At 44.6% G+C, this 213,248-nt stretch overlaps 1 protein-coding gene across 4 annotated transcripts; it reads right to left on the bottom strand.

Moving 5' to 3' along the window:
- Positions 1–10,971: 10,971 nt before the first annotated feature.
- On the bottom strand, positions 10,972–164,198 carry CHD3 (chromodomain helicase DNA binding protein 3). 4 transcript variants are annotated; one of them, XM_073622962.1, is made up of 40 exons: positions 163,574–164,198; positions 132,497–132,624; positions 131,069–131,233; positions 128,753–128,874; positions 126,797–127,035; positions 126,349–126,473; positions 122,585–122,723; positions 121,112–121,296; positions 106,744–106,974; positions 105,146–105,340; positions 102,980–103,185; positions 95,749–95,880; positions 93,803–93,902; positions 91,349–91,540; positions 86,718–86,918; positions 86,472–86,609; positions 84,815–84,936; positions 81,473–81,646; positions 80,843–80,984; positions 80,030–80,161; positions 79,549–79,666; positions 76,837–76,961; positions 74,690–74,921; positions 70,055–70,221; positions 56,437–56,614; positions 55,675–55,740; positions 55,496–55,581; positions 55,196–55,329; positions 46,921–47,065; positions 45,980–46,145; positions 42,521–42,657; positions 38,822–38,957; positions 25,757–25,846; positions 25,520–25,672; positions 25,305–25,413; positions 23,411–23,543; positions 16,860–17,055; positions 14,796–14,959; positions 14,461–14,584; positions 10,972–11,722 (listed from the first exon to the last, which is right to left on the bottom strand). In XM_073622962.1, the coding sequence occupies exons 1-40, from the start codon at positions 163,881–163,883 to the stop codon at positions 11,622–11,624; spliced, it is 6,138 nt and encodes a 2,045-aa protein (XP_073479063.1). In that variant the 5' UTR covers positions 163,884–164,198; the 3' UTR covers positions 10,972–11,621. The 4 variants fall into 4 exon arrangements, with proteins under 4 accessions (XP_073479063.1, XP_073479064.1, XP_073479062.1 ...); XM_073622963.1 differs by having other exon boundaries at positions 70,055–70,218; positions 128,753–128,877; XM_073622961.1 differs by having other exon boundaries at positions 128,753–128,877; positions 163,574–164,197.
- Positions 164,199–213,248: the final 49,050 nt, after the last annotated feature.

Here is a 213,248-nt window from a genome sequence, read left to right on the forward strand (position 1 = left end):
CCCCCTGCCACGCCCCCTTAAAGGAGAATTATACCAAAAAAAAAAAAGATTTGTTAAACACAAGTACTTTTTTAGGTCTACTATTCCTTTATATTGACTTTTGAAATATTCAAATACAGCAATTTAGAAGGTTTAGCACTGGGAAACACTTTTTGATAGATAAGTAGTGCATTTTATATACAACTATATAGATCAGACCAAAATTAGGGACAAATGAGGAGGAAAGAGGGACAGAGGGACTTTGTTCCGAATGAGGGACAGTCCCTCGAAATCAGGGACATTCCCTGGAAATCAGGGACAGTCCCTCGAAATCAGAGACAGTCCCTCGAAATCAGGGACAGCCCCTAGAAATCAGGGACAGCCCCTTGAAATCAGGGACAGTCCCTCAAAATCAGGGACAGTCCCTCAAAATCAAAATGTGAACAAGGCCATTGCGGCTGAAACGCGTTAACCTCTACTGTACACTTATTTTTTTTTTTTAATGTAGATACAATAAGTTTGGACTGATTTAAAGAGCATGTATGGAGTTGAGGATTGTCTTTTATCTATTCATCAGATTGGCAGCTGAGCAACTGCACATCCTGCACCCGACAGCTCAGGAGGAGTCTCATTACCTTGGGGTAGTAGCACCTTTCTTTGTTGCTTATGGACAGTTGGGAGCTATTAAGTGGGCTTTAATGCCACAATGTAGGGAGCTCGTTCCACTGGCTGCTAAATCACAAGCCGCGAATGGAGACTTACTGTTGTACTTACTGTTTTTTCTGCATCTCAGTGCTGCTGTTCCCTTGCAGCTACTTCCTGGCTACATGCCCTGTAATTTAACCACTTCAGCCCCGGAAAGATTTGCAGCCTTAATGACCAGGCCATTTTTTTGCGATACGGCACTGCGTCGCTCTAACTGACAATTGCGCGGTCGTGCGACGTTGTACCCAAACAAAATTTGCGCCACTTTCAGCCGCTGTACATCACCACGGTCGCTTGTGCATTTAGAAGGGGCACCAAAGAACCCTTGCCCTCTCCATCTGTCCAGCGTATCACCGCTACTTCACTCCCAGTAACGGTAAGGGGGTCAATTGAGGAACCTTTGTTACCTTTGGTAACCACCGTATCTTCACACTGTATGAACTCTTGTACCATTTTGTTCATACCTCAATGTGTTTTTAGTGACCCGAACTGTAGCTATGTGTGCCGATTACATGCAGGACATCCCTTTAAGAAACTTCAGACCAGGCAAAGGCAAAGTTTGAAATGCTTTACTTGAATAATTAACATAATGACATATACAGACAACAGCCTAAAATAATGTGCAGTCTTTGCCTAACATTCCTAGTCCCGAACTTTAGGCTTGAGCCTGCCCCAGCATACCTGCACAAGAAAGAGTCCATATCTGGTTGATTCCATGGTGGCAGTGTCCAGGACTGGCATCCTCAGGGCAGAATGAAGTGCCGAGCAATCCCCCTAGGTAGCGGGAAGGCATGGCACTGGAAATCCAGACTCTGGTAACGTCAGTGAGAATTGCCAGGTCTTTCCTCTTAGTACAAGCCCCCTAAGTAAGCCAAAATCCTTAGTAAGACAGATCCTGCCCCCCCTTTAGAGTCCAGGCCTCACTCCCTTTTTACCCTTGAGGGGGGGGGGGGGGTCGGACCCAAGAAAAACTGCCAAGAAAAACCCAGGAAACACAATATACCCCAACCTTCCCAATCACTACCTGCCCACAAGTGTGAACAGCAGGCTTTTACCAAGAATTTGCAGAGCTTTCAGCAAGCTTTGTTGAAGCTTTAAGGCCCCTTCCTCTGCACTGGAATCCGCTTGCTCAGTGGGGTGGGGGATCTCTCCGCTGATCTACGCTGAGCAGGCCAATGACAGGTCCTATCAGCTCCGCAGAGCAGATACGGACACTGTCCTCTATGGGGAAATCGGATGGAAACAGACCGCCTGTCTATTTTCATCCAATCCGATAGACGGATGGAAAATAAGACCACCATCCATCTGGACTTTGTGGGCATACTTTGTTGCATACTTACCGAAGCCTGCTAGCAGCTTGTTTAAAGTGGTAATTAACATTCTCATTAGGATGTGCGCTCATTTGTTCAACATTTACAAACTGGAGCTGAATGGTACTTTAGGCTCGGTTCACACGTTTGCGAATTGGATGCGGGATCCCGGGTTCACACTATTGCGAATTGGCCATTGGCTCCCGCTGCTGTCAATCAAATCCAATGACGCGGGAGCCGGGGGGGGGTAGGGAGGGGGGCGAGTCCTGCTGTCTGCGCCAATGGACGCAGCAGGACACGGGAGCACGCCCACACGAGTGCGGCTCTCCAACGGGGCACTCGAGAAGAGGAGGAGCCAGGAGCGCCACTGAGGGGACCCCAGCAGAGGAGGATCGGGGCCACTCTGTGCAAAACCAACTGCACAGAGGAGAAAGTACGATATGTTTGTTTTGTTTTTTTTAAACAAACCTTAAGAGCCGGTTCACACAGGGGCGACTTGTCAGGCGACCTAGTCGCCTGACAAGTCGCCTCCCGTTCTGTACAATGGAACCGTTCTAATAGGAGCGACGCAAGTCGCTCCGACTTAGAAAAACGTTCCTGTACTTCTTTTGGGGCGACTTGCATAGACTTCTATACAGAAGTCGTTTTGCAAGTCGCCGTGGATGTTGTGTGCAGGTCGCCTCGGCGAGGCGACCTGCAAGTCGTGCCGCCCCTAGTGTGAACCGGGGCTTACATATCCTTGAAGGTTCTAGTTACCCCACTGATTCCGAGGATAGAAAATTGCACAGGGGGATTTCTGGAAAATCTTCTTGAAGGTGAACAATTTAAGCTGGCCACATAGATTTTTTTTTTTTTTTTTTTTTTTAGTTAAGCCTGCAAAACCTAACCAAGCCCTCAATCCACGTTGGATGGATGAACCTCCCGCTGCGGCTATTGTATTCTGACACCCAGCCTCCCAGCTGCCAAAATACCTGATCAGCGGCTGCAATTAACTGGAAGCAGCTGTCGTTCGGCCAGCAATATACCACCCAGCTCCTTTGATTTTTAATTGAGGGATATAGGGGTGTCAAGCAGCCACAAGGACCACTTACTGAGCGAGTTGGAACCAGACATATATTCGAATATTGCGCGCCCAGCTTTAGATGAGGTGCCTGCATTTGTTTCTTTTTTTATGATTTTCTTTCCTTTATTTTCACATGATGATCCCATCCTAGTGTGACCGCACTCACTCGCTGCAACATTGTCACCCTAAGGCTGGACTACAGAACACCACCACCACCACCACCACCACACACACACACCCACCCCTTATTTCTATACATGGGGAATGTTCACATAGCTGATCTGGGTACAATGTATGAGGGTAGCCTAAAAGTTCACAACCCAACAGGGGAAGGAGTGAACCTTTATCCCTGCACCAAGCCACTCTTCCAGATGTTCGGCGCTGAAAATGGCGCATGCACGCTAGATGGTTTTCATGGGGTGTTTGCAAACAGTTGGCACCCCCTGCAGCCAGCTTGGAAATGGAGAAAGTGGAAGAAAGGCTTGAAATGCTCCTTCAGTGGGCAAAGTGAGGGCGACAGTCTTCTGCACCCCAACTGCATCCCGGAAGACTGTCACCATCACTGCGGGACACTTCGACCCATCTTCTCACCCGTTCTCCAATTTGACTACAGGGGGGGGGCTGGTAACTGTTTGTAAACAGCCCATGAAAACCTTCTAGGGTGCACGCGCCATTTTCAGCGCTGAACATCTGGAAGAGTGGCTTGGTGTGGTGATAAAGTTTCATCTCTGTGCGGTCACTCCTTCCGCGTCGAGCCGTGAACTTTTCAGACGACCCTCATAACTGATAAGGATGCGGGAAAAGCAGATTGTACCGGTCAGGGTTGCACCGATATTGATGCCAATACTAAGCATTTACACGAGTATCGGTCCTCGTGCAAATGCTCAGATATCTGAAACAGATGCTTTCAGGCTCGGTTCTTTCATCTGTCAGCGGGATTCCCCCTCTGACAGCTGAAATGTAAAAGAAAAGAAAAAAAACACAGCAATTATTGTTTGTTATGGAGCGGGGCTACCGCATTCTTAATAACCGATGACTCATTCAGCTGTCAGTGGGGTTCCCCTGTTGACAGCTGAAGTGTAAACAAAGTCCCGGCAAAAAAAAAAAAAAAGCAGCCTGGCAATGTTTATCAGCAACATTGCTCAGCTGTTGAAACAGAAAAATGAAACTTTTTTTATTTATACATCTACAGACCAAAAGGGATGAACTTTGGTCTGCAGATGAAGTCAGTTTAAAACAACCTGCCAAGTAAAAAAAAAAAAAATTTTTATTAACCGGTTTCGGACAGCCTTCCGCACATTTACTGCGGCAAGGCGGCCCGGCTGCGCGAAACGACGTACCTGTACAAAGATTTCGTGCAGTAGCTCTGGGGGGCGAGCGGCGCCGGAGGCGCAATCACGTGCTGATTGGTCAGAGGGGGAGCCAATCTGTGGGTCCGGCAGACCCAATGTCCGCCACCCGCGATCATTCCCGGAAGAGGCAGAACGGCGGTCTGCCTATGTAAACAAGGCAGATCGCTGTTCTGTCAGAGGGAAAGAGAGAGATCTTATGTTTCTGCTAAGCAGGAACATGGATCTTTCTTTGCCCAGACAAACCATCCCCCACACAGTTAGAAAGCACCCCCTAGGGACACACTTAACGCTTTGATCGCTGTTATAGCGGCGTGCTTTTCGGGCGCTTTTAAAGCCTGAAAGCGGCCAAAGAAAGGGTTAAAAGCACCCATGTTGTGGCACTGCTGAAGTGCTTTGCAGGCGCTACTGCAGTGCTGGACATTAATTTCAATGGGGGGGGGGGGGGGGCGGTGCAGGCTTTCACGCTGGGGAGGCATGAGATGCGCTTTACAGGCACTATTTTTAGCGCTAAAACACCTGAAAAGTGCCCCAGTGTGAAAGGGGTCTAATAGTGTCACTGGTCCCCAAAAAAGTATCAGTAAGGTGTCCGATCTGTCTCCCGTAATGTAGCAGTCCCGCTAAAAATTGCTGATCGCCACCATTACTAGTAAATAAATAAAATATTATATATATATATATATATATATATACACATATACACATACACACATACACACATATCCCCCATCATCCCAATATACACTTAGAGATTTTTTTTTTTTACCAAAAACATGTAGCAGAATACATAATGGTCTAAATTGATTGAAGAAATTAGACTTTTCAAACATTTTTTTGGATATGTTTATTAACAGGAAGTAAAAAATATTGTTTTTTCAAAATTGTTGGTCTTTTTTTGTTTATAGCGCAAAAAAATAAAAACCGCAGGAGGTGATCAAATACCACCAAAAGAAAGATTTCTGGGGAAAAAAAAAAGAACATAAACTGTTATTTGGGTATAGCGTCGCATGACCGCGCAATTGAGAACATCCAATGACGAAACGTGTAAGCCGGGGCTACGCTTTCACGTCATATCCGTTATGGAAGTAGGGAGCCTGGAACGCATGCTGCGGACCAGCTCTTCCTACATATTAAACAGTGTAGTTCGCAGCTCTCCCACACATGTTGGTGGGAAGCTCTTGATTTTATTTACTTTTAATAAACTCAGTTTTAATTACTACAGTATGGGAGCCCCTTTTTCATTCATATGAGGACCCAACTGTGGAGTGACCTTTGGGCAGATGCTGACCGATGTGTTTAACCCCTGACTGTGTGGAGCCAGCAGCGGGAGCCCGATAGACCAACAGATGGGACACAGAGAGCTGATGAGGAGTTCCATCCACGGTTACCCACACATGCCCATAACCCCAGCAGGGGTTACTACATTTGGTGAGTGGGGACCTGACGGGGGGAGCACTACCAGTCACCTGATTTGCTGAGCACTGAAGTCACCTGAAGGAATATAACTGGCCACTTTGGAATTATACTTACCGTATATTATCATCTTTTGGGACTTGCACTTTGATTTTTCATTTTTTTTTTAATTATATTTTACGTTTAATTATATGGTAGGACAGTTAGCTACTTACATTTGTGTAACACGTATATGTTTTAGGTCTCAGTTTTTGACCCGATGGACACCTTTATATATATTTTTCTATTATGCGTATGTTAATTCTTGTTTGATCACTTATACATACCTGCTTTTATTTGCTTCACATGCACTGATTATTTGTTTAAGTACACTTGTGCGTAAATACGCTTAAATCCACCACTGGAGGGTACACATATACATATACTTAGTCCTCATAGGACAGGCACTCCCTGTTTTTCTTTGTAGACAGGGCACTTACCGACTACCTTCTCTCATACATACTTTGTTTAATAGGGTAGCGTCAACCACCCCACTTTTTTACCTTTACTCACCGTAAGTTCCCTTCGGAACCCAATAAGGGGGGGGGGGGGGGGGGCTGCAACCTGTTATCATCCTGAGCGCGGCACATACCACAAATTTAGAAAGTAAAAATTTTTTTTTTTTTTTTAATTATTGGTCTTTGTTTATAGCGCAAAAAAAAAAAAAAAAAAAAAACCGCAGGAGGTGATCAAATACCACCAAAAGAAAGATTTCTGGGGGAAAAAAAAAAAAAAAGGACATAAATTTTATTTGGGTATAGCATCGCACGACCACGCAATTGCCAGCAAAATTAACGCAGTGCCATATCTCAAAAAAAAAAAAATTGGCCTGGTCATGAAGGGGGTAAAACCTTCCGGGGCTGAAGTGGTTAAATTGTTCTTCCGTTTAACCCCTTATTAATGCTTAATTTACTCTAGTCAGCCTTATCAACTCCTTATTCTGCTTCTCCATTTAATTATTTTTTTCCTGTGGATTTTAGTTTTTTTTTTAACTTCTATTTTATAAACTAATAATAAATTCAAACTTTTTTTTTCCTTGTTCGTTAATATTTTTACACCTTTTAACATATTTACACATTGCACATTGAAAAAAAGCGCAACCTTTAAAAAAAAAAAAAAAAAATAGAAATTTCATTTGCAAATAACTTTTCAATGCTTTGTACTTTGACAGCTGAAGTATAAACAAAAAAGTTGTGGTAGGTATTTGGTACTCATACTAGTAAAACAAAAAAAACAAAAAAAAAATGGTATCAGTGCATCCCTAGTACAGGTAGTTATCGACTTACTGGATTTTTTGCAGGATCAATGGGTATTTCTTTGCATTCATGGAACAGATATAATATAATACTTTCAATGTTATATTTACCAGACGAAAGGGAGTCAATAAGAGGCGTTTATTCCTAAGGATTACATAAACTTTAACTGAACTTACTGCAGTAGCCTATAAGAGAACATGATACTTTTTATAGTATTGATCTAAAGCAGGGGCAGGGGTTAAAAAAAAACTATGGCCACATCCGGCTGAAAGAGACCCTCATATTCAGTGCACAGGATTCAAATATATTGGTCTCCTCTTCTTTTACGCATCAATAGACGCTCTCCCAGAACTGACAGCCAAGCTGTAGCAATCATTTGGCTATAGTGCGGTCAAACAAGTGGTTAAAAGCTGAATTCCAGGAATTCAGCAACTTTGCAAAAAAGGTGCAGGCACACTATGAGTTAAGTCCAATTAGGTGCAAGTCACCTCCAGGACTTCTCTATTACTTATATGTGACAGGTTTATTGCACCCACACAGGATACACTCAGGACTTTTGTGCTTTTTTTTCCTCAGGGGGAGAAAAAGCACACAGAGCAGCTATGCCTGCCCCTCCCCTCCTTCTGCCCATTCACAGAAGCCTTTGTATTTTGGGAATGAGTTCACATAATACAAAGGCTTCTGTGAATGGGTAGAAGGAGGGGAGGAGCGGGCATAGCGGTTCTAGCGACTCTTGAAGGAGCTCAGACCACAACGAGCAGCTTCAGAGCTCAGAAGATAACACAATAAACCTGTCAGATGTAAATAATAGAGAAGTTTACAAGGCAACAGGCACCTCAGTGGACTTCGCTCATAGAAAGGCTGGCCATATATTATACAATTTTCTTATTCAATTTTCTTTAGATGTACCATCAACTATGTTGTGCAAGGGCCTACCTGACTGCATACAAATTAAAAGTGTTTAGGTTTGACCTCCTATCGTATGGTTTTGGTAAATCTAAAAGGAAAAAAATTGTATATAGTATGGTTCAGCTTTAACTGCTTCCGAACAGCCCACCGCACATATAGTGGGCAGCCCGGCTGCGCAAAACAACGTACCGTTGTTTCCACCTCGGGGGTCTGGGGCACACGCCGCCGGCGACCCGCTCCCGCTGTGATTGGACAGAGCAGGAGCCAATCAGCAGGGCCGGCGGCTGCGGTGGCAGCTGGGATCCGCCGATCGTTCGCTGGAGAGGCAGACGGCGGTGTGCCTATGTAAACAAGGCAGCCCGTCGTTCTGTCAGCAAGGAAGAGAGATCTGTGTTCCTGCTACTCGGGAACACAGATGTCTCTCTTCCTTCAATCAGTCCATCCCCTACACAGTTAGAAAGCACTCCCTAGGAGCACACTTAGCCCTTTGATCACCCCTGTTTTCTAACCCTTTCCTTGTCAGTGTCATTTATACAGTAACAGTGCATTTTTTTAGCACCGTTCACTTTATTAGTGTCACTGGTCCCCAAAAAGTGTCACCTCATACCCAATTTGGCCGTCGCAATATCACAGACCCGCAAAAAAAAAAAAAAAAAAAAACGCTGATCGCCGCCATTACCAGTAGATTTATCCCATAATTTGCAGCCGCTATAACTTTTGCCAATCAATATACGCTTATTGGGGTTTTTTTTACCAAAAATATGTAGCAGAATACATATTGGCCAAAATTGATTATTTTTTAAAAATTTTTTTAGATGTGTTTTATAGCAGAAAGTAAAAAATATTTTTCTTCAATTGTCGCTCTTTTTTTGTTTGTAGAGTAAAAAATAAAAACCGCAGAGGTGATCAAATACCACCAAAAGAAAGCTCTATTTGTGGGAAAACAAGGACATACATTTTGTTTGGGTACAGCGTCGCACAACTGTCCGTTAATGCGCCGCAGTGCCGTATCGCAAAAAATGCCCTGGCCATTAAGGGGGTGAAACCTTCCAGGGCTGAAGTGGTTAAAGCAGACCTTTCATCGCAAATTAAAACAAATCTTCTGTTGTCCCAATCCCTCTCTTTTTGAAGAGCTATGCGAAGGTAATTGAAACTGCAACCTATTTTTTAGCCTAGGTTCACACTGACAGCGCTGAACTTGCATGATTTCATACCTGCATGTCAGTCCAACTTTGGGAGCGATTTCAGAGACATCTGTGCGGGTTCCTGTACAGATGCCAATTGAAATCGCACCCCAAAGTCGCCAAAAGTAGTGCTGAAACAGCTTTTGGGAATCGTGCGGCACCACAAAGTCGGACGGTGCCACTGCCGGCAATAGCCGCCCATTTGATATGTCAAATCACATCAACGTGAACCTTAAGGCTTAAAGCCTGATGTTTAGGTATGGCAATTTTTACATCCAGCTTGGACCAATGTAAAATATCTATGTGCCAAACCTGTGGAAGCTGGAGATCACTGTAGTAGTCCTCCTTGCTACTACAGTGGTCTCCGCTAGCTTCTGGGTCCCATGCCACCCTACTGCATTGTGAACATAGGAGGTCGTTTACCACAATTGCCATTCAGGGAACTTTTGGATTCATTTTGTAAAACTGGAGAGTGCAAAATCTGGTGCAGCCCTGCATAGAAACCAATCAGCTTCCAGGTTTTTTTAAATTTTTTTTTGTCAAAGCTTAGTTGAACAAGTTGAAGTTGGAAGCCGATTGGCTACCATGCACAGCGGCACCAGATTTTAGGCTGGATTCACTTTTATGCATTTTTAGTGCATTTTGCAGATTTGCACTGCAGAACGTGTTGCGTTGGAAAACCATGTTAAATGGACTGTAGTGCAAATCTACACAATCCAAAAAGCACTAAAAATGCATACCCCGTTTCCCCGAAAATAACACCTAGCATGATTGTCGGTGATGGCTCCAATATAAGCCCTACCCCCCAAATAAGCCCTAATTAAAGTCCTTGTAGGTCTTCTTTTCAGGGTAGGGCTTATTTTCGGGGAAACAGGGTAGGGCTTATTTTGGGAGGGTAGGGCTTATATCGCAGCCATCACCGCCAATCACGCTCGGTCTTATTTTCGGGGAAACAGGGTAGCTGTGAATCCAGCCTTACGTTTTCTCAATGAATGCAAAGCATTCTCTGATTGAACAAGGTGGATAGGTGGGGTGATGATGTCACACGATCCCCACCTCATTCATTCAGAGAACAGTTTGGCTTTCATTCAGAAAATGAGATGCGTCCTCTGCAATGGCGCCGGTGCGGAAAGAGCGATCTCCTGTGTTCGGCAAGCAGCTTTGCCAGATTGGCAAAATCTGGTGAGGTTGTGTGAAAAAAACAGTTCAAAATGCCAAAGCTGTTTTTGTTTTTTAAATATACAGTGGAACCTTAGTTTACAAGCATAATCATAATAAGCTTGTAATCCAAAGCACTCGCATATCAAAGCGAGTTTCCCCATAGTAGTCAATGAAAATAATTCATTCCGCATTGACTTCTATTACATGCAATACCGCATGTGGCCAGAGGTGGGGGGGGGCAATGGAGAGCCCGGAAATACTCCGTGACAGCTCGGCTGAACTTAGAAAGCCTCGGAAACACTTGGGAACAGAGTATTTCCGAGTATTTCTGAACGGCTCCAAACCGTCCCGAGTGTCCCCGGCGCCCCCGCACCTCTGTACCGCACCGCCCATTAGCTTGAATTCAGCTCGTTTTGCGAGGCAACACTCCCAAACTGAGTCAGAATTTTTTTTTTAAAAAGTTGCTCGTCTTTCAAAGCACTTGTTAACCGCGTTACTCGTAAACCAAGGTTCCACTGTATACAGTATAGATGTTGTTAAAGCACCCAACACACACAAAAAAAAAAAAAAAAAAAAAAAAAGACAGATCTCTCTCCAACAGAATGAAATAAAAAGTATAATTTATATGTACATCAGGAGGCAAAAGCGCACCATGAGAAAAACAGAACCACACTAGGCATTGCAAGTCAGGCAGCGCTATACGGAAAGCAATGTGTTGCGTGTCTATTGAGTTATATACATGGTATACATCGGCAGCAAAGAAGAACAAAGGCGCGCAGTCAGGCGAGAGGACACTGGGACAGAGAGACTGACAAAAGGCTTTGTAAAGCATCATCTTTGCTCATTCATATGGCGTCAGAGTGTAGTCACATGACCGGCAGACCCAATACTCGCAGCTGTCTGTGTCACCCTACGAGGGGAGGGACAGACTTTCTACTCCTGTCTGTGTCTCTTGCAAAAGGGGAGGGGGGGTAAAGCTGTTTCTCCCGGCCATTTTGGTTGCTCCTCGGGGGCGGGGTAAAAGTCTATAGTCCGATATCACCCCAGCAAAAACGGGACCTCTCAAGAAACCGTCGCTCTGTGCGGGCCTAGAGCATTTTTAAACACGAGCGTTCCTGATGGGAACGGACATGGCAAAAGTACTTTCCTCTTGGTCTCTCAAGGGCCGGTCTAATCCATAGCGGCTTCGCCTTAAGTGCTTAAAAAAAATCTCCCCGGACGTCGGCAAATGTCGAGATTAGGGGGGAGAAGCATCAATCGTCGATACAAATCACCTCCCCGGCTCTTCCTTCTTTTCTTTCCATCAAATCCATCTCTCGCTCTTTCTTCACCAAGATCGGTGGCCCATTCGCAGCTGAAAGATCAAAGAGGGAGAAAAAAAAAAAAGAAGAAAATAAATATAGTAAGGCAAGAGCAAAATGATCACCAATATATACGGTGCTCCCTAGCTATTTTTTGTACTTTGAGGGTGTTGGTCAGGACAGAAGTATGGGAGCTACCATCACCAGGGCAAAAGGGTCACCTGGTAATTGCCTTGCCTCAATATTTGCAATCTTAACCACTTCCCGGCCCGTAGGCCATTAAATGACGTCCTGGACTTTGAGTGGAGATATCTGGAGTGCATCCAGAGATCTTTTTTTTTCAGCCTGTAAAAGCCATCAAGCCACCACTTGATGGCTTTTACAGGCGACGGGAGGGGACATCCCCCTCCCGCCGCCCCTTCGGTGGCTCACCCAGCCCGCCTGTCTGATCGGGGAGCCAGAGAATGAATCCGCCGACGCTCTACCATAGGGCTGGCCATGAACCAGATGAACCCTGGCCATCTCTATGACCCTCAGAGCCCGGAAGCGGCGTAATGATGTCACATCCGGTGTTGGCTGATGTAAACACTGACGTTTTTTTGCTTGAAAGCCTGAGTTTTTTTTTTTTCCCCCTTCTTCATCTCAGGCTTTCCAGCATAGAGGAGAAATTTGGGGATTTTTAGACCTCAAATCTCTCTGTAAAGAGGACCTGTCATGCCCAATTCCTATTACAAGGGATGTATACATTCCTTGTAATAGGAAAAAAAGTGATCAAAAAATAAAAAATTTAAGGGAAAGTGTAAATCTAAAAATAAAAACAAACAACATTTTTGAAAGTGCCCTCATTCCCTCGAGCTCGCTCACAGAAGCCAACGCATACATAGGTCGTGCCACTGCATATGTAAACCACGTTCAAACCACACATGTGACGTATCGACTGCGAACGTTAGCGCAATAATTCTAGCGCAAGACCTCCTCTGTAACTCTAAACTGGTAACCTGTAAAAGAAAAAATGTAAAGCGTAGCCTAAGGAGATTTTTAAGTACCGAAGTTTGGCGCCATTCCGCAAGTGTGCACAATTTTAAAGGCGTGACATGTTAGGTATCCATTTACTTGGCGAAACATCATGTTTCACATTATACAAAAAAACTGAGGTTTTTTTATTTTTTATCCATGAAAGTGTCCATTTTTATTTTTTTTTTTAAATTGCGTTTGAAAAATTGCTGTGCAAAAACCGTATGACATAAAATATTGCAACGACCGCCATTTTATGCCCTAATAAAATTTTATAAATAACCTGCGTTCTGTGCGTGTTTCCCGCACAGCATTCAATAGTACTGCAGTTGCCATCTACAGTGGTTGTAAATATTAAGTTAACGACACCCCAAAAGCAGGTCTCAAAACGCAGTGTGCTTGCCCGCTCCATATCACAAAATACAGAAGTACCATGGGATGCGGTTGCAGTAGATTTCCAAAAGTAGTACTTGCACAAATGAATGGGTTGAAATCTCACCGCACAGAACTGCATGTAAATGGCACAAGAACACACAGTGCATTCCTGTGCGATCCAGCCCCCAGTCCAGATAGAACACACCGATCACATGCAGGCTGCATGTTTTACTGACAAAAAAAGGCTTCAGCCTGAAGACCGCACCGCAGATGCCACTGCAGCCTGTGTCAGTGTTTGCATTCTTAATTTGTTCGATACTTTAATCGTCAGATACAAATGCATGATTAAAATAGTTATATAACATGAATAAAACTTTTTGTGCATTTATCAGCCTATAACATTTCGGAAAACCACACAGAGCAGATATTTAAAAACAGAAGTATAATTTTTTTTTTTTTTTTAAGGATCTTACCTAGGTGGATGCAGCATCGGTCCGATGCTGCACCTGTCCCCCGGTGCCTCTAACACTGAGAACAGAGCGATCGATTGCCGCAGATCGCTCAGTTCTCACAGCTCCCCCGCGCTAACTAGAATGCTGGGCTGCAGATGGGGCGGGAGCGGCCGGCTCAGGCTTTCACAGCTCGCTGAGAGACTGAGCCGGGTGCTGGTCCAGACATGTGGGCCGATCCCGACTCCATTGCCCCGATCTTGCCCGGACCGGCTCTGTGATGTCAGCAGACAGCGGAATTCAGCCCGCTGTCTGCTGAAAACGGGTCACAGGGGAGCAGAACGAACTGCACTCCTGTGACCCAGGAACGAGGTTTGGCTGTACGTCTCCTTTAAGTATGCAAATTATTCATATAGTTGTTTGTAAATTAACCAAAGTATGCTGACGCTTCTAAATTTGACCTGGATATCTAGGCAACACTGACCTCTGCTTATGAATTGGTCATAAAGACCAAATAGTCCGATTGCTGTTTGAACCCAATCACGTAGAGTCCTCTTTAAATCAGAAGTTATAAAAACTGACAATTTTAGTTTTGGGACAGGTACCAGTGAGCTGAACCACAAATTGCCTTCTAGATCTGTGTACCTGAGCGACAAGGTCCGACCATCTGCTATAATGTATGTAAAAAGGACTGCATTTTCTACATTTCCGCAGCAAAGGTTGCGCAATTTTCTTCATAAATAAACTTTTTACTTAAGTTTTGGTGTTAATGCGTTGATTCATGTTATAACGCCTTTAGTTAATATATCCTCTCTTTCCCATAGTAATACTCTGCCAATAATACACAGTTATGATAAAAACTGCATGCATTATACTTCAATGAAAAGACCTGATAAATGCAGACTGATCAGAGAGAAAAAAAGAAAAACTTGAGAGGTGAAGGCCACACTTACCTGGCAAGAAGGATCCCAGAGACATCTGGTTATAACCTGCCCCTGGGTGTGGGGCGGTGGGTGGAGTGCTAGCGAAATGCCCCCCAAAAAAAGGGGGAGTGGCATAAGGACCAGGAGGGAACACCTGAGGACAGAGACAATTTATTTAAATATGCATACAAACGTAACCCAAAAATGCATTTTGGAGACATTGGCAAAAGTGTTAAAACCTCAATAGAGCAAAGATTTGAACCCCCTCCCCCACCCCCTTTTTTTAAACAAAGCGTTTCTAGTATAATTTTTTAGAGTTGCAAACACTTTTAACTGTGTCCTCAATACCCGCCCTGGTCTCTCACCGGATGGGTTGAGCTCTCATTCCCCTTGTTGGCAAGCCGGCTCAGGATGCTGCGTTCAGACATCTGCAGCCTGGCGGCGATGGGCGGAATGCGGGCGAGGGAGGCTGGCAAGCGGGTCACATCTGCTTTCATGTCGCTCAATAGTTCCTCCAGCTGGTTCAACACTGAATGGAAAGAAAGAGATCTGAGACACTTGTACAGGAGTCTTCTCTATGATCAGTGAGATTGCTGCCCCCAAACTCTTCAGTTGAGCTTATTTTTCCATCCACTTTCTTGTAAACATCGTCTCTCTAAAGAAGATCCCTCTGTATGTCCCTTCTGCCATAAAAATGTTTTCTGTACATACACTAGATTGTCAAAAATATTGGGACACCTGCCTTTACACGCACATGACCTTTAATGGCATCCCAGTCTTAGTCCGTAGGGTTCAATATTGAGTTGGCCCACCCTTTGCAGCTATAACAGCTTCAACTCTTCTGGGAAGGCCGTCCACAAGGTTTAGGAGTGTGTCTATTGGAATGTTTGACCATTCTTCCGGGAAGCGCATTTGTGAGGTCAGACACTGATGTTGGACGAGAAGGCCTGGCTTGCAGTCTCCGCTCTTATTCATCCCAAAGGTGTTCTATCGGTTTGAGGTGCAGGTCAGTCAAGTTCCTCCACCCCAAACTTGCTCATCCATGTCTTTATGGATCTTGCTTTGTGCACTGGTTCAAATCATTTGGTGGAGGGGGGAATATGGTGTGGGGTTGTCTTTCAGGGTTTGGGCTTGGGCTTGGTCCCTTAGTTCCAGTGAAGGGAAATCTTAAGGCGTCAGCATACCAAGACATTTTGGACAATTTCATGCTCCCAATTTTGTGGGAACAGTTTGGGGATGGCCCCTTCCTGTTCCAACATGACTGAGCATCAGTGCACAAAGCAAGGTCCATAAAGACATGGATGAGCAAGTTTGGGGTGGAGGAACTTGACTGGCCTGCAGAGTCCTGACCTCAACCAGGTAGAACACTTTTGGGATGAATTAGAGCGGAGACTGCAAGTCAGGTCTTCTTGTCCAACATTGGAGCCTGACTTTACAAATGCACTTCTGGAAGAAATGGTCAAACATTCCCATAGGCACACTCCTCAACCTTATAGCTGCAAAAGGGTGGGCCAACTCAATATTGAACCCGACACACTAAGCCTGGAATGCCATTAAAGTTCATGTACGTGTAAAGGCAGGCGTCCCAATACTTTAGACAATATAGTGTATATGCACCTGGTCGTAAGAGCTCCTGTGGGCAACAAAAAATTTGTTCTTTAAGAGTTTAGCCCTGTTAAAGTAGAACCCCGTCATAAATAGAGGCAATGAAAACAGCCTAGGAGTTTCAAACCCTACCCACTCAGTCCAAAAAAAAAAGGTTTTGGTTGGAGCTTCACTTTGAGCCCCATACACACTATCAGATTTTCTGCTGATTTTTGTCTTCAGATTTACCAAAACCATGTAGTGCAAGGGCCTGCCTGATTGCATACACATTGAAACTCCTAAGGATTGACCTCATATTATATGGTTTTGGTAAATCTGAAGGAAAAAAATCAGCAGAAAATCTGATAGTGTGTATGGGGCTTTAGAGTCAGGTGTGCATCCTCTCTAAAAAAAAAAAAAAATAAAGGTTTTGGTTGGAGCTTCACTTTAGAGTCAGGTGTGCATCATCTCTCTTTTAATATATATATATATAATATATATATAATATATATATATATATATATATATATATATATATATATATATATATATATATATATATATATATATATATATATATATATATATATATATATATATATATATATATTACATACACACACATACATACATACATACATACATATATACACATACACATATTTATATGTGTATGTTGTTTTTATAACACTGAAATGCTGTGTTATAATTAGGATGCAAAAAGTAGGGGTATTTCTTTAAAATTCAAAAAGGTGGCTCACAGATTTTATGGGCTGTGCTACACTATATAGCACAGAGATGACCGGTTCTCTTTAAACACCCATGTCTTTTTCTTTCCCTCTTACCTTTATGGAGAACAGCATTGGCTGGCTTGTTCCCCGCTAGGGACTCTTTGGACAGGTGCTGGTGGCTCTCTGCCAGACACTCCACCTCTGAGAAGCGGGCATTAAGAGCCATGGCTGGGTGAGACGGATCTTGTGTCATGTTCAGGTAGGCTGCACGGCGCAGCTGCTCCTCGATCACCAAAGCTTGTTCCAGAAGCTAGTGGGCGAGAAGGACAATGCTTTTATGTGACTGAAGATGACCCGGAACAGCCCTGGAAAAGTCTATTAACTGGATTGATTGCAAGCGGACCTTGTCCTGTAAATGATCTTATCCACCAATTGGCTAGAAGTGGTCTACTCCCATAAAGGCTCCAGCTATCCAGGACAGATGTCGGAAGATTTACCCTCACCTATTGTACTGTGGACAACTTTAAAATATTGGGATTTCCCCTCCCTTCCTCTGTGAAAATGGGAACCTAAACAAATAGAGGTAGTAAATCTCCCTAGAGGGGACACAGAAAGGATTAGGATTTTTAGTTTACCTGTAAAAACCCTTTGGAAGTACATCACAGGATATGGGAATTTTTCATATTTATGACTTCTTGGGTTATGCTGCCACCTTCAGGTGAATGGACACTGGCCAAAAAAAAGTAGTTAGGTTTCCGCTCCCAGGTAGAATAGCCCAAGCAAGACTGTTCACCAAAAACGAGGGTCAGCAAAAGAAAAGAACATCCCCCAAATCTTGGAGGAGCTTAGTAAGGAGCCTTACAAAGTTTATTAAACAGAAGCTTAATGCTGGATGGCTCAGTAGGCACTGACGCTCCTGGAGGACGACGAAAGGAGGAATACTGTTTAATACCATAGGCCTGAGAAGGGAGCTGACATAGATAGACCTAGAAATAGTGGATAGAGAAGCAGCTTAACCCTCGCAAGGACCCTCAGAGAGAACCAACAGGGGATCAGACTATTGAAATTAAGCTGTAGACTTCAGATATATAGGCAGCTTAAACAACTTCCAAAAAAACGAAACACCTTCTCCTTAGGAAGTTCAGGATTAAGACAAAAAGATGGCAACAAAATGTCCTGATTCAGGTGGAATGAGGAAACCACCTTACTTACAGTGCCTTGAAAAAGTATTCATATCCCTTGAAATTTTCCCCATTTTGTCATGTTACAACCAAAAACATAAATGTGTTTTATTGGGATTTTATGTGATAGACCAACACAAAGATGCTTGAGAAAGGAATGCAGCTATTTCCTCCACCTATAGCCAGCCAGTTCTGAAACGCGTCGCATGTGAATGACGTCACGGCTCGGCGCCGTCCTGCGTTTGCTCCCCAAGCCTCTTTTTCTTTTTTTTTTTTTTTTAAATTTATTTTTATTCAAATTTTCCTTATAAGACACAAAGACATAAAGACATATACAAATTGGTTGTCTAGCTTGTACAGGTAATATCGCAAGTACATCAGGTAAAAAAAAAAAAAAAAAAAAAAAAAAAAAAAAAAAATGAAAGGGAAAGAAAAAGAGAGGAATACATCCATGCAATACAATTTTAACATGTAAGTGAAAAGGGGATTTTTGGAATTTTTGGGCCGCCCCCCCACTGCCCATAAAGGCCTATACCTATTAACTAGGAATTACATTTAATCGTCGATTCTTGGTATCGTAACTGAAGCTAGTCCAACATTAGTAAGCAATGTTCATTTCCTCCAGCCACCCACTCCAAACCTTATTAAATTTCAATTGGCAGCCTCTATTAAGATAGGTATCTTTATATAGTGGAAGATTATCGTTAACCAAACGTTTCCACTGGACATTTGTGGGGGGATAGGGCTTCTTCCATTGAAATGTTATGGTTTTCCTAGCGTAAAATAGAAGCAAACCAATCATCGTGCGTTTAGCTACAGCAGGAACTAATTTTTTTATAAGGCCCAACATACAAATCTCCATAGACAGTGGTAGATTAGTGGATGCAATTTTATCGATTAGGCCTAGTACCTCCCCCCAGAATTGTTGTATCTTTGGACAATGCCAAAAGATATGGGAAAAATCTCCGGGGGTGTAGCTACATCTCCAACACTTAGGGGAGTGGGCAGGATTTATCAAATGAAGTCTGTGGGGAGTGAAATACGCCCGGTGGACTATTTTAAATTGGACTAACTTGTCACGTATAGAGACTAGCGAACTAAAAGGGAAGTCCCAAACACCATCCCAATCTTCGCCACTCAAAGCTGGAATGTCACGCTGCCAACGGGACAAAAGGCCGTCCAACGGAGGCAAGGACTAATAGATTAAATGCTGATATATGTGAGATATAGGTTTTTTTGTACAACCGGATCTAAGAGTAGTCTCCAGTTTAAACTGTATTAATATACAGGACGAACGTGGGAATTGGGCTTCGAAAGCATGTGAAAGTTGAAGATAACGGAACTGATAGTGCTGCGGAAGATTATACTGGGAGGAAAGCTGACAAAAAGAAAGCAGTGAGGTGCAAGACACCACTTGTGAGATTAATTTTATACCATATCTAGTCCATATCTGGGGGTCAATAGATTTGTAAAAATGTGGTAAATTGGGGTTTAGCCATAGGGGTGTATTAGGGGAAATTCCCATCTGGCTGTGTTTTTCAATAGCCAAGCCCATTTTCCAGGCCCGTAAAGTAGTAAGCATAGACGGAGTTAATAAGTGTGGGGCACATGGGCCTCTGTAAATTAGGTATTGAAGAGATTCCCAGGAGCCTGCCACGGTGGCCTCCAAAGCGGAGGCCACATTGGTTTTATCAGGATTTAGCCACCAGACCACTGTCACCAGCTGTGTCGCCAAAAAGTACTTATAGCAATCCGGAAAGGCCATACCACCCTGCGATAGTGGCCTCATTAATGTAGTTAACTTATATCTCGGTGGTAAGGAGCCCCAGAGAAACTCTGAAAAGCGTTGGTTTAGTTTAGTAAAGAAGGATTTAGGAATCCACTGCGGGGAATGGCGGAATAAATATATGAATTTGGGGATGACCTTCATTTTAAGCAAGTTGACCCTTCCCCATACCGATAGGGGGAGATTATTCCATGCCTTGAGTTTAGCTTTCATATCCCCCACTACCGGATCCAAGTTTAATTTAAGAAAATCTGAGGCTTGTGCAGAGACACAAACCCCAAGATATTTAAAGGAGTCAACCCACTTTAATGGGCTATCTGGAGAGGATGTCAATTTGGCTGCTTGATCTATTGGAAATAGAGTAGATTTTGGCCAGTTTACCCGGAGGCCCGTTACCATGGAGAAAGTGTTGAGGAGTGACAGAGCACCCTGAAGTGATGGACCCGCGTCCCCCAAAAATAAAACCATGTCGTCAGCATACAGGGCTACCCTCTCCTCCAGCATGCCTATCCTAAGCCCCTTAATATGAGGCGATGTACGGAGAGCCTCTGCAACTGGCTCTATAGCTAGAGCAAATAGAGCCGGAGAAAGAGGGCAGCCCTGTCTAGTTCCCCGAAACAGTTGAAATGGAGTTGAGAGTCTGGAGCCCAAACGAATCGATGAGATGGGACACCTATAGATCACCTGCAACCATGATATAAACCGTAGTGGAAAACCCATTCGACGTAGAGTCTCCCACAAAAAGGGCCACTCCACAGTGTCGAATGCCTTTTCTATATCTAGTAGGGCAATAGCTCTGGTACCGGAGTTATTGTGTTGGGCATGAATATTGGTAAAGAGTCTCCTAAGATTAACGTCGGTTGACCTTTTAGGCATAAATCCTGTTTGATCAGAGTCAATAACCGAAGGTAATAATGGATATAGACGGGTAGCCAGCAGTTTGGTTAAGATTTTCAGGTCATTATTCAATAGGGCTATTGGCCTATATGAGGCACATAGCTCTGGGTCCTTAAGGTCCTTATGGATCAAAGTAAGATAGGCCTGGTGCATTGAAAGGGGCAGATCACCCTTGGATAGGCAGAGGGTGTATAATTGGGCCAGGATGGGTGCCAAAAATGCTGCATGTGCCCTATAAAATTCTATAGGAAGACCATCCGGCCCTGGCGCCTTGCCCAAAGGGAAGGACCGTATAATTTTTAAAACCTCTAAGGCCGAAATAGGGCGTACCAACGATTCTCGTTCCTCATTCGACAGCCAGCCAAGTGCTAGTGGATCTAAAAGGTTTTGCAACATCTCTGGCTGGAAGTCGGGGGGAAGAGCAGAGGTATAAGCCTCTTTTTCTATCTGGATACATGGCCGTGTCTCTCTCCACACCTGGGGTGGAGCGAACGCTGCTTGGCTCAGCCATCTGTACTGACGTCCATCCTCCCCTCACTGGAACCCCCATCTTTATCAGATGGATTTTTATCATTCCCCCGGACTGTGATAGGCATTTTACCTGGGAGCACTGAAGGAGACTGCATTGCGCTGTGCTCAACCATTTCCACCCTGCCTGGATTTGATGGAGTGGCAGCCATACAGGATCTGCTGTTACCTTCAGTCCCACACCATCTCCTCAGCCCAGATTATGGACCTGAATGCAACTCCTCTTTCTTTCATATGCGTGGATATTGTTGTTTAAATAAATTGTTTTATGATACATACTCAGAGGCTCCCTTTTCCTTGTTTTTATTCTAACACATGAATATGCTTTGATCTAAACCATTCCATTGTAGCTCTGGCTGTACGTTTAGGGTCATTTTCCTGCTGGAAGGTGAACCTCCGCCCCAGTCTCAAGTCTTTTGCAGACTCTAACAGGTTTTCTTCTAAGATTGCCCTGTATTTGGCTCCATCCATCTTCCCATCAATTCTGATCAGTTTCCCTGTCCCTGCTGTAGAAAAGATTTCCCACAACATGATCCTGCCTTCACCATGTTTCACGGTGGGGATGGTGTCTTCAGGGTGATGTGCTGTGTTAGTTTTCCGCCACACATAGCGTTTTGCTTTTAGGCCAAAAAAATTAATTTTGGTCTCATCTGACCAGAGCACCTTCTTCCACATGCTTGCCGTGTCCCCCACATGGCTTCTTGCAAACTGAACTTCTTATGGCTTTCTTCTTGCCACTCTTCCATAAAAGCCAGATTTGTGGAGTACACGACTAATAGTTGTCCTGTGGACAGATTCTCCCACCTGAGCTGTGGACCTCTGCAGCTCCTCCAGAGTTACCATGGGCCTCTTGGCTGCTGCTCTGATTAATGCTCTCCTTGCCCGGCCTGTCAGTTTAGGTGGACGGCCATGTCTTGGTAGATTTGCAGTTGTTCCATACGCTTTCCATTTTCGGATGATGGATTGAACAGTGCTCCTTGAGATGTTCAAAGCTTGGGTTATTTTTTTATAACCTAACCCTGCTTCAAACTTCTCCACAACTTTATCCCTGACCTGTCTGGTGTGTTCCTTGGCCTTCATGATGCCGTTTGTTCACCGAGGTTCTCTAACAAACCACTGAGGGCTTCACAGAACAGCTGTATTTCTACTGAGATTAAATTACACACAGGTGGACTCTATTTACTAAATTAGGTGACTTCTGAAGGCAATTGGTTCCACTAGATTTTAGTTAGGGGTATCGGAGTAAAAGGGGGCTGAATACAAATGTACCCCACACTTTTCACATATTTGTTTGTAAAACACTTTAAAAGTGGAGGTTCACACAAAAATTGAACCTCCGCTTTTCGGAACCCTCCCCCCCTTCAGTGTCACATTTGGCACCTTTCAGGGAGGAGGGGGGGGTGCAGATACCTAAGACAGGTATTTGCACCCACTTCCGGGTATAGACTCCCACGGGAGTCTACGCCACTTCCCGTCCCCCCACGCTGTCTGCTGGGACACACACGGGTCCCAGAGACAGCGGGGACCATACGGCTTGCGCAGCGCAACTCGCGCATGCAGGAACCGGGAAGTGAAGCCGCAAGGCTTCATTTCCTGATTCCCTTACCAAAGATGGCAGCGGCAGCATCCGAGGACCGAGGGACAGTTCGGCCTCGGGTGCCGACATCGCTGGACCATGGCACAGGTAAGTGTCCTTATTTTAAAAGTCAGCAGCTGCAGTATTTGTAGCTGCTGACTTTAAAAAAAAAAAAAAAATGCGAAAAACCATTTATCATTTCCTTTCCACTTCACAATTATGTGCCACTTTGTGTTGGTCCATCACATAAAATCCATTTACGTTTTCGGTTGCAACATGACAAAATGTGGACAATTTCAAAGGGTATGAATACTTTTTCAAGGCAAACCTGTCACTTGTGAAATCTACAGAGTAAATTAGCTTACTTGGCACCACAGTAGCAACAGAGGCTCACAGCATAGTCCTGATGATTTCCCCTATGATACAAAGACTTCCACTGGTTTCGATTAAGATTTTTTTCAAACAAAAGATGTATTTTTTTTTGTGCATAAAACATATTAGGGGAAAAAAAAAAGATTTTTCTAAGTTAAATGGTCTAATAATGCTGTGGGGTGATAATGTATGCTTAGAGGTTGTTGTCATCCTATAGATGTTCCTATGAAAATGATGATAGAGAGGGTGGGTGGATTGAAGACGATAGACTATGATAAATTGAATCGGCACAAGAAGGTTGAGAAGACATTCAGGAAGTGCGCACCTTGAAGCGTCTGGCCAAGAACTTATTCTTCATCTCTAGGAAGTTGCCCTTGTTGGCTTCGGATTTAAATGGCTCATTAATGATTGCATATGGAGGGTCATTCTGGAGGTCCTGCCACCTTGCATAACCGTGTCTGAGCAAGGGTTAGGGAGAGCAAACAAAATATTGAAAAGGCCATCTAGAGGAATTGGAAATTATGTCATAATAGGACTCAAAAGTGGTGATTAACCACTTAAATTCCGGGCACTTTCACCCCCTTCCTGCCCAGGCTAATTTTCAGCGCGGTGGCATTTTAAATGAAAATTGCGTGGTCATGCAACACTGCACCCATATGAAATTTGGATCTTTTTTCCCCACAAATAGAGCTTTCTTCTGGTGATATTTGATCACCACTGGGTTTTTTATTTTTTGCTAAACAAATAAAAAAAAAAAAAACTCTGAAATTTTTTAAAAGAAAAAAAAAGAAAAAGTTTGTTTCTGTTATAACATTTTGTAAATAGTTTTTTTCCTTCCCTGACAAGCACTGATGAGGCAGCACTGACGGGAGCTGATGAGGCAACGCTGAGGAGCACTGATGATTAGGCACTAATATGCAACATTGATAGGTATATCACCGATAACCAATGCGCTGATTATCAGCGCAGAACCCCCTGTCAGGAGAGCCGCTGATCGTCTGTCCTCTACTCGTGCCTGGTCAACGTGAATAGGAGGAAAAGCCGATAAACGACACTTCCTGGTTATGATGTGACCAGCCGGGATTAGACACATCTGATCACATGGTAAAGAGGCCCTTTACCGGGGTCGGAGATGCGGTGTGTGTGTGTTCAGAGCGACACACCCCACTACTGATTGCCACGTTATCCTGCTGGATGTCATATTACGCCCAGTCAGGATAATAGAGCCACTCTGCATACGGTGGGCGGGAAGTGGTTAAAGAATCTGAGAAAGTCTGAGGCGGAAAGGTTTGTTTGGTCTATGTTTCATGGGGGTTTTTTTTTTTTCTCTCTTTTCCTTGTTTTGTGTATAATAATATATATATATACATACACACACACACACACACACACACACTATTTGATAATTTTTGATATTTAGTTTTTTTTGTATAACTATAAATTTGATAAAAAAAAAAAAAAAAAGAAGAAAGAAAGAAAGAAAGAAAGAAAGAAAGAAAGAAAGAAAGAAAGAAAGAAAGAAAGAAAGAAAGAAAGAAAGAAAGAAAGAAAGAAAGAAAGAAAGAAAGAAAGAAAGAAAGAAAGAAAGAAAGAAAGAAAGAAAGAAAGAAAGAAAGAAAGAAAGAAAGAAAAAAAAACGAAAAAGAAAGAAAGAAAGAAAGAAAGAAAGAAAAAGAAAGAAAGAAAAAGAAAGAAAGAAAAAGAAAGAAAGAAAAAAAGAAAAAAGAAAGAAAGAAAGAAAGAAAGAAAGAAAGAAAGAAAGAAAGAAAGAAAGAAAGAAAGAAAGAAAGAAAGAAAGAAAGAAAGAAAGAAAGAAAGAAAAAAAAAAACGAAAAAGAAAGAAAGAAAGAAAGAAAGAAAAAGAAAGAAAGAAAGAAAAAGAAAGAAAGAAAGAAAGAAAGAAAGAAAGAAAGAAAGAAAGAAAGAAAGAAAGAAAGAAAGAAAGAAAGAAAGAAAGAAAGAAAGAAAGAAAGAAAGAAAGAAAGAAAGAAAGAAAGAAAGAAAGAAAGAAAGAAAGAAAGAAAGAAAGAAAAAAAAAAAGAGTTGAGAAATTAGCCAGCCACATTTAAACAACATTCACTTTCCTTATACAAAGCTTCATTAGTAAAAAAAAAAAAAAAAAAAAAAATGAATAACGATATTAAAAAAAAAAAAAAATTTAAAAAATTGAATAACGATATAGAAAAAAAAAAATACTGAATGACGATGTAAAAGGATACACCACAACCCCGGCCAGCAGCCAGTAGTCATGACGACGATGCCAGATCTCATTGAGTCTCCCGGAACAGATAGCGGCACGCTCTTCATTCTGCCACAAAGTGTGAAGTTCTGAGGATGATAGAAGGTGGAAGATATGTCATACATGTTCCCCATCTTTAACCATTATTACTCCATGTCGCTTCTTTCCTCTCGGCCTTCTTCACTTTATATCTACCTGTGAATCCTCCGTCAGCAATGTTAAACATAAAGCGGGGCCTCTCCGGTCGGCCCTCCTCTTTCCTCCCATTGCTGTTCCTGGTCTCTTCCCGCTGGTTGGTGGGATTGACATCTTTCAGCGTCTCCTCCTTCTGTTTCAGCTCTTCCGCTCCTGGAAGACAACAGCCCAATTTATTTCAAACTATGCATTGGAGTTTCAGCTTTGTGCTTGCCCTTATTATTTTATATGAAATACCTCTTGGTGTTTCACCCTGTCCTGTTTCTGCCTTGTCTGCTGCTGGGTCTTTTTCTGTGGCACCACCTTGCGATTTCTCCGTCTGAGAAGCTACGAAGGGGGGGGGGGAAATAAATAACTCTTAAATTCAGATTTTTATTTTATCTGTAAAATAAGTTTTATTAAATTTTTTTTTTTTGAGTACATCACATCACATCACATGGTCTTACTCATGACTACATAGGCCCCTTTTACACGGGCAGACTCCGCCAGCAGATCCGGGGGGTCGTCTGTCCGCTGATCCCCACTGAGCAGGCAGATGACAGGTCCGCTCTGCTCTCCTCTATGGGCAGTCGGGTGTAAACAGACCGCCTGTCTGTTTACACCCGACTGTCATCCGATCAGCCAGACAGCAGGGGGAACAAATCCCCCATCCGTCTGTTTTTAGCACATGTCCAGCGACACCCACTGCTCCATAGAGGGCAATGGATGGTCCACTTGTGTGAAAGGGGCCTTACGGCAGGGCTTGAGGAATTTGCTTTGAATCTAGAAACCAGTTTTTTTTTGGGGGGGGTTCCCATTAACAAAAAAAAAAAAAAACACCTTTAATTTCAATGACAAAACCACTTCTCTTATGTAGGCCAGATAAATATCTATCTCTCTTTGCAGATGCACGACACAGGTTTACACAAAAGGATACACTGGAGGTGCCTGAATAAAGAAAAAAAAAACAAAACAAAAAAGAAAAAAAACCCACAACTTTAGCTCTGCTGCAGGTAAAGAGTAGAACTAAAGTTTTTTTTGTTGTTTTTAGATGTTAACACTTGCCTACTGGGTACTTTCACCCTCTTCCTGCCCAGGCCAATTTTCAGGGCTGTTGCAATTTGAACAATTGCGCAGTTATGCATACAAAATGTTTTTTCTTTTTTTTGAAACAGAGCTTTTGGTGGTTTTTAATCACCACTGGGGTTAGAAAATTTTGCAAATAAGTAATTTTTCTTCTTCACTGATGAGGCAGCACCGATAACCAGTGTATATGTGCCTGTCAGAATTACCTGTTACTGGCTCTTCTTTCCTCACACATCGCAAGTATTGCCGATAACCGGCAAGTCTGTTTACAATGTGATCAGCTGTAATTGGACACAGCTGATCACATGGTAAAGGGCCGCTGTGATCGGCCCTTTGCCTCGATCTACGATCAGCAATTTTTAGTCACCATAGCGCCTGGGATTTCTTGAGCCTTGCCTTAGGGTGTCCCAAAGCACTGAATATGGAGGGAAGGGCAACAAGGCCAACATGCCCAAAACCCCAAAACAGTAGGGAAAACCCATTATAAAAAGGCAGCCAGCAAGACCTTTCACCCAAAACTGGTGTCTACAGAGGCATAAACATTTAAACAGAAAAAAAAAAAAAAAAAAAGAAGTTGCTAGCCGATGCGCTGGCCTAAAAAGTCCAACTGTTGGCTGATATAAACACTGATCAAAGTATCAACTGCCTAATGCCCCGTACACATGGTCAGATTTTCCGACGGAAAATGTTCGATGGGAGCTTGTTGTCGGAAATTCCGACCGTGTGTAGGCTCCATCGGAATTTCCGTCACACAAAATTTGAGATCTGGATCTCAAATTTTCCGACAACAAAATCCGTTGTCGTAAATTCCGATCGTGTGTACACAATTCCGATGCAAAGTTCCACGCATGCTCGGAATCAAGTAGAAGAGCCGCACTGGCTATTGAACTTCCTCTTTCTCGGCTCGTCGTACGTGTTGTACGTCACCGCGTTCTTGACGTTCAGAATTTCCGACAAGATTTGTGTGACCGTGTGTATGCAAGACAAGTTTGAGCCAACATCTGTCTGAAAAAATCCATGGATTTTGTTGTAATATCCGATCGTGTGTATGCGGCATTACAGTTCAATAACTCTGGTCACTGGAGCTCTGAGATTCCATTGGGTGGCCGAAACACATCTAGACAAAACAAAAACCAAGAGAGCGCACATCCACCCAAGTGTAACAGTTTATTAAAAGGAAAGTTGAAAAAGCCACATCCAATGCACTTACAAAGAAACCATCAAAAGAAACCATCATCCCCAATGGGTATGGGAAGCACCTGATGACAGCTCAGTGTCTCAGCCTCACTGAAGCTGCCGTAGCTTGGCAAGGCAAGCAGGGACCCACTGTAAAAGTAGTGAGTGTACAGCTTGTATAACAGTGTACATTTGCTGTCCCCTCAAAATAACTCAAACACACAGCCATTAAATGGCTAAGCCGCTGGCAACAAAAATGAGTACACCCCTAAGTGAAAATATCCAAATTGGGCCCAAAGTGTCAATATTTTATGTGGCCACCATTATTTTCCAGCCCTACCTTAACCCTCTTGGGCATGGAGTTCACCAGAGCTTCACAGGTTGCCACTGGAGTCCTCTTCCACTCCTCCATGACGACATCACGGAGCTGGTGGATGTTAGAGACCTTGCGCTCATCCACTCTCTGTTTGAGGATGTCCCATAGATGATCAATAGGATTTAGGTCTGGAGACATGCTTGGCCAGTCCATCACCTTTACCCTCAGCTACTTTAGAAAGGCAGCGGTCGTCTTGGAGGAGCGTTTGGGGTCGTTATGTTGGAATACTGACCTTCGGCCCAGTCTCCGAAGGGAGGGGATCATGCTCTGCTTCAGTATATCACAGTACATGTTGGCATTCATGGTTCCCTCAATGAACTGTAGCTCCCCAGTGCCGGCAGCACTCATGCAGCCCCAGACCATGACACTCCCACCACCACGCCTGACTGTAGACAAGACACACTTGTCTTTGTACTCCTCACCTTGTTGTCGCCACACACGCATGACACCATCTGAACCAAATAAGTTTATCTTGGTCTCATCAGACCACAGGACATGTTTCCAGTAATCCATGTCCTTAGTCAGCTTGTCTTCAGCAAACTGTTTGCAGGCTTTCTTGTGCATCATCTTTAGAAGAGGCTTCCTTCTGGGATGACAGCCATGCAGACCAATTTGATGCAGTGTGCGGCATAGGGTCTGAGCACTGACAGGCTGACCCCCCACCCCTTCAACCTCTGCAGCAATGCTGGCAGCACTCATACGTCTATTTCCCAAAGACAACCTCTGGATATGACGCTGAGCACGTGCACTCAACTTCTTTGGTCGCCTGGAACCTGTCCTGTTAAACCGCTGTATGGTCTTGGCCACCATGCTGCAGCTCAGTTTCAGGGTCTTGGCAATCTTCTTATAGCCTAGGCCATCTTTATGTAGAGCAACAATTCTTTTTTTCAGATCCTCAGAGAGTTCTTTGCCATGAGGTGCCATGTTGAATTTCCAGTGACCAGTATGAGAGAGAGAGCGATAACACCAAATTTCACACACCTGCTCCCCAATCACACCTGTGACCTTGTAACACCAACAAGTCACATGACACCAGAGAGGGAAAATGGCTAATTGGGCCCAATTTGGACATTTTCACTTAGGGGTGTACTCACTTTTGTTGCCAGCGGTTTAGACATTAATGGCTGTGTTGAGTTATTCTGAGGGGACAGCAAATTTACACTGTTATACAAGCTGTACACTCACTACTTTACATTGTAGCAAAGTGTCATTTATTCAGTGTTGTCACATAAAAAGATAGAATAAAATATTTACAAAAATGTGAGGGGTGTACTAACATTTGTGAGATAATAAAATTTATATAATATAGATGTGTGTATGAGCTTTGGGGTGCACATCCTAACGCAATAGTCTGCGCACAACGAACAAGTCTATGGGTTGCTATGACGACATGTGTTGGAGGCGTGGCTTCCTTCCTCAGGTCACTCCCACTCTAACCACAATGTGCATTAATTAGAATCCAGAGCGTAACCCCCTCCCTAGGGTCTTAAAGGGACCAATCCAAGGGAGGCTAGCACAGGCTTCCTTAACCCATAATTCATTCCAATGCTCTACATTATGTGTTATAGGTTAACCTATATAAGTAAGCCTATGCCAGCCTCTCTATTAGAGTCTGGCATAGCACACTGTGTAAGTCTTCTATAAAAACGAGGTTTGTAAATACCTGTTTAGAACCGTCTTCAGGCCGGTCATATGACTTGCGGCTGCTGTACAGCTCCGATGGATGGCTTCTGCAGGAGGGGCCGAGATCTCCCTCTGACGTCAGCTGGGGAGGTCACATGGCCGCTCAGCCCCTCCTGCAGTAGCCCTGGAAACCAGCCAAGAGTCATGTGACCGGCCTGACGATCGCTCTAAACAGTTTATTTACAAGCCTCTTTTTTTTTATAAAAGAATAATACAGTGTGCTATGCCAGGCTCTAATAGAGGGGCTGGCAGTGACCATTTCAAACTTTTAAATTTTACGAATAGCGTCGGGGGGGCAGAGATACAGACACGGAGCTGACAAGCAAGGAGGGGGTGAGGGGGAGAGAGGAGAACAGAGCAGGGCTGCGGATGATGGAGGGACGAACGCCAACAATGGATGGTCAGGGCTCAGCAGCCCTGATTTTCGTTGTCAGTGCAGGGAGGGGGGCAAAGAAAGTGGAGGGATCAGGGAGGTTTTTTACAGTTTAGAGGGAGGCAGATTACACAGCACAAGCACTGTGCTGCTTAATCTGCTTTAAGAAAACAACTAAGAAAATCTGTCTGCTAAATTTTCCACATTGGGAATGTGCAGTTTTACCCAGGACAAGATCAGGTCTGCTTCTTTCTGAGCGGCACAACTTCTTGTCCCTCCTTGATGGTTGATGTATGCCTCTGCATTGGCATTGCCAGAATGCACCCGACAGGGAGGCCCTGAAAGCAGACAGACCAGTGTAGGAGAGCCAGTTGAAAAGCTTGAAGCTTCAGAATATTGATGGGCAACTTCAGCTCTTCTGATGCCCATGTTCCCTGAGCTGAGGGGTTTTCTAGAACACCTCCCCAGCCCAACAAGTTGGTATCCGTTGTCAAGACTATCCAAGTCATCGAAGGATCTCAAAAGTATGCAACATCTGGTGGAATTCCACCATTCCAGAACTGACCTGGTCTTGGGAGTCAGATGCATTGGCTGATCCAAGGACTCCTGATGCTTGTCCTAAACCAAAATGATATGGAGTTGTAAAGCTCTGAAATGAAACTGGGCATATGGGACTGCATTGAACAAGGGTACCATTTTTCCCCAGCACCGATATGACAAGAAGTCATCCCGATGAAGCGAAGCAATCGCTAAGTGGACTCCATCCTGAATTTTTGTACGTCTAGGAACTTGAGACCCTTGAGGTCCAGAACATGCAAGATATCTCCATTTGGGAACCACAGGTTAGAATAGAAGTTCTGGAGTTCTCTCCTCTTCTGGCACAGGTGTGATTACCTACCTACCTAACCCCCCCCCCCCATAAAGCATGGAGGGGGAAAGCAGAGAAACTCCAGCCCATTAACCTCTGCATACCATGCTGCAGGCCCAGTTGCCTGTGACTTTCCGAGTCCCGACAGCTTCAATGATCAGTAAAGTAAGTGAGTGAGTGACTCTCGCACTGTCAAATTAAGAACTAAGTGTACACTGCAGCAAACACCTGGTAAACTGATCCTTAACAGAAAGGGTGAGGGTGAAATGGAAAAATAATGGCGCAGCGCTGTGTAAATGCCGCTATACTAAAAAGGTATGTGCAATGGAAAGCAACACAAGTGGAAATGGAATGGAAAATACCACAAATAAACAGCGAAATTTGAAAGTAAAAAACTGAATCCAAAACATATATGATGAACATCAAAACATATGAATAATAAATGGTAAACAGGTGAAACAAAGTATCAAAAAGTCCAACGTGCACAACTGGGTATAAAATATATAAATGCAATCCAAACAAATTTGAAACAATCCAACGATCAGAAGATGTGATCCTAAAAATTGTGACAGTCAAAAAATATATTCTTCAGATTGCAAAGTAGATCCCTCCACCATGAAACAACAAAAGCCGGTGCCTCTGCGATAGCGCCTATGTGTGTGCAAGCCCCTCACCTTACTGCCGTAAGGTTACAGCATGAATAGATCACCGGCAGCGGTCTTCAGAGGATCCCTCTTGGTTTGTATGAGGCTTCCTTCGCTAATGTGCTTGATAAGCGGTAGTTAAAAATAGGGAAGAGATGTGCTCATAGCGTAATCCAGATTAAAAATATATTTATTGTGGCAAACAAAAGATACACTCCCTTTTAAAATGTAAAAAAACCCAGCAACAATCCACGAGCGCCTAGCTCGTTTACTTCCGTCCAATCCTGGTAATGCCTATTGCTCCAATCCCGATGCGTATCGCCACGTCACGCAACTTCATCAGGGGATGACAATCGGCTGCAATTCCGGTCCTTAAATAGTGTATTGAATGTGATTGACGGTGGCCATTTTAGTGTGGTCCGCCATTGAAATATATGGCGTCAACCATTTTGCCTTAGTCTCCCATAGGATAACATTGGGCGGCCATTTTCCGTTGGATTCTGCATTTATTATCATTACGGCGGCCGTGCTCAGCTGGTCTCCATGTTTACCAACACCAGACAAACAGTGGCGAAGAGACATGGAGGTCAGAAGTGATCTGGGCACATAGGTATTAATTTAAAAAGAAACACTCCAAGACCAAAAATTAATAGGACTCCCATAGGTTGGCGTGTAAATTGCCATCATCCCCGAAAGAATTGAAGAAAAGAAACCTCAAAATGGGATTTTAAGGCAATTTTAGACAAAAAAAATAAGGAAAATTATATTATATAAATAAATTTATTAAAACACAATGAATCATAAAAACATAATTCTTATGAGAAAAAAAACTTAAGAAAAAACACATATACATACATTGAAAGTATTACACAGTAGTTGACAGAAGTGGTAAAATCCTACTACATTGATAGAAACTATCCATGCAGATGACCAAAGATGGTAAGTAGTGGGAAAGTCCAACGCGTTTCGAGAATATTCCCTCAACACCACAGATAATCCTGAAAGCTTGTATTAGCCTTTCATCACACAAAGGGGCCATAGGGTATGAATCCCAACGGGGGGCATCAAAGAAGGGGGAGATCCCAGAGTCACCCCAGCCAATGAACAAGGGAAACAAACTATAATTTAACAATTCCTAAGTCCAGGAAAGGAACTTGAAATGCAGTGGCTCCTACGAAAGTAGTCCCAGCCAACAAAAAAGGGAAAACCAACTGTAGATTAGCAATTCCTTGGTCCCAGAAATGACACCTAAATTGCTGCAGCCCCTACCCTCAGAGATGGACAGAAGATGGCCCCCCTTATGGAAAGACTAAAAACTTTCCTAAGTATGATCAAAACAAGTGTGGAAGGAAAATGGCGCAAAATGTCCTTTTGGAATGTTGAACAGCCAGTTTTTATACTGCCATCATAAAAAAACTGGCTGTTCAACATTCCAAAAAGGACAGATTATGCGATCTAGTCATGCTGTAACCTTACGGCAGTAAGGTGAGGGGCTTGCACACACATAGGCGCTATCACAGAGGCTGGGCACCTCCTTTTGTTTCACGGTGGAGGGATTTTCTTTCGGAATTTGAAAAATATCTTTTTAGACTGTCACAATAAATTTTCTGGATCACATCTTCTGATCGTTGGATTGTTTCAAATTTGTTTGGATTGCACTTGTATATTTTATACCCAGTTGTGCACGTTGGACTTTTGATACTTTGTTTCACCTGTTTACTATTTATCATTCATATGTTTTGATATTCATCATATGTTTCGGATTCAGTTTTTACTTTTAAATTTTCACTGTTTGTGGTATTTTCCATTTAATACTATAACACTTATGTTGCTTTCCATTGCACATACCTTAAGTATATCAGCATTTACACAGCGCTGCACCATTTTTTTTTTTGGTGGAGAATGCGGGCATCGATCTGCACCATTATTTATTCATTTCAATGGTCAGTAGACCATAGCACCCTCCATCTGCTCAAGTGGGGGTGCCTCTTTACTGTGAAGAGGACCTGCTTCCAGATTCAGAAGACTTGAGGGTCCAGTTTTTACATTAAAGCTCAAGGCTTTCCGCTTATTAAAGAATAGATGTAGCTTAGCTGCAAAGGGTTATGGCCTAGGCAGGGGGGGGGGGGGGGGTTTGGGGAATTCCTGCCTTTTTTTCCGGCAGCGTTTTTACCTGAAAATAGAAACATAACCCAAATAGTTATGAATATGAAGTGCCTGTGATGTACGATTAAGAAACAAAATGTTCCACCAGCTTGTTCAAACACTTCACATCCCCTGCAGGGACCTGCTTGTTTTATGCCAAAAGTGGCTCCACCTTGTACAAGAATGTCAATGAAAGCTAAAAATTGCTAGTTACTGGCTGATAAGTGCCAAGTTGAATTTCAAGCTGGTCTCCAGGCACAAACAAAATTCTATGGTTATCCATTGTACTGTACACCCCGTAGTATTTTTTTTTTTTTTTTTTATTATTATTTTAAACTCGTTTTGATTTTAAAACAATTGTAAAAAGCTACAAACTTGCCGAAAGTTAAATATATGTTCTATTAAAAATACAAGGCTGTTTGGTATAATAAGCACTCAGCATAATGAAATAAAGTGTAAACACAGACCGTCTCCAGTGAATCATTGGTATAGATGTGTACTTTTGATGTAAGAAAAAAATAAAAAAATTTAAAAAAATAACGTACGATAGTAAAACATAAGCCCTAGAATTCATAAAGAGTGTCATAGGCACACTAGAATAATGTCACACCGCTGCACAACAAGTGTCAGTTCTTGTGACAGATTCAGAGACACTAAAAATAAAGATGGAAGCGAGCTACCAAAAAAATGACCAAATCTATAAAAAAAAAAAAAAAAAAAAAAAAAAAAAAAAAAAAAAGAAAAAACACCTACATTCATGAACTATGGTGATAAATTTATAAAATTTGAAGATTATTATACAGCAGCTAGCACTGATCACACTCCATAATTTGTGCTAATAAGTATGTAAAATCAAAGTAATGCAGCGCTGTGAAAATACATCCTTTAACACCATAATATCATGACCATACCGATAAAAATAAAAAAGTGCCAAAAGTAAATAAAGACCAGAGGTGGTTCAGCTGCTTTTCCAGGCCAAACTTAGTTGTGCGGTCACATACCCTGAGGGGAGCACATGTGTGAAGTCACTGTACCATTGCTTGGATCATCATTTCACAGTCACTTTATTGGACGTTTACGTCAATATCAACTATTTTCACTGTGGACTTGCTTTATTTAGGACTTTTTACAATTGCCTTTCACTGCGCATTGGTTTGAAACACTGTATAATACTGCTATATACTTACCCGTATATGTATTTTGATTACTATTATTTACTTTTGAACCTTACTTTTACCAGTATGGTCATGATATTATGGTGTTAACCAGTTCAGCCCTGAAAGATTTGGCTGCTCAATGACCACAGCACTTTTTGACTTTTTGCAATACGGCACTGCGTCGCTTTAACTGACAATTGCGCGGTCGTGCAACGTCTTTTTTTTCCCCACAAATAGAGCTTTTTTTTCTGGTGGTATTTGATCATCTCTGTGATTTTTATTTTTTTGTGCTACAAACAAAAAAAAGACCGACAATTTTGAAAGAAAGGGAAAAAAAAAAAAGGAAAAAAAAACACACCACAATATTTTGTACTTTTTGCTATAATAAATATTCCCAATTTAAAAAAAAAAAAAAAAAAAAGCAATTTGTTTTTCTCAGTTTAGGTCGATATGTATTCTACATATTTTTGGTAATAAAAATTGCAATAAGCGTATATTGATTGGTTTGCGCAAAAGTTATAGCGTCTACAAAATAGGGGATATATTTGTAGCGTTTTTTTATTATTATTTTTTTTTTTTTTACTAGCAATGGTGGCGATCTATCGTGACTGCGACGTTTTGGCGGACACATCTTTTGACACATTTTTGGGACGATTGACAATTATACAGCGATCAGTGCTATAAAAATGCAGTGATTACTGTATAAATGTCACTGGCAGGGAAGGGGTTAACACTAGGGGGTGATCAAGGGGTTAACTGTGTTCCCTGACTGTGTTCTAACTGTAGGGGGAGGGGACTGACTAGGGGAGATGACAGATTGTGGTTCCTAGCTATTAGGAACACACGATCTGCATCTCCTTTCAGAACAGAACAGGGATTTGTGCGTTTACACACACACGACCCTGTTCTGCCTCTCGTGCTCCCGATCGCGACTGCCGGTCACGAGCATCGGCGCCCCCCGAGTGCAGCGGGCGCCTCCGGCGGCACACGCCTGCTATCCCGCTTGAAGAAGCCGACGTTTAAATACGACAGCTCGCGGGATCGTGCCGACCTGGCGCAGTATAATGACTGTGGCTGGTCGGCAAGTGGTTAAGGATGTATTTTCACAGCGCTGCATTACTTTAGATTTAGATTCATAGACACTGTTGGGAATGGGTACATGAATTTATCATAAGAACCAGACACGCCGTCCCCTGTGTAGGTCAGTAACGCTGAGCCTGATTACAGGTTTAGCATTAGTAACCTCCCTCTTTGGCCACTACAACAGTCACATAGACAGGTGCAGCCCCACCAAGGAGTGTTGTGAGTGGACAAAGGCTGGTGGGGAACTTGGAGACCAATTCCGCAACAGGTCCGCTGGCCTTGTGATTGACAGCAGATGGATTTTATAACATCTATCCAGTCCAGCGGTGGCTATGGAATCTGCCAACTGCCGTCTGTTACAACGCAAGCAGACCCGATTAGGAACTAGTCTCTCAGAGTTCCCCCACCAGGCTCCGCCTATGATCAGTGTGGTTTAGAGTCAATGGTTGTTGGTTAACACCACAACACTTCCCCCTCCCCCTTGACAACTCTGGTCTGTCTCTGTATGCCAACTTTGAGTTGGCTTTAATTACCTTCAATTTCGATATCCACGCAATTCTTTATGAATTTGCAGCACCCAACAACACATAGGGGATGATTTACTAAAAGGGAAAATTACTGCACTTTGCAAGTGCGGCTGCTCAAGAGCTTAATAAATGAGGTTGCAGTTGCAGAGTGCACAGTTTATTTTCTAGTGGTGCACCCAATAGAAATTTTGGTACGGAAACGTCAAGATGCATTTTGCCAAAACCGAAAAAGGAGTTTAATAAAATATATATTTTTTATATATAAAAAAATTGTAACATATTCAACCTTTTAATATTATGAATTTAAATGAACATGTATTTTATGGTCGGCCATTATCACCACCTTTAGCGAAAGAAAAATGCATCTCTTTAAATTCTATGTATGTCTTCACACTGGTCTGCTGCGCTTCCATTGTGGTGCTAAAAATCTCGCTTGCTGCATTTTTGGTCAGGAGAAAAAAAAAAAAAAAAAAAAAAAAACGCACTTCCCAGTTGAACTGCATTAAAAAACAAAAAAAACAAAACAAAACGCATCAATAAAGCACCGATGTTAGGTTTTTGATGCGGTTTTTGAGTAACATGACCTATGAAAAACACACAATAAGCACAGTAAAAACATGACAAAAATCACAGCCGTTATCGGCACCTTTTTCTCTATCGGCAAAATGCAGAAAACACCAATTTTTGTCCGATATGATTCAGCCACTGAAATTTCAGTGCATCTCTACTATTTTCCTAAATCAACCCCATAGTGAGTGATGCAAGAACACCCTGAATCTGTTGCACGTCAGAACTCTAACAAAACCGTTGCAAGGCTTTCATGAATGAGGTGCAGGACTTTTTTTTTTTTTTTTTTTTTTTTTTAAAGGTCCATATCGCCAGAATAGGGTCACTAATGATTTATGGAATTCCCCCTACTGTGTTCTATAATTGCTATGTTATTCAGACTAGATCCACGTATTGTTTATTTAGTTTCAAGAGCAGATTCACACCACCAATTCCCATATTTTGTGAAATATTCCCCATGCATAACCTTCTCATATGGTATGATCGAGTTGATCAACATTTTCCATTGACGTACACCGGGTGGGGGTGAAGAGGGGTCATCATTAATTTACCAGCAATGGCTTTGTGTGTTATGAACAAAGCTTCCCTAAGGAGTATTCTAGTATAACATGGCCAAAGTTCTTCATAAAGTATACTAAATAAGGAGATTTTAGGATCTTTAGGAATACCCTGCAGTATTTTATTCGTTCTACTCCAGTCCATTGTCACACAATGCTTATTCAAAAAGGTCACCAGGAAGGTCTATAGTTCCCTTCTACTCATAAGATGGGTCACCACTGCCTGCTTCCTATAAGCAGGGTTACCTTAAAAAAGGTGAACTACACTGCATCTGAGCACCACAAATCAAAAACACTATTTACTTCATTATTATTATTCAACCTCCCCCATCCCTTCACGTCTCTAGGCTTTATTTTGTTGAGAAAACCACTGGAGTAACAACCCCCCTAGCATGTCTGGCCATGGCCATCTAGAGTAATGGCAAATGATTCATGTAGCATTTACTTCCTGGAATCCATTTGACCTTCGCACAAGCATGCATGCAGGACAGTGCAATTAGCTGAGAAAACCCATCCCCCCTCCCGAAGACTCCTGGGATGTATGACATCATTTACGTAGGCAAGAAACCAGGAAGTAACTGAAGAAATGTAAAAAAAATAAAAAAACAAAAACAAAACAACACAACAACTAGTAAATATGATATACTTTCCTATTTACTAATGCTAGCAGCATGAGGAATACAAATAATCAATGTTCATTTGGAGAGTAAAGTTCCACTTTAAGCCAACTGTAATTCTAATTATAGTAATCACATCAGTGCTACCCATTGATGGAGGAAACCGGGAATAGGTGGTAAGCTGGGTGTGTTCATTCACCTTGGTCAAACACCCCCATTCTGAGTGCCAATCACTGGTGTTCCCCTTGCCTCTCTACGCTCAACGTCCAAATTTCATATGTTTTGTGCTGCCAGGTCATGCAGCTACCAACAGTAGTGCCCACCCAGCTGCCAGCAACATTATTGCCACTCCCAAGAGCCAACTACATTGTGAAAAGGCAGAGTAGATAAAAATCTAAGGAACAGTCATGCCCCACAGAACTTTGGAATGAACTTGGAGGCTTCTGTCAGTTATGTAGACCTACCGCTCCGCTCCTCTGTGACCGGGGTTTGGGTTCTAGGCTCTTGTTTTCCTTGCACCGTTTCTGGAGGATCGGAAGTCGGCTTCTCATCAGGAACAGCGTTGGATGGAGGGCTTACCGTGTCCGGAGGACTTGGGGTCTGGAAGAGACACAGTCAGTTCCTACAGTCAGATATTGATTTTATTTTTAAAAGGGCAAAACATTCAGTATTTCATGAATATCAAAATGAACTAAAAACAAAAAAATCTTCATTGTATAAATACGCACTTCCTCCAATGTGGCAAACAATTGTACCCATTAAGGCTGCGTATATATGTACATCTCCTTGTGCTGGGAGTGCGCCGCACAGTGCGCTCCCCGTACAGAGGTCAGGTTCTCCCCGTACAAACAATCGGGACCCAGGACTCCCGTTTACAGGTCACCTGATTGAGGTGATAGCCTCTGATTGGCTATCACAGTGAGGCATAACTAATATTAAGAAACACCTTCCCATTTTATATGTGGATAAGGATCTTTTTGTGATTCTTAAAAAATATTTGTGGTTTTTCCAGCAGATGGGCTCCTAATTTTGGGGAGTATGTTGTCCCCCAGTCTTTATAGCTCAGAGGGTTCCAATGGTTGCAGGACTTGGCTTTCAACTAAAGGTTTCCTATTGCTGGGGTCTCACCACGTCTAGATATTGCAGAAAACATACGAAGAGTACTAAAGTTACATCTTTTTCCCCGGGCGAGAACCATTTGATTAACCAGTATAGATTACCTGTGGCTCCAAATTTGTAGTTTATGTGATAAGAGTGCGGTGTATGCAAACCGCAACATTTGGGGTGCACAATACGCCCCCTTCAGAGCTATAATAGCTGGATACTATAATGACACTAATTTTAATGCCAAAAAAAAAAACAAACATATCTTCTGCTTCAAGACACTTTAGAGAAATTAATAAACAGTAGTCTAGATTAGTTTTTTTTTTTTTTTGGCATAGAGAGCGGGTTAACAGACCCCTATAAAGCAGCCTTTTTCCACCATGTCGCCTAGGTATACTCTGGGGTGGCTTGAGGTTTCTTCAAGGGTGCCTTGGCAAATTGCCTAAAAATGTATCACAAATTGTATACAAGCCAGTAGGTGGATGAAGCCTGCCTTTTAGATACACAAAGCCACAAGATTTCATTGTGCACCATTATGACTTTCTAGGCACCGGCATCCTAACAACCAATGACGTCATCAGTTGATGAGGATGTCCGTTTCTTTCTCATCATCCTTGTTTGACCCTGCTCCGCCTCTCTCAGCACTGGGGTCACATTAGCTGACTGATGGGGAGAAACATTGGAATAGTAGTCAGTACCAGTGTGCAAAAGTGTATTTGCTTTGAAAGAATAAATCAACTCTATAGTTGGGTGTCCTATATTTGTGTGGATGTGGCTGCATTATGTAAAACTATTATAATTAGTTTTTTTACATTTTAGAATGAGGTGTCTTGAGGCTGTCCCTATTTTAAAGGGTGCCTTTAAAAAAAGTTTGAGAAACACTGCCTTAGAGGGGGGAAGACTCCTCGTATCTTACTACAGCGAGAGATTGTGATAATTGGGGTTGTCCCGATACTATTTTAAGACCGAGTACAAGTATCGATACTTTTCAAGTACTCACCAATACTTTTTTTTAATGTGACGTGACAGTGTTTTTTTGGGGTTTTTTTTTTTTTTTTTTTTTTTTACAATGTTTTTTTTTTTTCTTTTTTTAGGGAGAGAGGGGGTGGATGGTGTCTGTTTTTTATTTTAATTTTTATTATTTTTTATCTATTTATTGCAATACTTTTTTTTTTTTTTTTTGGGGGGGGGGCTTTGGTGAGATATCAGAGGTCCTAATAGACCCCCGAAATCTCCCCCTTGAGACAGAGAAAGAGACAGAGGATAGAGACTTCCCAGTTCCTTTCTCTGCAGCCTCAGCTGCACTGAAAAAGAACGGAGAGAAGACAGCGGCTCCTCTCCATTCATAAACTGAGACATCGTAATCACAGGAGATTACAATGTTTCAGTTATGTGAATGGACAGAGTCAGCTGACTCTGTCCATACAATAGAGGAAGGAGGAGGACATGGAGAGGTACAGCAGCAGAACGGAGGGGGAAAGCAGCAGAACGGAGGGGGAAAGCAGCAGAACGGAGGGGGAAAAGGAGGAAGAAAGGAGTGGGACAGCAGAACGGAGTGGGACAGCAGCAGAACGGTGGGGGACAGCAGCAGAACGGTGGGGGACAGCAGCAGAACGGTGGGGGACAGCAGCAGAACGGTGGGGGACACGGAAGAAGAAAGGAGTGGGACAGCAGCAGAATGGTGGGGGACACGGAGGAAGAAAGGAGGGGGACAGCAGAATGGAGGGGGACACGGAAGAAGAAAGGAGGGGGACAGCAGAACGGAGTGGGACAGCAGCAGAACGGTGGGGGACAGCAGCAGAACGGTGGGGGACACGGAAGAAGAAAGGAGTGGGACAGCAGCAGAATGGTGGGGGACACGGAGGAAGAAAGGAGGGGGACAGCAGAATGGAGGGGGACACGGAAGAAGAAAGGAGGGGGACAGCAGAACGGAGGGGGACACGGAAGAAAGGAGGGGGACAGCAGCAGAACGGTGGGGGAAACGGAAGAAGAAAGGAGTGGGACAGCAGAACGGAGGGGGGCACGGAAGAAGAAAGGAGGGGGACAGCAGCAGAACGGCGTGGAACAGCAGCAGAACGGTGGGGAACACGGAAGAAGAAAGGAGGGGGACAGCAGCAGAACGGCGGGGGAAACGGAGGAAGAAAGGAGTGGGACAGCAGAACGGAGGGGGCATGGAGGGGGACTGGAGGAGGATGCGGTGACAGTCAGCGGTGATCGCGTGTGGGGGAGTTACAAGCACCGATCACCATTGTATAGATTTCACAAAAGCAGCTGAAAGGGGGGGGGGGGGGGAGCTTGTAACTCCCCTACTCACCGATCACCGCTGACTGTTCAGGTATCAGGTGAAGTATCGGGAGCATTTGCCCGAGTACAAGTACTCGGGCAAATGCTTGGTATCGGTGCCGATACTAGTATCGGTATCGGGACAACCCTAGTGATAATGGAGGTTTACAAATTAATTTTCCATATCCATTCTACAGTGGGTATAGAAAAGAATCACCCCCATTAAAATAATCACATTTTGTTGCTTTGGAGCCTGAAATAGACAGGCACAGTTTGTTTTATTCAGCTGTATTTACTCAGTGTAACTTAAAATATCCAAGAGAAAGTAATAACACCAACAGTTTAGGGAAAAAAAAAAAAAAAGGGGGGGGGGGGGGGAGAGAAAAAGGAGGATCACCCCTCCTAAAAATGACTTGTAAACTCAAATCAGGTGTAGCTAATCACCTTCTCGATGGCACACAGCCATTTAACATTCAACTGTGATCAGCTGTGGTCATTTTTATTAGCTCAGCATGAAAAGCTTTCCTGGAGCATTTTAGTCCCTGGTACTGCAACTGAAGCAAACAATCAACTATGGGTGGCAAGGCACTGTCACCAGGATCTCCGGGATAAAGTTGTGGACAGGCACAAGTCAGAGGGATACAAAAAAATGTCAAAGGCTTTATCAATGCCTAGAAGCACAGTGAAGTCTATTATTAAGAAGTGGAATATATTTAGTACAACACAGACCCTCCCTGGATCAGGAGAACGCTCCAAACTAGATGAAAAAGACTTACCCTCTCACTTGCTGCCTGATCACTCTCCGTCTCCCTCTTCTCTGTTCCTTTCATGTCTTTCTCTTCTTTACTCTCAGATTCCTCCTTGTCCACAGGCGTTCCCCCATTCTCTGCTCTCTCGCTGGGGGCCGGAGTGGCTGGAAGAAAAGACATGATGAATATAAGGTATATACACACACTGCTGCTAGTTTGGTATAAATTGCCATCTAGATAAAGGAAGACCCATAATTGTGGTGTATCTGGATTTTGCAAAAGCATTTGACACTATTCCCCATAAACTATTACTGTACAAAATAAGGTCCATTGGCATGGACCATAGGGTGAGTACATTGGCTACAAGGGTGAGTTCAGAGGGTGGTGATAAATGGGGAGTACTCGGAATGGTCAGGGGTGGGTAGTGGGGTTCCCCAGCGTTCTGTGCTGGGACCAATCCTATTTAATTTGTTCATAAACGACCTGGAGGATGGGGTAAACAGTTCCATCTCTGTATTTGCAGATGATACTAAACTATGCAGGGCAATAACTTCTCCGCAGGATGTGGAAACCTTAGGAGGGGTGGTCAACTACATGGCAAATGAGGTTTAATGTAGAAAAATGTAAAATAATGCATTTGGGTGGCAAAAATATGAATGCAATCTATACACTGGGGGAATCTAGGGTGGAAAAGGACCTGGGGGTCCTAGTAGATGATAGCAGCAGCTTGGCATTGCTGAGCCTAACAAAGCAAACAGAATATTGGCATGCATTAAAAAGGGGATCAACTCCAGAGACAAAACGATAATTCTCTTGCTCTACAAGACTCTGGTCCGGCCGCACCTGGAGTATGCTGTCCAGTTCTGGGCACCAGTCCTCAAGAAGGATGTACTGGAAATGGAGCGAGTACAAAAAAGGGCAACAAAGCTAATAAAGGGACTGGAGGATATTACTTATGAGGAAAGGTTGTGAGCAATGAACATATTCTCTCTGGAGAAGAGACGCTTGAGAGAGGAAATGATTTCAATTTACAAATACTGTACTGGCGACCCCACAATAGGGATAAAACTTTCACAGAAGGGAGTTTAACAAGATAGCTGGCCACTCATTAAAATAAGAAGAAAAGAGGTTTAACCTTAAATTATGTAGAGGGTTCTTTACTGAAAGAGCGGCAAGGATGTGGAATTCCCTTCCACAGGCGGTGGTCTCAGCGGGGAGCAGCGATAGCTTCAAGAAACTATTAGATAATCACCCTAACGACCGCAACATACAGCTATATACAATGTAAAACTGACATATAATCACACACATGGGTTGGACTTGATGGACTTGTGTCTTTTTTCAACCTCACCTACTATGTAATGTTTGGAGGTTCTAAGCAATTTTCTAGCAAAAAAACAAAATAAAACTGTTTTTAACTTGTAAACACCAGATGTCAGAAAGAGGAGTGGTCCTTAAGTGGTTAACGTGTAAAGAGACTCCAACAATGAGGAAAAAAAAAAAGGAAGGAGGGGCGAAAAAACAAACAAACAAGTCTCACAAAAGATTAAATAAAAATAAAAAATAGTGGTATTTTGGTTAATTACGACAACTTAAAGAGTATAAAATATACCCACTTCAAAATGTAAATGTATAAAAATATAAATATAGCAGAGACAGATCCATGGCACTCCTTTTATAATTAATGGCCTCTCATCTTAGGGAATGAACTTCCCCTGTCTGAATGTCGACCCAGGTCCATATCCAGCATCAGTAAGATAGCAATATCAAAATTATTTATTAAAAAAAAAAAAAAAAAAAAAACCCCCGACATTATGAACGCTGAACTAAGGGGAACTGAAAAAGCTAACATTGACCTGGTGCATTATACAATAAACAATCATGTTTTTAGGATAAAGTAGTAAGTATTATACTCATGGGAGTTTTTTTTTTTTTTACTAAAGCTAGAGAGGGCAAAATTTTTCACAATTCTGCATAGAAACCAATCAGCTTCCAGGTTTTATTTCCAAAGCTTAATTGAGCATGCTGAGGTCAGAAGCTGATTGGTTTACATTCAGATATGTAACGAATTGTACCCTCTCTAGGCTTTAGTAAATAAACCCCAGAATGACAATTGCATCAAAGGACAGCAACATCCAGTCCACAAGACAAATGGAGATGCAATAGGCTAATGCGTTTCATGGACTCAGCCACTCTGAGGAAGAGGCTAGTCCTCGAAATGAGTTATCCTATTAGATCTCCATTTGTCCTGCCACACGTTATGGTGGACTGGGTGGTCTGTTCTTTGTGATGAGCTTTGATGCAATTGTCATTCTGTGAATAGAATACTTACCACTTTATGCAATAATAAAGTCATGTTTTTAGGGTGATGCACTAGATCAGTGCGCCCTCTGTTTTGTTTGGTTTGGTGGTTTCAGTGGTTCTAGACTCCCCCCCCCAGTCTAATGAGGGCAGCAAGGAGAGACCTATCCATGAAAGCCAGGATGGAATTATATGTAGTTCCTTTCAGTTCTACATACTCCCTTCCATGCTGTGTTATCAGTATTATGCTGCAGCTGTCCGTCAACTTTAATGCCCTGTATACACGAGCGGACTTTTCGACCGGACTGGTCCGACAGACCGAATCCGGCAGACAATCCGATCGTGTGTGGGCATCATCGGACCTTCAGCGGACTGTTTGTCGAAAAACTGACAGACTTTAGATTTGGAACATGCTTCAAATCATTACGTTGGAACTCCGCCGGACCCAGTTCCCATCGAGAAATCCGCTCGTCTGTATGCTAGTCCGACGGACGAAAACCGACGCTAGGGCAGCTATTGGCTATGGATTACCCTATTTTAGTCCGGTCGTACGTCATCACATACAAATCCGTCAGACTTTGTTGTGATCGTGTGTAGGCAAGTCCGTTCGTTCAAAAGTCCGTCGGACCTTGGTTGCCGAAAAGTCCGCCCGCGTGTACAGGACATAAGACTAAGAATTCGCTGATTGTTCATTTCTCAACCTGCTCTGAACAGACAGCAGTGATTGTCAGTCACTGATCTCCGCTCCACCCTTACAGCACTCACTGCTGGGTGCTGAGAGCTGGGGAGGACGGGAGCGTCTGGCTCTGGATCTCAGCTACACGCTGAAAAGGTAGAGCCAGCTGTCAATCAAGCGGCAGGGTGGATGCCGACAATATTGTCCGGGTGCTTCCAAAGTCTGCCCAATCAGTTGATAGCCAACAACAACCCGCTATCACCTGACTCTGGGTCACAGGTGGATAGAAGGAATTGTACTCCTGTGACCCACAAGAGAAGAGGTATTGCCTAAAAAAGGAGGGGAGGAGGATGAGCAAAACTTTCACTTTTAAGTGAAGATCCACTTTAAGTTTCCCTTTAAACATTTTCTGTCCCGAGTCAAAAACAGCAAGCTCAGACTACTGAAGGTCTTGCCCTGAGCCAGAAGGCAGCCAATGGCTAGGAGAGGATTTTTACACCCCGACATACCAGGTTTAGATGTGCAGGGGGTGTTGGTGAGGGAGGGTTCAGGAGTGGTCGTGCTGGTTTTTACGGTGGGTGAGGACGCTCTTGAGGACAGCTTGGAGTCTAAACTGGGATCGGGCATCAGCTCCGGCATGCTCCACCGCCCATTGATATGTTCAAATTCTTGAACCTGCGAGGAAGGAATAAAAAAAAGTCATAATGCAGCGGAAGAGAAGGAAAATCAGCAAAGAAAATGTCCCGCTAGTCAAACATTGGAGTGTTCATTACCATGTCCATACCAAATGCTAATTGCACAGTTTACGACATTATGAACGCTTAACTAAGGGGAACTGAGAAAGCTAACCTTGACCTGGTGCATTATACAACAATCAATCATGTTTTTAGGATAAAGTGGTAAGTATTATACTCATAGGAGTGTGTGTGTGTGTATATATATATATATATATATATATATATATATATATATATATATATATATATATATATATATATATATATATATATATATATATATATATATATACATACATATACATACACACACACACACACAATTTTGTCTCTTAAAAACAAAGCTGCTAGGAAAAAAAAAAAAAAAGTAGCTGGAACAAAAGTCTTGCGACATGGGTAATGTGTCAGCAGCATCGGAATCTCCCAGGAGAGCCTTCCACTACCGAATCGCTCCTTTGACATCTTGCTCTCCCAGGTAGCAGGGCAGCAATTACCCAGAAATAGGCGTGGGAAATATATAGAAGCAAAGTTTATGCTCTCAGCATTTTTAGTGCCTCAAGGACAGTCTGCCTCCCCTCTCTTATTAGAACCAATCAGCTTCTCCCTCTTCCATCATAAGTTATCATGGCAGGAAGTGGTTGGCTTGGGGAGACACACAGATTGCCTGTACTGTACATGAAGGGCCCTTTGCTGTATAATGGGTTCAAAGTTACCTTTTTCTTGACCAGGGACATGACACCAATACGGGTCAGAACTTGCTGGCGGGACAATCCCTCGCGGGGAACGCCATCTGCAAACGTCTCAGATCCGTCAGCACCTGGCTCACATAGATGTCTCATAAAGAGGGATACGTAAGCTCTACGGCACAAAAAGAAAAAAAAAAAAAAAAAAAAAAAAAAAAACACACACAACATGACATTAGTAAATTCATAATTGAAAAGTTGTCCTTCAGTCCCAAAGAGGAGGAACCTGTATGAGAGGGTTGGATAAAAAAAAAAAAAAGTCATGAAATCCACAGAGCCACCGAGACCATTATGCTTGGATTGTAGAATCCACAATCCAATCATATAAACAATAATAAATTGTGAAGCTCACCTGATCAAATCATACATTGGTATTTAATTATTTATCAATGCTTCTCTCTCTCTCTCTGGAAGGAAGGAACATCTATGGGTCTGATTTGACTTAGAACAGGAGACTTTGTGCCGATCTTAATAGCAAATGGCAAGTCTACAGGGTCTCTGACAACAAAAACACTTTCTACAGTCTCTAATATGAAAAACACCAAAAAAAATAAATAAAAAAATAAAAATAAAAAAAAAAGAAAAAAGAATCCGGCACCACAAGGTCTCCAAAATAAAATGTGTACAAATTTTATTTAATCCATTCAATAAAAAGGAATCAATACCTTTAGTTGATGCGTTTCAGCCTCTTACATAGTCATAAAAGCTTTTAGGACTAAGGGCTCTTTCACATGGGGCAGATCAGTGATGATCCGTCCCGTGAACACCCGCTTGCTCAGTGGGGATCGCTCCGTCGATCCCCACTGAGCAGGAAGATGACAGGTCCATCGCTGCACGCTGTGCAGCGGCGGACCTGTCAGAGCGCCGCTCTCCCCTATGGGGGGGAAATCGGATGATGAGGGACCATAGTGTCCGTCGTCCCCCGATCCGAAAAACGGATGGAAAGTAGGTTTTTCCTCCGTTACACTTTTCGGATCGGAGCGGGTCGGATGTCAGCAGACATGTCACCGCTGACATCCGACGCTCCATAGGGATGAATGTATGTCCGTTTTTCATCCGAAAACGGAAGGATGAAAAACGGACATACGGATCGTCCGTGTGAAAGAGGCCTAAGGCCTATGTAAGAGGCTGAACCGAAAGAACTAACTACAGGTATGGATACCTTTTTTTATAGAGTGGATTACATAAAATTGTCCACGTTTTATTTTTGAGACATTGTTTTGCCAGATTTTTTTCCCTTTGATTGGACGTTTGGATGCCTGAGTACAGGGGCCAAACACGTGTCTCCACCTGACCCTGTCCATCATTAAAGCAGAGCTCCACCCAAAAAGGGGAAGCTCCGCTTATTTGCTTCCTCCTCACCCCCCTACTGACAGGTACCCGTCCCCACTTCCAGGTGAACCCCTCCACCTGGAACTTTTGCCCAAGCCCCCCCCCCGCCCTCCTCCGTCCCCCGCAGGCAGGCCAGTCACAAAGGCTTCACTGCCAGTTTCCCTTACAAAGAATGGCGGCGGCAGCACCCAAAAGCCGATTGAAAAAACGGCTGGGGAGCCAACAACGCAGGATCCCTGGACAGGTAAGTGTCGTATTGTTAAAATAATATTTGTAGCTGCTGACTTAATTCTTTGGTGGTGGTGGGGTGGGGGTTTAAAGGGCTTTTATGGGGTAGCAGCACCATTTAAAATAGATGTATAACCTGACCATAGGCTCTACTGCCAAAGCCGGTTGTTTTGCGGTTCCTATTTCAGGACCATTTTTTCCATGATAATCATTCTGTTTTGACAATAGTTATGTTTAGACAAGTCTTAAAAAAAACAAAACAAAAAATACATAAAAAAAAATAAAAAAACCCAAACTTTTTTGCAAATGGGAGGGGAAAAAAAAAAAAAAGTATCTAAAATTATATATAACAACAGCTTTTACCCCCCCCCATTCTATTTACCATCTCAACTCAGTGCTGCAGACCTCATGTTGTCTCTGACACTTATTGTCTACATGCAATTGAAAACAACATTTTTCTGCAATCTCCCCACAACCACGTGCAAAGCATGTGGTTGCTGCAGGCTAATGCAGGGTTCCAGGTGTTAAAGCAGGCTGTGAGGAGGCAATACAACGCTCTTTGACACCTGTCAAATGCTTTCTGTGAAATCGCTCTTCAGAGAGAAAAGCTCATGTAAACGAGCCCTTTGGAGGGGGGGTGGGGGGGTTCCTCCCACTGACCCAGTGGTGTATTTAGGTTTTGTGCTGCCCTAACTAAACTCATGCAACCCCTAATTAAAATATGGGCCACGGCTCCCTGTCAAGGCCACACCCCTTTCTGTTTAAGACCTGCCCTATCTATAAACCACACCCCTTCCTGTTTAGGCTCCGCCTTTTCCTTTTAGAGCTCCACCTCTTCTGCTCTGTACATTAAAAGTGTGTACCAATTGGCCTCGTCAGTGGCCATCAATGCAGCCTATTAGTGCCCATCAATGCCGCCTATCAGTGCTCATCAGTACAGCCTCATCAGTGGCAACCGATGCAGCCTATCATTGCCCATCAGTGGCAACCAATGCAGCCTATTAGTGCCCATTAGAGCAGCCTCATCAGTGGCCATCAGTGTGGCTTTATCATGGGCAACAAGTGCAGCCTAATAGTGCAGCTCATCAGTGCCGCCCATATCAGTGGCCATCAGTATAATAACTTCAAGAGCACTTGACACAAGCACATTAGTAATGGTAACCTTCTGTCCTGGCCGCTGGCTGGGGATTCCCCTCATGGTCCCCTCTCTCTCTCTCTCTTCCTATCGCCCGGCTGGGGAGAAGATTCAGTGAAGTAAGCCGTGCAGAGGAGAGTGGGGGGAGCATTGAGCTACACCTCTGCCAGTCAGCCAGCCTGGCCAATCACCGGCTGCTTATGGGGGTGCCAGTCGTCGTCGCTGCCGCCCCACCCCCTCCCCGCCAGCCAAGCACGCTTCGTATACTGAGCACAAGTACCGCGCTACAGCAAGGCGGCCGCCGGGGCTGTATTTGTGCTGGAGGCGGCCACGGGAACTGGGACTTGGGAAAACAGGGGGGGGCTTTTTTGCTGCCCAAGGCCTGGGCCTTGTCGGGCTAGGCCAAGAAATAGCACTGCACTGACCGCCAAGGTAACTGCCACCTTTTACCACTGACCCCCAAAGAATTGGTTTTAGTATGGGTTCCCCAAGACATAGAAATTATTTCAAGGGTTGCAATGGGGTGAAAAGGTTAAGAAAGGCTGTATGCTGGAGGTCAATTAAGGAGATGATTTAGCACAGACAAGAGATACACACTCTGGCATCTGGGTAAAGATATGGCCACACACACATTTATTGCTCTGCTTTTCCCCATCAGATATGCCACAACATCCTGACCCGCCTGGTCTGGTGTGGTATCACTGGGTGACTGCTGATCTGCATCCAGCTGTGGGCAGAAAGACACAACTTGAGTCTTCTCCCCATTTCTTGTCTGGCTGCAAAATGTAATGTGGGTCTGTGTGAGGGAGGCGGCTGGAGACTCAATAGCTGCCCCCAGGAAAACAGACCAAATCACCAAGCGGGCATCAGATGAGTAAGGGAATCATCACGTGGGAAACTCTCAAAGCATTTCAATACTGGATCCTGCACTTCTTATTTTTAAAGTAAATTTTAAGCGAGTTGGGTGGTCCCTGTTTCTAATGCCGCGTACACACGAGCGGACTTTACGGCAGACTTTGCCCGATGGACGGGATTTCATCGGACAATTCGATCGTGTGTGGGCTCCAGCGGGCTTTGTTTGCTCAAAAGTTGGACGGACTTAGATTTGAAACGTGTTTTAAATCTTTCCGTCGAACTCGAGTCCGGTCGAAAAGTCCGCTCGTCTGTATGCTAGTTCGACGGACAAAAAGCCACGCTAGGGCAGCTATTGGCTATGAACTTCCTTGTTTTAGTCCGGTCGTACCTCATCACATACGAATTCGACGGACTTTGGTGGATTGTGTGTAGGCAAGTCCGTTCATTCAGAAAGGCCGTCATAAAGTCCATCGAAAAGTCCGCCGGGCAAAGTCTGCCTTAAAGTCCGCTCGTGTGTACGCGGCATTAGGGTATCCAGTTCTACGATTATTCTTAGTCCTTTACAGACAGAAGTGCTATCTAAATGCTTAAGGTTTCATTTTGTTGTCTTGACTATACCTACTACCTGGATGTACTTGTGTTATGTTTACTGATATACTGCTGTTTCTTTACTATTGGCTTGTTGACATGGAACTGCCTTTCTGTTGAAAAAAAAAAAACCTGGATCCTTAGAGCAGCACTATGCTGGTGCAGATGCGGCATTTGTGTATCATGACACATATTTTATCATCTAGGAACTTGGATACAAAGATTACATCTCCGAAGTTCATAGAGATACCTCCAGCATCAACCAAAATCCAGGGTGCCAGTTTTGAATGGACCGTCCTTATCAAAAGGACAACCCAAAACAGTCATCTACTCCTGATGATCGCAGCAACATCACATACAGTAGCAAAAAACTAGCTGTTACAGTGCCGTGAAAAAAGTATTCATACCCCTTGAAAATTTTCCACATTTTGTCATGTTACAACCAAAAACGTAAATGTATTTTATTGGAATTTTATGTGATAGACCAACACAAAGTGGCACATAATCGTGAAGTGGAAGGAAAATGATAAATGGTTTTCACATTTTTTTTTACAAATAAATATGTGAAAAGCGTGGGGGGCATTTGTATTCAAAACTAAAATATATAAACGTCCTGTGAGCCACCACTATAAATAAAAAAACAATATATCCTCTATGATTCAGCAACAAGCGTTATACAAGTCTCATATATCATGCAAAAGTAATCAAATCAAATTATGAACGCTGCACTATCAGAGATATAAGCATCAATGCAAGTGAATAATGCTCTTCAATGAAGTGCTAATAGTGCTACACATGAAATATAAACAAATGCTATACTAAAGATAAAAAAAAAAAAAAAAAGTAAAAAAAAATGTGTATACATAGATTGCAATAGCAAATAATAAATGCCTGAAATGGTTATAATAAAGTCACAAAGTGCATAGGTGTGATAAGTAACCATAAACCATGAAAGTCCACAGGTTCAGGAATAGCAACTGATCCAAAAAACTCCAAAATATTGATAAAAAGTCAGAATAAATAAAACTATAAATAAAAAGTGCTCCTGTGCAAAGTTCAAATGGTGTCAAACTACAAGTGCTCCACACTCCATGCGATACAGAAAACGCTGTGAAGGTGATCCAATAGCACTCAGGTGCTCCCCACCTAGGTATTGAAGGCTCACCTTGAAGCGTGTGACCTTGCTAATATGCTTGGTCAATACACGCATTGGAAACACTGCTGTGTTCAGCAGTAGATCTGAAATGCTGGATGGGTCACCACTGAGCCTCGGTATGTTAACAGAAAAAGGAGGACTTCATGGTATAGTATGTAAACACAATCTTTATTAACACAATAAAAAGATCCCACACAGGGTACTCACAATAGCCAGGTGCATCAGTGCGCCAGTCTACAACGAGCGTAAATCAATAAATAAAACCGGCCGATAACGGGATGGTATGCTGATCGTTCCTGGTAGTTCACCTACCACACATACAGTCCCATCCCCAGGACTGCCATGTTCTCTAACAAACCTCTGAGGGCTTCACAGAACAGCTGTATTAATGCTGAGATTAAATTACACACAGGTGGACTCTATTTACTAATTAGGTGACTTCTGAAGGCAATTGGTTCCACTAGATTTTAGTTAGGGGTATCAGAGTAAAAGGGGGCTGAATACAAATGCACGCCACACTTTTCACATATTTTGAAAACCATTTATCATTTTCTTTCCACTTCACAATTATGTGCCACTTTGTGTTGGTCTATCACATAATATCCCAATAAAATACATTTATGTTTTTTTGGCCGTCACATGACGAAATGTGGAAAATGACAAGGGGTATGAATACTTATTCAAGGCACTGTAAATCCTGTATAATAAATTTTTAAAAAATGCTTTTTTTTTTTTTTTTTTTTTTTAAAACACACTGACCTTAACCAAGACACACTTTTGTCCACAGTTTTGTCCTCTAGCAAGGAGAAAAAGATAAAATGTATCTTTTTTTCTCCATTCAAGAGGAGAAAAAAAAAAAAAAAGCCACAACACAGAAGGAAGGATGTACAGTGATTGATCAGAACCCAGTTCCCAATCGTTCATACAAGACTCCGAGTTGTCCGCAACATACAAGTTCATAAAAAAACAAAAAAAAAAAAAAAAAAGTCACCCTCTCCTATTTGTACATATTTTCCTTCCTTTTATTACCGTGGTGTTCTATTTGGCCATTGGGAGCAAAGACATTTTCCCACCCTCATATGAGTGTGCTGCATGCCTGACTAAGTCACTAGCGCTGTCACATGGCAGGGGCGGACTGACAACTCATGGGGCCCCCTGGCCAATAGAAGATTATGGGGCCCCCTGGGCAATAGAAGATTATGGGGCCCCCTGGTTTACAGATGGCCGTCACGCCACGAGTAAGTAACAAACAAAACAACAAATAGGGTACAGCAGTCTGGATGAGTGCCATGCTCACATCAGAGTCCCAACATTCTCCTTATACATCACAGTCCACAGAGTGCCACCCTATGGCAGAGCACCCCCACAGTGTCACCTTCCATCAGTGTCACCTTCCATACACCTTTGCACCTTGGTGCTTGGTGTGGCAGGCAGCTGCCGGGAAAAGGCTTTTAATTAGAAAAAAAAAAAAAAAAAAAAAAAGAAAGAAAATCCACTTGTTGCAGCCTCTGAACTGTGCAAGAGAGTCGTAGAGTGAACTGCTGTGGTTGGCCTCAGATCGGGCAGTGGGGCATGTGAACAAAGGCCATGCTTGACATGTGCCATGATGTCACTGCACAGGTGTGCACCCAGACCTGCCCTGCTGCTTGATCCGAGGCCAAGCTCTGCAGTGCACCAATCAGATGGCTCCAAATGGCAACAAGTGCATTTTTCACGGGCACAGGATTGTTAGACCGACTGTTCAGCCGCAGTGGACACACATGGATCATACAGTATACACACACACACACACACACACACACACACACACACACACACACACACACACTAAAACATGGACAGAAGAGGCAGAAATCAGCTGAAGAAGATCAGCTGCATTGAAATGCAAAAAAAGATTAAAAAATAAATAAAATAAAAACCCACACCACGCACAGTACACACACACAGTATACATACAGTCACACACACACACACACACACACACAGAACTTTTCACCCAAAAATCAGCCAGATTGAACACACTGCTGTCCCACCTCCTGGCATGCTGGTACTTGTAGTGCCCCAGCAGCTCACAGACACATTAGGTGGTAATGCAGGAGAGGGGGGAGGTGGGGGGGGACTGTGCCTGTGTATTGGTGGGCAGATAATGAGTAGGTAGGTGTAGCAGAGATTGGGGGAGACATTCAGGGCATGTCCTTCCTCCAGGAGCATTGCACTTCTCACACACAAAATCGATCTAACTGCTTCTCAGACAGGAGGAGCCCTGCTAGAGAAAACATATGCTCCCCCTCCCTCTCTGCTCACCAGGGTAAGCCACTGACAAGAACCCATTTTGAACAGCTCAGCCAGCTTACCTTATCAGGCAGCAGTACGTCCCACACTGCAGGCTGTGTCCCCGCCTCCCTCTCCTCCAGAAGTCGGCATCTCCTGCTCCTGTGTCAAATAAGCCGCGCTGTGGAAGGGGGCGTGTAAAGAGTGTTCCTATTGGCCGAGGGGGCAGTGCAGAGGCTGAGCAGATATAGTCTCGGGATTTGCACATGAAAAGCATGTAGGACATTTCAGGGACAGATGTAAAAAAAAAAAAAAAAAAGACAGATTTTAAACATACTGTCCCTGGTTTTACTGAGTCTGGACACCCTGATGGGGCCCCCCCTAGTGGCCCCGGGCCCTCGGGCAGTGCCCGAATGGTCAGTCCGCCCCTGGGAGGAAGGCAGTTAAAAAGGAACCTGTTGCTTTTCTTTCCATGGGTCAAGCATAGGTTCACTGACACTCTCCAGATTGACAACCGTTGATGTCTGAGATGCCTTAGAGCACAATGAAAACTATAATATCATCAAGACAGATTTTTTTTTTTTGTGTGCAGCAAGAGGTGAACAGACAGCATTAATGGATATGGGCGGTGATGGCATCCATGGTCTGAGAAGACACAGGTAGATGGGTGCACCACTTACTTGAACTCCTTCTCACTCTTGCCACGGAGATCCCTCACCAGCCAGTGCGTGGAGAAGGCGTCCTGAGGCGGCATACCCCATCGCATAACCGCATTTAAGAAAGCCTTTCGCTGCCGCGTGTTGAAGCCCAGGACCTACAGTAAGACACAGAGGACATCCTGAAGCTTGTAGTCAAGAATAGGCCAGGAGCATTACGCAAAGCGAGACCAAGAACTCAGGCCTCGTCTCTCTGAATACAGGCTGCAACATTGGCCAGATGCAAAGGAACCAGCGTTAGTGACATGAATCTCGTCATCTTACCTCTATGTTTCCACCAACTCGAGCTAGAAGAGGTGGGAGCAGCTTGTCTTTCTCATTGCGAAGCTGGCGACGGGACTGCCTGCGACCTATTGCAAAAAGAAACAAAAGAAATGAAAAAGCTAAACTCTAAACCGCAGAACAGATATAAAGCTCCACTCCGGTGTTCTTATACAGCTCACCTTCTGTCCTCTCATCAAAATCTTCATCTTCCTCTTCCGAGCCCACAGAGTACTCGGATTGGTTATCTGAAAAGGTAGAAACGGGTCATCACATTCACCCTCCCACAATCTTCAATTTGAGGAAAGCCAAACAAACCCTCCCAGGGTTAATTTTTATTAAATTTTGCCTCATGGGGGTACCCAAGAGCAGTTGCATCAATTCTTCTGCGAATGAGATTAGTATGCAGTTGTTCTTTGAACACTCAAGCTAGCATTCTTAGTTAAAGCGGAACTAAACTCCCAAAAGAATGTTAGTTCAGACAGAACACACTCCATAACAAAAAGTGTTTGTTTTTTTTTTTCCCCCTTTCTATATTTTTTTGTTAGCCCCGCCCCCAGTCGCCATTCCAAATTATGCAGAATGACATAGACCTGGTCCGGCAGTCTCCTGGGATGCTTACATTAAATTTCCCAGGAAGCTGCAGATCAGCAAACAAAGCGGCCAGGGGAGGGGGGGGTGGGGGGCTGTCTTTGTCTGGAATACAGGTCTGGCGCATCATCTGAGCTGCCTGCCTACACCCAGAAGAAGAGGCAGCCAGCTGAAGAGAACCAAGATGGCGGCACGGAACCCACTGTGTTGCACCCGAACAGCCCGCAGCAGGACAAGGCTGGATTTGCTGTGCGGGTGAGTATGTGCTTTGAGAGAACATAGCAATACAGGCAAGAGGGGAGAAAAAAAAACAAAACATGGAAATAGTTTAATACTGCTTTAAGAGGTCTCACCTTGATCCTCCTGGGCTGCGTCATTGTAGTTGACCTGTTTCCGCACCCTCTTCCCTTTGCCCAAGTTCCGAGCCAGGTCTTCCTGCTGCTGCTCATAATGGTGCCTAAGGAGCTTCTCCCAGTAATCGGGATCTACATTTTCTTCTTGTTTTATCACCTCCCGTTCCAACTCTTCCAACTATGGACATTAAAAAGGGTAAGGGTACTCTTAAGTCAATTTAATATACACAGGCAAATCAAACAATGCTGTAAATACAGCGAGAAAGATAAGTATTGAACACAACACCATTTTGCTACTGACATGACGACATGTTCATTACAAAGACACCAAAACAAATAAGTTCAGAAATTAGGTTATGTGTAATAAAATGGAATGACACAGGGGAAAAAAAAAGCATTGAACACATGAAGAAAGAGGTGCAAAAAAAAGGAATGGAAAGCCAAGATACCAGCTAAAAATTTATAAGTAATTAGAAAGCAATTCCTGCCCCTTGTCAATGCTATTTAATATCAGGTGGTTCAGTCTCAACTGATGGCCTATAAAAAAAAGAGAGTCTCATTACCAAGGTGTCCCACTAGAAACATCTCATGATGGGTAAAAGCAAAGAGCTCTCTCAAGACCTTCACAAGCTTATTGATGGCCTTGGTTACAGAAGGATTTCTAAACTTCTGAATGTTCCAGGGAGCACTGTTGGGGACATAATCCAGAAGTGGGAAAAAAAAAAAAAAAATGATGTCACCATAAACTATCCACGACCAGGTGCTCCTCACAAGATATCTGACAGAGGAGTGAAAAGAATTATCAGAAGAGTTGTCCAAGAGCCAAGGACCACTTGTGGAGAGCTTCAGAAAGACCTGGAATTAGCAGGTACAATTGTTTCAAAGAAAAACAATAAGTAATGATCTCAACCACCATGGCCTGTATGCACCCTCACCACGCAAGACTCCATTGCTAAAGAAAAAGCATGTTGAAGCTCGTTTAAAGTTTGCTGCCCAACATTTAGACAAGCCTGTGAAATACTGGGAGAATATAGTCTGGTCAGAGGAAACCAAAATTGAACTCTTTGGATGCCATAATACACACCATGTTTGGAGGTCAAATGGCACATCACCCCAAAAACACCCCCCATACCAACAGTGAAGTTTAGAGGTGGAAATCTGGGAATGAATAAACTGCAAGTCCCATCTGCCACAGCAGAAGATGAACTTGTAGGTTCAATAGACTAGGACTATAAGTGTGGTAATCAGCATGCTCATAGTCCACTGACGCGTCTTTCAGCTAACTGAAAGCCTGTACAGGAGGTACAAGCAGAGGAGGTGTTTGCAGGAGACAGACATTGAAACCGCGATCCACTGAATGCTTTGCAGGCTTCTGTGGAAAAACAATAAAATGCACATTTATTTTTTTCCCTGCAAAAATGTGTGTTTGTTATTTTTTTCCTTTAGGCCTCATGCACACTGGACATTTTTACAGTCGCTCCTAGTAGAGTTGCCACCTCATACCTTTAGGCTGGGTTCACACTGCTGCGGTGCGGGAACGCAGCGAATTTACTGCGGGTTCCCGCATCGCACCAACTCGCACGACAGTTCACACTGCCATATGCGAACTGCTGGGGAGTGTCATACAATGTTAATGACACCCCCAGTTCAGCCCGCATATCGCACTGTGAACTGACAATTCGGACATGTATCGGATCGCATAGGTGTGAACACCCATGCGATCCGATTCTGGTCCGAACAAAAAAAAGGGTCCTGTGCGAGTTTGGACCGAATGCGGTGCGATATCAGCCATACTATCTGTATGGCTGATATCGCACAGCACAGACATCGCATGTGATGTGAACAGCAGTGCGCTGCGAATCACATACGATGTCTGCCACCGCAGCAGTGTGAACCCAGCCTGAAACCCGAACACCTTTGAATTACACAGTTTCTGAGGCTAATTAAATGCAGATAAGGCACCGAGTTTAATTACCACCTTAATCGGCCACACAACCTGTGGAATTAATATGTGGTCGGGTTTAAAGGGATGAGGTGGCAACCACAGCTCCTAGGGGCTTCTGGTGTTTCTTCCTGCATCTAAACTCCCCTGCATATTCGCCTACATGTCCATGCACACACAGGGGAAGATTTACTAAAACTGGAGAGTGCAAAATCTGCAGCAGCCCTGCATAGAAATCAATCAGCTTCCAGGTTTTATTGTCAAAGCTTAATTAAAAGCAAGCTGAAGTTGGAAGCCGATTGGCTACCATGCACAGCTGTGCCAGATTCTGAGTGCTCCAGTTTTAGTAAATCTCCCACATAGACTTTTAGCAGCGTTTAGTGGTAGGGGAAAAAAAAAAAAAAAAAAAACACTGGCAGTGCGTCCAGGAGCGGCAGAGAAAAAAAAAAGAACGCTTGACACTACTAAAAGCTGCTGCTAGGCGTGTTTAGCGATTGAACATTCATTAATTTCAAAGGCTTTTTTTAACCCTTTAAAGTGGGGTTCCACCTAAAAAAAAAAAAAACTACATGAAAAAATCCTAAAAAAAAAAAAAAAAAATAAAAAAAATAAAAAAAAACATTTGGATATTTTTTTTTTTTTTTAACTCACCTCTAAATGCCTGTTGCTAGGGAGTCCCTCGTAGTCTGCCTCTTCCAGTGCCTGGGCTGGTGACATCACTTCCCCCTCGGCACAGGAAGGGCTCAGCTCTGCTCCCTCACTCCTGTCAATCATCTGGGACCCATTACAGGTCCCAGGTGACTGAGCGGCCAATCACGGCGCTCGGCGCCACTCACGCATGCGCAGTGGGTGCCAGGCTGTGAAGCCACAGCCCGGCGCCCACAGTTGCAATGCCGGTGCCACCGAACGGAGGGGGAGACGAGTGGGGCTTCGATTCCCCGCATCGCTGGACCCAGGGACAGGTAAGTGTCCAATTAAAAGTCAGCAGCTGCAGTATTTGTAGCTGCTGACTTTTAATTATTTTTTTTTTTTTTTTTGACTGGAACTCCTCTTTAAGCACAAACCTGCATGAAGGTCACTGTATAACCAACAGCAAGTTTTGTTTTGTTTTTTTTTCTGTCTGTAAACCCCTATATGGACACTAGCGATGGGCTCGGGCCTGTTCGGATTGAACCCGCCAGGAAGCAATCACTACACACCACCAATCATAGGGAGTGATGCATTTCCCGACTGGCAGCTGCACATACACATGCTGCCTATGATTGGCGGTGTGCAGTGCCGGCTTCCTGGCGGGTTCGATCCAAACACGCCCGATCCCATCGCTAATGGACACATTGGCTAACATGGAGTTAACAGGCAGAGAAAAGTAAAAGCTTCTTTGTGCTGCAGTGTGCATGAGGCCATATCGAGGCAGAGAAATAAAAGCTCAAACACCTGTGAAAATCAGCTTTTTTATTTGTTGAGCTGCAGTGTGCTTGGGTTCTTAAAGTGGAGGGCCACCCTGTAAAAAAAAAAAAAAAATTGCACCAAAAATCCTAAAAAAATTAAACATTTGAAAAAAAAAAAAATTTTAAACTTACCTGAACTCTTGTTGCTAGGCAGTCTTCCTAATCTGCCTCTTCCTATTTCGCGGTGTGTCCCGTTCCTCGGTGAGCAGCCCCGTTGCCTTCTGGGAACTGTGTGTGTTCCCAGAAAACCACGGGGCCATTCACAGAGCGCCGCACCGCTCGCGCGTGCGCAGTAGGAAACTGGCAGTGAAGCCGCAAGGCTCCACTGCCTGTTTCCCTTATTTAGGATGGCGGAGCCGAGGGATGGGCCGGCCGACATCGTGGGCACCCAGGACAGGTAAGTCTACTTATTTAAAGTCAGCAGCTACAGTGTTTGTAGCTGCTGACTTTAAAAAAAAAAAAAATACAAAATTTCGTTGGCCGGAATCCCGCTTTAAGTCTCGTACACACGATCGGATTGTTGGCCAACAAAGCGTCAGACTTTTGTCCGAACGGCGTTTGCCTGGATTTTGTCTTGCATACTAACAGGCACACAATTGTCGGCCAACAAAAACGAACGCAGTGACGTACTACGTAAAATTTCAGCTTTTGAGCGCCACCCTTTGGGCACCTTCTGCTAATATCGTGTTTGGTGAGCATTGATTCCGAGCACGAGTGTTTGTATTTTGGACTTTTGTGTGACGGACTTGTGTACACACGATATGAAAATCTGACAACAGACAGTTGTCCGCCAAAAATTTACAAGCCTGCCATCCAACATTTGTTGGCGGAAAGTTGGACAACAATTGTCTGAAGGAGCGTACTAACGGTCGGATTTTAGGCAGTCTGCCATCACACAATTCCCTGCCAAAAATCTGATAGTGTGTACGAGGCTTAAGGCTTCATTTACATCTGGAGCGTAGCACAGCAACATCTGCTGCAGCATGTTTTTTTTTTTGTGGAGCATTTTTGGAGCGGCACCATCCAATTGAATGGGCCTCCCTCCGCTCCATAAAAGCCAGTATACCAAATCTTGCCACAGAGCCAGTAGCTGTTGGCGCTGCGATTTTTGCCACAATTTTAGTGCATTTTGTTGCTTGATTCTGTACGCCATTCAATTAGCCTAGGTGTGAACGGGGCCTTAGGGCGCTTTTACAAGTGTCAGGCATTTTGTACTGCAAAAAAAACGCTGCTGGCTTCTAGGAGGAGGTAAATAAACAACATCCTGTGTACAAGCGGCTGCGGTGCGAATTGCACAGGAGCCCTGTGCGTCTTTTGGTCCGTTTCAGGTCTGAATTGAGCCCAAAAATTTGGGCTGAAATAGGAAACCTGAAACGGTGAAAGGAGACGCACCGGACGCCTGCTGTGAGCAGGAGATTTTTGACCGGCTCTCTATGGAGCCGGTTCACATATCTCCGCAGCAGGTCCGGTGCATTTTGCAGAAAAACGCTGTGTCTTTTGTTCCGTTTCTGGTACAAATTCAGCCCAACATTTGAGATCTGACCTGAAAACGGTGAACCAGGACGCACCGGACCCCTGCTGGTGAGACGGGTGTGCGGGGGGGGTTGAACCCAGCCTGAAGGTTTAATAAGCCTTTAATTTGCTCACCTTACCCTTCGGCTAGTGTATCTTGCAGGGATTACTTGCTCCTCCCAGCTCCTGCATGGTTCAGACGAGCAAGCCTTCCATCAAACACCTTCCAGCCACTTGAACTGTAGATTCCCCATTCCTCTCCCATGCTCTGCGGGAAGTGCATAGGCTTCTGTCAGGCGCTCCAACTCCTAGCAGCTGCTCCGTCTTCCATGCCAGCCCCATCAGTAAAGCTGCTGCTCTGAGCTCTGGTGAGGTTAATTGCTTCAAAGCCTTCAGACCATGTGACTCGCTTTCACATCATTAACCCCCCCCCCCTTTTTTTTTTTTTTTTTTTTTCTAATCCAAGCTCTTCTCACCATACTTCTCTAACAGATTGTACAGTGTTGGCATACACCCATTACTCTCCTTCCAGAGGTTACCCATCAACAAGCATTATACCTTTTGTTATGCACCATTAACCCTTCCCATCCTCATACAATGAGTAGACAGAAGGTGATATAATAGAAAACTCTTACCCTATTAATATGCGCGGGTCTTGCTTCACACTGATATACAATCCCTAGACTTATCTAATTAACATTCTGTTTTGTCTCATTGGTATGCACTGCTAACATTCTTGGGGTGGGGGCAAAGGTTGTCTATTAAAATGATTCCTTGGGGCATATGCATTGTTAACCTTAAAGCCTCATACACGCGATCGGACTTTCCGACGGGAAATGTTCGATGTCAGGCTGTTGGCGGTAAATCCGACCGTGTGTACGCTCCATCGGACAATTGTTGTCGGATTTTCCTGCGAACAAATGTTGGCCAGCGGGTTTTAAAATTTTCCGCGGACAAATGTCTCTTGTTCGGATTTTCCGAGCGTGTGCACACAAGTCCGTCGGACAAAAGTCCAAAGTACAAACACAATTGTTGGCCAACAATTAAGAACGTAGTGACGCACTACGTTGTTTTTCAGCTCTTTAGCGCCATCCTTTGGGCTCCTTCTGCTAATTTCGTGTTAGTAGAAGTTTGGCGTTTGTTGAATCGTGCTTTTCAGTTAGTTTCTGAACGGCCGTTCGTCAACCAGCCAGCCGGAATCGGAGGAGATAGCGTGTTATTTATTATTGCCCTTGGAGTTATAGGAAACAAGGAGGAGCCAGAAACGGTCGGTCTTGTAAACTAGCGTTCGTAATGGAGAATTAACATTCGTGACGCGGCAAATTATGAAATCTGGATCAATTCTCTTCTTCTTTAATGGAATAATTATGAAGCTGCTTTGCTGGTGATACTGATGGAGTTATGGCAAACTAATTTTCAAAGGCTTTTTTTTTTTCTAGTGATATCAAGAATAATATTATTATGCTTTTTTACATTTTTTTTTATTTGGGCAAGCTACCACAACACCATTATCCCTAATTTTTTTGTTTTTTTAATCAAATCATCTTTTTATTCATTTTATATACAGACAACAAGAAAAAAAAACAACAAACGACATACAACCCCAGTCCGTATTAAGAGGGGAAAAAAAAAACCACACCCTTGGCCCCCATGCTCCCCCTCCCCCTGCTACTCATACGTTGATCCTCTCCTCTCTCGTCATACCTCCAACATATCAAACCACTTTCTCTATATTTTTTCAAATTTTCCTAAACAGCCTCTATGTAAGAAAGTATACTTTTCCTTAATTAAAGTTTCCCTTACTTGTATTTTCGATTCTGCTACAGTAGGTGGGAATGTCCTGTAGTTTTTAAGATCAAAGATACAACTATGTTGGTGTCCCTTGTTAATTTTACTTTGTATTTTTTTAAATGTAACTGTCTACTCCCAAACTGTCATTTGAAGAAAAACACATAGCCAAGTATTATTCTACACAATTTTTTTATTGTGCATTAAAAAAAAAGAAAACAAATAAAATTAGACATGTTATCTGCCAATAGAACTTAACCAAAAAGTGCATTCTATGCATCCAAAAATATAGAAAATATACCAAATCAAATCATTATTCAACCAAAAAAATAATGTCAAAGCAATAACTCCAAGGCCAATAATAAATAACATGTTATCTCCTCCGATTCCGCAACATGGCTGGTTGACGAACGGCCGTTCAGAAACAAACTGAAAAGCACGAAATGAAAAGCACAAATCAACAAACACCAAACTTCTACTAACACGAAATTAGCAGAAGGAGCCCAAAGGATGGCGCTAAAAAGCTGAAAAACAACGTAGTGCGTCACTACGTTCGTAATTGTTGGCCAACAATTGTGTGGCCGTGTGTATGCGAGACAAGTTTGGGCCAACGCCCTTCGGACAAAATTCCACGAGGTCTACTACGCCGAATGTCTAAAGCTTTTGGCTACTCCTGCGTCAATTCTTTGGTGGTTGCCCACAGTATCACTCGGTTGCCCAGATAGGCCTGTGCCAGCTTTGGCCGGCTTCCCCTGTGCAAGTTTGGCCCGGTTAGCTCAGTTGGTTAGAGCGTGGTGCTAATAACGCCAAGGTCGCGGGTTCGAAAAGCGCGAAATGAAAAACGCCAAAAGAAAAGCACGAATCAACAAACACCAAACTTCTACTAACACGAAATTAGCAGAAGGAGCCCAAAAGGTGGCGCTAAAGAGCTGAAAAACCACGTAGTACATCACTACGTTCGTAATTGTTGGCCGACAATTGTGTGGCCGTGTGTATGCAAGACAAGTTTGGGCCACCGCCCTTCGGACAAAATTCCACAGTTTTGTTGGCCACACAATCCGATCATGTGTACGAGGCTTTACACCATAAGCCGACAGAGATGATGTAATTAGGATGCAATTATCTTGTCGACATGCACCGTTAACCCCTTTTACACCTCTAATAACCAGGCAAAACAAAGGTTATCTCATTAACAAGCATTTTCCATACATGTTGCTAACCCTGTACAAGGCTTATTACTGGTTATGTAATTAACAAGCAATTTACCTTGTTGATCTGCACCGTCAATCTATTGCTCCCCCTTACCAGAGTTGATGGAGGGCGATTTATTTAGCTGTGAGGTTTGCAGTTATGCTCTGCCGCCCCCCTCCACAGGGCTCACAGAGGTCTTTGTATAATTAGCAATCCTTGCAACACTGCTGCTAATTAAGGATCAGGTGTGTTTGTTCGTAATTCCACGCGCCCGCCAGGAAGAAGCTTACACTGCGCAGCGCTAATCACAAGCAGTGAGACATTGTCCCGATCCACAGCTGCAGAGATCGGGAAATGTCTTACCGCCTGTGATTAGCGCTGCGCAGTGTAGGCTTCCTGGCGGGCGCGGGCACGTGGAATTACGAACACACCTGAGCCCATCCTTACTGCTAATAGCTAAAAAACACTAATTTAACCCCCCCCCCGCTCTTATGTTTTTCTCTCCTGGCACCTCCATTTTAGGGCCAATTTACACTTTGTGCCGTGACAGACGTTTTAAAACGTCTCTCTCATCGCAAGGGCACACAGGAATTTTTTTTTTTTTTCTTACGTGCCCCATTCACACTGCAGTGCAGCCTAGGGCAGCGATACAATTGCTGAATTGCATGACACTGTACTTCAGTGCAGCACATTGCCATGAATGAAGTGTACATTTTGTACACTTCACATAAAGTTTGTACAAAAAAAAAAAGGGGGGGGGGGAGCTATGTGATGTGCTGAATCGCACCACACTGCCCCCTACTGCAGCCGTCATAAGTGAATCCTAAAGGTTTGTCTAATTTATTTATTTTATTTATTTATTACAGGCACTTACAGTTGTGCTCTTAAGTTTACGTACCCTGGCAGAATTTATCATTTCTTGACCATTTTTCAGAGAATAACACAAAAACATTTCTTTCACTCATGGTTAGTGTTTGGCTGAAGCCATTTACTATCAATCAACTGTGTTTACTCTTTTTAAATCATAATCACAACAGAAACTACCCAAATGACCCTGATCAAAAGTTTACATACCCTGGTGATTTGGGCCTGATAACATTAACACAAGTTGACACAAAGGGGCTTGAATGGCTATTAAAAGGTAACCATCCTCACCTGTGATCTGTTTGCTTGTAATTAGTGTGTGTATAAAAGGTCAATGAGTTTCTGGACTCCTGACAGACCCTTGCATCTTTCATCCAGTGCTGCACTGACGTTTCTGGATTCTGAGTCATGGGGGAAGCAAAAGAATTGTCAAAGGATCAGCGGGAAAAGGTAGTTGAACTGTATAAAACAGGAAAGGGATATAAAAAGATACCCAAGGAATTGAGAATGCCAATTAGCAGTGTTCAAACTCTAATCAAGAAGTGGAAAATGCGGGGTTCTGTTGAAACCAAACCATGGTCAGGTAGACCAACTAAAATTTCAGCCACAGCTGCCAGGAAAATTGTTTGGGATCCAAAGAAAAACCCACAAATAACTTCAGGTGAAATACAGGACTCTCTGAAAACATGTGGTGTGGCTGTTTCTAGATGCACAATAAGGAGGCACTTGAAGAAAGATGGGCTGCATGGTCGAGTCACCAGAAGAAAGCCAATACTACGCAAATGCCACAAAGTATCCCACTTACAATACGCCAAACAGCACAGAGACAAGCCTCAAACCTTCTGGCACAAAGTCATTTGGAGCGATGAGACCAAAATTGAGCTTTTTGGCCACAACCATAACCACTACATTTGGAGAGGAGTCAATAAGGCCTATGATGAAAGGTACACCATTCCTACTGTGAAACATGGAGGTGGATCGCTGATGTTTTGGGGATGTGTGAGCTACAAAGGCACAGGAAATTTGGTCAAAATTGATGGCAAGATGAATGCAGTTTGTTATAAAAAAAATACTGGAGGAACATTTGCATTCATCAGCCAGGAAGCTGCGCATGGGACATACTTGGACATTCCAACATGACAATGATCCAAAACACAAGGCCAAGTTGACCTGTCATTGGCTACAGCAGAATAAAGTGAAAGTTCTGGAGTGGCCATCTCAGTCTCCAGACCTCAATATCATTGAGCCACTCCGGGGAGATCTCAGACGTGCAGTTCATGCAAGACAGCCCAAGAATTTACAGGAACTGGAGGCTTTTTGCCAAGAGGAATGGGCAGCTTTACCATCTGAGAGGATAAAGAGCCTCATCCACAAATACCACAAAAGACTTCAAGCTGTCATTGATATTAAAGGGGGCAAAACACGGTATTAAGAACTGGGGTATGTAAACTATCAGGGTAATTTGGGTAGTTTCTGTTGTCATTATGATTTAAAAAGAGTAAACACAGTTGACTGATAATAAATGGCTTCAGCCAAACACTAACCATGAGTGAAAGAAAAGTTTTTTTGTTACATTCATATTCTCTGAAAAATGGCCAAGAAATCATAAATTCTGCCAGGGTATGTAAACTTTTGAGCAAAACTGTATATAGCACTGTCAATTTTTACGCTGCGCTATATTGTACATTCACATCAGTCCCTTCCCTTCTTTGAGGTTACACTCTAAGGTCCCTAACTCATCACACGTGTTCTTGACGGTCGAAAGTTCAGAGAACTTTTGTGTGACCGTGTGTAGGCAAGACAAGCTTGAGCGGAATTCCGTCAGAAACGTTTTGTCTGACGGAAATTCCGTTTGTGTGTACGCGGCATTAGACCAAAACTGGCCATGAATTGCATATTGACAATAAGCTGTCTTTTTTTTTTTTTTGCCTTATTTTTCTTCTGTCTCTTCATCTTGTGGTCACATGTAGCTCATGTACCCCTGCACATCACTGTCTGTTATTGGCTGAGTTAATTTGGAGATTTGGAGGCCGCTGGGAGCATTAGGGCCCTTTCACACTGGAGCGGTTTGCAGGCGCTATTGCGCTAATAATAGCGCCTGCAAACCGACCCAAAAGTGCCGCTGCTTTGCCTCCAGCCCTGGGGGCTTTCACACTGGAGCGGTGCGCTAGCAGGACGGGGAAAAAAAGTCCTGCTAGCAGCATCTTCGGAGCGGTGAAGCAGCGGAGTGTATACCGCTCCTTCGCCGCTCCTGCCCATTGAAATCAATGGGACAGTGCGGCTATACCGCCGGCAAAGCAGAGGCGCTTTGCGGTGGTTTTTAACCCCCCGCTAGCGGCCGAATACCGATGGTAAAGCGCCGCTTACAATAGCGGCGCTTTACCGCCGACGCCGCCCCCACCCCAGTGTGAAAGGGCCCTAAGAGGGGACTTTTTTGCGTTAAGAATACATCATTGGATAGAATTTTCTTTTTTTTTTTTTTTAAACCAAAGTTTAGTGTCGCTTTAACCTCTTGGCGCTGACAGAACGCAAATATGTGGCCTCTCGGCGGATGGGCCTTGGCACCAAGCAGACACATATTTGCGTGTAATATTGCAAAAACAGATGTGCCAAGAGCACACGCCCTGCACCCTCTCAGCACAGTTACTGACAGCTAACAGAAAGTTCCCGTTCGCTGGGAGTTTTCCGATCATGTGACCCCCACCTCGATCATATGATCACATGATCATAAACCCCACCCCACCTCCAGGCATCATAAACTCCTTAAAGGCCCAGGAGACACCGGCACCAAGGGGTTAAATATTCTTAAAGTGTTACTAAACCCAGGACCCTGCATTCACTATATCTGGTCTCCCACAGTACACACAACATAGAAATGCAATTATTTTAGTAATTGTAAACGGCTAAATACCTTTTCTCATCAGCATTATATAGCAGTTTTTTTACTTCTATCAGTGTCTGGTTAAAGCTTGCAGGAGGAGTTTTCATTCTCCCACAATTGCCTTATGAGAATGCAGGACCCCTGACCCTCTGTCTGGATAGTGCTGATTGGCCCTGTGCTGATCATATGCACCCTCCCAAGAAAAAAAAAAAAACTCTCTAGCACTACACACCAAACTAAGCATGTGCAGCTTGTCCCCAGGGCTCTGTAAATATCAGGATTTATATTGGAGTCAATGGAAGGAGCAGATGCTCAGGGTAGAACAGCCTTTTTACACAATGCAGAAGATTAACCCCTTAGGCTCCACAGTGAGAAAAGGCCCCATTCACACTTGTGCGACTTGGGACTGCAAAGTCGCATGACAAGTCGCACCCCATGATTTCCAATGAGTACCGTTCATATCTGTGCGACTTCAAGTTGCACCAACTTCAAAGTAGTCCTTGTTCTACTTTGGTCCAACTTTGATGCAAGTTGAGGTCCATAGACCTCAAGTTTACACAGGCAATTCCCTGAAATCGCGTCAAACTCGTGGCCGCGAAATCGTGGCAAAATCACGTGACTTTCAAGTCGCAGCAGTGTGAAAGGGGCCTAACAAGCATGCTTTACTGCATGTTTAGTAACACTTTAAGGCCAGGTTCACACTTGCTGCGGCCGCGGCTCGTAGCAGGGGGTCCGGTGCGTCCTTGTTCTCCATTTCAGGGGCGAATCAGGTCAGAATTTTTGCCTGAATTAGTATCTGGAACGGAGACTAAGACGCACAGGACTTTTTTCTAGCACGGACCGCGGCCGCCCCGGAGATGTGTTAACCGGCTCCATTGCATTGTTACATAGTTAGTAAGGTTGAATAAAGACACCAGTCCATCCAGTTCAACCTGAGTGAGTGTGCGTGTCTGCAATTATCCCTATTTATTAAAGGTACCCATATAGCGCAGTCAATTTACGCAGCGATCCACAGATACATCGCACTCTATCCTCAAGGGGCCCACAATCCAAGGTCCCAAACTCACATTCATATACTAGGGCCAATTTTGGACAGAAGCCAATTAACCTACCAGAATGTCTTTGGAGTGTGGGAGGAAACCGGAGTACCCGGAGGAAACCCACACAGGCACAGGGAGAACATGCAAACTCCAGGCAGGTAGTGTCATGGTTGGGACCCTTTTTACTGCTAGGCGAGAGTGCTACCCACTACACTGTGCCACCCATAAATATAATATATATTGCGAGCCAGTCACAGTCCCCTGTTATACGAATTGGATGTAGGGGAAAACCGCATCCAATTCGCATACAAGTGTGAACCTAGCCTAAGGGTGCAATAAGGATTGCAAAGCTGTATAAGCCCTGGTTTACACTATGAACCGCACAGGAATCACACTGAATTGCATGTGAATTGTACAGGAATGCGGCTCAAATTGCATTGCATCACACTAAAGTAATGCACGCACTGCTTTTGTAAACACACTGCAACCAGATCACATAGAAGTTTTGTACCACGCAATCCGGTGCAGGCAAACGCTCTGCGTCTGTAAAATTGTGTTTAGGGTGTCGGCAACATTGCACTGGCGGCCGCTGCAGATCTCAAGGGCAGTGCGTTTTGAATAAGGTGCAGGAAACGCACACGGGATCACAGGTTTCCCGCATGGCGTTCTAGTGTGAACCGGGGCTAAAGCCTCGTACACACGATCGGATTTTCGGCAGGGAATTGTGTGATGACAGACTGTTTGCCTAAAATCCGATCGTCAGTACGCTCCTTCAGATAATTGTTGTCCAACTTTCCGCCAGCAAATGTTGGATGGCAGGCAAAAGTCTGGTGCTTTGTCTGCCAACAATCCGATCGTGTGTACGAGGCTTTAATCTGTCTTTTTTTTTCTGATCACTGAAATATCATGGGTGGAGTGAATTCAGATGTGTTTTGCATATTGTTCCACTCACCTTCTCTTCCTCCCGCACCACATATCGGGCCACCTTGAAGGAGCTGAGATACTCGTTCATATTCTGGACCTCTGTGTCCTCCGTCACGTCCTGATTGCGGTCTAACAGCCTATCGATGGCGCTTGTGTCATAATGGATCACACTGCTGTCCTCCTCCTTGTTGTCTGCTAGCAGAGAGAAAACAGTTACCGGTAATTTGTTTTTGATCTGTATATCTTAAAGTATATCTATATGGTATAAAGTATTTTTTAAATTCTGGATAAAGTAAGGAAGGGTTAACCACTTCCGCCCGGCCTATATAAATATGACGGCCAGGAAGTGGTTCAGTTTTCCTGACTGGGTGCCATAGGACGTCTAGCAGGATAACAAGCCAGCGCGCGCCCGCAGCGTGGCGATCTGTGGTGTGGTGAGACGCTCTGCATCTCCTATCGTGGTAAAGAGCCTCTAACAGAGGTTCTTTACTACGTGATCAGCTGTGACCAATCACAGCGTGAACCAGGAAGTGCCGGTAATTTCCTTGGTTCACGCCGACAGGGAGAGACGATCGGCGGGACTGTGACGTTTTAGGGGGCGTGGTCATCACCCGATGACCACGCCCCCTTATGCCGTCACAGTCCCAGCATGCCCAGGGACTGTGACGGCATAAGGGGGCGGGGTCACCGCCTATATAAGTCAGAGCAGAGCGCACAGAGAGCATTCTAGCCCCAGAGAGCGTCGTGTCAACATCAGGAGAAGAGGGCAGAAGGCAGAAGGCAGAAGATTGAAGACCAGGCTCCTCCGCTTTAGCAAAAGAGCGGCAAAAGAGCAGAAGAGAGCGGAGGAGCCCGGCAGAAGATCCGGAGAGCGTGGAGAAGAACCGGAGAGACCACCGAAGTCGGAAGAAGACCCCCGGAGCTGTCTAATAAAATGCTTTAAAAATCTGTGTAGTGTTTTTTTTTTAAATTGACACTTTTTTCCTAGGTGAATGGGTAGGGGTACGCTGTACCCCATACTCATTCACATAGGGTGGGGGGCCGGGATCTGGGGGCTCCCTTATTAAAGGGGGCTCCCGGATTCCGATAAGCCCCCCGCCCGCAGACCCCGACAACCAACGACCAGGGTTGTCGGGAAGAGGCCCTTGTCCTCATCAACATGGGGACAAGGTGCTTTGGGGTGGGGGGGCCGCAGCGCGCCCCCTCCCCCAAGGCACCACCCCCCCATGTTGAGGGCATGCGGCCTGGTACGGTTCAGGAGGGGGGGGGGGGCGCTCGCTCCTCCCCACCCCCATTCCTGTCCGGCCGGGCTGCGTGCTCGGATAAGGGTCTGGTATGGATTGGGGGCGACCCCCCACGCCGTTTTTTCGGCGTAGGGGGTTCCCCTCAAGGTCCATACCAGACCCAAGGGCCTGGTATGCCTCTGGAGGGGGAACCCATGCCGGTTTTTTATTTAAAATTTGGCGCGGAGTTCCCCCCTAAAGATTCATACCAAACACAGTGCCGGCATTGGCGGGGATCCAAGTCGGATCCCCGTTCATTGAAAGTCGGACACATGCCGGCTTCATGTCGCAGGGCAAAGTCGGATCCAAAGTAGGACGGCTGTCGTGTCGCACCAGTGTGAACCCAGCCTCAAGGGGTGAGGTGGCAACCCTACTTGCACATGCGCAGTACGGAGCGTGTTAAACACAAGGAAGTCACAGCTAGTTTCCCACATCCAAGATGGTGGCGCCGGGGACCTGAAGACCAGTGGAGAACCAACCCGGTTGAGGACAGAGCTGGACTCCTAAAACATGGAAGACCTTCTGCTAGTCTGTTTCTTGGTCTCTTTAACCGCTTGCCGACCAGCCGCCATCATGCATGATCCTGCGAACCGTCGTAGCTATACGTCAGCTCGCGGGATCGGGATAGCAGGCGGGGGTGCCGATGCTTGTGGCCGACGGTGAGCGAGCATGAGGGACAGAACACGGAAGTGTGTTTGTAAACACACAAATCCCTGTTCTGTTCTGAGAGGAGTGACAGATTGTGTGTTCCTAATAGCTAGGGACCACGATCCTTCACTTCCTCTAGTCAGTCCCCTCCCCCTTTAGTTAGAATCACCTCCCAGGGAACACATTTAACCCCTTGAGTGCCCCCTAGTGTTAACCCCTTCACTGCCAGTGACATTTTTACAGTAATCAGTGCATTTTTATAGCACTGATCGCTGTATAAATGCCAATGGTCCCAAAAATGTGTCAAAAGTGTCCGATGTGTCCGCCATAATGTCGCAGTCCCGATAAAAATCGCTGATCGCTGCCATTACTAGTGAAGAAAAAAAAAATCAATAATAAAAATGCTATAAATCTATCCCCTATTTTGTAGACGCTATAACTTTTGCGCAAACCAGTCAATATACAGTAAAACCTTGGATTGCGAGCATAATTCGTTCCGGAAGCATGCTTGTAATCCAAAGCACTTGTATATCAAAGCAAATTTCCCCATAAGAAATAATGGAAACTCAAATGATTCGTTCCACAACCATTTATTCATAAGTCCTTCACTTTATAGACCATATAAAAAGATTATAGCAATGTGATAGGTTGTGTAATCCTAAAATGTCCATCCACAAATGGAAGCCTCCACAAGGGGATTAGAAGCAAAATCCAGCAGGAGCTCCAGAGTATAAAAGAGAAGAGAGGCGCCTCTAAGTGTAGAAATATGTTGCTAAATGTTGTACCTTCATTAAATGTAACCATATTGCTACACTTAGAGGCGCCTCTCTTCTCTTTTATACTCAGTTGTGACATGATGACGCTACTTGTATATCAAATCAAGTCAAAATTTGTTTAAAAATTTTGCTTGTCTTGCAAAACGCTCTCAAACCAAGTTACTCTCAAACCAAGGTTTTACTGTACACTTATTGCGAATTTTTATTATAGCAAAAAGTACAAAATATTGTGTTTTTTCAAAATTGTTGCTATTTTTTTTGTTTATAGCGCAGGAAATAAAAACCGCAGAGGCGATCAAATACCCCAAAAAGAAAGCTCTATTTGTGGGAAAAAAGGACGTCAATTTTGTTTGGGTGCAACGTCGCACGACCGCCCAATTGTCAGTTAAAGCGATGCAGTGCCGTATCGCAAAAAATGGGCTGGTCATTCAGCAGCCAAATCTTCCGGGGCTGAAGTGGTTAAACATGGAGGACCGACTGCTAATCTATTTGCATGGTCTCTTTAACCACTTCAATACTGGGCACTTCCACCCCCTTCTGGCCCAGGCAAATTTTCAGCTGTCACACTTTGAATGAAAACTGCGCAGTCATGCAACACTGTACCCAGATGAAACTTTTATTATTTTTTTGAGACAAATAGAGAATGTTGGTTCTATATAATCACTGTGTCATAACACTGGAATTTGGATCTAGAGTATTGTTGTGGGTTTTTAACTTGTATTGCACAATGTAATAAATAAAAAAAAGATATATATATATATATATATATATATATATATATATATATATATATTAGGGTAATTAAATAGAAAGAAAAGAGACAAATAGAGCTTTCTTTTGGTGGTATTTAATTACCACCGGGGGGGGGGGGGTGGTTATTTTTTGTTAAACAAAAAGAAGATCGAAAAGTTTAAAAGGTTAGGTTCTGTTATAAAATTTTGCAAATGAGTAATTTTTCTTCTTCACTGATGTGGCTGCACTTATGGACACTGATGAGGCGGCACTGATAATGATGAGGCGGCACTGATGATGAGGCGGCACTGATAAGCTGCACTAATGGACACTGATGAGGCTGCACTGATAATGATGAGGCTGCACTGATGGGCACTGATAAGGAGGCAGCACTGATGGGCACTGATAATGAGGCGGCACTGATAAGCTGCACTGATGTGCACTAATGGACACTGATGAGGCTGCACTGATAATGATGAGGCTGCACTGTTGGGCGCTGATAATGATGAGGCTGCTGCACTGATAATGAGGTGGCACTGATAATGATAAGGCTTCACTGATAATGATGAGGCTGCTGCACTGATAATGATGAGGCAGCACTGATGGGCACTGATAATGAGGCAGCACTGATGGACACTGATGAGGCTGCACTGATAATGATGAGGCTGCACTGATGGGCACTGATAATGATGAGGCGGCACTGATAATGAGGCAGGACTGATAAGCTGCACTGATGAGGCATCATGGATAAGTTGCACTGATGGGGCTGCACTTATGATCAGTGCCCTGATTATCAGTGTGAATGCTGTACTTACTGTGCCCTGTCAGATCAGCTCTCCTTTCCTCACACACTGTCTCTGTGTGAGGAAAGGAGAGCTGATAACCGGCAAGCCAGTGTGATTGGACAGAGCTGATCACATGGTAAAGGGCCGCTGTGATTGTCCCTTTACAACGATCTGTGATCTGTGGTGTCCAAGGGACATAGCGATCACAGACACTTCCCAATGCACGCCCCAGGGGGACGCACGTTCTTGGGATGATGTCTAAGGACGCCCTCCCAGAACTGGAGAGCGGTGCTGTAGCTGTATATCGGCTATAGCGCAGCTGGCAACTGGTTAAACATGGAGAATCTTCTTCTAATCTATTTTCTACAGACAACATGGCACTATAGGGACCAGTCTGGACTGCTTCTTCAAAGCCGGGACTTTCCTTTAAAAAACTTACCTTCAATTTCATTCTTGAAAAGCTCCTCTGTTCCAAACTTTAGGATGTCATCGAGCTCCTGCTTGGACATGGAGCCGGCCTTGGAGCCTAGGCCTGGCCTCACTACCAAGTGAGTCAGCATCATCTTCCTCTTGGCCACCTGAGTTATCCTTTCTTCCACTGACGCCCGCGTCACAAATCTATAAATCATCACTTTGTTGGCTTGGCCAATGCGATGAGCCCGGCTGAAGGCCTGGAAATAAAGATATAATGAGGGCACAATGAATACAGTGCTAGCACACCCTCACTTTGTAACATAAACACATCCTCCTATAGTCCTTGTTTATCTAGAGAACACCCTTCATAGCAATGTAGTTATGACCGCAATTAGTATATATAAAAAATTCTGTAAAATATATGTAAACCAAAAACATAATTTGTTAGTTTTGGATGGATCAAGGCTTGCCGTCCAGGGCAATATTTAAATTTATCCATACACGTTAAAATCTGCATTTTTTTGTTAGAAAATTATTTAGAACCCCCAAACATTAAACATTTCCTGAAAACAGAGGCCCTGGAGAATAAAATGGTGGCTGTTGTAATTTTTTATGTCGCATGATATTGGCGCAGCCGTTTATCAAATGCAAATTCTCAGGATAAAATTAATTTTATTGAACACAATAGAATACTAAATTTTTTGTAAAAATGTAAAAGATGATGTTGAGTCAAGTAAATAGATACCAAACATGTCAAGATTGAAAATTGGAGACACCTGTGAAATGGCGCCAAACTAAAGTACCTAAAAATTGTCCATAGGTGATGCTTTAAAAGCCTTTACAGGCTGTCAGTTGCCTCCCCTGCCCTCCAAAATGGCTTTGTGCTCTGGTGTGCAGTCATGTTGGAACAGGAAGGGGCCATCCCCAAACTGTTCCCAAAAAGTTGGGAGCATGAAATTGTCCAAAATGTCTTGATATGCTGACGCCTTGAGAGTTCCCATCACTGGAACTAAGGGGCCAAACCCAACCCCTGAAAAACAACCCCACACCATAACCCCTCCCCCCCTCCACCAAATGATTTGGACCAGTCCACAAAGCAAGGTCCATAAAGACATGGATGAGCGAGTTTGGGGTGGAGGAACTTGACTGGCCTCAACCCCATAGGACACCTTTGGGATGAATTAGAGTGGAGACTGCGAGCCGGGCCTTCTCATCCGACATCAGTGCCTGACCTCACAAATGCTCTTCTGGAAGAATGGTCAAACATTCCCATAGACACACTCCTAAAATGTCCTTGTGGACAGCCTTCCCAGAAGAGTTGAAGCTGTTATAGCTGCAAAGGGTGGACTAACTCAATATTGAACCCTACAGACTAAGACTGGGATGCCATTAAAGTTGGCGTGCGTGTAAAGGCAGCTGTCCCAATACTTTTGACAATATAGTGTAGGTAACCCTTTGGTATGAGGTAAGGTATATGTATGTAAATGCCGCATAAGTGTTTTTGTCTTTTATGTACTTTATTCAATTGTGTAATAATAAAGCTTTGATACTTTTATAAACTCGGTTACCTCTTTTTATGCCCAGTACAGTCCTCATTTAAGGGAAAATTTCTTTGGTTTCACTATCAATTTAGGGATGTGGGCATAACTTATGCACTCCAAAGCAGCGGGCAACTGTATAGCTCAGACCAGTTATAATTCCCGTGGTGGTGACCTTCACACTTTTAGATGTTACAGATTTTAACTTTTGTGGCTTAGGCCCCTTTCACACTGCAGCGACTTGAAAGCTGTGCGATTTTGCGGCCACGAATCAGCGAATGCCTGTGTAAACTTGAGGTCTATGGACCTCAAGTCATCAAAGTCAGAGCAAAGTAGTGCAGGGACTACTTTGAAGTCGCACAGATATGAATGGTTATCATTGGAAATCATGGGGTACGACATGTCATGCGAGTTTGCACTCCCAAGTCACAGGACAAGTCGCACAAGTGTGAAAGGGGCCTTAGTTTTAAGCAGAGACAGATAAGACACAAAAAACAGACATTGACACATTCCCAATGTACATTGAGGCCTGAAACATGTGGTTCCCTATATATATGAAAGTTAGGATGGACAAGAAGATGAATGGAGTCATACGGTGGAGATCGATGCGAAGGGAGACTTGATGTTTTGCTACCTGAATGTCGTTGTGGGGGTTCCAATCGGAATCATAGATGATGACCGTGTCTGCTGTAGCTAAATTTATTCCCAGGCCCCCTGCCCGGGTGGAGAGTAGGAAACAGAACTGCTGGGCACCAGGAGCTGCAAAATAAAACAGGAAACATGTAAAAAACAAAAACAAAAAAAACATTAAAACACATACAGTCTAATTAAAACACTTTGGGGTTGATTTACTAAAATTGGAGCACTCAAAATCTGGCACAGCTGCACATGGTAGCCAATCGGCTTCTAACTTCAGCTTTTTCAATAAGACCCCTTTCACACTGAAGCGCTGCTAAAACAGCCGCTAACCCTAGGTTCACACCTATGCATTTTTTAGTGCGTTTTGCAGTTTACAGAAACTCACTACAGTCCATTTACCATGGTTTTTTCCTTTTCACATCTATGCGTTTTGCGTCCGGTGCATTTTTGGAAAGGGTCGGGGACTTTTTCCCCACGATGTGCCTCCATTGTGTTGTCGCCCGCTGTGTGGCATCTCTTATATAGCCATGGGGCGCCCCACAAAAACGCACCGGATGCAAAACGCATAGATGTGAACTTGTACCGAAGGCAACCATGTTAGATGGACTGTCCAGGTGATGTGGTCGGATGGCCACACCCCATGGCTATATAAGAGATGCCACACAGGGGCGACAACACAATGGAGGAAGACAGCCACAGAAAAATGCCTTTTTTCAGCTGGTAACCGGCGGCGAGGAAGACAGCCCCGGGAAGAGACAGTGGCGGGAGAAGTCGGCACCTGGAGACACATCGGCGAAAGAAGACGGCACGGGGAAAGACGGCAGCGGGAGAAGATGGCGGTGGGAGAAGACGGTGGTGGGAGAAGATGGCGGCGGGAGAAGACGGCACGGGGAGAAGACAGCCGCAGGAAAAGACGGCACAGGGAGAAGAAGGCAGCGGGAGAAGACGGCACGGGGAGAAGACGGCAGCGGGAGAAGACGACGGCACCGGGAGAGACAGTGGCGGGAGAAGACGGCACAGGGAGAAGACAGCGGCGGGAAAAGACGGCACAGGGAGAAGATGGCAGCGGGAGAAGACGGCACGGGGAGAAGACGGCACGGGGAGAAGACGGCGCGGGGAGAAGACAGCAGCGGGAGAAGACGACGGCACCAGGAGAGACCGTGGCGGGAGAAGACGGCACAGGGAGAAGACAGCGGCGGGAGAAGACGGCAGCGGGAGAAGACGGCACGGGGAGAAGACGGCACGGGGAGAAGACAGTAGCGGGAGAAGACGGCACGGGGAGAAGACGGCACGGGGAGAAGACAGTAGCGGGAGAAGACGGCACGGGGAGAAGACAGCAGCGGGAGAAGACGACGGCACCGGGAGACAGTGGCGGGAGAAGACGGCACAGGGAGAAGACAGCGGCGGGAAAAGACGGCACAGGGAGAAGACGGCAGCGGGAAAAGACGGCACGGGGAGAAGACAGCAGCGGGAGAAGACGACGGCACCGGGAGAGACAGTGGTGGGAGAAGACAGCTCAGAGCTATTTTATTAATAAAGGATTTGTCAAAAACCGTTTTGTTTTTTACATTTCACTGCACGATGCATCTGATACCCATTCCAATGGGTGGGGGGGATCTGGGGGCCTCCAGATTCCAATAAGCCCCCCTGCCCGCAGAACCCGAAAACCACCGCTCAGAGGCCCTTGTCCCCATCAACATAGGGGCAAGGTGCTTTGGGGAGGGGGGTTGGGGACAAAGAAGACCCCCTCCCCCCCAAAGCACCGATCCCCCCCATGTTGAGGGCATGCAGTCTGGCATGGTTCAGGAGGGTGGGAGCGCTCGCTCGTCCCCTCCCTTTCTTGACCTGCCGGGCTGCATGCTCAGATAAGAGTCTGGTATAGATTTTAGGGGAGACGCCACACCATTTTTTTTCTAAATTTTGGTGGTATTTGTTTTGCAATTTTTTTTTGCCCGCAATTTTTTTACATTAAGCTGTCAGCGGGAAACCCCGCTGACAGCTGATGACTCATCGGTTGTTTAGAATGCGGCAGCCGGCTTCTTGGCCCCCTCCTTAGTAACCAGCTATATAAAGTGTCTTTACAGTGTGTTTAAAGAGGGGGGGGGAACGTAAAATGCATGAAAACTGCATGCAAAACCGAATAAAAAACAAGGGTTTAAAAACGCAAAGTTCACTGCAAAACGTGGCTGAAGAATGCATCAAGCACAGCCGCATAAATGTGAACCTAGACTTAAGCGCCAGTCGTTTTTGGGTGCTAGAGGGGCGCTTTTTTTAAGGTCATGTGACGTGACCTTAAAAAAACAAGCACTTTTAAGGTGCTTTGGAAGCGCTGCCCACAAATTTCAATGGACAAGGGCGTTTTTGAAGCACTATTTATAGCGCTCCAAAAATGCCCCAAAGGTGCTGTTTGCAGGACTTTTTCTACCATCCCACAAGTGTACAGCCCTAGTGTGAAAGCATCCATTTAAATGAATGGGAGGCAATTTTCAGGTGCTATTTTTAACACTAATGTGTCTGAAAACCGCCTCAGTGTGAAAGGAGTCCTGATCTTTGAAATAAAAACCGGATTGGTTCCTGGAACGCAGAGCTGCACCAGATTTTGCACCCTCCAGTGTTAGTGAACCTCCCCCATAAAAGTGAATCTCCCCATAAAGACTAAATAAAGATTTCCTTTCCCTTGCCCTTCAACCAGATTCGATGGACACACCATTAAACCTGTCAATCGCCTCCTGTCTCAAGGATCCTGTTATTCCACCATCGATCCGTTCATATTTGTATCCCTCATAATCCAAAAAGTCTTCTAATAGGTCCAACATCTTTGTCATCTGAAAGAGGAAGGAGAGTCAGCAGAGGCAATTATTGTTAATTAAAGCGGAACTAAACCCTCCTATCCTATTCAGCCAAGGAAGCTGCCATGTTGGCCTCTGTTTGATTTACAACTGCCATGGTGCTGCACCTGTGATCAGTTATGACACCAGACATTTGATGGATTGACAGTTTGGTTAAGAGAACAACTATTGTGACAGCATTCTCAGCATGCCGGGAATGTAACTGTTTTTTTTAGAAACTGTTAAATCGGTGGGTTTAGTTCCGCTTTAAGTAAGGCATGATGTGCTTCAGGTGTTGAACCTATTAAAGCAGATGCACAGTACACCTAGTGGAAGTAGTAAAGGTCACCCTGCACCCACCTGGGAAAAGATGAGGACCCTGTGCCCCTGTTCGTTCAGCTTCCGCAGCATCTTCTGTAAGAGGTGTAACTTCCCAGAGGCTTTGACAAGAGCTCCTCCCTCATAGGCACCACTAGGGAGCTTAGGTGATTCCTGAAAAAATCAAGAGTGAAAGTCAGTGTTTGCCAATGGGCATACCAAAATCTCCCCTTCTGTCTGTATCACCCTGCAGGAGGAGGACAGACTCATAGCTCCCTTCTGTCTGTATTACCCTGCAGGAGGAGGACAGACTCATAGTCCCCTTCTGTCTGTATCACCCTGCAGGAGGAGGACAGACTCATAGCTCCCTTCTGTCTGTATCACCCTGCAGGAGGAGGACAGACTCATAGCCCCCTTCTGTCTGTATCACCCTGCAGGAGGAGGACAGACTCATAGCTCCCTTCTGTCTGTATCACCCTGCAGGAGGAGGACAGACTCATAGCCCCCTTCTGTCTGTATCACCCTGCAGGAGGAGGACAGACTCATAGCCCCCTTCTGTCTGTATCACCCTGCAGGAGGAGGACAGACTCATAGCTCCCTTCTGTCTGTATCACCCTGCAGGAGGAGGACAGACTCATAGCTCCTTCTGTCTGTATCACCCTGCAGGAGGAGGACAGACTCATAGCTCCCTTCTGTCTGTATCACCCTGCAGGAGGAGGACATACTCATAGATCCCTTCTGTCTGTATCACCCTGCAGGAGGAGGACAGACTCATAGCTTCTTTCTTCCCATATCAATGTGCATTGCTTTTCTCTATGCAGAAGCACGGAAGGGAAGTTATACACTGAAACTCACCATGGATGCTGCAGGGAAGAGGTACGGATGGTTGCAGCATTTCTTTAGATCCATCATAATGTTGAGCAGTGACACCTGGTTTCCTCCACCTCGGGAGTTGAGTGCTTCAAAATTACGAGTGAGTATAAACTTGTAATATTTTCTGCAAAATGTGAATAGAAATAAATCATTGATTTCCAATAGAACAGATGCAATTATTGTGATTATTTACCCACTACAATATAACCACAGCTGGTTTTATATAGAAAACATTGATTAACAATCGCATTAGAAAATTGGTTACCGTTTACTATTTCTATGGACAACTGATGGCAAATACAAGCCTCAGAATAACCCAATACATGCTGCAGAAAAACTACAAGACCCAGCAGGCTTTGCTACCTAAAATGCTGCAAAATGCCCCCAAATGTTTACGTTCTTATCTGAGCACAGCTATCCCGTAACCGACCTCACTGTCTGAAAGCAGAATTGTCTGAGTTGCCTGCTCAGTGAGATTTTTTTTTTTTTTCCCCTTCCAATTTTCATGAGCAGTATGCAAGGAAGAATCCAATATTCTGCTACAAGCCGCAAGGCTTTCATTTGTAAACCCTTTCACCCATCCCTCCCCACCTCCACCATTCTCCCTCTTACTTCTGTATGGGGCTCAGCTCCACGCGCACGATCAGTTCCGTCTTGGCTGGCATATTTTTGAACACGTCGGCTTTAAGTCGGCGCAGGAGATGGGGGCCCAGTAGGTCATGAAGCTTCTTGATCTGATCCTCTTTGGAGATGTCGGCAAATTCTTCCAAGAAACCCTCAAGATTGCTAAAAAAGAAAAATAAATACATTCTGGAGTAGTAATATCAAACAAGACACACAGAGATGTTATCTCACCGGCTCAGTATTCAGGTTCTGTGTAAATCGGCACCAGCCATTCTCAACCAGGGTTCCATGGAAGCCTACAGTTCCTCCAGAGGTTGCTTGGGGTTCCTTAAGCTCTTTCTCATTATCCTCCTATCTGATGGAACATGCCTAGTTTTGGGGCCAATGCTACTACACAGAATTAGCAGAATGACACCAATGAGGTTTTTATACCTCCTGCCCCACCTCTGGACTACCTAATTGGCTGCTAGAAATCATTATACAACTGACTTTGACCTCTGGAAGATTTACCCCCCCCCCCCCCTCTTCATGACCCGGACCATTTTTTTCCGATACGGCACTGCATTACTTTAACCACTTAAGGACCGAGCCTCTTTCTGAGATTTATTGTTTACAAGTTAAATATCAGGGGTTTTTTTTGCTAGAAAATTACTTAGAGCCCCCAAACATTATATTTTTTTTCTAACACCCTAGAGAATAAAATGGCGGTCGTTGCAATACTTTCTGTCACACCGTATTTGTGCAGAGGTCTTACAAGCGCACTTTTTTTGGGGATAAAATACACTTTTTTTAATTAAAAAATAAAACAGTAAAGTTAGCCCAATTTTTTTTTCATATTGTGAAACATAATGTTACGCCGAGTAAATTGATACCCAACATGTCACGCTTCAAAATTGAGCCCGCCCGTGGAATGGCGACAAACTTTTACCCTTAAAAATCTCCATAGGCGACATTTAAAAAAATTAGACAGGTTGCAGGTTTTGTGTAACAGAGGAGGTCTAAGTCTAGAATTATTGCTCTCGCTCTACCGATCGCAGCGATACCTCACATGTTTGGTTTGAACACCGTTTATATATGCGGGCGCTACTCATGTATGCGTTCACTTCTGCACGCGAGCTCGGCGGGATGGGGCGTGTTTAAAAAAAAAAACATTTTTTCTCTTATTTATTTTATCTTTTCTTTTTTATTTTTACACTGTTCTTTACAAAAAAAGAATGTGTCACTTTTATTCCTATTGCAAGGAATGCAAACATCCCTTGTAATAAAAAAAAACAAGGCAGGGCCTCTTAAATATGAGACCTGGGGTCAAAAAGACCTCCGATCTCATATTTACACTGCAATAAATAAAAAAAAAAAAAAGTTGTCATTTGAAAAAATGAAGAAAAAAAAAAAGGCCTTTAAGAGCTATGTCAAACGTCACTTCCGCCCTGCAATGATATGGAGATGGGTGGGCTTGGATGGCCATCTTCCCCACACTCCTCTCCATGTCTAGCTGGGAGAAGGATCCGATCACCTCCGCCACTACCGACGGCTCTGGTAAGCGGCCAAGGGCACCAGAGCGCGGCGGGAAGGGCACCTCCCGCCGCCGATAAAATTGATCTTGCTGCGAATCCGCTGCAGAGACCACTTTTATCTGAAAGCGGACCGCCCCCTGAAGAAGAGGATACCGGGGTTATGGTAGTTAGCTGCTGCCATAAAAACGATAATCCTCTTCAAAGTACCGACGTAAAACTGCGGCGGGCGGTCCGTAAGTGGTTAACTGACAATTGCATGGTCGTGCGACACTGTACTTTTGGTGGTATTTACTCACCTCTGCGGCTTTCATTTTTTTGCGCTAAACAAAAAAATACCGCAATTTTGAAAAAAAAAAAAAAGAAAAATTTTTACTTTAAGATATATTCAATTAAAAAAAAATGAACAAAAAAAATTCTAAATTTCTTCAATTTAGGCCAATATGTATTCCTGCCACATATTTTTGGTTAAAAATCCCAATAAGTGTATATTGATTGGTTATATTGTCTACAAGCTATGGGATATTTTCATTTATTTTAGGTTTTTTTTTTGTTTTTTTTTCAATAAGTGTATATTGATTGGTTTGCTCAAAAGTTATAGCGTCTACAAACTACGGATAAATACTGGAATTTTTTTTTTCTACTAGTAATGGTGGTGATCAGCGACTTATAGGGGGACTGCAATATTGCAGCAGACATACTGACATTAACTGACACTTTTTTTCACTGCAGGTCCTCAGGTACAGCACCATCTCCAGCAAGGAGAACAGTGAGCAGCACAGTAGTGACATCACCAAATCTCCTGAAACTGGCATCCAGAGGAAGAAGTGCGGACATACAGCTAGAACAGGTAGCGTGCCACCGTTCTCAGGAGTGGTGCAAAACAAAAAAAGACATCTTAAAGGGTATTCCTTAGTTACAATTAACATTTCTAGATGCTCCCTATAACAGCAAATCTAATTTATTTATTTTTTTAGTTCAGGTCTTCTTTAACCACTCGCTTACCAGGAACTTTTACCCCCTTCTTGCCCAGGCCAATTTTCAGCTTTCAGCGCTGTCACACTATGAATGACAAGTGCTCAGTCATGCAGCACTGTATGCATATGAAATTTTCATCATTTTTTTTCACACAAATAGAGCTTTCTTTTGGTGGTATTTAATCACCACTGGGTTTTTTTTTTTAATTTTTTGCTAATCAAAAACTAATAAAGACCGAAAATATTGAAAAAAAACCCAAAAAACGTTTTCATAGTTTGTTATTAAACTTTGCAAACAGGCAATTTTTCTCCTTCACCGATCTGCATTGATGGGCACCGATAATCAGGGCACTATCAGTACAGCCTGTCAGTGTACATGTCTCCCTTTTGCAGAAGCCGGCTCTCTTTTCCTCTTCACGCTGACAGCGCGAGGAGGGGAGGAGAAGAGTGCCGATGACCGGCTTCTATTTACATCCATGATCAGCTGTGATTGGACACAACTGATTACATGGTAGACGCTGATTGGCTCTTTACCACAATCTGCCGTGGCAGGCGCGATCACGCCTACGATTGGGGCACGATCACGTTCTGGGACGCTGTCATATGACAGCGTCCCAGAAGTAGCCCCGGCCATGCTGTAGCCGTCATTTGGCTATAGTGCGGTCGGCAAGTGGTGCGGCTGTGCATGGCAGCCAATCAGCTTCTAACTTCAGCTTGTTCAATTAGGTTTTGACAAAACCGCAAAACAAAAACTAGAAACTGATTGGTTTCTATGCAGAGCTGCACCAGGATTTGCACTCTTCAGTTTTAGTAAATCAACCCCCATGGTGTCAGACACATACTTGAACCTCTCCGGTGTCAGGAAGTTGAGCAGATGAAACAGTTCCTCCAGGTTGTTCTGGAGAGGGGTCCCCGTGAGGAGCAGCTTGTAGTCAATCTTGTAGCCATTGAGGACCCGGAAAAACTGCAACACAGAACAAATAACTGAGCTGTCTATATAAACTACAGACATGTGAGAAGACAGGAAAACGGAGTACGAGGTTTTGTACAAAAGAAAAGAGGATCGTGAGCCACAAAACGGACAGGGCCTAAAGAAAAACTCTTAAGCCGGCCATAGATGGATCGGATCTCAGCCAGTTCAGGAGGGCCTGGCCGAGATTCAATCCATCTATGGGCACGCTGATGTATCCAAGTCTATCGATCAACTTGGGTACAACCAGCATGTCAGATTTTTAGCATGTGATTATTGCCAGCGGCTATAGCTGCTAGCAGTAATCACTGCATTTCCCCAGCAGGGGTGGCTTCCTGCGCCCCCTGCTGGCAGAACACGATAACTCTGTGGGAGGGATTCCCCCATCAATACTAACTCTACGATTTTCCTTCCTGCAAAATCACATACCGTATATACTCGAGTATGGGCCGACCCGAATATAAGCCGAGGCACATAATTTTTCCACAAAAAAACTGGGAAAACTTATTGACTCGAGTATAAGCCTAGGGTGGGAAAATGTAGCAGCTACTGGGTAAACAATGCCCATCTGCAGCCTCACTGTGCAGCCTCACTGTGCAGCCTCAGTGTGCCCATTTGCAGCCTCACTGTGCCCATCTGCAACCGTATTTTTGATTACTAAAACAGCGGATGTCTCCCGCTGTGTTATGCAGTCTGTTTGGCGGCCGTCCATTGTAACAAAGCCCCGCCTCCTCCTCGTCCGTGATAGGCAGAACACTGATACAGTTTCCCAGCATTGTATCAGTGTTCCTCTATTACTGACGAGGCGGAGGCGGGGCTTTATTACAACGGACAGTGCCGAACAGACTGCATAACACAGCGGGAGACACCTGCTGTTTTAGCAATCAAAGGTACGGCTGCAGATGGGCACAGTGAGGCTGCACCCTCACTCAAGACCCTGACTCGAGTATAAGCCGAGGGGGGGGTTTTCAGCCTCAAATATGGGCTGAAAAACTCGGCTTATACTCGAGTATATACGGTAATCTATGGCCTGCTTTACTGTAATGTACAACAACCAGTTATATTTGTGTAATAAAGGTCACCGCTAAGACCCACCCAGTGCCGATGAAGTGTATTAAATGATGTGGCTTCAGCCAGCACTGCTCCGGCCACACCCCCCAATGTGTTTCATCTCTCCCACCGGTGGGCTGGGCGAAACGCGTCAAGGAGCAGCTCTGGCTGAGGCCACATAATGTCTGAGCCACGTCCTATATTACACAGCTTGACACTTCTGGATGAGGGAACTTTGATGCCTGCTCCCATTCCGGTAGGGAGACATTTCAGCCTCAGCTTGGAGCGGCGCTTCAAGCGTCTTCATGAACCAGGTACTTCATTATTCCATATAAGCACCAGATTATGAAAAGAAAAACCTGTCTGGAGCTATTGCCAATAAGAACATGCCTACTGAGCCCTTATGAGTCTAGGTCTGCTTTACAAACAGCGCAGGGTGCACGGAGGTTGCCCTTACTGTTGATGGCTTCCGGACACACCTTTGACTGGTTGTTCTTCAGGCGGTGAGCTTCATCCACCACCAGACAGGCCCAAGTAATGGATCCCAGAGCAGCCTGATCAATCGTCACCAGCTCATAGGAAGTAAGCAGCACGTGGAACTTGACCTGGGCTTGAGCCTAAATAACGAGAGTCAAAACAACATAAAGTCGTGCAAAGGGAAAGCTCAAAGGATCAAAACCCAAGACACTCTTTGGACTATAGATCGACATCCACCAACATCCCACCTTCATCTTGAAGGCTTTCTTCCCTCCCTTTATGACGTTGTCCTGGTAGGAGAACTCGTTTTCTCGGGTGACAGATCGGCTGTCCTTGTCCCCTGTATAGGTAACAACGTAGAAGTCGGGCGCCCACATCTGGAACTCTCGCTCCCAGTTGATGATGGTGGACAATGGCGCACTTACAAGGAAAGGACCTCTTGTATGACCCTGGCGAAGACAGAAAAAAAAAAAGCACAAAGTGAAGCCCTCATTTCCAACACACAATTTGCACGCCAAAGCAGCTTAAAGAGGAGGTCCAGCCCCCCCACGAAAAATTAAAAGTCAGCCGCTAAAAATACTGCAGCTGCTGACTTTTAACCTTAAGACCCTTACCTGTCCAGGGAGCCCGCGATGTTGGCACCCCAGCAGAACGGCTGTTGGGTGCAGCCGCCGCCATTCCTGGTAAGCGAACCCGGCGGCAGTGAAGCCTTTCGGCTTGACAGCCAGTTCCCTACTGCGAAGTGCGCTGTACTTTTTTAATTGGTCTGGAGGCAGAGGAAGGAGGAGGGGGGCCGAACTTCCGAGAGACAGCGCCGCAGCCCCGTTTCCCGGAAGAGGGTAATGGTACCTGTCAAAAACAGGTACCCATGCCCCCTTCCCCCCTGAAAGGTGCAAAATGTGGCACCGGGGGAGGAGACGGATAAGCAGAAGTTCCACTTTTGAGTGGAACTTAGCTTTAAGCAAGAGCTACAGGTAAGAATAATGACTAGACAGCAAAACCCCCAATGTGTGACAAACGTTCGGTCATTTGCATATCAACAGTCCTCCCAGGTTCAGACAAATTTTCTGACGTTAGCACAGATGCAGATTCTCCTAGACAGCAAAGCAGCTAAAGTTCATCTAAACCCAAGAACAAAAATGTTATATATCGCAGATTACCAGTCGCTACATGTGATCACTGCATTACTTTACATTTTTTCAGTCAATATTTCCTTCATCCACTTGAAGACCAGGCCTTTTCTGGCACTTCTTGTTTACAAGTTTAAATCAGTATCTTTTGCTGGAAAATTACTTGGAACCCCCAAACATTATATATTTTTTAGCAGAGACTCTAGGGAATAAAATGACGATCGTTGCAATTTTTTATGTCACATGGTATGTTCAAATGCAATTTCTTGGAAAAAAATACAGTTTAATGAATTTAAAAAAAAAAAACACAATATTTACCCCAATTTTTTTGTAAAATAGAAAAGATGATGTTACGCCGAGTAAATAAGATACCTAACTTGTCACACTTTAAAATTGCACAGGCTCATGGAATGGCGTCAAACTATGGTATTTAAAAATCTCCATAGGTGACATTTTAAAAATGTTTTAAAAGATTACTTGTTTAGAGTTACAGAGGAGGTTTTGCGCTAGAATTATTGCTCTCGTTCTAACATTCGAAGTGATACCTCACATATGTGGTGCGCACACCGTTTATATTAAGAGTACGCAACGTACATATGTGTTTGCTGCTGCGTACGAGCATGGAGGGATGGAGGCGCTTTAATTTTTTTTTTTTTTACACTGTCCCTTTTAAATTTTTTTCTTTTTGATCACTTTTAGGCTGGGTTCACATATGCTGCGGCCACAGTTCATAGCAGGGGGTCTGGTGCGTTCCTGTTCACCGATTCAGGTGTGAATCAGGTCTGAATCTTTACCTTAATTCGCACTTGAATCCGAACCAAAGACGCACGGGAACCTTTTTAAACCCGGACCGCAGCAGCCCCGGAGATGTGTAAACCGGCCCCCTTGGGAGCTGTTCACACTCTCCTGTCATGCGAATTGGTGAATTGGATGCGGAGAAACCAACATCCAACTCGCATATGTGTGAACCCAGCCTTATTTCTATTACAAGGAACGTAATCGCAGATTACCAGTCGATACATGTGATGTAGTAAAAATAAGGATGACAGGTCCTTTATGAAGAGATCTGTGGTTAAAAAGACCTCAAATCTCTCCTTTACCTTTAAAAGTAAAATATAAAAAAAATTTTTTTTTTAAATTTGTTCTTTTTCTTTAACCCCTTTGCGCCAGCGCCTCCCGGCCCTTTAACCACTTTAATACCGGGCACTTTTACCCACTTCCTGCCCAGGCCAAATTTCAGCTTTCAGCGCTGTCACACTTTGAATGACAATTGCGCGGTCATGCTACACTGTACCCAAAACTACATTTTTCTTATTTTGTTTACACAAATAGAGCTTTCTTTTGGTGGTATTAAATCACCACTGGGTTTTTTATGTTTTGCTAATTAAACGAAAAAAAATAAATTTGGGGAAAAAAATTCATTTCTCTTCGTTTCGGTTATAAAATTCTGCAAATAAATAATTGTTTTTCATAAATTTAGCCCAAAATGTATTTTTCTACATTTCTTTGGTGAAAATAACCCAAATCAGTGTATATTATTTAGTATGTAGGAAAGTTATAGAGTCCACAAACTATGGGATATATCTGAAAATCAATCAGTACTGACGGCCTGATCTCATTTCTTGAGGCACAAAGATGCCAGAACAGTACAAATACCCCCAAATGACCCCTTTTTGGAAAATAGACAGTCCAAGGTATTTAGTAAGAGGAATGGCGAGTTTTTTGAAGCTGTAATTTTGTTGTCATTATTTTTTGGAAAATGAAGAAATAAAAAAAAAAATTTTTTGTTTTATTTATTTTTTACATACTGTCACCAGTGCAGTACAATGTCATCATATAACGGGTGTGGCGGTGATCAGGGACACTGACTGGTGACAGTACGGAAAAAAAAAAAGGTTTTTTTTTTTTCCCCTATAAAGATTTTTTCCGATATTTTTTATTTTTTTAACACACTGTGACCAGAGCAATATATTGTTACCATAGTATCCTTGCACAACTCTGGGGGAGTGGTCAGGATTTTTTATTTTTTTTTACACGTTATGTTTGCTTATAGCAGTGCATTACATTGGTATAAGCAAGCATTTGATTAATTCAGTCTGTTTTGTTGTGATTAGTCAACGCTAATCACTTGGGTTGTTATTGGCCCTGTCTGTACCATGTGATCACACTGACCAATCACAGCTAGAAACACAATGTACACATGGATGGCTTGAAAGGAAGCCATCCATTGTTTACAACTGTCATGTGACTCGTCACGGCGGTCACATGGTACCAGCAACGAGCTGGTACTCTGATTGGTCATCGGCCGTGTCCCGCGGTGACAGATCACGCTGCTGCGCGGCCCCGTGATTGGCGCAGCATGACAGGACGTCATATGACATCGAGTCAGGATGGGAAGGCACCCGCCTAGCCGTTAATCTGCTATTGGCCAAGCAGGAACTGATTAAGAGGTTTCAGATCCCGGGAGGAAGGGCAGGGTTAATGATCATGTGACCACCGAGACTGTCACAGCATGCAGGGTGCGCGCTCTTGGCACATCTGTGTCTGCTAATTGGTATACAAATATGCAGCTGCTGGGCACCAGAGCCCACCCTCCAAGAGGGCACATATTTGCGTACTGTTGGCGCCTAGGAATTGAAAAAAAAAAAAAATTGTTTGTCACGATGTCGCTTTGGTCCTCCAAGGTCATATAGGCAATCTGAGACGATCCGGTCTCTGTTCGCCTCTGTGACCAGCCGGCCGCACCGGGTAAGCCTGAGAAACACTGCCAAATAGCAGAAGGAGGGGGGGGACGTCTAATGAGCCACTCGGAGCGCTTTCATGAGATAGCCAGCTGCCAGGTGAAAATAGAAATAGGGGGGTTATGGCTGATAGTTTCAGTCATAACCCTGGTAAACCACAACACATGTATATAAGTATTACGTTCGTCAAGTGGCTAAATTCTCCTTGTGATCCTGCCAATAACACAATTCCTGTCCTAGGGCGACACTGCAAAATCAACAGGTATTTTTTTGCACTTATACAGATATCACAGCAGGAGGAAGGAGCTCCTAATTCTTCTATATAGATCTTTGTATCACCAGAGGGATCACAAGCAGGAGGAAGGAGCTCCTGATTCCTCTATATAGATAGATCTTTATATCACCAGCAGGAGGAAGGAGGTCCTGATTTCTCTATATAGATCTTTATATCACTAAAAGGGATCACCAGCAGGAAGGAGCTCCTAATTCTTCTATATAGATCTTTGTATCACTAAAAGGAATCACCAGCAGGAAGAAGGAGGTCCCGATTCCTCATTATAGATCTTTAGTTATCAATGGAGGGGTCTCACCAGCAGGAAGGAGGTCCTGAATTTTGTTTGGGTACAACGTCGCATGACCGCACAATTCCCAGTTAAAGTGACGTAGTGCCGTATCGAAAAAAAAGGCCTGGTCATTGAGCAGCCAAATTTTCCGGGGCTGAAGTGGTTAAGGACATAGGCGAGATATGACTCAACCACCGCAGGCGTAGCCGGTCCCAACCAGTCTGTCAGATGGCGTAGCTACCCAGCCAAATAATAATAATATAAGTTAGGCAATGCCAGAAACAGCCTTAGGGCGCTGCAGAGTGGAGAACTTAAGTTTCCGCCTATGGGTGGCCCAAATAAAAGGTGATAAGTAGCGTGTCCAGGGTTTTAACAAAAATGATTTAGGTATTGATGTAGGCATGTGACATACAGACACTTGGGCAGACGTATCATCTTGTCTTACCTCTTTATACAGGGAATACAGGAACACGATGGTCTGTATGGTCTTCCCTAGACCCATCTCATCTGCCAGGATGGTATCTGTGCCCTGGGCCCAGGAGAAGCGCAGCCAGTTCAGCCCCTCCAGCTGGTACATGTGCAGGGTACCTCCTGTGGCGGTCACAAACTGCGGCTGAGCTTCATATTTCACTGTGGTCTGTGTAAGAGTCATTATAGACATTAATGAACAGGTACAATCAGGGCAAACAAACAAAATAGAAAACAGAAGATGAATTGCTTGCTGAACACTGAAGGATAATCAAATCACCTCAAAATAAAATCATAATAAAAAAAGTGCGGCGCATTAACCAATAAAACACCAGTCCAAAATAAGAAATAGAGACATTACACTTCACACTTGTTGCACATTAATGCTTTGTCAATAAATAAAAATGCCATAAATATATTCCCTATTTTGTAGACGCTATAACTTTTGCGCAAAACCAATCAATATACGCTTATTGGGATTTTTTTTTTACCAAAAATATGTAGCAGAAAACATATTGGCCTAAACTGATGAAGAAATGTGATTTTTTAATTTTTTTTTTATTGGATATGTTTTATAGCAGAAAGTAAAAAATATTGTTTTTTTTTTCAAAATTGTCGCTCTTGTTTTGTTTATATTGCAAAAAAAAAAAAAACGCAGAGGTGATCAAATGCGCACGACCGCGCAATTGTCAGTTAAAATAACGCAGTGCCATATCATAAAAAAATGGCCTGGTCAGGAAGGCGGTAAAACCTTCCAGAGCTGAAGTGGTTAACTACTTGACCACCAGATCCCCCCCCCCCCCCCCCCCCTCATGACCAGGCCATTTGTTTTGCGACACGGACTGCGTTATTTTAACTGACAATTGCGCGGTCGTGCGACGCTGTACCCAAATATAATTTGTCCTTTTTTTCCTCACAGATAGAGCTTTCTTTTGGTGGTATTTGATCACCTCTTATTTTTTAAGATAATTTTGAGAAAAAAAAACAATATTTTTTACTTTCTGCTATAAAACATATTGAATAAAAAAAAAAATGTAAAAAGTCAAATTTCTTCATAAATTAAGGAAAATATGTATTTCCCACAAATAGATCTGTCTTTTGGTGGTAGTTGATCACCTCTGGGGTTTTTATTTTCTGCGCTATAAGCAAAACAAGAACGGCAAACTATATTTTTTACTTTCTGCTATAAAACATATCCAATAAAAAAATTTACAAAAATCAAATTTCTTCATGAGTTTAGGCCAATATGTATTCTGTTATATGTTTTTCATATAGAAAATTCCAATAAGCGTATATTGATTGGTTTGTGCAAAAGTTATAGCGTCTGCAAACTATGGGATATATACTGGAATTTTTGGGGCTTTTTTTTTTTTTACTAGTAATGGCGGCGATCAGCGACTTAAAGCAGGGCTACGACATTGCAGCGAACAGTCAGGGAAAACTGTTTTGGGAACCAGTGACACTAATAGAGTGATCAGCGCTAAAATCATACACTGTCACTGTACTAATCACACTGGCTGGGAAGGGGTTTAAAATTAGTGGGCGATCAAAGGGTTAACTGTGCTTGACCAGTGTCTGTGTACAGTGGAGGAGGTGCTTTGACTAGGGGAAGGCATGGATTCATGTCTCTGCTTTGCAGGAACACAGAATCCATGCCTTCCCTGCTGACAGGACGGTGATCTGCCTTGTTTACATAGGCAGATCGCCGTTCTGGCTCTCTGCCTAATGATTGGCGGGTGCATTGGGTCCGCAGTACCCGCAGAGCAGCTCCTGCTGTGTATAATCACAGCGGGAGCGGGTCGCCGGCAGCGCGCATTCGTGCCTCAGACCCGGAAGTGCAGGATCATGCATGATCCTGTGCAGCAGAGCCTCCTTGCCACTGTATATGTACGTTATACGCTCAACAAGCGGTTAAAGTGGTTGCAAACCCTTACAGACCACTTTTACCTACAGGTACGCCTATAATAAGGCTTACCTTTAGGTACTGTAAATATCTCTTAAACCTGCACGGTTTAGGAGATAATTGCCATATACTCTTGCGCCAACGTCATCGGCGCATGTGCACTGAAGAAAGGGCACGATCGCGCCCGTTCTACAGGGCCCGTGCCGCGACTGTCGGCTCCCGCGCGCATGCGTGGGAGTGACGTCACGTGACTCCGGGCCAGTCGCAGAGCCGGAAGGAAGAGGGGTGAAGATAGACGTGGCCACCAGCGGGGGACATCGCGGGCTTCGTTTGCAGGTAAGTGGCACATAATGGGGCTAGTATGCGATGCGATAAATACTAGCCCATTATGCTTTTACTTTCCAGGGAACAAAAGAGGAAGTAAAACCCCTCAGTGTTTACTTCCTCTTTGAAGCGGGTGTAGGGCCACAGTAATGCGATACAGCTGCTTTATGGCGCCCTCAGTGTTTTGTCAGGAGGTGTACTTACATCGCTGGTGGGGGAGCTGGGCACAGCGTGCATGAATGATTCCTTGAGGTTCATCTTGAACTGAGGGGGGCAGAGGGCACTCTCTCCCATAATCTGTTCTCTGAAAGACAGAAGGCAGGTGAATGGATGACCCAGGAATAAGGTAAGCATCAAGGTGGAGTCTTATTAATGTTTTGTTCTTTTTACATTTATTTTATTCAAGGAGTATTAAAGCGGTATTAAACGCCAAACCAAAAACATACTACTTTGCAGCATACCAATCATTAGATGTGGTGGCTACATTAATTTTCCTTTTTTTTAAGGCTTTTTTCCTGCTCTGTTCTCACCTGGTGATCTGCCCAGTAACATACCTCCTATATCAGTGATGGTGAACCTTGGCACCCCAGATGTTTTGGAACTACATTTCCCATGATGCTCATGCACTCCGCAGTGTAGTTGAGCATTATGGGATATGTAGTTCCAAAACATCTGGGGTGCCAAGGTTCACCATCACTGTCCTATATTATGGCACCCCCACTCTGGATGAAGGAGCACTGGGGGCACATTTGGACAGCAGCATTGTCAGTCTGGGGGGAAGGGAGTGTTAAATGTACTAGCAGATTTAGATTTAGACACTAACAAATTAAAACCAAACGCCACTTTCCTCTACTCTCCCTTTTAGACCCCTTTCACACTGAGGCGCTTTTCAGGTGCTTTCTTGCTTAAAAAAAAAAAAAAAAGCACCTGAAAAGCTCACGAAAACCTATTTCCATTAAAATCAATGAATGCTTTCACACTGGGGCATTGCGCTGGAGGGGCGGTGAAAAAAATGCCCCTCTCCATTGAAATGAATGGAAAGCTCTTCAAAAGCCCCTGAAAAGCTCTTCAAAAGCGCTCATTGTTTTACTGGCAGTTTAGAAGCGCCTCAGTGTGAAAGGGGCCTTAGAATGAGACCCCTTTTACACTGAGGCATTTTCACGCTAAAAAAAACGCCTGAAAAGCTCACAAAAACCTATTTCCATTAAAATCAATGAATGCTTTCACACTGAGGCAGTGTGCTGGCAGGGCGCTGAAAAAACGCCACTCTCCATTGAAATGAATGGAAAGCTCTTTAAAAGTGCCTGAAAAGCTCTTCAAAAGCGCTCAAATGTTTTACTGACAGTTTAGAAGCACCTCAGGCCCCTTTCACACTGGGGCGGGAGGTGCGTCGGCGGTAAAGCGCCGCTATTATTAGGGGCGCTTTACTGTAGTTTTAGTGGCGGCATTCGTCAAGAAAGGGTTAGAGGCGCTTTGCCGTTGGTGTAGACGCGCTGCCCCACTGATTGTATACACCGCTCTTTCACCGCTCAGAAGATGCGGCTTGCAGGACTTTTTCTTCCGTCCTGCTAGTGCACCACTCCAGTGTGAAACCCCTCGAGGCTTTCACACTGGAGAGACAGCAGCGGCTATTTCAGGTCGGTTTGGAGGTGCTATTTTTAGCGCAATAGCGCCTGCAAACCATCCCAGTGTGAAAGGGCCCTAAAAGTTTTACCTAGATAAATAAAAGCTGATCATTGTAGCAACCCCTCTCAATGGTAACTGATTTGTCTCATCCTTCTAACTGCTACATTCTGCTGGAGAGCTTGTTCTTTTGAAAAACAACAGGCTTACTTGGCTGGATCACCAGGTGAAAACAGAAGAAAGAAAGCCTAAAAAGAAAACGGGTGCAGCCGTTATATCTAAAAAAAATGGGTAGGCTGCAATATAATAAATGTTTGCTTTTGGGGTTATTACCACTTTAATGTTCACCCCTCACCACTACATGTAAACCACCATTTAATCAAATTTCAAAACAGGTTTCCACTAACAGAAAGTCACAACCATGACTATCCTGTAAGGGAATAAAGCTGCATGGGATGGGTGCTTTCTCAGCCTCTTTCCCAGAATCCCCCATTATCAGAAATTCAGGTGAGACAAGCGACTGGTACCTGTGTTGCCAGTACATCTGTTTGTGGTAGTTGACGTCGGGCAGTTTCATGTTGTCCTCCTCCCACGTAGACTGGTCATAGGACAAATCCCTCCATTTCACCAGATAGCTGTAATTCCCTCTCTTGTCCACGCTGCAGGACAAAGACAGACACCACAGACCTCAATGTCACATGTTCACATTGTATGCTTTTTGACTAAATAGAAAAAAAAGTTAAGAGTTGCTCGAGGCCGGCCTTTCTCAACCAGGGTTCATTGGAACCCCAACGTTCCTCCAGAGATTGCTAGGGGTTCCTAAAGCAATGAGTGATTTCTGCTTCTCAGATAAGTGACCAATGACACCAGTGACCATTCAGCTATCAATATAAGTTACTAACCACCAATATAAGGTGTATTCTTCCCTCTGACCACCAATGTAGAGAACATTCTACCCTCTGACCACCAATATAAGGAGCATTCTTCCCTCTGACCACCAATGTAAGGAGCATTCTTCCCTCTGACCACCAATGTAAGGAGCATTCTTCCCTCTGACCACCAATGTAAGGAGCATTCTCCCCACTGATCACCAATGTAAGGAACATTCTTCCCTCTGACCACCAATGTAAGGAGAATTCTTCCCACTGACCATCAATGTAAGGAGAATTCTTCCCACTGACCATCAATGTAAGGAGAATTCTTCCCACTGACCATCAATGTAAGGAACATTCTTCCCTCTGACCACCAATGTAAGGAGAATTCTTCCCACTGACCATCAATGTAAGGAGAATTCTTCCCACTGACCATCAATGTAAGGAACATTCTTCCCTCTGACCACCAATGTAAGGAGAATTCTTCCCACTGACCATCAATGTAAGGAGAATTCTTCCCACTGACCATCAATGTAAGGAACATTCTTCCCTCTGACCACCAATGTAAGGAGAATTCTTCCCACTGACCACCAATGTAAGGAGCATTCTTCCCTCTGACCACCAATGTAAGGAGAATTCTTCCCACTGACCATCAATGTAAGGAGAATTCTTCCCACTGACCATCAATGTAAGGAGAATTCTTCCCACTGACCATCAATGTAAGGAACATTCTTCCCTCTGACCACCAATGTAGAGAACATTCTTCCCACTGACCACCAATGTAAGGAACATTCTTTCCTCTGACCATCAATGTAAGCGGTCCCTCCCTGCCAGCAATCTTCTGAGACACATAACAGATCCCAGAAGATTACCTGGCCACTAGCAGAGCGCAGCGCGACTCGCGTATGTGCACCCGGCCGTGGCTGTATTTAAAGCCCCAGTCCCGGAAAAAAAAAAATTAAAAAACTAAGAATTGCAGTAGGTCCTCCACACTGCAAGGGGTATATTCTTGTTAAAGTGGTAGTAAACTCTATTTATTTTTTTAATTTCTACCTATAGATAAGCTTATAGCCACTTCAGCCCCGTTAGAATTTACCCCCTTCCTGAGCAGAGCACTTTTTGTAATTCGGCACTGCGTCGCTTTAACTGACAATTGCGCGGTCGTGCGACGTGGCACCCAAACAAGATTGATGTCCTTTTTTTCCCACAAATAGAGCTTACTTTTGGTGGTATTTGATCACCTCTGCGGTTTTTATTTTTTGCGCTATAAACAAAAAAAGAGCGACAATTTTAAAAAAACGCATTATTTTTTACTTTTTGGTGTAATAAATATCCCCCAAAAATATACAAAAAAAAATGTTTTTCCCTCAGTTTAGGCCGATACGTATTCTTCTACATATTTTTGGTAAAAAAAAATCCCAATGAGCGATTATTGATTGGTTTGCGCAAAAGTTATAGCGTTTACAAAATAGGGGATAGTTTTATGGCATTTTTATTAATATTTTTTTTTTTTTAAAGGCGGCGATCAGCGATTTTTATCGTGACTGCGACATTATGGCGGACACATCTTTGACACATTTTTGGGACCATTGTCATTTATACAGCAATCAGTGCTATACAAATGCACGGATTCCTGTGTAAACGACACTTGCAGTGAAGGGGTTAACCACTAGGTGGCAGTGTAGGGCTTAAGTGTGTCCTGGGGAGTGTTTCTAACTGTGGGGGGCATGGCTGTGTGTGTGACACGTCACTGATCTCTGCTCCGATGACAGGGAGCAGAGATCAGTGACACTGTCACTAGGCAGAACAGGGAGATGCTTGTTTACATTAGCATCTCCCCGTTCTTTCTCCCCGTGAGGCGACCGCGGGTATCCCCACGGCGATCGAGTCCACGGGACCCGCAACCCGACCCACAAAGCCTGCCACCCGCTAGCCGCCTCTTAAAGGGGAACGTATAAGGTACGTGATTCTGCCTGTACGAGCCATTCTGCCGCAGTATATCTGCGTGATGCGGTCGGCAAGCGGATAATAAAGCTTACCTGTATGTTAAATGAATACCCCCTGAATGTGCTCCGTTTAGGAGATATTCTAGTAAGGGGCAGCAGGTGAAGTCACTGGCGCATGCGCTCTGTAGGATTGCCATACCCGTGCCGTTCCTTCAGAGCTTTGTGCCGCAGCTGTGACTCCTGCGGGCATGTGCAGGAGTAATGTCATCGTGGCTCGGTCGTCCAAGCGGCCGCAGCCCGTGAACCCAGAAAGGAAGACCTGGTGAAGATGGAAGCCCCCTGCAGCGACATGGTCCCTTGGAGGGTTTCATTTCAAGTTTGGTCTTTTATAATGTGCTAGTATGCGATACATATTAGCACATTACGCCTTTACCTTGCACATGACCAGGAAGGCAAGTATTATAGCTTATTCCTGTACCCCTAGACCTAACAAGCCTTTAACTCTGTCCTCAGCTACATCACTAACTTCATCTCAAAATATCACCCAAAACGTCCTCTTCACTCGTTTTAAAGACCTCCTGCTCTATAACTCCCTCGTCTCCTCCTCCCACTCTTGCCTTGACTTCTCCACAGCCTCTCCCATCCTCTGGAACTCATTACCCCAGTCTCCCCAGCTATCTTCTACTCTATCTGTCTTTAGGCGATCCCTGAAAGCCCACCTCTTCAGGGAAGCCTATCACGCCTCTACCTAAAAAACTGTATTCTACTTTTCTCCATCAGCTCATCCCTCACAGTTACCTCCAAACCAAAGTTCAGGTTTTAGACCAAAAAGGCTCCAGGCCAGGGGTGTCCAAACTTTTTTCAAAGAGGGCCAGATTTGGTGAAGTGAACATGCGTGGGGGCCGACCATTTTGCCTGACATTCTTTAAACCGTTTAAATTCGGTCTTATGCTATGTACACACGCTAGGATTTTCCGACAACAAATGTTCGATGGGAGCTTGTTGTCGGAAATTCCGACCGTGTGTGTGTGCTCCATCGGACATTTGTTGTCGGAATTTCCGACAACAAAAATTTGAGAGCTGGTTCCCAAATTTCCTGACAACAAAATCCGTTGTCGGAAATTCCGATCGTGTGTACACAATTCCGACGCACAAAGTTCCACGCATGCTCGGAATCAAGCAGAAGAGCCGCACTGACTATTGAACTTCATTTTTCTCAGCTCGTCGTACGTCTTGCACGTCGCCACGTTCTTCACATTCGGAATTTCCGACAACATTTGTGCGACCGTGTATATGCAAGACAAGTTTCAGCCAACATCCGTCGGAAATAAATCCATGATTTTGTTGTCGGAAAATCCTATGGTGTGTACATAGCACAAGTGTGTTAGTCCGAGCACTAATACACGGCCCAACAAGAATTCTCTTGCCTTTGTGGCTGTGTGTGGTGAAGAGATGAGCTTGGGCGTGTTATTTGGATATACCTTATTTATCGGCTTATAAGACGCACCTTCACTTTAAGAAGGAAGTTTCAGGAAAAAATCTTCAATTTTAAATAAAGAACTGTGAAGCAAAATAAGGGTCAGTGCCCATCAATGCAACCTAATTAGTGCCCATCTGCAGCCTCACAAGTGCCATGAATGTAGCCCACCATTGACATGAATGCAGCCTCACTGTTGCCATGAATGCAGCCTCACTGTTGCCATGAATGCAGCACGCGCGTTGCCATGAACGCAGCACCCCCCGTTGCCATGAACGCAGCACCCCCCGTTGCCATGAACGCAGCAAACCCCGTTGCCATGAATGCAGCAAACCCCGTTGCCATGAATGCAGCACCGCCGTTGCCATGAATGCAGCAAACCCCATTGCCATGAATGCAGCAAACCCCATTGCCATGAATGCAGCAAACCCCGTTTCCATGAATGCAGCAAACCCCGTTGCCATGAATGCAGCACCCGAATTGTCATGAATGCAGCACCCGAATTGTCATAAATGCAGCGCCCCCCATTGACATGAATGAACCCCCCCCATTGTCATGAATGCAGCACCCCCATTGTCGTGAATGCAGCACCCCCATTGTCATGAATGCAGCACCCCCCACTGACACGAATGCAGACTCACCATTGCTATTAATGCAGCCTGATTCGTGCCCATCTTCAGCCTCAGAGGAGACAGGGATGGGGGCGGGATGAGTGCCAACAGACATACAGGAGAAACTCCTGTTTTCTCGGTAGCCTCTTTAATAGAAAGTCCCGCCTCCTATGAAGGACAGAACAGTCATCCGATGGCAGCGCAGGAGACGTAACTTCCTTTTACAGAGGCCGCCGTGTAAACAGGAAACTCACCTGTAGGTACGGCACTCGCCCCACCCCCTCCCTGTTCCCTCCAAGGCAGCCAGCATGTACATCTTTTGTGACCCCCCCCCCCCCCGGAGTGCGGGGATTCATTGGGGGCCAAAGATATACATGTACAAGTTACCAGGCGGGTCGTCCGAAACCAGAACGGACTTTGGACATGCCTGCTCTAGACAGTATAAAACCAGAGAATCCAATGATGGTGAGATGAGTATCCTCTGAATTCAGCGTAATTCTTATCTGTCAAATGGTTTGCTTTTCTATTGGAAGGGGAACAACCATATGACTGCACAAATTACCAGCTCCAACATGACCCAAAGAAGTTCCATAATTAGTCCATATAAAATGAAATAAATAATAATAATAAAGTCCGTACACTCAGGGTTGCCACTAACAAGGAATAGAAGCCAAAATGCTAGCGAAGCTAAAAACAACAAAGAAAAGGAGGCGCCACTAAGTGTAGAAGTTTAAAACACTATTTAATAAAGACAGACAAATGGCAACTCACATGGGTGAACACCAAAACAGGTCATCCAGGGGCACAGTAGGGGAGCGAGTGGTGGTCTCTCCTAATCTCCACTGGTCTCAGGAAGAAGTGTGGCCGGCACATCTGTATGTATGGTAATCCTGGAGGATAAGGACAGTGACCTGTCAGAAGCCCCTCGCTCAAAGCTGCTGCAAAGCATTGGGTCCTTGCTGCAAACGGTTGATGGAAGTACCGGAACGTGTTGTGATCATCCCAGAACGAGGCCTGGAGTGCATAGAGCACAGCGGCGTAGGGCAGTGATGTCACTAAGGTGCTACGCGTTTCTGAGCAAGTGCGCTGCGTATGTTAGGGCAGCCACGCTCCTTCGTCAAGCAGTGCTACATCTGTACCATACATACAGATGTGCCGGCCACAACTCCTTCCTGAGGCCAGTGGAGATTAGGAGAAACCACCACTCGGTTCCCTACTGTGCCCCTGGATCCTTTACTCACACATGTGCCTGTTTTTGTCTTCACCCATGTGAGTTACCATCTGTCTGTCTTTATTAAAAAGTGTTATAACCACTTCCTGCCCAAAGACGTCATATGAGACCATAAGAATGATCATAGTGGCAGTTCCGCCGCTTGATCGTTCTTACAGGTGACAGGAGGGGACATCCCCCTCCTCCCGCCACCATCCGGTGCTTCTTCTGGCTCTCCCGTGCCATTAGGGACCCGGAGAAAGAATACGCCGCCGCTTGATGACGACCATAGAGATTTCCAGTGGCCAGTCATCTCTATGACTGTCGGAGGCCCGGGCACGATGTTATGACGTCACGTCCAGGCCGCGGATGTAAACAAAGCCACGATCGCGGCTGGTAAGCATGAGATCGGGATATTTTTTTTTCCGATCTCATGCTTTCCAGCCTGGAGGAGAGATGTGGGGTCTTATTGACCTCGTATCTCTCTATAAAGAGGGCCTGTCACGAATGATTCATATTACAAGGGATGTTTACATTCCTTGAAATAGGAATAAAAGTGATCAAAAAAAAAATGTAAAAGAAAGTGTTAAAATTAAAAAAAATTAAAAAGGAATAAATAATTTAAAACGCCCCGGTCCCCGGCAGCTCGCGCTCAGAAGCGAACGCACACGAAGTCCCACCCACATATGTAAACGCCATTCAAACCACACATGTGAGGTATCGCCGCGTGTGTTAGAGCGCGAGCAACAATTCCAGCACTAGACCGCCTCTGTAACTCTAAACATGTAACCTGTAAAAAAATTTAAAGCGTCGCCTATGGAGATTTTTAAGTACCGAAGTTTGGCGTCATTCGATGAGTGAGCGCAATTTTAAAGCGTGACATGTAGGGCATCTATTTACTCGATGTAACATCATATTTCACATTTTACAAAAAAATTGGGCTAACTTTACTGTTTTGTTATTTTTTAAATCATGAAACAGTTTTTTTCCCAAAAAAACGCATTTGAAAAATTTTTGCGCAAATACCGCGCGAGATAAAAAGTTGCAACGACAGCCATTTTATTCCCTAGGGTGTCTGCTAAAAAAAAGAATAATATTTGGGGGTTCTAAGTAATTTTCTAGCAAAAAAAATATGATTTTTTACATGTAAGAGATAAGTGCCAGAATAGGCCCAGTATGGAAGTGGTTAAACTTCTACACTTAAGAGGCGCCTCTTTTTCCTTGAAGAGATCCCTTAGAGAAGTGGTCTCCAAACTGCGGCCCTTAGGCTTGCCTTTATCTGGCCCTTGGGGCACAATACTAATATCCTTCTACTGGTATGAGACACTATCCTGCCACCTGAAACCAACAATGAGGCACCTTTTCTCCCAATGACACCTATAATGGGGCACTATTCCTCCCTATGATGCCAACGATTGGGGCACTATTTCTTCCTCTAATTACAAACGTGGCGATGTGTAGCCCCACTGAGGCCAGGAAAATTTCCACTCCCGTCATAGTCCGGCCCTCCTAAAGTCTGAAGGACAATAAACGGGCCCTTTGTTTAGAAAGTTTGGAGACCCCCCCTGGCTTAGAGCTTCAAGATAGACAGCCAATGCCAGACAGAAACTACATCCCTGTTTTCAGTCTCTCAATCCCTCACCTGTGATTGATAATCCTCTGTATACACATCCACTCGGGTTTAATGCCATAGCGGTAGAAGCGTTCCTCCATATCGGAGTATTCGGCATCTTTGCTCTTCTCGTTTTTGCCCTCATCTTCTCCTGAGCCATAGTCAAAAGGCGGAGGCTCGTCCATGTCATTCTTCCGCTGGAAGTTGCGGTACATAACCGTGTGGAAGATCTCCAACTGGAAGAAATGTTGAAGGAGAACCACAATCAAGATAAATATATGGGGGGGGGGTGACTTTTACAAACATTCCCATTTAAAATGTATGGACCTGGACAATTCAGCACTAGACAATGTTTGTGCATTTTGTGAATCGGTGGCTTTACTATGTACCCCTTACTCATTCATGTGTTTGTGTGTGGGGAAGGGGGGGGTATCTGGGGGGGCCCCCTTACTTTTTAGTAAAGTTCCAGATTATAATAAGGCCCCCACTCTCAAACCCCAACAAGGTTGTGGGGAAGAGGAACTTGTCATTATCAACATGGACAAAGGTGCTTTGCCTTGCCCCTGGCACCCCCACCATGATGAAGGCATGAGACCTTGTATGGATCAGGGAAGGGGCGCATGTTCACCTCCTGCCAATGGCGCCGGTTTAAAAAAAATACACAATATTCAGAATCGCCGTTTTCGGCGATCTGAATACTTTGAAGTGCAAAGGAGGGATCGGGGGTCTTTTAGACCCCCGATCTCTCCATAAAGAGTACCTGTCATCACCTATTACTGTCATAAGGGATGTTTACATTCCTTGTGACAGCAATAAAAGTCATCATTTTTTTTTTTTTAAACACAATTTATAAATATAAAAATAAATAAAATAAATAAGAAAAAAAAATTTTTTTTTAAAGCGCCCCCGTCCCCGCGAAGCAAAGAAAACGCGTACGGAAGTCGCGCTCGCATATGTAAACGGTGTTCAAATCACACATGTGAGGCATCGCCGTGATCATCAGAGCAAGAGCAATAATTCTAGCACTAGACCTCCTCTGTAACTCTAACCTGGTAATCGTAAAAAAAAAAATTTACAGCGTCGCCTATGGAAATTCTTAGGTACCGTAGTTTGTCGCCATTCCATGAGTGCGTGCAATTATAAAGCGGGACATGTTTGGTATCTATTTACTCGGCGTACCATCAACTTTCACATTATACAAAAAAATTGGGGTAACTTTACTGTTTGTTTTTTTTTTAATTCATGAAAGTGTCCCTTTTCCCAAAAATTTGCGTTTAAAACACTGCTGCACAAATACCGTGTGATATAAAATATTGCAACAATCACCATTTTATTCTCTAGAATCTCTGCTAAAAAAAATATATATATAATGTTTGGGGGCTCTAAGTAATTTTCTAGCAAAAAATACGGATTTTAACTTTAAACACCAAATTTCAAAAATAGGCTTAGTCATGAAAGGGTTAAGCTCCTTAGCTTTCTGAAGATCCCTGAAGCGGCCCAGTGACGTCATCCTTGCCTAGGCAAGCTGACCAGAAGCCAGGGAATAAGGTGAGTATCGGTACTTTTTTCTTCTAATGTTTTTTTTTTTCTTTCTTATGCCCCATACACACGATCGGACATTCCGACAACAAAATCCATGGACGGATGTTGGCTCAAACTTGTCTTGCATACACACGGTCACACAAATCTTGTCGGAATTTCCGAACATCAAGAACGCGGTGACGTACAACACGTAGGACGAGCCGAGAAAAATGAAGTTCAGTAGCCAGTGCGGCTCTTCTGCTTGATTCCGAGCATGCGTGGAACTTTGTGCGTCGGAATTGTGTACACACGATCGGAATTTCCGACAACGGGTTTTGTTGTCGTAAAATTTGAGATCCTGATCTCAAATTTTGTGTGTGGCGGAAATTCCGATGGAAAATGTCCGATGGAGCATACACACGGTCAGAATTTCCGACAACAAGCTCCCATCGAACATTTTCCGTCGGAAAATCCGACCGTGTGTACACGGCATTAGTGTTATACAATGGGGAGAGGTGCTACAAAAGAAGTACATCTTGCATTTAAAAATGAAAAGACTGTTGATTCCGTTTTATAGTGTAGAGTGTATGTTGCCTGCTGCACTGGTCTGACTGGCTCCTGAATTCTAGATGAACATCTTGGTCTGAAGCCTTTGGAACCAAGAACCATACACACCTGCAGTTCGGTGATCCAGCTACAGTGCCAATACGACATGTTGTGCCACTTCACAAAGAATTCTCTCTCGGACCTGCCTTGCAGGATTCTTGGCTGTTCCTGGTCTGTAGGTGGATTGGGCGGCTGGATTCCTTCCGGGGGGACACCCCAACGCCAGTGTAGAATTTTCTGGACCCTCCCTTTCAACTGTGGGCACTGCGGACACAAAGGAAACCTTTGTTAAAAATCATGCATCTGTACATATACTGCATACACTTCACGAGAAGACTGAAGGCTTCTGAAATAGAAAACAGTATAATATATGAACCTAAAACCAAAAATGTAATATATCACCGTTGACCGGTCCTTAGATGTGGTGGCTGCATTAGTTCCCTTTTCTTAGCCCTTTCTTCCTGATTTTCACCTGGTAATCCTGCCAGTAACACGCTTCCTGTCCTAAGGTGACCGCGCCTATTCACTGTACCGTGATTATGGAGGAGGCTAGACTGCTGGCTTCACGATTAGGACTACAGTGCCTTGAAAAAGTATTCATACCCCTTGACATTTTCCACATTTTGTCATGTTACAACCAAAAACGTAAATGTATTTTATTGGGATTTTATGTGATAGACCAACACAAAGTGGCACATAATTGTGAATTGGAAGGAAAATGATAAATGGTTTTCAACATTTTTTTTACAAATAAGTATGTGAAAAGTGTGGGGTACATTTGTATTCAGTCAATACTTTGTAGAACCGCCTTTCACTGCAATTACAGCTGCAAGTCTTGTTGGGGATGTCTCTACCAGCTTTGCACATCTAGAGAGTGAAATTTTTGCCCATTCTTCTTTGCAAAATATCTCAAGCTCTGTCAGACTGGATGTAGAGCGTCTGTAAACAGCAATTTTCAAGTCTTGCCACAGCTTCTCAATTGGATTTAGGTCTGCAACTGCCATGGCACTGCACATGTGATCAGTTATGACACCAGCCATTTGATGATTTGACAGTTTGGTTGAAAGCACAACCAATGTGACAGTTAGAGCCTGTTCACATGGGGGCGACTTGTCAGGCGACCTAGCTGCCTGACAAGTCGCCTCTCGTTCTGTACAACGGAACCGTTCTAATCAGAGCGATGCAAGTCGCTCCGACTTAGAAGAAAAGTTCCTGTACTACTTTGGGGGCGACTTGCATAGACTTCTATACAGAAGTCGTCTTGCAAGTCACCGTGGCAGTCGTGTGCAGGTCGCCTCGGTGAGGCGACCTGCAAGTCGTGCCGCTTCTAGTGTGAACCGGCTCTTAGCAATCTCGGCATGTAACTGCTTTCTGCAACCGTTAAACTGATGGATTTAGTTCCGCTTTAATTCTCTGTAATCACTGAAGTGGAACTAAAGTCTAATAAAAGAAAACTTACGAGCAGACAGGCTCTATATTGCAGAAAAGATATGCAAGGCATTTTGCCTTGTCTTCAAGTGGGGTGGTGCTGGAATAGCCAACCAATGCAGTCCCATTGCACATGGTGAGAATGGGTCCCAAGCAATCACAATTCTCATGTTTTAACTCTATCTCGGGTTCAGTTTCAACCCTAATTCTTTTTTTTTCTGAGGAATAACATTTCTCACCGTACACCGTGGGCACAGCCACTCTCCATGCGGGATGTCGGGCAGAGGGGGATTCAGGCAATGGATGTGATAGGAGGACACACAGGCATCGCAGCATAACAGTTCTCCGCCATCTTTGCACACACGGCAGAACTCCATGTGGTCATCCTCTTCCTCTCGTCTGTCTCGCCGACGCTCTTCTATCTCTTCCTCTTCCAGATCTTTGGCCTCCCACTGGATTCCTTCCTTCTCCTGCCGAACCAAGAGTCAAAAATAAGTAAAACGAAACATGAACAAAGTTTTATAAACACCCACAATACTGTGCTATCAACAGTAATATCAATCATATAAATGTGCTCAAAATCTTATCATAAATTCAATAAAGCAATAAAACACAAAATACTCATTCAATGAGTCCATATATGTGTGAAAACACAATAAACACAAAAGTTCCATGAAAACAAATCAACGTGACTTCTCTCTAAGCTTGTGCAGAAGGAACGTGGAAGTTGAAAACCTTCACCACGATGGATCCCCCTTTTGGGTGCGCTCTCACCTTAATATATTGACCCGCACAACAAAGGTCACAATTTACTTCTATTTGATTGATCACATCAACACCTCCTCAGCCTGATTATTAAAAACCCTATTGTAACCTCTGGAACTATGGTGATTAACAGCAGCTAAGGTAGTGGATAGATTGACACAGTTTCCATGTTAAAACACAATGGAAACTGATATAGTGCACACTGTTTGTTTTAAGCCACTCACATATTAGAAGACAAGGATAATGCATATATTACTGTGCTCCCCGATGACGTCATTATGACAAAACGCGTAGGGAATTGCTACACGGAACTGAGCGCGAGAGAGAGAGAGAGAGAGAGAGAGAGAGAGAGAGCTGACGGCTGGAGGAGCTGGATTACATTGACAGCATCCATTACCACCCACTCCAGTTTAAGCTGAGGAGTGCAACTTGAAGGTATATATGCATTCTCCTTGTTTTTTAACATGTGAGTGGCTTTTTATTTTCAGCTGAACTCCAAACAAAGATAAAAGGCAAAAAATAATGCAACTAAATATTCATGAATCCATCCATAACTTATTTTTTAATTGCAAGCAGTGTAATGCCCTGTACACACGATCGGACATTCCGACAACAAAATCCATGGATTTTTTTCTGACGGATGTTGGCTCAAACTTGTCTTGCATACACACGGTCACACAAATCTTGCCGGAAATTCTGAATGTCAAGAATGCGGTCACGTACAACGCCTACGACGAGCCGAGAAAAATGAAGTTCAATAGCCAGTGCGGCTCTTCTGCTTGATTCTGAGCATGCGTGGAACTTTGTGCGTCGGAACTGTGTACATAGGATCGGAATTTACGACAACAGATTTTGTTGTCGGAAAATCTGAGAACCAGATCTCAAATTTTGTGTGACGGAAATTCCGATGTAAAATGTCCGATGGGGCCTACACACAAGCTTCCAAAAAATATTTTCCGTTGGAAAATCCGACCGCGTGTACGGGGCATAAGAGTTAGCAGTACCTAATTTTGACTTGGTATCAGCCTTTTGTGTCTACTTTACAGCCTGTACAGTAGAGTTCAAAGAAGGGGAGGGAGAAGCAACAAGGAGCCAATTAGGTGGCACCAATAGAAGCAGAGAGAAGAGTGAGTTATTCACATGTTTGTCAAGTACAACCTGTAAAGACTTCAGCTGCTGTCTAGACTTGCTTAGTGCTCCACCTACAGACTGCAAGCAGTAAATGACAAATACTCTTGAAATACTGTATTTCAAATTAAACGTACTAAAAATATTTTTGTATTTTTTATATCAAATGATAAATAAGGAAATACATATAAAAACAAGTATACATTCCCTCTAAAGGGAGGTTTTCAAATTTACAATCCTTTTTTTTTGTTTGTTTGGCCACAAGCTTTGAACAGAATTTAGGTTTTTCTGAACTTATCATCTGTTATTCTCAACGAAGCGAAGGAAAAACTACCTTTTCTCTAAGGAGGCGTTAAAGGTGAAGTCAGGAGAAATAATAAAACTACCATTGCATTGGGGCTTAGATGGCAGCCTGAAGATTGAATCAGCACAGGCCTGAACATCCACCTGATAAAACTTTGAAAATGTGTCAACATTTTCAAGGACTTGTGTGAACATTTTGCAAGGCCTTGCAAACCTGCAAAATGGATGCTTGATGCTTAAAAGCCCAATAAACACCTACAGATCTGGTGGAATGGGCTCTAATAGGGAAGGGAAGAATAAGTGATAATGATACTGATAACTGATAATGAGTAGCCTGAATCACCTAGCAGTGGTGGATAAAGAAGCAGGATGTCCCTTGTTGGGGCCTTCGGGAAGGACAAAAAGTGACTTCTCAAAAAAGACGTTGCAGAATCTTCTTGGCATGTTTTGGAGCAGGACATAGGGAAGGAAGAATAATGTCCTTATTGAGGTGAAAGGAAGAAACAACCTTGGGGAGGGGAAGGAAGGTCTGGGTTTCAGGACCATTTTGTCCCTATGTAAGACAAGAAAAGGCTTCTTGCAAGAAAGGGCCATCCATGCAGAGACATGCCTGACAGAGGTGAGATCCTCCAATGGGATGAATCAGTTCAAAATGTGTTTTTTGAAGAACCAAAAGTACCAGATTCAGATCCCATGAAGACATAGGAGGTCAGAGTGGGGATTAACGCAAGCAATTCCTTCTAAAAAGGTCTTGACAAGTGTGCAAAGCCAAAGGTTTTTGGAACAGAATGGATAAGGCCAAAACATGTCCCTTTAGAGTATTAACCACTTGCCGCCCGCCCTATTACATATTGACGGCGGCAAAGTGGTTTGATAATCCTGATCGGACGTCATATGACGTGATCAGGATTATCCGCTATTGCGCGCCCCCGGGGGCGCACACCACAGCGATCGGGGATGACACTTGTCCCTCGGACACAGCGCATCCCCGATCAGGGTAAACAGCCAATGACATGGCTGTTTACCCATGTGATCGGCTGTGTCCAATCACAGCCGGTCACAAGCATAAACACACTGGCGGTTTCCAGGGATCTCTCCTTCTCCTCTCCTCACACACCGATCGTGTGAGGAGAGAGAAGGAGAGATCTGATCAGTGGGAAAAACATCAATTTCTACTGTCTACATCTGTCTACTGTCTGCACAACACGAACCCCCCCCCTCATCAATAAAGAGAACCTGTCACAGCCCATCAGGATCTGTCACAGCCCATCAGGATCTGTCACAGCCCGTCAGAACCTGTCACAGCCCGTCAGAACCTGTCACAGCCCCTCAGAACCTGTCACAGCCCGCCATCGGTACCGCCATCAGCACCGGTACCGCCATCAGCACAGCCACCACCATCAGCACCGCCACCGCCATCAGCACCGCCACCGCCATCAGCACCGCCACCGCCATCAGCACAGCTACCGCCATCAGCACCGCTACCGCCATCAGCACCGCTACCGCCATCAGCACCGCTACTGCCATCAGCACCGCCATCAGCACCGCCACCAGCACCGCCACCAGCACCGCCACCAGCACCGTTACCGCCATCAGCACCGCCATTGGCACCATCTGGATCTGACAGCCCATCTGTCACACAGGCCGCCATCAGTACCATTAATGGTACCGCTATTAGTACCGCCATCGGTAACATCTGAATCTGACAGCCCATCTGTCATAGCCCATCTGTCACACAGGCCCGCCATCATTACCATCAAGTACCGCCAAAAGTACCACCATCATGTCCCAAAGAGTTTATACACTTGAGGAGGCATATAACATCCTTGCCATGTCGGATGATGAGAGCAGTGGGGAGCTCTCATTATCCGATTCTGGTTCGGAATACGAGCCAATGGAGGGTAGCGGATCGGAGTCCGAGTCAGCGGAGGAAACCGCCCCTCCTAAAAGAGTAAGGAGATCAGGACCGAGATCAGAAAACCTGCCTACCACCAGCAGCACCAGACCCCAGGAAAAGGAGCCCAGTACCAGTACTGGAATTGCACATCCAGCCCAAAGAATCCGGGCCCAGTCCTACCTTCCCGATGCCCTGGCAAACCCCTTATGGTTGCCTGTCAACTCAGGATCCGCTACAATCCCCCCTTTCACTGCACAGCCAGGTGTGCAGCTGAACACTTCAAATTTTTCATATTTGGACTATTTCCATTTGTTTTTCCCAGAAGACTTGTTGCAGTACATGGTGGACCAAACAAATCTCTATGCAGAGCAATTTATTGCTGCCAACCTCAGTTCGTCCTACGCCCGTATGTTCCATTGGCGACGTCTCACACTAGACTAATTCAAATTGTTCTTGGGCCTTACTTTTAATATGGGGCTTACAAAGAAAAACGAACTGCATGCCTACTGGTCCACCCACCCCATCCACAACATGCCCCTATATTCTTCTGTTATGTCCAGGACACGGTACGATATGATAACACGTTTCCTACATTTCAATGATAATTCGCAGTGCCCTCCCCAAGATCATCCCAACCACAACAAATTATATAAGCTTCGCCCCCTAATAAATTCTTTTACCAAATGATTTTCTGAAGTCTTTATCCCTGACCAAAATATTTGTGTAGACGTATCCCTTATCCACTTTACTGGCCGGCTGAATATCAAACAGTATATCCCAAGTAAGAGAGCAAGGTACGGAGTGAAACTGAACAAATTATGTGACCGAGCCACTGGTTACGTGTACTCATTTCGCATTTATGAGGGAAAAGACTCCCTGCTCCAGCCCTGTGAGTGCCCCACATACATAGGAACCAGTGGTAAAATTGTGTGGGACCTTGCATACCCCCTGTTCAAAAAAGGTTAACACTTATATGTAGATAATTACTACAGCAGCCTGCCCCTTTTCCATCACCTGTATTGTGAAAAAACCCTGGCCTGCGGAACCTTCCGAAAAAATAGGAAGGGCTTCCCACAGAACTTACTTTCAAAACGGCTACAAAAGGGGGAAGTCGCATTCATGAGGAATGAGGAGGTGTTGGCCATGAAGTGGCGGGACAAGAAGGATGTTCACATGATGACTACCATTCACAATGACACCTTGGTGGAGGTTCAGAGAAGACATGGCCCCGTAGTAAAGCCTGAATGTGTCCATGACTACAATCTGTATATGGGGGGGTGGATTTAAATGATCAGATGCTGCAACCATATTTGTCAACCCGCAAGTCCAAAAGTTGCATTTCATCTGTTTCATATGGCCATGTTCAATTCATTTGTCTGCTATCAAAAATCACCCGAAAACCAACCCATCACCTACCTCAAATACTTTGAAAACATTGTCACTGCCCTTATTTACCAGCAAGGACCCGCCCCAGGAAGCATTCGCTCTGAGAGTGTAAGTCGACTTCACGAGCAACATTTTCCCTATAACATTCCCCCCACAGAATCCGGAAGAAGACGCCAAAAGAGATGTCGTGTATGCTCAAGTGGAGGAGCTAGAAGAGATACAATTTTTTATTGTCCCGAATGTCCCTCCCAACCTGGCCTGTGTATCGGTGATTGCTTCAAAAATTATCACACATCCATCAGATATTAGTTCCCCTTATTAGTAACAGACTGCCATTTCCCCATTTCAATTACCTGTGTGCATCATTTGCCTGCCACCATGTTTCTACCTTCCATGTTTACTGACCCTGGCCTGTTTACCGACAATGTCTTTGCCTGCCGTTTTAACCACATTTGCCTTTCATGTGCACCGACCTCAGCCTGTTTACCGACAATGCCTTTGCCTGCCGTTTTAACCACCTTTCTGACTTCCACGTGCACCGACCTCGGCCTGTTAAATCGACCATGTTTTTGCCTGCCACTTGGACTGATCTTTTGCCCTTCTACTTCAGTACACAGGGGTCTCACATATGTGAGGGGCTTCAGAATAGCGTTCTGAGTAGAGAAAATCAGTTTTTGGTTTCCTGTGTTCCCAGAACAGGGTCTGGTTGCCCGGAGGCTTCAAAGAGATTTGGGTGGGAGAAGCCTCTACCCCTGTCCACCTGGCCCTAAGCTTGATGGTCCTTCCTGCTGCCTGGACCAATACTGTGGCTGTGCTGACCATATAGCTGCCTGTAATGACCCAGGACTTTATGGACTGTTTATTTCTGCTGCTGCTGCCTGGACCAATACTTTGGCTGTGTTGACCATATCTCAGCCTGCTGCCTCTACTGACTATAGACAGTATTTTTGCCTGGACATCTCTGCCTGCTACCTGGATCAATGCTTTGGCTGTGCTGACAGTATCTCTGCCTGAACTAACTATGGACAGTATTGCTGCCTGGACGATTGCTTTTGCTGTTGCTGACCACATCCCTGCCTGCTGCCTGGACCGATGCTCTCCTCTGTGGACCACTACACTACTAAAACCACAGGTAATCTTTTGTTATTTGGTATGTACATGTTATGTGTTAGAAATATGAAGGGCCTTCAAAAATATGATCGGTAGTCATGAAATTATATGTGTAATTTATGCTCCTAGAACGACTGGAGGTGCTATTTGAATGTTGGGCCTCTGTATGTGGCCAGGCTGTGTAAAAGTGTCACACATGTGGTATCGTTAAACTCAGGAGGAGTAGCAGAATGTATTTTGGGGTGTCATTTTTGTTATGTACATGCTATGTGTTGAAAATATCTTATAAATCGACGACTTTGTGTAAAAAAAAATGCGTTTTCATTTTTCCCCCACGTTTTCCGAAAACTTCTGCAAAAAAATGAACCGTTCAAAAGACTCATCATGCCTCATAGATTATACGTTGGGGTGTTTGCTTTCCAAAATGGGGTCATTTTTGTGGGCGTTTCCATTGTCCTGGTGCTCCAGGGCCTTCAAAAGGGAGATAGGTCGTCATGAAATTATATGTGTAATTTTGCTCCTAGAATGCCTAGAGGTGCTACTTGGATGTTAGGCCTCTGTATGTGGCCAGGCTGTGTAAAAGTCTCACACATGTGGTATCGCCATACTCAGGAGAATGTATTTTTGGGTGTAGTTGCAAGTATATGCATGCTGTGTTCAAGAAATAACCTGTCAATACAATAAGTTTGTGTAAAAAAAAAAAAAAGTCTTCATTTTCCCAAGAATTGTGGGAAAAAATTACAACTTCAAAAAACTCACCATGCCTCTTACTAAATACCTTGGAATGTCTACTTTCCAAAAAGGGGTCATTTGGGGGGTATTTGTACTTTCCTTGAATGTTAGTGTCTCAAGAAATGAGATAGGCCTTTAGTACATCAGGTGTGATCAGATGTGATCTATTTTCAGTGATTTGCACCCTAACTTGTAGACTCTATAACTTTCACACAGACTAAATAATATCCACTAATTTGGGTCATTTTTACCAAAGATATGTAGCCATATAAATTTTGGCCCAAATTTATGAAGAAAAATGACTTATTTGCAAAATTTTACAATAGAAGCTAAAAAAAAGTGTTTTTTTTTTTCAAAATTTTCGCTTTTTTTTCGCTTATATCGCAAAAAAGAAAAAACCCAGCGGTGATTAAATACCACCAAAAGAAAGCTCTAATTGTGAGAAAAAAATGATAAAAATTTTGTTTGGATACAGTGTAGCATGGCAGAGTAATTGTCATTCAAAGTGTGAGAGTACTGAAAGCTGAAAATTGGTCTGGGCGGGAAGGTGTTTAAGTGCCCTGTATTGAAGTGGTTAAGAACCAGATGTTTGTCCAGGCATGACTGGAAGAAGGCCAAAATGTGAGGAATATAATACTCCCAGTGGTTAGGTTAGGGTGTTTACTTTGGCACAAGCCAAAGTAGGCCCTCCAAGTGTAATGGTAGATCCTTCAAGAAGTGGATTTTCTCGCCTTGAGCAAGGTAGAAATGACAGAGTCAGAAATATCCCTATCCTTTAGGACCTGGGTTTCAACAGCCATTCTGTTAAAGCCAGCAACTGAGAAGCAGGGTGGAACAGAGTGCCATGTGACCTGTTTGGCAGTGGCTAAGGCTCATCTGCCAAGAGTCTGTATATGTCAGCAAACCAAGTTCTTCTGGGTTAATTTTCAGCTATGAGGATCAACAGAACCAGTTCATCCTCTATTTTGTGGGGTGGTTAAGCGAGAATTTTCACTGGAGGAAATGCATACACCAGTCTGAATTGGGACCAGGTAACCACCCTAGCTTCCACTGCAAAAGCCATAGGATCTCTGGACCTGCCAATAAACCTGTCCAGATTTTTGTTGAATCTGGAGGCCACCATGTCAACAGTTGTCCCTTTTCTAAGAGAGCATCAGGAAGATCTCAGGTGGAGGCACTGGTGACTCAGGCAGTCCGCTTGCCAATTTACAACTCCGGGTGTATAGATAAGGGAAAGGGTTGAAATATATCAGTCCGCCCAGGATGACTCAGGCAGTCTGGCCCAGGATGACTCAGGCAGTCCGCTTGTCAATTTACAACTACGGGTGTATAGATAGCGGAAAGGGTTGAAATATATCAGTCCGCCCAGGATGACTCAGGCAGTCTTCCCAGGATGACTCAGGCAGTCCGCTTGTCAATTTACAACTTCGGGTGTATAGATAGCGGAAAGGGTTGAAATATGGCAGTCCGCCCAGGAGAGAAGAGAAAGCTTGCTTCATTTATGACGGTCTGACCCCCCCCTCCCCCCGGTGGTTTAAGTAGGCCACAGCTGTGGCATTGTTCCACTGTACCCTGACTGGGTGACGACGTAGGAAAGGGGTCCAGTGCAGGAGAGTTCATCTTATGGCTCTCAGTTGTTGGGAATTAACTTCTGTGGGGACCAGGTTCACTGGATAGTCAGGTAGTTGAAGACCCCGCCCCAGCCCTTCAGGCTTCTGTCAGTTGTTACCACCTTCCAGGGAGTGGATTTCCTGGATTCAAAGGCTTAGTTGGAAACCTACCAAACCATGATTTTTGCATGGTTTGCCAGCAGTAGCTGTCGATCCAGAGAAGGAATCTGCTTGTCCCACATTATGAGGATGCTGGGCTGCAAAGGTCTTCAGTGGAACTGAACAAAGGGAACAGCTTCGAAGGAGGACACCATGAGGCCCAGAACCCTAATACTAAGCAAGAAGAGGGATGCCTGACAGGCCATCAGTTGGACCTCAGAGATGCAATCTTGGGGAAGAAATATTTTTGCCTGTGCTGTGTCCAAGTTCAACTACAAGGGATTCACCAAACAGGCATTCACCATTGAAAGGCATGCGTAGAAGAATGATTTTGCAAGCAAGCTTAGCAGACCAAGCCTTTATTCATAGAATTCTGTGACTATGCTCAGAGAGCAGTGTCATGCTAGAGACCTGGCGAATTACATTCTCTAGCACATTAACACAAAATAACAGCGCTGAGGACATGAACTGCAATTTTTCAAGAAATATAGGGTCCTCAAAGACAAGATTGTGTTATCTGCTCATTTGTCCAGTCCAGTTAGCAACAGTCTGACAAATGGACAGGGCTGCAATGGCTGGTCGTAAGGCAGGACCAGCAAGGCTGCCTTCAATATAATTTCAAAGCATCTGTCAACAGAATCCTGGGAGGGAACATCCTCCACAGGAACAGTGAGGTGCTTGTTGAGAACCGAAATGGCAGGATCCACTACTAGGACAGAGCTCATAGTAGGGCTGGGGAAAAAAATCGATTTAAATCTTGAATCGAGTTGAGAGGTCAAATCGATTCAGAATTTAAGCAAATCGATTTTTTTTGATTTTTTTTTTTCACCGCGCCGGTCCCGAGGAGCTGCGGGCGGAAGTTTTTAGGCGAGGCCGCGGCTTCGGCCTAGTCCACAGCTTCGGCCTAGTCCACGAGGCCAGACGCCGCGGACTAGGTGGAAGCCGCGGCCTCGCCTAAAAACTCCTGCCCGCAGCTCCTCAGGACCGGCGCGGTGTCCAAAAAAAAAAACTTCGATTCGAATTGTGAATCGAGTTTTTTTTTAAGAAAATCGCAGTTTTTATTATTTTTTTTTTAGAAAATCTCCCAGCTAGTAGAAACCATGTGGTGTGAAGCCTTAGCATGTGCCTCATAAAATGCAGGAGGTGAGAATTCCTCTGCCGAGTTCTCTTCTGTGTCCACCTCATCTTCCTCCATATCATCCTTGTTTAGGAGATTCAGGGTCATACTCCTGAGGAGATTCAGGTGGTGGAGAGGTAGAAGAGTGCTTTTATGCCCTGGAGACCGAAGGTTCTAGAACGATGGATAATTTTCCCCCAAAAATCCGACACAGTTGCAATGAAATCTGCCTTAGTCACATAGGACTTCTTTTGCGCACCTGAGAGGGCGCTAGGTTTAGAAATAGGGAGCTGTGTCAGTGCAGGACCTTTTTCCGGAGCAGGGGAGCAGTTATCGCCATGAGTGGTTCACTGGTTTTCCTCAGAGCCATCTGTAGCATGAGTGCTGTCAGACCCTTTTTTCTCAGCACCTGTGAACCTTGTCTCCACCATTGCTACATGAGGGGATCCACTCTGGGGTACTCACGAAACGGATGCAGAACGAGAGGGTATTAGAGCATGTCCAGGAATGAAGCTGCGATAATCCAGGTGCTGACTGGTATTCTGTGGATGTGTCTCTGGAACAACAGGCACAGGAGACCAAGAGACGTGCTTCTTGCATTGTTGGCGAGAGGACGTGCATCAACCGGAAGGCGTAGGGCATGTCACCACCCAAGCGTTTACCTTTTAAAAAGGTAAGTGTTATAATGTTCCCTACCGCCAACGTAGAAGAGACCTTTACAGAGGGGGATAACACATGAAGTAAATAACAACCCACATGTAAAAACATGACCCGGTTCCCCATACAGGAAAACCCTGTTTTTCCTTATCCACACTGACTACCCAGAGGGTACCAAAAAAAAAAAAAAAAAAAAAGCGAGGGGGGGGGGCACCAACTAAGTGTATCCCAAGATCAAAGGTAATCAAAGATCTGGAAACTAAAGATCTGGATAGTGAGCCCTGAGGCAATATGCAGTTGGATAGAGGAGAACGTCTTCACAGTAGAAGATGTCCATCACCTAAGGACACTAGCAAAAAAATGGGGGGGGGGGGGGGTCCCATGGAGTGAGCAGGGTTCAACGAGGGTGCGCTGGGGGGCATTCCCAGGAAATGTTTTGCCCGTGTTCAAATCACCTGAAGGTAGCGCCATTTAACCCATGCTCTATGACTGGCTGTCCTGTACGATTAAAATATCGCTTTGCCTCTTTTAATTTTTTTTAAAGATATATTTAGCGAGTTTTCACAATAATACGCACAAAAAAAAAAAAAAACACTTCAAAAGAAAAAACAAAAATTAACAATCCAACAACTAACCTTGCAGGGGTTCATAAAATAGAAAAATGCCAATACACACAGCATTAGCAAATGACTTAAAGAGGAACTGCAGTCTGCTCACATAATTTGTAATAAAAACATCTTTGCCATTCTGAAGCTTTGCATATTATTTTATATATACTGTGATTCTGTACTTGCCAAATATGCTGCAGAAATCTCCCTCCACTGAGTCTGGCTGCAACCATTTTAAACTGTGGGCAGCTGAAGCTGCTGCCTGTTCACTTCCTGGATTTACACAGACACACCTCCAGCTCTGCAGCTCTCATTGGCCCTCTTATGACTCACCCCCCCTCCCTTCCTGGCAAACTTACAAGCATGAGAGAGCTGTGCATGATGTCATAAGTCTAGGGCAGTGATGGCGAACCTTGGCACCCCAGATGTTTTGGAACTACATTTCCCATGATGCTCAACTACACTGCAGAGCGCATGAGCATCATGGGAAATGTAGTTCCAAAACATCTGGGATGCCAAGGTTCGCCATCACTGCCCTAGACTTATGACATCATGCACAGCTCTCTCACGCTTGTGAGTTTGCCAGGAAGGGAGGGGGGATGAGTCATAAGAGGGCCAATGAGAGCTGCAGAGCTGGAGGTGTGTCTGTGTAAATCCAGGAAGTGAACAGGCAGCAGCTTCAGCTGCCCACAGTTAAAATGGTTGCAGCCAAATTCCTCGCAAACTCTCACCAGAGTGAGAGTGAGAGAGCTGTATATGATGTCATAACCCTAGGCTAATAACCAGACAAGAAAAAGGAAGTGGGCTGTATAAGGTATTTACTGGCAGAAAAAAAAAAATTTTACTATCCAAAGTTAAAACAACAACAAGGGTAGAAGATTTAATAGATGGAAAGATGAAAAAATGACTGAAGGTAAACTTTAAGTAGCAGAACAATACACTTCAGTTCAAAACTGCATGATATTCACAAATGGTAATAAACAAGTCTTCTGTATGAATCGCACGCAGCTTCCTCAACCGCTCCTGTGGGAAAACAGGTCTGTCATAGTGATTTCAGCCTGGGTTCACACAAGAGCAGTGCCAGATACCGCATGCGATTCGGACAGGAATCACACTGCATTCCTGTTCAAATTGCATGCAATTCTTTGCAGTGCGACTTGCACCCATTCATTTTGTATGAGCGCAAATCGCACTGCAAAGTTTCGGTTTCGGGAGCATTTTCACGGTATCAGCACTGATACTGGTGCATCCCTTAGACCCGTTTCACACTGGGGCCGCCCATGCGTTATCGCTAAAGCGTCGCTCCTTTTAGTGGCGCTTTAGCGCTCTTTAACCGCTTCAGCCCTGGAAGATTTGGCTGCTCAATGACCAGGCTATTGTGATTTGTGATCCGGCACTGCGCCGCTTTAACTGACAATTGCGCGGTCGTGCGACGCTGTACACAAACAAAATTGGCGTCCTTTTTTTCCCTCAAATAGAGCTTTCTTTTGGTGGCATTTGATCACCTCTGCGGTTTTTATTTTTTACGTTATAAACAAAAGAAGAGCGACAATTTGGGAAAAAAAACACAATATTTTGTACTTTTTGCTATAATAAATATCCCACATTTTTTATTAAAAAAAAAATGTTTTCCTCAGTTTAGGCTGATATGTATTCTTCTACATATTTTTGGTTAAAAAAAAAAATCACAATAAGCGTATATATATTGGTTTGCGCAAAAGTAATAGCGTCTACTAAACTGGGGATAGATTTATGGCATTTTTATTATTATTTTTTTTTTTACTAGTGATTGCGGTGATCTGCGATTTTTATCGGGACTGCGACATTATGGTTGACACATCGGACACTTTTTTGAAACCATTGACAATTATACAGCGATCAGTGCTATAAAAATGCACTGATTACTGTATAAATGTCATTGACAGGTAATGGGTTAACACTAGGGGGCGATGAAGGGGTTAACTGTGTTCCCTATGTGTGTTTCTAACTGTGGGGGGATGGGACTGTCTAGGAGGAGAGAGAGATCACTGTTCATACTTGTACTTGTCATACTTGTAGTATGAACACACAATCTGTCTCCTCTCCCCTGAAAGATCCGGGATCTGTGTGTTTACACACACAGATCCCAGTTCTCGCTCTGTCACAAGTGATTGCAGGAGCCCGGTGGTCATCGTGCCCGCTGGGGACGGGGCCGGGCACATGCCTCCAGCGGCGCGCGTTTCACCCAGCAGTGCCATTCTGCCTCAGTAAAACTGCGGCGGCTGGTTGGCAAGCGGTTCAGCTGCGCTTTCCGGGCCGAAGAAGGGGTTAAAAGCGCCTGTGTTGCGGCGCTTCAGAAGTGCTTTTCAAGTGTTTTGGAAGCACTGCCTATTCATTTCAATGGGCAGGGCGTTTTTGGGAGCACTAAATACAGCGCTCCCAATGCGCCCCAAAGATGCTGCTTGCAGGACTTTTCCTAACGTCTCGCAAGCGCACCGCCCCAGTGTGAAAAGTCACACTGAAATGAATGGGAGGCGGTTTTCAGGCGCTATTTCTAGCGCTAAAACGCCTGAACACAGCCTCAGCTTGTGATGGGGTCTAATTAGTACGTTTCAGCCACTGGGACAAAGCAGGTAGGACTGACCCTTTCCAAGACAGTAAAATCAATTTTCTTAGCATAAAAATACAAAATCTGTTTTAGCCACATTTAGAAAGAGACCCCAAAGATTCCCAGGAGACAATTTTTAGGATTTAGGCCATTAGAAAGGCCCAAATAAGAAGAAAGAAAGGAGCCCACTTCCTCCCAGAACCTCTGAACTAAGGATAAGCTAAGGTGGGTTCGCAACTCCACGTGCCCCACGCCCGCCAGGAAGCTGACACTGCGTAGCGTTAATCACAGGCAGTGAGACATTTCCTGCACAGATCGGGAAAGGTCTCACTACCTGTGATTGGCGCTGCGCAGTGTCAGCTTCCTGGCGGGCGTGGGGCACGTGGAGTTGCGAACACCCGTGGGCCCATCCTTACTCTGAACCATGGGACAGAACCAAAAGTGATGGAGGAAATCAGCAACCTGACCACAGCCCTCCGCCTTCCTCGCTCTATCCAAACATTTTTAAAAATACACAAAGTGCCATGAATTACGGAGTAACAACTTACACAATGAGGGCAGCTCCACTTGCCCTGAGGTGCTCGCTCCAGCTCTGGCTCCAGGCACACCAGGTGATAGGCCCGCGGACAGGTATCACACAGGATAATCTCACCCCCCTGCTGGCAGACCTCGCAGTAGTCCTGGTGGTCAGTTTCGTAGCCCTCCCCTGCAGAGATGACTTCATCCACGACAACTAGAGCGAGTCAAAAAGGGTAAAGAAATAAAAAACCACAAATTAAAAATTTGAACTCCGTGAAAAAAAAAAAAAAAAATCAGTCTAGCCTAAGCTGATATAACAGCCACTCCCCAAGGTGGACAGGAACACTGAAAAACTCCAATGGGAGAGGGAGCATATGGCCTCTGGCACACGCCGCGTTTTTAAGACCCCTTTCACACTGGGGCCGCGGCTGCGTTGGTGCCAAAGAAGGGGTTAAAAACTCCCGTGTTGCGTCGCTTCCGAAATTTTGAAAAGTTTTTCTTAAGTTTCTGTCAGTAAATTTTGTAAATAAGTAATTTTTCTCCTTCACTTAAGGGCACTGATGAGGCGGCACTTATGGGCACTGATTAGGTGGCACTGATGAGGAGGCACTAATATGCCGCACTGATGGGCAATGATAGGTGGCATGGATAGGCGGCACTAATGGGCACTGAAAGGCAGCACTGACTGGCATCACTAATGGGCACTGATTGGTGTCACTGATGGGGCTGAACTGTATCCATTGCTATGGCTCTGAGGAAGAGGGTTCGTCTTCGTAACGTGTAAGCCGCTTGCGGTGCCATCTGGTTTCTCCAAATATCTGGTCCAGGTTGTAGGCGTCTAGAGATACTACTCGCAATTGCCGGAGTATTGATAAGCCTTGTTTTAAAGCTCATTTGCGAGTATATTTCTTGTTATATTTTATGAATAAATTTTATCTTTGGTAATGCACAAGGTCGGTGCGCCCTCCTTCTCTTTTTTGTATGTTTCAGTTCTAAGGATACCCATTATTCTGAGGAGGGCAGCAAGACCTGTGACATTCCATTGACTTAGCTAAGGGGGTTGGCTGCGCCACTTACTTAGTTGACCGGGCACCCGAGCGCAGGAGATTGTTTTGTGGGGCTGAACTGTAATCAGGGCGCTGATGATCAGTGCCCTGATTACCTGTACAGGTCTCCTCTGCAAGGAGATACCCCTGATCGGCTCTCCTCTCCTCACACTGTCAGTGTGAGGCAAGGAGAGCCGATAAAAGGCACTTCCTTGTTTCCATGTGACCGGCTGGGATTGGACACAGCCGATCACACCGCGTCATCGGCTCTTTACCGAGATCGCACCATGTCCTAGGACCACGGCGTGACTACTATTGCCGTGCTGTGCCACCTCGCTGGGGGCGCGAGAGATCGGCGGGTTCTGGGGCGCTGTCATATGACGTCATCACAGAATGAGAGTGTATAGTAAAATGATGGCGGACGGGAAAGTGGTTAAACTTCTACCTCCCAGTTACCTTTCTTCTTCTTCTTCTTTTTCCCTGCCGGTCTCCCTCTCTTCCTCTTCACTCTTCCTGAGGCATCTGAGGGTGCAGACGAGCTATGGACGCTGGAGTTCTCCAAGTCTGACACTTCGGCAAGTTCCATCTCCTCACTCTACAGGAAGGTATAACATTGGAAGAAGGGGGTCAGTACAATACTAAAACAGTGAAAAACCATCGGACACATAAAAATATGCATCTGTACATATCGGTAGACATCATTCAAGCCTCTCCCGGATCAAATTATGTGGAGGAAGAAATATCTCTGTTGCTGCATATCTCCCAAACAGAGTCACCTTGTTATGCTACTAGGGTATGTGAGAAAATACGGTATTAAAAAAAAAAAAAAAAAAAAAAGAATTTCATTTGCTAAAGTGAAACACAGACATTTCAGCCAAGAGCATGTTGGCTCCACCCTACATAGGTGAAGTCTACGCGCTCACGTCGTGCCACCGCTTCTGAGTTTTAGGCCGGCGGCCATACCATTGAGTTCGGCCGATTCTCTGTCTGTTTGCCAATGGCGGATTCATTTCTGTGGGATTTTTGTGATTCATCATTTCTTGTAAAAAAAATAAAATTTTTGTGATTCATCTGACTTTTATAATCGTTTATTTAAACCAGCCGAGGACAACCCTATAGCAGATTTACTGCTACAGGGCGGCCCTCCTGTGCAGGATCAGGTATAAATAGGTGATTCTGCACATCCACCTGCAGGGGGCACATGCGCGCTGCTGAAGCAGATCTGCGGGTGTGGGTACGGGGCACAGGATGTCCGCCGGCACCCGCCGATCGTCATCAAAACACACAAGATGGAGATTTGCCTATCTAAACAAAGTAGATCTCCGTTCTGACAGGGGGGGGAAGGGGATGGATTTTGTGTTCACGGCAAAGCAGGGAATAAAATCCATCTCTTCCCCTAGTAAAAGCAGAACGCATAATAACGGTAAAACACTGGTTAAAGTAGAACTATAGGCAAAACTTTTTTTTTCATTTTGGATAGCGTACCGGAGGGTCATAACCCTCGTCAGATTTTTTTTTTTTTTCACCATCTGTGTCCCATTGCAGAGATTTTCGCTTCACTTTCTGTCCCATAGCCAAACAGGAAGTGAGAGGAAATCACAGTGGGCAGGTGGCCTGTAAGTGAAAGTGCAACTGCGGCAGAGAAGGCTCAGGTCCCATCGGGTGGCGGGCAGGACTGTGCTGTGTGGAAGCGCTGCGTAAATATGCATAAAAAGCTCACCTGTACATGTTTCATCTGCGGAGTTAAGCTTTAACCTCTTCCCGCCTGCCTAACACATATATGTAGAAGGGTGGACTTTAAGGCCCACCCAATGCACATATGCATCGCTGGGCGGGCAATATTTCTGTGCTGAGATCGCACTCACTGCACACTCCCAGCACAGACGCCGAGCTGTAAAACACAGCTCCTGGTCCCGTTAATGATCAGTAGCCGGCGGGACTGACCTCCGATCATGTGACCAATGTGGCAGCCAATAACAGTGGTCATGTGATCAGCTGATATTTCTCGCCTACCGGCATTCAGAACTTTTTAAAATGAAGCTGGGGCGGGTGAGAAGCTTCAGTCATTTTTTCAACTTTCCATCTATTAAATCTTCTGGCCTTGTTGTTTTAACTTTGAAAAGTAAAACAATTGTTTTCTGCCAGTAAATCCCTTCTACAGCCCAGTTTCTGTATCTTGTCTGGTCATTATCCTAGACTTATGACATCATGCACAGATCTCTCTCTCACTCTCGTGCGAGTTTGCCAGGAAGGGAGGGGGGATGTGTCATAACAGGGCCAATGAGAGCTGCAGAGCTGGAGGTGTGCCTCTGTGTAAATCCAGGAAGTGATCAGGCAGCAGCTTCAGCTGCCCACAGTTAAAATGGTTGCAGCCAGACTCAACGGAGGGAGATTTCTGCAGCATATTTGGCAAGTACAGTATATATAAAATAATATGCAAAGTGGTTGGAGGGAAGCTTCAGAATGGCAAAGATGTTTTTATTACAAATTATGTGAGCAGACTGCAGTTCCTCTTTAAAGTGGTTGTATACCCCCAATGCGGAAGTTGTACCTATAGGCAAGTCTATAAAAAGGCTTACCTATAGGTACTGTAAATATCTCCTAAACATGCGCCGTTTAGGAGATATTTACCTTGTAGTGCGCCGATGATGTCATCGGCCCATTCGCTGTAAAGAAACGACCCTCCGTGTGGTTTCTTAACTAGCAAGTGCCCTGACTGACGGCTCCCACACGCATGTGCGGGAGTGACGTCACATGACTCCGGCCAGTCACAGAGCTGGAGTCGGCGGCCCCGGAAGGAAGAGGGGCGAAGATGGAGGCGGCCACCAGCGGGGACAGAGTGGGCTTTGTTTTAAGGTAAGTGGCACATAATGGGGCTAGTATGCCATGCATACTAGCCCATTATGCTTTTACACTGCAGGGGAAAAAAGAGGAAGTAAAACACATCAGCGGTTACTTCCTCTTTAACCACTTGCGGACCGCCGCACGCCGATATACGTCCTAACTTTGAAGAGGGATATCTTTGTCATGGCAGCAGCTAGCTGCCATAACCCCGGTATCCTCTTCTTCAGTGGGCAGTCCGGTTTCCGATGATAGTGGTCTCTGCGGAGGCAGGATCACTTTTATCGGCGGCAGGAGTGGGCCCCCCTCTCCGGTGCCCTCCGCCGCTTACTGGAGCCGTCGGTAACAGCGGAGGTGATCGGATCCTTGTCCTTCCTGGGTATGGAGACGAGTGAGGGGAAGATGGGCCCCCACCCGTCTCCATACCATTGCAGGGCGGAAGCGACGTCAAAAACTTCCACCCATAGCCCTTAAAGGGCCATTTTTTATTTTTTTTTTTTTTTCAAATGACACATTTTTTTATTTTTTATTGCATTTTAGTGTAAATATGAGATCTGAGGTCTTTTTGACCCCAGATCTCATATTTAGGAGGTCCTGTCATGCTTTTTTTCTATTACAAGGGATCTTTACATTCCTTGTAATAGGAATAATAGTGACACATTTTTTTTTAAAAAGAACAGTGAAAAAATAAAAAAATAAAAGGTGAAATAAATAAGAAAAAAAAATGTAATTTTTTTTAAATGCGCCCCGTCCCACCGAGCTCGCGTGCAGAAGCGAACGCATACGTGAGTAGCGCCCGCATATGAAAATGGTGTTTAAACCACACATGTAAGGTATTGCCGCGATTGGTAGAGAGAGAGCAATAATTCTAGCCCTAGACCTCCTCCGTAACTCAAAACATGCAACCTGTAGAATTTTTTAAATGTCGCCTATGGAGATTTTTAAGGGTAAAAGTTTGGCGCCATTCCACGAGCGGGCGCAATTTTGAAGCGGGACATGTTGGGTATCAATTTATTCGGCGTAACATTATCTTTCACAATATAAAAAAAAAAATGGGCTAACTTTTACTGTTGTCTTATTTTTTAATTCAAAAAAGTGTATTTTTTCAAAAAAAAGTGTGCTTGTAAGACTGCTGCGCAAATACGATGTGGCAGAAAGTATTGCAACGACCGCCATTTTATTCTCTAGGGTGTTAGATAAAAAATGTATAATGTTTGGGGGTTCTAAGTAATTTTCTAGCAAAAAAATCTGTTTTTAACTTGTAAACACCAAATCTCAGAAAGAGGCTCGGTCCTTAAGTGGTTAAGGACACTGAACTAAAAAAAAAAAAAAAAACCCCACGATGAACACACAAGGTTTCAACCACATCAAACACTCACCGAACTTCCAGCCTTGCGTTTTACTCCAGCAATTTTGATCTTCAGCATGCCCATCTTCTTCTTTCCTACTTTTTTTTTAGGATCGGACCCTCTGGGGCCCTTACTGTACTTCTTGTGGCCAGGACCTGAGACAGAGACAAATATGAAGAGTGGGCTGAAGTATTGATGGGGAATGTTGGGGTGACAAGCTTCTGCAGGGGGGGGGGGTTCAACAGTACCTTTAAAAGCAGCCATTATGTCAGATTCTACTCATTGGCTAGGGACCTGCGACATCACTTCGTGGATCGTGTCACAGTGAGGTCGCAGGTTCTTAAGAAACCAGCAGGCTGCGGACTTTAAAATATTTGCCCAGTATACAAAATGGCCACTTTTAAAAGTATGGCAAAAGTATGGCAACACACTGCAGAGATTACACAAGGGACACGTCATGCTCTGCCACAGGGCCTACCCTTGCCCTCCTTGGTCTTGGCCCTGCGGATTGGCATTGCTGGGGAGACGCTGGTAGAAGAGGGGAGGGTGACGGTCACTTGTTCGGCCACTGCTGCCGCAGCTGCTGCCGCCACCGCCGCCACTGCTGCGGGTGATGACTTGAAAGGGTTGTTGGCACTGAATTCCCGCCACTTGGCACCAAGGATGGTCATCATCTTTGACATGGGAATTTTGGGGTTCTTCTTGGCAATGAGAGGCCTATGGGTACACAGTGACAAAGAGCCATGGGTCTGTCACTACATCTCCAATGTGACACAGCAAGGGGGCTTACGTCAACAGCAGCCATTAAGAAAGCAAAAGAGAAAGACAGAAGCAGAATAATAAGCAGATCCCTTCTCCTGAAAAAATTACACAGATAACAACTAGGAGCCTGTCCTTTCCATAGCAAAAAGTACACAGTGACATAGATAAATGGGACTATGGACCTGTCCCTCCTCCTGCAGGGTGATACAGACAGAAGGGAGCTATGAGTCTGTCCTCCTCCTGCAGGGTGATACAGACAGAAGGGAGCTATGAGTCTGTCCTCCTCCTGCAGGGTGATACAGACAGAAGGGGACTATGAGTCTGTCCTCCTCCTGCAGGATGATACAGACAGAAGGGAGCTATGAGTCTGTCCTCCTCCTGCAGGGTGATACAGACAGAAGGGGACTATGAGTCTGTCCTCCTCCTGCAGGGTGATACAGACAGAAGGGAGCTATGAGTCTGTCCTCCTCCTGCAGGGTGATACAGACAGAAGGGAGCTATGAGTCTGTCCTCCTCCTGCAGGATGATACAGACAGAAAGGAGCTATGAGTCTGTCCTCCTCCTGCAGGGTGATACAGACATTAGGGAACTATGAGTCTGTCCTCCTCCTGCAGGGTGATACAGACAGAAGGGAGCTATGAGTCTGTCCTCCTCCTGCAGGGTGATACAGACAGAAGGGAGCTATGAGTCTGTCCTCCTCCTGCAGGGTGATACAAATACAGTGCCTTGAAAAATTTTTCATACTCCTATGAAATTTTCCACATTTTGTCATGATACAACCAAAAACGTAAATGTATTTTATTGGGATTTTATGTGATAGACCAACACAAAGTGGCACATAATTGTGAAGTGGAGGGAAAATGATAAATGGTTTTTAAACTTATTTGCAAATAAATATTTGAAAAGTGTGGTGTGCATTTGTATTCAGCCCCCTTTTCCCTGATACCCATAACTAAAATCTAGTGGAACCAATTGCCTTCAGAAGTCACCTAATTAGTAAATAGAGTCCACCTGTGTGTAATTTAATCTCAGTATAAATACAGATGTTCTGTGAAGCCCTCAGAGGTTTGTTAGAGAACCTTAGTGAATAAACAGCATCAGCATCAGGAACACACCAGATGGGTCAGGGATAAAGTTGTAGAGAAGTTTAAAGCAGGGTTAGGTTATAAAACAAATATCCCAAGCTTTGAACATCTCACAGAGCTCTGTTCAATCCATCATCCGAAAATGGAAAGCGTATGGCACAACTGCAAACCTACCAAGACATGGCCGTCCACCTAAACTGACAGGCCGGGCAAGGAGAGTATTAATCAGGGAAGAAGCCAAGAGGTCCATGGTAACTCTGGAGGAGCTGCAGAGATCCACAGCTCAGGTGGGAGAATCTGTCCACAGGACAACTATTAGTCGTGCTCTCCACAAATCTGGTCTTTATGGAATAAAATACATTTACGTTTTTGGTTGTAACATGACAAAATGTGCAACATTTCAAGGGGTATGAATACTTTTTCAAGGCACTGTACATATAGAAGGAAGTTATACTACTACTGCAGGGTTAACAAAAAAAGACAACATATATCTAAGAAAGCTATCACCCTTCTTCTGCATGGTGAAGAACAGTTAGAAGAAAGATATGAGATCAGCCCACACTGTATAACCAAAGAACCATTCTCACCTCATAAACTGGCTGAAGGCCTTGTAGTTGGTTAGCGTATGATAATCATCATCTGTAAATACATGATCAACATCCTCCAATCCCCAGCTGGCCAGCAGCACTGCAGAGGATTTCTGTTCCACCTGCTGGAAAAAAAACAATATGGACACTTAGGTATATTTACAAGGAAGTTACCTGCATGCACACCTGGAACAAGGTCCTTTACCACCGAAGGAACCACTTCAGTCGCATATACTGCAGATGCTGCCCTGTTTGCACCACTTTCCTGCTGAAGTGCTCATCATTCTGGACCTGCCTGCATTAGTGGCAATGCCTAGGAGAGCTGTCTGTTTCTTACTGCAACCCCTCAGCCTCCCTGTTTTTTTTTTTAACCTCCTTCTAGAATTATGAAAGGACAAAGTTGATTAATTATTGCAAGAAACACAGGCAACTATAACTTCAACACCCTAGAAGACGTCAGATTTGAAGAAACGCGTAGGGAGGAGCCGACGTCCGTGGCGTCGCCATGCATCGCTCTAACAGGAAGTGGCCCGTCTGATTCCCGGGACCAGTGTATACAGCTTGAAAGCCTTGCTGTTTTTATATTATTGTGAGTATGATGACTACTTTTACTACATTTTAAACAGTTATGTATATGGCCTTTCTTTACATGATCTGGTCGAAGTCTTGGGGGTTAACTGGTTAACCCCTTAGTGCCGACCGTACACGTATATGCAGCCTCGGCTTTAAGGGGTAATACCGGGATGTACCGTTTTTTTAGAGCGGGTGGTCGGCTCTTTAGGGATAACAACCGATGCGGGCTAAAAGCCGCTAAAGGAGTGGGGGGGGCGTACTTCCGCCGCTCTTCCCCAGTCTCCCGTCCCCCCGGGAGACCCGATCCACAATCCGGCACTTCCGTCGGCTAGGCTGAGACTGGAACAAAGCTGGAAACAGCTTTGTTCCAGTCTCCTATGTAAAAACACAGAAGCGACGACACGTCACTTCCAGTTTATTCGGCTGGCAATGGCGCTGATTTTTTTTCAAAAATTACATTATTCAGAATCGCCATTTTTGGTGATCTGAATACTTAGAAGTGCAAAGGAGGGATTTGAGGTCTTATAGACCCCTGATCCCTCTATAAGGAGTACTTTTCACCACCTATTACTGTCACAAGGGATGTTTACATTCCTTGTGACAGCAATAAAAGTGATCAGAATTTTTTTTTTAAAGTGACAATGAAAAAAAAAAAATAAATAAATAAAATAATAGTAAAAAAAAAATTAAAACATTTAAAAGACCCTGCGGAAGTCTCTCCTGCATATGTAAACAGTGTTCAAATCACACATGTGAGGTATCGCCGCGATCGTTAGAGCGAGAGCAATAATTCTAGCCCTCCTCTGTAACTCTAACCTGGTAACCGTTAATTTTTTTTTAAAGCGTCGCCTATGGAGATTTTTAGGTACCGTAGTCTGTCGCCATTCCACGAGTGTGCGCAATTTCAAAAGCATGACATGTTAGGTATCTATTTACCCGGCGTAACATCATCTTTCACATTATGCGAAAAAATTGGGCTAACTTTACTGTTTAGTTTTTTTAATTTCATGAAAGTGTCTTTTTCCCCCCAAAAAAGTGCGTTTGACCGCTGCGCAAATACGGTGTGACATAAAATATTGCAACGATCACCATTTTATTCTCTAGGGTCTCTGCTAAAAAAAAAAACATACACATATACATATATATATATATATATATATATATATATATATATATATATATATATATATATATATATATATATATATAATATGTGGGGGTTCTAGCAAAAAATACTGATTTTAACTTGTAAGCAACAAATGTCAAAAATAGGCTTAGGCATGAAAGTGTTAAGATACATATTTGCGGAAAGCTAGGAAGTACAACCAATGAGCCTTGCCATATAAAGCATACATTGACTTTCCTTTGATTAGTAAGTCATACCATTTTGATAAAGTACCTGTTACTTACAAGGTGGAGGTTCACTGTGTCAAGAGTATGCAAGATTGTCACTTGATCATCATATCTTTTCACTGATCTCTCTTCACTATTGGATGAAGGACTTAATTTCCACTAATTGGGACTAATTCTGTTAAGTGCAGCACTGGTTTTATTTTGTTTGGTTACTAAGTTATACCTATTGGTGTGTGCTAGCAGCTAAACACAGTCTATATTGTATACCTTTTGAGCATGAATTTCTGTTGTTTATTTTTAGCTCTATCTTCAGAAACTGTCAATTTTCGAGGGCCCTTCTCTTCCTCCCATCTCTCCCCTGCTCAGCTCCTGTGGAAGATGTATACAAACCTTGCGCTCCACAACCACCTCCTCCTCCTTCTTCCTCTTTTTGGTCTTCTTCTCTTTCTTTTCTTTGTGCTTCTTTCTTCGCTTTTTCCCACCCATCTCGGAGTCGCTGTCCGGAGAGACATGGCCTCTGATCCCCTCGTCCCACTGGAGCTCATCGTCGCTGTCCTGCAAAAGCATGGGGAAGACAAAAATAGTTCAATACAAAGCGCCAGCCTACAGGTTTACCTGAAGTACGATCGCGGGCACGAGAGCCAGCAAGGGGATTTGTGTGTGTAAACACACAAATCCCTGTTCTGTCAGGGGAGAGTAGACAGATTGTTTGTTCCTAGTAAGCAGGAACAGCGATATGTCTCCTCCCTCAGTCAGACCTATCCCCATACATTTAGAACACATCTAGGGAACACACTCTTAACCCCTTGATCGCCCCCTAGTGTTAACCCCTTCCCTGCCAGTGACATTTACACAGTAATCAGTGCCTATTTATAGCACTGACTGCTGTATAAATGTCAATGGTCCCAAAAATGTGTCAAAAGTGTCCGATCTATCCGTCGCAATGTCGCAGTACCGCTAAAAATCGCAGATCAACGCTATTACTAGTAAAAAAATTAAATTAAAAAAAAAAAAAATGCTATAAAAATGCCATAAATCTTTCCCACAGTTTGTAGACGCTATAATTTTTGCGCAAACCAATCAATATACGCCTATTGCGATTTTTTTTACCAAAAATATGTAGAAGAATACATATCGGCCTAAACTGATGGAGAATTTTGTTTTCTTTTTTTAATTTGAGGGATATTTATTATAGCAAAAAGTAAAAAATATTGTTTTTTTTTTTTTCAAAACGTATGCTTTTTTTTGTTTATAGCGCAAAAAATAAAAACCGCAGAGGTGAACAAATACCACCAAAAGAAAGCTCTATTTGTGGGAAAAAAAGGACGTCAATTTTGTTTGGGTGCAACGTCGCACGGCCTGCGTAATTATCAGTTAAAACGATGCAGTGCCGAATCGCAAAATGTGCTCTGGTCAGGAAGGGGGTAAAACCTTATCCGGGGCTGAAGCAGTGAAATTAAAAAAAAAAAAAAAACAGATTTTTAAAATTTTTTTTAAAAAAATCATTGATTTATATCCACCCTGAACAAAACACACTAAAACACTCAAATCAATGTTTCCATGCATTTCTGTGTAACAAAAGACACTTTAAAAACGCATCAAATTCGAGCTACAAAAAAAAGCTCCAGAACTTTCTTGAGCTTCAGGCATTTGCCTTCAGGTGACTTGTGGTGGAGATGTGAACCTTCTCCATAGAGAATAATGGATTTTGTTTTTCTCTTCCAATGTTTTGGAGATTCGAGCTTCAAGCTACAAAACGCTGAGGTGTGAATGGGGTCTTATTTTCAGGAGAAAGGAACAATGAAAGAGTCTCCTTACGGGCTTTTTGCGCTTGTAAGTTCTCGGAGCTTTGGGCGGCTTCTGCTTGTCCTTGTCCTTCTTCTTAGGTCCTCTCTTCTTCTTTGTAATTATTTCGGGAGAAGGAGGTGGACTGAGGTCCTCATCTTCTGTTCATGCGGAAAGAAAAAGCAAGAAAGGTGAGTTCAACTGGTATAACTTCACAGGCCTCAACTACAACATAAATAGCAGCCGACACACTAGTCCTCCAAAGAAAGGAGAAAATATTGTTCACCATAAAGAGCCAATGTAAGGTTAGTAATGCAAACCGAAGCATAGACAGATCTGCCCGCTGCACAAAACATGTTAACGCGTTTCACTCCCAAGAAATTGGGCTTCATCATGGCCACTTTATGATTAAAGTAGACCGCACCAGTGATTTGGTTGCTCAGCATGTGCTTGTACTGAGCACCCAAGAGCTTCCGTGTGCGAGGGTAACCTAACTAGCCTTTTCACTTCCCGTGTGACATCCCCCCCCCCCCCGTGCCGCGTCTCCAGCCTCTCATTTATTATATTGCAGCTTCCCAATTCTTTAGATTTGGTGGCTGTGTTAGTTTATCTATAAACCCGCCAGGTGGCACCACCGCTGAAGTCTGCAGCTTGTGGATAGATAGTTGGAGACGGTCCTCTTGAGATCACAGACCCCCCCCCGTACGGTGTCAGATACCTTCCGCGGCTTGTGACTGTGACACATGGATGAAAATCCTACGTCGCCGGCTCTGCACCCCCCCCCCCTTTTTTACGCGTTACGTCATGAATGTGGCTTCCTCAAAGGGAAAAGCATTAGTGGACAGTTTTCAGCTATCCATCCACAAGCTGCACCCTTCAACGCAGGTTTATACATACACTATTTGTCTATTGTGCACCGGCCATAAGTGCACTTCAAATCATGCGTTTACTGTATATAGGTTTTAACAAGGCTACTTTCACACTGGGGCCTCCCGTGCGTTAGCACTAAAGCGCCACTAGTTTTAGCAGGGCTTTAGCGCTGTTTAAGCGGGGCTTTTCGGCCACTAGCTGGGCGCTTTTCACCCCCACTAGTGGTCGAAGAAGGGGTTTAAAGCGTCCGTGTTGCGGAGCTTCCGAAATGCTTTTTTAGGCGCTTCGGAAGCGCTGCCCATTCATTTCAATGGGCAGGGCGCAAATCGCCCCAAAGATGTTGCTTGCAGGACTTTTTCTAACGTCCCGCAAGCGCACCACCCCAGTGTGTAAGCACTCGGGCTTTCACATTCGGGCAGCATGGGAGGCAGTTTTCTAGCGCTAACACACCTGAAAACTGCCTCAGTGTGAAAGGGGTCTAATACAGTTGTTTTTTTGGAAAGCGCTATGATGGTCCATGTGTTTTATTTCTGAGCTTCCAATTGTGATATTGCTGAGTGTTATCTGGTGAAAACAGACCAGAAGGAGATAAGAGGAGGATCAGACCTAACCCAGAGATTGCCCTTAAAGGGACAATAGGTTTTTAGACCTATTGTCCATAGGTTAATACATGAGGTGAGCAGCCAATGGTGGTGGTTACACAGGGTGCGAGGATCACTTAGACCCCTTTCATGTGGCAACATTGAAGAAATGACACTTTGCTACAATGTAAAGTAGTGAGTGTACAGCTTGTGTAACAGTGTAAATTTTCTGTCCCCTCAAAATAACTCAACACACAGTCATTAATGTCTAAACCGCTGACAACAAAAGTGAGTACACCCCTAAGTCAAAATGTCCAAACTGGGCCCAATTAGCCATTTTCCCTCCCCGGTGTCATGTGACTCGTTAGTGTTACAAGGTCTCAGGTGTGAATGGGGAGCAGATGTGTTATCGCTCTCACTCTCTCATACTGGTCACTGGAAGTTCAACATTGCACCTCATAGCAAAGAACTCTCTGAGGATCTTAAAAAAAGAATTGTTCCTCTACATTAAGATGGCCCGGGCCAGTATTTCCCTCAGATGAAACAGCTGTGGTAATTACTAAGGCAGTGAAACTGATCAAATTACCTGTGCTCAGCGTCATATCCAGAGGTTGTCTTTGGGAAATAGACGTAAGAGTGCTGCCAGCATTTCTGCAGAGGTTGAAGGGGTGGGGGGTCAGCCTGTCAGTGCTCAGACCATACGCCGCACACTGAATCAAATTGGTCTGCATGGTTGTCGTCCCAGAAGGAAGCCTCTTCTAAAGATGATGCACAAGAAAGCCTGCAAACAGTTTGCTGAAGACAAGCAGACTAAGGACATGGATTACTGGAACCATGTCCTGTGGTCTGATGAGACCAAGATAAACTTATTTGGTTCAGATGGTGTCAAGCGTGTGTGGTGGCAACCAGGTGAGGAGTACAAAGACAAGTGTGTCTTGCCTACAGTCAAGCATGGTGGTGGGATTGTCATGGTCTGGGGCTGCATGAGTGCTGCCGGCACTGGGGAGATACAGTTCATTGAGGGAACCATGAATGCCAACAGGTACTGTGACATACTGAAGCAGAGCATGATCCCCTCACTTAGGGGACCGGAACGCAGGGCAGTATTTCAACATGATAACGACCCCAAGCACACCTCCAAGATGACCACTGCCTTGCTAAAGAAGCTGAGGGTAAAGGTGATGGGCTGGCCAAGCATGTCTCCAGACCTAAACCCTATTGAGTATCTGTGGGACATCCTCAAATGGATGGTGGAGGAGCTCAAGGTCTCTAACATCCACCAGCTCTGTGATGTCGTCATGGAGAAGTGGAAGAGGACTCCAGTGGCAACCTGTGAAGCTCTGGTGAACTCCATGCCCAAGAAGGTTAAGACAGTGCTGGAAAAAAACGGTGGCCACACGAAATATTGACACTGGGCCCAATTTGGACATTTTCACTTAGGGGTGTACTCACTTTTGTTGCCAGAGATTTAGACATTAAATGCTGTGTGTTGAGTTATTTTGAGGGGACAGCAAATTTACACTGTTATACAAGCTGTACACTCACTACTTTACATTGTAGCAAAGTGTCATTTCTTCAGTGTTGTCACATGAAAAGATAGAATAAAATATTTACATAAATATGAGGGGTGTACTCACTTTTGTGAGATACTGTATATGTATTTTTTGCAATTTTGTTATTTCTGTAATTTTGGACTGTTTATTTATGCTTTTGCGGAAGGGTGGGATTATATATTGGGTATATACACTGGATGGACTTGTAGATTAACTTGATGCCTTTGTGTACTTATATACAGGTGTGGCGCTGAATCAGTATTGTTTTTGAATATTTTGACACCTGGGAGCAAGTGGTACACTCCTAGATTTTAGCAGCAGCACTTTATCATACTTAAAGTGGAGCTCCACCCAAAAGGGGAAGCTCCGCTTGTTTGCTTCCTCCCCCCCCCCCGCAAGGTGCCAGATGTGCCAGCGGAAGGGGGGGGGGAGGTTGGGGGGCTGGAGCGAAAACCTGTCAAAACCAGGTATCCGCACCCACTTCCGGGTAATATCGCAGCAATCATTGAGAGGCGATCCACGCAACTTTGAAAATCAGTATTTTTTGCTAGAAAATTACTTAGAACCCTCAAACGTTTTATACATATTTTTTATGTCACCCGGTATTTGCGCAGCGGTCTTTCAAATGCAATTTTTAAAGTTAAAAAAAAAATTGTATAATGTAAAACATGATGTTACGCTAAGTAAATAGACACCTAACATGTCACGCTTTAAAATTGTGCACGCTTGTGGAATGGTGACAAACTACAGTACTTAAAAATCTCCATAGGCAACACTTTAAAATCTTTTACCTGTTTGGAGTTACAGAGGAGGTCTAGCGGTAGAATTATTGCTGTCGCTCTAACGATCGTGGCGATACCTCATATGTGTGGTTTGAACATACATATGCGGGCGCGACTTACGTATGCGTTCGCTTCTGCACACGAGCTCGAAGGTATGGGGAACTTTAATTTTTTTTTTTCTTATTTATTTTACTTTTTATTTTTACACTGTCCCTTTAATTATTTTTTATTTTTTTTGGATCAATTTTATTCCTATTACAAGGAATGTAAACATCCCTTGTAATAGAAATAAGCATGACAGGACCTCTTTATTGAGAGATCTGGGGTCAAAAAATACCTCAGATCTCCAATTTAACTTTAAAAGCAAAAAAATTTATACTTTAAGAAAATCCCTTTAAGCCCGAGAGGCGGAAGTGATGTCCTCCAAGGGCATAGAGTCGAGTGGAGGTTATCTTGCCCTCACTCGGCTTCCTGCCCAGGCACCGGATGGATCAGATCGGCTTCGGGCTTATCGATGACTCTGGTAAGCTCAGAGACGACCAGGAAGCGGCGGGAGGCAACTCTCCCGCCGCCCATAAAAGTGACCTCGCGGCGCATCCGACCGCAGGGACCACTTTTATATGAAAGCCGGCCTGCCTGCTGTAAATAAAGATACCGGGGTTATGGTACCTAGTGAGGGGAAAAAAGTATTTGATCCTCTGCTGATTTTGTACGTTTGCCAACTGACAGAAATGATCAGTCTATAGTTTTAATGGTCGGTTTATTAACAGTGAGAGACAGAATAGCAACAAGATATCTAGAAAAACATATTTTAAAAAAAAGTTATAAATTGATTTGCATTTTAATGAGTGAAATAAGTATTTGACACCTTCACAAAACATGACTTAGTATTTAGTGGCAAAACCCTTGTTGGCAATCACAGAGGTCAGATGTTTCTTGTAGTTGGCCACCAGGTTTGCACACATCTCAGGAGGGATTTTGTCCCACTCCTCTTTGCAGATCCTCTCCAAATCATTAAGGTTTCCAGGCTGATGTTTGGTAACTGGAACCTTCAGCTCCCTCCACATATTTTCTATGGGATTAAGGTCTGAAGACTGGCTAGGCCACTCCAGGAACATAATTTGCTTCTTCTTGAGCCACACCTTTGTTGCCTTGGCCATGTGTTTTGGGTCATTGTCATGCTGGAATACCCATCCACAATCCATTTTCAATGCCCTGGCTGAGGGAAGGAGGTTCTCACCCAAGATTTGAAGGCACGCGGCCCCGTCCATCTTCCTTTTGATGCAGTGAAGTTGTCCTGTCCCCTCAGCAGAAAAACACCTCCAAAGCATAATGTTTCCACCTCCATGTTTGACGGTGGGGATGGTGTTCTTGGGGTCATAGGGCAGCATTCCTCCTCCTCCAAACACAGCAAGTTGAGTTGATGCTAAAGAGCTCGATTTTGGTCTCATCTGACCACAACACTTTCACCCAGTTCTCCTCTGAATCATTCAGATGTTCATTAGCAAACTTCAGACGGGCCTGTACATGTGCTTTCTTGAGCAATGGGACCTTGCGGGCACTTCAGGATTTCAGTCCTTTACGGCATAGTGTGTTACCAATTGTTTTCTTGGTGACTATGGTCCCAGCTGCCTTGAGATCATTGACAAGATTCTCCCGTGTAGTTCTGGGCTGATTCCTCATTCTCATGATCATTGAAATTCCACAAATAATTGCATCAACTGTTGTCACCCTCTCACCAAGCTGCTTGGCGATGGTCTTGTAGCCCATTCCAGCCTTACGTAGGTCTACAATCTGGTCCCTAATGCCGCGTACACACGACCGGACTTACCGGCAAACTAGGTCAAGACGGTCTTCCCGACGGACTTTCGGCAGAGTTGCGACGGACTTTCAGAATGAACGGACTTGGCCACACACGAACGGACTAAGTCTGGTCGAAAGTCCATTCGTTTTGTACATGATGACGTAAACGGGACAAAAAAAGGAAGCTCAATAGCCAGTAGCCAATAGCTTCCCTTGCGTCGTCTTCGGTCCATCGGACCAGCACACAGACGAATGGTTTACCCGATCTGAGTCCGTCAGACAGATTTGAAACATGTTCTATTTCTAGGTCCATCGGATTTTTTTCCCAAAAAAAACGATCGGACTAGCCCACGCACGATCGGATTGTCCGATGGACTAATCCCATCGGGCCTAGTTTGCCGGAAAGTCCGGTCCTGTGTACCCGGCATAAGACAGCTCTTTGGTCTTGGCCATGGTGGAGAGATTGGAATCTGATTGATTGATTGCTTCTGTGGACAGGTGTCTTTTACACAGGTAACAAGCTGAGATTAGGAGCACTCCCAGAAATCTTGCTGATTGATAGGGGATCAAATACTCATTTCACTCATTAAAATGCAAATCACTTTATAACTTTTTTGAAATGCGTTTTTCTGGATATTTTTGTTGTTATTCTGTCTCTCACTGTTAAAATAAACCGACCATTAAAAATTATAGACTGGTCATTTCTTTGTCAGTGAATGTACAAAATCAGCAGGGGAATCAAATACTTTTTTCCCCCCTCGCTGTAGCTACCATAACCCGGTATTTAACGTCAAAGTATTGACGTATATTTACAGTGAGGCGGTCGGCGAGTGGTTTTAAAAAAGCATCACAGTGCATTGGTGTGAGGAGTTCCAAAGGATTTAAAGAGATAGAGTTTTCATGCATTTTGTTCTGTTGTTTAAATACAAAAAAAGCTCATCATAATCTGATCAGTGTGAAAGGGCTCTGACTCTTTGTGGTCATCTAATTCATGCATTGCTTCATCCTACTGCTGGCAAGATTCTTTATCATTAAATCTGTAGTGTAGTGGTTAAGGCCCCAATCCACCGTGTGTGTGTGTGTGTGTGTGTGTGTGTGGTCTTGGGTTTCAGGCACACCACAGTTGACATCAGTCTGTAGTGTGGTCGTTAAGGCCTCATTCCACACCATACATGATGGTGGGTTTGAGGCTCACCACAGCTACTTGCCATTGCTTGCAGCCGGTTAGCTCAACCCATGTAAGCGAGACCTCATAGCCTACAGCTTTTGTGTATTTAAAAGGTTGCAGTCAAGTCCTACCCTTCTGTCCTCAAGACTGTACGTATTAGGTTTCTGCAGTTCCTCCTGATCTATTGTCCTTCAAACTAGGGCTGAAACTACTAATCAGCGTAATCGATTATAATCATGTATGAAAATAGTTCATTTTAGTTGGTCAATCGATTAGTTGGCCTTCATACAGAAGGCGTTATTTCTTGAAATACAGTGCAATGCACATACAGCTCAGTGCACCGTCCATACATGTCGGTAAATACCTGAGAACTTGAATGTGTGAGGAGCAATGCCTTAAATCCACTGTGGACTAGCACAGAGCAGCCCGGATCCTCCTCTTCTCTTGTCCCTCTTCTCTGATCCTGGTCCCTCCCTCCTGTTCAGTGCCCCCCACAGCAAGCAGCTTGCTATGGGGGCACCCGAGCCGAGTCACAGCTCCCTGTGTCCAATCAGACGTGGAGCCCCGACCCGACCCAGCCCAGCCCCCTCTCTCTCTCTCCCTCCTGACTGGCCAGCTGACTTTGATTGACGGCAGCGGCAGTCAATGGCACCGCTGCTGTGTCTCAGCCAATCAGGAGGGAGAGTCCCGGACAGCTGAGACACTCGTCGACATCGCTGGAGAGAGAGGAACCTCAGGTACGTGTTAGGAGGGGGGCTGCTGCACACAGAAGGCTTTTTATCTTAATGCATAGAATGCATTAAGATAAAAAAAAAAACTTCTGACTTAACAACCCCTTTAATCCCTTGATTGCCCTCCTGATCACTTCTGTCGCCCAGCCAGTATCATTAGTACAGTGTACAGTATTATTACTGATCACTGTATTAGTGTCACTAGTGAGGTCAGTGTCAGTTAGTGTACCTCCCAGCCGGTGTCAGTTAGCCCCAGATTGACCGCCACCCTATCACAGTCACACTAAAAGTCGCTGATCACTGCCAGGCTTACCTAAAGGTACTGTAAATGTCTCCTAAACTGGCACCTTTAGGAGATAGTGATAACGTATTTATCGGCGTGTAACACGCACAGGCGTATAAAACGCACATTCATTTTAAAAGGGAAGTTTCAGGAAAAAAAACTATAAATTTTAAATAAGGAACTTTGAAGCAAAATAAGGGTCAGTGCCCATCTGCAGCCTCACCATTACCATCAATGCAGCTTCATCAGTCCACATCAATGCAGCCTCACCATTGCCATCAATGCAGCAGCCTCACCATTGCCATCAATGCAGCCTGATCAATGCCCACCTGCAGCCTCACCATTGCCATCAATGCAGCCTCATCAGTCCACATCAATGCAGCCTCACCATTGCCTTCAATGCAGCAGGCTCACCATTGCCATCAATGCAGCCTCATCAGTCCACATCAATGCAGCCTCGCCATTGCCATCAATGCAGCAGCCTTGCCATTGCCATGAATGCAGCAGCCTCACCATTGCCATCAATGCAGCCTGATCAATGCCCATCTGCAGCCTCACAAATGCCATCAATGCAGCCTCATTAGTCCACATCAATGCAGCCTCACCATTGCCTTCAATGCAGCAGCCTCAATATTGCCATCAATGCAGCAGCCTCACCATTGCCATCAGTGCAGTATGATCGATGCCCATCTGCAGCCTAGAGGGGACAGGGAGGGGGGAGTTATGAGCACCGATAGATTACATACAGTGAGAATCTCTTATGATAGACAGAACAGTGGTCCAATGGCTTCTCAGGAGACAGGACTTCCTTTTACAGAGGCCGCCAAGTAAACAGGAGATTCTCACTGTATGTAATCTGACAGCGCTTGTCCCACCCCCCTCCCTGTCCCCTCCAAGGCAGCTAAAATTGAAGTATTGGCATATAACACACACAGCCTATGTGTACCCGATTTTCATGGTGAAAAAGTGAGTGTTATACGTCAATAAATACAGTATTTACTGTATACTGTGCCGATAACGCCATAATTCTAAGGTAAGTATTTCAGAATAAGCTAGTATGCGATGCATACTAGCTCATTATGTCTTTGTCTTACAGTTTTTTTTGGGGGGGGGGGTTTACAACCTCTTCAAACCAAAAAAGGTTTCAAAAAGTCTTTTAGGTGAGATGAGCTTTCAGGCGCTCCTCCGTACACATTTAAGAATCTACTATCAGGCACTGTGTCAATATCAGAGACATAGCAGGCTAGGACCAAACGGGGTCCACCCACACCCGACTTCAGACCTCAATCACATATTTGCTTCGTTTTAAGGAGGAATTGCTTTGTGGAAGATCCATCACAACCAATTTTTACTTCTATCACACACACACACACACACATCAGACAATGGCAGCAGACACACAGGACAACCACTCTCGACCTGCGCACTCGCATTCGAGAAGTAGAACCTATGAAGGCCCATAATGGCAGAATGAATAATGCTCTCACTACCTATGAAAGAGTGTGGGACTCCTGGGTCTGCTTTGATACCCATACTGAAGACCACTCTACAGCACTATTTCTACAAAAGGTACCCCCGGTCGTCGTCCTGCTATTTATTGCACCCCTTCTTCCTAATCTTTTTCCCACCTCTACCTATTCGAGTAAAAACCAGGTAAAATGAATATCTCCTAAACCTGTACAGTTTAGGAGATATTCGCCTTGCATGCAGCCGCTGATGTCAGCAGCGCAAGTGCTCTGAAGCTCTGAAGGTCCGGCAGATGCTGCTGGAAAATCAGAGCTCCTTGCCGGAAAGAGGACTCCCACACGGATGCGCAGGAATGACGTTCATCGCTGTGAGTGGCCGGAGCCGCGGACCCAGAAGAAACGCAGAGGGGAACATGTCAGCTCCCTCAGCGGTGACCGGGAACCGATGCCGGCACTTCGTTCTAAGGTAAGTATTTCATAATAAGCTTGTATGCGTTGCGTTGCATACTAGCTCGTTATGCCTTTGCCTTACAGGTATTTTTTTTTTTGTGGGCATACAACTGCTTTAATAAGATCTAGATCCTGGACTTTTGCCCACTAGGTCAACAACCTTTCATTGCATAAGCTCGCTATGGTACACCATGATATCTTAAAGATTAGCACTCCCTTAATATCGCTCCCTTAATATCAGTCACAGGGAACCCCTGCTAAAAATGACTATATTTACATTAGGGTGATGGTCAGTGGGAAGAATGCTCCTTACACTTGTGGTCATAGGGAAGAATTACCCCGTTACAGATAGCTAAAACGATCAATGGTGTCAGTGGGAACTTATCTGAAAAGCAGAAGTTGCTCATTGCTTGAGGAACCCCAAGCAACCTCTGGAGGAAACCTAGGGGTTCCATGGAACCCTTGTTGAAAACCGCTGCTCCTGTACTACTGGAGCAGCGGTTTTCAACAAGGGTTCCATGGAACCCCTAGGTTTCCTCCAGAGGTTGCTTGGGGTTCCTCAAGCAATGAGCAACTTCTGCTTTTCAGATAAGTTCCCACTGACACCATTGATCGTTTTAGCTATCTGTAACGGGGTAATTCTTCCCTATGACCACAAGTGTAAGGAGCATTCTTCCCACTGACCATCACCCTAATGTAGATATAGTCATTTTTAGCAGGGGTTCCCTGTGACTGAAAGTTATTTCAATGGTTGAAGAGGTTGAGAAAGTCTGTACTAGAGGATCACTACAGCTCCTTATACTGTTTGCAACCAAATGTAATATCTACTATTACAACTGTTTTACCTCCTTTTTCCAAGGTTACCTATTAGTCGACCATGTACTCTCGTTTGTGAGAGACACAAGCTAGGGTTCCTCCAGAGGTTGCTTGGGGTTCCTCAAGCAATAAGCAACTTCTGCTTTATAGATAAGTTCCCACTGACACCATTGATCGTTTTAGCTATCTGTAACGGGGTAAGTCTTCCCAATGACCACAAGTGTAAGGAGCATTCTTCCCACTGACCATCACTCTAATGTAGATATAGTCATTTTGTAGCAGGGGTTCCCTGAGACCTCAAGTTATTTAAAGGGTTGAAAAGGTTGAGAAAGTCTGTACTAGATTATCACTACAACTCCTTATACTGTTTGCAACCAAATTTAATATCTACTATTACAACTGTTTTACCTCCCTATTAGTTGACCATGTACTAGGTTCTCTCGTTTGTGAGAGAGACACAAGTTAGGTATTTCACTATATTGTACCCTTCATTAATATTCTAATAAAAGTGTTGACAGAACATACACCCAAGGTTTTTATCTACTCAGACAATAAAAGGTATCATTTAATCCTATGGCACTCAACTGATATCACTCCGGCTGTGAAAAGTAAGACGGTGCTATCCATGACAGCCTATGTTCACAGGCTGACAAAGGCCATCATTCAACATGGAAGAAGAGTGCCACTTAGTAATGGTGGAGGACTTTCTGCGGGTGACAGCACCAGATTCGAGGTAAGAATTTTTTTTTTCCGTCATGCCAGGCAACTCGTTTTTTTTTATTCTTTTTTAAAACCTGAAGTTCTGCTTTATATAAACATGTATGTGCCAAGTGAGCTAAGTGTAAAAACACACTAGTCAGACATTCGCTTTCTTGTCCCTAATTTTAAAATTTAATGTCTCAGAGCTACTACTTCTAGGCCACGTTCCGCTTGCTTGGAAACCTTCCAGCATATTTCAATAAGGCTCCATTCGCACTTGGCGTTTTTTTTTTTTTGTAACACGCGACACAGCACAAAGTAAATGAACATTTTGCAGCAATCTTCGTTAAAAGTGCTGCAAATGCATGTCAAGCTTGTGGTGCCATTAATTGGTAATTGCACCCCAAGCGCGGGTTGCAGGCACGCATTTGACATGCATTGTGTCACGCAGAAAACGCACTACAAATGTGGCAAAATGTGCCATACATTATTATTAAGTATATATTTAAATGGAGAATGTCATGCCGAACACATTGAGGTCATGCATGACTATGCTAGAGCATACAGAAGGGGAGATAGCAGTCTCCTACCTCCTGGGTGACAGGCCCATCTGATATGCTCTGTGTTTGGTATCAGTGAACATAAAATTCGCTCTCTGCTGACGTTACTGGAATCAGTCCAGGGACCGCATCATCCCGACTTCCGTAGTCTGGATCCGCCAGACGCCTGGACTGATGGCAGTCTCAGCCTCTCAGCGAGCCGCTAAAAGGCTGAGACAGCCGCTCCCCGCCCCTCCACAGCTCAGCGCTGCAATGAGCATGGAGGAGCAGAACAGGAGAGATTCTGACTGACAGGCAGCATCTCTCCAATCGGGGAGGTGAGAGAACCGGGCCATCGGCGCTGTTCGGTGGCTCGGTTCTCAGTGAAGAGGGGGCGGGGGACAAATGCAGCATCCACCTAGGTAAGTATAAGTATGGAAAAAAAAAAAAAATCTCATACTTCTCTTTTAATTGGTCAGATGGCCTTTAGCAACACCCATTTGATCCCAGAGAAAAGGGAGATGCCAGGACAGTTTGACAGCTCTTGTTAACATCCAACCAAGGAACACCTAACAGGACTTGTGAGAGCCACTGTGCCGTTTTTGCCTATTCGCTGGACTCTGCCGAAACCAGGATTTGAAAGTAATCTTCCTTTTCAACTTTTTTTTATTTCTCTGTTGTTTTATTGTCTCTTATAGGTGATACTCGAAAAGTTTGAATATTGTGCAAAAGTTCATTTATTTCACTAATGCAACTTAACATGTGAAACTAACATATGAGATAGTTCAAGCCGTGATTTGTCATAATTGTGATGATTATGGCTTACAGCTTATGAAAACCCCAAATCCACAATCTCAGAAAATTAGAATATTGTGAAAAGGTGTAATATTCTAGGCTCAAAGTGTCCCACTCTAATCAGCTAACTAAGCCATAACACCTGCAAAGGGTTCCTGAGCCTTTAAATGGTCTCTCAGTCTGGTTCAGTAGGAATCACAATCATGGGAAAGACTGCTGTCCTGACAGTTGTGCAGAAAACCATCATTGACACCCTCCATAAGGAGGGAAAGCCTCAAAAGGTAATTCCAAAAGAAGTTGGATGTTCCCAAAGTGCTGTATGAAAGCACATTAATAGAAAGTTATGTAGAAGGGAAAAGTGTGGAAGAAAAATGTGCACAAGCAGCAGGGATGACCGCAGCCTGGAGAGGATTGTCAGGAAAAGGCCATTCAAAAGTGTTGGGGACGTTCACAAGGAGTGGACTGAGGCTGGAGTCAGTGCATCAAGAGCCACCACACACAGACAGATCCTGGACATGGGCTTCAAATGTCGTATTCCTCTTGTCAAGCCACTCCTGAACAACAAACAACGTCAGAAGCGTCTTACCTGGGCTAAAGAAAAACAGACCTGGCCTGTTGCTCTGTGGTCCAAAGTCCTCTTTTCTGATGCGAGCAAATTGTGCATCTCATTTGGAAACCAAGGACCCAGAGTATGGAGGAAGAATGGAGAGGCACACACTGCAAGATGCTTGAAGTCCAGTGTTAGGTTTCCACAGTCTGTGTTGATTTGGGGAGCCATGTCATCTGCTGGTGTTGGTCCACTGTGCTTCATTAAGTCCAGGGTCAACGCAGCCGTCTACCAGTAGATTTTGGAGCATTTCATGCTTCCTTCCGCAGACGAGCTCTATGAGGGTGCTAACTTCATTTTCCATCAGGACTTGGCACTTGCCCACACTGCCAAAAGCACCAAAACCTGGTTCAATGACCGTGGGATTACTGTGCTTGATTGGCCAGCAAACTCGCCTGACCTGAACCCTATAGAGAATCTATGGGGCATTGCCAAGAGAAAGATGAGAGACATGAGAAGAGCTGAAGGCCGCTATTGAAGCAACCTGGTCGTCCATAACACCTCAGTAGTGCCACAGGCTGATAGCTTCCACGTACTGAGTACATACGCATGCTTATACTTTTCAGGGGTCCGATATTGTTCTATGTACAATCCTTGTTTTATTGATTGCATGTAATATTCTGATTTTCTGAGATTGTGGGTTTGGGGTTTTCATGAGCTGTAAGCCATAATCAATTATCACAATTATGACAAATCACGGCTTGAACTATCTTGCTTTGCATGTAATGAGTCTATCTCATATATTAGTTTCACCTTTTAAGTTGCATTAGTGAAATAAATTAACTTTTGCACGATATTCTAATTTTTCGAGTATCACCTGTAATTTCTTTGTAACACCCTTTTTCTGTAAATATTTTATTTGCACCATTTTTTTACCTTTTCACTATTAAACCCTATTTTGAAAAGTGTTAACATTGTCTCTAACGCTAACTACTTCCGGACCCCCCACCGCACATGTACTGCGGCAGGGCGGCCCAGCTGCCGGGTTTGAGGCGCGCGCCGGCGACCCGTTCCCGATGTGATTGGACACAGCGGGAGCCAATCAACGGGAGCCAATCAACGGGAGCCAATCAGCGGTTCCTGCGGCCACGGTGGCCGCCGGGCCACTCGCGATCGTTTGGTGGAATGATAGAACAGCGGTCTGCCTGCGTAAACAAGGCAGATCATCGTTCTGTCAGACAGGGAGAGAGAGATCTTGTGTTCCTGCTAATTGGGAACACAAATGTCTCTATTCCTGCAGTCAGTCCATCCCCCACACCCAGGGAACACACCTAGCCCTTTGATCACCCCTGATGTCATCCCCTTCCCTGCCATTTATACAGTAACAGTGCATTTTTGTAACATTGATCACGGTATAGGTGTCGCTGGTACCCAAAAAGTGTCACTTATGCCGCGTACACATGAGCGGACTTTACGGCAGACTTTGCCCGGCGGACTTTGACGGACTTTACGACGGACTTTCTGAATGAACGGACTTGCCTACACACAATCAACAAAAGTCCGTCAAATTCGTACGTGATGATGTACGACCGGACTAAAATAAGGAAGTTCATAGCCAGTAGCCAATAGCGTGGCTTTTTTTCCGTCAAACTAGCATACAGACGAGAGGACTTTTCGACCGGACTCGAGTCCGTCGGATAGATTTCAAACACGTTTCAAATCTAAATCCGTCCAACTTTTGAGAAAACAAAGTCCGCTGGAGCCCACACACTATCGAATTATCCGACGAAATCCCGTCCGCCGGGCAAAGTCTGCCGTAAAGTCCGCTCGTGTGTACGCGGCATAAGTGTCCGATTTGTCCGCCGCAATGTCCCAGTCCCACTAAAATATCGCTGATCACCGCTATTACCAGTAAAAATAAAAATGCTATAAATCTATCCCGTAGTTTGTAGACGTGATAACTTTTGCGCAAACCAATCAATGTATGCTAATTGTGATTTTTTTTTTACCAAAAATATTTTGCAGAATACAAATCGGCCTAAATTGATAAAGAAATTCGATTTTTTCTTTTTTTACATATTTTTTTCTGGGTATGTTTTATAGCAGAAAGTAAAAAATATTGGGTTTTTTTTTTTCAAATTGTCCCTTTATTTTATTGTTTATAGCGCAAAAAATAAAACCCGCAGAGGTGATCAAATACCACCAAAAGAAAGCTCTATTTGTGGGGGAAAAAAAGAACGTCAATTTTGTCTGGGTACAGCATCGCACAACCGCGCAATTGTCAGGTAAAGTAACGCAGTGCCGTATCACAAAAAAGGGCCTGGTCATTAACCACTTCCCGCCCAAGGTACGTCATATGACGTTGTAGACTTTGAGTGGGGATATCCGAATGATGGGTGCAGCTACAGGCATCATCCAGATATCATCTTTTTTGGCAATTCTCTGCATCATAAGAACAATCATAGCGGCACATTGATCATTCTTACAGGCGGCGGAAGGGGGGGACCCCCCCTCCCGCTACCCTCTGGTGCTCCTACCGGCTTACGCATGTGATCGGCAAGCCGGAGAAGGAATCCACTGGCGCCGGAAGTTGAGCATAGAGATTTCCGAGGGACAGATGGTCCCCGGCAATCTCTATGACCTTCGGAGGCCCGGGGGGCGACGTTACAATGTCACGTCCGGCCTGGCGGAAGTAAACATTGCCAGGGATTCGGCTGGAAAGGCCGAGATCGTTTAGTTTTTCCTTTGATCTCGGTCTTTCCTGCCTGGAGGAGAGCTGTGGGGTCTTATAGACCCCACATCTCTTCATGAAGAGGACCTGTCACGCACTATTCCTATTACAAGGGATGTTTACATTCTTTGTAATAGTAATAAAAGTGATGAAAAAAAAATAAATTTAAAGAGAAAGTGTAAAAATAAAAAAATTCAAATAAAATAACCGATAAAAAAAAAAAAAAAAAAAAGCGCCCTCATCCCCGCGTGCTCGCACACAGAAGCAAACACATACATACATCGTGCTCACATATGTAAACAGTGTTAAAACCACACATGTGAGGTATCACCGCGAACGTTAGAGCGGAAGTAATAATTCTAGCCCAAGACTTCCTCCGTAACTCTAAACAGGTATCCTGTAAGAATTTTTAACTCGTCGCCTATGGAGATTTTTAAGTACCAAAGTTTGGCGCCATTCCACAAGTGTGCGCAATTGCGCAATTTTAAAGCGTGGCATGTTGAGTATCTATTTACTCGGCGTAACATCATCTTTTATATTATACAAAAAATTGGGCTAACTTTACTGTTTTTTTTCATTCATTAAAAAAAAAAAAATTGCTGCGCAAATACCGCGTGACATAAAAAGTTGTTGTAACGGCCGCCATTTTATTCCCTAGGGTCTTTGCTTAAAAAACATATAATGTTTAGGGGTTCTGGGTAATTATCTAGAAGAAAAATATGATTTTTACATGTAGGAGAGAAATACCAGAATTGGCCCGGATGGGAAGTGGTTAGGGGGTAAAACCTTCTGGGGCAGAAGTGGTTAATGCAAACTAAAAAGAATCCCTGTCCTTTGAAGAGCGCTACTGTATAGTATAAATCCTCTGAACATACAGTGCCTTGCAAAAGTATTCACCCCCCCCCCCCCCTTGGCTTTTTACCTATTTTGTTACATTACAGCCTTTAGTTCAATGTTTTTTAATCTGAATTATATGTGATGGATCAGAACACAATAGTCTAAGTCAGTGAAGTAAAATTAGAAAAAATATATACATAAAACTATTTTTCAGAAATAAAAAACTTATAATTGGCATGTGCGTATGTATTCACCCCCTTTGTTATGAAGCCCATAAAAAGCTCTGGTGCAACCAATTACCTTCAGAAGTCACATAATTAGTGAAATGATGTCCACCTGTGTGCAATCTAAGTGTCACATGATCTGTCATTACATATACACACCTTTTTGAAAGGCCCCAGAGGCTGCAACACCTAAGCAAGAGGCACCACTAACCAAATACTGTCATGAAGACCAAGGAACTCTCCAAACAAGTAAGGGACAATGTTGTTGAGAAGTACAAGTCAGGGTTAGGTTATAAAAAAATATCCAAATCTTCGATGATCCCTAGGAGCACCATCAAATCTATCATAAGCAAATGGAAAGAACATGGCACAACAGCAAACCTGCCAAGAGACAGCCGCACACCAAAACTCACGGACCGGGCAAGGAGGGTATTATTCAGAGAGGCAGCACAGAGACCTAAGGTAACCCTGGAGGAGCTGCAGAGTTCCACAGCAGAGACTGGAGTATCTGTACATAGGATGACAATAAGCCGTACGTGCAGGGTGCAGATAAGAGTGGCATTGTTGAGAAGGCGACAGCGTGGTGTGAGATTGGCCAGTCCTTTGTCACGAGTTGGTAAGAAGAGCAGGGATCTGATATCCGCTTTCTTCACAGCAGACATCTGCGCACACCAACCTTTACACAGGGATTTGGCCAGGCGTGCTTTTTCTACGTATGGGTGAAGTTATGCATGTGCCTGTTTCATGGTGCACAAGTTCACGCACACCTGGTGTTCACTGCCCATTTCCAGTACTGGTGCCAAATGACCGTCTCAAAGCCATTTCCCCTTCAAACTCCTTTGCTGAGTGGTCGTCAGCTGTACCTGTCCTGACCCGAGCCACCCGTGGATACACGCTACTGAACGATATTTGGTTTTGCTGACAAAAGCAAGCTATATACTAGCTACACTGCAGGCTGAGCAAGAGAAACCTAATGCCCCGTACACACGGTCGGATTTTCCGACGGAAAATGTTCTATAGGAGCCTGTTGTCAGAAATTCCGACCGTGTGTAGGCTCCACCGGACATTTTCCATCAGAATTCCCTGCTGGTTCTCAAATTCCGATCATGTGTACACAATTCCGATGCACAAATTTCCACGCAGGCTCGGAATCAAGCAGAAGAGCCGCACTGGCTATTGAACTTCATTTTTCTCGGCTCGTCGTACGTGTTGTACGTCACCGCATTCTTGACGTTCGGAACTTCCAACAAGATTTGTGTGAACGTGTGTATGCAAGACAAGTTTTTAGCCAACATCCGTCGGAAAAAAAAACATGGATTTTGTTGTCGGAATGTCCGATCATGTGTACAGGGCATAACAGACTCCTCTATGGATGCTATACAACACGGGTGGATGAGTCTCCCCTGCCGGCTATTGTATTCTGGCAACCGGCTCCAACGGTTACCCGAACAGTGTCCGCATCTGACTGGACGCAGGCGCTGATCGGCCAACAATTCTTCACCTGGTTCCTTCATCAACCGTTGATTGTTTGATCGACTTTTGTGAATCAAGGTGGTGCCAACGGGACCAGCCATCGATTGAGTTCCGCCGGACCTTTACTTCCACCTGACTTCACTCCTGCTCGCTGTCCTGATTCCTGACTACCTGCCTGACCTAGCACTAGTTTCTGCTGCCCGTGGTACCAGCTCATTCTGTCATCCCCATCGATCTGCACCTTCCTTCAAAAGGACGTATAAAAAAACTCAAAAATAAGCTTCTTAAATTATTATATCAAATTGGTGTAGAGTAATTCCAATTCAACGAGTGCTCACCCAAGAATAAAGCATATATTTACAAAAATCTACTCATAGGAATACATATGGGTGGTAGGAAATGGGCCAGAGTCGCAAGGGGCTACCCTCACCACTCAGACTCTGATCAGGATCATGGCAGGCTCACCGAAGAGAAGCTGGACCTGAAGGTGACTGATGCCCAATAAGGCATTCTCACACCATATCCAAAGCCCAAACTTTGTGTTTTGTTTTGGGTAGAGTTGGGAAGGTTTAGTACTTACTGTAGTTTCTATCTCTGTCTGTGTAGACATGAGGACTAATTGTGAGGAAAGATCTAAAATTTCCAGTCACCAGAAAAAGAGGTAAGGGGAAACTCATGATGGATGGTTCACCAGCAGGAGGAAGGAGGTTCTGATTCCACTATATAGACCTTTTTTTATTTAATAAGTTTTTATTGAAGACAGGTTTTTTGGTACAGTACTACATCCAACACACTATATAGATCTTGAAGCGGAGTTCCACCCATATAAAAAAAGTCAGCAGCTACAAAAAGTGTAGCTGCTCACTTTTATTAAATCGAACACTCACCTGTCCCACAGTCCAGCGATGCGGGCGAACGAAGCCCCGCTCCTCTACCCCTCCTCTCAGCGGCGCCGGCATTGTCACTGTGGGCGCGCAGCTGTGGCTTCACAGCCGGGAACACACTGCACATGCGCGAGCCGCGCTGCGCACTGTGACATGCCGGGCAATCATCTGGGACCTGTGACGTGTCCCAGATAACTGCCGAGAGGTGAACTTGCTTCTGGCGCCACAGTGCCTCGGGAGGAAGTGGGAGCTGGATTCCTCTAAAAAGAGGGTTTCCGCCCCCCCCCACCAAAAAAAAAGAGATGCCAAATGTGGCACGTCAGTGGGGTCACCTGCACTTAAAGCGGAAGTTCCATTTTGGGTGGAACTCTGCTTTAAGTGAGACCTGATTTAGAGTACTGTGTCCAGCTCTGGAGACCTCACTTACAGAAAGATATTGATAAAATAGAACGAGTCCAGAGACGGGTAACAAAAATGGTGAAAGGTTTGGGGGGATAAAAGCGGCTTCGGGAACTTAATATGGTACAGTCTGGAGGAAAGAAGGGAAAGGGTTTTAACCATTCCCTACTCAATGTAAAACTAAAAAATACAGTTTTGGCTATGCACACACTTTGGGAACGGTACACATCTGACCTTAATCTAATGGCTGGGGCTTGTTTAGAGGGAACTTGTGCTTTGGTCATTCAGAGCAAAGCGATAGGCTCAGTTAACTATCCCCCCCAACCCACCATCATCTCCACCCACCTTCTGCTCAACATCCCACCACCACTGCGAAGAGAAAATGATCAGCATAGTCCTCATGTCAGTCTTATCAGAGTTTACACAAAACGATGGTCTCCCCTCCCTACGCTCATGTGGCAACACTCAGGCTTAATTAAAGGGGTGGGGGGGGCAATAAATGAACCCGCATGAGCAAAGCAAACGTTCACTTTATGGCTAATTCTAGACACAGGATCACCACTGCTTAATCCAGACACTAACAACAGGATCAGAAAGTGATCACCATCCCTACAGACACGGAGCAACAGTGATGTAGCTACTGACTTGATGGACCTCATGCAACATTTTACCATGTCACCCCCACCTTTCTGGATATCGTTCCCACAACCTTACTGCCCTGTTATAAACTCACCAAGTTGTCATTCTTGGTGGCAATGCTGTGCAAGGAAGCTAGGGTTGGGTGCAAGCACACTTCTGCACATGTCCCCTGTGTTTTCTCATGTGACTGAGTCTGATATCACCAGGACCAAGTGAAGGAGACACGCCTGCATCTGACACATCCCCCTCAGATCAAGGAAGCCATGGCTAGGTGCAGAAATACCTCTCCACGTGTCCCCTGCTTTTGCTCGTTTCAGCAGGTCTGATATCACACAACCGAGTATAGAAGGTGCCCCTTGCATCTGGCTCCTTTCATTGGAGCAAAGAAGTTACAGCCTGAAACAAGGATACCTCTGCCAGCGCATCAACACCATTCCATAATGACCAATTACTGAAGTCCCATATCAGCAAATAAGAAAAAAAACACCACAACACAAGTTTCATAAGTACATTTCTCAAGGTGACAAGAGGAGAGAAGAATTTCTACTCGATGGCCGAGGTCAAACTGGACCACCTGATTGGACCGACATCTTTGCATGATATGCCTACACAAGCGGACATATTTATGGGAAGATCTTTCATAAAATGTACATCTTTGTGCTTTATGCCTAAACTTTTGGACATATTTATGGGGCGACCTTTCGTGAAATGTGTACATTTTTTATTTATTTTTTTACGCCCAGGCGGTTGGCCATATTTACAGAAGGATCTTTAGTAAAACATACATCTTTTGACCTACTTGAACATATTTACAGTGAGCTATTTTGTGTACTGTGCACATTGTGCGTTACCCCTACATGATCTGACATATTTATGGGAGGATCTTTCGTAAAGCTTTGACCTTATCGATCAGTTTATTTACGGGAAGATCCTTTGTAAACTGTACGTCACTGTGTGTTACGCCATACCAATCAGACATATTTTACGGGAGGGTCTTTAGTGAATTGTACATCTTTGACCTAATTGATTGGACATATTTATGGTAAGTTAGAAGGCTGGCCCCAGGCTAGCCTGCATTTGTAGGAGGAGTCTGAGGGCTATATATCCCGCCTCCTCCATCAGATCCTTGGCTCGTTTCTGGGTTCCCACCTACCCGTTCCCCCCACTCTTTCATCATTTCATTTACATTTTTATTCATTCAGGGTATACACTCTTTTAGGCATACTGACCAGCCAGGCCAAGGCACACCTCAGGTCTTGGTAGTTAGGACTATCACATCTACAGGTGAAGACTCTGACTACAAGTTCTTTCAACAATTGTACATCATTGTGTGTTACTCCCTAACCGATCTGACATATTTATGGGAGGATCTATCAAAAAACGTACATCTCTGACCCAAACTGATCAGTTTATTTATGGGAAGATCCTTTGTGAAATGTACATCTTTGTTCATTATGCCTGAACAATCGGTCATAGTTGTGGGGGTGCTATTTCTCGAACTGTATGTCTATGACCGTCACACACCACAACCTCAGGGCCCCCCACAGCCTCCTGTACACACAGTCCCCTTAGCGCTCCCTGACCACTCTCTGATGAACATGGCGGGAACGTCCTAATTGTTCGGACATACTTATGGTAAGTTCTTTCGTGAACTCTACGTCTTTGTGCACTACACCTAACCAATCAGAAATATTTATGGGAAGTTTTTTTGTAAAACGTACATCTTTGCACGTTACGCCTAACTGATCAGATTAGATTTACTAGAGGATCTTTATTAAAGTGGACTTCTTTGACCCAAATCATCAGACGTATTTTTAGAGGAGATCTTTTGTGAACTGTACGTCTTTGTGCATTATACCTAACTGATCGAGCATATTTATGGGAAGATCTTTCATAAAACGTCCATCTTTGTGCATTTCTCTTAACCGATTGGACATAGGTATGGGAGGATCTGACGTAATACATACATCTTTGACCTGACTGATGGGTCATATTTATGGGAAGATCTTTTCATGAACTGTACATCTTTGTGCGTGTTACCTAACTGATCAGACACATTTAAGGAAAAGATCTTTCGTAAAAAAAGGCGATCTTTGTGCATTTCCCCTAACTGAATAGACATATTTACGGGGGGGGGGGGGGGGGTCTCTCAAAAAACATACATCTTTGCATGTTACGCTTAAACGATCGGACATATTTATGGGAAGATCTTTTGTAGAATGTTCAGCTATGTGTGATACACCTATATGATAGGACCTATTTATGGGAATTTACACCTAAATGATCAGACATACAGTATCTCACAAAAGTGAGTACACCCCTAACATTTTTGTAAATATTTTATTCTATCTTTTCATGTGACAACACTGAAGAAATGGCACTTTGCTACAATGTAAAGTAGTGAGTGTACAGCTTGTATAACAGTGTAAATTTTCTGTCCCCTCAAAATAACTCAACACACAGCCATTAATGTCTAAACCGCTGGCAACAAAAGTGAGTACACCTCTAAATGAAAATGTCCAAATTGGGCCCAATTAGCCATTTTCCCTCCCTGGTGTCATGTGACTTGTTAGTGTTACAAGGTCTCAGGTGTGAATGGGGAGCAGGCGTGTTAAATTTGTTATCGCTCTCACTCTCTCATACTGGTCACTGGAAGTTCAACATGGTACCTCATGGCAAAGAACTCTCTGAGGATCTTAAAAAAAGAATTGTTGCTCTACATAAAGATGGTCTAGGCCAGGGATCTCCAAACTACGGCCCTCCAGCTGTTGAGTAACTACACATCCCATGAGTAATTGTAAAACTGACATTCACAGACATGACTAGGCATGATGGGAATTGTAGTTCCTGAACAACTGGAGGGCCATAGTTTGGAGATCCCTGGCCTAGGCTATAAGAAGATTGCCAAGACCCTGAAACTGAGCTGCAGCACGGTGGCCAAGACCATACAGTGGTTTAACAGGACAGGTTCCACTCAGAACAGGCCTCGCCATGGTCGACCAAAGAAGTTGAATGCATGTGCTCAGCGTCATATCCAGAGGTTGTCTTTGGGAAATAGACGTATGAGTGCTGCCAGCATTCGTGGGGGGTCAGCCTGTCAGTGCTCAGGCCATACGCCAAACACTGCATCAAATTGGTCTGCATGGCTGTCGTCCCAGAAGGAAGCCTCTTCTATAGATGATGCACAAAAAAGCCTGCAAACAGTTTGCTGAAGACAAGCAGACTAAGGACATGGATTACTGGAACCATGTCCTGTGGTCTGATGAACAAAGATAAGCTTATTTGGTTCAGATGGTGTCAAGCGTGTGTGGCGGCAACCAGGTGAGAAGTACAAAGACAAATGTGTCTTGCCTACAATCAAGCATGGTGGTGGGAGTGTCATGGTCTGGGGCTGCATGAGTGCTGCCAGCTCTGGGGAGCTACAGTTCATTGAGGGAACCATGAATGCTAACATGTACTGTGACATACTGAAGCAGAGCATGATCCCCTCCCTTCAGAGACTTGGCTGCAGGGCAGTATTCCAACATAATGACCCCAAACACACCTCCAAGATAACCACTGCCTTGCTAAAGAAGATGAGGGTAAAGGTGATGGACTGGCCAAGCATGTCTCCAGATCTAAACCCTATTGAGCATCTGTGGGGCATCCTCAAATGGAAGGTGGAGGAGCGCAAGATCTCTAACATGCACCAGCTCCGTGATGTTGTCATGAAGGAGTGGAAGAGGAGTCCAGTGGAAACCTGTGAAGCTCTGGTGAGCTCCATGCCCAAGAGGGTTAAGGCAGTGCTGGAAAATAATGGTGGCCACACAAAGTATTGACACTTTGGGCCCAATTTGGACATTTTCACTTAGGGGTGTACTCACTTTTGTTGCCAGCGGTTTAGACATTAATGGCTGTGTGTTGAGTTATTTTGAGGGGACAGCAAATTTACACTGTTATACAAGCTGTACACTCACTACTTTACATTGTAGCAAAGTGTCATTTCTTCAGTGTTGTCACATGAAAAGATAGCATAAAATATTTACAAAAATGTGAGGGGTGTACTCACTTTTGTGAGATACTGTACATACAGGAGGGTCTTTCATAAAACCTTCATCTTTGTGCGTTTCCAATAACAGATCGTACATATTTATGGGAGGATCTTTCGCAAAATGCCGATATTTTTGCGTTTCCCCTAACTGATCGGACATATTTACAGAGGGATCTTTCAATAAGACGTACACCTTTACATGTTATCCCTAAACGATTGGACATATTTATGAGAAGATCTTTTGTGAATTGTGTATGTCTGTGTGCATCACTCCTAGCCAATCAGATGTATTCATGGGAAGATCTTTTGTGAACTGTACGTCTTTGTGCGTTATACCTAACCGATTGGACATATTTACGGGAAGATCTTTTCGAAAAAACTTACATCTTTGCATATTACGCCTAAACATTTGGACATATTTATGGGAAGATCTTTCGTAAACCATGCGCATCTCTGTGCGTTTCATTTATACGATCAGACATATGTACAGTAAGATCTTTTTATGGACTGCGCGTCTTTGTGCGTTATACCTAACTGATCGGACATATTTACGGGGAGATATTTTCCAAAAACCTACATTGTGTTACGCCTAAACAATCGGACATATTTATGGGAAGTCCTTTGGTGTGCGTCCTTGTGCATACAGTTCATGAAAAGATCTTCCCGTAAATATGTCCGATCGTGTAGGTGTAACATGCAAAGATGTAGGTTTTTTTCCGAAAAGATCTCCCTCGTAAATATGACCGATCGTTTAGGTGGAATGCACAAAAGATGTACACGGTCGTACATATTTACAGGGAGATGTTACATCTTTTTACGCCTAAAACAAATCGGACATATATACAGGAGGACCTTTGGTGAACCGTGTACGTCTGTGTGCGTTACATCTATCCGGACATATTTGTGGGGCCCTCTTTCGTAAAATGTTCATCTATGCGTGATGCACCTAAACAATCGGACATATTTATGGCAGGATCTTTCGTGAACCGTGTACGTCTTTGTGTGTTACACCTTTCCAGACATATTTATGAAGTGTACGTCTTTGTGCGTTACGTCTATCCGGACATATTTATGGGGCCATCTTTTGTAGAATGTTCATCTATGTGTGATGCACCTAAACGATCGGACATATTTACATGAACTGTGTACGTCTTTGCGCGTTACGTCTATCCGGACATATTTATGGGGCGATCTTTCATAAAATGTTCATCTATGTGTGAAGCACCTAACCAATCGGACATATTTATGGGAGGATTTTCCATGAACCGTGTACGTCTGTGTGCGTTACACCTATCCGGACATATTTATGAAGTATACGTCTTTGCGCGTTACGTCTATCCGGACATATTTATGGGGCGATCTTTCATAAAATGTTCATCTATGTGTGAAGCACCTAACCAATCGGACATATTTATGGGAGGATTTTCCATGAACCGTGTACGTCTGTGTGCGTTACACCTATCCGGACATATTTATGAAGTATACGTCTTTGCGCGTTACGTCTATCCGGACATATTTATGGGGCGATCTTTCATAAAATGTTCACCTATGTGTGATGCACTTAACCGATCGGACATATTTATGGGAACCGTGTACGTCTTTGTGCGTTACACCTATCCGGACATATTTATGGGGCCATCTTTTGTAGAATGTTCATCCATGTGTGATACACCTAACCAATCGAACATATTTACGTGAACCGTGTACGTCTTTGTGCGTTACGCCTTTCCAGACATATTTATGGGGCAATCTTTCGTAGAATGTTCGTCTATGTGTGATACACCTAAACAATCGGACATATTTATGGGAGGATCTTTGGTGAACCGTGTACGTCTTTGCGCATTACACCTATCCGGACATATTTATGGGGCCATCTTTTGTAGAATGTTCATCTATGATGCACCTAACCGAACGGACATATTTACGTGAACGGTGTACGTCTTTGTGCGTTACATCTATCCAGACATATTTATGGGGCCATCTTTTATAAAATGTTTACCTATGTGTGATGCACCTAACCGAACGAACATATTTATGGGAGGATCTTTCGTGATCCGTGTACGACGTCGGTGTGTGTTACACCTATCCAGACATATTTATGGGGCCATCCTTTGTACAATGTTCATCTATGTGTGAAACACCTAAATGATCGGATATATTTATGGGAGGATCTTTCATGAACCGTGTACGTCTGTGTGTGCGTTACACCTTTCCAGACATATTTATGAAGTGTACGTCTTTGCGCGTTACGTCTATCCGGACATATTTATGGGGCGATCTTTCATAAAATGTTCATCTATGTGTGATGCACCTAACCGATCGGGCATATTTATGGGAACCGTGTACGACTTTGTGCGTTACACCTATCCGGACATATTTATGGGGCCATCTTTTGTAGAAAGTTCTTCTATGTGTGATGCACCTAAACAATTGGACATATTTATGGGAGGTTCCTTGTGAACCGTGTACGTCTTTGTGTGTTACACCTTTCCAGACATATTTATGAAGTGAACGTCTTTGCGCGTTACATCTATCCGGACATATTTATGGGGCGATCTTTTGTAGACTGTTCATCTATGTGTGATGCACCTAAACAATCAGACATATTTATGGGAGGATCTTTCGTGAACCGTGTACGTCTTTGTGCGTTACATCTATCCGGACATATTTATGGGGCGATCTTTCATAAAATGTTCATCCATGTGTGATACACCTAACCGATCGGACATATTTACATGAACCGTGTACGTCTTTGTGCCTTACACCTATCCGGACATATTTATGGGGCCATCTTTCGTAAAATGTTCATCCATGTGTGCTGCACCTAACCGATCGGACATATTTATGGGAGGATCTTTGGTGAACCGTGTATGTCTTTGCGCATTACACCTACCCGGACATATTTATGGGGCCATCTTTTGTAGAATGTTCATCCATGTGTAATACACCTAACCGAACGGGCATATTTATGAGAGGATCTTTGGTGAACCCTGTACGACGTCTGTGTGTGTTACACCTATCCAGTCATATTTATGGGGCCATCTTCCGTAAAATGCTCATCTATGTGTGATAGACCTAAAAGATCGGACACATTTATGGGAGGTTCTTTGGTGAACCGTGTACAACGTCTTTGTGCGTTACGTCTATCCGGACATATTTATGGGGCCATCTCCCGTAAAACGTTCATCCATGTGTGATACACTTAACCAAACGGACATATTTATGGGAGGTTCTTTGGTGAACCGTGTACGACGTCTGTGTGCGTAACACCTTTTCCGGACATATTTATGAAGTGTACATCTTTGCGCGTTACGTCTATCCGGACATCTTTATGGGGCCATCTTTTGTAGAATGTTCATCTATGTGTGATACACCTAAACGATCGGACATATTTATGGGAGGATCTTTGGTGAACCGTGTACGACGTATTTGTATGTTACACCTATCCGGACATATTTATGGGGCCATGTTTCGTAAAATGCTCATCTATGTGTGATGCACCTAACCGATCGGACATATTTACGTGAAACGTGTACGTCTGTGTGTGTTACGTTTATCCTGACATATTTATGGGGCCATCTTCCGTAAAACGTTCATCTATGAGTGATACACCTAACCGAACGGACATATGTATGGGAGGATCTTTGGTGAACCGTGTACAACGTCTGTGTGTGTTACACCTATCCGGACATATTTATGGGTCCATCTTCCGTAAAACGTTCATCTATGTGTGATACACCTAACCGAATGGACATATTTATGGGAGATTCTTTGGTGAACGGTGTACGACGTCTACGTGCGTAACACCTTTTCCGGACATATTTATGAAGTGTACATCTTTGCGCGTTACGTCTATCCGGACATATTTATGGGGCCATCTTTTGTAGAATGTTCATCTATGTGTGATACACCTAAACGATCGGACATATTTATGGGAGGATCTATGGTGAACCGTGTACGACGTATTTGTGTGTTACACCTATCCGGACATATTTATGAAGTGTACATCTTTGCGCGTTACGTCTATCCGGACATATTTATGGGGCCATCTTTTGTAAAATGCTCATCTATGTGTGATACACCTAAACGATCGGACATATGTATGGGAGGATCTTTGGTGAACCGTGTACGACGTCCGTGTGTGTTACACCTATCCGGACATATTTATGGGGCCATCTTCCGTAAAACGTTCATCTATGTGTGAAACACCTAACCGATCGGACATATTTATGTGAAACGTGTACGTCTGTGTGTGTTATGTCTATCCGGACATATTTATGGGGCCATCTTTTGTAAAATGTTCAGCTATGTGTGATACACCTAACCGAACGGACATATGTATGGGAGGATCTTTGGTGAACCGTGTACGACGTCCGTGTGTGTTACACCTATCCGGACATATTTATGGGTCCATCTTCCGTAAAACGTTCATCTATGTGTGATACACCTAACCGAACGGACATATTTATGGGAGATTCTTTGGTGAACCGTGTACGACGTCTAAGTGCGTAACACCTTTTCCGGACATATTTATGAAGTGTACATCTTTGCGCGTTACGTCTATCCGAACATATTTATGGGCCATCTTTTGTAGAATGTTCATCTATGTGTGATACACCTAAACGATCGGACATATTTATGGGAGGATCTATGGTGAACCGTGTAGGACGTATTTGTATGTTACACCTATCCGGACATATTTATGAAGTGTACATCTTTGCGCGTTACGTCTATCCGAACATATTTATGGGGCCATCTTTTGTAGAATGTTCATCTATGTGTGATACACCTAAACGATCGGACATATTTATGGGAGGATCTATGGTGAACCGTGTAGGACGTATTTGTATGTTACACCTATCCGGACATATTTATGAAGTGTACATCTTTGCGCGTTACGTCTATCCGGACATATTTATGGGGCCATCTTTTGTAAAATGTTCAGCTATGTGTGATACGCCTAAACGATCGGACATATGTATGGGAGGATCTTTGGTGAACCGTGTACGACGTCCGTGTGTGTTACACCTATCCAGACATATTTATGGGGCCATCTTCCGTAAAACGTTCATCTATGTGTGATACACCTAACCGATCGGACTTATTTACGTGAAACGTGTACGTCTGTGTGTGTTACGTCTATCCGGACATATTTATGGGGCCATCTTCCGTAAAACGTTCATCTATGAGTGATACACCTAACCGAACGGACATATGTATGGGAGGATCTTTGGTGAACCGTGTACAACGTCCGTGTGTGTTACACCTATCCGGACATATTTATGGGGCCATCTTCCGTAAAACGCTCACCTATGTGTGATACACCTAACCGAACTGACATATTTATGGGAGATTCTTTGGTGAACCGTGTACGACGTCTGTGTGCGTAACATCTTTTCCGGACATATTTATGAAGTGTACGTCTTTGCGCGTTACGTCTATCCGGACATATTTATGGGGCCATCTTTTGTAGAATGTTCATCTATGTGTGATACACCTAAACGATCGGACATATTTATTGGAGGATCTTTGGTGAACCGTGTACGACGTATTTGTGTGTTACACCTATCCGGACATATTTATGAAGTGTACATCTTTGCGCGTTACGTCTATCCAGAAATATTTATGGGGCCATCTTTTGTAAAATGTTCAGCTATGTGTGATACACCTAAACGATCGGACATATGTATGGGAGGATCTTTGGTGAACCGTGTACAACGTCCGTGTGTGTTACACCTATCCGGACATATTTATGGGGCCATCTTCCGTAAAACTTTCATCTATGTGTGATACACCTAACCGATCGGACATATTTACGTGAAACGTGTACGTCTGTGTGTGTTACGTCTATCCTGACATATTTATGGGGCCATCTTCCGTAAAACGTACATCTATGAGTGATACACCTAACCGAACGGACATATGTATGGGGGGATCTTTGGTGAACCGTGTACGACGTCCGTGTGTGTTACACCTATCCGGACATATTTATGGGGCCATCTTCCGTAAAACGCTCATCTATGTGTGATACACCTAACCGAACTGACATATTTATGGGGCCATCTTCCGTAAAACGTTCATCTATGAGTGATACACCTAACCGAACGGACATATGTATGGGAGGATCTTTGGTGAACTGTGTACGACGTCCGTGTGTGTTACACCTATCCGGACATATTTATGGGGCCATCTTCCGTAAAACGCTCATCTATGTGTGATACACCTAACCGAACGGACATATTTATGGGGCCATCTTCCGTAAAATGCTCATCTATGTGTGATACACCTAAACTATCGGACATATTTATGGGAGGATCTTTGGTGAACCGTGTACGACGTATTTGTGTGTTACACCTATCCGGACATATTTATGGGGCCATCTTCCGTAAAACGCTCATCTATGTGTGATACACCTAACCGATCGGACATATTTATGGGAGGATCTTTGGTGAACCGTGTACGACGTCTGTGTACGTAACACCTTTTCCGGACATATTTATGAAGTGTGACCACCTCAGCACTCCCTGACCACTTCTCTCTCTCTGTGGTGGGAACGTTCCCGCTATATAAAGGTGAAGGGACAGACCGCACCACCCTGACAGAATGGAGGGGGGGGGGATGAGGTGGAGGGGGGGGGGTTCTGCCGTCACCAAGTCACACAATAGGGGGGACACACGGCTCGTGTCCCCTCACCCAACCCCCCTCCCCTCACAGATAGTGAGCCCGTCCATCGGTTAATGTTCAGTGAAAGCCGCCCCCGCACTGTACACTGTCTGCCCCCCCTCCCCTCCCCTCCCCCCCTCCGTTTACCTGCGGCAGCTGCGGGCACGTCGTCGGTCCCCTCACTCCCCGGCTCCCCCGGGGCCTCCGGCGGGTAGAGGAGGCTGGGGCTATGGCGCCCCGGAGCGCCTCCGTCGCCTTCTTCCTCCTCCCCCTCTTCTTCTATTTCTTCCTCGTCGCCTTCCCTGCCGCCTTCTTCTCCTTCTTCATCCTCCTCGTCCTCTTCCTCCTCCTCCTCCTCCTTCTCGCCGTCCCCCTCTTCGGACACGGCCATCTCCTCTTCTTCTTCTTCTTCCTCCTCTTCCTCGTCGTCCCTCAGCGGGGAAGAGGAGGACGCCATCTCCGCCAAAAAAAAAAAAAAAACAACAACAAAAAAAGAAGAAGAGAGAATAAAACTTTTTTTTTTTTTCCTTGTCACCCTCAGGGGCGCCCCGGGGGAGCCCTCATCCGACCACTTTCACCCGCCGAGGAGAAGGGAAAAAAAAAAGCCCGCCAATTTTTTTTACCTCACGAAATCAATCAAAAACGTCATAAAAAACACCTTTTCCCGCCGATTTAGGGGGGACTTTACCTCAGAAAAACGAAGTGTGTCAACAAAAAAGATGGAATAAAGAAAAGAAAAAAAAATCTGCTTTCCTTTGTCTGAAAAACATAAATAAATAATAAAAAAAAAAAGACACCCTCCTCCTCCCCTCTCTGCTCCCAAAAAAAAAGTTGAGAGGAGGTGAAGGGGTTAAAAAAAAAAGAGCAGTATTAAAAATGGTATTAAAAAAAAGAAGAGAGGGATTTATTTTTATTCAGATCAAATAGGAAAAGTTGACAGGGAACCAAGATGGCCGCCCCTTCAATTATTATATGTAAAGTTAAAAAAAAAATAATAAAATGAGGCTGTGTGAGATATTTATAAACCTTCCTCATCCCTCCCCCACCTGAATCACACAGCAGCTACTCCCCCTTTTATTAAGACCATTTCTATTATACACAGCGGCGGCGGCAGCAGCCTCCTTCCTTCTCTCTCTCTCTCTCTCTCTCTCTCCCTCTCTGTGTGGAAAGAGACGCACAAAATGGCTGGGGGCAGCTGGCACAATTCTACAAAAAAATATATGTGGAGAGATATGATATGTGACCAGGCATAGAATAGGTGGGTGGGGCTGTTTGTGTCAATATGTGGCTAGACACATTGAAATGTACGGCCGAGCAGAGGCAGACGTGAGAGAAGAAGAAGAAGGTGGGGGGAGAAAAATTGCAAAAAAAAAGCGAGAGCTATGAATATGTAAAAGAAGAAGAATTTGTAGGCAGCTGTGATTTTTTTTTTTTCACAAGCAGTTTATATTTTTTTTGTAGTGCACTACAAAGTTTTTTCCTCCTTTTTTTTTTATTTTTTTATTCCTCCTCCTTGCCCTAGGAAGTCATGAGGTGAAGGTCTACAGGGGGGGGGGGTCACCACTTCTCGAAAACGAGAATGTTCAAAGTGAGAAGTGCGTCACAGCACACCAAGGATCTCCAAAGCAGGTCCGCACATCACCAGCACAACAAGGATCTCCAAAGCAGGTCCGCACATCACCAGCACACCAAGGATCTCCAAAGCAGGTCCACACATCACCAGCACACCAAGGATCTCCAAAGCAGGTCCGCACATCACCAGCACACCAAGGATCTCCAAAGCAGGTCCGCACATCACCAGCACACCAAGGATCTCCAAAGCAGGTCCGCACATCACCAGCACACCAAGGATCTCCAAAGCAGGTCCGCACATCACCAGCACACCAAGGATCTCCAAAGCAGGTCCGCACATCACCAGCACACCAAGGATCTCCAAAGCAGGTCCGCACATCACCAGCACACCAAGGATCTCCAAAGCAGGTCCGCACATCACCAGCACACCAAGGATCTCCAAAGCAGGTCCGCACATCACCAGCACACCAAGGATCTCCAAAGCAGGTCCGCACATCACCAGCACACCAAGGATCTCCCTAAAGCAGGTCCGCAGCTTCGGCGGTGGTTATAATAGCAACGTTTCCGGGGACCCCCTTTCTCAATTTGAACATTCTCGCTTCCACATCATGTGGACGCCACAGCACCCTTCTATACCTCTAAATTTCTCTTTTTTTTTTTTTATTCTCCCTCCTTGCCCTAGGAAGTCATGAGGTGAAGGTCTACAAGGGAGGTCACCACTTCTCGAAACGAGAATGTTCAAAGTGAGAAAAGTACATCGCCAGCAAACCAAGGATCTCCAAAGCAGGTCCGCAGCTTCGGCGGTGGTTATAAAAGCAAGGTTTCCGGGGGGGTCCCCCTTTCTCGCTTTGAACATTCTCGCTTCCACACCATGTGGACGCCACAGCACCCTTCTATACCTTCAAATTTTTCTTTTTTATTTTTATTCTCCGCCTTGCCCTAGGAAGTCTTGAGATGAAGGTCTACAAGGGGGGTCACCACTTCTCGAAACGAGAATGTTCAAAGTGAGAAGTATGTTGCCAGCACAACAAGGAATTCCAAAACAGGTCTAAAGCTTCAGCGATGGTTATAATGGCGAAGTTTCAGGACCCCTTTCTCGCTTTGAACATTCTCACTTCCACACCACGTGGACGCCACAGCACCCTTCTATACTTCCAAATGTTTCTTTTTTTTTTTTATTCTCCACCTTGCCCTAGAAAGTCATGAGAAGAAGGTCTACAAGGGGGGGTCACCACTTCTCGGAACGAAAATGTTCAAAGTGAGAAGTATGTTGCCAGCACACCAAGGAATTCCAAAACAGGTCCAAAGCTTCAGCAGTGATTATAATAGCGAAGTTTTGGGACCCCATTCTGGCTTTGAACATTCTCGCTTCCAAACCACGTGGAAGTCATAAGATGAAGCTCTGAAAACGGGGGTCACCACTTTTTGAAACGAGAATGTTCAAAGTGAGAAAAGTACATCACCAGCACATCAAGGATCTCCAAAGCAGGTCCGCAGCTTAGGCGGTGGTTATAATAGCAATGTTTCCGGGGAACCTCTTTCTCGATTTGAACATTCTCGCTTCCACACCATGTGTATGCCACAGCACCCTTCTGTACCTCCAAATTTTTCTTTTTTTTTTTTTATTCTCCGCCTTGCCCTAGAAAGTCATGAGAAGGAAGGTCTACAAGGGGGTAACCACTTCTTGAAACGTGAATGTTCAAAGTAAGAAGTATGTTGCCAGTACACCAAGGAATTCCAAAACAGGTCCAAAGCTTCGGCGGTGGTTCTAATAGCAATGTTCTGGGACCCCTTTCTCGCTTTGAACATTCTCACTTTCAAACCACGTGGAAGTCATAAGATGAAGGTCTGCAAAGGGGGGTCACCACTTCTGGAAACGAGAATGTTCAAAGTGAGAAGTACGTCACCAGCACACCAAGGATCTCCAAAACAGGTCTGCAGCTATGGTGGTGGTTATAATACATACGTTTCGGGAACCCTTTCTCGCTTTGAAAATTCTCGCTTCCAAACCATGTGGTCCCAACAGCACCTGTCTATACCTCCAGTTTTTTTTTTATTCCCCCTCCATGCCCTAGGAAGTCATGAGATGAAGGTCTACAAGGGGGGGTCACCACTCCTCAATACGAGAATGTTCAAAGTGAGATGTATGTCACCAGCACACCAAGGAATTCCAAAACAGGTCCTCAGCTTTGGCGGTGGTTATAATAGCAACGTTTATTTGAGGGGGACCACTTTCTCGCTTTGAACATTCTCACTTCCAAACCACGTGGTCACCACAGCACCTGGGAAAACCCGCATTCCAATTTGCATATGTGTGAACCCGGCCTAATTCCCCTCCTTGCACCAGGAAGTCATGAGATGAAGGTCTACAAGGGGGGTCACCACTTCTCGAAATGAGAATGTTCAAAGAGAAGTACATCGAAGCACACCAAAGAATTTGAAAACAAGTCCGCAGCTTCAGCACTGGTTATAATAGTGTTCCAGGACCCCTTTTCGCTTCGAACATTCTTGCTTCCAAACCATGTGGTCCCCACAGCACCCGTTTATACCTCCAGACAGTTTCAGGAACATGTGCGCTGGGAATATCGTATTGTTTCAGGAATGTGTGCGTTGGGAATATCGTACTTGACCTTCTCGAAATGTGCAGGTTTGGGGACCCATACCCACAAGCATGTCAAACTTTATATTTAATGTAGTGCAGCACAAAGTTTTTTCTTTTTCTTTTTTTTTTTTTAGGCCAGGTTCACATATGTTGCGGCCGCGGGGTCCAGTGCATCACTGTTCACAGATTCAGGTGCGATATTTTGCCTGAATTTGCACCTCAATTGGAACCTAAGACACATAGGACCCTTTTTAAATGTGGACCACGCCCACCCCGGAGCTGTGTGAACCGACTCCGTTGAGAGCCGGTCATGCGAATTGGATGCAGAGAAACGCATATGTGTGAACCCGGCCTAATTTGCCTCCTTGCCCTAGAAAGTTATGAGATGAAGGTCTATGAAGGGGGTTACCACTTCTCGAAACAAGAATGTTCAAAGTGAGAAGTATGTCACCAGCACACCAAGGAATTCCAAAAAAGGTCTGAAGCTTCAGTGGTGGTTATATAGCGTCGTTCCGGGACCCCTTTCTCGCTTTGATCATTCTCGCTTCCAAACCACGTGGTCGCCACAGCACCCTTCTATACCTCCAGTTTTTTCTTCTTTTTTTTTTTTCTCCACCTTGCCCTAGGAAGTCATGAGAAGAAGGTCTACGAGGGTGTCACCACTTCTTGAAACAAGAATGTTCAAAGTGTTCAAAGAAGTATGTCACCAGCACACCAAGGAATTCCAAAACAGGTCCAAAGCTTTAGCAGTGGTTATAATAGCAACATTTCGGGACCCCTTTCTCACTTTGAAAATACCACATGGTCGCTACAGCACCTGTCTATACCTTCAGTTTTTCTATTTTTTTATTCTCCTCCTTGCCCTAGGAAGTCATGAGACAAAGGTCTATTAGGGGGTCACAACTTCTCGAAATGACAATGTTCAAAGTGAGAAGTATATCACCAGCACACCAAGGAATTCCAAAACAGGTCCACAGCTTCGGTGGTGGTTATAATAGCGACGTTTAGGGACACCTTTCTCGCTTTGAGCGTTCTCGCTTTCTGTAGATATCTGCAGACAGCTGTGGATACTGTCAGCTTGATATTGTTTTGTACAGGTTTCTGGGTCGTAGCTGTTCACAACCACCTGTGACAGGAGCCGCCGCTATTTGTGTGCACATCCCCTGCCTGCACAGGGATGCACAGAACACCTGTAAACATGACATTCATGTTGGTGTTCGTTATAGTGCGCCCAGTGTGAATGAGACCTTATGGATAGATTATCAATCCCGGATGGGATTTGTGACCGCTAGATGTGTTTATATCTGTGGACAGCCACGAATCCTGTCAGCCTGGTGTTGCTTTGTATGGGTTTCTGAGCCGCAGCTGTTCAGGACCCCCTGTGACAGGAGCCGCCACCTCCGTTGGCTTGCACATACAGCAGTTAGGGACAGATGATCCCTCCTGGACACGAGCTGCCTGCCTTCAGGAACAATCATCTGACAATAAACGAAGGACACATGCAGACTGCCAAGGCTCCTGTCAGCCTTCCCCTACTTGCCCTAGCTAGGGTTGCCACCTCATCCCTTTAAACCCGAACACATATGAATTACACAGGTTCTGAGGCTAATTTTAATGCAGATAAGGCACCAAGTGAGTTTAATTACCACCTTAATCAGCCACAGAACCTGTGTAATCAATATGTGTTTGGGTTTAAAGGGATGAGGTGGCAACTCTAGCCCTAGCAGTTATAGGAGGGAGTGAGTCACCAATTCTCAATAGGTGGGGGAATGAGAAAAAAAAAGGCCTTATTAACACTTGCCTTTAGGGTCGGCAGTGGCGAGAATTTGCAGATTGCAGAGGGTGGAATCACAAGGTGTTTGTGAAGGGCTGCAACCTTTACAAAGCAATGACTGACATGTGGACAGGGCTTTTGGCCCAATGTGTGGACCCTCGCAAACGCGCTCGCTAATGTCTTGGGAACACGGCACGGATCCATGGTCCTTAAGGGGCACTCCAATTCAGAAGCGAGCCGTTCGCCTTGCACGGTTTCACTTGTTGGACGTTAACACTTCACAGTTAGGCACCTTTCCCATGTCCTTGTAAACCTTCTCCTCACGAATGCAATTTCATGGGGACACCACAGGGCCCCACTCACCAGCACAGCCATACTTGTCACCTCACTCCCAGTGACAATGTAAGTTCCCGCCATTTTCTCAGACCTCTCTTGCTCACAAGCTTTAACACTTAACCCAAATCCCTTTCTTATTCTTGTTTACTTCTGTAGCGGTACCCCCACAGCGGCTGCTGAAAGTTGTGATCCACCTGTCATCCTGCCCAGCCCAACATTCACTTCCCAATCACCTTGAGTCGATGCACAGTCCATATGCTTGTTTTTTGTTGTTTTTTTTTTATTGAGGGATTTGAACTTGTATAGGGATGGGATGCCCAGTAGAATTATAGAACAGTCAATTCGGGACAGAACTATGTACACTCTTTGTACATGATACTTCTCCAAACTCCTCCTGCACAACACTTGCTTGCAGACTATCACTCTCTCTTCTGCACAACATTTAACTCCAGGCACAGCACATGGTCAGTCCAAACACTGACTCAGTCAGGCCCTAGCAGTCACCATTTGTAAGCAGGGACTGCCGGTCCCTTTTTGTGTAGCAAAAATAGAAAGTCTTTAGTGCTAGCTGTCCTATAGGGGACTACTGCTCCCAGCAATCCCTCTTCTGGCCTTGCCATCCCTCCTGGCTGCAGCTTCCCAACTCCACTGCCTGTGACATTGCCATCTTCACTGGCTTTTGGGTTGTCATTGGACACAGCCAATCAGCAGGTCCCGGCCATGAATTATTGACCAGGACCTGCTGACAAACTCTGCACCCAGAAGAGTCCAGCGATGCACAGGTATGGCTCTGTGCCTGTGTGGGCCGCCCCATCTGCAGTGTATTGCAGGCAGGCGGTCCTTAACCATTTGCTGACTGTGCTATAGCCTAGTGACAGCTACAGCATGGGCGGCTAGTTCTGGGAGACCGTGATATGACGGCCTCCGGTGATCACGCCCACTATGCGCCCGCTACTGGGCACAGGCTGCGCGCTCTGTGATCACAGTGTCTGGAGGACACTGCTGATCACAGATTGAGGTAAAGAGCCAATCAGCGGCTCTTTATCACGTGATCCAGCTGTGTCCAATCATGGATGTAAATAGAAGCCAGTTATCGGCACCCCTTTCCTCGCGCTGACAGCATGAGGAGAGAAGAAGTGATCCGATAACCGGCTTCTCTAAAAGGGACATGAACACTGATAATCAGTGCATGGATTATCAGTGCAATCCAATCAGTGCCCACCAGTGCTGCCAATCAGTGCCCACCAGTGCTGCCAATCTGTGCCCACTAGTGCTACCAATGTGTGCCCACCAGTGCTGCTAATCAGTGCCCGTCAGTGCTGCCAATAAGTGCCTATCAATGCTGCCAATCAGTGCCCATCAGTGCCTCCTCATCAGTGTCACCTATCCTTGCTGGGCAAGGGCGGCGCGCTCTGTGGTCACAGTGTCTGGAGGACACTCCTGATCACAGATCAAGGTAAAGAGCCAATCAGCGGCTCTTTACCATGTGATTAGCTGTTTCCAATCGCGGATGTAAATAGAAGCCGGTTATCGGCACCCCTTTCCTCATGCTGACAGCATGAGGAAAGGAGAAGCGATCGGATAACCCGCTTCTCTAAAGGGGACATGTACACTGATAATTAGGGCACAGATTATCAGTGCAATCCAAACAGTGCCCACCAGTGCTGCCAATGTGTGCCCACCAGAGCTACCAATCAGTGCCCATCAGTGCTGCCAATCTGTGCCCACCAGTGCTGCCAATGTGTGCTCACCAGTGCTACCAATGTGTGCCCACCAGTGCCTCTAATCAGTGCCCACCAGTGCTGCCAATAAGTGCCTATCAGTGCTGCCAATCTGTGCCCACCATTGCTCCCAACGTGTGCAAACCAGTGCTACCAATGTGTGCCCACCAGTGCTGCCAATAAGTGCCTATCAATGCGGCCCATCAGTGTCACCTATCAGTCCCGCCTATCAGTGCCGCCTATCAATGCAGCCTCATCAGTGCCCACCAGTGCCTCTTCATCAGTGACCACCAGTGCCGCCTCATCAGTGCAGCCTACCAGTGCCCATCAATGTCCATCAGTGGCGCCTCATCAGTGCCCATTAGTGCAGCCTCATCAGTGAAGGAGAAAAATTACATGTTTTCAAAATGTTATAACAAACTATGAAAAGGTTTTTGTTTTTTTTTTTCAAAATTTTTGGTCTTTTTCATTTCAAATATGAAAAAACGCAAGCTCTATTTATGTGAAAAAAATGATAACATTTTATATGAGTACGGTGTTGCGTGACCGCGCAATTGTCATTCAAAGTGTGACAGCGCTGAAAGCTGAAATTTGGCCTGGGCAGGAAGGGGGTATAAATGCCCAGTAGGCAGTAGTGGTTGAGTAGATAATGCACAGTCTCAGAGAAGCACAAACACAGTCCTAATCTAACTAATGTAGGTGACCCTGTTCATATCTTGGCCAGGAGAAAAGTATGTTTAGCTTGCTCAAGTCCAGTAATGATAGGTTCCTAGTCCAGGGAGAATCCCAGCAGGGTCACCCAAAAGAGGGAGACACGTGCTCCAGCAGACCTACAAGGTGTAGCAGTTGTTCCGCTGAAATCCCATGTAGAAGACAGACTGATGCCTGAGCCTTCCCCTTATATTTATGAGGCTTTCAGCAGGAGGCAGGACTCAGAAAGCCCGGGAAAGAGTCTAGACATCGTTAACACCTTCCCATCCTGGGCAGCCTGCTAACTAAAGCATGATACACACACAGCACATGAGTTTGCATAAAAACAGTAACACAGGACTCTAACATAAACCTTTCCAAAATTAAAGAACGCTTACATTTTGTACCACACTGTAAGCACCTGCTTACAGGCATACAAGAGTCGAGGCTGGCTGTCACAGTTTGTGTGTATCGGCACATTTTCCAGTTAGGCCTCGCTCACATGGGGTGTACCATGCCATGTGTGTGTGGGCCATGTTTACAGGTGTATGGTGCATTCCCGTGCAGGCGGTCCCATTGAAGTCAATTAAGATGCAGCAGCTGCACAGACACAGCCGCTGCTCTCGGTTTGACATCTGTGAAGGTATATGGCCCCAAATGCACAGAGTTTGAGCTCTTGGATCCACAGGGATGTAAAGATGGCCCTCGCACGGGTGTATGCTGCAGTACGCCCAGTGTGACCGCTGCAGACAGCTGTGAGCCTGGCCGTGTTTTTTTTACGGGTTTCTCCTCCGCGGTTGTTTGCAACCGCCTGTGACAGGAGCTGCCGCTGTGCCATTCACATGTAGCTGCATATCCAACAGTTAGAGGCAGATGATCTAACACAAGCTATCTGCATCCACCAATCATCTGTCAGTAACCACTATATACACACAGACAGCCGCAAGCATTGCTTTTTACGGGCAACAGCTGTTCTCGGCCGCCTGTGACAGGAGGTGGGGGGATAGCAAAAAAAAAACAAAAAAACTTGTAACTAGGGTCAGCAGCAATGAGGATCTGCAGATTGCCTAGGATGGAATCACAGGTGGTTTCGAACAGCTGTGACCTATACAAAGCGATGAGCGGCTGACAGGAGTCAGAGGAGGACTAAAAGGGGAGGTCCTAAATAACTTCCCAGCAGCCAGCATCAGGTGGAAACTGATTACTGGGATCTGCTGCCTGCTGGGAGACACCTGCTGGTGGTCACCAGGACTACAACCTTCCACTCTGGGGAGCACGGTGCCACCAGCAGGTGATCCAGGTCCTGACACCCTGGGGACTACATTCCCCACAAGTCATAGTTTCTCCCAGCAGGCTCTGTCCTTTACAGATTCCACAGCAGCTCAGCTTCATCTTAGTGTTCCTGGGTGGTGGGCAGGGCTTACTCCAGTTGCACACATCCCTGCAGCAGAAGTAGTAGTCTCTCCTCTCGCTGCTCCTGTTCCTGGCAGCTCGAGGAGAGGAGATGGAGATGTTGAGACGGCGACAGCAACAGTAGCCCGGTCCATGCTCTCAAACAGCAGCAGAGGACAAGACGCTACATGTTTTATAGCTAGAGGAATAGCAAGGGAAAAAAAATGTCTACTCCAACCTTGTAGGAGTGATGAACATGCAATGCACTGCAAGCTTTACAAGTTGGGTTGGGAGATGGGTCAATAACGTAAGGTTGCAAGTATAGGCATATGACGCATCTGAGATCTGTTTTGATGCTGGGGGAGGTTGCAGGAAAAAAGAGTCTCCAAAAGTTGTATGGGTATAAAGTAGAAGGTAGTGGATAACCATTCATGTGCATTTAAGTTCTGCTGGGGGTTGGGATTGCAGGAGAGAAACGTCCCCCAAAGTTTTAGGGTAAGAAGCAGAAGGTGCTCCAAGCTTGAGAAAGATCTCAGAGCGGGGTTTTAAAGTGATATTAAACCTTGTTTTTTTTTTTTTTCAAACTAAAATAACAAAAATGTCATACTTTCCTGCTCTGTGCAATGGTTTCGCACAGAGCAGCCCCAATCCTCATCTTCCAAGGATCCCTGACGGTGCTCCAGGCCCCTCCTCTTCGGCTAGTGCCACCAGAGAAAGCCACTTTTATTGACACAGACCAGGCGAACCGCCCCCGCTCCCCACTCCCTTGTCAGAGCATTTGATTAACAGCAGCAAGAGCCAATGGCTGCTGCTCTGCTACTATCAGTCTGGGGGAGACAGCAGTGAGAGCCACTGCTCTCATGCACATCTCTGGATCGGATCGAGCTCAGATAGGAATCAGGGGGGGGGGCTGGTTGGGCTCCTGCAGCACAGAAGGTTTTTTAGAATGGCTCAGTTCGAGCTCAGATAGGAATCAGGGGGGGGGGGGCTGGTTGGGCTCCTGCAGCACAGAAGGTTTTTTAGAATGCATAGAATGCATTAGAGGTAAAAAAAACCTTGTGGCTTTACAACCAATTTAAGCTTCACATTTAAACGTATGGAGTAACTAATGGCACAGATTTGAGGTTTATAATTAGATTATTCATGACAGGCTAATACTCAGTTTCGTTTTATTAGTACACAGGGCTTTTTTTCTCAGAGAATAGGTGCAGGAACTCAACCATGCCCGCCACACACACATACCTGCCAAATGCCATCCAATAGTGCATACAACCCCTCCCTCCACTGCCCTCATCTTCTCCCCCCTCCTTAAAAGCTCCACCATCAGTCATATTTCTTACCTTTGTTGCAATATTAAGCTGAAGCACCTATCCAGCTGTAGTACCTCCCAGCATACTATACTATACTACAGTCACTTGCAAGGGAGATCATGCAGTAGGAGCATCAACAACTGGTCACCAGAGAAACAATGGAGACCACATAGGGTGCAGCCTACCATGTACCCTCCCTTGTCCATGACTGCAGTGAACCCTGGGCACCCGTTCTGTATCTCCCTTGTCCCTGTCCAGCACTCAGTGGGATCTGTGCAGGAGATCTGACCTGTGGGAGCTACTGGGTGATAAGCTATCACTTGTAAACGCAGAAGCTGGACTTCAGTGTTACCAAGTGATAGTGGTGAGCAGGGAGCAGAAGACCTGAGCCAGAGGTGGTGGAACTGAGTTCCCCCTAGTTCCTGCTGAAAAAAAGCCCTGTTAGTACACATTGATAAGTTTTTTTTTAGACTATAAGTCATGAGACCACGCGACCACAACTGTGTTCTTTTCTAAGTTTGTGAAGCTGAGGTAAGGAAATTTGATAAAATAAGTCCCACAGAGGAGTGGAAGGTACACCAAAGCTAAAAAAAGAACCAAAATAGTGTTGTTGAAAGTACGGAGTAACTTGTGGCAAGCTTCGAGGTTTAGGAATACGATGAAAGAGCTATTTTATACTTGGTGAACTTGAGTCCTCTGTTCCTGTGTATATGTTTTAAGATCTGGGGTCTCCAGAGTTTCTAAACAAGAGTCAGTTTACTGTAATTCAGACCTTAACTGGGGGATGGACTGTGAACAGTGGGAGCAAAAAAAAAGTCCCAGCATAAGTGGAAGTAGACAATGTCCCATGCTTGGGGGTCTAGGGGAGTAAACAAATTATGTGGTCAGTGGGGGGAGAGATAATGCCCAATCGTTGACTCTATAACTAAGCACCAGGGAAGGTGTGAAACGCGTTAGCTGTGCTGTATTTGTACCCCCATTGCTGTATGTGTGTTGTTTTTCTATCATGGGTCAATAAAGGTGATTTTATGGTGATTATATAGTGTGGCCATCCAGACTTTTTTACTTTATGCTTCCTGATGCATGCAGGGCCAACACCCTTTCCATGTGCAGAGGTAATGGAGTAGAAAGATTTTGTTACCTGGAGCAGTGTTTTTCTTTTTCAAAGTGCCCAATTGTTGGTATCGGTGGAAGGAATCAGGACCCACTGTTGTTGTCAGTGGAAGGAATTGTGCCCCATTGTTGGTACTAGGAGAAGGAAAGGTGCCCCATTGTTGTCCGTGGTAGGAGTAGTGCCTTCATTATCAGTTGAAGGAATAATGCCCCATTGTTGGTTTCAGTGGAAGGAATCGCTTCTCATCGTTGGTGTCAGTGGGAGGAATGGTGCCCCATTGTTGGTGTCCAAGTAAGGAATGGTGCCTCATCGTTGGTGCCCGTGGGAGCAATAGTGCCTTGTATCACGGAAGGAAGAGTGCTCCAAGGGCCAGATAAAGGCAAGCAAAAGGCCACATCCAGTTTGGAGACCGCTGTTCTAGATAGACTCTTGCCTTTAGTGACAATTGAAGTTTAAGGATGTGTGTTTGCACTGCACGGTTCCTGCATGGGTGCTCATTGTCATTTTTACATTTGGGATGCACTAGGCCCATCCTGTATGCACTAGGCTGAAGATGGCCCATCCTGTGTTCGAAGTGGGATCTGCAAGTCACAAGGTCATGTACTCTTGAAGGCCCTGCTCTTTTATTAATAGAGCCTATAAGTTATGAGGTGGGCCAGCAGGTGACAAGTCAAGCAAAGTGGGGCACAACTACACTGTTTTAGAAAGGGGGGTGAGGAAAGAAAAATAGTCTCCCATCCTGACAGGTTAATATAAGGAATTTTATCTGTAAGCCATTAAATTTGAAGACTGCAGTGCTGAAGTATGGTCCATCTTATAAAAAGCATCTTCTGTATGTAGGGTTGCCACCTGGCCAGAAATGTACAGGTCTGGCTGTTAAAAATGGGACTTAATAACGGGAAAGAGATCATAAGGCCAATTACTTTTTTTTCCACATATAGTACCAGCCTAATTCATACACCGCAGGATCAGTGGATCAGAAAGTTTAATGGATTATCGCAGGATGACTGATGCCCAGGAGGCCAATTGAGCTTGTTTTATGCTACAAATGTTATGTGAAAGAACAAACTGCATCAGACCTTTCACCTCCCAATGTGTCTGTTGTCCTGCGATCTTCAAAAAGCTTTCACAAATAGCGGCCTTGTAGTGTCCGGATACCTCCTCTAACATGAGGTGGCCTATATATTTCAGTATGGCACTTTTAAAAAAAAGTAGGTAACCTGTAGACCTCAGATGATCCTCCTTGTTCTACTGCTGTTCCAAAGTTTATTATTATTTTTTTTTTTTATCCCGAGGGTTACCTTGTATAGCCTATGAGCGAGGAAATGACTGCTCGAGCACAGCTGGACTTGGCTAAGCTGTACTTTAGGCAGCGGGTGAAAGCGGAAAGTCTGTCACTGAAAGCTTTATTGAAGATTTTTGGATGACGGACTCTTTGGGGGCCATGTGTTTGATGTGCTTGCACAGAGGGCTTTGTCATGAAATGACTAAACGCTCGCAGCGTGAAATGCATACGATGACTTGGCTCCCTGTGTGGTTTAACCTGTGACTTATAATAAATGCTTAGCACGGTGGTAATATATAAGATGTACTATAATTTAGCTCGGGGTTCTTCAAATTGATATAAAGGCACACATAGATAGGCTATGCCTCTGCTCTGAGGGCATTAGTTCACACGCGTGTTGAGAATGAAACGCCTACAGCATTAGTTCGCAATTTATAAGTGTTTTGGAGGCGTTTGGAAAGGGATTTCTGAATCTTTCCAATGAACTGATTTTTTTTTTTTTTTGCAGAGGAAGGTGGGGGTGTGACAAGATAAAGAGCCATGTCATGGCACGCCGAAAGCAGTTGGGCAGGGCTTGATGCACCCTAGTGGGGACACTCTGAACTGCACTCCCTAATGCCTAAATGCTAGGCAGGAGGGTGCGGTCATGTGGAATTAACATTACGGCACAACTTGAACACTCCTTCTGCTTCTGCTTCCCAGTTGAGGAGCATTTAGGAACCAGTACCACAGAGGCTGTACCGGTCTCCACCAATCCAGCAATGTCATCTCTTTCCCAGTGACTAATCCCACTGGGATACAGGAAACACTTTCTCTCTTCATTCTCCGTGCTTGCTCTCTTCTCCCAGGCCCCTCTACATCTCTTTCTCCCGTGACTCCAGGCTGTGTCCCTAGGCACTTTGTGCCATGGGTCTGATCCCAAACAGTGGGGAACTGGCCGCTAGTTGAGGTGCCAAGCACTTAACCCCCTCTACTGTCGGAAACCATGAACCAGACCGAGACAGAAGTACAGTAAAATCACACTTGTTTATTAATAAAAATAAAAAGGTAAATAGAGTAAGCGTAGTCAAAGCATAGCCAGAGTCCAGTAACCGGATCGTGTAGTCAGCCAAGCCAGAGTTCAGTAACCAGATCGGGTAATCAGCCAAGCCAGAGTTCAGTAACCAGATCGGGTAATCAGCCAAGCCAGAGTTCAGTAACCAAGCCGGGTAATCAGCCAGGCCAGAAGTCAGGGAACCAAGTAGAAGAACAGCAAGCAGGATAAGGAGCCAGAAGGGATGTCAGCAAAGCCAGTCTTTAAACAGGAACGCAGGAGATGGTTTCTTGTGATGTGACCAAGGCAGAAGGCAGGAATTAAGTGAGCTGGAGATCTTTAAGTAGGCGGGACTGACGAGCAGATCCACAACAGCTGGTTAACTGTGGAGAGAAAAGAGAGAGCTGGCAATTAGCCGACAGCTGAGCGGCCAGCTCAGAGAAGGAAGGGCTGAGCCAGCCCTGACACTCTACAACCAGCCGTTTCACCCGTCTCCTGGCTGATTGGCTGCTTTGCATGTGACACAACACAGTACTCCTTAACAATGATTAATTAGTTTCCTCTGGATAGCAGTTTGTGTGTTACACCAATGTACTGTATCTTCCTCTAACTCAGTCCTGCCCTGCATGTGTGGCTCCTGGAGGTGTGGGAAAGTGCCTGGAGATTTACCCTAGACAGAAAAATTGCTTATTTTAGTCCCTGTGTATAATGTGTGAACAAGGCCTTAAAGTTCAAATTTAGACTAATTTATTTTAATGTTCAGGCCGCATGTATACTGGCAGAAAAAAAGACCGATTTTAGAGACATTCTTCATTATTTATGCCTCAGCTTTGTTTGGAGTGAAATGCAGATTGGGTTGTTTAGATTTGTATTTTAAAGCAGCATTTAGGGGCATAAAAATGCTTCAAACCAAACCTGTGTTTGGAGAGGAACTTACTGGCATCATTTAGCCACGCATGCGAATATACTCGCTCGTATGCTCATGAATTTATTCTAGTGGCTAGAACAAATGTACAGTATTTTCTTACCAGTAGAATAGGTTTATGCACATACACTTCTAAACACCATACATCCTTAAATATGTGTAATTATGCATCAAAATGAGCATTTTTTGGGCTGGATTTTTCTGCTTGCTCCTGGCAGAAGGATCCAGGGTAGATGAGAGTATTTTAATATTCCTCTGTGCATGAAGCCTAAAGCCTTGTTCACATGAGTGGCCAAGAGGTGGAAAAAGCAGATGGTTGAGCTGTGGTTTTACCAACTCCTGTCCCCTCACTAATACCTAAATACAGATATGTAGCCACTGTACACATATGGCAACTGTAGATATGAACAGAAAAAGTATTTCTCCTGCGCTTGTGCAGGCGGTATTGATGTAAAGTGGTAGTAATTTCGGATGGTAGGTTGTATAGGAAGACCATGCGTGTCCCGCTGCCTAAACTGACCAGGGGTGGTCTGAAGAAGCCAGAGTGAAAAAAGAGGAGGAAGGCGCGTGATCTAACGCATTGATCAAAATTATATAGTTTATTCTTCAACAAAGTAGATGAGTACAAAGAAGTTACTACGTATTCATAGAAACTAGGTTACAAAATGTTCATTTAAATTAATTATGCCCATGCAAGGGCAAATGCTCAATGGTAGGCTAACGCGTTTCGAGGGGTTCCCTCTTCATCAGAGCCTTGGAAAACAAAAGAAAGTCTGTATAATGTGGTAGATATACATAGAGAGAGAGGGGTGGCTGATTGGGAGATGTATCACAAAGTGGGTGATGTATTCTCCTTTACTCTAAAAGTATCCACATCCCAGCGCTCTACGTACCGTAGAGTAAATGGTTCGTTTGTTTTTTGTTGTTTGTTTGTCATCTGTACCTGCGTTTTAGCTTGTTGAAGAGCTGCAGCCCATACATGTCGGCTTCATGCTGGAGGCAGTATTTTTTGGAGGCTCTACAATCCTCCTAGCAGAGTGTTGTCTTGTGCTGCAAGAAAACTTGTAGCAGTCTGTCAACTGCAGCAAAATTAAACAACGTGTCACATTCGGTGGACAGTACTATAAGGATCACCAGCAGGAGGAAGGAGGTCCTGACTTCCTTATATAGTACAGATCTTCAGTTATCACCAGAGGGATCACCAGCAGGAGAAGGAAAGTCCTTATTCTTATATATAGATCTTTAGCTATCACTGGAGGGGTCACCAGCAGGTGGAAGAAGGTCCTGATCCTCTTGAAAAGTATTTAGTTATCACTAGAGGGATCGCCAGTAGGAGAAAGGAGGTCCTGATTTTTCTATATAGATCTTTAGTTATCACTAGAGGGATCACCAGGAGGAAGACGGAGGTCCTGATTCCTCTATATAGATCTTTATATCACTAGAGGGATCACCAGCAGGAAGAAGGAGGTCCTGGTTACTCTATATAGACATTTATTTGGACCTCTTTAAGAAAACTGTGTCCAGTTTTAGAGACACTTATTTTGGCAGGGAGAAAAGAGCCGATAACCGGCTTTTGTAAAAGGGACATGTACACTGATAATCAGGGCAGACCCAAAAATGCCCACCAGTGCTGCCCATCAGTGACACCTATCGGTGCCCATCAGTGCTGCCTATCAGTGCCCATCAGTGCCACCTATCAGTGCCTATCAGTGATGCCTACCAATGCCCATCAGTGCCGCCTACCAGTGGCTATCAGTGCTGCCTATCAGTGCCCATCAGTGTCACCTATCAGTGCCACCCATCAGTGCCCTTTAGTGCCGCCCATCAGTGCCCATAAGTTCCGCCTATCAGTTCCACCTATCAGTGCCCATCAGTGCCGCCCATCAGTGCAGTCTCATCAGTGCCTCCTCATCAGAGCCCACCAGTGCCGCCTCATCAGTACCCACCAGTGCAGCCTATCAATGCTCATCAGTGCCGCCTCATCAGTGCCCATCAGTGCAGCCTATCAGCACACATCAATGAAGAAGAAAAATGACCTGTTTGCAAAATTTTATAACAAACTATGAAAAAGGTTTTTTTTGTTTTTTGTTTTTTAATTTTTGGTCTTTTGTCGTTTATTTCGCAAAAAATGAAAAACCCAATAGTGATTAAATACAACCAAAAGAAATCTCTATCTGTGTGAAAAAAAATGATAAAAATGTCATATGGGTCCAGTGTTGCATGACTGCGCAGTTATCATTCAAAGTGTGAAAGCTGAAAATTGTCCTGGGCAGGAAGGGAGTAAAAGTGACCAGTAGGCAAGTGGTTAATGGGGACACAGACAGAAATAAAGACTGACAGGTGTTCTAATCCCTCTGCACTCTATCCAAAAACTAAAAAAAAAAAAAAAAATAAAGTTTTGCCTTTAGTTATACTTCAAAATCAAAAACTGACAGACGTTCTAAATCTTCTATAATCTGTGCAAAAAAAAAAGAAAAAAAAAAAGAAAAAAGATTTGGCCAATGTTGGCTTCTTTCATAGTGGAAAGTCATACCATATGCCCCCCGTGCTACTTGGCAGGAGTCTGCCCGCTTGGAAAGCCTGCTGATCAGCTGTGTTGACAGTCCTGCTATACGGCGTCAACTCTACAACCATTCAAAGCTGCTCAGATTTCTTCTGTGGAGCCTGGGAAAACCACCGCTTCAACCTCCATGCTAAATAATTAGATACGCTATCGGCCCGAGTCACTAAAGGGTGAAATGAGTTGGCATGCTTTACTTTGGCACTTTTATTTTAGGTCAACGACCCATAAAATGTGACAGCCAGGTGAACAGAATTTCCAGAAAGGGTCCAACAATAGGAGCATAAATATCTCTGTCAGTTTAAAGAAGTATTACAGTGGTTCTAAAGGCAAAAAAGGTTTTTCACCTTTGCATGCAATGTCTTCATTCGCCCCCCGTTCACCCCGGTGCGACTTCAGGTGCAACACGGGATTTCCAAATCGCACCCGTTGTCGCATCTAATGTATTTCTATGGCTGTCTTAATAGCTGCGACTTGAAGTGGCACGTTTTGAAAAGTAGTTTGCGTATTACTTTTTCCCGACTTCTGTGCGATTTATTTCTCACAGACTGTTATGTAAATCGCAATGAAGTCGCACCTGTGCCAATAGCAGCACAATTTTGAGCCATTCATTTCACTTTATTTTTAACCCTTTCTTAAAGAATTGCCGGCAATGAACTGCGTGGGAGTCCCCCCAATCCATACCAGGCTCTTCAGGTCTGGTATGGATTTTAAGGGGATCCCCATGCCAATTTAAAAAAAAAAAATGGGGCGGGGGTCCCCCCCCAAATTCATAGCAGACCCATGCAGCTCGGCAGGCCAGGAAAGCGAAGGGGATGAGCAAACGGGCCCCCACCTCCTGAAACATACCAGGCCACATGCCCTCAAAATGGGGGGGGGGGTGTATTCGGGTGGGTGAGCTCTAACCCTCCCCCAAAGCACCTTGTCCCCATGTTGATGAGGACAAGGGCCTCTTCCCCACAACCCTGGCTCGGTGGTTGTGGGGGTGACTTATCAGAACCTGGAAGCCCCCTTTAACAAGAGGGCCCCCAGATCCCGCTCCCCCCCATGTGAATGAGTAGGGGTACATTGTACCCCTATTCATTCACAAAAAAAAGTGTAAAAAGTAAATAAAAACACAACAGTTTTTGACAAGTCCTTAATTAAAATACAAAAATGTAAAAAAAAATGTCCCAATGGTTTAGATCCATTGTCAATCACGATGGCCGCCACTACCACCAACCCGGAAAAAAAAAAAAGAGATCTGCGCTCGAGGAAGGCTCTGGATCCAAAGGGCCTGGTATGGATTGACTTGTGTCTTTTTTGTAACTATATGTAGGTGTATCTAAATCTGCTAGAGCATCTAACACTCCCCCCCCCCCCCCCCAAGACTGACATTGCTGCTGTTTAAAGGTACCCCTGTGCTCCTTCATCCAGAGTGGCCCCCACTCTAGATGAAGGAGCACAAGGGGGGACCTTTGGACAGCAGCAACTTCTAATACAGGAGGCGTGTCACTGGCCAGATCACCAGGTGAAAACAGAGGGGAAAAAAAAAATAAAAAAATGAAAATGAATGCAGCCACCACATCTAATGATTGGTAAGCTGCAATATATTACAGTTTTGGGTTTAATATCGCTTTAAGTTTCCCAGTTATGCTTTAGAGTTAGCAGCTGTGGTGTCATGAACAGTGGCCTTGTAATTATGGACCTAATCTTACTCCGACACATTATAATTTACTTATTTGTGCAGCAATTGCCAAAACCCACTGCAGAGTACATCGATCATTCACGTCTACCCCCCAAAGGAGCTTACAATCTAATGACTTGAACGCTGCTATAATGGGCTGAAGTGTATTAAAGGCATAATCCATTAATTAATAAGTGCACCGATACTGGAAAAAAAAGACAAAATGTGCATTTATTTTTTTATTTTGTTAATTTGAGCCTGAAAAGCAACTGTGCAATCAGCATAGGCGTGCACACAGGGTGTGCCGGTTGTGCCTGGGCACACCCTAAATACTCCATGTGGTGCAGCTTCCCCCTGGTGCCTTGCCCCCTATGCCATTTACTGGCACCTTCCTTTTGTAAATGAACACAGTGAGGGATCGGTACCGATCCCTCACTGTGTTCATACATAACTGAAGCATGGTATACACACACAGATGCGTGTTTGGGGTGCACAGCCTAATGCAATAGGCTGTGCACACTTTTGGCAATCAGTGAATCACAGGGTGCAATTCACAGGCTCCTGCAGACTATTCCTCCAACCCCAGGTCTGCACCAAAGGTAAGTTTTGGAGCTGGAGGAAGTATGATTGGACTACAAGTTCGGTAATATCACCAGTCTTGTGTTCTGTTTGATCTACGAGTCCTCCTGCCATTGTAATCTCTGTCAATGGATGACGCAACCGCGTGGGTGGAGCCAGATGTTCAAAATTAAACAGACACCTGGAGGGAGAAGAAGACCCTGCAGGTATGTGGGGGCAAGGATGGTTTGGGGGGTTGGTGATGGGCTTCAGAATGGCACCATGATGCATATTACACCCTAAATATGGATGTAACATGAAACACCCAGTGAAAGATTTATTTAGCCTTTAAAACTGAAGTTTAGCAATGGCAACTTCTTTTATAGCTACAGCATGGCCCAATATACACTATGTTAGTAAATGTATTGTGACACCTGCCTTTACACGCACATGAACTTTAATGGCATCCCAGTCTTAGTCCGTAGGGTTCAATATTGAGTTGGCCCACCCTTGCAGCTATAACAGCTTCAACTCTTCTGGGAAGGCTGTCCACACGTTTTAGGAGTGTGTCTATGGGAATGTTTGACCATTCTTCCAGAAGGGCATTTGTGAGATCAGGCACTGATGTTGGACGAGAAGGCCTGGCTCGCAGTCTCCGCTCAAATTCATCCCAAAGGTGCTCTATCGAGGTTGAGGTCAGGACTCTGTGCAGGCCAGTCAAGTTCCTCCACCCCAAACTCACTCATCCATGTCTTTATGGACTTTGCTTTGTGCACTGGTCCAAATCATTTGGTGGAGGGGGGATTTGGGGTTGTTTTTCAGGGGTTGGGTTTGGCCCCTTAGTTCCAGCGAAAGGCATCAGCATACAAAAACATTTTGGACAATTTCATGCTCCCAACTTTGTGGGAACAGTTTGGGGACGGCCCATTCCTGTTCCAACATGACTGTGCACCAGTGCTCATAGCAAGGTCCATAAAGACATGGATGGGCGAGTTTGGGGTGGAGGAACTTGACAGAACACCTTTGGGATGAATTAGGGTGGAGACTGCAAGCCAGGCCTTCTCGTCCAACATCAGTGCCTGATCTCACAAATGCGCTTCTGGAAGAATGGTCAAACATTCCCATAGACACCCTCCTAAACCTTGTGGACAGCCTTCCCAGAGGAGTTCAAGCTGTTATAGCTGCAAAGGGTGGGCCAACCCTACGGACTAATGCCCCGTACACACGGTCGGATTTTCCAACGGAAAATGTGATAGGACCCTGTTGTCGGAAATTCCGACCGTGTGTAGGCTCCATCACACATTTTCCATCGGATTTTCCGACACACAAAGTTTGAGAGCTTGCTATAAAATTTTCCGACAACAAAATCCGTTGTCGGAATTTCCGATCGTGTGTACACAAATCCGACGCACAAAGTGCCACGCATGCTCAGAATAAATTAAGAGATGAAAGTTATTGGCTACTGCCCCGTTTATAGTCCCGACGTACATGTTTTACGTCACCGCGTTTAGAATGATCGGATTTTCCAACAACTTTGTGTGACCGTGTGTATACAGGACAAGTTTGAGCCAACATCCGTCGGAAAAAATCCTAGGATTTTGTTGTCGGAATGTCCGATCAATGTCCGACCGTGTGTACGGGGCATAAGACTGGGATGCCATTAAGGTGTCCCAATACTTTTGGTAATATAGGGTATGTGTTTGATAAACAACTGCACAAATACCAACATAAAAAATTGCAACTACCACCATTTTCTTCTCCAGGGTCTCTGCTTTCAGAGAATATAGAATGTTTGGCGGGTGTACAGTAATTTCTAGCAAAAAAATTTTAACATGTGTGCAAAAAATTGCCCCGGTAGGCTAGTGGTTAAAGGCCATACACACGGGTTTCAATAGAAACCGGCTGACATTCGGCCCGTGTGTACGGCAGTCAGTCCATCAGAAGCTGTCGAAGGGGCATGACCGAAAAAGGTCTGCCGATCGGCATCCAATTAGGACTCTCAACCAATGACTGAGAGCGCCGACCGGTGTGTTTTGTTCTTAGAAGACAATAGTTCAGCGGGGGAGATCGCTATACTAACTTCGCATAATTAGTACAGAAGCTCCTCCGGAGCTCTTCAGTTTTTTTTTTTTTTTGGGCTGGGTTGAGCGCAAAAAACGAATAGTGTGTACTAGGCTTAAGGGCCGGTGTGGATGGGCTTTGGGGTGTCTTGACGAGCTTGTTTTTTTACATTATTTTGCGATGCTTCTGAGATTTGAACTCATTGACGAGTTCATTTGACCTTCTTCTTAACTGCATTTGACTTGCTTCAAGCAGTTCTTGCATTCCCACGAACCTGTATAGCGGAAGAAGAAGTTCTGATGTGAAGAACGCTGGCCCCAGACTTGTATAAGTTGTACGCAACTTCCCTAGTAAGGAATGATTTTGGCACCTTGATGCTTCAAGGCAAGAGTTCTAACCACTTGCCCGCTGTGCCTCCCGTATTTGAGTTGGAAGGAATGTTTTCTACCGACAAAAAGCCTTGGGAACTCCGCCACATGGGGGTGCCTAGACAAGTACAGCAATATAAAGATTAATTCTAGTTTTTTCAGAGAGCGGTGATGAACAGCAGGATATCCTTCATCTGCCCTACAAGTGGGCTCTTGATCCTCCAAGTAGGAGAGCAAAAGTGGATGATAGCTTTACTCAGCACAGCTTCACGAGGCTTGGGCTGTTCAGCGGGCCGTGTAATCTATGTGCAGTGAAGGCTCTTACTGTTAGGGTAAGGACAATCTTCACCAAATTGAAGATATTTCACTCTGTCTATATTCAAATGTATGCAAAAAAATCAATGAACGTTGAAGAGTATGCTTTGAGAAATACCGTTGTAGGGTCACTTGACACAAAAATTGTTATTGTGAGGTCAAGGGACATAAAATATCCGTAAAAACATTGGTTTACCCTGGGACTTTATATGAGGTGCAACACACAGCCACTGAATACATAGTAGACATGATTACCAATGTATAGATAAATGGATACAATTCTCGTAAGAAAACATACATGGGTCTTAGCGCCAATTATCTAATTATCTTTATTATTTGTTCTGCGAACTTGGTGGCCTGGTGGACCTACATCCCTATATTTCTTCACGACCTTTTTCTTTCCCATTGATTTTTTAGAGATGGGTTTCCTTTTCTTTTCTTCATTGTATGTGTCTAGGCACAGCCTTAGCAGCACCATTCACCATTTATTTGGTCTTCTGTTCACCATTAACCTGTAGTTATCTCCTCACTTTAATTTTGTTTATATTACCTCAGTTGGACCCAGATATATAACATGACTAGGCACATATTTTCTTTACATTAACAACTCTGGGTGATAGAATTGAATGGACATACTTTCATCTTACCCACACTGTAGCCACCTTCTGTTTGCCCCCTTGGGTCCTCGTGGGTCCTACTTCAACAGCTCCCAGGCCAGACGTCTCTAGCAGTCACCAATTAGAAATATCGCCATGTATATTAAACTACTTGATGACCATGTTATACTCGAATGATGGCTAAAGTGTGGTCGTCCAGTTCACGGAGGGTGTCTATTGACGTACTCCCAGAACCACACCCCCTGTGAAAGCCAATAACTGGCAAGTGTGACAGGGGACATCTACACTGATAATCAAAAAAAAAACACCCTGTCACCAGTGCTGGGACAGGCTCATACAGCACCTTTGGTGAAGATGTGAAAATGTGCCCCCCCCCCTTCCCTGTTGCTGCATGATTTAGATGGGCATACTGCATTGCATGTTCTGGTGCACCTGTTCTGCTTCCCCCTATGCTCTGGCTGCCCCTGGTTGGCATGAAGGCTGCCATTCCCTTGCATGCCATATGCTGCAGTGGGTAGGTGGTTGTGCATGCACATTGTGTTTTTTGTGTCAGCTGTAGGCCTGTGGGGTAAGGGGAGCAGAGAGGGGGCATATTGGAGTATCATGTGACAGCAGTAGCTGTCAGAGTAGACAGAAAGCCATGACCTGGTAGAAGGGAAGCCATGGTCCGTTAGGTGCACACCACTGATCTGAAGAGTGTTTGCAACACTTTCCATGTGGTAATTTCTCATAAATCGATCATTTATATAATTAATTATCATTTTATCACTACCTCAGATGGCTCTTTTTCCTGTTTTTCTTAACAGACCTCATTGCAAATCACATTTGTCACCAACCTTGGCCATGTAGGGTTAAGCAACAGGTTATCTTTTAGGCTCCTTGCACACAGGGCTGTCCGGCCACATGTGTCACTTTTCCAATCGCGTGTGACAGTGCTCAGGCTTAAGCAGACAATTGTTAGGCCCAGTGACATCATCTTTTAGGGCTGCACACTTTCCCAGCCATTGCCATAGCAGCCGCTGCGGTAGCTACAGGGAATATCCCGGACGAGCCCCCAAATGCAGCGCTACCCCAGTAGGAGCCTCTGGTATTTTGCCCAGGTCTTCCCAAACTTCAGCCCCACTTATGCTCTTTTCTTTAATGACCCATCTAGGGGACGCATTCATCCATGCCCTCTCCCTAATCCATCTGACCCCCTAATTTGGAGCTGTAACAAAGAAGGGCATCTGAGTATGGGGAAGCATGTGCCCTCCTTCATGGGACAGGCTTGGGCCTGAGTGTCTTGTGACAGTTTTCAGGCTTGAGCAAACAATTGTTAGGCCTAGTGACATCATCTATTAGGGTAAGCTTACTTAGGCTTGACTACTGTGGTGAGGGAGTGTGGATAGGTGGGTATACCTCACTGAGAGGAATTGGCTGTGGGCAGACACTGTCACATTGCACTGTCTAGCTGTCCATGTTGCAAGAACTGGTAGGAGCCTGGAGCAGCCTTTTCTCCACTAGATTGTGCTCCTCTTTCAAGATGGATGACGACCAGTGTCATTCAACCCTCTTCTTGGGGGTGTGTTATCATGCTAGCCTGGGCTTACAGTATTTCTGTGCTATCAAACACATTTTCATGAACACGGTTCAGTACAGCAGTAAGCACCGTCCACTGCCAGAGAGGAAGAGGAAGGACCTGTGATGTCACTGGACTGGTCAGAAGACTGCTGGATTTAAGAAACACTTTGATTCTAAGATACACATAGACATCACAGTTGGCCAACCTGTTCCACGTCTGTGGGCCCAGCAGACACCTGCCACCAATTTGGATTGATTAATTGGATTGATAGTTAAAAGAGTAATTAACTGCATAACTTTCCTTAAGCAAATTCTGCTCTGGGCTCCTTCCAGTGCTTGCCACATGAACAGAGGCTTAGCCCTTTGAGCACATGATCTTAGCAGAAGGCAAGATAATCCAATCTGAATTCTAAATACAGATCACATGACCCAAGCTTATGGTTGTGTGAACAACACTGGAAGGAGTCTGTAGCAGTATGTTCTCCGGGAAATGGTAGGTACATCCCATCTATCTCTCTTTTTCCATTCCAACAAGTCTGAGTTTATTGCTTTGTTTTAAGATTTGAGTAAAGGTCCAATTAAAGTAAACCCAAGCTGAGAGACAAACGAGGGGTGCCATTGCTGACTTGCGTTTTTAAAGGTGCAGGCTGCAGAGCTGTCATCCCAATCTTGATGTAACGGATTAGTTCTGCCTATGTAGGTAAGGAGAGCCTGTGCATAAAAACAAACTGTGCAGCTTTCAATAAAGTTAAATAATGCCCTTGTTATAGGTGTAGGCCATTTATGTACCTCCTGAAGCCTGGGTGAAAAACTCATCATCCCGGCCTGCCTTGTTGCTAGGACATTGCCAAGACATTCCCAGCTGATTCAAACCCCCTCGCATGTGCTCTCTCTCTCTCTTGTTGCAGCAGCTCTGAGCTCAGCGACACTGCAAAGGAGATGCTAGTGGACCACACATGCCCCAGAGTTTGAGAGCTCACGCCTGTAATGGTGGGGATGAGCAGGTATGACTGGGAGTGTCTTAGCAACGCCCTAGCAACAGGGCAGGAAATACTGATGCCACCTCTGGGAGTTTTTGGCCAGGCTTCAGGAGGTACATACGTGTCCTATGCCTATAGCAAGGGCATCATCCAACTTCAGTCAAAGCTGCACAGTTTGTTTTTTTCTACAGGCACCCCTTACCTGCGTAAGCTGTTTTTTTGTAAAGATGAACTAACCCTTTAACTACCTAGTAAGTCAATAACCTGGATCAAGCATGCAGCCACTGTGAAAAGCCTCACCTGGAATCTTTTTCCAGCAATGACAACTCCCATATTTTACCACTCGTAGGTTCACTTTAAAGTCCTAATTGGAATTCCAGTTATGAATGGATACTATGTGGCTGAATTATCTACTGGCTTCTGGTATCTTTGTGGGACTACAGAGGAGATATCTCCCCCTTGGTGTTCCCAGCTCTTTCCCTCCATGGATTCTCACTCCCTCTGCTGTTGACTTTGTCATATAAAAGTAAAATCTCCAAGGTAGTTCTTCCCGCTCTGAGGTTTCACTCCTTCTCCTGCATAGAAAATAGAATGATCCTTCTACTGTGCACTTATCAATGAAAAAAAGTAAGCTGAGAGTCAATAAAAGATGCCATAGAGGTGCTGAATTTCTGAGTTCTTCAAAATTGTTTGGAAATCTGTGGATGTGGCCCTACGTCTTGAGCTTTTGATGGAAGTTGGTGGGTAGTCATCTATCAGCTTCTCATATCTTTTTCTCATATTTTCTACAGCACCTTAGCATATCCCTTAAAGCATTTTTGGGATACATTAAAAACTTGCTCTCAAAGGAGCTAGCGAATTGGACACTTGGCATACACATAGGGAGAGTCATTTGGGAAGCCTGGTCACTGGACTTTTAAGGATCATTTGTTTTTAATTAGAAATTGGGAGCTAAAAATATGAACACAAGTTACTCGGCAGGGGGAGAATCGAAGATGTAAAAGGATCTGGGGGTCCCAGTAGATCACAGAGTCAGCAATAGCATGCAAAGCTAAGCTACAGCAAGCAGGGCTAGCAGATGATTATCAATGTATTAAAAAGTCTATCTACTCAAAAGATAAGACTATAATTCTACCACTGTACAAAACCCTGATTCGGCCACATCTTGAATATGCCGTCCAGTTCTTGACACCTATCCTCAGGAAGGATGCGCTTGAACTTGAAAGAGTCCAGAGAAAGGCAACAAAGCTAATAGGGGGCATGAGGACCTCAGCTACGAGGACTGCTTACAAAAAATAACGTATTCACCCTGGAGAAAGGGTGCTTCAAATAGGATATGATCGCAATATACAAATCTTTAAATGGCGACTCCAGCATTTGGAGGAAACTTTTGAACCTAAGGACTGTGAAGAAGTCATTGTGAAGTTGGATGAGAGGCGGTTCAATCTTAAACTGTGTAAGGGGTACTTTACTGTTGATGGTGTCTGAAACCATGAAATCAGGCAGAGACAGAAGTACAGTTAAATCACACTAATAATAATAAAAGTAAAAAGAACAAACGTAGTCAAAACATAGCCAGAGTTCAATAACCTGAATGTAAAGTTAGCCAAGCCAGAAGTCAGGGATCAATGTAGTGGAACAGCAAGCAGGATCTGGAGCCAGAAGGGATGTCAGCAAAGCAAGTCTTGAACAGGATCGCAGGAGATAGTTTCTGTGATGTTGAAGGCTGAGATCCTCTGGACTGGACGGCTTAAGTAGGCAGGACTGATGAGCAGGATATCATCAACAGCTGAGTAACTGTGGAGAGATAGGAGCTGGCAATTAGCCAACAGCTGATTAGCCGACAACATGAAAGCAAGAGACCAATGTGTTCCACGACAAAAGTAGGTGGCATGTTCTCCAGGCCCAGGAGCGTGGACGGGAACTGTTCTACAAGTTCCGCCGACCGAGAACCTAGGAGGCGATTTTCAGTATCTATTACCTTCTCTCTTGCAATGCCTTCACCTGCTTCTAAAGGGCATGAAGCTCTCTAGAACCCGCATTAATGGTACCTTTCGCCTTGGAGATCCTTTCCTCTGCCTCAGACAGTCTGGAGCGGAATTTCTCTATGTCATGGCGGATCAGGCTGATATCAGTTGAGAGAAAATTCAATCTTATCCATGAGAGACTCCTTGCAGGAGGAAATTGCCACTAAGAGGTCTGCACTAGTGGGAGTAGCAGGCTCAGAGGCTGCCACTGGTGTCTGTGCACTCACCGACATGACTGCAGCTGAAGACCTAGTGGGCAAGATGGCTGGCACTGATGTCAGACGGGATGAGCTCAGAATCCTGGCCCATGAGACCAATGTGTCAAAGCCCTGTAGGACCCCTTTCTTAAGTTGACAGTCACATTTGAGAAAGAGGTCCTACAAATTCTTCTTGCTTTCCTTTCATGTTTATTTCCAAGTAAAAGGGCATTATTATCATTACAATTTGGTGTGCTGGCTTTCCCTATGATATGAAACCGTCTGGAGTGCCTCAACTGCTGATCACCCATTTTCAGTGAATTGTCCCGTGAGGTGTGTGTGCTTGGTGGCTTTATGTTACATAATGGAAGGGAGCTTCTGCAGTCACAGAAAGGCAACTGCTGTGTAATTGACAGCAAGAAGCTCATAGGTGTTGGAGCATAGGGACTACTATGGAGATACTAGGTTGTGAAAGGCAGAAGAAGGCTGGATGGCCAAAGCTGAGGAGGACGGTGGCTCTGCTTTTTCAATATAGAGCAAGAGCGAGTTAATGCAGTGCAATAAAGCCAATGTAGCTTTCAAGTAGATCTTGACCTATATGCTACGATCTCATATAAGCTTTATTGAGACACTGTCAACTTGCCCATGCAACTGTCTCCAAATTGCACTCTTGCATTATCACCCTATCACACCAAATTGATGGAGACCACATAGAGCTGTGCCAACATAAACTGTATAGGTGTATTCCACTGTGTCCACTACATGTAGACCTGAAGTGGTTAAAATAGGCCAGAGGACATCAGCTGCACTGAAATGTAACAGATGAAAAAATGTTGAAAACTGTATTTTAGAAAAAGAAGAGCATGGCAGTTGTTTATGTAACAAAGTACTTTAACATACTTACCAACATTCCACATACTACATATTCTTTCCCGGGACACAGTTAACCCCGCCCACAGCCCATCTCAGGCCCACTCAGATGCCACCAACCTACCAGCCGAAATTCCATGCCTCTAACCATGCCGGGAGAACCAGGATGCATTTGCAGTAACCCCACTAAGACTAATACTGTGATGCTGGAACTTGGCCTGGGACACAGCATCATCAGAACTGAGGTCCAAGATGCGGGACAGTCCCGGCAAATTCGGGACAGCTGGCATCTGTGCTTCAGGAAAGTAAATGCCATGCAGTTAGGGCTTACATCTACTTTTCTTCCTATGATGAATTTCTTTCAACAACCAAAAGTAGTCCCTCAGCCACCCGTACTACTGGATGATCCATCACTCTGAGCGTTTGTCTTCGTCTTACTAAGTAGGGCCATTTATCAACCAAAGGAGGGCATGAAAATTTCTCTAGCTGACAAATCTCCCTGAGTAAACGGCCGCATTGTTAAATAAAGAGTACGTCCCTCGAGATGTCGGGAGCAGGACATCCCGCCACCTCCGACCCACTTAGACAAGAAGGTGACAAGAAAATGTCAAGCGTGGATCGCTGCGCTTGTCACCTTCACCTCTGCGGCTCTAAGCAAGTCTTCAGCGTCAGCTAACCTTCCTCGCCTTCCTGCTCAACAACTGACAGCATAAAATATGTGAATTCAACTATAATTACCACCTCCGTCACACACATATTCCCCTTTTCACACTTATGCCCTTACTTCATTTTTTATTTAAAAAAAAATAAAATAAAAGGCATATTCATAATTTTTACTTTTTTTTTGATACCCGTCTTAAATATTCAGGTTTTAAAAAAAAAAAAACACGATAGCTCTCTGACCCTTCTCCTTCCTTTCTTTATAATTTTTTTTTTTTTTCGCTTCTCATTTTGTTTTAATTTTAATCCACAAGCAAATTCTCAGTATATAAAAAAAAATGCCGCATTTGTATTAGTGTTTAGCCTTTTACCCCCCCCCCTTTGTAATTTTCAGGCGTGTACAAAACTCAAGATGGCTTCCTGCGACATCTCTCTCATTTGTGTGTATGTATTTTTTTTTCCTCCCATTTCAGCTAAGAGAAGAAAGACAATAAAATATATTTCTTTTGTGAGGTGAGGGAGGGGTGGGGGGTTTGCTGTTCGTTCAGTCATGCTCAGTCTGACATCAGACTCGAATTAAGATTTAACTCTGCATGCAAGGCTAGATGGCGTTCTGGCTATGAATAAAACAATGCAAGAAGGAGGGAGGGTAAAAAAAAAAAATGACATTCCATCTGGATTATTTAGAAAAAGCAGGCTTGTTTTTTTTTTGTTTTTTTTTTTCTAAGATGTTTTTACCTATAATTTGTCTAGCCTGATCTGGGTTTGGCCTTTGTTCCTATCTACAAGGATGCAATAAACATCTACGCGTGCTCAAGCTGCCTCATCACACTGCGGTTCTGATGGTGAAATCTTCAACAAAAATGTTTTGTACGGGAATATTTAAAGTGGTGGGGTGGGGTGCACTGAAGGAATGCTAGTTCCCTTTCTTAAAGGGAAACTATGTCGTTTCATAATCTCAAGAACGGGTGTTAATTAGCTTTTTAGTATAAAACGTTGCATAGTAAGCTTGAAAAAAAAAAAAAAAAAAAGACACAAATCCATCAAGTTCAACCAAGACTAAATAAAAGAAAACATCCATTAGTAGAACTCTATATTTGCAACTAGTGGCGGCTGGTGGGTTTTTCTTTTGGGGGGGCAGCAAACAACCCCCCCCCCCCGCGCTGTTGGCGCAGCACTACCAGCGGTCCAACACTTACCCGATCTAGGTGGCGGCTGTCGTGTCCTCCAGCACGGTCCGCCTGCTGTGCATGTGGCAGGGTGCGGGCAGCGGCCTCCGGTGTCCGCTCCTCCAGCAGCTTCCTCCGCTGTGTGTCTCCTCTCTCTTCCGCCTAAGCGCTAGGCATAGCGCCAGGTGTGCCTGGGCACACCCTATTCACCCTGTGCTGCACAGATTTCCCCTGCTGCTTGGCTTCAGAGAAAGGGTTTGGGGAATCTGTGTCCTCAGCCCCTTTCTCTGTCTCAAAAGTGAGACATCAGGGGTTCGTGGGGCTTCTAAAAAAAATGTAATAAATAAATAAAGTATTGTAAAAAAATATTGTGAAAAAAAAAATATTTGTAATAAAGCAATAGTAAAAATAAACTACTAACACCAACTTCTGCCCTACTGACACTGTCCACTACTCTACTGACACAGACCATTGCCATATATATATATATATATATATATATATATATATATATATATATATATATACACACACATATATATATATATATATATATATATATATATATATATATATATATATATATATATATATATATATATATATATATATACACACACACATACACACACATACATACATACATACAAACATATTTATATATATATACACAGGGTGCACACCCTAATGCAATAGGGCACAGTGGCTGCATTTGATGGTTTTTTTTTTCAGTATTTTTCAGTTTGTTTGAGCACCAGCCGCCACTGCGCCTAAGCGCTAGGCATCCAATAGGATCTCCTGACACTTTGGCCAATCGGGAAACAGGTCTCACGACCTGCCTCCTGATTGGCGGGAAAGAACTTTAGTAGGAAAATAGGAAAAATGAATTAGCTGTCGTCACACAACTGGGTGGTAGAGTTGCCACCTCATCCCTTTAAACCCGAACACATATTAATTACACAGGTTCCGTGGTTGATTAAGGTGGCAACTTGTTGCCTTATCTGCATTAAATTAGCCTCAGAAACTGTGTAATTCATATGTGTTTCGGGTTTAAAGGGATGAGATGGCAACCCTACTGGGTAGTCTCGGAACGCAGTGCTCTGCGCCCCAAGCCCACCCTTTTTTGAAGCCTATTATAGCCTCTGGATCTAATCACGTGCTTCAACTCCCCCCCAATAAGAATCCATAGTCCGGCGCCCTTATACGCAGATCGAGGGGCTAGACGCATGCATGGGGGGGCGGCGCCCGTGCGCCCCTAATGGCCACCACAGTTTGCAACTGATTTAGAGGAATGTATGTGATCACCGAGTCACTGAGACTCGGCTGATCACCGATCCGAGTAAGGGGCCGGTCCCAGCCCCTTACCATGTGATCAGCTGTCAGCCAATGACAGCTGATCACATGATGTAAACAAAAGATCGGTAATCTTTTTTTTTTTTTACTCACGCTGACAGCGCGAGTAGAAAAAAAAGCCGATCACCGGCTCAGATGTCAGGGACATCGGTCCCCAAGTGGAAGAGGCACATCTGCCTCATCAGTGCCACCTAAAAGTGCCACCTAACACTGCCCACAGTGCCACCTAACACTGCCCACAGTGCCACCTTACAGTGCCCACAATTGCCACCTATCAATGCCCACCTGTAGTGCCACTCAGTGCCACCTGCCAGTGCTGCCCATCACTGACACCCATCAGTGCCCATCACTGCCACCCATCAGTGCCCATCACTGCCACCTATCAGTACCCATCACTGCCGCCTTATCAGCGTACATCAATGAAGGAGAAAAATTACCCGTTTTAAATTTTTTATAACAAAATATAAAAAAATTAAAAAATTTTTTTTTAAAAATTCAGTTTTTTACATTTTTTTTAACAAAAAGTAAAAACTGCAGAGGTGATCAAATACCACCAAAAGAAAGCTCTATTTGTGGTGAAAAAATGATAAAAATTTCATTTGGGTACAGTGTTGTATGACCGCGCAATTGTCATTCAAAGTGCGTCAGCGCTGAAAATTGGTCTGGATAGGAGGGGGGTTTAAGTGCCCTGTAAGCAAGTGGTTAAGTCATTGTGCACCATTCCAACCTTCTAGCTTCCGGCGTCCTAACGACCAATGGCATCATCAGTTGATAAGGAGGATGTCAGTCGCCTGCATATCATTTCTTGTTTGACCCTCCCCATCAGCGTTGGGGTCACATTAGCTGAGTAATGGAGAAAAACGGAGGGAGAAGAGAAACATTGGAATACTAGTCAGTACCAGTTTGCAAAAGTGTATTTGCTATGGAAGAATAAATCACCTCTAATGTTGGGTGTCCTACTTGTGAATGTTTCTGCATTATGTAAAACTATTAGAATAGTTTTTACATTTTAGAATGGGGTGCCTCAAGAGCGTCCAAAAGTTTTAAAGGGTGCCCTGACTGAAAAAGGGTTGAGAAACACTGGTATATACAATTGCGACACAAGTCATATTGTAATTGAATGTTATTAAAAAATTACCTTTCCTTTTCAATCTGCAGCTTTGTAATTTTCCGAAAATGCAATATGGCAACCTGGAGGTGTACAGAGTGCCCCCCAGAAACATCATTTCCTGCTTGTGTGATTGGCTCACTGATTTTCCCAGAAGTCTGCACTAAGTCGGATTTCAGGCATCTTCTGCAATATAAATGTCATTTTTGGTGAAATACTCCCAATAGGAAATCACGTCTAAAGGGATGCAGGCCCAGCAGCTTTCCTCATTAGTGCCCTGCAGCTGCAGCTGATTGATAATTATGAAACCACTCCCATTAGAAAAAACACTTGCTCCCCGGAAAAGTTTAACCCTCTTCATGACCAGGCCATTTTTTGTGATACGGCACTGCGTTACTTTAACTGACAATTTCAGGGGTGTGCGACACTGTACCCAAATAAAATTGATGTCCTTTTTCCCCCACAAATAAAGCTTTCTTTTGATGGTATTTGATCACCTCTGTGGTTTTTATTTTTTGCTCTATAAATAAAAAAAGACCGACAATTTTAAATATAAAAAAAAAAAAAAAAAAAAGATTTTAGCTATAAAACCCATCCAATAAAATTAAAAAAATCATCAATTTAGGTCAACATGTATTCTGCTACATATTTATGGTAAAAAAATATCCCAGTAAGCGTATATTGATTGGTTTGCTCGAAAGTTATAGCGTCTACAAACTATGGGATATATTTTATGGTATTTTTATTTATTTATCTATTTTCACTAGTAATGGCGGGACGGCGACGGACAAATTGGAAACTAAGAGACACTTTTGGGGACCAGTGACACCATTACACAGGGGCGGACTGACCATTCGGCCACTCGGGCACTGCCCGAGGGCCCCGGGCCACTAGGGGGCCCCATCAGGGTTGCCAGCCTCAGTAAAACCAGGGACAGTATGTAAAAATCTGTGTGTTTTTTTATATCTGTCTCTAAAATGTCCCTTACCGACATCCTTTTGGTCTAAAAATCTCGAGATTATAGCTGCCCCACCTCTCCAGTACCTTCTCAGCCAATAGAAACATGCCTGTGTATACTGTGTACATGTATGTGTATACTGTGTGATTGTATACTGTGTGTGTGTGTGTGTGTGTGTGTGTTTGTGTGTATACTGTGTGGCCCCATAATCTCTGATTGCCTGGGGGCCCCATAAATTCCTATTGCCCGGGGGCCCCATGAGTTGTTGGTCCACCCCTGCCATTACACTGATCAATGCTAAAAAAATATGTACTGTCACTGTACTAATAACACTGGCTGGGAAGGGGTTAACATCAGGGGCGATCAAAGGGTTAAATGTGTTCCTAGGGAGTGCTTGCTAAATGTGTGGGGGGAGGTGCTTTAACTGTGGAAAGACAGAGATCCGTGTTCCTGCTTAGCAGAAACACAAGATCTCTGTCTCCCCTACTAACAGAATGGTGATCTGATCTGCCTTGTATACATAGGCAGACCGCCATTCTGCCTCTGTAGGGAACGTCTGGCAGGTTCCGGCGGACATCGGGTCTGCCGGACCCGCTGATTGGCTCCGGCTGTGTCCAATCACATCGGGAGCGGGTCGCCAGCCATGCGTAGACCTGAAAGTGTAGAATCACGTACCTGTAGAAGGTAGAACTACGCAACAAAGTTTGTTAAAATCCGTGCAATGTACATAGATCACCCAGAGGGGAATGTTATTTTCTTAACAAAAGTGGAGTCTGCAGTTATACTACTGGTTACCACACATCACAAAGAAACCCATATATAAAACATTCACATTTTATTACAAATTTACTAAAAAAACATAAATGGTTCACACATATTAATAGATAAGACAATTTAAAAAAAAGAGCAAAAACACATACATGTCCCTAAAATAGGTCAACGCGTTTTGCTGGTCTTTCCCGCTTCTTCAAGTCTGACAAGATTATAACGTATCATGGGTTGCACAGTATAGTGGAATGATCTCCCTATAAAAGGATATGTTTAAGCGTGTAATTTATCCAGAAACTTCATGTCAGGAAAGGCATGTCCGTGCAGCAGGAATTGTACGGACTACATGGCACGCGCGCACACGCACGCGCGCATGTGTGCTTACGCATGCGCGCCTGTCACTAACGCTGGCGCCAAAAAGAGCTATTTAAACTCAGTGCACCAGAGACTCTTTGCTGTCTGGTCTGCAGCTTCTGTGTTGTTCTGACCTGTTACCTGTGCTGACCTCTGATCTTGATCCAGCTTGCTCCCACTAATGCTTGTTTGCTTGATACCCTGACCCCAGCTTGTTTTGGACTTCTCTTCTGCCTGCTGCTCAGCTTATCTACCCAGAACGTTACGAACCTGGCCTGTCTGACCCTGCACCTGCCCATCCAACCTGCCACGGCTCCACAGCTCTGCAAATCTCATCTGGTTCCTGCTCCAGCTGTGATCCCAGCCTGCCACAGCTCTGGTTTGCCTAACCTCCACCAGCCTGCCTGCTGAACATCCATCTGTGGACGACCAGCCATACAGACTACTGGGACTGATCTCAGGGACTCCCAGGTCACCGTGCTTCTGTGGCTGCTATCCCACTATCAGTGACCCACAAGCCGGTGTGGTACGAGAGGCTCTCCTCTACACGCCAGGCTCACTGACCAGGTACGTAACACTTCAAGAATCATCAGAGTGGTGCTTGAAAACCTCCTGCCGACCCATGGAAGGAACATCTAGACACAAATCATTTGTAGTGTGCCCCCCAGGAAGTGCATGATGCAGATATAGCCAGTGAGTAGATCCCGGAGCATCTTTTTATAGGGAGAATACGGAAAAACCCGCAAAAGCATTGACCTATTTCAAGAACATATAAATATTTTGCTCTTTTTCAATTTTCTTATCTATTAATATGTCAGGCCCATTTATGTTTTTTTTTAGTAAATTAGTAATAAAATTTGATTATTTTACAGTATATATGGGTCTGTTTATGATTTGTGGTAACCAGTAGTATAACTTAAAGTCCCATATCAGAGGGGTTCAATAGTTGCTAAATAATTATGGGGTGATACTCTGGTTATACCATGATTGATTTTTTGACGATACACCACACCCCACCCAAACCCAATTTCTCGCCCAAAAAGGAGCAGGGGGCTTCTTTGGGGCAACAAACATGCATAGGGCAGCCCGTTGAAATGAATAGGCTGCCTTATGCGTGACACATGGAATGGTGTGAAAATCACCCACACAAAATCGCGAGCAGGAAATGCGAAGTTCCTGCTACGCGAAGTGTTAATTGGGCCATATAAAGCATGTTCCAGTTTACTGGAAAAAAAAATCTTCCTGATACCCCAAGGCCGGGGGTCTCCAAAACTATAGCCCTGGAGCCACATATACATAGCTCCCAACTGTCCCTGATTTGGAGGGACTGACCCTGATTTGGAGCAATGTCCCTCTGTCCCTCATTCCTCCTCATTTGCCCCTCATTTTGGTCTGATCTATAGAGTTGTATATAAAATGCACTTTTTATCTATCAAAAAGGGTTTTCCAGCACTAAACCTTTCACCGGATTTCTAAATTGCTGCATTTGTAAATTCCAAAAGCCAATATAAAGGAATAGTAGTGGTTAAAAAAAATCACTTGTGGGTTTAACCAATCTTGTTTTTTTTTTTTGTACAATTCTCCTTTAATCACTTCCTGCCTGGCCTATAACAGAATGACAGCCGGGCGGTGGTTCAGTTATCCTGACTGAGCGTCATATGACGTCTTGCAGGATAAAAGACGCCGCGCGCCCGTGGGGGTGTGCATCGCGGCGATCGGTGGTGCGGTGTATCAGTCTGACACACCGCTACACCGATCTTGGTAAAGAGCCTCCGACGGAGGCTCTTTACCACATGATCAGCCATGTCAAATCATGGCTGATTATGATGTAAACAGGAAGAGCCGCTGATCGGCTTTTCCTCACTCGCGTCTGAAAGGCGCGAGTAGAGGAGAGCCGATCGTCAGCTCTCCTGACAGGGGGGTCTGCACTGATTGTTTATCAGTGCAGCCCCCCCGCGGATGCCCACACTGGACCACCATGGAAGCCGTCAGGACCACCAGGGAAGGGGGCAACATGTGGATGGCCAGGTTTGTACCCCATGCACAATAGATGCCAATCAGTGCCCACAAATGGGCACTGGCTGGCAACATTAAGGTCCAGATCAAACAAGTAATGCCCAGCAATGCCACCCATCAGTGTCATCAGTGCCACCTCTCAGTGCCCATCCATGCCCATCAGGGCCCACCTATCAGTGCCCATCTGTGCCACCTATCAGTGCCACCCATAAGTACCCATCAGAGCCGCCTATGAGTGCCCATCAGTGCCGTATACCAGTGCAACCAATCAGTGCCACCTCATCGGTGCCCATCGGTGCCGCCTTATCAGTGCCCATCAGTGCAGCCATATCAGTGCCCGTCATCGAAACTTTTTTTTTTCTAAATTTTCAATCTTTTTTTATTTGTTGCGCAAAAAGTAAAAATCACAGAGGTGATCAAATACCACCAAAAGAAAGCTCTATTTGTGGGAACAAAATGATAACAAATTAGTTTGGGTACAATATAGCATGACCGCACAATTGCAACAGCGCTGAAAGCTGAAAATTGGCCTGGGCGGGAAGGTGCGTAAGTGCCCTGTATTGAAGTGGTTAAGGGGGCGTGGCAGGGGGTGTGTCCTATGCCTGGATGCTTTTGCTGATAGGAGTCCCTCATTCCCATCTCAAAAAGTTGGGAGGTATGCATATGGCCCGCTACATGATTTTATCTGGTCTGCAGCTGATGTGAACAGTCTCCTTTCTGATGGGGACCCCAGATGTAAAGTGGAGCTCTAATGTGTTTTTCTGAGTCGCAATTAGCATCCTGACATAGGCTTGGAGTCCCCCCTGGAGGTGCTTTTGAAAGTGTGGCTCCATAGTACCCTGCAAGGGAACGGAGACACCTAAGAAGAGGAATCCTGGGGGCAGTGATGTTTCAAAAAGAAGCAGCAGACAAGGTGAGTGCCCAGGTCAGCTGTTATATTTGTTGTTTAACCACTTCAGCCCCGGACCATTTGGCTGGCCAAAGACCAGAGCACTTTTTGCGATTCGGCACTGTGCTGCTTTAACTGACAATAGAGCTTTCTTTTGGTGGTATTTGATCACCCCTGCGTTTTTAATTTTTTTCACTATAAACGAAAAAAGACCAACAATGTTGAAAAACAATCAGTATTTTTTTACTTTCTGCTATGAAACATATCCAATAAAAAAATGTAAAAAAAAAAATCTAATTTCTTCATAAATTTAGGCCAATATGTATTCTGCTACACTATATTTCCAAAAGTATTGGGACGCCTGCCTTTACATACATGCACTTTAATGGCATCCCAGTCTTAGTTCGTAGGGTTCAGTATTGAGTTTGCCGGGTTGAGATCAGGCCAATCAGCTTCCTCCACCCCAAACTCCCTCATCCATGTCTATATGGACCTTGCTTTGTGCACAGGTGTGCAGTCATGTTGGAACAGGAAGGGGCCATCACCAAACTGTTCCCACAAAGTTGGGAGCATGAAATTGTCCAAAATGTCTTGATATGCTGACGCCTTAAGAGTTCCCTTCACTGGAACTAAGGGGCCAAACCCAACCCCTGAAAGACAACCCCCACACCATAATCCCCCCTCCACCAAACGATTATTATATTTTTTTACTTTCCGTTATAAAACATATCCAATAAAATCAAATTTCTTCATAAATTTAGGCCAAAATGTATTCTGCTATATGTCTTTGGTAAAAAAAAATAAAAATAAAAATCCCAATAACTGTTATTAATTGTTTTGTGTGAAAGTTATTGCGTCTACAAACTATGGTATAGACAGTATCTAACAGACAGTAGCCAACATCCGTCGGAAAAAATCCACGGTTTTGTTGTCGGAATGTCCGATCAATGTCCAATCGTGTGTACAGGGCATTAGAATAGCCAGTTTTTGGTGGAAGAGTACAACGTGGACTTTTTTATAATTGTATATATAAATCTTTTTTTTATATCTATACAGTATATACCTTTTTTTTTTTTTTTTTTACATACAGTATCTCACACAAGTGAGTACACCCCTCACATTTTTGTAAATATTTTATTCTATCTTTTCATGTGACAACACTGAAGAAATTACACTTTGCTACAATGTAAAGTAGTGAGTGTACAGCTTGTATAACAGGGTCAATTTGTTGTCCCCTCAAAATAACTCAACACACAGCCATTAATGTCTAAACCGCTGGCAACAAAAGTGAGTACACCCCTAAGTGAAAATGTCCAAATTGGGCCATTTTCCCTCCCTTTCCCGGTTATGTGACTTGTTAGTGTTACAAGGTCTCAGGTGTGAATGGGGAGCAGGTGTGTTAAATTTGGTGTTATCGCTCTCACTCTCTCGTACTGGTCACTGGAAGTTCAAATTGCAACCTCATGGCAAAGAACTCTCTGAGGATGTGAAAAAAGAACTGTTGCTCTACATAAAGATGGCCTAGGCCAGAGCCGGGAAAAGGGGGGGGGGGCGGAAGGGGCGGGTGCCCTGGGCGGTACAATTTATTGGGGGTGGGGGGCGCAGTGTAGTGTCCTTCTAAAACAGGCACAGCAGTCATTAAATGGTGGCCTGTGCACGGACCGAGCGACGCTCTTGCCCGGACCACCAGGCCGCAAGTGTAGTAGCAGTCACTGGCTTGCTGGAACTGCGGGTTTCCCAGCAACCAGTGACGTTGCGTGTGTGCGCCCCGCCTCCTGACCGCGGCTCTCACTCCGTCTTCTGTCACAAGAGCACCTGGCCAGGTGAGACGTCACATGAATGCTCTGCCCCGCCCCCTGCTACTCGCAGCTCCCGGTTTTCTGTCACAAGAGTGCCCGGCCGGGTATGACACAAGCACTTGTGGATTTAACTAATATTGGTTTTTTTTTTGTACAATTCTCCTTTAAGGGGGCGTGGCAAGGGGTGTGTCCTATGCCTGCATACTTTTTGCTGATAGGTGTCCCTCATTCCCATCTCAAAAAGTTGGGAGGTGTGACTAAAGCCTGGTACACACTATCAAGTTTTTTTTCGTTCAACCCGCTGACAGTACAGCGTCTCGGACCGGAGCTAACGATCCAACATTAGTATAGCGATCCCCCCCCCTGCGCTGAGAGCGTTGATTGGGAGCCGGTCGGCTACTGGTTTTCCAGTATACTGGGCCAGTTTCTGTCGGACCATCTGCCGTACACACGGTCCTGACATTTGGCCCATGTGTACTAGGCTTTACTGACACTGATGTCACCAGTGACACACTTCCTGCCGCGTCAATCGTTTTTTTTTCTTCCTGGTTTTAGCCCACGTTCACACTTTGGGCTTTTGGGAATAAACGCAAAATCATGAACTTTCTCGACACACACAGAAACACGCTGCCCCTTAATATCACACTGTTCCTTCACTTCTCTCCCTAGGGGCGCTGAGACACATTGAAGTGGTTTTGATTGGTCAGCAGCAGCACATGACTGCGCTGACCAATCAGAACTGCTTTGATCCATCCTGGTGTCTCTAGGGGGAAAAAAAAAAAAAGAGAAAGACTGTTACAGTTTTTAAACCCCTGAACCATCGCACCGGGCTGCACGAATGATTAAACTGTATCCCCCACTAATGTTGCGTATACACGATCGTTTTTTTAGTCGGAAAAAGATATGACGGTTTTTTCCGACGGGATTCCGCTCAAGTTTGCCTTGCATACACACGGTCACGCAAACGTTCGCTGAACTTCCGACCGTCAAGAACGCGGTGACGTACAACACTACGACGAGCAGAGGAAATGACGTTCAGTGCTTCCGAGCATGCGTCTAATTGTTTCCGAGCATGCGTAGGGATTTTGCGCAACGGAATTGCATACAGACGATCGAATTTTCGGATAGGAACTTTTCCCGACCGAAAAATTGAGAACATGCTCTCAATCTTTTGCTGGCTGGAATTCCGCCAGCAAAAGTCCGATGGAGCATACACACGGTCGCATTTTCCAATGAAAAACTCTCATCGGTCTTTTGCGGGCCGAAATTCCGACCGTGTGCACGCGGCATAAGGCTACTTTCACACTGATCCGCTGCAAGCGCGATCCTAAAGGATATGCGACTCAAAAACGCAGCGCGGGTGCGTTTTTGCAGCGTTTTTACCGCATGTTCCATTGCTTTCAATGGGGCGGAGCGTTTTTGGTGTGCTTTTTGTAACTCCCTAAATATGTTCCAAAAATGCGGCAAGCCGGATTTTTTTTCACCGCAACCCGAAGTGCTCCACCCCAGTGTGAACACATTCATTGGATTTTAAAAGGAAGTATTTTTCTTGAGCTTTTCAGGTGCTTTTTAAAAGGCAAAGGCGCTTGAAAAACTCCACCGTGTGTAAGCAGCTTAAGGTAAGTGGAACGGGGACCGGGGGTGGGGAGGGTGTAGATCAGTGATGGTGAACCTTGGCACCCCAGATATTTTGGAACTACATTTCCCATGATGCTCAACTACACTGCAAAGTGCATGAGCATCATGGGAAATGTAGTTCCAAAACATCTGGGGTGCCAAGGTTCACCATCACCGGTGTAGGGTGTTAGTTCACCTTTTCATTTTTTTCTGAAAAGGTGAACTAAGGCAAGCCATAGATGATGAGATTTTCTATCCTGCAACCATGGTTTGCAGGAAAGAAAATCACAGTGTTGATGGGGGAATCCCTCCTGTAGAAATATTATGTTCTGCTGCCGGCAAGGAGCCTCCCCTGTCTGCAGAACACAATGATCACTGCTGGTGACTATAGCGAACGGCAGTAACTGCATGCAAAAAAAATCTGACAGGCTGGTTGTACTGAAGTCGATCGATGCCTGTCCTTCCCATAGATGGATCAAATCTTGTCTGGTCCCTGCTGAGCCGGCTGAGATTCAATCCATTTATGGCCGGCTTAATGTGTTACTAAACTCAGGAGCCTCCATTCACTATATCTGTTCTCCCACAGTACACAGAACATGGAAATACAATTATTTTATTAAATATAAACTGCTAAATACCTTTTACCTTCAGAAGTATACATCAGTCTTGTGACTTCTATCTGTGTTTGGTTAAAGCTTGTAGGAGGAGTTTTCATTCTACTCTGAGCTGTCCTATGGAGCTGCAAGACCCCTGACCCTCTGTCTGGACAGTGCTGATCACATGCACATGCACCCCCCCCCCCCCAAAAAAAAAAAACTGTGCCCCCAAGGCTCAGTTCTATCAGGAGATGGATTGGGGACAGTGAAAGAAGGGGAGGATCAGAGAAGACAGGATCAAACAGCCTTTTAAAGTGTTACTAAACCCAGGACCCTGCATTCACTACATCTGGTCTCCCACAGTATACAGAACATGGAAATGCAATAATTTTAGTAAATATAAACGGCGAAATACCTTTTCTCGTCAGCAGTATATAGCAGTCTTGTGATTTCTACCAGTATCTGGGTAAAGCTTGTAGGAGGAGTTTCCATTCTCCTCTGACTGTCCTATGAGGCTGCAAGACCCCTGACCCTCTGTCTGGACAGCGCTGATTGGTCCTGTGCTGATCACATGCACTCTCCCTAGAAAAAATAAACTCTCTAGCAATACACACCAAACTGAGCATGTGCAGAGTGCCCCCCAAGGCTCTGTTCTATCAGGAGATGGATCGGGGACTGTGGAAGAAGGGGAGCATCAAACAGCCTTTTTGCACAATGCAGAGTATTGACCCCTTAGGTTCCACAGTAAGTATAACAAGCATGCTTTACTGCATATACAGACGGATTTTACTGTTAGTGTGAATGGGCGATCACTTTCTTGCACCAATCGTCCTCTGGTCTTTCTGGAGGCCTTCCAGCGGATGGAAAGTAATTATTACAAAAAAAATTTAAAAATCTCTAGCAATACACACCAAACTGAGCATGTGCAGAGTGCCCCCCAAGGCTCAGTTCTATCAGGAGATGGATCGGGGATAGTGAAAGAAGGGAAGGATCAGAGAAGACAGGATCAAACAGCCTTTTAAAGTGTTACTAAACCCAGGCCCCTGCATTCACTATATCTGGTCTCCCACAGTATACAGAACATGGAAATGCAATAGAATTAGTAAATCTAACTGGCTAAATACCTTTTCTACTCAGCAGTATACACTGTAGCAGTGTCTGGTTAAAGCTTGTAGGAGGAGTTTTCATTCTGCTCTGACTGTCCAATGAGGCTGCAGGACCCCTGACCCTCTGTCTGGACAGTGCTGATTGGCCCTCTGGTGATCACATACATCCTCCCCCAAAAAAATACACTCTCTAGCAATACACACCAAACTGAGCATGTGCAGAGTGCCCCCCCAAGGCTCTATTCTATCAGGAGATGGATCGGGGACTATGGATGAAGGGGAGGATCAGAGAAGACAGGATCAAACAGCCTTTTTACACACTGCAGAGGATTGACCCCTTAGGTCGCACAGTGCGTATAACAAGCATCCTTTACTGCATATACAGACTGATTTTACCCTTATGCTGCGTACACACGATCGGACATTCCGACAACAAAATCCATGTTTTCTGTTCCGACGGATGTTGGCCCAAACATGTCTTGCATACACACGGTCACACAAATCTTGTCGGAAATTCCGAACGTCAGGAACGCGGTGACGTACAACGCGCACAACGAGCTGAGAAAAATGAAGTTCAACAGCCATTGCAGCTCTTCTGCTTGATTCCGAGCATGCATGGAACTTTGCGCGTCGGAATTGTGTACACACGAGTGGAATTTACGACAGCGGATTTTGTTGTCGGAAAATTTGAGATCCAGATCCCAAATTATGTTTGTCGGAAACTCCTACGGAAAATGTCCGATGGAGCCTACACACGGTCAGAATATCCGACAACGAGCTCCCATCGAACATTTCCCGTCGGAAAATCAGACCGCGTGTACGGGGCATTAGTGTGAATGGGCGATCGCTTTCTTGCACCAATCGTCCTCCAGTCTTTCTGGAGACCTTCCAGCGGATGGAAAGTAATCATTACACATCACACACACACACATCCGGTTTGGTACTACAAAATAAATATTTAATTGGAGATGGCAGAATACAAAGAATGGCGCTTGGACCCGTCAGTGCGGGGGAAGGGCACAGCGATTTACAATCACGGGAACACAAGAAAAGGTTTAAAGGGAAACATCCAAAAAAAAAAAAAAAAAAACCTGCTGCGTTCAGCGATCCCTCCGCACCCCCCGCTAACCTCATCTGTCTTTATTCCTCCACCAGCGGGCAGTCAGCCAGAGATAATGGAGCTGAACGTGTGCTCACAGGAACGCTCCTCGTTGCCCATAGCAACCATTCTGCATCCATCTGTCACTTTTAGGCAGCAAGAAATGTTTCTGACACAATTCTTCTTCTTCACAACTCGTCCAACAGGTATTCCCAACTCAGGATCTGTGTGATGAGCCGCCAGATCTACGTCCCCTGAGGGCCGCACCTACTCAGTCCTAGGAGATCAGTAATTAATAGGATTGTAATAATTGCAAATCAAAAAAAATAATCTTAGCTCAGGGGGCCAAAAAACCGAAGTATACAGCCGCAGAATCATGTCAGGGAGCGGCGTTCGTTCGGAAAAAAAAAAAAAAAAAAAAACCTGGAGCTTCATTTCGAATGAAAGTGGCATTAAACTCAGAAACAAACGTTTATTAGATTGCAGCTCACCAATTGTTAGATGTGATGGCTGCTTTCGTTTTCTTTTTTTTTTTAGGCTTTTATTATGGATCTGGTGATCCAGCTAGTAAGGATGTTGTTTTTTTTAGACATGTGCAATTCGTTTAGTTCCAAATACGTTTTTAAACAAATTTCGACAAATTCGGAATTCAGAAGTTTCGGAAGTTGGAAAAATGCAATTCGGAGTTTCGGAATTCAAAAATTGGACAAATCTAATTTGGAAATTCGAAATTTTCGAAAAGTAAAAAATTTCGGAAGTTGGAAAATTCGGAAGTTCGGAAATGAGAAAATCCGAAAATAAGAATGAAAATCTGAAAATTCAAAAGAATGAAAATCCGAAAATAAAAAAGAATGAAAATCCGAAAATAAAAAAGAATGAAAATCCGAAATTTCAAAAACCCGAAAATCTGAAGTACGGTAACTAATAATAACTATTAAATTATAGGTATTGGAATTTCCTTTCAAATTTGGCTGTTAGTGAATGTAACGAATACAAATTTATCCGAAGTTACGAATTATCCGAAATAACGAATGCCGCATCTAAAAGAATGGAATGGACCGATCTAATAATAATAAATAACAATAATAATAATAATAAAACCTTTTTATTATTATTATTTATTATTAATTTGTTCCATTCCATTTGTTTAGATACGGCATTCGTTATTTTGGATAATTCGTAACTTCGGATAAATTTGTATTCGTTATGTTCACTAACAGCCAAATTTGAAAGGAAATTCTAATGCCTATAATTTAATAGTTAGTTATTATTTCGATTTTAACTGATTTGCTTTCTCTTTTTCAGATTTTCAAATTTTTTAATTCTCGAATTCCGAAAATTCGGAATTCAAAAATTCAGTAATTCGAAATTCAGAAATTTGAAAATTCGAAATTCAGAAATTTGAAAATTCGAAACTCAGAAATTTGAAAATTCGAAATTCCGAAATTTAGAAATTCGAAAATTCGAAATTCAGAAATTTGAAAATTCGAAAATCCGAATTTTCAGATTTCCGAAAAAAGCAACAAAACGAAAACAAACTATTTTTTTGTTAGTGCACATGTCTATTGTTTTTCAAAAGAACAAACTCTCCTGCAGATATATCGGTTTACAGAGATGCGACAAACCATTTACCACTGACAGGGGTGCTTACAATGATCATCTTTTATTTATTCAAGCAAAACCTATGACCCCCTTTCACACTGGGGCCACCCCCCTTTAGTGGTAAAGCTCTGATAGTTTTAGCAGCCCTTTAATGTCATTTTAGCAGCGCTTTTCGGGCCGCTAGCGGGGCGCTTTTAACCCCTCCGCTAGCAGCTGAACAAAGGGTTAAAAGCGCCCGTGTTGCGGCACTTCCGAAGCGCTTGGCAGGCACTTTGGCAGCGCTGCCCATCTATTTCAGTGGGCAGGGTGGTGGAGGAGCGGTGTATACAGCGCTCCTAAACCGCCCCAAAGATGCCGCTTGCAGGACTTTTTCTTTCGGTCCTATAAGTGCACCGCCCCAGTCTGAGAGCACTCAGGCTTTTCACACTGGGGGCTTGAGAGGCGCTTTTCAGGCGCTATGTTTTGCACTAAAACACCTGAAAAGCGCCTCAGTATGAAAGGGGTCTTATCCTAAAATGAAGAAAAAAAAAACGGTTTGCTGTCACTGATTATAAAGGAGTTTGGCTTCAATTTGTTGGTGTATCTAAATGTGCTAAATCTCCATCTCACACTCCCCCCCCCCGACTGACAGTTCTGCTGTCTGCTGTGCCACCTGTGCTCCTTCCTCCAGAGTGGAGGCGCTCTAATACAGGGGGGGTGTTACTGGCCAGATCACCAGGTAAGAACAGAGTGGGAAAAAAAGCCTAAAAAAAAAAAGAAAAGGAATGCAGCCACCACATCTAAAGACTGTTAAGCTGCAATATATTACATTTTTTTTAGTTTTGGGCTCAGAGCCAGTAGCACTTTAAAGTGTTAGGTGATCTATAAAAAAAAACAAAAAAGAACAGCCTATGAAGGTAAGGGGCGTCTGTAGATAAACACAAACTGTGCAGGTTCGATCAAACTCCCATAATGCCCTTGCTATAGGTGTGGGGAATTTATGTAACTCCCGAAGCCTGAAGGGAAAACTCCCAGAGATAGTATCATCGTGTCCTGCAATGTTGCTATGATGTTGCCAAGAAACGCTATCATTATCGTAAGAGCTCAACGATGCTTTAAAGGTGGAGATAATGGACCACACATGTGTGGGGGTCTGAGAGCTGGCTCCAGTGATGGTGGGGGTGAGCGGTGACTGCTGAGCGTGTCTTTGCAACAAGGCAGGACGGGGTGATGCGATCAAACGGAGTTTTCCAGCCAGGCTGTGGGAGGTACACAAATGGCCTACACAGTGGCGGCTGGTGGGTTTTTCTTTTAGGGGGCGGCAAACAACCACCCTCCCTGGGCGGCCGACGGCACTACCACCACTTCACCGGCGGCGCAGCATTACCACCCCCTTGGACGGACAGCGGTCCAGCACTTACCCAATCAATGTGGAGACTGTGGGGTGCTCCAGCACAGTCCTTGCGGGCAGCGGGGTGCAGGCAACAGCTTCCTCCACTCTCTTCCGCCTAAGCAGTGGCGGGCCGGTCCATTAAGGGTGCATGGGCGCTGCCCCCTCTGTCATGCCACCCCCTATATGAGTAATGGATAGATTCCATTAGGGCCCCCCTATTCAGGCATCCAGCCCCCTATTCAGGCGTCCGGCCCCCTATTCAGGCGTCCACCTCCTATTCAGGCGTCCGCCCCCTATTCAGGCGTCCGGCCCCCTATTCAGGCATCCACCTCCTATTCAGACATCCAGCCCTCTATTCAGGCGTCCGCCCCTATTCAGGCGTCCGGCCCCTATTCAGGCGTCCGGCCCCTATTCAGGCATCCGGCCCCCTATTCAGGCGTCCGGCCCCTATTCAGGCGTCCGGCCCCTATTCAGGCGTCTGCCCCCTATTCAGGCGTCCGGCCTCCTATTCAGACATCCAGCACTCTATTCAGGCGTCCGGCCTCCTATTCAGACATCCAGCCCTCTATTCAGGCGTCTGCCCCCTATTCAGGCGTCCGCCCCCTATTCAGGCGTCCACCTCCTATTCAGGCGTCCGGCCCCTATTCAGGCGTCCGGCCCCTATTCAGGCGTCTGCCCCCTATTCAGGCGTCCGGCCCCCTATTCAGGCGTCCACCTCCTATTCAGGCGTCCGGCCCCTATTCAGGCGTCTGCCCCCTATTCAGGCGTCTGCCCCCTATTCAGGCGTCCGGCCTCCTATTCAGACATCCAGCCCCCTATTCAGGCGTCCGGCCTCCTATTCAGACATCCAGCCCTCTATTCAGGCGTCTGCCCCCTATTCAGGCATCTACCTCCTATTCAGGCGTCCGCCCCCTATTCAGGCGTCCGCCCCCTATTCAGGCGTCCGGCCCCCTATTCAGGCATCCGCCCCCTATTCAGACGTCCAGCCTCCTATTCAGACGTCCGGCCCCCTATTCAGGCGTCCGGCCCCCTATTCAGGCATCCGCCCCCTATTCAGGCGTCCGGCCCCCTATTCAGGCATCCGCCCCCTATTCAGACGTCCAGCCTCCTATTCAGGCGTCCGGCCCCTATTCAGGCGTACAACCCCCTATTCAGGCGTACAACCCCCTATTCAGGATGCCAGGCGAATGAATTACAGCGGCGGGATGTTTTTATGAAGCACCTGATTAGAGCCATAGGCTCTAATAGGCTTTCAAAAGAGGGTGGACTCAGAGCGCAGAGCATTGTGTCCGGAGCCCTCCCAGGTGTGTTAGAAAAGCAAATTAATATTCGCTTTTCTAACCCTGAACCGCCTCTCTGATACCCATTACCTGATTGGCTGAAAGGACAGGTGATCCTATTGGATGCCTAGCAGGAGGAAAGAAGAGACGCATGGCGGAAGCATGGAGGACACAGTAGCTGCCGTCTGACCCACAGCTCACCGCTGCCTGATCCGCTTCCCATCCCACAGCTCGCTGCCATCACCCGCTGCCTGACCCGCCACCAAGATGGGGTAAGTGGCGGTCAGACAATGTGGGGGCGGGGGTGTGTTTGTGTGCTGGTTAAATGCCACTGGTGGTGGGTCACAGTGGCTGCATTTGATGGGCACCATGGCTGAGTTTGATGGGCACAGTGGCTGCTATTGATGGGAACAGTGGCTGCATTTGATGGGCACAGTGACTGCATTTGATGGGCACAGTGGCTGCATTGGAATCCATAGTCCAGCGCCCTGATATATAGATCACAGGTCACAGTGGCTGCATTTGATGGGCACCATGGCTGAG

This window comes from Aquarana catesbeiana, linkage group LG03, assembly GCF_042186555.1.
Source record: "Aquarana catesbeiana isolate 2022-GZ linkage group LG03, ASM4218655v1, whole genome shotgun sequence".
In the NCBI taxonomy this organism is placed as follows: domain Eukaryota; kingdom Metazoa; phylum Chordata; class Amphibia; order Anura; family Ranidae; genus Aquarana; species Aquarana catesbeiana.

Coding starts and splice junctions, on each gene's coding strand:
- CHD3 (XM_073622961.1), bottom strand. CDS start 163,883: ATGGCGTCCTCCTCTTCCCCGCTGAGGGACGACGAGGAAGAGGAGGAA. Junction 86,919..91,348: donor TGTATTCCCTGTATAAAGAG/GTAAGACAAGAT, acceptor TGTCTTCGCCAG/GGTCATACAAGAGGTCCTTT. Junction 14,585..14,795: donor ATGAGAGCTCAACCCATCCG/GTGAGAGACCAG, acceptor CTCTGTCCTCAG/GTGTTCCCTCCTGGTCCTTA.